Below are 269003 nucleotides of genomic sequence, written 5' to 3' on the forward strand. Positions count from 1 at the left end.
TACGAAAATTTAAAATGTTATATATTTTTTTTCTTTCAGTTTTTGCTGATACTTGATTGATTTATTAAATTAAAAAAAAATGCATTCAATAATTATTTGTTTTATAATAATTGAATTATTATCATCATGCAATTCTTACGAAATGTGTCGTGGAAAAAATTTACGAACTGACGCTGTTTCAGCTGAAAAATTCAGAGAAAAATGTACCTGGTTAGATAATGGGGATTGTGAATTTTTTACTTGTGAAGAAAGTGGATATGTTGGTGAAAGATTTTTTACCGGTATGCTGCCGAATAATTGGAATCAAAAAACTCAACAAATTATTGATGGTCCTGATAATTGTTGTATTGGAGCTGAAGATTTATCTGGTTTTTGTCATGGAATTTGTAAAAAAAAATTTCAAAAAGTGTATCAGGATAATTTTATAATTAGAAGACAATGATAAAAAAAAGAAAAAAAAATAATATATTTTTATTTAAATGAAATAAATATAAAGATAAAAAAAAAAAAACCATTTATCAATTTCATTAACTCAAACAACTTTCAAAAAAAATTTTTCAATTCCATTTTTACGAATTTTTAAAAATTAAAAAATTCGTAAACATGGAATTAAAAAATTTTTTAACAATTTTCGTACAAATTATTTTTATTATTATTATTTTACTTTAATATTTAATTTTTGAATAAGTACGTACGATTTTCAACTCATTCCCATAGAATATATATATTACGAATCTAATATGATTTTTTAATTCACTAAGATTGAGAGAAAATTTTTATTATACTGTTCTTTTACATCACATTGAATAAATTATTTTTTCTTTTACATTCGATAAATTCATTCAATATTTATACATTTATTTATGCTGTTGTGTTTTTTAATTTAACAAGATGCACATCTTAAAAATCTCGTTCACAATAATTTTTATAATTTTTATAATTTTTATAATTTTAACGGTAACGCTATTGGCACTGAATACGGGGGAATTTACGGGGACATTTATACAAGTTTCGGAAAAATTCACGGTAAACATTTACCGTATTTCCCGTAAATTTCCCCGTATCGGTGCCAATAACGATTTCGTAATTTTAATTAGCGTATACGTGAAAATTGCACCGTTCATTTTTACACAATTATACCTAAACATTCATTATAAAATTTATTTATAACTAATTTTCATTTTTGATATGTCCATCGAGATTAATAAATCAAAAAAAAAAACAATATTATCAACAAATTAACAAAGTTCCATTCGACAAACAATATCCAGAAAAAAAAAACATCAGTCGTTCATCATTTTGATTATCTTAAAATTCATATTATAAATATTTAATTGCATAATAATTAATTACACAATATTGATATATTAATATTTAAATTATCCAAGTCTTTAATTACACTATAAAATTATTTTAAATTCAATAAATAATCACGTAATAAATTTATATTTACAATCGATAAAAAAAAAAAATTCATATAATTTAAATTATTTATTAAAAATTATTAATTATTCATTAAAAAAATTTTAAATAACATTTTAATATCATAAAAAAGTCTCTATTATTGGCAGTATTTTTTTTTTTTTTTACAACAACAATAAAATTGTATATTACAATAGAAAAAAAAAAAAATAATTAGTAAAAAAAAAAAACGTTCGTTTACTACATAGAAATAAAAAAATTAAATTAATAATTATTTTAAAAAATTATGAAAGAGGACTAGAGACGTGACTCGTCCTCTTGACGATAAAGTTATCTTGGTGATGATGATTTTGGTGGTGGTCATACAGCACTACCAGCATAAAAACCAATTTTACCACAATGTCCACTTGTTTTTTGTCCATTACCTCTTTTTTCACATTCAAGTGTACTAAATGTATTTTGTCCAATTTGATTTTTTCTTTTTGGATTTTGTAATGTCATACTTCTTTGATTTGTATTTGTACTTGTACTTGTACTTGGTTCAGAACATCTACCACTATGAATTGTACCAAAATTTTGATACATACCATGTGATTGTATTGTTGTTATATTTTGATTTTGATTATTATGTTTAAGTATAATTGGTACTGTTTGTCCAGCTAAATTATTACAACAATTATAATTTTTATTATCATGTAAATATTCATTATTTGTCATAGGATGTCTTGTATCAGATACAATAATAACATTTGACATTAATGTATCATTATTTGAGCATTGTTCTTGCATTCTAGGACTATTACAAAATTCAACATAGCGTGATTCTTGTAATTGTTGTTGTTGATGTAGCTGTTGTTGTTGTTGTAGCTGTTGTTGATGTAGCTGTTGTTGATGTTGTTGTTGTGAATTTAAAACATGTTCTTTATCCTCAGTATATGTCATAATATTTTGTCGTGAATCAGATAATATTCGTGAATCCATAAAACCTTCTTTATCAGCAAAACCACTTAATCTCGAATCAACAATACCAGGTTCAATTTTATCAACAAATGTAAATTGTGGCTCAACAATTTGTGAATTTGGATATGACGGTAGTATATGTGATAAATCATTTTTATCAACATAACTTATTGATTTTGGATTTGATACACATATATCTGGTGCTGTTTTACAAAGTAATGATGTTGTTCCTTCTTCAGTTAATCTTTGTGGACCAAGAATAACATCTTGAATATGAAACAAAAAAACAGCATACATTAGCTATTATTCAATTTACAATCACATGTTAATTAAACCAATTAACTTGATTGTAATTTACATGTTAAATTGTACAATTGATTGATCTAAATAAACACTACCTTTGGTTGGTTGATCAAACGTTTGTGTTTGTGCTACACCTGGTGATTTTTGATGAGATCTAACAAGATATTCTGATGACAAACCACGTTGTTCACGTAATTTACGCTCAGCACCTGGTACCATAACACGTACCTAGTAATTAAATGTTTTTTTTTTAATTTCCATACAACATAATTAATTATTTTTGATTGGTTAATATTATTTATTTATACCATATCTTCAACTGTTGGAAAACGTGCCATGTAACCAGATACAGTAAACAATGCTGCAATTTCAGCAAGTATCAATGCAAGTCCCGATAGCTGTAAACACCAGCCATATTTATATTGTGGCAATGCATTGTCTTCTAAATTTAATGATGATAAAACACCATATCTTTTTGGCGATTCAAATGATGCATCTGATAGGGCTGAAGCGAGTACAATAAGTCCACCACCAAGTGAAAGACCTTTAAAATTAAAAAAATATTAATTCAATAATTTACTTTTACTCTTATTTATTTAACTATTTATTTTATATATTTTTTTTTAGCTTTATTGCAACAATGTGTAATAAAATAGCTTAAATATTATGTCGAGTTTAATTACAGTAAGATTGAAATTTGTCAAATGTAATGGACAATGTCATTAAAGTGCATAATAAACTTGTAATATAAATTTTCATTATGAAGTAACTTTGTTGTGCTAGTAAAATGTCCTTATAAATTTACATTGAAGTTATTTTTATTTTATTTTACAAGAAATACAATGTCAAAAATAAATAAATTAATTGTTGTTGTTGTTGTTTTTTATCGTTTAGATTTAACAATGAGGATATGTATACAAATAGAGTTGATATTATTTGAATTTTAAATTTAAATAATTGTATTGAATGTTGGAATATATTTTGAATAAGATAAAAAGTTGTGATAAACTTTGGCAACATTGGAAGAAAGTTATAGTATCGATAGCGAATTTTATATATATACATGTACTTCCAACAATTTCCTGCTAAGCTCCCCAATGGGAATTTCGATTTTTTTTTTTTTTATTATACAAACCGATAGTTTTTACAACTTTTTTTTCATATATATCTTTTTATGTTATATTTTTTTTTTTTTTATTTTCTACACACCAAGTCAGCTGAGAAACATATCCTGAAAGAAACGGTTACATGCATGGTAGAACAAGTCAACCGAGTCTTGATGACACAATTTTTTTTCTATTTTATTTTTCGATTTTAAAAAAGAGTTATAGCCATTGAACAGTAGATATCTATCGAATAAATATATATATGAAATTCTTATTACAATCTAAAAATAATAAAAAAAAAAAACTAAATATTGGTAAAATATTTTTATATTGGAATTTTATACAAGAAAAAATATGACAGGAAATCAGTCATTCTATTTTTTAGATAAGAAAAGAAAAAAAAATTGACGACAAAAATTAAACACGTGAGTGAACTTTAAAATATTCAAGTTTTGTGCTTTTATTTTTGTTGAAAAAAAAAAAATTTCAATGGGTTATTACTTTTAGGTTCTTTCGAATTTTTTTTTTTGGAGAAAAACTACAAGTTTATATATAGAAATGAAAAAAAAGACATAAAAACACAGTAAAATCAGAATTTAAAAAATCCAATAGATAGTAAAAAAAGTTTTGCATCTTTTCAGTCAGTTTTTTAGATTAAATTTTCGTATGTTGAAACTCATAAACGACCAGTTTTACACTGCATTTAGGATTACAGTAATCCAAGTTTTTTATTTATTTTTTTCCATTGTTGATAACTTAATTCTTATCAAATGAAAAATTGCTGAGGTGGTGGATATAATCAGTGGTACAGTTTTACGAATATTTTTCAATTCATTCTGGATTTTATGATTCGAAAAATTAAGACATCAGCAAGTGTAAAATATGAAGACTCAACGAGTAATATTAAAAAAAAAAAGAATAAAGAAAATTTATTATAAAATGTTTGAAAAAAGTTTATGTAATAACCTTCTTGAGGGTTTGACAAAATTACAATTGGATAAATGACATTTACTTTATTTTTTTTCGTCTACTTTGGTATTCACTTTACCTTGAAAAAAAATATCTTTAAGTAAAGTATAAGTTTTATAGTATACTTTGAAATACCACCCAGACAATATCTTCATTTTTTATTCTTATCAAACTTTAAAATCAATAAAAAAATTAAAAATAATACAAAAGAAAATTCCTTGATGTAAATTTTTCCTAACGATGACTTTAAAAAAACCAAAAAAGCTATTTCATATTCGAAAAAAAATATTTAAAAATCAATGTAAAGTTTAGAAAAAATTTAATAGTATACTATATTTTTATTTGAAGATTTATATGTCTCAAAGTTATATATATTATCTCTTCCATTAAATTTATACGTGTAAATTTTCACAAGAAACTATTTAAGTAATATTTTAGCCATAAAAGTTTTACCATCAACATGATAATATACTGTATAATATACACAAACTAATGTACTAAAGCTGTAACACTTATGAAAAGTCAAAATGTTGAGTGATCTTCTTTCAAAAAACAAGAAAAAATAAAAATTTCCTTTTCAACGCATCTTCAACAAAAAAAAAAAAAAAAAAACTTTTCAAAACTTTATAAAGGCTTTTTGGTTAACACCTGACAAGTTTTCTACTTTATATTCTTTGTCTTAAACAACTTTCATGTGTTTGTTCCAAAACTATCTGAAATCTGATAACTATATATTTCAAAATTTATTATTATTATTTCTTTTAAATAAAATTTGAATGGTTTTATTTTACAAGTAAGTACTAAATATTAATTCCAAGTTTAAAAGGATCATTATAATTATCATAGTTGAATTTTGCATTCAATCAAGAAGTGTATTTGATCAAAGTTGGATCAAAGTTGACAAACTTCATTAGGTATAGTGAAAACAACCACTTCAGAGACATGCTTCATATATATATATTATATACACTCTTGTCTGATCAAACATGAGTAACCAGTGGTCTATACAATACTCTTGTAAACTCATTTTCGAAACCTTCAACTATATCTATATGTTTATTTTAGCCAGAAATTAGTTATAGACTTTTGGGAATACTTGATCCAACTGCTGTCTAAATATATACATAAATATGTATTGAGTTTTGTATACTATTTCTGAAAATAGGGGCGTTAGTGATAAATTTTCATTGTGTCTGACTAGACGTTGGTTTATGTTACTGGGATTAAATAACTTGACCCAGTAGTTACAAATCATACTTGTGTGATGTTGAAGGTTATCATAAACCCTTCTCATCTGTATGTAACACATATTTGTCTAAAAAAAAATAGAAAAAATAATAATTATTATATTAATTTTTATTTTTTTATTAGTGAGAAATTATTTAATTTTTTAATCTTAAATTCATCACTCGGTTTTTATATATTACCAAAAATATTTAATACATAATAAATGAGCTTTTTTTTTAATTTAATAATTTTTTAAAATTTAAATTAATGCTGCAAGTATTTTAAAAATCTATTTTGATTTTATGATGACAAAAGTTTTTAGTATCTTCATTTAAAAAACTTGATTCTCCATGAGGTTTATTAATTTTCTTTTTTTTCACTCAACAGAATAAATGAGATATAATTTTTTAATTTAATATTCTGATTAAGAGATGAATAATTAAACATACTCAAGAATGTTTCTTTTTTTTTTTTTCTTTTCATCATGATGACCTCGTTATTATGTAGTGCTTCAGGGTTTTTCTTAGCATCAGCTGACAAGTGCTTTGTATTCTTAATTTTTTTTTTTTCTTTTTCACTTATTTTTTTATTTCATAAACCAAAAGGGTCAAGTAAATTAGAGCAGTTTTAATTTCTTTATGTCATTTTTTAATGCAATAAATTGTGAATGAATAATTTAGGACTCATTACAGCATAATTTAATAATCAATTAAATATTGTTTTTAAATTTGAAAGCATTTGTGTATATTGAATAGATGATTGTTAATAAAATAATTTAGCATAAATCATATGATTTTCATGGTTTATTGTTATAAAATTGAACAGTGTATTGTTTAGTATTATTGTGTTGTTGTTGTTATAATTAGGCATATCGGGTATTTGCAGTATTGCACACTACCGTTTACCAAACGAACCGTGTCTCTTTGAATTCTCTGTACATATATTCTTGCATTATGTTACAATTGCAATGTCCTACAAACAACATGCCTCGGAAATCATACTGTGAGTACTATATAGCTACAAATTCTCTACATATTTATCGCTATATAGACAGATAGACAATGAATATACATATATTTCATCAAAACAATACTGACATTCTACTATATTTAGACATTTCTCTATTCAATAATCTATTTTTCATATAAAAAAAAATTATTTAATTTTTATAAATTAATAAACTCTTTAAAATTTTGATTAAATGAATTTCTTTTCTTTTTTTAGATAAAAATCTTTTATCAAAATATTTGTAAAGAAATGAAAAATTCGTTGAAAAGTTTTTTTTTTTTTTTAAAAAAAACAAGGTCAAAATAAAAGTTAAAAAAATGATGAATGTAGTTCGGAGTTTGGGCCTGCGGCATGTCAAGAAATCATGATTTAGAATCAAAAAAATAAAATAAAATAAAAAAAATAAAAACTAAAGCTAGCTTTAAAAATAAACTGTGTTTTAAAAACTATGAGGTTGAAAATACTGGAGATATATATACCAAGGGTATTGTCTAAATTTTTAAATAAATTGATGATAAATTTATATATGAGAAAAATAAAAAGAAAATAAAACTAAGAAAATTACACTTGTGTAATGAACAATAGAATGAAAAATAACCAAGGATATTTGACTTTAGATATAAAATATGATTGCTGTCGCTAAAGGCATCATGATGCGATTTAATAAAGCGAGAAAATTCGTGTAAGAGTGAAGGAAAATATAAAGAAAAATGAAAAATAAAAGAGGGAAAAAACAAAGACAAAGAGCATCGATCAGTTGAGACTAGGAAAAAAATTCTGCTTAGCATAGAAAAGTCGTTTTACATGGAATACTTGGGGTTTTCATGGCGTCGAAATACCTCTAATGTTTTTTATTTTTCTTTTTGTTTTTTATATAGCATATATTTTTTTTTTACTTGCAACTTTAACGACCATTTTTTCCAGTATAACTGTGCTCTTCTGTACACTGAGGTCTCAAATTTTTCGAGCTTTTTGACTCGTGTAATTTCAAATGATACCATCAAATAGCTAGATTTTTTTCTATTTTTATTTTTTGTCATTTCAAATACATGTTATTCTTTTCTTGCGTTTACCAAGAATCTTTTTCTCGTTCTATTTATTTTATTGAAGAAAAAAAATACGACTCACATGATAATTTTCATGCTAGATTTGAAAAATCTCATAGGAACATTTGGCTATTATTAAAATCTGACTTGAAAATTAAATTCTTTTTTAACTCGATATTTTTTAATTTAAATTTTTTCTTTTTACGAATAAGGAGATTAAAAAATTTTAACCTATTGAGATTTTTCATAATGAAATTCTTGAATTCTTTTTTTAATTTTTTTAATCACTTTTTTTTATTCATTTATTTATTATAGGGATTTGAAAAATAAAACTCAATGGTTTTTCTATGTATTTGAATATTAATCTCACAAATACAATGTGGAATAAAGATTTTCTTTATTTTTTTTCAAAAGAATTTATTTGAATTTAAGCTTGATTAAATATTGGAAAAAGAGAATAATTAAATTTGAAATAAAAAAAGGAATTATACACTTTAGTTGTATATTACGAATAAATTGGAATAATAGTGTTTTTTTTTTTTTTTACATACTTATGTAATGGAAAAAAAATATTGAATGTTCGTAGGAAAAATTAAATTGCTCGTATATAATTGACTGAGGCTATAAGCAGCTGCAATTTAAAAAAAAAAATATAAAAAACAAAAAAAAACTTTATTGATTAATTGAAGAAAAAATTTTAAAAAATAAATTTACTCTACACGCATACTTGAAATCGGTATGTAGGTTTCTTGTAAAATCGTAGATAAAATAAAACCAATGAAAAAATAAAAAACTACGAAAATAAAAAAGCGAAAAAAAATTTTTTTTGTTGCACGAAAGACCGCGGGTAGAATATTCGCTTGATTCGACAACGTTAAAAGAAATAAAAAGTAAAAAAAAAAAATGGTTTTCAACAAAGAGCAGTAAGTGCACATGCGAAACGAAAACGGAGGTCGTTCATAGTCGAGGGCATGAAATTGTTAAAAGAAATGCGCAGCCAAGTAAAAAAGAGATCCGACATTTCTTTACTACTGTCCATTGAATCGATAAAATAACAGTTATAAAAAGAAATAATAAAAATTACACAAATATATAAAAGAAAATATATAAAACCCAAAAAGAAATTCTTGTAAAAAAAAAAAAAAAATGAGTAAAAAAAGTAAAATAATTTACAAACATTTTTACCATTATTATCGCAATAAATCAGAATAATTTCTCTCATTGTTAAAAAAAATATAGTTGATTTAAAAATACTGGATCATTAACATCACCATTGCAATAAAATTACAACATTTATTTTTATAATCTAAAATTATCAGATGATTTTTCTTTCGGAAAAAACAAACAGCAAAATTGTAGAGAAAAAATTGTATTAATAAAATAAAATAGCAAATAAAGCATCATAAAATTTTGATAGATATTTTTTTACTTTATTTTTCAAGTCATTAGAACCAACTGTTTAAATATTTTTTTAATAATAAACATCTACAGAGACAATTTAATGTTCCTTTTACAATTTTCTTCCGTTTTTAGTTATAATGCTTTTCCTCCTCATTAAGCTTACTTCCTAAATTTAAAAAATTTATCTACATAGTCGTAAATAAATAACAATAATATACTCTACTAAATTTACCATAAAATTTTGAATAATAAAACTAAAAAAAATAGTTATAATATATTTTATAACTTTTTTTTCTATTTTAATAATTTTAGATAATTAAATAATACATATAAATAAAATATTTTGAATAATTTATTTCAAAGTTTATATATAAAATGAGTACTTAAATTGAGTGTCAAAATGTCCAACTGGTTTTAGACCGGGTGTGGTTGTCACGAGACACGAGTTAGTCAACGTGGTGATAGGAATGAACTATAATTCAAGTTGTACCATGGGGTGGATAGTACTAGTCGTTCTATAATTTCTCTTGTCGACTGACTAAGCATTTCCTATCGGGTTATAGTAGTACTTGGCACATACACTACCATATATATTTTATATATATATACCAATAAATATACCACGAACATTTGCAAAAGCACATGAAAAGTTTTGGTGAACTTATGTTCACGATATCATCATTTAACTTTTTTTTCAATTTTTTTTTTTTACATTTGGTATATCTGTTAATCTTCAAAGTATTATTCTATTCTCAATTGAACTATTTTATTTTTTAAATATATATTTTAAGATAATACAGGTGTAAATTATTTTATTGAAATTTTGTTTAATAAAATACATTAATTTTAAAATTGTCAATTATATAAACTGGATATTTTTCAACACTGTTTGTGTTTATTGAATAATTGCAAATGTGAATTTTTTTTTCAAAATATTTAATTAAAATTTACAATAAATCATTCGGTAAATATCATGGGAAAATTCAGTTTATTTATGTTATTGAATCTGCGAGGTTTTGGTAGTTTTTTAAATTTTTTTTCGGTAATTTAGTTGATGTTATATATAACGACAGCTTTTTGTGACTGTTGGTTGAACAATGATGTAGAAGGAAAAAATAGATATATATTAATATACCAAGTGTATACGTGAGCAGAAAACAGTCCAAGAAAATATAATGTTTACTTTTTATATTTATTTCTTATCTCGAAATTTGTCTCAATCATTTATCTTTTTTTTTTTTCAATATATAACAAATATTTTTCATGTTGTGTTTGTTATTTATAAAAAATTTTAAACTCACCACCAAGTAGATATAGTCCACATGCAATTATTGTTTTGTGGTCACCATAACAATGACCAATCATTGCAAAAAATGTTCCAAGTGATATTAAAACAACAGCTGCTATTTGAAATGGTGCTGATATTCTGCAAAAATAATAATAAAAAAAAACAAATATTAAATTTCAATTTATTAATAATATTTAAAAAAAAAAAAAAACAGAAATGTTATTAAATTTTTAAAAGCTAAAATTATATTTTTAATAAAAATTCTCCAACGAAAACGAATTGTTAGATATTTTTTAAATTTGCCAGGCAATTAGAGACAGGCTTCAACTATTTTCAAAAAAATTTTCATCGAAATCATATAATATCACAACTAGATAAACACAAATATGAATTTATAATTTGCCAAAAATTGTAGCAAGTTTATCTGCAACATTTATACAACAATAATAAACCTCAAAACTATAATTCAACATTTGATTAAATGCAAAATATTTAAAGTAAAGTTTTTGAATATTATTATAACAAAATAACAGAGAAAATAATTTATTGTTTAAATATGCCAACACACGATAACAATGGTATTTTATTTTTTCAACAAGTTGAAATAATAAATTGACAATGAAAATTGTAACACATTGTATATTTGGTTTTAATAATAATAATAATTGATTTAAAATCACACACATGTTTTGGGGAATAATAATAATTATTTAAATAATAATTCAAAAGTGAATTCATAGTTAGTTTGAATATGTTTGTCTCGGTGTTTGTCTCCCCAGTGAGCTGTTTGTTACTTTAACAACAGACGTAACCAGGACAATCATTAATAACACGATGAAGCTTGGAAAACCCACTATATTGTCACTGTAAATAACAATAAAACTCAATTAATGTTGTTGCTATGTTACGCTTCTTTTTTTTGGCAAATATCCAGCTTTATTTATTTTTCTTTTACGTATTCATCTCAGTATTTTCTCTACTATTTTTTTCTAATTGTTATTTTTAAAATAGAATTATAATGTTTATACTTATTTATTATAAATTTATTAATAATTATTAGTTTACTTTATTAATATTTTAAATCCTTATTTATCATTTGAATGTTTTCTTTTAATAAAAATATTTCGACTTGAAAACTATACGTTGAAAAAAAATGCAGTATATTTTTATTATTTGTTTTTTTTTTTTATTTTTTTTATTAAAGTATATTGTAAAATACAAAAGTTTATTTTTCATTGTAAATATAAAACTTCTTATTTACGTTGATACTGTAGAAATTTTATTATTTTTCTTGTTATTTTTTTTTCTAAAAGAAACATTGGGATTTTCGAATTACGGAGATTTATTTTTAGAAAATGAAAAATAATTAATTGTAGTTCATTGAGATTGATTTATCAATGTAATAAATATATTTTTTATTAACTTGATGATTAAATTTTTTGTCGGATAAATGAGATATAAAAGTTTAATGATTTTGCTTATTATTATATAGAATTGCTGATCGATTTACTTGTATGAAGATTGATTGATAACTTGGCAAAGAAAATACAATTTTTTATATTTTATTTTTCAAGAAAACCAATTGAACTTGGATGTATCTTGATATTATTGTGAAATTAGATTTTCTTTTTCATAGATACACTCCATCATACTATGATCAATAAAGTTTTATGTCTAGTACAATAAAATTCAATTTTTATATCATCACTCTTCGATATCTATCATTTAAAAAAGCCAAAAAATAAAAAACCGCAATTTATTTTGTAAAAAAATAAATAAATAAATAAATATGAAAAATAAATTTATATAAATATTAAAATTAAACAAAATTTTTCTATTTAAATAGAGTTAATAAATATAAAGTTTTATTAAAACTTTTTAAAACTTCAAACTCGAAAAAAACTTGAAACTTTTGAATGACATTTTCATATTTTTTTAAGTTAATTGTTAAAAGTCATAGAAGAAAATTGAATTGAGATGAAAAGCATGAACTTGTCATGTACCAGACACCAAGTACACCAACATATTCGAACAATGACATTTCTCCAACACAATTTTATCAAACTGTCTTGATTTTCATCCAACATTAGCTCTGAAAATTAATTCACTACCACAAACTTGATTTTCATTATTTTCATCTATCTAACTACATACCAACAAAAATAAATTAATCAAATAAAATTAGCACACACCAAAAAAAAAAAAAATAAGAAAGTTAATTTAAAAAATAAATGAAATATTAAATCTAGTAGATATAATGAAAACTGATTTTTCGATTGGAGAAATTTAACAAACTTTATTTAAATAAAATTTTCAAGTGAAGAAAATGAAGAAAAAAAATAATGTGATGAAAAGTATAAAAAAAAAAAAATGATTATAACAAAGGGTATACTTGGAATTGCTAATTTCCGAGTAAATGTTAGATGAATCTCGTTTCTTATTCGTGTTGTTGCTGGTCATGGCTACAGGCACGTTTTACAATTTGCATTAAACGAAATGCCAAGAAGACAGGAAACAAAAAAAAAAAAGCTCTAAAAAATAAAAAATAAAATTTTCAATAGTAAACAAAGTTTTTTTAATTTTTTATTTCTACCCTTATTTTTTTAGATGTTTTTTTTTGCAAAAAAAAAAAAAGAGAAAGAAATTGAAGTTGGTATATAAATTTATAAATGATAAATAAATTAAATTAACGTTTAAAATTTTATTATTATACTTGAGGAATTTGGTATGCTTGATTAAATATATATTTTCCATGAGACCTGTGATCGTGGAAGATATCCAGTTGATAGCTTCAATATTAAGTCGTGAAAAAACCACAAATATTCCATGGTTATCTGATGAAAAGGGGATGTTAAATTTTAACCCTATATTTTTTACTTTTTCTAATCCGTTTTATGCCACATGGCAAAACTATTAATTTTGGTTTACCAAACTGCTTTCGTATCACGAATAATTAAATTTTACTGTAATTTAATTAAAAAAGCTTTGATATCGAGGTCATTTTTTAATTTAATTTTTTTTTATTTTGAATCTACTATCACAAATTTTAGCTATAAATTTTAAATTTTATTTTTCAAGTGATTTAATAAAATTAATGTCAAAAAATTTATTTATATCCACTGCTATTATTATTAATTTTTTATATTTTTTTTTTCATCAAGTTTTAATGGTTTTTATTTGTTTGTTTTTGTGAGCTTTTTTTTTAATAATATAATTGTTGTTTTAAAATTGAGAAAAACATTGTCAAAGTGATGAAGAAGCTTGAAATAATTTTATTATTTTTATTATATATATTTTTTTTTTTTATTGTGACTCTGGCGTGTAAATGATTTGATATCCCTGCTACCTTTCATCGGGATAGTACTAATGGCCTTTACTGCGGTTTGGATTAATGGCAAACGCTTCAATGGGTAGTTGAAAATTGTTGGCTCCCTCGTATACTCTTTTATTATTATTATTTTTTATTATTTCTTTTTACTGTGATATTAACAACTTTATTTTGTAATTTATCATTTTTCTTAAAACTTTAATAAATGTTATCGATTCATCAAAATTAATTAAATATTGATAAATAAAATGAAAATAATTGAGATTTATTTATAAAACTTTTAAGATAACATTATTCAAGTGTTGTTTAAATAATAAAAGTATAATCTCATGAAAATTTCGTTTAGAAATATTTTTTTTTCGATAAATATGACCTGAAGCAAAAAATGTCGAATTTTGTCTGCAAGTCATGGCAAATTATAAAATTGAAAAAAAATAAAAATAATTTAAATTAAGCTCTAAAACTTTTAGGATAATTATATTCAGGCGTATATTTTAATTAAATTAGAATTATATTTTCAATCAATATCACAATTAATTGCATTATAAATTAATTAAAGTATATAACTAAATTTTATTTTTTGAATCGATAAAAATGGAAAAAAAAAAATTTAAAAATACATCATTATTGAAAAATTTATGTATATTTGAAAATTGTGAGAATGAAAATTACTGCAGTTACTGGTTTTGCCAGCAGTGATCTTTTATTTTTATTATTTTTATTATTACTATTATTATTTATTTTTTTTTCTCTCCATGCGTTTAGGACCTCCCTCATTTTTTCTCCTACAAAACTCTTCTAATTTTTTTTTTTTATTCTTCTATTTTTTTATCTCTCTTCGTATAATTTTTTTTCTTTTTATATATAATATCTACAGCAATGTGTGGTTTTATTTATTTTATTTTTTTTTTTTTTCGTGAACATCATCAGACTGCGGTTGCCAACCACTCACAAAACTTTCCCTCTGGCTGTCTAGCTCATCCAAGAGTGCGACGATAAAAAAAATTACCCCAACTATATTCATATGCATTATTTTATTTTTTTAATTTTTTTTTAATGTACATTTTATAATATAGATATACTTGAAAAAAAAAAAAAAAATCAAGCCTAATCAAAATACGAAAATAATTAATTTTTTATTATGAAATAAAAATGCAAGATTATTTTTTAATAAAATCATTATTTTTATTTTTAAATATATATTTTTGTAAGAGAGCTTTTTATAAATTTATTATTCATAAATATAATTTTGTAAGTTTCAAAATTGAAGGGTATAATTTCGTGTATATATATTTAATGGCTGTTTGATATTTTAGAATCATCTGAGCCACTTATATACTTGTATCATATCCAATATCGTCAAAGTGGCACTTTGCTCGTTGACATAGTTTACTATTACTAAGAAAAACACTATTTATCTTCATATTATTATTATTCTCTTTATACTATTTTATTTTCCCAGTAACCCATCTTCTTTATAACATGACTTTCATCAATGAGATCAACAACTTTGACGAATCATTTAATCAGCTTTTTTTAAGCTCCATGCGTATTTACATAAATTTTATACAATTTTAAAAAATTATAATTTTTTTATAAATGAAAATTATGTATATTTTTTTCTTTCTAAATTTAAATGACAATATTTTTTTTATATAAAAAAAATTTAAAGCTCTTTTGACAATTTTTTTATCACGTAACAAAAAAAAGCTTTGTGCAAAAAAAATTAAAACACAAAATAAAAGATTAAATGTATTTTGAAAATATGGAAATACCTGACAATATGAAAATTTTGTTTTAAAATAAATAGAAAATAAAAAAAAAAAATAACTATTTATATTCTTTTGAAGGAATAAAAAAAAATAAATGAAATTTCATTTTGAATATATTGTATTATCATATGCAAACATTTGTTTTAACAATTGTTTGACATTTGTTGTGTCATGGTGTGTCTATCAAAACGTGAATTGAAAATGAAACATCAGTTTGGTTTATTTACCGTCTTTCTATCATCAACTATTTACACAAACTTGAACTATAAATGGATATATCCTCTCAACACGACGAGAACTTTACATTTCCATTTCCTTTTTATTCTCGTAATATATATCAACCTGGTTTTGCCCATTTCAAAACTATCCATCATGTCAATGTCAGCATCAAATATCCTATTATTGTCATGAAAAATTATATTCAAACTTTTTAAAAAGAATTTTTTAATTAAAATTTTTTTATAATAATATTTATTGATTTATTAATGAAAAATTATATTAATTTTAAAATGACAATAAATTATTTTCTATAGTTTATTAAGCTTGGAAATTAAAAATATGTAAAATAATTTTTCTTTTTTCGTTATTCATGTGATTTTTTTTATAGACTATAATTTAATCAAAAATAAATAGATAAAAGTTAAAAATCAAGGTAAAAAAAAATTCGTAAAAAAGTATTTTTAACACCCTCGGTAATTTTATTAAACCATTATTTTAAAATTAAGCCAGCCAAGTTGATTTTATACTTTTATACCAACTCTGGGTATTTATCTTATTTTTATTTTGTTTGTTTTTCTTTCATGGATAAATAAATCTCTCGTAATTTTATTTTTCTTATTTTTATATATTTTATTAAATTTGTTTTTTATTTTCCATTAAGATTTTTTTATTTAAATATAAATCAAATAACTATCAAACAACAAAAAAAAAAGGTGATACTTAATTTTTATATTTTATAAAAATTATTTTTAATTAACATAATAAAAAAAAATTATAATGAAAATTAATTCGACAAGCTGTGTGATATTTTTTTTTTGAAATTTCATATATTCTTTTATTGCAATGTTAATTATTTTTTTCTGTTTTATATTTTTTTCATTATTAAGTCACGTAATTCGTTGGTTTTAATGTCGTGATATTATGTTTAATGCAAGTGTCGTTTGTGCAACAGGTGACATCACATTGAATTGTTAGCATTTACCTACTTGATAAAATTTCTTGACATGTATGTCAGTTGAACAAAAAAATAAAATAATAATTTCATGTATTTATTTAAAAACTTGTAATGCTAATTTGAATGTGAAATGTATTTTTTTTTCACATTGAAAGTATAAATGCAGCCTCATTTTAAAATCAATAAAAAATTTATAAAACATTTCATTCATTTTATTCATTCTAAAAATGCAAATTGTTATTGATCTATATATGAATATAACCGAGTGTCTCGTTGAACTTTAATTTGTTTAAAAAAAAAAGTAAATGAAAAAAAAAAAAAATAAAAACATAATACCGTAGCTCTCTAGTGATTATTGAACCAATCGTAATTACGTTAAATTGATTTGCACACTCTCATACACATAACAAACCCCAATATATAATTTGAAAAAAAAAAATTTAATTTATTTCAAAACTCATCACTTTATTAATTGCAAATGAACTCTATTATTATTGACATCTACATGGAAAATATACAGCTTGATAATTATTCAATTTATATTTCGTAGAAAATTTTTTACAGTATTTTAAATATTTAAATTTTACTTGTGGATTTCTATCGTTTAAATATTATTTTTCTGGTATACTAAAAAATTAATTATTTAACATTCATAAAATATTTATAACTAAAAAAAAAAATGGGATTATATTCTGAGAAAATATAATGGTTTTATCATTTTTTTTTCCCAAGAATTAAATATATTTTACGAGGAACAAAATTATAATTAATAATTAAAAGATAAAAGTTAACATTTTGTAATGAAAATTTCATGTTTTTTTCTTTTTAAAGTTTAAGACAATCAAATAAAAAAAAAAATATGAAAATTAAGTTGTGAATAGAGCTGAAGGCTGGACTAATACAAAAGTGAGTTAATAACTACTTAGAAACTTCAGGGCTATTTAAATTAATCCAAGAATTTTAGTTGATGAATTACATCATGCTACTTAATCTAATTTAAAACTTACAAATTTATATAATAAAATAATAGTACTAGATCAAAATTTTTTATATAGTTATATAATATTTTTGTTCAAATGATATAAAAAAAAAATATTTAAACAATTTTTGAATACAGTTTTAATTACTGTATTTTCATGTAAAATTTTTTAAAAAATAATAAATATGAATGCAAAAATTTTACACGTTAATTTTCTTAACATTTAATATTTAAAATATTCATTTTTAATAAAATTATATTATTGATAAAATTTATTAATACAAAAATATAAATACAAAATATTTTCCTTACAACAAGTAGATTTTACCATGTGAAAAAAAAAATATATGAATATTATTTAATCAATTAATTTACAGTGGAAAAAAAAAATGTTATTATTTATTAGTAATAGTAATAATAAGAGAAAAATAAAATATATATTACCTCATTTTTGATACAACGAGAGGAGTGAAATTTAACTCATTAAATCCCAGCTCTCGTGAAGCAACGTCAGCGAAATTATTGTATCTCACTTTAGTACAGCCTGGAGTTGACACATCTGTAATTATAAAATTAATTATTAATTTTATGGATAAAGTTGAAATATATATTTTATAATTATTTATATTAAAACTTTTATATATATTTAATAATTTTTATTTACATTATTATCAAATGCTTGTAAATTAAAAAAACTTGATTTATTAAATATTTGATTTATTCATTTATTTATTTAATTTATTTATGATAAAAAATTTCTGTATATATTCATTTTTAAATTATTCATCATTTTCATTTTTATATTTTCCATGAGGTTTTTTTTTTCTATAAGCTATGCAATAATGCTTGATAAATAATATTACAACAAAAAGAAAAATACAAAAAAGCATGTAGTTTCTTTTTTATTCATTTTTTTTTCGCTCATGTAAAAAGTTGAGGAAAATATATATTGATTTCACAACGTGGAAAAGCATCTCTTATATATCAAAAGCTTACTCTTTCCTATAAAAAAGATTTTATATATATATTTTTTTTTTCCTTCATAAAGGGTCTATTGTGTTGCACTCATCCATAGTTAATGAGGCGAGAAGAGACACCCGAGAATATCTAATGAACCGAGATGATAACAGTGATACAATCGCTTCATTTTTATATTATTATTACTTTTTTTTTTTTATACTAAACTATACTTTGGTTTTATTAAATATTTATAAAAACATGATTACACTTTTTTTTTCATTCAATTGTTACGATAATTTATTTGTCGAATAAAAAAAAAATATCTTTACTTTTAAATTTTCATTGTATTTATTTTTTCATTTTATATTACAATAGTATGACATCATTACTTCACATTTGACCTATTTGTTATAATTTCATTATTAAATTTATAAAGAAAAAAAAATTATGAAAAAATAATAAATATTACATGAGAAAATAAAAACAATATTTCCTTTGTAAATAAATTTTTACTTGTCAACAAAACAAATGTAAATTTTTTTTTCTAAAAAAAAGTAAAATTGTTTAAATTACTTTCACAAAGTGCTTTATGACATTTTCATCTTATTCTTTGACATGAAATAATATTGTATTTTTTATTATTTCATTTGTGAAAGATAAATATATTTAAAAAAAAAAAATGAAATAGAAATCTTTTAATTTTATAATATTATAATTATTATATTAAATAAAAGATGTTTTAAATAATTTTAACTATTAAGAAAAGATAATGTAAGTGTGTATAGTTAAGAAGCCAATTTAAGTAAGTGGTTTTTTCTGTAAAATGATCATGAAAAAAAAGTATGAAAAAAAAAAAATAGTGAGTTGTAGGAAAGAGCTACTATTTCCGTATGGTGTTGGATGGTTGTGTGAAATTTTTACAATATATTTAAATGTGTGTGTGTGTGTGTTTTAAGTGAAAAAAATATAACCATTTTCCCACACTTTCATAGACAACAGACAGCCACAGAAAACAACAAAAAGACGTAAAGAAAAATAAATAATAAGAAAGCTTTTTGATAGAAAAAAAAAAAAAAAAAAAAAATTCATATATAAAGATTGAAGAATATTTACACGGTAAAAAAAAATATGTCCATGTTTGTGTACACAGTGTATAAGATATTCATACTCAAGAAATTGCATCTTGACTTAAGACTCAAGTTTTTGTCATTTTTTTTCTTTACATGATGTAATTTTTCTCTCTGACATGCGGTTTGAGCTTTTATATCAATGAATAACAAAAAAAAAAAATCATAATGATGATGAAAAAAAGTCTATACACTATTATTCATGAAAAAAATTTTAATTATATTGTTAATGAAGTTTGAAGGGTTTCATGTTGCTCTACCTAAAACGTGAATCAATAATGTATTATATTTTATGAAAATAATTATTTGTTATTTGATATTTTCAACGTAATTCATTTTAAAATAACTCATTATTAAATGCATAAATTAGTCTTTTTTTATTTTCATTAATCAACTTTCAATTTGATTTATTTATCACAAAATTATAAAAGGAATTTTAATAAATAATAATTTGAGTTAATTAAAATAGATTTAATAATGTTTTTTTTTTTTTTCAAATATAATATTTAATAATTAATAGTTATTATTGATAGAAAATTTGAAATTTATTATTTTCAATTTGTCGTTGATTATTGTAATGTTAATTATAATTTAAATGAGTTAAATAATTTTTTTTTTTGTCATTATGAAGACTTTTTGAGGTAAAAATAGTTGAATTAATTTCGTTAATGATGTTATGTACAGTTTCTTGATGTTATTATGTCTACATGTTTCGCATTAAATTTTGTGTAATGATTGTGAATTGTAAAATCTCATTAACCAAATATACTGAATACGTATAAATTATGCCACGTCAAGATTGACAAATTTGTATACTCACTGTTGTTTTGTTAATTAAGACTGAAAATAACTCAAATATTCAAAATATGTAAAAATTTTTTTAATTAAAAATTACGGTTATAATGTCATGAAAGTTTTTTTATTATCTTCATTTCATTTTGTTTTTTTATTTTTATACTTATTATAGCATCTTTTTTTATATACAAATACTGTATGATAAGGTGAGGTCTTTGTTTTGTTTGATAGCTCGTTTATACTTTATGAGAATTTTTGAGGCAACAGCTTATAAAGTTTACCTTCAAACTTTATATCAAAGGAATTTTACAAAGTTCTATTAAAGTCAGTTGAACTGTTTTTAAAATGATAAAAAAAAATATAAAAAAACAACTACTAATAATAATAAAAAAATAAATATCTAAGCAGATATAAAAAACCAACTAAAAGTAAGACAAAAAAAAAATTGTCATATAACAAATAAATTTTATAAAAATAATAAAAAAAATGAATATAAAAAGCATTGACAGAAATTTATGCATAAAAAAGAAAAAATAAATAAAAAAAAAATTACTAAGCGGATCGTGAATATAAAACTCAAAAGATGAAAAATAAAAAAAAAAAATAAAAAAAAAATTAACACGTAAAGAGAAGGGATTTATTTTTCTCAGCAACGTGATGTTGAAACGCAGAGTGCATTGAAAGTAATTGAAAAAAGGGAAATAGAAATGAAGGAATTCATAGTAAAGAAGAATCTTAAAAAATAAAAAAAAATAATAATAATCTTTAAGATATAAAAAAACAAAAAAAAAGGGAGTGGAAAAAAAATGTCATGAGAGTTGAAGAAAAATCCCCAACAACGTTTTAAATATTAAGAAAAATTATTGCTATATAAATACTTTTTAAATGAAATAATAAATTAACTCAATAATTTTACTGTTTATTCATCAAGCTTGATTAAATTTCCGTTAATCATAAATCATAAATATATATTTTACATGAGAATACCAAACATTCGAATTGAATTTAGTTCGGCTTGTCTGACAATACGTTGAGCATAATCACTGCGGACGAGGCAGAGATTAATGAGACATCTTACCATCAAACTTAACCATTCCATCATCAAGTTGATTAGTTTGAAATTTTGCCTAGTGGCTATATTCAATAATAATGCTTCTATCGACATGAAAATATAATATGAAACCACTCATCATGGTCAACTCAAATTTCAATATAAATAAATCATTCGATAATAAATTTAATTAATCAATTAAACTACATCAATTAAATTTCAAAAAATATAATAATAAATAAATAAATAAATAAATAATAAATTAATTTTTTCTTCTCATTTTAAATTATCTAATTAAATTATTTACATTTTTTTTATTGTTGTATTTAATTTCTACAGTTGTATAAAAATTTAATTTGTTTTAATTAAAAAAATATATATATATTTATCATTATTAATTTAAATTTTAATTAAAAATTATATCTAACCTTTATATTGTGAATTTTGTCATCTAGAAAAAATTGGTTTCACACTGGACGATTCATTATTTATTTTTTTTTTATTAATAAATGTATTATGTAGGTAATTAAATGTATAAATTTTTGAGTTATATTAGTTGAATTGACAATAATAATAGTCAATGTTAAATGCATCTGATTAACATTCTATATGATGAAATTTATAAACCTAGCATTCATGAAACCTCTGATGCGTGTCTTTAAATTTTATACTTATAAACATGTATATTGTCATTTTACCCAGTAAATTCAGTGATGCTTGTTACATTACAAATGTACACATTCAATACAACTACTACTGATGTTTTCATCTATTTAAAATGTTTGCTTTTATATATCCTCAGAGAAATATATACACACAGACTTAATGGATTTACTACATAAAATTGCTTCAGGCTAAAGTATGCTATCAACTGATAATTTTTATTATCCTTTCATACTAAAAATATTTTCATGGTAGAATTATTTTTACTAACTATTGCCGGTAATTATTATTTTTATTCAGTGAAAATATTACTTTAATTTTCTTTTTATATCATTGAAATTTTTATCATTTTATTATCATATTATTTTAGTAAAATATTTACCGATTTTTTCATTAGAAAATGTAATAAATTCAAATTTAAAAAAAAAGAAAACCTGTTTGAAAAAAGGGATGGTTTTTTTTCCAATTTTGACCGACAATAAAATGAAAAAAAGTTATTGTTTATACAGGTTGATAATAACAATAATAATATTTAAAAAAAAAAAAAAAAAATTGCTGGAAATTATAGTAGCTTGGGTCCAGAGCAACGTTTGAATTATTTTGCGTAATAGCATAACCAATCGGTGTTCGCCCCAAGGCACCAGTGATCCCCACAGGATTTCAACGAACCGGAAGACTGGATAAGCTTTTCCAGTAGCTAAAGAAAATGAATGAAAAAAAAAATTTCTTATATTTTTTTAGCTCTTCATCAAAATAAATAATAATAAAATAATATGATAAAAAAAGATCATTATTTTTTTGTTTAAAATGTAATAATTTATAAAAAAAAAATTTATAATAAATTATAGTTAAATTTTTTGACCATTGTAAAGCGTGTGACTTTTATGTTTGACTTGCGGGTATATATATAAAACACACGGATGCTGGGTTGTTGCTGTAAAATCAATATCACAACGCCCAACGAACTTGTATACCCCGCCCTATGTTTCTTTCGTTATATCACCTTTATCGTTACTCGCGTTTTTTTTTTATTGTAGCTTTTATATTTTGCTCTCGTTTTGTCCTCAAGACACATGACATGTGTTGATTATTGACTATGCAATATTGACTGTAAAAATCGGAAGTTTGAAAATCATAAAAATAGAATACATCATTTGAGAGAATATTTTTTTTAAATAGAATTTAGTCAGTAATAATAATATGAATCATTTAAATATTATCTATTCAATTATTGACTTAATTTATTTAACTTTATTTTCAAATTATTATCGGACAAGAATTTAAGTGCCTGCTGCACGTGTTTTCATAATTATCGCTGAATTTATTGACAATTATTATCGATTGATTTTGAATATTCATTTCAAAATTTTGTTAAACTTTAAAAAATTATATTTACTTATAGTATTTTAGAATTTTTTAGAGAGTATAAAATACATGATAATTTTATTATGGTGAGGCAAAATTGTTCTGCAAGATTCACTGGTGAATATAATTTTTTTTTTAGATATTTTGATACTTGTTTCAATACTAATAGAATTACAAATTTCATGAGATTATTAATTCATTAATTTTATAATTACGTTGAAAATAATTTTAATTGTTTTTAGTTATTATTGAATATTAGCTGACTAGCACAAATTCATTATAAATTATTAAATATGAAAAAAAAAACAAACATTTAAATTAATTAATTAAATTTATTTTATTTTGACATTGTTTATATTGTTTTTTGCTTTGTAGAATTGCTCTGTTTAAATTACACATTTCATTTTACTGATAATAATAATAATTCGTTGTTAAATGTTTGAACTTTTTGAGCAGTGAATCAATTAATTTTTGACAAAGGCAATTATATTACAATTAAATTAAGTTACAATTTCAAGAGAGGTTATATTCTTTGACATAATTAAACCATTTAAAATATAAAAGTATATAAAATTATATAGAATTTATATATTTAAAAAAATAAGAAATCAGTCTAATAATAACTTTTTTATTTTTAATAATTTTCAATTTTATTTTTTACATTAAAATTACATGAAAAAAACTTTTGACTTTTTAGAGTGCTCTCCATCAAAACTTTGTAAATGTAATTTGATTTTTTTTATTTTCAATTTATCATTATAACAATTTAAGAATGTCGAAGATAAAAATTTAATACAACAGTAATTTTTCTTTTAATTTTTTTTTTTATTCAATCATAAATTTATTGAAAATCCAGAAAATAAAAATGTCATTATTGAATTAAGTATGTTAAAACTTTATGAAATAATAGAGTTTGATATGTACAAGCACGATTTGGTGAGAGAATGATTCAATCAAGTGCAAAAGTTGTTACCAACCAATTGCTCAAGTTTAAATTCAGTGGTTAAACACAAAGACTAACACAACACTTAACAAATTCAAACTGTATTGAAGACTTTTAATTGAGTTTTAATTTATACAATTTACTTTTACTTTATTCATTTACCAATGACAATAAAATGTAAAAATAAAATAAAAAAAATAATAACAGAAAACATAAAAAAAATATATTTCATATTTTTAATTTAACTTTTTAAAATATAAAAAATAAACTTTTATTTTTTTTTTTTTTACAAAGTTTGAAAAACTCATTATACACACAGTCATGATTTTCATTTTCATTCAAATTCAATTTACATTTTATCAAAAACCAAAACATCAATTTCCATGCAATCCAAACATCTTTTCTTATTTTTTATAAAAAAAAAAAACCTTGATTCTTCATTTCAGCCTAACATCATCCTATTCCGTTGCTTTCTGCTTGTAAACTTTTGCTGTAAATACTCGTAAAGTTCAATTTGCCGTAACCGCAAAACTTTTTCACGGTATTAAGGAAAAAAAAAAGTAAAAAGAAACAACATATAGAATAAAAGTGTTTGACCTATGTGAGCACAAAGCTTGCATCGTTGACGAAGAAAAAAAGCTTTACAATGAAAACTTTAAGAAAAAATAAATATATATATAAAAAAATAAAATTTAATATAAAAAAGTCACTGATAAAAACAAAAATAAAAAAAAATAAAACAAATTTACCACATGATCGGAAGTAATCCTTTTTTGGAAACAAGCTTTTTTTTTTTTGGTATTGATCGATTAAAGTGGACAATGAAAAAGGTTTGGTAGACCATATAGACAATGATATCCAACGGTAGTTCGCTTAATTGCTCAAAACTATAAATTTTAAAAGGGTCAGGAAAGTGTCCGTTGTCCAGGCGCTTTTCTCTCTTTATACCACAAAAGTTTTATTAATTTGTGCCAACTAGGATTTTCACATAGATACCTGTGATATCTAATTCTACAATAGTTTTATATATCATCATTTTGCTTTTACTAACTTTTCGTTATACAATATATATATAAATTTTCATAACTATTGTTATATCCTATATCTACCCTCATTGTATAATATTATTCTATATACTATTTCACTTTGATAATGTTTTGTTTAATGACTTAACTAATGACAGCTCTCGAGGGAACTGTTATTAATTTTTGTAAAGGTTACAAAACTTTTTCATTACAAAAAAATTTCGACAGAGTAAATTATGTTGAAATTATTAATTTTATATAACTTATTATTCTGAATAATATAAGCAAGTTGTTTTCATATTTAAAATTTTATACAAGCCTGTTAGTGGGAAAAAAAAAAAATGTTGTTTTAAATTTTAGACTGAAATATTTAACAATACAAAAATATACATTTCAAATTAAGTATTCAATTTTTTTTTTTAGTTTCAAAATTATTTGATTTATTTATAGATGAAATTTTAATGTGAAATTTTGTTGATTAAATTTATTAATATATTCAATCAAAATTGCTAATTAATTTCATGAATATTTTAAATACAAGTGTCAAAGTACTTGAAAAGTATTACGAAAAAAAAAAAAAAAACATGTTTATTTAATGAAAATTATAATATATGAAATATAACTTATATTAAAATGAAAATTTAAATTAATAAAAGTTGTTAGTATGTTTTATTAATAGCCATTTAAATATTTGATATTAATTTCAAAACTTTAATTAACCATCAGAGAATATTTAATACTGTGAATAGAAAAAAAAAATTATTATTTTTAATAATTATTTAAAGTAGAAAGTTTACAAAAATTTAAAAAAGAAAAAAAGTCAAATAATAAAGGTAAAAACAATGAATCGTTTGGTTGTTTAACAATTAAAAAAAAAATATATTAATCAACTAAATTTAATTAACAATGAAATTCTTGATTGAAATTCAGATAGTGGAAAATTCAATATGGAAATCTGTAAATTACAGTAACTCATCAAAGAGATTGTAGATACTGCAGTAGACAAAATACAAGTAAACTAATAATATTAAATTTTTAATTAATAAAAAAAAATCTATTCTAGGTATATTAAAAAGTATATTCAATATTATTATTTCAATAAATAAACAAAAAAGCTTTAATCTTTTGCTTTGTTAATATTTGACATTATACTATTTTCTATTCATGACCAACCTCCTCACAGTTGATTAAAACAAATCTCTTTTATTTTTTTTCCCCTAATCCCCACATGTGATTGAGCTGTTTTTTTGTTAACCCACAAGTAAACAGAATAAAATATTATTTCATAAAGTTAACTTTATTTATTAACTACTGTAAAAATTTTGACCTATTTTGAAGATGAGATTTAACAAAAAACCAAATAAAATAAATAAAACTGGGTTAAAAAATTTAGAGAAAGAATAGTGGTGGTATGTCTTCTTAAATATATGTTAACTTGAAAATGTGAGAATAAAATTTATAGTATTATTTTTTTTCATTTTTATGATTATATCTTTCTTAAAGTTTTTTCAACATAATGTTTCAACTTATATCGCTTAATACCGACTGTGATGTCGACAAGTACTAGTACTTCACGGTCTAGATTTTTATATTTTTTTTTCCAACTGTTTTTTTTATTGTGTTTGAGAGTTGGTTGGGCTTAGAGGGTAAAATTATTACAAAGTTTATCCTTATATAACACGGAATATAAGGTCTCGTGGGATGATTGCGCAACAGAGGCTAACTGGAAACTTTGCTGGACTCTTGTGGCTTTAATGCTTGTTATTACAGTTGATGTACATTCCATGCACTATGTATATTGTAGGGGGGCAGGGGGGTTTTTCTCTTTACTCGTGTTAAATAAAATAAGTACTTGGAAAAAGTTGGTAATTTGTGACTGTGTGACTTTGGATGCAATTACATATTTTATAAATATATAAATTTATTATTTTCATTGTGTAATTATTGTTGCAGATGATGTGAATTTTAATGAGACAAGCTGATACTATCAATCTAGAATTTTCATCATTAATTACAGTAATTGGTGAGCTTTGCAATTTTTTTTTTTTATCTATTTCATTTCAATTTGTAAATTACGAAAGGATTTTCTGTTTAATTTTCAAGTTATAATTTCAACTGTGGTTTATTAATTTTTTTTGTTATTAAAAATTTGGTCATTTAATTTTCAATTGGAATAAATTTTTTTTCATTTTTCGAATGTTTTTTTATTTATTTATTTATTCAAAATAGCTGCAAGGGAAAATATATTTTTTGTAAATTAAAATATTTAGTTTTTCTATTTTGTCTGACTTAAATAATGTCATACTACTTATTTCGAGATTTAGATTTTTTTTTTTATCATCAAGCTGAAAGATAAATTGTAAAAATATTTTTACATACTAAGCTGTAGCTTTTATTTGAGTAGCTTAGTTGAATGAAAAAAAATATTAATAAATATAATTTTATAAACAAAATAATAAAGAAATAAAAATAATTTAAATAAATGTATAAAAAAGTATTTTTTAAATAAAAAGTAAATCATTGCAAAATAAAAAATTTCGATAAGAAGAATTCCTTAAATGTAAAAGCAAAAATAAAATCTTTGTTGAATTTTCAAGATTGTTTGATAAGAAAAAGATTTTTTTTACAACAAAAATTTAAACATTAAATATTACACTGCTAAAAAATAAAAATAAATAGTATTACTATTTTTTTTTTAACGATTTTAAAGAATTTTTAAAAAGTTCAAAGAATAAAGTACCAATAAGTGAACGAAATAGTACTGAAAAAAAAAAAAAAAAAGATAAAGTCATGGAATGCCTGATAAAAATCTATTTCAAGTAAAATAAAATTTAAACAAAAGTAATCTTTTGTTCTATTTTGTTGTGTTTTCTTTTTTATAACTTCAAACATCGAACCATGTATTTTTTTTCATTTTCTAAATAACAAAAATCATTAAAAGTTTTATATGAAGATAAAAAATGAAATTGTTTTTTCATATAAAAGTAGTGAATAACAATGCCTCGCAAATAAAAAAAAGAAATTAAATTATATAAAGACATAATAGTATTATAAACATACAATTCAAGTTGTCATTTCAAGTAAGTCATTGTGAATTGAATTTAAAAAAAGTTAAGTGCATTGCCGGAAATTAGAAAGATTACCAATCTGAATTACAATTTACCCTTTTTTTTTTTTAACAGAAATATCGTTTGAATGCATCTGAAAATCAATTTAATCCAATTTAAAAAAAAATTATATTACCCTTTTTCGTGTTCTATAAAATGATTGTTCGGAAATTAGTAGAAAACAAATAAAATTATTTTATCTAAGTTAAATATTTTAGTAGAAAATAAAAATACATTTGTGATTTGATAAAATAAAAAAAAAAAAAAATATTTTCAAGACATTTCAAATGAAAATTGAGGTTTGATGTGTTCCATCAAAGTATATTGGGCAGAGATGTTTTTTTTTTTTGTATTTCTTTCGTCTACTTGAGGTTTCATAAAGTAGATTTGAGGTGTACAAGATACTGATCGTGTCTACAGAGAGCAACAACGTTAAAAAAATTGAAGAAAAAAAAAAATATATAAAAGTAAAGTTTGAACTTGTGACCTTCTATCTTCCTTGTTTTTTCAAAGAACAAATTTACTTTATATTTTCTAATAATTTTTCAAAGAATCATGTTTAAATCTCGGATAATAAAATTCTCAATTTATTTTTAAAATCAATGATTTATTGAAGATGCATTGAGTATTAAAAAAATGATTTATTGAGTCTCTTTTCCTCTTTGACTATATATCCAAGGCTAAAGTAGAATTATTATCATCATTTTTTTTTGGAATTAAAAATAAAGTAAGATACACACTCAAGATAATACCACGAGAGTACACAGTGAAGATGAAAAATCCTATAATCAAAAGAGTATATATCATGAACACAAAGTCCAACTTTCTTAGCATCAATGATGTCATCCACTTATCGGATTATATCCAGCTAAAAAAACGTTAAATCTAATTGCACATGACTCAAGCTTAGTCGCATGGAAAAAATATATATTATATTGGTAATAAAATTTCTAATAAAATAAAACAGCAAAGGTTATTAGACACTATTGAAATAATTAAATAAACTATATTTTAAATCATTTAAAAAATACTTGAAATTATCTCAAATTAAACAAAACAAACTCGTAATTATTATTCAAAACATAATGAAATTATAAAATTATGATTTTTTATTTGTCAAAAAATTAGATCTTTTTTTTAAAGTATTATTTATGATTTTTCAACATCACTATTATTATATAATGATATAAAAAATTTTTGATAATAAATCAACTCAAAATATTTTTAATAAAAAAGATATAAATCTATGGCTTAACAAAGTATATTAATTATATGTGATTTTTAATTTTAAAATGATGAAAATATCTCTGGTAAGATGAAAAAAAAATCATACATGTTTTATAATGGTACACATGGGCGTTTCAAGTTACATGATTTAACCACAGAAGACGATTAATTGTAGAAGAGAAAACTGTGGGATGTCAACAATTTGTCTTCATTTCTGAGACGACTTATCGTCCAACGAGAGCAAAATACACGGGTAGATTTAAGTACAAAAGATCGAGAAAGATAGTGAGATAAAATGCTTCCAGTGTGTCGTTATCAAACCGCAACCCTCATTCTCTTATACAAAAAACCTATTTCTATGCTTGTGTCTGTATGAAAACATTTATCAATTTCTCTACAAATATTATCTCTCATATGTCACTGTTTTTTTTTTTTATCAAAATTTTCGCTGAAGTTTTTATTTGTGATTTTTATTTATTTGTTTTCTCGTTTTTTCTGGTTTAAATTTTGTTTTATTTTTATGACTTGTGTTTCCCCCGGATACGTGTCAATTAATTTCAAAAAATATTATTTTCTTGTCAATGAAAAATTAGATAAATAAATAATTTTATTTTTTAGAAATCAAGTATTGGTTTTATCAATAAACCCAATAAAAAAAAATTTAGATTATTGTATTAATTATTAGTACTTACAAAATGTGATATTTGGTGGTTTAATAATTGTTGGACAAACTTTGAATAGTCCAAGCTTAAAACGTACAGTAACAGCTGATGCAAACTGTCGTGGTAAATGAGGAAGTGTTAGTTGTTCCTCTGTATGAAGCCATGCTGGACCAAGAAGAGCTGTGGTTAATGCAACAAGAGCTGCCAAACCACAAATAACTCCACATCTAGTCATTCCCGAACCATTTGTACTTCCCGAACAACACATTTTTATATATTATTATTATTTATCTTTTTAACACTTTTTCAAATAAAATACATTTGTACACTTGAAGCACAGCTTTCAATACACAAAATTGAATTTGACTTTTTTTTATTTATATTTATTATTATAAAAAATGATATTCAATAGAATTCTTCTCACTTATTTTTAAAGTAAATGCATTCGTCGATGAAAATCGATTCAAATTATTCAACACTATTCACATTTTCCCATTTTCCGGTATTTTTGCAAAATGCATACTCAACATTTTTTTTTTATATTAATATTATAAACGTATTTATAAATTCTATTAATATTTTCTTCGTAAATTCATTTTTATTTTATCTGAAATAATTACAAGATATATTAAATTATTGTGATAAATTTCGTCTGACTAAAATAATTTTATACTACTTTTTTTTTTAAATTTATAAAGAAATAATTTGAAAAATAAAAAAATTTAAATTCATAAAAATTCAATTTGGAATGTTTAATAAAAATAAATCAATTGTCCAAGCATTTGAAATATTTTCAACAAACTAAATGTCGTATATTGAAAGCAAAGCAAAAAAAAAAAATGTTGAAATGTTTAAAACAGTGAACACAACACGCTTCAAAATCGAGTATACTCGTTGAAATGTTTGGAAATCCTTGCGGTCACTGAATAGTTTCACTGTAAACTATCACGTGTTTGACACATCAAGTTAAACAATTTTAAATCATCCACAGAGAATAAGTTTATCAAGTTAAATTTACCGTAACTTTGTTAACAAAATTATCGATATTGAATTTATCAAATTTATTGGTATAAATTAAACTGGCAATGATTCAATATATATTTCGGAAATACGTATTTCTTGTTTTTCATTAGTTTTCAATTATTAAATAATGTTGTCAAACAAAACGATCTGTTTTGAGTTAGTTTATATAAATAAATTTGGTAAACCAAAAAGAATTGAAAATAAAATAAAGCAAGTATCTAAATAATATTTAAAAAATTTCTATAACATTCTATTTTTCATCTAGAATTTTAATTTTAATTTAAAATTTACAACGATTAATTTCATGGACTACTGAATTTACTGATTAACAAATACTCGATACCAATTTTTGTGAAATCAAAAATAAAATATAAAAAAAAAAAACAATTTTTATCTAACATTTCTTTGTATTTTTAACATATCAATGATTTGATTTTTTAAAAAAATTTCATCAATACACTCAACGTATCAATAACAATAATAAAAATAATAAAAAAAAAATCTAACTCGTTTGAGCTTTTTTTTAAATATGTACACAGCAGCCTCGAGTTATTTAACTTTAAATTATAAAAAGTTTTATCAACAGTGACATGAGATCAAATGAACGTTTATTCATTTTTTCATTTTTAAAAATACCCAAAAAAATACTTAATTGAATTTTAAATAAATAAAAAAGATGACAAAATAATTTCAAATAAACAACAAATACAAATATTGATAAAATAATAAATAAATAAATTTTTTTTTTTCAACTCATAATTGGGCAATTAGATTAATTACTTTTTTTAAAAATAAAAATAATATTATTGAAACAAGATTTTTAATAGTATGACCTATTTTGTTTATTTTATTTTTTGTTTTTTAATATAACTCAAAGTTTTTATTTGAAAAATTGTTTTAATGAGAATTTTTTTTTTACTATTTGCTTTTAAAAATTTTATTTATTTGACAATTTCGAATGAACTAAAAAAGTTATAGGTATATATATTTCCTGCACGATTTCTAGTAGTGGCAAATGTCTACCTCGTTAGCAGATACCCTCGTTTTTAGATAGCTTTTATCTGTGCAACTTGATTTTTTTTATTTTTTATTTTTATCAAATTTTTGCTTTGTTTCTTTTATTCTTTAGTACTCACTGGCAATTTGAATTAATTTACGTTCTCTTTCACTATTTTAACGACTTTACTTTTTATCTGTCTTTTTATATTTATTTATTTTTTTTTTTATTTTTCAAATATATTTTTCGTGTGTCTAAAAATCCATTAGTAATTGAGATTCTCGTATTCACATTGGTCTCCCCTTTTTTTTTACAATTGATTAAATGGTATAAAAAAGAAAAAAATGGTTTAAATTTCAGATTATAAAAGAGAAATAATAGAAATTAAAGTGTAATCATGAAAAATAAATAAATGAGGATAATAAGTAAGAGTTTAAATATAAAATATACTCGTGTTGAATAGTAAATTTTATTCTTTAACTAATACTTTATTCAGTTGATAAAATAACAGAGAAAATATTTGTGAAAGTTTTAGTCGATATCTTCAGTTGATCTTGGTAATACTTTTCTCCCAAGAGATTAAAATTCACCATTATATTCTCAAATTTCAACAACAAAATAAAAACAATGTGTTGAAAAGTATAATAAATTTAATAAACTTGAGTATTAAAAAAAAAAAAAAAATTATTATTAACAAGTTTTTGGATATAATTTTGTGGTATAACGATAGCATAAAGTTCAACTTTTGATTGCTCTATTTAATTAAGGCTGTAAAGCGTTACTTCAAGAACTTCTTGAACAATCACTTGAAAGAAAAAAAAAAACAAGAAAAATAATAAAATAAAGTGAAAATTAACCCTATAAATTTTTATTTTATTATTTTTTATTTGTTTTTATTTTGTTTGAAAATCAACAGACAGCGGGATTTACAGATTTATTTCAACAAAGGCGAAATGTATACACAAACTAGTTGTGACAATCAAACAAGTATTTCCCGACGGAGATAGTTTGAAAAAAAAAAAATAATAAAAAACGCAATTGAAAACTGTGTTAAATTCGAAATTTCCCATGAGAATTTTCGTTAAAAGTTTACAAATCTTTTTTAGAAATGAAAATAATTCCTTTTAAATATACACTCATATATAAATTTATTTTTTCATTTGAACAAATCCTTTGATAAGCCATTTAAATTGTTATTTTTTCAAAAAAAAAAAAACTACATATAACTACAATAAAAACAGGAAAATTTATTCATTTAAATTGTTAAGCTTTGTATTTTTTTTTTAAAGTAGAACATGTAACACAATCAAAGACAATAAGATCGATAGATCAATAAGTCTATATATTATCAAGAGGCATGTCTATGAACTTTCATATGTACTCAAGCATATACACAAGACACTTTTGAAGCCTCCTCTATACAAGATTCAATAGCAAATTTTACTTCTACATACAATTTCTCCCTTGAAATATCAATCAAACCGACTCAAGTACCCACTACTATTCACACAAGCACTGTATCATCAAAAACATTTTTCCATTTTTTTTTTCCATCTCGCTAAATAATTATTATTAGTAAACATATATTCACAAAACTATCATCAATTTATAAACCCTAAAAAAAACAATGTTAACACAGAAAATTTAAATAAAATAAACAAACAAGCACATAATAAAAAAGTCAATTTTAAAAGTTATTCAAGTGATTAAAGTGTGTTAATTATCGGACACACCAAAGCTCTACACTGACAAGCTTAATATTATGACATAAAACTTTTGAGAATCCATAGTACATCACCTGTTACCATGTAATTTTAAATAGTTAATAATAATTCAAATATTCCAATTAATAAATAATTGAAAAATAAAAAATTATTCAAAAAAAAAAAAAGTAAATTAATATTATTAATCATGTAGGTATAATTATAACAGATATATATTTAATTAAAAAAAAAAAAATATTACCAGTGTTATTGTTGATGAAAATAATTATAAAAAAAAATGTTATTATCACGACACAACGTGCTCGAGAGCCAGAGGCATACTAGCCCTTTGTAAAGTATGCGCACCCCAACATTCTATGAGAGAGAGAGAAAAAGCTCTCACCCTTCCACAGTCGCCATCAGTCTGCGCTAAGTCTATACCATAGAAGCAGTAACACCACCAGCAGCAGCAGCAACATACAAAATCTATTCTACTATTTTACCTCGTTAAATGCACGCATACCCCCTTAGCTTTCACCAACCACCCCCTCAAAAACCCTTATCCTCAGGCGCTGATTATCAAATTTTCTCTTTATCTATATCTATCACTTATTTTTATCTCTCTTTCTCTTTTTATCTATAAACTCAATTCTCACATCAAGCTTCCACTTTCCTTAATATTATTATGTTATATAACACACCCATTCCACTTGCTGTCCAATTAAATTGCCAATATATTATTAAAAACTTCATAGAATTTGTACAAGAATAATTGCTATTTTATGAGAAGCAATATTTTAAATTTTTAAATTTTATTTCAATTTATTTATTGACGATGACGATTGATGTGGTTATTTTATTTTTATTTTTTGATGGATAGAAAAAAAATTACGTAAAATTTCTACGAGCTTGTATTGAATTGAAGATATATATATTGTAACGAGATTTGGCAGATCTCGCGCTCCCGAAAATAATTAGAGGTCTGGTCTGAGGGGTTTTATCGACTAAGACGCTAATTAATACCACCGGTTTGTGAGTGGCCTCGGTAGTGACATCCATTTTCGCCTGAATGTCAGTGTTGACTTGGTAGACATCCACCATGAGTGGATAATCCGGATTCCTACCCTGGCTACGACAGATTCGTATCCCCTACTTCGACACTCCCACCGGAGAGTCGCATCGAGGTGTGCGTAGATGGTCGTATGGAGTGGGTCAAACGGGAGGGGGATAGAGAGTCCATAAAACTGGTGATCGCTGGCATCTCACTGCCAGTCGTCGGCCGGCTCTCGGAGCTGGTTGATGGCACCGGACTGGTGACAGTCCGTGGTTGGCTTCCGATAAGCTAGCTGACTCCTGGTGGAGTTGGCTGGTGACTTGGTGATGTCGACATGCTCCTATGGAGGAGGCTAGTTGATATCATTGGTGAAGCTGGTTTTTAAATTTTATTTTCAAAAAAAAAAAATTTATTCTAAATAGAGGTTTAGTTAAATTCAATGAATTTGGTTTTCGTATAAATTATTTTGAACATGTTGAGAATTTAGTTAAAATAGTGAAACATTGTGCAGACTATTTCATGAATTTCAACAAGTAAATACAATGGATTTTGTCTACAAAATTGTCATGTCGACATCATGTTGCATCTAGATTGAATCTATAATGATGAACAAATATAAAAAAAAAAAAAAATGATTTAAAAAAATTTTGTTTTTGTATTATTTATTGACTTATATAAAAATAGATATATTTAGAATAAATTTTGTCAATTGTATATTATTATAATTTAATGATAAATAATTAAATTATTAGTCGCTTATTATCATTAGTTTCTAATAAACACTTGGCAATATTGACTCAACATATTATCGATATAATCATGAATCAGTAAATATTTAATCTAATTGAACGTATATTACAATGTTTTGTTTTACTATCCGGCAATGATTGCGGTCATTTATTTGCTTAGTAAAACATTGTGTATATAAACAATCCCAATGGATTAATATTAACATATTTAAAATGGGTTACGGGTTATATAAAATATTTATAATCCATCAATATATTATATATAAAAGATAATTATTTTATAAAATTAAATTTAAATTAACTAAAATAAATCAATAATTCGCATTTGCTCATTGATATAATTAACTAAAATACAATAAAATTAGAAAATTCTAAAAGAAAAAAACACTGTAATATTATGATATAAAAATTAATAAATAAATTTTAAAAATAATAATTCAATTGATAATAATAAAAAAAAATAAATATATTCATTTAAAATAGCTAAAAGAAAATTATTTTTATTTATTTTTATTTTTACTAGACATTTTATAATAAATAAAATAAATAAAATGAAAAATATATCAATCAATATTTACTGGGATTTTGTTGTCGATAGTGTTTATAAAAAAATAAAAAATAAAAAACCTTATTTTATTTGATTTATGGACAATATTACCAACTGAATAAATATTGATAAATTAACTTAAGTAATAGTTTTAAAAAAAAAGTTAAGCTCATTCTGGAAATATATTTAAATAGAAAATAAAATTACATTTCATTAATAAATTATATAAAAATATCTAAATGATTAAAACAATTGTTTTATGACCTTTGTTTTAATGATTTACCATTTGCCAAGTGCATGAAACTTTGGTAATCAAAATTCCGGTCAAATTTAAAATAAAAATAGCTAAACTACAATATAGATTATAAATTTATATACAAGAGATAACGATAACGACTCTGTGGCTTTTCAAAGTACAGTATATATTCATCTAAATATTTCATTATTTAGTATTGTAATATTACATACAATAAATGTAAAATATCATGTGATGATTCAGCATTGTAAAAATATACAATATGGAAAAGATATTCATATATTTTTTTTTTTTTTTAGAGTACTCAAAAATTCCAGGCTCGTCCATTATTTATTATCCGTTGAATTCGATGTTCTTTTCAGTCTCTCTTTATCTTTTTTTATTTCTTTTTATATTCACATACACACACACACACACGTACCTTTGAGACTTGTATGGTATCAAAAAGAAAAAAATAAAATATAGTAATAGTATAGAAATAGTGCAAACCAAAAAATATATGACTGAAAAAAAAAAATATTTAAAAAAATCAAATAAAAACCGGGAAAAGAAGAGGTGCTATATACTGTCGTCTCGAGTGGAACTTTATTAGGATATGCTTGAGGGTATGGAATGAAAAAAAATAAAATAAAATTCAAGAAATGGATGACGTTGAAAAAAAGGATAAATTTCAAATCGATCAATTTGCAATTTCAACATTGATGCTTTCATGGAAAATAAATATTTACAATTCTGTTTTTTATTTTTTTTTTTTCCGACAATTGATACCTTGACGACAAATTAAAAATTGCATTTGTTAATTTTTTTTATTTATATAAAATAGTTAATTATTTTTATTGTTTATTAAAAAATAAATTTTATTTTGGGAAATAAAATTTTTATATATTTTTTTTTTCTATAATAAGAAAAGCTTTTATTATGTATAAGTTATAAAAAAGTTTTTTATTATTCATATTATTTTCAACAATTTTCATCACCACTAACATGCAATCTCATAATTTTCATGAACACCTAGATGTAGTCAAAACTTTAACTTAAACTTATCTTACTTGATATAAAAAAAAAAAGAAAAACTTTTTTGTGTTATTTAACTACGTTAGGTAGTACGATGAGGAAGAAGATTTGGCAAATAAAAATAGTTCAAATAATAATTATTATGCATTTCCATGGAAAACAACTAAAGCATAAGAGGAAAAAAAAAAAGACAACATGGATCATTAGATTAATATTATAGATAAACTCATGAGTCAAGTAATATTAAAAAAAAAAAACAATTAAAAAAGAGTTTAAACGTTTTTCAAATAATTATTTTGAAGAAAAGAAATGGTAAATTTTAAATAGCTGTGTTGTTATTAATTTCTTCGTGTCGATATAAATTTTTAAGTAGATAAATTAATTATCCATCAAATTAACAAATAAAAATTAATTTAAAATTATTTTATTTTAATTCTTTCGTTTACTGAGATTTTTTTTTTTGTTTTTTTTGGTATGATGAATGTTAAAAAAAGAATGGCTAAGCCATTTCGAAGTTACTATTCTGTGGATAAAGAAAAGGTGCAGTGAGCTGTTTGTAAAAACTAGTAATTCACATGAAGTCTATAAAAATGTTTATCACCTTCAATAAAATAAAAAGCTGGAATCCAAAGTCAGTGATATTTTACCTTTTGTTTTTTTTTAACCTTTGGTTTCTTGATGGTATTATCTCAAATTCACTAATCTTTTTATTTAAAAAAAAAAAGTCATTCATTTTAATATTAAATTTTTTAAAAATTATTTTCAATTTAGCATAGTAAGATACAATAAACAAGTGTTGCCTTAGGCAAATATTTATCATCATTTACATACAGTAGAATTTATTAAAATAAAAAAAAGTTTTTTTGTATTTTTAATTTTTTAATATATTTTTATTTTTATTATTATCATTGTTAAAAGACAAAAATTATTTTTCAAATATTATTTAATATTTTCACAGTGATATATTGTTTGGTATTTTTTTTTTTATCTTTATTTTTTATTTATCAAGAGTATACAAAGTTGAAAGATAAAAATAAACTCTGTATAATATTCAAGCTTATTTAAATTTAAAAAAAAAAAATAAAATAATAACAATAAAATGATTAAATAAAAAATAAAAGAAATGGATACATAAAAAATGTATATTGTAGATTTTAAATTTTTAAATTTAATTTTTTTGTCTGCTGATAAGTATAGGTAGCGAAATAAATTCGGATTGATTAATATGATCATTAGCTCTGCGAATAGCATCTTCTTCATTATCAGCAACAACACAAAGTCTTTTTCCAATAATTGTACCATCTTTGTTATTTATTTTTGGTGCTTTTCCCATCAGTCTACATTGACTTTTATTAGCGCCAGGAATTTTTGGACACACCGGACATGGATGACTGGAAGGCCAACAATGACTACTCTTGCACCAATGACTGGATGTCCAGCCCAATATTTTTTCTACAATTGGTTCAATTGCCAAATAACCAGTTTGATTTGCTTTGAAAATACATTTATATGATGTTGTTAAATTAACTGATACATTTGATGTTTCGTTTTTTATATAATTCCATTCTCGTAAATTCATATTTACAATTTTTTCATGTTGAGATACTATAGAAAATATATCCAATTCTTCATTAATCATTTCACATGAGTCAACATAATCTGAACATTCATATTTGTCACTCATTAAACGAAATCCATCAGGTGATGGTAAACTTGTTACTGATGATATTTGATAAAAATCATAATCATACATATTTGGACCTGGTACTTCACTTTCGTTGACAAATATTATCCATTTTTCTGAATCTGGCCCTTTTGAATTACACTCACAAGCACTATCATTCACTGATGAAATCCCACATATTTTTTCGTACTCCGTAAAGTCATTTATTAATTTAAAATGTTTACTTTCAATTATTATTGTAAAAAAAATCAAATAGATACTCAAAAAAAATATTAATTTAAACATGACTGTGTCTTGTTGATGACGTTGACAGAATGTTGAGATATGGGTTAGTTTTTCAACCGAACACAATGCTTTAATGGCTCACAATGATAAAAGTTATTTTTTAAATATATATTTTTTTTTTTTGGTAGATAACTAGTCACACTAGTGTAAGCTAGACATTGTTATCGTCCAAGTCTTATTCTTTCTTTTAGCTAGAAACAGTCTCTCCCGGTCTCTTTCTGTCTTGTCGACTTAAAAATATTATATTAGTCTATTTTATTTTGTCGTGTCAATAAAAATAATAATAAACGTTGATAAAAATACTTCGAATAAAATTTTATACTTGAATAATCAAATATTATATAAAGCCAGTATAACAATTAAAACTCTATTAAATTTTCAAAAATACGAAATAAAAAATTACCAGTAAGTATATTTTAAATAAATAACAAAAATTCTTATATTTAATAATTAATTATTCTTCCAATGTTCTTCTTAATACCGTAAAAAATGACATTGATTTATTGAAAACCTAAAATAAATTTAACCAATATACTAAATAAGTTAATTTTGTTATTTAAAAAAAAATTAATAAAACAACAATTACCACTGTGAATATTTCTATAGACATTGGAGCTAATTTTCCAACAGTAATAATACAATTTTTTTTAGATCTTAACATAATAAACATCAATGCTTGTTTGTAAGCTTTTTGATCTTTAACATCTGGTGTGTACCAAGTTGCAGCATATGCTGCATCACCAACAGCCAAGCTTTCAATTATTATTGCTTGACAACAATAACATGCCATGAACAACATAATAACTGATGCAACAAAAAATTCAAAACTAAGTGCTGTTCGATGAAATGTCATGTCAACTCCCTATTTAATTATTATCAATTAAAAAAAAAAAGAACAAATTAAATTTAAAAATGAGGAGATACTTACAACGACTAATTGAAAACCTGTCAAACATATTGTACATACAGCACCAAGTGCAAGAATAAATGTTATTGGATTGTATAAATTTTCAATCATATTTATATACTTGATCAACATTTGATGCTGTTTTATACATATTTTTAAATTGTCAAATGAACTTGTGGCTACTTGAAGACTATTTGGCTCTTTGTTTTCATTTTGACAATGTGACATTGTCATTTTTCGTTGTAATATTTGAAATTGTCCAGCTGCATATATATTCAATGTAAATAAATGTGATATAAATGCTGTTGTACAAACTGTCACACCAATTGTTGCTGCAGACTATATTTTTTTTTGTGTTTATTAATTGTTTTTTAATTTTTTAATTTTAAAATATTACCTGAATAAAATAACACAGCTCATAATAAGGTGTCAATTCAGCGAATTTAAAATACATATTAAATGGAAGTTGTCGACTACTTCTATTGTACTTGTCATGTTCTAAATAATAAATATTTTTCAATTAAAATAATAATTATTATTAACAATAAATTTTAGATTTTCAAAAAAAATATTTAATAATTTTATTTTGATTTTTATTAGGCAATTTAATAGTTATATTTTTTAATTATTTTTTCATTTTTTTTTTGTTATTTAAATCAATTTAAATATGAAAATAAAACTTACCAAGAAATGGAATAAAAATATAATGAACATCAATTGCAAGAATGAATAAAAAAAATGTACCACATGATAATATACAACGTTGATTACATTTTTCAAGTATTTTCAATTCTGCTTTATCATAATTTAATTTCCAAAAATTTTTTTCAGTAAATTCATTTAGTCTTTGTACATCTTTAATATTACACAAAAATTTTGTCATTTTTATTAATTCTTGAATGATTGTTATTGTAACTGGTAAATTAAATGCAATTGCCTATAAAATTTTTTATTTAATTAAATAATTTTATAGAATATATATTTATTGTAATAAAAAAAATAATATGCCAACACGTAAATCACTTCTTATGTAGTATATATCAATCAGCATTATAATCAGGCCAATAACTTGTGCAATTATTGTGTAGATTATTATTAAATTTGATAATGATGAATCACGTGAATTTTTTGGATACCACATACCAATAAATTTCATAAATAAACGTGTCATTCTCAACGATACATGTCGTTCAATTTTATTATTTTTTTTCATTTTTATATAAAATATATTTTTAAATATTCGAGAATGATTATTTAAACTTTTCAAGTATATTGTTTTATTTATTTTTTTTTAAAGCTAGAAGAAACTTCTCTGCGAAGTATGTTGATGCAAAAAATTTTTGGTATGAACTAGTGAATTGATGGACGATAAAGAAAATATTTCAATTTCTCTGTCTTGAGCTGTAGTTGATTTTTTTTTTTGTTTGATCTGAGCCCTTTAATTATCTGCCTTATTCTTGCGTGTGAAAATATAAGTACTAGTGACAACAACTAACAGAATACTTGAGTAGAATTGATTTTTTTTTTTTTTTGACGCATGTGGACAAAAGTTCAAGTAGATATCACGAAAATTTTTCCTGCTGTAATTACGTTAAGTATATAGGTCTGAAAAAAAATACTTGAAATGGAAAAAAAGAGATTTAGTAATTGTTTCTAAGAATGGGGAAAAGAAATAAAGCATTTCTAACTTGTACATGTTATTTTGGATTGTGGTGAGAGAAAAAAAAAATACCTTGTAATTTTATTATTTCAACATATGTTCAATGTGTCATTTGATTTATTGACTTGCAAACTTACACGTATAAGTTTTACGGTGAGTACCACCTGAAAGTTTCTTGGTACTAAGTTGTTTATTTTTAATATTTTCAGTGTAAAATAATTTTTTAATAACAAGTTATATATATATATTTTTTTTTTGTGTTTAATTAAAAAATACTATAATGAAAAGTTATAATAAACTTTTTTTTTTAAATACTGGGTTATAAAAAATATAATTTATAATTATGAAGATTATATGAAAATTTATATAAGCTTTTTGAAATTAATTTTTAAAAAAGTATAAAATATTTAAAATGTAATATTTTGTATCCATCGATCAAATGATTTGTCTAACATTTGTCTCAATACCATAAAATATCTGACATTGATTTATTATAGACGGAAAATTTATTTATAAATTATAATATAAATGATAAAGACATAAAAGAAAAAAATTACCGGGGTGAAAATTTTGATAGACTTAAGGCTTTTAAAAATTTACCATAATACAAAGCAATTATTACATGTAAATTTTACGATTAGCAAGATTTTTTTCTACAGTGTTTTTTGTACTTTGATGGAGTGTATGTCATTATAAAAACTATAACGTACATACGTTTGATGGGTAATATTTACAAACAGAATATTCAAGTAAGAATTGATTTTTTTTTTCGAAAAATATAAGCTATAAATCAAACGAAACAGTTGTCAGAAAAAATAATCAAAGAGATACTAAGTTGTTTTTTTTTTCTTTGAAGTACGAGACGAGAAAAAAAAATTATATGTTCTCTTTTCTTTGATGTAGAAAAATAAAAAAAATATCACAAAACAACGAAGCATATATTCAAGTGTTATGGCAAGATCGTAAGATTTATTACTTTATTTTTTATATCTTTAAAAAAAATCTGAATATTGAATCTAAATTTGTTTTGAAGAATTAATTTACCGAGTATAGATACTTGAGTTTTTTTTTTAAATATACATTTTTTAAAAATTGACTTACTGATAAGCCGCGAGACAATTTTAAAGCCACGTTTTTCATTTTATAAATTTTACATAAGCACCAAAATGTTTTATATTTTTTCATACAGTAAATATTATGTTATACTTTAATGACATTTTTTATTTTGTTTGACATTATATTTTTACCATTAAAATAAATAAAATTGCTTGTGATGTTTTATAATATTTTTATACTACAATATAAAAAAGACAAAATAAATATCAAGTCATTCAACAAAAAAAAAAAAAAAATATACACTGAAAAATAAAAGTTCTATTATTATTCTTACTGTCTTGTAACTTTTTTTATTTTTTTTTAGTAAATAATATACAACCCCATCAAGTCACTGTATTTGAGTGAACAATTCCCGAGGGCTTTCTTTTTTTTTTATGCACATATTGTAATGAAGAATGGAAAATTTTGACTGTTGAATAATTACAACAGTGTTTAATTTAAGATAGTAATCGAAAGCTCGTTTATTTATTTAATATCCATATGTTGAAATTAATTAAATATCTTTAAAATCAACTTGACAAGTAAGTGTAATTTTATATTTGATAAAATTATATTTAATTGAAATTAAAATTCATTTACTTTGATAAGAATGTTTTGTTGTTTTAATAATTTTAATTTTGCATATTTGATTGCATGATAAGTTGAAAGATAAAATAGGTCATAAAATTATCATTAAATAAATATAAATTATTATTTTTTTTCAGGTCGGTTTGGATTGATGATTTCATTATTATTGAAACATGTTATCGTTAAACGTTTGACACAGTTTGGGTAAAATAAATATATTAACATTTCAGCTTGAAATAATGTCCTTGAATGATGACAAATAGTGGGGCAAATGATGAATTTTTACGAGTATATATATGTACCTGAATGACAAAAAATTATAACAAAAATTCAAAATTAATTTGCTTGAGAATTAAAAAAAAAAAAAATGTGAGTCAATATAAAAATATATTTAAAAAAAATTAATTTGTATATAATTTTTATAAAAGAAAAACAATTTATTTTTTTTAAAATTTAAAATAAATTTTTTATATCTTTTTTAAGGAAACTATTGGGTAGTTATTTATTGGCTACTTTGTTTGCAATAATATTTAGCATTACGATGTTTTTTAAAGCAGTAGAGTCAATACAATTTGCCAGATGTACAAGTAAGAAATTTAAATTATGCAACAATAATATATTAACACTCATGAATTATTTTTTTAAATAAATTAATTAATTTACAGGTGATTCAGAATGTTTACCAGAAAAAGAGTACTGTGATTTTAATCGTTGTCGTCGTGTTTCCAAACTACAATTATAATTTTAAATGAAAAAATAACACAATTATCTATGTGTAATTTTTAACGTTTACATATATTCAATGTAAGCTTTTATTTTTTTTTTCTTTAATAATACATAAATCAATAAACAACATTGTTCAAAAAAAATTAACATCCATATTTAAAGATTAAAAAATAAATAAAATAAAAAAGCTTCTCATACTATTATTGTTATTAATAATTTTTTTTTCTCTTTTTTTATCAAATACTCGTGATATTTTTTTTATTATTTTCTTTTCTACTTATAAAGTCATTCGGCACTCGTGGACAATCCTCTCAAGAATTTTTCAAATTTTAAATCAACAATTAAACTTGGAAATTTTCAATTTTCATTTTTCTACAAGATATTATTTTTTTTTTTTCATTTCAAGTAGCCGGAGGCAACATGAACAAACAAAAATTAATAATAATGATAATGAAAAAAAAAAAAATAAATCAGGAAGGTATTTTCTTGAAGGTAATAAGTCGGTTGACAGATGGTAGCCCTATTTCTAATTACTGTGTGTATGGAACAATAAACTCAACGTAAAAAAAAAAATATATATATGAGCCTCATGAAGATTGAAGAATGAACGTTGAAATAACGAGACAAAGTAGCGGAAAATATAAAAAAAAATAATGAAAAAAAATGATCCAGTTGTAAAGAGGAAAGTAAAATAGTCAGGTAATATAAATTGTGGTAACAACTGTAAGATAAAGTTTTCAAAATAAAAATAAACTTTTTTGTAAAATTTTTCATTACATATATTTTTTTTTCCATTTATTAATTTTAATATATATTGTCAATTTAAAATAGAAATTTTTCTTTATTAAATTTTGTTGAATATAATTTATAAGTATTTGTGAATAAATTTATTTTAAATGAAAGTTGATAAAACTAAAAGAAAAAAATATATTAATAAAATATTATAATAAAAATAATAGATATAAATAAAATTCAACAAAGATAAAGGTCAAATTTTAATAAAATATCATCAATATTTTTTTGTTATTTTAAATTCAACGTTAAAATTAACTAATGAGCTCATTAAATTTATTTTTAGTTGATAGAAAAAAACCAATTTAGAAATATTTAAAAATAAAAAGAAATGGACAAAATAAAATTTCACAAAAGGCGAATAATAAATTCCATGTTTTAAATTTTTTTTCAATTGAGTTGTGTTTCGATTTTAACAGGTAGATAAACCATCGAATCTTCGGCATCAAAATTTTCCAGTTTTAGCAGAGCCTCTTTTTCATTTTCGGCAACAACGCACAGACGATCACCAATAATTTTTCCATCTTTTTCATTGACTTCTGGTGCTTTTCCCAACCATCTGCAATCACTTTGATGAGATTTAAAAATTCTTGGACACGAATTACATGGATGAGACCCAGGCCAACAAGCAGAAGTTTTGCAAGAATAATTATATGTCCAGCCTAAAACTTTTTCCATCATTGGACGAATGGCCAAATATCCAGTTTGATTTGCTTGAAAAATACATTTATATGATGTTTTTGATGTTGGTGATAGTGTGCTTCGTTGCAATAATTTATTCCATTCTTCAAGACTAATTGATGATATTTTTTTATAAGATGATGTCACAGAAAATAACTCTGATTCAGCTGTTATCATTTCACATTCATCAACATTATGAGGACAATCGAATCTATCACTGATTAAAACAAATCCATCAGGTGATGCTTCACTTATAATTGATGACATTTGAAATAATTCATAATTATAAACATCTGGACCAAATCTTTTATTAATTTTTTCATTAAAATATATCCAATTTTTCGATTGTGAACCACTTGAATTACATGAAATTGCTTCTTCTTGTTCAGTAAATTGTTTAAAAAAATTAATATCTTTACTTTCACATATTGTCAAAGAATAAAATAATATACTTGAAACAAGTATTAATTTAAACATTTTAATTATATGTTTTTTCAACGACAGGTATTTTATAACTGATGTCGATATTAATTCCACCTCATCAGATGTTTTTTTCTTATTTATAAACTGCGATGTTACTAATGAGCTGATCAAAGGTTGTTTTTTTATCGTTTCTAATTTAAAAGTTTTTAAATATAATAATAATAATAAAATTTTAAAATGATGACAAATAATTATTTATGATTAATCAAGTTGTGTTTCAATTTTTATTGGTAAACGTACTGATTCACTTTTTGTATTTAAATTACCAAGTTTTTGTAAAGCATCATCTTCATTTTTAGCGGTGACACATAATCGATCACCAATGATATTGCCATCTTTGTTATTTATTTTTGGTACTTTACCTAGCCATGTGCAGTCTTTCTGTTCAGAATGAATGATTTTAGGACAATCACTACATGGATGAGACCGAGGAAGACCACATGAAAATGTATTACAAGTGTAATTATATGCCCAGCCTAAAACTTTTTCAACTAATGGATAAATCGCTAAATATCCTGATTGATTTGCTGGGAAAATACATTTATATGATGTTTTTAATGTTGGTGATAGTGTATCACGTTGCAATAATTTATTCCATTCTTGATAAGACATTGATTTTATTTTTTCATAGCTTGATGTTACGTTAAATGTATTTGATTCAGAAAATGTCATTTCACATGATTCAACATTTCCAGGGCAATCGAATCTATCACTTATTAAAATAAATCCATCTGTTGATGGTTCATCTATTATTGATGACATTTGAAAAAATTGATAATTATGTACATCCGGACGAAATCGTAAATTAATTTTTTCATCAAAATATATCCAATTGTTGGAATTTGAACCGTTTAAATTACAATTACAAATGCTATTCACGACTGGTGGAACTGGACATGACATGTCATTAACAGTAAATTGTTTAAGTAAATTAACACGTTTACTTTTAACTGTTATTATTAAAAAATTAAAAAATATTATGAAAATCAATTTAAACATTTTTAACATGTGTATTTTTAACGACAGGTGGTTGATAACTAGAACATTGAGTTTTTATTTTATTTTTTTATATTCACTAAAACTTTTAAAATGAATAATAATGAGCTGATAAGAATAATTTTTAGTTGTTTAATCAAGTAGATAGCCAAATTTATGATTATTTCTTATCAATTTTTTAAAGAGATTTATCATTTTTTTGATAGTAAATCATGTTATCTATATACGAAACAAATTGCAAAATTATAAAAAATTAAATAAAATTCGTAACGTGATATATTTTTTTTAAAACAATTAATCTTTAGGTATAATTTATAATTTTTATTTTATGTCAACTGGGTCAAAAGTTAAAAAATATAAGATAACTAATATTTAATTTTATATAATAAAATGTTATCACAATTAACTTGTATTTATATTTCCGTTTGATTTTTTTTATCATCATTTTTACAAAGTATATTTTAATAAAATTATTTTTGATATAATAATAAAATTTAAATGATATTTTATTTATGTTTTTGTATTAAATTCAACTCAAAATGAAGTAGACAAAAAAATGAAAATATTAAACTGCTATAAATCTATTTTTTTTTTAAATTAATTAATATTTAAAGCCAAAGTTGTAGATTTTTATAAGGCAAACGAATAAATTCTGAGCTAGTATTTTGATTATTGACTCTGTAAAGAGCGTCATATTCATTATCAGCAATAACACAACGCCGTTGTCCAATAATAGTACCATCTTTAAAATTTATTTTTGGAGCTTTTCCTATCCATATACAATAATCTTGTTCTCTATAGTAAATTCTAGGACATGAGTTACATGGATAAAAAAAAGGCCAGCAAACGGCAGTATAACACCAGTAATCATATGCCCATCCTAATACTTTTTCCATCATTGGATGAATGACAAGATATCCAGATTGTTTCGGTTCCAAAACACATTCATATGAAGCTGTAAATGTTCTTGATGGTGTAGTACGTCGTAATAGCTTATTCCAATCACTCAAACTCATACTTGATATTTTGTCATATCTTGATGTTACAGAAAATAGATTTTGTTCGTAAATTTTTATTGAACATGCTTCACCATCATCTGGACACTCAAATTTATCACTTATTACAACATATCCATCTGGTGATAATTCACTTACTATTGATGACATTTGATAAAATTCATAATCATGTTTATCTGGACCAAATGCTATATCAGTTTTATCATCAAATATAAACCAATTATATGATTTTGAACCATATGGACTACATCTACAGGATTCATCATCAATTGGCGGTGTCGGACAATGTCTTTCTTTATAAGTAAATTGTTTAAAAAACTCAACACGTTTACAATCACTTGTTATTGTTAAAACACCAAATGTAATACTAATTACAAATAATAAATTTGACATTTTATATTATGATGTTCTTGTTTATGTTTGATGAATTAATACTTGAATGCTAAAGTGATGCTACAAACAGAGGTATTTATACTTTACTGATATCAAATCGGTGAAAGGTCAAACATGTATCACAAGTTTTTTATATTATTTCTAAGAATTATTTGAATAAATTGTGTCACCACTCAAAAATTATCATATTTATTTTATTACTTTGTAGAAATATAAAATATCTTAAGTTTCATTGAATTTATTTTATATCAATATATATAAAATTAAATAAAATTATGAATAAAATCAAAACAATTATTTGATAAATATTTAATATTTATTAACGTAAATTAAATATACATGTACAATGTAATAATTTTTTATTTTTTTAATTAAATTGTTTTACAATTTTTGTTGGGTGAAATACTGATTTACTTTTAAGACCATACTTATTGACTCTCTTCAAGGCTGTTTTTCGTTTTTGAGCAACAACGCAATAATGATCTCCAACAATACCACCATCATTAAAATTAATTTGTGGTGCTTTTCCTAACCAACTGCAAATTTCTTGTTGAACTTGATAAATTTTTGGACATTCACTGCATGGATGATTCCAAGGCCAACCACAAGCATCAGTGTAACAAGAATAATGATAATACCAGCCTAAAACTTTTTCCATAACTGGTCTAACAGCCAAATATCCTGTTTGATTAGCACGAAAAATACATTTATATGATGTTTCTGATGTTAATGCTCCAACATTTCTTCTCAGCATATAATTATTCCACTGGTAAATATCCATGTTTGATATTTGTTCATAATCAGATATTACAGAGAATAAATTTGATTCAGAAAATATCATTTCACATGATTCCACATTATTTGGACATACAAATTTATCACTTAATAAAATAAATCCATCTGGTGATGGTTCACTCGTCACTGATGACATTTGATAAAAATCATAAATATATTTATCTGGAGCAAATGGTATATCAATGTGTTCTTCAAAATTCATCCAACCATCTGAACTTTCGGCTGTTGAATAACAGGTACAATTATTATTATCATTGTATTCTGATAAAGTAGGACAAAGCTTTTCTTTTGACGTGAAATTTTTAAAAAAATTAATACGTCTACTTTTAATTATTCTCGATGAAATAATCAAAATAAAAATTAATGATAATATTAATTTTGACATTTTTTATTTTTAATGATGTAGATGTTTTTTCAACAACTGTTATTTAAAAACTAAACGTTGAATATTACTTGAAAATATAATTTTATTAAATTTATTTTTTATTGTCATCATAAAAATATTTTGCGATAAACTTTGCAAGTAATAAGAAAAATACAACAATGTTTTTTTATAAACCTTGAAATATTTATTTTTTTTATTTTTATTTTTTAAATCATCATGCATTTGTATTTTTTTTTTTTAAGAGCAAATGGGTTTTGCTTTATATATATATGGGTTTGTAAGTGTGTATATATATTGATGTATTTATCAGAGTCAACTTGGTTACATTATCCGCAAAAAGGATATACGTGTACGTGAGTTAAGGTAAAATGTTGTATGCACACATGGTTTGGGTATGTCATATTGACTTAATATTCTCTTTCAAAGTCGCAAAATATATACTCTTATTTTTTTCTTTCTCACCATAATACTGTGAGTCTTAAATTATATTTTCTTTTCATCTAAAAAACAAAATTTATCTAAAGCTTTGTTTGTACAAGTTACAACATACTAAAATAATACAATTTGGATTTATAAATAAAAACTTCAAGACTTTTAAAAACGAGATTTTAAAATAGTTGTAAAATTTTTATTATAGCTATTTAAAAAAATATATATTTATTTTTTAAATTTCATGATGATATTGTCTGAAAAGCTGATGATCATTTGAAGTTAAAAAAAAAGTATTTTAAATAAATTTTATATCATCATCTGGATAGACTAGGTTGAACGATTGTTGATAAAAAATTTAAACATCAGTTGATAATATACAACAACTATCTATACACAAATTGATAAAAATAAATTATTTATCAACAATCGTTCTTTTCGAAATATATTTGAATCATTTGTTGGTCCATTAAAACCAACAGCCGACAATGCAGTGTGCTTTAAAAGCTCCTGCAACAAACACCCTTGTTCAAATATAAAAAATATAAATAATAAAAATCAATTTAGCATGTAACTTTACGAACTCTGATACCTCAATCAAGATAATAGTGTCTAATTAATTAAACCTTTGATCTCAAGAGATATCAACTCCCTTGTCTCTTTTAATTATCTTTATTTATATAATTAATTTTCTAAACTTAATTTCATTATGAATTTTGTAAAACAAAATAAATAATTATTGCCTTTTAAAAATTTATTTTTTCATGAATAAATTTATAAAATGGCTATTAAAATATTTATGATTATTTTCAAGGTGCGAATTCTTTAAATTTTTACACGTGTGTTTGTCGATATATATTTTTTAGTAGGTACTTAATTTTATTTTGTAATTTTATATTCTATAAATATTTTGTTTCATTTTATTTGACTGACTTTATCAAGAATTGTTAATATATTTTTTGTAAATAAAATTTATTTATATTGTTGAGAATAGAACAAAATAACAATGTTTAAAATTGACTTTTTTTTTCTTTATCGTTTGTAATTTTAATCAAGATAATAGTAGCTAATTGCCCTTGATCAAAAGACCAAGCTCTCAATTTTCCCTTGACTTTATTTTTGACAATTGTCGAAATAAAAAATAAACCTTATCCAATCATACACTTTTCCAATAATAAAAAAATAAAATAATAATGACAATAATAAAATTATCTCTTGAGAACAAAGTTTTCAGATAATTGTCCCCCCAAGTACTGTATCGAAAGACATACAAAAAACTTTTATTAAAGTATCTTTTTAGGTATTCTGCTTCAACAACAACTTTATAAAAAAAACACCAATAATAAAAATAAAAACAAAGAAAAAAAAAAAAGAAAACCAGTAATGTGAAAAAGCGATATTTTCTTTTAAATTTTTCCGCATAAAAGAAAAAAAAAAAAAAACTTATCAATGAAAAATTATGATAAAACTATGTATATAAGAAAGTATATTCTATTTATATTTTTGTAACTTTAGTTTTATTTTTTAGTTTTAAAACAAAGAAATATATTTTTTTAAAGAAAAAAAAAATCTCATATGTAAAATATGCTAAATAAATGAGAAAATAAAGTGGTAGAAAAATTCCACTGAGAGTCTGAGACACTGTGTGTGTATAAACGACAAATACTACTTTGATGCATCTCTAAAAACATTTTTTTTTTTTATTTTCTTTCATAAATATTTATGAAACGAATGCACACAAGTGTTGCATATATGATATTGTACAAATAAAATACAATAAGACGTGTGTACTGATATAAAAAAATATTCAATGTGTCTGTGTTACAAATAACCACATTGTAATTCAAAAAAAAAAAAATACAGTAAAAATTCCACACGAGTATTAAAGTGACTAAAAAAAATTAAAACAAATCTCTTTCACATGACAAAATTTGTTGCAATAATTTTAACGAAAAAAAATAGAATTAAATTGTTGTAAGTATATTTATAAATGTAGAAAAAAACCCATAATTTAATTAATTGATTATTAAGGAATATTTATAAATGAATATATTATGAAAATATGTCAAATGGATGGTAATAAATTCAAATATAATTATTGTATTAATTATTCATAATGAATGATTATATGAAATGATGAGGGTTTAAATTTTTGGTTATGGAAATCAACAATCAAAATGACATTTTAATGAATGATAAATGGAAAGTGTGTGTAATACATACATGCGTTATTAATGCGTATATATATGCGAGTATATGTAAATTTAAACTAAAATATTAAACTAACGAAAATAGTTAGGCATTCTGTCGGTTGCACTAACCAGATTTTGCCAACGGCAAGTGTCGTCAACGTCGTCACATAGATGATTGTTAATTGAAAAGGGATGCTGACGATAAACAATTAGCTTCTGGCAAACGATGTCAAATTTTTTTATAAACATTTTATATACTATTAAAAAAAATATATAATATAATCAATTATTTATTTATTTATTTCAAATTATTTTAATTTTTTTATCAAGGGCTAATTATATATATTTATTTTTATATAAATAAGAAGACAAATCACTAATGCTTCATTGATTTCCATATAAAGGAAAAACAAAATTGAAAGAATATGAAAGGGATATTTGTTGTAATATAATAATAATATTTCTATTAAATTAAATGAATAACATATAGTATTTTATTATTATTTTTTACATTTTTTATTAGTCCATTGCACTGGGCAGTTACGAGACAAGCCTTAGAATTCAATATCCGTAATGGAATGTGGTTGTTAAGGGTCGTATTGAAAAAAAAGTTTGAATGAAAAAAATAAATAAAAATAAATTAAAACAAGTAGAATCAAAAACGGACAAACGAGATATATATGTATAATATATATAGAGATACAAAAAAATATTTAAAAAAAAAAAACTTAAAAGAGAACTGGTGAATAGTCAAGCATTGGATATACACTGGGTCCTCTTAAAAAATTTTATTTAAAAAAAAAAAAAAAAAAAGTACTTTCAGTAATATTAATTAAACTAATGAACTACTCGAGCATGATATCATATAAAAAAGTAGTTTTATGATAAAAAATAAACCACTCTAAATCATTTAGAAATAATTTTAAAACATAAATTAAGAAATATGATTTTTTAAAAATATTAAGAATTCTTTTTGGACTGGATCGTTTCGATTTTCCTTTAGTTAAAGTTCATATATTTTTTATTATTAACAATTGTAATTTGGCTTTATAGAAAATTTCTAGTGTACAGAGTTTAATGCCTCGAGGTGAAAAACAATTTTTGTGTGTGTTATTAAACCAACTTAAACTTGTGCAGTTTTGGAAATAGCGTTATAATAATTATCAGCTTGAAATATTAATATACCATGTTGTATAGATGTATTTGTAAAAATTTTTTATTCACAAAATTCATTTTTATCTGAGATGACCTGATTAAAAAAAATTCTTTATAAACAATATCTTAAGAATTAAATATTTCACAGTTGGTTATCTTATTATCATAAATAAAAATCAAAGACAATTTAAAATTTTTTTTCAGACAGTTATTCAAATAAAATAAAATGTTTGATATAAAAATTAAATGATTTATAAGCACATGTTTAAATAAAACTCACTGTGGTTATAATCCCTAATTTTTTTTTTCAAGCATATATCATTCTTTTATATAATTTTTTTGAATAAATTAGATGAATAATTTTTTAACAAATCAGTCGAAGTAAAGTCTTGCAAGTGCCTCGAATATGTTTCAAATAATTTTTCCAAGTTTTTTCATATTATTTGTTTTATTTGCTGAAGTTATAAATGTAATTTTTTATTTTATTAAACTTGATTTTTAAATATCAAACATCTAGGCAATTAAATTTTTTCTTTTATATTAATAATGAATTATTATTTGTTTTTTTTTCAGAGCGCATATGCAACGCCGATTGAGACTACAACAAACTGTAAAATTACCAAAGAATATTCTGAATTATTTACAAAAGTTGAAGTAGATATGCTGATTGTAATTGATGGTGTTAAAAATTTAATTGACAATAACAAGAATATAAATTCAAACGAAAAAAAATGTCTAGATGATGCTTCTAAAAAAATTTTAAATGCGTATAATAATATTATTCGTAGTTGTTTAGCTTGTGGATGTATTAAAATTCCAAATGTAATTATATAAATATTTATTCTGTACTACAATAAACTAAAAAAAAAATTAACCCATTTTCATATTCTAGGATAACGGATGGATTTGCGTAGGATTGGAACGTGAAACAATATCAAATCAACAATTAGCAGATATGAAAAAAGAAGCTTCCGATTGTCTTAAAAAGTCGTAAGCCAAATAATTTAAATAAAATAAAAAAAATAATATTAATAAACGAACAAAAATGTCTAATGGAAATTTCCTGTCTCAAGAATAATTTAATTATTTTAATTTAATTCATAAAAATCTAAAATTTTAATTGATAATTTTATTGTTTAATAAAAAAATTAATAAACATTATAACAATATTTAATATACTGTAAAATAAATAAAAATTTATAAAACTAATAATAATAATTATCATTAAAAAATATATATCAAATATTGATATGAATCATAAATATTAAATATGAATTATTAAAAAAAAAAAATTGTTATTTTTTGTTTGTCTACCTGGAACGTCAATCATATTTTTTTTATTATTAATAAATAACGAAAAAATATATATAGTGTTCTTTTACACTCATCCAATAATATATATAAGCGTAATAAAATTTTTCAACGTCGACAATTTTGTGCGTATTTACTGATTCCTCGAGGCGAAAGCAAAATTCGAAATTCGTTTTGTCATGTTAAATCGTTCGTTGAATTTACTCATGTTTCCATTTCCTCTAGTTGCCACTTGCACATTGGATGCACTTGTCGATTGACAATAAAAAGGTTTTTCCATAAAAATAAATAATCATTGGTTTCTCTACATTCAAAGTCGCCACAATACACAATTTATCATTACGTCATATTTTTTTTTTCTTTTTATAAAAGTAAATATTTAATACAATAATCAATTTCCATTCCAAAAAAAAAAAAAAAATAATTATTCAAAGAATAAATTAAATCCAATGACAAATTGTTCACAATATAATGAAGACATAAAAATAATGTCAAAAAAAAATATCTAAGGGCTAAGGAGAAAAGTCAATAACAAGTCAGACATTTTTTTTTTGTTTTTTAATTTTTTTTTTTACAAAAAAATGTTAATAATATAACAATAATAATATAATAATGAATATGTATACATGATTTTCTTAATTATTAAAACAATTTTTTAAAAATTGTGATTTAATATTAATTTTTTTTTACTGAAGTTTTATTTATTTTATTTCAATTTTTTTTCTTTATTTATATTTTTTATTTTTTAACCTACCCGAGTGGAGTTTGGATGATTACGTATGAATTTTTATAATATATTGCTTCAATAAAAGCTTCATCCAGTATCCACTCACCCACGTAACGAGTTTATTTTAATTTTTTTTTTTATTTGAATAGTGAATTAACATTTAATTTAATTTTAAACGTTGTATTCGTGTCAATTACAAAATTTGATAAGAGAAACAGAAAAAAATATATTTATTTTATTTTAAATATGTACCTTGCCCTTAACCTTGTTTCCCTTAATTTAATATAAAACTTTTTTCATTTTTTTTTTCATCATTTTAGCAATTGTTAATTTGATTATTTTTAATTTGATTTTATTTTTAAATAACTATACAGATTATTCACCTTTTTGCATTTTTTTTTTCCATTTTTTAAAATAAAACAAACAGAAAATTAGTACGTTGATAATTGGAGTATACAAAGTACATAAAAAATTTTGTATATTACAAAATAAAGATAGCAAAGCTTCAACTGATGATAATATATTTATTTTTAAATTTATGATTTAACTGATAAATGAAAAAAAAAATTAATTTGAATTTTAAACATTTAAGAAATAATAATGAGATAAAATTAATTAACAAAAAAAAAAATTAAATCACGTTTAATAGTGATACATATATAAATTTATCATAAAAACTTTAAATGTAAATTAAGACAAAAAATTGTGATAAAGTTTTAGCTCATTTTCAAGATGAAATTTTATATGGCATATTGAACATAATGAAGATGTAAAAAAGTATTTTAACACTTACAAAATAAAAGTTTCAAGATAATTTTTGCACATAGTGTCACGTGTCCAAGAATAACTACAATTTATGTTTTTTTTTTTTTTAAATAGTTTTCGTCGAAAAAAAAAAAAGCAAGAAATATTCTTTAAGAATGTTAATAAAATTTCATTTTGGTATTGAGCCAAGTGGCATAAGATTCTGATGCTATACATGTAAAAAAATTCCTCGTTCCTTCTTGTCTGGAAATAGGATATCAAAACGATAGAATAACGATGCCACAAAGAACCTGGTTCCAGACATCCAGAAGGAGGAAATGAATGATCCCTCATAGATAAATCCTTGTGATATTGTTGGACGGATATTGGCAGCATCATTTATGACAAATAAATAAAAAACAAAAATACACAAACAAATATACAATCTCATATAACCAATTTCATTTTTCGCTTTTCGCTTATCATTTTTTTTTCTCTTTGTTTGTTAACAAGAACAAAATAATAAATAAACTCTCCAATTGTCTCAATAACAAGACAATTGTTATGTCATAATTAAATAACAAATAAAAATTAATTTTTTATACATCATTCAATCACAACACTGGCGCTGAACGATCATTGGTCTTAGTCTTCCTTAATTTCACCGTTGCAAATGCATTGTGATTTCTGTAAAATTATTACTCTCAATTTAATTGCCAAATGATATTTTCATTTTTTCCAATAATATATATTCTAATTTTAACATTCAACACTGCCAAAATATAAACAATAATAAGCAGCTAAAACTTTAACACTATATATAATCTAACAATCAAATAAAATTAATAATAATTTTTAACAAAACAAATATAAAAAAATATATGGGATAATTTGTTGTGTGTATATTTTATTTTTTCTTTTTTTTATTATTATTATTAACTGATGCATCAACACCCCAAAGATCATACCATGGACCACATGTATTTTTATCTCTTTCACGTTCACTATCACGTCTTAATTTTGTTCTTGGTAATAATGTTTTTTCATTACGTTTTTCATTTTCTACAATACAACTATATGTTGATTCTTCATCAGATGCTTCTGTTTCTGTAAAATTTTGTATTAATCCATCATCATCATCACCACCACCACCATTACCATATGTTGTTTTACCATTATTACGTCTTTCTTCTTTTTTAGCTTCATTATTTTCTTTAAGTTCAGCAACAACCATATGTCTTTTAGCTTCAATACTACGTTTTCTTTCATTTTCAATAATAGCTTTTCTTGATATATTACCAACAAAATATGAACGTTCATCTTTTTGTTGTTGTATTTTATATTCTGATCTTTCAATTATTTTTGGACGTTCAGCTGGTGTTGGAAAATCATCATAATAATCAATTTTATCTGGTAATAAACTACGTTCAGCTGGTTTTGGTTCATCACGTTGTTGTTGTTGATGATGATGATAATTATTGTTAATATTATTATTACTATTATTTAAATTACGTTTATGTGAAATATTATTATTATTATTGTCATTTGTTATTGTATTATCACTACTGTGTGATTCTTTATCAATACTATGATCAGACATAATACTGTCTGTTGTTGATTTACGCAAGTTGTCATTTATTGATTCATTTTTTATGATTTTTGGAATATCAACTAATGAACGATGTTGCCATAATGCCATACCTTCAAGTACCTCAGAATCTCGTCTAAAACGCCAAAATGATTTTGTTCTTTTTATTAATTTTGGACTTTTAATATCAATATCAATTGATCTTCCAGTTTGTACCAAATGACCAAGTGTTGTACTTTGTCTTGGTAACATAATTTTTTTATTATCATTTTTTAATGTATTATTATTATCATCAATTATTGTATTTTTTTTTTTCTTATTATCATCATTCAATTGTACTTTTTCAATGATTTTATTACGTTCTAATTTTGTTTCAAAATTTGATTCATAACCACGTTCTTTTTCATTTAATTCTCTATTATTAGAATTATTATTATTTTTTATTATTCTATTTGTTGTTTCACCATAAATATCTTCTTTATCAGAATAACGACGTTCTCTATATGATGGACGTGTTGTTGGACGTTCTGGTGCATCTTCAAATGGTGGTTTTGGACGTTCAAAACGACGATTTGATTCACGTTCAATATTACGTTTTCTATCTGGATTTTTTTCAAATGTTCTTTCACGCTCGTATGATTGATTTCTATTGGTATTTTTATTATCATTATCAAAATGTGATTTTGATGATCTTATTTCTCTGTCATAATTATCATTACGTTCAAGACTTTTTGTATAATCACCACGATTTTTACTGTCCATAAATTTTGGTGGACTATGTTCACGTGCATATTTTTGTGCTGTTTGTTCCAACTTTTGTGCAATATGTTCAACTTTACGTCCAATTTCTGGTATTGTTATTGTACTTGTGTCTTCAGAGTCGGAATTTGATGATACTGAATCACATTTATCATTGTCATATTTATGATTATTATTATTATCATGATAGCTACTATTATTATTGTTGTTATCATTTTCAGTAACATTATCATCAATTTCATCATCATCATCATCATCGTCATCATCCTCGTTAGTATTATTATTGTTGTAATATTTTTTTTTATCATATTTTTCATTGTAATTGTTTGTACCATATGTATCATCATCTTCATCTTCATCATTATTGTTCGTATTGATAATATGTTGTTGATCATCATCAGATTCATCAATGTTAATTTTATTTTTTGTATCATATGAATTAACTTTTTTACGACGATTTATTATTGTTGTATCACGTAAATGTTCATCATCATTTTTATATCTTGTACGTTCATTTTTATCTTGACGTATTTTTTGATTTTCATAATCTAATTTTCTATTTTTTTCAATTTTACGTTCACGTTTATCCCTTGTGTCACATTCTGTATTACGTGTTGTATAATCTTTACGTTCATGACTCTCATCATGTCTTCTATTATTTGTTGATGTATATCTTCCCTCGAGATTGTCCTTTGAATTTTCATTCTTTGAATCTGACCACATTTCCATTTGGTTTCTATACATGTGCCAGGTCTTTTCGTCTCTTGGGATTGTCTTCCATGAATCGTTGCCCCAATCTTTACTATTCTTGTTGTTGTTATTATTATTATTGTTGATACTGTTGTTGATTTTTTCAGTATCTTCACGATGTTGATGCTGTTGCTGCTGTTGCATAGCTCTTTCAGCTGCCTCAAGACGATCCCCTCGAGTCTTTCTTCGTCTTTGTCTAATTTATTGTTGTGGTTTTTTTTTTTTTCGTTTATTTCGTTTATCGCGAAATTTATTGGGAAATAAAAAATGATAAAAAATAAAATTTAGAAAAATAAAATAATTAAATTATAAATGAATTTTTAATTTAAATAAAAAATATTTAGCTGGAAAATATTTAATTGCCATCATGCATAAGGAAAAATTAATTAAAATTCCACCATTATAATAAATTTTCATCCATCGAGCTTGACAACACATACAGGATTTACAAATAATATTAAAAAGTTTAATAATTATTATGTGCGAGATTTATCATAGAATTGATTGGGAAAAAAAAAATTTCCATCCAATATATAAAAAATAAAAAACCAAGAAATATTTTAGTATTGCACGGAGAAAAATTAATTAAATAGGTAATATTTGATTGTTGTTAAAAATTAATAAAATTTAATAAAAGCAATTATTTGAAAATAAAAAAAAGTTCTTAATTCTGTTAGTAAATAAATTGATTTTCGATTAGACTTATTTCGAAGTTTAATTTGTTTTTATTATCTCAAAGATATTTAAAAATAAAGAAAAATAAATTTTGTAGAAAATTGGTAATCTCGTTGGTTGTTTCAATGTTTACAGTAAGAATGTTTGTGCCACTTAATTTTAAATTGGCCAAGTCAGTATTCTATTTTTTTCTTTTTATATACTCCATTTTATTATTTTACTTTTTTTTCATCAACTAAAGGATCAAGAATCATGTGTATTTGGATGGAATTGCGCCAAACCAGTACTCAGTTAGCCTGGGGATATTTTCAAGCGATTGTGGTGCATCAGTGAGATTAGCAATCGCACAAAGCTTACTTCAATAAACATATATATTTAATGCAGAAGTGTAGTTATTTACGGAGATTTTTTGTTAATAAGATTAAGCGAAATTGGTGGTCTAACAAGTGTAAAATAAATTTAAAAATATATACAATATAAAAAGCCAAACAAAGCAACCAATTACTAAATAAATAAATAAATAAATAAATAATAATAAAAAAATAGACTCACCTCATTGCGTCATCATCACTGTAATCAATGTCTGGTTGCACTGGTGGTTCATTTGAAAAACCACTGTCGTTACTGCTGTGAAGTGATGTTACTGCTGGTGGAGGAATTGGAGGAACTGGAGGCTGAATTCTTCTACTTGCAGCAAGTAAAGATGGCATTGTGCCTGATGTACGAATCTAAAATTAATATTGTATATTAATAATAATAATAAAGCACAAAATTAATTATTAAACTCACAGATTTTGGCTGACGACCAGTTGGTGTTGCAACATTGTGTGAACTATGGCTTTTTGGTACATTTGTTGGTGTACCATTGTTTATATTTGAACTAATAACACTGTTATTATTATTAGCAATATTACCATTTCCAATATTAGAAATTTCATCGATACTTGGTGGTGGACGTGATGGTGCTGGTTTACATGGTGGCATTGCTCTTAGATCTGGTGATCTACCATTATTTGCAGCATGATTTGGTGATCTATAATAATATAAAAATAAATCAATTGATATATACATTGTATAGTGCTCGTTAAATATATTTTTGACCTCATAAAATATATAAATGAATAGTTTTTTTTATGGCAAAATTTGACAGTTAAAATGGTTTATATTTTTTACATGAACGATCGAAATAAAACAAGTTTTTATTTTATTTTTTCGTTATAAATAAATGTTTGTATATGTGCAGATAAAATATAACAAACTAGTACTTTACATTTATGAGATTTCATTGTTACGTTGTAAAATAATAAGATTGTATAAATAGAAAGAGAAGAGGAACATTGAAAGTTTTAAATTGAAGTAATCGAGTGAATAATATATGTATTATTGTAAATGAAATTGCAGTATCGAGTTGCAGTTGGTTTAAACTGATACAGTAGATTTGTGAGGATATTACAGAGTCCAATGCCATTAAACAGTACACTGAGATGTTTCTGAATAAATTAACTTCATTACTATCAATGCACGAGCTAAATATATTTTATGTATTTACAATTGTTTTGAAAATTTAAATATCTATATTTATTTATTATTTACAAATTCTATAACAGAATAATAAGTTTGTTTTTTTTTATTTTAAATATATAAAATAGTATTAAAAAATAAACTTACCCTAAACTATCATCAATGATGACTTCAGTGTATGCCAGAGGAAACCAGCCTGTACCTTGTGTACGTAAATTTTCACCAAATTGCCATCCTTTTTGTCGATCACCTTTAAGAAAAAAAAAAAAATCATTTTATCAACAATAAAAAAGATAAATTTGTCAAAGAAAAAATAAAAAAATAATTTAGAGATACAAATGTCAATAAGATATAAATCTTGATAATAAAAAGTTGTTATAAATTTTGAACAAACCCATGAGTGCGATAAGATCACCCTCCAAGAAACTCAGCTGATTTTCACCAGAGCTAAGATAAGCAAATAGTGCACGAGCAAGAGAAGCATCACCCCAACCACCGGATGAACCACCAGTGACACTAGTACCACCACCACCACCACTACCAATACCACCATTGCCAACAATACTGTTACGTGATGTTGGTGCCATTGATCTTGGTCTTGGTGGAGTTTCTGGTACTTCTAAAATTTTTTAAATATTAAAATAATTATTAAATGTATATTTTTTTAAATTTTTTTATGAGGGTAATTTTTTTTTTCTGTTGATTAACTCTTCAGTTAAATCATTCAACTTTTTCAAGTACTAAAAAAAATAAATATATATAGGGTTTATTGTTGACGATTGAAAATAAAACATTATTTTTTTATTCGACTGGTTAGGTACTTGAAAGTCGAGCAAACATACAAATAAAAAAAAAATCTCAACAATTTCAATTTTACGATTGAAAAGCTATTGATAAAAAATAGTAAAAATATACAAAATGATTTGTGAAAATGTTTGTTTTATTGATAAATATTTAAAGTTAAAAAAAAATATTTTTATAGTAAAATAAATAAAAAAAAATACCTGGTCCAAGTGAAAGACTTGATGAATGTATATTAACTTCTGATCGAGCTCTTGACAATGCTGATGATATATGAGATGATGCACTTGGATGTAATGATGGTGGATGACTTGGTGGTGGACCAAGACGTAATTCAAGACATGAACTATCCATACTTCTTGTTTTTCGTAGCTGTGAACTCATTGTTAAATCTGAACCACCATTTTCATCGTCTTCAGGCCAAAATGATACTTGCTATTAAATAGATAATATTATTAACACAATTTCAAGAGTTTTATTTAAATAAAAGAAAAATATTAATTTACTCGTAGTCTAGATGCAAACATATCTTCAACAGATTGTGGCAAATATTCACGTGTATTTGCAATTTCACGCCAATCATCAACAGACGGATGAAGAGAAGCAAGTGCAACTTCATGAAAACTTGCATAATGTTTTGCAAGTGAACATTGTCTTTCTAAAACAAAACCATATCGTCTTCTTTCCTGTGTCATTGCCTGTGTATTTAAAAATATTAAATTAAAAACATATGTATAAAAAAATATTAATTAATAATATTTATTTACATTTTTTAAACTTTGTTCACAAAATGCATCTAGCTTTGATTTTTCTTCTTCAAGTATTTGCATATTTTTTAATTCTTTATCCATAGCCAAACCACTTTTACTAGCACCTCTTGATTTTTTACGTTGTTTTTTCATTGTTGCTGCAGCTTTACTGTACGTTTCGGATCTCGTTTTATGCTGCTGTAGAAATTTTTTTTGTTCACTCTGTAAATTAACAATAGATTTTTTTTAAAAAAAAGAGGCCACTATGCAATTATTAAATTATTCAAATTTTTAATTTGAGAGAAAAATAGAGCAAAAAATAGACATTGATTTAACTAACCTGCACAACTTTTGTATCTTTTTCCAGATTTGTTTCAAGGGGAACCAGTAGATCCACATAGAATGCTTTCAACTGTAATTAAAATCGAAAAAAAAAATGTAGAAAATGATAAATAATAGTAATAATTGAATAAAATATTTAAAAGAAAATATGAAAATATTTTTTAAAATGAATCATTTCAACATTTGAATCAGTGCTTGACCCTATTCTCGACTTAATTATACACCAGAACTTGAAGCAATTGAAAATTCAAGTTTCCTTTGAATACTACAATATGAATATCATGAATTTCACAGTGAAAAATTATGGAAATCTGCTCCCAATCGAAAACAAGAATACAAAAGAATTATAAAATTTAATTGGCTTAAAATTTAAAAAAATAAAAAATTCATAAAAAACTAAAATATTTGTTGTTAAAATTCAATTACATTTGTTTACAATAAAAAAAAAACTTTTAATAAAATGAAAAAATATATATCTATATTTTTTTGATGTTATTCTTTTATTATTTTTTACATAGATGTATTTTAAAAATAGATGTGTATATTTTTGAGTAAAAAAATAAATTCAAATTTAAAAATAAAAAATAAAAAATATTGAATGATAGTTATGGTATTGCAAGGTTCATCCCAGAGGCAATCCCCGAGTAAATCCATGAAAATCCTATCAGTATTTGTCGGTTATATTGCGACTCGAATTATTTTCCATTTCGATACATTTTTTTTTTTTTTTATTCTTATTTATTTTATTTTTCACAGATTAATAAATACTGACTGATCAACAAAGCAATTTTTTTATTACTCATTTGAACATTGTTTCTATAAAATAAAATAAATAATATTTTTTTTCATGATAAAAACAATGATAAAATATATTATTAAAAATATAAAAATAAATAAAATGACATAAAGTTAATGAAGAAAAAATATCAAACAAATTTATCTCAATTTTTCCAGAACAATAACAAAAATGCTTTTAATATATTTACATTCAAAACGTTTTAAATCTTGTAATATAAAAAAAAACAAAATTTATTTTTCAAGTAGTAAAAAAAATAAATAAAATAAATTTACATTTTAGTTGTTATTATATTTTCAATCTTAATCATAGATTGAATTTTTCAACAACTGTAATAATTACTAATTTGATTTTCATCAGTATAAAAATTTTAATTATAAAAAAAGTTTTTTTTTTTTAAATTGAAAATATTTGTTTTTAAAATGGATGAATGTCTGTGTTTGTACAAAGGTTAGTTAGTAAAATTGACCTAAAAGAATTTAAAAAAAAAATATATATTTTTAATTTATAAATGAAATTGTAAAATGCGTCAAAAATCTCGTAAAGTCATTGGACCTTTTTCTAGTGCCAAATGGCCCCGGAGGAATGAGTTAAACTCACTTCTGTTCCGGCAAGTTTGATAAGAGTCATAGGGAAACGAAGGAAATGGATGGGCAAACATTTTCCTCTCTACAAATTTAAACAGCCTGGAAAAAAAATGCTACTCTTACCTCTTCACAATCTCCCTATGCTGTTTTTTATTTTTTTATAATTTTCATTATTATCATATTTTTTTGAACAGTGAGCTTTAAAACATTTCAAGTATTCTCAAAAATAAAATAAACAAAAAAGCATATTTTTATATATTGACATTGAATTATTTAAATTGTTTCAAAATGAAATTTACAAAGTAATTTTAATTTACTAATTAATCAACGATATTTTAACTTTTATTTAACTCATTTTTTTAATTTTAATTCAAGTGGTATATCAACTTTAACATTTCAGCATTAAAAAAAGTATTTAAAAATAATTTTACAACTTTTTTTATAAATTTCAATAAATTCGTCTTGGTAAATCAAACTTTGATAACTATATTCTATATTCTACAAGTTTATTAATCGTATTAAATAGTTTCGATAATGTCCATGCTTGATTGCCCCTCACCTGCTTCAAGTTATTTCGAATATACACGTACAGAATAACCAAGATCCCCAAGGATTCAAACTTTTCTAGACTTTTGATACTTTTAAATCCACGATACTTAAAAAAAAACAACCCACCAGGAAATTAAACAAGAAAAAAGATATGAAAAATTGACACAAACTTGTGTATATGTATTTTAAAAAATCTTTGTTCAGCCATTTTTGAGTATCAAGTTTGTATTAACATCACGTAAACTCGTCTTGACATTATCAGAGAATGGAAAAACGATAAATGTCGCATCCTTTTGTGAATAAAAGTTATGGTCAGAATATAACAACCAGGTGATTTTAAAGTACAAAAAAAAAATTACAACAAAATAATACAATAGATAAAAAAAAATATATATTAAAAATAAATCGTTTTTTACAAAATCCAATTGAGCTTTACTTTCAAACACGTCGACCATTTTATAATTCCAATCATTTTAACTGGCATTGTCTTTTCAGCCACAATTCAGCAAACATTCAATGGTCCAAGTTAAATAAAATGTGCAAAAAAAAAAAGATGAAATAATAGTATAAAATAAATTGTGAAAAGAAGAAATCGATCTGGTCAGCTCGTTGTTGAGTTACCCCGAGGAGATTAGGTACACATTGAAGTGCATTGAAAAAATTCAAGTACATATAAACGTGCGACAAGTATGTGTCTGTTCAATGGCTAGAAATATCACTTGAATACTAAAAAAAAAAAAAAAACAAAGGAAATAAATAAAACAAAAAAAACAAATAATAAAAGATAGTGAAAAATAAAAAGTGGACAAGAAAGTAAAGAAGAGAGATCGTACTTGATATAGAGTAAATGTGGCAAAATAATAGTGAAAAAAAGGAAGAAGAAAAGAATTTACTTCAACTGATAAAACTAATAAAAAAAAAAATTTAAAAAAAGCTCTTTTATATACATAACTCTGCGCATACGTTGCACTTTTATTTTTTTTTTTACCTATTTTTAATTTTTATTTTATTTATAATTTTATATATTTTTTTTTTCGTTCTTTCTTGGTGTGGCTCCTTATCCAGGAATATTTATCGTCCCATTCCATTCTCTAAGTACACGGTAAGAGCCACATTTTTCCGTCTATTGTCCGAACAAAGAGTGTAAAAGAGTAGAAGAAAAAAAAAGAAGAAAAAAATAAAACAGTATAAATAATAGTAAAAAAAAATATGAGAAGCAATGAACTGTCCTTGGAGTGTAAGACAGTGTTATAATTAGAATAAAGATTCTGGTAATAAAGTTGTTTATGTCTTCAAAATAACGATAATAAAACTGGGTAAAAAAAAAAAACTAAGATATCTGATAGTAATAAAAAAAAATCAAAACAAATAAAAATAATAATAAACTTCAAGATAAAAAAGAGGTACTTATAAAAGTCAAGTAATTGCACTCGGATATCTCATAGACCATTTGGATAAAAACATTTTTCTATCTCTTATTATTTATTTTAAAAAAAATATATAAAAAGAAACTCAATGAAAAATGATTTATCATCTTCTTGTTTTGGTTGAAATACCAAAAAAAAAAAAAAATTTAACTGAAAATTTCTATCGTTATTAATGATTCATAATACTCGTAATTGCTTCTTGTATTTTCAAGTATAATTACTAAAATAAATTATTAAATTCATTTTTCTTTTTTAGCTTTACAATTGAGCTGGTTAATAAATTATTCAATTGACAAATATAATTCCTCTTCAAGACAAATTGTTCAAATGAAGAAAAATAAATAGAGAGATAAAAATATAAATTGCATCTTGTGAATTTCGATCGAAATATATAATGGTATTTCTTTTTTTTTTTTTCTTATTATTATTATGTATATGAATAAAGTATTAAATTTAAAATGTATCATCAAAAAAAGGGGTGATGTTGAAAGTCAGCGTTTAATATTTTAGTAGATATTCTCGACATTTTCTCATGGAATTTTTGAGACTATTTCGTTTTCACATTGTAGAAATATTTCTAAAATCTTTCTACTTTATCTTCTTTGCAATTTTTTTTTTTATTATTTCAACAATTCTACATTTTGTGAAGTATAAATCAGTGCTTTTAATTGCCTTCACGAAGGTTTATTTAAATTATTTAAATACCCTGGTGACTTTACACGCTCGAAACTTGTTCGTTATATATATTTTATAAACCGAAGAAAAATAAAATTGAAAAACATACAAAGATAAATTTATATGTAGATATATATTTGCACTTTGAAACATTGTGTCAGTGGAAAAAAAAAAAGAAGAAAATTGTATCCAATTTCCTTCGAGATGTCTCATCCAGTCAAAACTTTATTCTACTCTCGGCAAATTGAATTTTCTTAAATTTCACACTCTCAAATATATAGATGAAAAGTTTTCTTAATTTACAAATTTTATTTCAAAAATATATAGTCAAGAGTTTTATGGTAATTATGTGTATTCAATGTATTATTAAATTAATTTGTTTTAATATCAACTTACAATGTTCATTTCTTGTTCTTGAATTTCCTTGTAAACTTCGACAATTCTCATCAATGCTGAGCCTGAAAATTTAAAAACAAACAAAGACATTATTATTTTAAATTATAAAAATAATTTTTAAATTTTATATTATAATATTTATCATCATTGGGGTAATTTTATCAGTGAAAAACTTTATTTATTTTGTCTCTTTTTTATATTATTCTTAGTAATGGAAGTATATTTTTTTTATTATATTTTTTCTTCCTTTTTAAATTGATGAAAATTGACATGGTAAGAAAAGTTTATATTACTTGTATTATGATGATAGGATGTTGAAAAATGTCAGTGATAAAAATACATAGATATATAAAAGTAAAATAAAAATGAATGAACATTTGAATTATTCAGAGACTGGTGGCGATACTTTAATCCGTTCACGGTATACGAAGGCCACAGGCAGAGCTTAAGCGGTCAGACGACAGTGCTTTCATCCGACTTTTTCAAACTCTCACGACACTTTGCAGTTTTAAGGTTCAAAAGTCAATGTAAAAAATGCAAAATACAAAAACTAAAAATAAACTTTTCCGTAATAAAATAATGCAAACAAAAAAATAAAAATAAACTTTTAAAACTTTAGTATCAATATATTTTTTTACAGAACTAAATAATATTTTGTTTATAAAAAAAATATTAACAAATTCAACAGAAACTAATCAAATATAAAAACAAAAAACAATATTTCCATATTGTTAATAATAATTAATTTCTTTAACGCTTTAAAAAATCAAAAAAAATCAAAACCTTATTTAATATTTTAAATCATTACATTAGGATATTTTTAAATATTTAATTTTTGTGTAATTTGGTTAATTAATAATACATATTGTTTAATTGTTTGATTACGTGTCTGATGGAAAAAAATTGTATTTAAATAGGGTGAATGAAGAGACAAGGGTAGAGACAATTTAAAGGGATTGAGAATAAAAAAATTAAAAAAACAAGATACATGAAATTATACAGATGAAGAGAAAATACATGGACATAAATATGTATAGATGAATGTAACGTGGCGTAACGACGCTTATGGGGCTTTGGCCTCAATGTGTGTGGCTTCACTGGGGATCCAGTTAATGCTCGGGTGCAAGGGGTTTAAACAGAGTAACATAAACATCAACAATTTACACATATATCCTATCAAATGTTTATAATATTATATATCATAATAAATTTAATTTCATTTGTGAATAAAATTTTTTTTTTTATATTTAACAAAAAAAAAAAGCTCAGACTGAGCTTTTTCATCATTTATGCAAATTAATTTGTGCAAATTGTTTTTATATAATAAGCTGATATATTTTTACGATTGCAGTATAAATTTTCCTTTAAAAACAAAGTATGTTTGTCAGTAGGTTTTTTTTTTTTCAAATTAAATAATTCAATTTTTTTTTTTAAATTAAATTCAGTTGGATAATTTTATGTATTTTTCATTTAAAAAAATTTTCATTTTATCAGAGGTAACTTAATATTGTGTAAATTTAGATAAAAATTTTTTCAGGTTTTTTTTTTAATAGAAAAAAAAGAATGTTTAAGATTTTCTTTTATTTTTTCTTTTGAATGTATAAACTATTAGTAGTTTTTGAATTGAAAATAGTTATTATATAATTTAATATGTCATAAATTTGAAAATCTATTTTATCTGTTAATGTTGATGATAATAGTAATAAAAAATAAAATTTCATGGCTGCTAAGCTTATCCAAGTAACCATCAAACATTTATAAAGTCATAAGTTGTGTCATATAAAATTTCATTGTAATTACACTTTAAAATGATAAAGACACATTTAAAAGTTATCATGATGTCCCCAATATAAAAAGACTTTGAATAATTAACGTTGAAAAGATGGAAAAATAAAATATAATAATAACGATGATAAAAATGAAAAGAAAATAAAGAAAATAAACAAATAAAATAAAGAAACGCGTGAAAGAGAAAACTGCTTGAAGCAATGGTGTAGTGACGAAATGGCCGGAAGGCCATAAAAGCTCTGGACCCTTGGTGAATTTTTAATGCGACAAGAGTAAGACAACTCAGTAAAAAAATAAAAGTAACAACTTATTTATTTTTTTTTCTTTCAAGGCACAAACTTGGCAGAGCTTTTTTTTTCAGGGCTTTTGATAACCACTCTAATACTTTCAATTGATTTTGTAAATACAAAAAACGAATGTCTGACCACGTAATGATTCTCAATTTGATAATTAATGATTTTTTTTTAAATAAAAAACTAAATTATCATAAAAAATAGTCGACAAATATCAAAGTTAAATATTCAACAGTCAATAAAACAAGCAAAATGTCTCAATATAACTGTTTGAATAATTTTCTCTTTGACCAAAACTATAAAAATAAATGGAAAAACAAAATCTACATATATATATTTATTAGCCAAAATAAAGATAAGAAAAAACCTCAAATAAAACTTGTTAATTTATTTTTATAAAAAAGTTAAATGTAATATATTTTTATATTGGCAAAAGTTGAATAAATAAATTTTACTATAAAGAATTATTATATATGTATAAAAAAAATTAAAGACAGGTTAAAAATATTTGGTAAACATGTATTTTTATTCAGCAAATGTACTTGCATATATATATATTGTTCATAAGAATCTTACTGTTGGCTTAACATTGTTTTATTCAACTGCAATGCAGATGTTGAGCTTTAAAGTTCGCGCGCGCGACTACAGTCTTTGGGGAGTTTATGTTTTTGAATATATACAAACCAACAAGACTATGCAAACTATATATGTGTATATATTTATATAAATACTTTGAGTACAAAAGTTAACAAAAAAATAAAAATAAAACCAAAAGTTGAATATAAAAAAAAAAATATTTTATTCAGCAATTTATTCAACTCGGACCATTTCATTTTTTCAAGAACCACCCCTTCATTTTTATTTACTATCTAAAAATAAAATCAGATGTTGAATAAATAATTTTTCATGTTGAGAAAAAAATTTTCTTATATAGAAAAAAAAAAAAAAAACCTCAATGATATTCATATAGGTCAAACGAAAATCTTGAGAATATATTAAATGAATAAATAATGAATTATTATAATTTTTTTTTTGTTGAAGATGATATAAATTTAGAGGGTATTTAATACATAAAAATTTAAGTCACTTGGTTTATATTTGTTTTGGTAAATTTGTTAAAATAATTGCCAATTAATATATCAACTTGTTGAAGGTTGAATAACAATGATAGTTTGATAAACATTTTAATTGACCTGTGAATTTTGTTGGTCAAACAATACAGTTATATAATACTTGTATAGTTTAGTTGTTATGTCTGATGATGCTTTTCAATCAAACTTTATTGGCAGAAGCATTTGTTAAATGTTACATCTCACCATTTAAATTGAAAATCCTTTGAAACTTTTGATTAATGTCATACGGAATTCAATCATTATAAAGTTGTTGATGAATTCATAGAGTATACAACCTTTTGAAACAATATTTTAACAAAATTTCAGTAGCACATTGTTTGAATAACCCCATCATTAACTAAATTTTCACTTTGGGATATGTAAATTCATTGAATATTTATCCCAAAAAAAAAGCAGCCATTTATTCAATCAGTTAAATAAAAAATTATTCAAATTAATTCTGCATCAGTGAATCAATAACAAAGAATATTTGTGTTTTTTTTTTATCATTGAATCAACATCACAAGCAGATGTATTCAAAAATAATTTCAATTGATTTCACATTGGTTTACTCTTGTCTAATAAAATCGTCATCACAAGTCACAACTCTCCCTAATTTCAAAATAACAAAATCAAACAAATTGACATATCAAAATTCAATATCATTAAAAAAATCAATTTATAAAATAATTTGAAAAATTCGTCATAGTAAAATCCCACGTGAATTTACCAAGTTCAATAAATTGACACTATTAAATTTTAAATCTATCGAAATTGATTCATTGATAATTCAATAGACCCACGATGGATCAACAAACAAAAAAAATATACAAATAAATAATAAATAATGAAATAATAATAATGAAAAAAAAAGTTTGTTAATATAACACATCTGTGTCAGCATGACGCTGCAATAAAAAAAAAAAGAACAACGTTTACCAATTTCCTCAATATTAGTCACAAGAAAAAAAAGCTCCTTTTATTTTTTTATTTTTTATTTTTTTGTCTATATATAAGAAAAAAAAATACTACAAAAATAGTGAGTTTAGAATTTGATTATTACAAAATTTATTGAAAAAAAAATAAGAAAATTATTAATAATAATTTTTAAAGTTATTTTGTATTGAGCTTTTTCTGTTAAAAATTAAATATAAATATATAAATACGTGTAAATATTTGTCAACCGTCAAAAAAAATATTTAAAATAAATTTTTAATTTCAATCTTAAACTCGAAATATAAAGTAAATCTAAAATATAATCTTTTTTTATTATGTTATCAATAGTCTGGGTGTGTATAAACTTGGTGAATTTTAGGATAAGACAAACAATTTTCTAACCACTCGACCGTCTCAAACTAATTAACACAGAAATATTTTACGTGAATAGGCTGATGTTATACACTGTAGACTTGATCTAAGTATACATTTGTTAATGAAAGTCTAACATACATGAATTTACTTGCTAGATATTAATAGTAAACATACCATTAGACTGTTTTATCAATAAAAATTATTTAATTTTGCAATCGTAGACTTGTTTTTTAATTTTTATTTATGTGTATGTATTTAACAGATAAAATGTAAATTAACTCTCATGTTCAGCTATGCTTCAACAATTTTTGAGCAAGGTTAATGTTGCAAAGGGGTTATTCAGTTTGACCACAGTCAGCAAAATTTCAATACTAGAATATTCAATTCAGACAAAATCATGTTCATTCATTACAAAAAAGTTTTTTATTATTTTTTTTTTTTTTCACCATTGAGGGTTCTCGGTTTCTGATTTTTCCTTTTTTTTGCTTCGAGGAAATTTGGAAAAAATTGAAGGGGAATTTTCCGAGCTTATACACAACACTGGTTTGGATAAAAAAAAAAAAAAATAAGAAAATGTTATTGGGGTGCACAAGTGCGTCTAATGCTACAAAGATTGTCCACAAGAAATTCTCTGTTGAGGAGCCAGATTTTTTTGAGTATATAGGGGGAAAAAAGTTTCGTTCACATTGTTGTGAACGAAAAAATAAATATAAATGTGGGTGGATTTTTTTTTTTCTTATAAAGTGATATTTTTTTCAAGCCAGGAGAATTGTTGACTAGATTTATATAAATATTTTCATCTACTTTAATTTTTTTTTATCTTCATCGTAACTTTGTCAGTGTCTTTAGATTATTTTGATGTATTTGGAAATTTTATTTGTATTCTTGTGTATGTATTGATTATAGAAATGTAAATTTTTAAAATGGAAAATATATATTTTATGGTTTGATGTTTTTTCATTTTCTTGAATGATATTTTTGCAAGTTGTGGGGTTTTAGTGTCGCTACGCCATGTGCATGTCTACTCAAATTTTCATTCCCCCAGTGTTATATACATTATACAATGAAAAATATCAACCCTTTATTTTACAAACCAAGCTGACACTTTTAAATGACGCCATCTTTGTATATCGTCTTTCATCTAACCCTTCTACTTTAACAAATTTTCTCATATTTTCTAATTTTTCATTCATAAATATTTTTAATTATTTTAAATATATTTTTCAAGATTAAAGAAAAATAATTTCCCTCTCTTTTTTTTTTTTTTTATTATAATATATTGATAATGTTTCTTTTTTTTTTTTTGACATGTCTCAACGTTAGAAAAATCTCTACAATTTACTAGACAAGTGTACCATTTTCAAGTAAAGAATAAAGTACTTTTTATCATCTCTGACAACAATACGCTATAATAAAAATATGAACGAGAAATAAAAGAAAAAAAAAACAGTAAATCGTTTGTACGTGATGAGTAAATACAGCAAAAGTCAAATCTATTTCATGTTAAAATTTCATCTCTATATTTCGTTTATACTTATTCATTTTTTGTATTTTGTTTTAAATTTTTTTTAGTTTCATTTTATCAAGAAAACTTTGAGAAAAATCGACTTCAGAGATTTTAGGATTTTACGAAAGTAATGGAGCGCATTTCAGTTGAAAACGTGAGAAGAAAATGGGAAAAAAAAGTAAGAAAAAAAAAAAAAAGAGGAGAGAGAGTAAAGGTGATAGAGGATGAAAAGTTGACAAAACCAAAAATCTAGATTCATGTGGGATAAGTGAGCATGTATGATAGACCTATCAAAAATGTTAAAATTATGACAATCTATATGTCATTTTTGTCTCGTAATATTTTACTGAGTGACTACACACCCTTTAAATATTTACAATCCTTTTTACATTTCATTAATCATTATATCTTTTTGTCACAGATTTAAAGTAGACATCATAAATTTTCATACTAATGTTATTTAATATTGTCGTGTTATTATGAACCATGACTCATTTTATTATCACAATAATCATGACATTTTAATTCAACTATTTAAATTTTTATTTAGATTATAAAATTAAAAAATTATGATAATAATTTTAAATAGATTAAAATAATAAATAACAAAATTAGTAGATATAAAAAATATTGGAAAAAAAAAAATACATAAACATTTTAAATTATATTAAAATGAAGGGCTTGTTGGTGCAGTTGTTTTAACTTTTTTTTTTTTGGCATCTCTTGTTGCCCAACTGGCAACGTTTTTCCACTTTAGATTAAATTCCAGAGAAAAAATAAAATATAAATGCTACATCAACAAGAGAATATATATTAAAATAAAAATAAATAAATAGAAAAAAAAAAGTTTAAAAGAATGACATGGAAAATCAAGCCTGTTAAAAAGTAAGAAAATAAATTTCATTGAAACACACAGACATTTCATAATATTATATATTAAATGTTTCATTTTTTTGTTTTTTTTTTTTTGTTGCATATATTTGTTCATTGTCATTGAAGTTCAAGTAGCATTAACATGCATCAAAGGGGTTTTTATATAGAAAAAAAAAGGCAAAACAAAAATAGAAAATTTTGTTACCTCTGCAGCAAAAGAAATGGCCACAGGCGATTTTACAATATGAAAATTTATTTCGCTTGTGGCTGTATGTAAAAAAAAAAATAGAGAAAAAATATGAATGAAACTATCAGCAAATATTTTTTTTTATTAAATTATTATATATATATATTTTTGTAAATTGAATTTTAAAAAATACTCTAAGAATGTTTATAAAGTTTTATTTATTTTTATTTTTTCTTGAACAAGCCACTCAAGGATTAATGCAAAACCACAGTCAGTCCATGAGAATTGTACTTTGAAATACATATATTGTGTAACCATATAAAGTTTATACCACTTTGGCTTTTGGTTTCTTCCAAGTCAATCTTATTTACCAAAACATATATACAAAATTACAATATTCATAAACAAACACAAAAAGTAAAAAGTTATTTCATTAAGAATTTGTCAGTTTTCTCATTTAAAATAGACAACTTTTAAACTTTATAAAACTAAATATTCACCCTTAATAAACAATCAAACTTCAAATAAATTCATTCGAGTAACAACAAAATAATTTATCAGCATAATTTGTTAACTGATATATAACTTATCATATTAAAATAATATATAGTTATAAAAACAAATAAAAAATATAATTTATATAGTTTTTATTTTTGTGTAAAAAAATAAAAAACAATTTGATGTATATTTATTAACTGCCGCAAATTACACGACAATGGCAATTAATAAAATCTTGGTAATGATGCTTGCTTGTGCACTCTTGCTATCGTAACGCCCTATGTTCATACCCTTTTCTCATTAATCACTCAGAACAAGTGCTTTTGTTAATGCCTGTTCTCTATTTCTCGTTTGCGTTGTTATTTTGTTAATCATGTCACGTATTAACAACGTTATCTCTATTCAAAATCCATGCACAAGTCAGCAAAAAATAAATTGATAGAAATAAAAAAACAAAATTTATACAGCATGTAACAATAAGGCGTGTAATGAAGATTTTCAAATATCAACACGTCACAAATTCTAGCTAGCCAAAAAAAAATTGCTACTAGACTTTACTTTGAAATATTTATAATTTAATTATAATTGTAAAAAAAAATTTGTGTAAAATTGATGAAAATTTTCATATCCAATCGTTCATTTAAAACAGCAAGTTTTCATTTCGATTTTACAGATAAAAATTTAATTTACTGATGAAAAATAAAATATTCAAAACCGACAAGATAAAGTAAATTTTAATAATAAAATTTTCTAGAATATTACAAAAATGTAAATATAAATGAAAAAAAAAAAAAAAAATGGTATGAGTTGGAAATTGCTAATCCAACCACAAGTGTTGAACATTGTTGTATATATTTTATATTTATATGTGTGAGTTTTCCAAAACACATATATGTTTACATTTGGTCAAATGTACATGAAACGTGTAGAATAAGTACGTGTCCTGTAGGGATACAAGCTTCCAACTCACAACAATATAACCCCATGTACTAAAATAGGAAAAGCGTCAGGCGAACACAAGCTGTGTACCCACAAAACTTCATTGCTAAAAGTTTTCTATTTTTTTTCTCTCATAGAGAAAAATAAAATAAAAAAAACTTTGTATTTGACATGGTATAAAAATATCAAGAGAATAACAATATATATGATTAAGACAACAATAGATTTATAATTAAAATTAAGAGGGAAACAAAATTAAAAGGGAAAAACTTACAACATGTTATTGAAAGGAGGAAAAAAGCTCTTATAAAAATGAATTTTCGTAGACATATATATGGGATTGGTTGTCGATAAATCAGATATATAATGTTCAAAGTAATTACCACAGTGTGCTATTAACAGTTAATAGATGTGATGTTTAAGGAACTAGAATTACAACTCAATGCAATCGTGTGAAATAGGTCACATTGAAAATATATATATAGATATATTTATGTACAAATGATATATGTATGTATTCGAAGGATATTGAAGGCAATATATACAGACATTTGTGGGTTGAATTTCGGATGGTTTGCTTTTGATTCCTGAGGGTACATGTACACCTCTTGGTGAAATCATCGTAGGAAGCAGTCTATTACGTTGTGTCGTTGGCACAACTATAGAGTTTGAGACTGAATTAGGAGTATTTCACGGTCTTGTAACTGCATCTAGACGTGTGCCCAACGTCCGTAACGACACAGCGACACTATATGCATGGATATTTATGGGAAATTGAGAATACAGGCTTTGTATACAAAATATGGAATGAGAATACAACGAAAATTTAAATTAGTTTATGTGATAGGTTGTACCCATAAAACAAGTATTTTTATTTTTTTTATTTAAGAATTTGAAAATAAGTAATTTTGAAAAATTTCATGAAAATATTGTTTTTAAATTGAGCTGGTTTGTTGATTTATCTATTTTCTTGAAGTAGTTGGTCAACAGTAAATTAATTTCATGAATAGTAAATAAGCCTAGCCTTGAGAAGGGTCTTTTGACCGACAAAAAGCCCTCGGGGCACAAGAGCACATCGATCAAATATATGCATTTCTAGTAAAACAAAATTATTTGTACTTTTGGGTAATACATGTATAAACAATAATATTCTATACTGGATATATCATAAACTATGATAAGAGCTTTGAGTTAATCGCCGGATGATTTCAATCGGATTGTAAAATTCAACAAAATTCTCATATCAGATTTAAACTTGAAATGGAAATTTTATTCAAAAATTTTGGATGCTCACATTGAACTGGTTGATTTGTCATTATAGTTATAAATTCTCCTGTGAATATTTTTCTTTATTTAGCAATAAAGTATTGATTAAAAAAAAAACCACAAAACAAACGTAAAACTAATTTTGAATTTTATTAAAACCAGCTTGAACATGTTCTGATAAGCGTTAATAATCATGTTGCATATGTATAAAAATAAATAGAGAAAGGGAAGAGTTAACACACTGGCAAGCGATGGATTTTAGAGTATAGTGGCAAATAATTTGTACAATTTTCCGCTGTTCAAATAAATGTTTATACGTATACATGTATAACTGATATGGGTGTTACTTTGAAAGCTGGATTGTGTACTATTTTGAATGGTCACCCAAGAGTTCAAGGATGCGATACATTCAAATTTTTATACACGGAAAAAAATTTTCACGAAATTTTACTACGGTCCCACAGTATTCAAGAAACATCGGTCAACTAATACATTTTTTACATTACATATTACGAAAAAAAACAATGTTGTGATTAAAAAATTGCAATGGACCATAGCAATATTTGAGATTTCGATTTTTTACTTTGTATAAAATAAAAACTGCAACGTAACATGGAATCTTTACAAATTTAAATTCAAAAAATTATTATGCTTCTTTTCTAATACTACAATGTACCATAGTAATTTTCATAGGTTTTTATTTTTGCTTGAGCACAGCGTCGAACTTGCTGTGCATATTGTAGATTTTACAATAGTTATGTTAAAAAAATTCGAATGTCTCCACCTAAAAATTACAATGCACCATAGCAATTCTTTATCTACTACTTGCCGCGATGCTCGTTGTTACCGACTGCAGTATTCAAAAGCCTATGTTAATATAGATGGCGAAATTCTATGGTTATGCCAAAAAAATTAAATTACTGCGCGGCCGTTATTCTGCGCATTGGAAATTCAGATGATTTTAGCTTCGTCTGCCTTTGTCGATAATCGATTCTTCTATCAGACGTGCACAGACATGAAATAATTTTAACGGCAGAAATGTGTAATGTGCTTTATTCCGTCAGGTAACACTTTTATTGAAGTTATCAAGGGATTTTAAAAATATATTTTCTTTAATTTACAATGAAATTTTAATTTTATTTAAAATATAAATGATATTCCTATAGAATACCGTAATATGATTGATAAAAAGTTAATAATACAGTTAACAATACAAAGAAAATAAAAAGTTATTAGGATGAACACTTTGATGCATATAAATTAATCGACTTAAATGATACTGAATTAGGTTTTATTCCACACCACAAAATTATTGAGTATACATCAGTTATAACGTCAGAAATTTTAACATCTCAAGGTTTTTCTTTTATACCAAAAAGTTGGATGTAAAAATATTATTATTATTATTATTATTATTATTATAAATTATTCTATAATAAATTATCGTCTGAACGTTATCTGTGTATATTTATTTAATTTTTATTCTATTATAGTTACCATGTATTTACCCCATTACTAATTTACGGAGGGGCAGTGCGAATAAAACTATAACTATTGTAAAAAATTTGCTATTGCCTATTTTAATTTTATTATGTTTCAAACAGATTTTCGAGTGTACATATTTTTTTTTTTATTTTCTACATTGTCAAATTTACGATTTTTTTCATTCAGTATTAATATTCCCTTCTTTAAAATTTAGTATTGGGTTCGTAAATTTTCATATATGGCATGTTTCAAAAGTACTACTGTATAGGGTAAAAGTCCGAATTGTCGTTAGGCGGCGCTCATCGAGAAAAATTGCTATGGCCCATATCAAATTCTAATACATTTCCCCACGTATACAGATTGCTGTATGGCCATCTTAAAAGCGGATTGTGTACTATTTTGAATGGTCAAAAAAGAAAAAATCTATCCGTGTATACAAATTTCATTTACAATAATATAATTATAAAATAAATAAAATGATAATTCTAAAGCATAACAACAACAACAACAACAAAACTCTCGGTACAAAATTTTAACCCGAATAGTAATAAGCATAATTGCTTCAAATTTAATTGTGAATCGTGGCAAAATTATTGTAGTTTCATTTTGTAGCATATGTGTGTATGGGTTAGAGAACACAGGTGCAAAATAAGTGGAATGAGAATATCAACGAGATGTTGGAGTGAAGGGGATTTTTGACTATAGTATAATAGGTATACAACACGCTTTTGAAATAAACTCACATCAATATACGTATTTAACCAAACCTCAACTGAGTATGTATGATTAAATTGCTGCTTGGGTTCGTCATGTGAATCAACATTGACTCATTCGACAATAACATGGTATAAACATTGCTATTTAATTACAAATATATATCTGTGTCTACTTTAAAACATCCTCTTTCCAAAAAAATTCATATAAAATTAATTTAAAATCATTTCTGGCATGTTGAATATAGAATTGAAACATTGAATTAATTTGTTTTTTGAGTTGAGCCCATTTAGTCATTTTTTCACGATTATAAAATAATAATTAATCTTTTGAGATTACACACAGTGTGTCCACTTGATAAAAAGTTTTTCAGCGAACACGAAAAAGACGGAGAAACCACAATAAAAATAAAACGATTGAAATAACAGAAAATGGGGAAAAGTTTTATACAACCCTTAAGACGGTATGCTATATACAGAGTAAAAGTAAAAGTATATAAAAGTAAAAGGAGCCAAAAGAAATGAAGAAAAAAAAATTAAGAAAAGCCCAGGGCTTAGTAGAAAGTGATGAAACAAGATGGTATGTTTTTTTTTTCCTTTGGCGCTATTCAGTCTCTCCACGTGACGTTGTGAATTCAAGCTCTAATCGAGTTTCAATTTTTCTGCCTTGCTTTCAATTTCTTTTTCATTTTTTTTCATTTCTACGAGAGCGCAGCGTGACTTCCGGTAGCTCAGCAGGCGCACCAAATGCAAGATATCGCGTGAGGGTGTACAAAGTAGATACAGAAATTGGTGGAAAAAAAAAATAAAAAATATATGAGAATAAAGCTTGTATATATCGTTCAAGTGGAACCTCTTTTTCCCTATCAGGAAGATTCGAATCGATCGAAAGTTACATTGGCAGTGTCGTTGAAGATGGAGGAAAAGGCTGGTCCCAGCCTCGACGATATTGCCAATTTCGATATCGCTCTCATTTTCTACACCCCCCAATAATCGAATACTACTCCGCCTTCATCGCCCATCTCTTCACAAACACCCATATAACCCCTATTTTTTTTCTTCATCTTTATTTAGACTTCCGTGTTCAACTTTAACCTAGAATTCGTTCGTGAACGTGTTGTAAAACGATTTTTTTTCAGCGCGTAAATCTTTTTTTTCATATATCCCATCACTTCGTCATTCAACCAAGCAATAAAGACGACTATTTTTCCTGGTAGAGATCAAAGCTGTCGAACAATGAGAGGGGTGCTGAAACACAACACACATTTTTATTTGAAAATACTCGACCCGTGAAACGTGAACGGATTTTACAAAGTGTACATTGTGCTTTATATAAATGTATATTTGGTTTATTTTCTAAGTGAATGAAAAAGAAAAAAACATAAAATCAAAATATATAAAAAAAAAAAAAAAAAGTATATATAAATTTTAAATCAAAATACCCAGTGAACACACTCAACGCATTCAATCGTTACTCAATGTCAGGATTTTCATCCAATGCGTCGTCGTATTTTTACGCTTTGAGATTTTCAAACACCTGTTACGATCGAAGCATGACAAGAGATATTGGTTATTTAAAAAATAAAAAATAAAATATCTAATAAAATCAAAGAAAAGATACAAGAAATCATGATATAAATAAAAAATAAATGAAAACTTTAATTGTAAATTAAATTGATGACAAATATCACTAAAAAAAAAGATCAAAAAAAGGTCAAGAATTGTCAAACCTCTTGCGGATAACCGATGAAGGACTTCAGGAAAGATAGCCAATCTGTGTCGTAAAATCAAACTCAATTGAATTCGTCCTTAAACTAAAATTGACCAGTGGTCATACGGTGACTTCCGTAATCGAGATTGACCTGCCACAAACCGACAACTCCAAGTGGATATATAAAGGCAACGAATGATGGGTTTACATTCAAGTGTCAAAGGGACATTTTCCTCTACATTTATAAATACACACACACAAAACATACATATATATAAATGGTGGCAATATTTGGTAAAGTAGCAAATAAACCCAATAAACCTTGCAATTCGAAGCCAAGCCAAAACTAAATTGCTAACCAATCTCCATTTCTCCCTCTAACTTCTCTCTCTTTAGCTATGAATAAAATGTTTTTTCACTCGATTACTATCTGTATATCTATTGCCATGTGTCATATATTGCATTTCACTCAGTAAAAGACAAACAACACACCAATACGCAAAAGCCTTGAGGGTCAAAAGCCCAAATATATTTTCCCCTTTTCATCCACAAATCCATGTATTTACTTGGTTACTTGTAAAATTATTTAATTTTATTTAACAAAATTATTTTATGCTTTTTACAATGATTAATTTAGAATCTGTGTGTAACATATTTATTCTCAATCCATACAAAATTTGTATGATAATAGTTTTTGAATAATAAACATTTGCAGGATTTTATTATGATAAAATACATACGCTTATAATCATCGGAATTTCATTTAATATATATTTGTTATGGGATTTCATAATGAAGTTTGAGTAATAATAATGATGTTTGATCAGTTATCGAATATATATGAATCAATTATACATATTTGTACATTTGTAATATGTATTTCGTTTTGAATTTATTTTACGATCAATAGGAATGATGTTGAAAATTGTTAGAAGCTGTCAAGTGAAATGGAATCGATGTTATAAGAGTGGTAAAATGATTGAACTATCATAAGGAAGCCAGCATATACATGTGAGTATTTATAGTGCTTCATGGTAATACTCAGTGAAGTAAATTCGACACGAAAGCTTCATTTTCCAGTTTTGAGTTATGTCATATATTCTCAAATATGTCTATCTCAAAATTCAAAGTCAAATTTATACGAATGAAATATCATTATATGTATTTTGTGAAAGACATCTCATTAAATGACATGTTAGTCTGATGGATAAATCAAGTGGATTATTTTTATTCATAAATATTTAAATAAAAAATAAAAAAAAAATGATAAGCAGCCAAGTCTTGACGTAACTTATGATTGTACTTAGACAAAAGTATTTTTTTATTGACTTTAAAAATCTCCAAGGCTTTTGCCCAGTGCCAAAAAAAACGTAAAACTTTTTGTTCAAATGAAAAAAACTATGTTGGGTAATATAAGGATAGAAATGAAAGCAATAAAAAAAATTTTGCAACGAAAATAAGAAGATCTTAGAGAACATGAAAAAACAAAAATATACAAAAAAAAAAAAAAGAGCATTCCTTTATGGAATTGTGTAAAAGAAACACAGTGGCAGTTGAATAAAGAAGCAAACACAAAAAATAAAAAACAGACACAGTAAGAAAAAAAGACTATACATAACTTTTGAGAATGTAAAACAAATAATAATAAAAGAAAATAAAATACAAGTATAGTGGTAATGCAAAAAAAAATGTCTCTCATCATGAAATAAAAAGACTGTAATGATAGTGATCATGATGATGAGATTGTTTTGGGCTAGTAATCAAGTTCAACTCACCAACATCCTGAGAGCCACCCCATGTGCCCAGCTGTGCTTGACGGGCCAACCTGGAAAGAGCATCCACGTAAACCCTATTTGCCGCTGCTGCGCCTGTTAAAAATATAATACACACATAATTTAATACTTGAAAATTTATTTTTAAAAAAATATTCATGTAAATTTATTTATCAAAAAATTATTTGCATATTAAATAAATGATAGATAATAGTTATCAAAATAAAAAACTTGTTTTTTTTTTCATAAAACAAATTTACACTGTGTGTTAAAAAAATAAATAAATAATAAAAAAAATAGCCATGAAAAAAAATAAATAAATAAGGGTCGAATTCGTCAAATGATGCGTTAAAAGAGCAAAAGATAAATTGAAGTATATAGGGATGAGAAGAAAACCCTCAAAGTCTCGTTATATTTATATGAGGCAGAAAAAAAAATATTGAAAATTGTTCGAACATGGTTTAGGTAAGGTTTCTATGTAGAAAATATATGTATAGACAGCTGTCTTGAGAATAAATTGGCGTTTTGTGTTTGCACTGGTTGCCATGTTTTGCCATATTGCCCTGTGCTATTATATATCCACAAGAAGTGGATATATCTCAAAATCATAAATATATCGTTGTCATGGTACATGCCACTTGCTAGACAACAGACCAAACGTTTAGCTAGTAAAAATAGTACACGGTATAAAGTTTTCAAGTATAGATACAGCATGTTATCTCAAGTATTGTGCCAAACCATTCAATTCTTGAAATAGGGGTTAAAGCTTCAACTTCACTCTCGCCTTATTCACATTTTGACATTCAGTTAACCTTTTATATTTACATATATTATTCTAGGGTTTAACGTTCATTTTATAATTCAATATTTCCCCCTTTTTAGTTATTCTTCAACATTCATTCGTCACGTTATAACTTTGAAATAAATTAATTTTATTTAATTTAAATATTGTAATATTAATTTTCATATTAAAATTTTTTTAATTAATTTTCAATTGTTTAGTTTTTTCATGTAATAATTATTTAGATAATTAATTTTTCAGTTAAAATTATTTATAAATAAAATAAATAATTGGAGTTTGTTTTTTTTTATTTTATTTTTATAATTGGAATTCGATGAAAAATATTTTTTTTAAATGAAGTACATGATACCCATTACTACCCTCTTCAAGCCGATGCACAAAAAAAATTATAAAAAAAAACTTTGTAAATTTTTCAAGACAGACAAGTGCCACATTAAATGAAGCAACCGCCAGAATATCAATGTCTAGGATATTTTCCAACTACGACACGTTTAAAGGTTCTTTTTCATCAGCTTTATTGACAAGCGATATTTATTTTTTTTTCTCCACTTACTTTTCCTTTGATAAAAAAAAATAAAAATCAAGTAATCTATTGTTATTCGTTATTTATTTAACAATTAATAAATTTAAAAGAGACAATTGTTGATACATAAATTGTATATGAAAAAATAATAATAAAATATTGTCTATTGTTATTTATAAATTTTTTTAATTATCATAGAGCTTTTTGGGTTCTGGTCTGTCACAGATGTTAATTGTTATTCCCACTTGGTCTTGGCAATTATATCGTTTCTGTACGCGCACTCAAGGGAATGGTTACCAACCATACAAGAACCACTTATTTTGTCACCCCTCATGACCACCTTCTTCTGTCTCAATTTACTATTTTCCCCTGTTTCTCTCATTTATTCACTAACACTGAATTTAAATTCAACTTATATCTAGGCCCAATTGCCATTTTTATTATCATGTTAAAACTACAAGTTTTAGTTGAATTAACTATATTAAATTACCACTAAAAAAGACATATTCAACTTTACACTTATTTTATCTCATTTAAGATGAATTAAATTAATAAAAATAAACATGATGAATTATGTAAAATCAAATTAATTTTAGTGAATACGTGTTGGACAATGTGATAAACCTTTTTTATTTTTTATTTTTTCCCCAAGACCCTTTGGTCTTTTGTGTAGAAATAAATAGAAAAACGAGTGAGTCACTTGTAAACAGCCTGTATAGAAGCACTTTCTTTTCATTCATATAAAAAAAAAAAAGCTCCAAGATTTTCTCCAGTACATTTTGGGCAAGAACATTTTATTTTTTGAACGAGTTTTTTTGAAAAATATAGTTAAAAAATTTATTAAATAAACTTATAAAATTATTGATACTTAAAATACATGTATGATGAGTTTAGATTTTAAAGCAATTAATTTTTAAAATATAATTATTGATTATATAATTATTAATTAGCTAGAAAATAATTAGAGTATATTGGTGTTATGTATAGTCCACCACACAGTGAGATCAATTTAAATTTAATTAAAATTAAAAAAAAAAAAAAAAAGAAATAGGAGAAATGAGAGATGAGTAACACAGCCGAGTGCATGAGAATCTACTGATAATTGAAAATTAAGCTCAACGCAAAAGCACCAGCCTGAACTCAGAGAAACAACAAAATAAATTGCCTCTATTTGTATTTGAGAATACCATTGAATGCCCACTGATAATCACATTTGTGATATATACACAAACAACAGTCGTATTGGCATTTAATAAATAAAATAAAAAATAGAAAATAAGCTTTATCTCAACACTGATAAATAATACTATTAAAAATTGCAATTAATATATTTAATTGAGATATAAATTAATAATTCAAAAGATTCAATTTTTTATTTATTTTATATATTTGAATGAATACTTGAACTAATATAAATTGCACTTTCAAAGACCATAACGTCTGCCAAAAAAAAGAAAAAAAAATTAAGAAAAAGAACTGACAAATTAATCTTCGGTTCTTGCTTTTTCAAGTGTAATGGAAAAGTTCATAGTAAAACGGACAAATTAAAGCTTGCAAAACCAATTCAATTCTTTACACTGCTATCCTTGACAACTCCTTGAAATTATTTTATATAAATACAAAAAAAAATAAAATAAATAAACAGTAGAGTCAATTAGTCTAACGTCAATTATTATTATTTTTTTTGTTTTATTGTATCTGTATTTTTTTGTAATTCCCAAAAGTAAAACTTTTATATATTTAAACAATTTTTATATTGAACTGGATAAAATTTTTACTCCCTTGAAACACATCCAGACAAACTATATAAAAAAACTTTCCTCATGTGTGAATTAATTATTTACCTCAGGGACTGTATTAAAAAGGAAAAAAAAATAAGAAAGCAGATGTTATCATGTGGGAGCTTTAAAAAATTAAATTTTATCTTGATGAAATAAGTAAGGGAATATTACTTCATAGACAATAAATATGTGGAGAAAAAATTTATATATTTTTATATGAAAAATATAAAAGGGGGGGTTGTATTTGGTTAGGGTTGTATAAGGTACTTGAATGAGGGGTAGATATGTGGAATATAACCACAGCTATGCTTGAATTCTCGGAGTAGTTTACCACACTGGATAGACACTGCAACAAGAACCGTCTCCATTTCTGACTCATTTTACCCTAGCGCATGCTTGTGGTATGTATTCGTGTTACGAATAAAGCATAAATTTACTTGGTTATTTTATTTATTTATTTTTGTTTCTCAAATTTTGCCCACCATCTCCCTCATCAGTTCACATATTTTCAGAGAATTTATTAATTTGTTTAAAGTTAAAATTTAAAAACAATAAAAATTTATAATTTAAGATAATAGTCGATAGAAAAATACTTTGAGCTTTTAATTTAATATCTTTAAAAAAATAAGAATAGACTTTTAAATTTTTTTTGTATTATTTTACATCTTATATGGCTATTTATAAAATTTATAGTTTAATAATAAACTATCATTCAACTTGGCTTTAGTAAACAAGTACTAATGGTAAATATTTTCTAAAAGTTTGAGTATATTTTTTTTTCATTTTATTATATTTTTTATTTACAATTTTTCAACGTCAAAGATGACGTTATAGTAAAACCTTGACAAAGTTATTAATTTGTTTTTATATTATCAAAGATTTTAAATTTTTCATGAAAATTTTTAAGTTAAAAAATTGAAAAAAAAAAGTCTTTAGTAACATTTGTTTGTGAGAGTGTTGTGGTTTGTCTTGAATTGAGAAATAAGTGGTTTCAAAAACTCGACAGCTTTGGCCAGCCAACAACATTAAACACGCTGAAGGTTGCCCTTTCTACACTTGTCTTTGTCTTATTCACATCGACAAAGACTATTGTACCATCAAGTTGTTTGCGGCTAGTCTGTGGATTGCCTACTAGACAAGCTTCAAATACATTGACTAAGCAAAATACTAAACAAACATAATATCACTATATATCAAATTAAATTACATCAATAATTATTGATAAGAATAAAATAAATAAAATTAATTCATTCAAAAAAACCAATTAATTAAATAATTGTTGTATTATTTAGTTGAAAAATTTACTAAATTAGATCATTTTTAATTAGTTTATCTGTATTGAATTTTACTCGGTAATATATTTAAATTAAGTTTTAAAAATAAATAGATGAACAAGTCTAATTTCATGGTAGACGATAAATTTTCATTGTCCGAAGGTAATATGGTTTTTTTTTTTTGTTTTTTTATTCTCTGGAAAATCCAGAGAGACTAGGCGTCTTAAAGTTAATATTGTGGTTTTTTTTATTTATTTATTTTCCAGGTGAATTGAAGCAGTTTATTATTAACTTTGTAAAAATGCAACATCTAATTTTTTTTTTTTTTTTTTTTCATATAAGTCTTGTCTTTCAACTTTTTTGTTTATATATTTACTTTTTTTTTGAAGTCACTATTTATATATCTTCATAAAAATCTTATCATCTTGTCCACCAAGATATTTTTTGATTAAATCCATTTTTTTTTTTTCCTTTTTATTTTACACCCCTTACAATATGCTTGAGCGTAAACAGGCATCTTGTCATTTACAGCCAAGATGCCAGTACAATGAACTCTTTATGAAAATTCCAACTCATCATGCATTTATGATCCCATAAATATAAAAAATAAATCCTCATTAAATTCATATATTTTTTATTATCCATTTTTTATACTATCGAGTTTAAATTTTATCTGTATAATTATTTTTTTTTTTTTTGTAAAATACAAAATACTTTTTATATTGTCAATTTTTTTTTTTTTTCTTTTTTGAAATCATTATTCAGCAGAATATATTTGACAAACAAATTTCCATATGTCGATGTGACAGATCGTATTTCAAAATGTACAAATACACCCTTCAGAATTTTTAAAAGTTGAAAAAAAAAAAATAAAAAATGTTATTCTTGACTGTGAATAGAATGTCAATAAAATAAATTATTTATATGTAAAAAAATAAATAAAATAGTATTTTTAAAATGGAAAAATAATTATTATTTAATTTATGATAAATTAAAGATGATATTGCTTTAGTGGATATTTTTTTCAAGTTATTTTTGGGACTATTATTTAGCTGATAAATATAGTATTAGGATTTTCCGATGTGAATAATAGAATAATAATTTTGCTTCTAGTTGAAATAATTAATTGATATACTGATTGTGTAGAGAAACTAAAATATTTTTGAATCTGTAATGCTGATTTGTAAATTATAATTTATATAACTTTTTGTTTAGAAAGGATTACGATTTAATTTACACCGATAAACTCATGCAAGATAATGATTATTATTTATACTCAGATATTTTTATTTTGTTGAACATTAATTTTAAATGTCGAAATTTTTATTCGAGGATTTATAAATAAAATAATATTGATTGATATCACGTGAAATAAATTTATTGTACTATCGATTTACTAGGGATTAAACTTGTCATTTGGATTTTTTTTTTAAATCTGTACAAGTATATGAAAACAAAAAAAAACCCTAAATATAATTTTTTTTATTTTATTTGTGTTTTTAACTGACTGACAACATTTTGTATTATTTTTTATACGGATTTTTTTTTTCGGAGCAAAATCTCGCTCATTTCTCAAATTGATTAATGGACCTCATACCAAAACAGCTGGCTTCGCTTGAGTCATTTTTAAAATCGTCGTGTTGCCACTTTGAAAAGAATAAAAAAGTTGAAAAAATTCCAATAAATTAACCTCGGTTGTATGTCGATGGTAAAGAAATTAGTCAAAGACATATTTCAAAATTTAATAACAGATAATATACAGAAAATTAATAAACTCTTCAAGCATAAAATTAATTAAAAACTCAATTCAAACAACGACATAAAAAAAAAAAAATTAACAATATGAATTTTAATAAAAACTTATTTTAAAAAAATGAAAACAAATAAATGATCATATATGTATTGACGATAAAATATTTTTTTCAACATGAGATAAATGTCAACTTGAAGAAGAGTAAAAATAAATAAACAAAAAAATGTTAGTATCGCGTGTAATCTATACATCACGTTGTTGAAGAGAGCAGAGTAAAATTTTCGTCGTCGGGCGGTGGCTCTCACCGGGGGAAGTAATTTTAATATAGAAGCTTGTTCATTCTAGTTGAAGGGGAATTATTCTGGTATACATCTAACAGCAATAGCAGGGTGAATAAGTAGAAGCCGGATGCCATCACGTCGAATGAGAGAAAGAAATAAAAATATATAAAAAAAAAATATCACTACTTGAAAAGTTAAAGAAATAAAAAAAAAAAAGCTCTACCTAGTTTTATGTGAAACCACCCATCAATTTCAAAGGTCCTCGGTCAATTTAATGACTCATATATAATAAAACTACATTTAAATCAAAAACCCACCCAAATAATACAAAGAAAAAGGAAAAAAAAAAAAAAAATTAAATTTGAATTTTTCAGCTCAATTAAAAGTGTATTCTTAAATTTATTTTATCCCATCACATTGACAAATTGTATATCGATAATTAGATTCAACTTGAAGTACTGCAATTACGTAAAAGTGTAATACTACAACGATTGACAATAACCTTGCATATATAAACCAGATCACACCCTTGCCACCTTTCCAATATATTATTATCATCACACTATGTATCACCCACTCTCTTTCTCTCTCTCTCATACATGGCATTTTAAATGTCCAGTGTTATAAAGATAAAGTGAGATAAACACCCCACGGGTGAATTGTCTTTGTTGATTACGTTTTGAGGGTTGTTTGTATTTAGGAAGCCATCAACCCTTAATCGCATTCCTTCTCGCCTCGGGAGATTGTACCATCTATATACACCGTCTACCCCCTTCAATACACCATCAACAAATTCTCCTTCCTCAATTCTCTCGCTTTTTTTTATTTTTTCGTTTCTCTCTCTCTTCTATACTCTGTTGAATTGTATCCACCATCCGGCAAACATCCCCTGAGACATGCTATACATTGTACTCACGTCGAGCCATGCAAGAAGAATGATCATAGTTTGAAGAAAAAATATATATATATTATAAATAATAATAATATAATAACACCCCTTTTTTTTAAATATATATATACACAAGAGAAATAAATTTGAATATGAATTATTATACCTTAGATCAAATTTTCTCTCCAATTCTTATTTTTATTTTCTTCTATTTTGATGTATACGTGTTTTATTTTTAAATTTTCAGTAGTATAGGTGTAAAAATAGTCAGACAACAAAATTTTCACACGCAAATGATAATTTTTTTTCAAGTTTTAGCTCTATGTTTTCACTTACACTGTATACCACTGACATTTTACATTGAGCGAAAAACTTTTTGCCACCATTGAGTGTATACAGCCTGACCGAGGCGAATAATTAAGACCAATTAATATTCGCTGCTCGTTGTTCCAACCTCGCCCATTTGACGAGTGAGAAGGCAAATGTAATATAGAGAAAGAGAAAAAGAAAAAAAAAATACACGCAGCAGAAGGGGCTAAAAGTTTTTCTAAAAAGAAAAAAATAAAAAAAGTGAATACAAAAATATTTCAGGCTAAATTCTCTCCCTCTTTCTCTTATTATTTTCTCGGGTATTTTTTTCTCTTTTTAATTATCCCCCAAATGGAAAATATATGTGTGCATGCAATTCCAATAAAAAAAAATATATAATATTTGATGAGAATCATGTGAGTCTGTCAGGTACAATTATGCAATTTAATATTTTTTACTCCTAGTTTTAAACTCACACTCAGTAAATTTGTCTACCTTTTATTCTCTATCAACAATTTGTTAAAATCGAAGGGCAAATTTATGGTTGAGTGAAAGGGTGTGCCAAGCTTAACGTCCCATGCGTGAAATCAACATTCACAGAAATAAATTCCACTGGTATATACAACCTGGTTTATTCGCATTCTCTTTCCCTATCTTGCCCAAATAAAAAAACCACCCCTCATTTTTTATTTTTGTTTTTAACGTCAAACATTAGCATCAGTAAATATATATAGCTGTGTATGATGTGTAGGGTAAAATAAAAAAATAGTCAGGCTGACTCGGGTATTTGTGGTTGACTCTAAATCATTTTATTTTATTTTTGCAACATGCGAATTTTATTTTACTCTATATAGATATGTGACCCACACAATACTTTTGTGTCTACTGACCCGACTAAATTTTCACTTTCAGCTTGTCTGATCAAATATACAACACGTATCTTTATCTACTTCAAATACATTTTTTTATTATTATTATTTTTTCCACTTTTTATCAGGAAAAATATTCATCTTGCAATTTTTTTTTTTTTACTCTATTCTTTGGAAAAATAAGATATATCAAAAATAAATTTTTTCAATTTTTTTATAAACTTTAAAATGTCGATAAAATAATTTATATAAAATCGTATACTTTTAACCATATAGAAAAAAAAAAAAAATAGTGTGACAGCATTGTAGCTCAGTGAATAAAAAGGATCATATGGTGTTTTTTGGTATTTCATATATATAAAACACTTCACTTCATAATATACAAAAAAAGACCGAGACTTTTTTTTTTTTTTTTCTATTTTAGCATTCTGTCTTTTACGTTCTTGACTTTGTTGAAGTGAAAAATTTTTTTTTTCTTCTATATTCCCTTCAAGTTTTCTTTGTGTATTCATACACTCTCTCTTTCTTTCTCTACACTTACTTTGGCTTCTTCAGTGTCCCTCTTAACTGTATCTGTCTTATTTTTTTTTTTTATTTTTACTCTTCACACTATTTTTATATATCTATATAAGTATTATTATCATGATTATAATTTTTTTTCATACTTGAAAACGCCACAGGACCATCTCGGTGGTATACACTTGTGGCAGACGCGAGAGAGGAGCGTCGACCTTTGATGATATAAATTCCAGTGATACTACAAGCCAAGAGAAAGAGAGAGAGAGAGAGAGAGAGAGAGAGAGAGCAAAAAAATAGAAAATCTAAAGGGGGATCGGATGTTGGCAAAATTGAGGAAGAGGACAACTAAAATAAGGGAAGAAAAGAAAAGGAAAAAAAAAAAAGAAAATAAGCAGAGGGTTGATGGCAAGTTCAGACGCACAGACTTTGACTCGCATTACTGGAATGACGCGATGCAAAGCATGCCATTCTTGTCTACATGCCAAACATGCGACAGTCACAAAAGCATATTATATACATTAATGTAAAATAATTTCAAATATAGAGTTTATAATGAAAGTGGGGATAATGATAAGGATAAAATGACGATAATAACAATAAGTATAAGTTAAAATTAAAACAAGAGAGAAATGTAAACTTTTGTGTAGTAAAAGAACAATGGTTTTTGTTAAAATTCAGGAGGATCCAATTATGTCCAGTTGGACAGAGAGTCCTTTTCACTTCACATCTCTCATTTTCTATCTAATTTTTTTTTATCCATCAAGAAAAGACAAAAATAAAAAAACAAACTAGTCTTTAATTTCATTATTCACTCATACTAAAATCTTTTTTATTAAATTAAATTTACTGTATATATATAAACTTGGAAATTTGTGTTTTTAAAAAAAAATAAAATATATAATTAAATGATTAATTATGTACATTGAATTGATGTAAATTAAATAAAGTTAAATTTGTTTGTTTTTTAAATTTGTGAATAAATATATTTTATTTTTTCTTCTTTGGGAATATAGAGGGAAAGTCTAAACCAATTTGTCACACCATAATGGAAGACTGCAGATGAACACTACCACATGATCGGTGAGCTTCGGAAATTAGGTACGTGGAGTTATACCCGGATTGTTGATAGTGAAAAGAGAGAAAGAAAGAGAGACAGAGAAAAAAAAATAGTGATTGTACAATCGGGACATGAGCCACAGGGGATAATTAAAAAACCTATGGGATCGAGACACATGAAAATCCATCTCAACTGTCTGCTTTTTGTATTAAAAAGAATTTTGTTTAAATTGAGAATATAGTTCATCAATTAATATTTCTTGATAAAACTTGAAAATTTAAATTAAATTTTATTATAAATTGTTTGTAAATTATTTATTGAATAATTGATGATTTATTTATATATATTTTCCTGTATCAATGAACATTTATTATTTATTATTTACCCTTTTAAGATAATTAAGAAATATAAAAATATTTAATTTAAAAATCAAATTAAATTTATCAATAAGGTAATTGAAATGTTTTTTTTTTTTTTAATTATTATTTATTTAATAATAATTTGATTTATTTATTTATTTTTTGTGCTATCCCAGAATATACATTTTTCGGTAGATAGATTATCTTATACATTTTTCCTTTTGTTATATATACTATTTTAATTTTCTTATTTTATATTTAATAATTACCCAGAGCGTTAAATTTTTCATTTTTATATATATATTTTTTTAACATTTAATTTATATTGTTGGTTTATTTTATTTGATTTTAGTTCTAATTCTGTTTTTTTAATTTTTTTTTTTTTTTTTTTTTGCTTGCTTTTATATTTGTATATTTTCAAAAAATTTCAAATAATATTTTATTATTTGATTTATAGCTTTTTAGCAGGTTATAATTTTTAATGAATAATTATAAATTTTTAATAAATATATTATTTTATACTAACAAAAATATTGACCCATCAGCTGATTATATAAATCGATAATTGACTGCAATCGCTGACTATTACTTGTCCTGACCACAACCGTCATACTCACAACTCCAGCAACTACCGCAATTTTCGTATGTTTCGCATTTTGCACTGATATATTGATCGGCTCCACCTCGATAATGAGGACTTTCTGTGTAACACCATGCACTCTTATCCGGTCGACAGTATTTCCAACATCTGTTTTCGTGACATCCAAAGTCCATACATTCAGATGACATCGAGTTATTTGGCTCATAAGATTGATCATTAGATGTATCAGTTTTTATATAATTGAATTCAAAACAAATAATTATTAAAAAAAGTAAATATGCAAATGTAAATTTCATCTTTAATTTTTTTTTTTTGAATTATTAAATTTTCAATATTATTTTACGTCTGAAAATAAACAAAAAATAGACTTATTATTTATTATTATTATTAATAAAAATAGCTTGTAACTTACTTGTTTTTGATGTATTGTTATTAACTTTTAAAACTTTTAGAACGACTACTTCATTGTCTTCTTTATAAATACCTTTTTTTATCGATATTTTTAACTAATCGTTTTATTACGCAACAATAGATACAAGGAAATATATTGGAAAATAAATAACAACAACAACATTGCTGTTATCTAAATAATTGTTGTTTAATTAATTTTTTTTTCTTTGCGTTTATCAAACATTTTCAAATGAAAGGTTAAAGTATTTTATTGTCATATCAACTGCAATTTTCTATATCAAAAAAGATAAAATAAAACTATCAAACAAAGTATAATCCACGTGTCCAGAAGGTTATATAAAAAACAAATTATATTTTTCAAGGACTCGGGTAAATTGGAACTGAATTTACTGTTTTTTTATTGTATTTTTTTTCAGTAAAAATTATTATCAATATTGTATTTTTAAAAAAATTTATACAATATTTTTTTTTCATACCGCTATTTTTAAGGATACTAATAATTTATTTTTCTTTTAAAATGCTTGTAATTCATCATTTTTCCTTTTAATTATACTTTGCATAAACAAATTATATAACATTTCAAGGAAAGGACAAAAAAAAAAGAAACCTTAAAAAATAAGGGTTTTATAATTGGCTATTATAATATTTACTTGCTATACTAATATTTATTTTTAAAAATAATAACAGATTATAAATTTCAATAAAGGATTATCAATGCTGTTTTGGATGCATAATAATAATAGTGATGATAATAGCCTGATGATCAAAATATCACCCCTTGGAATTTCATCACTGGGATCACGATTAATCTAAAATACCTTACATATTCGTAGTAGCAATATTATGGTGGAATATACAATAATATATACTGTTCAGCACTAATGGAGCTATCACTACTATTACAACTACTATATTGGAATTCTATATATCCATATTAACGCCATGATCGATATACACACAAGTTTATAAATTTGTATAATATACACCTGGCTAATCAGCAACCGAGCAAGTTGAACTTGTTATTAAGACTCGTTAATACACAATGTATAAACATATTTTGAATTAAATAAATAGAGTTAATGAAAAAATAAATATTTAATTATTAAAAAACTAATTTTTATAACTTTTAGAAAAAAAAATATTATAATTAAGTTGAAAAAAATAAAAACTAGTTACATCATTTGGATATTTCATATATTTATTTGAATTTTAATGATTAAAAAAATCTGTGTATATTTTTTTTCCCCTATTTTGTATGCATCACTACCCCAAGAAAAGCTCAAAAGAAAATTGACTCATTACTAATATTGAAAAGAAGATGTTCATGGAATAATTTTTCACTTGAAAAAGCATTTTAAATATCATTGCATTTTGAAACTAGAGACAGTTTATAAAATATAATAGTCTATGTATGTATTCGTACAATTAATTCAGAGAAATATTAAGTAAAATACAGTTGTCATGATGGAGACAATAAAATTCAATTAAATAATACTTCAAAAATAGCTTACAAATAAAAAGTTAGTAAAAAACAAGTTTTAAGATATAAAAAAACACTGAGAATGATGAAATACTTAATTAACAAGTTTTAAATAATTCAAATTGAACAATTAATTTTCAGTACTAATTAATTTGTATAAAAATAAAATTATAAACTCAGATATTATTTTTTAATCCACATTTCAAATTTAATAAAAAAAAAAATTATTAAATTTACACGACACGTATGTTACAATGTAAAAAAAAAATTAAACAAAGAATTTTTTTTCCTACGAAAAACCAGTGTAATTACACTTTCAGTATGTGAATATTTTCACTGTTGGCAAACGACAATGTCTGCATGTGACATGACGTCCGAACAAGTGCAACAAAATACCCCTCGTACATTAACACAACCCTTATTTTCCCATTACTAAAATAATTCTAAAAACATGAACCTACATTTTTTTTAATAATCATAATCGAATAAATAAATTGATTAATGAAAAAGAAAAATATTAAGATAAATGCATTTTTAAAAAATCATTTACAGTGAAATGGAGAAAATAAAAACTTATTTCTGATATCAGACAGTATAACGAATATTTCGCATCCCAATAGACCATAACCAATCCCTGTCATTCACGTTAGAATAAAAAAAGAAAAAAAAGAAATTTTTTTTCATGTCTCATAGATATTCCCAAGCAATTTGAAATCGTGAAACGATTTTCAAGTTCTACTGTAAAACCTTTTTCGCTTGGAAGCACCGGAAGTAGATAAAATAAGAAAAGAGAACAAAAGTTTAAAAAAAAAGAAAAAGCAAAACATTAATATATTTGTTTAAATATTTGAGGGTTGAATATGAGCATGGTAAATTTATCTCACAATAAATTACAAGATGCATTATTGTATATTTTTATGAATCACTGAATAAACATGTTCATCATTAAATAATTAATTTAAAAATAAAGGAAAAAAAAATATATACATTTATTAATGAACCAAGTCAATGCACAAGTGCAAATTTCCATGCTATTAAATCAAAAAAATTTAATGATCAGGTAGGAAAGTGAATGAGTCAAAAGAAAAAAAAGAAGAAAAAAAAAAACAGGGTGAGGCAAAATAAAAAATCACACAAGAGGGTGTAAAAACAAAAGTGGTAATTTTTAAAAGTTGAAGGAAAGTGTGTGTGTGTCTGTCATAAAGGGTAGAAACGTTATATCAAAAAAAATAAAATAAAATGAAAAAAATATTAGCAATTTTATTTTTATAAAAATTGTATAAACATTACTGGGTTATATTGAAAATAAAATAAAAATTATTAAAGTTGAACTTAAGGCTTGATCGTAAATATTATTCGACATATTTTTTTAAAAATTTGCCTACGTGTTGGAATAATATACATTTTTATTTTCTCATTTAAACATTGTAAAATACATCCCTCTCGTTCTACAGATTTATTCGAGTTATTCTTTGTTCTTTTTTTTTTTTTATCATGATATATACTTTTTTTCTTTTGGTTAAATCCTCTTTTCCATATAGAAATTTCTCTCAAGCTTTGGACACGATTCTCAACGAGTACATACTACTGGTTGTGACAAAGCCAGATTTAAGCTGCGCTTATACATTGAAGCTTTTTTCACAACTTTAGGGGTTGAGTTTACATATATATTTTTTAAATTTTTATACACGCTACACTATATTTAAAACCCAATCATTTCAGCATACGCATTTGACTAATAAAAAAAAATTTTAAAAGTCCTAATTGACATTTTTATTATGAAAATAATAATTTAGAGATTTTAAAAAAGAAAATAAATTTAAGAGATAATATTTGTCTTGATGATTGAGTATTGGATTAAAGCTTAAATAAATAAAAATTTACGTTTTATCAGTATTTTTTATTCTAGTGAATTTATTATTTAAATAAAAAATTTTATTTTTAAGATATTTTTGTACTGTAATAATTTGCAGGATAAGCAAATTGAATAAACCCTTGCTGATTTAAAAGCCAATTATTTTTTTCTTCTTTTTTTTATGCTTTATTTTATATTTTTTTTATATATATATATTCAACCCCTGTGTGTATTTGTTGAGAATGAAGGGAAGCTAATTCAAACTCATGTCTTTCAGCACCCCTCATATGCTTGTTATGTTTTTTAGTGTTATCATTGTGAGTGGTGATGAAACATCATTGGTGTTTATTCGATAATACTGAGACGAAATAATTGAGATATAAAATAAATATAAAAGAAAAAAAAAAAAAATTGTGAGGGGTGTAAAAACATTTAGACTCAATCAGGGACAATATGATCGAATAACGATGGATATATTCAAGTGTGCCAAGTCTTTTGGGAATAAACAAAAGCAAAAAAACAAAAATTATTTGTCAAAAAATACGGGTGATATATTGAAGATATTATATTGAGTAAAAAGACAAAAAAAAAATAATAAAAATAAGTAAGTAAATAAAACTATCCATGAAAAGACTAATGGAGACGAAGAAAAGGTTTCGAATTATTTTGAAATCTGAGATAAAACGTTGAAATAAAATTCCGGGTTAAAAAAATAAATAAATACATAAAAGTAAATGTTGAATTTGAGTATTAAAAAAGTCATGGAATGTTGTGAAAATCCAACGACGATAAGACGTTTAAATCAATTGAAATAAATTGAAATTAAAAAAAATTGACACTCAAAAGAAATAATTTTTTTCGCAAGTATTTTAATATTTTTTAAATTGTAATTAAACTTACCATGAAGTGCCTTTAAATACGCCTTGCCTGCATTGATAAGTTGCCTTGCTCCTGGATTGAATTTATCCAAGATATTCTGTAACAAAAAAAAAAAAGGTAAATCCATAAGTAAAAAGTTCCATAAAAGCGAAAAAGTTCAAGCATTAAATCACCAAGATTAACAGTCACTCTATTCAATAAAAATAGGAAAAAAAAAATTAGCATAGATTCCCCAGGTGAAAAATTGGCTATCTTGATCTTAAAAAAAATATATATTGGAATGGGAAAAAAATCGAACTTGATCGTATTCGTTTGCTAAAAAAGTTTTATATAAAATTCAACTTAGTTCCATTAATGTACGGTCCATCGAGTCAATCCACCTGACAATTTTACCAAACTTGGATGAGGAAAAACTATCCAGTGTCTTGGGAATTTTTTTTATTTGAACAAAAAAAAAAAAATAATATATAAAAATAAAATCGGTTTGCCGAGGCGTATGATTATTTGGATAAATTTTCATGGTTCTTGTCACTTTGTGATAAGAAATATGAATATAAAAGGATTTAAGATAATATTTTTATTATATGATAAATTTTATAAGACAAAACATTGAAGATTGATTTTCTATAAATTGGAAAAATGCAATTTTCATTGTTCGAAAATAAATAATTCAAAAGTTATCTTTATCTTATTGAGAAAAAAAATCTGCTCAATAAATTTCGACTAAATTAAATCATTAATTTAAATTGAAAATAAATAAATAAATATTTGACTCGATAAATTTATCAAAGCTATTAAAAAAAAAAATAAATATATATTTTCGATATTTGTATTGTATATTGTCAAGTAAAAAAAAAATGAAAAAACAGTTTATAAAAATGTCAAAATCATATTAAATAAAATTTTTGAACATTGAGGATACGAAACGACGTCCGTTAAATTTTCCTTCGATATCACATTTCCGGCGCGACAGCGACATTCAGTTACAATATGACGCAGTCTTTCCCTCGAACCAAAAAAAAAAAAAGAATTTAAAAAAAAAGTAAAAATTCCGAAAGGATGAAGAAAAGGAGACGAAACTGGCGGAACGATTGGTAAACCGAGTTTAATTTACCCGTCAGCAAACCAATCGATATTCAACCACATTGACAAATTCAACAAAATATACATATATATTTCAATGAAAGGTTTATAGATTCAAGTTGAGAATGTTAAAGCACAAAGCAACCAAGAGATTATATAGAAAAGACATTTAAACTTGAAACAGTTGGTACAGATGCTGGTAACAAGTGAAACGTACTACGTGACATTGAAAATAAAATGATAAAAGATAAATGAAATAAAAAAAGAATGAGAAGAATAATAATAACAGTTGTTGCACTAGAAATATTTTACCACCACAAATACATGAAACTTAAATCGAGCAATATGTATTCTTATATGTTACAAACCAATTTTAACATAACACGTATTGGCCATTATTATTTTAAGACTTATATTTTTAATACAAGTTGTATACAGACAATGCAATCATTCACAAGATGTGCATACTTGTGATTAGGATTATGCATTATTCTACCTGTCATTTGTCTGTGGATATATATAATTGCAAAATCTAAATTTACACTTATAGTTTAAAGGATTCTCAAGACTCAAACACAGACATTAAAATACTGATTTTACGATTACTTCTGTTGAGTTTGTAGAAGGGTAAACTTCATACATTAAATTCCATCAAGCAACTGTTGAGGTTTTCCTTCAGGCATGTGCTTGAATGCCCATTATGTTCATTGACATTTTTTTAAATTTTAGATTTATATTTATGTCAGTCATCATGTCTTGTTATAATACTCAATAAATATTTACTTTGATAAATATATTTTTAATTATTTATTCATTATTTTAACAAAGAAAAAACCTAAATTTAATTTTAAAAAACTTTTATATTTTTTTATATTAATTATATTAGTTTTCGATAAAATAAACACCATGAAATTTGTACTTTGTAATATAAATTTCAAGATTTTATTATCGAGAGAATTTCAATTTTAATGAAAATAAAATTTGCACAGTATCTTATGTAATATTAATTGTTAAATAAATTTATAATTTATAGATGAAATCATGATTAAAATTTAAAAAAATAAAAAATTAAATTAAACATGTAACTGGTATAAGAAACCAGTTATAATTGAGGAATGTATAAAGTTGAACGAACGATTTATTTAAATGTTAAAAATAATATAATTATTTATGTATTATTATCAACAATGTATTGGTAATTTAAAATTTATTATAGGTTAATTATGAATTAAATAAATCAATATATAATAATATTGACAAGATGGACAAGTGAAAGCACAATAATATGTGAAATAACAACAAAAATAATTCAACAATTTAAACGATTTAAATTCTCATGATAAATCAAACAATCCAACGGTAAATTACGCAATACCCTTGATCAAGGTGTGTTGCATATTTAAATTCTTGTTGTAATATGCAAATTGTATTTTTAGATTTATTTTCATTTTTTTGCTTATCATCAACATAACAAGAGAGAATATTGACTTTAATTTTTTTTATCATAGTTTAATAAAATAAATAATTTTTTCTTTTTTTGTTTTTTTTTACTAGCTATCTGTTCTTTCAAGTCTTCTGCAATCTGTACACAACTATGCTAACACAAAAATGCCTCTAGATATATTTTATATTTTAATTAAATTTATGAATCTTTTTTTCTTCTATAAATTGTCTTTTTTATTTGTTTAAAAAAAAAAATGAAAATACGAATTAATTGCACATTTATTTGCTTTAAAAATCATACTAATAATTTTTTTTTTGAATAATTATTTTTTATTTTAATAACGTTTTTAATAATATCGTGAGAATTATTAAGAAATTAAATATTGAGAGTAAATTGAAATATCAAAATAATTAGTTAAATCGTCGCATGTAAATATAAAATACAAAAAAATATATAACCATAATTAAAATAATAATATGAAATATAAATAAATATTGCAACGAGGAAATGATCTACTTATTATTGATCGTTACGTTTCGATTACACTGGAGGCATACAAAACCAATTACATTTTATTTCTCCTCCCACGCAACATCTTTAAACCTCACCTCACCTCTCTCTCTCTCTCTCTCTCTTTCTCTCTCTTTATATACCTCAATCAAGTTTGAAATGTTATAAAAATTAAATCCTCCATTTTAAATAGATAAAATCTCAACTTCCGCATAACACTTTTTTAATTTATTTTTCATTATTATTTATATTTTTTTCTTATCAATAAATAATTTTTTTTTATCTTTTTTTGATTTTGTCGAACCGGTGTAGTAATATCCAATTTTGTAATTTGCATTGAGAGAGGCAAACGAGGTATCGACTCAATCAAATTAACAGGAAAAGATGCCGTTCTCATTTACCGTTATAACTTGGTCTTTGAAATATTGCCGTTGATTCAAAAATAAATAAATATATATATAAATAAAAAACAATATTGAAAAAGAGACTATAAAAACATTTGAAAAATTATAAAAACAGGTAAAAAAAATTAATGTAAAAAAGATATAAAAAAAATTTAATGAGATGAAAAATAAAAAAACGAAAAGAAAAAAAAATGATAGAAGCAGCAAAATGTACATTGAGAATAAGGATAGAATTAAAATACATATATGAGATTTTAACTTCAACTAATGATGAACATATAAAATATTAAAAAATAAAAATAAGAAAAATTTAAAACATTTTATGTGTATATATGTACACTTGCATGTTTTATATCTTTTTACGAAATGTCGGTTAACGGTTTAATAAAATATGATGCATCAATAATTCTGTACATGCATATTTTTGTATTTTTTATTTTTCTTTGTTTATATATTAAATCCAACATCAGTCAAATTACTATAATAAAATAACAAATTTTAATTGCCTATTAATCTTTATTATTTTGTAAAAAAAATTTAAAAATAAAATAATATATAATTTATAAACTATTTTTTGTTTTGTTATTTTTTAAAAGCATTTAAATGTATCAGTGGAAAAAAAATAAGAGCATTTAAAAATATAGGCCATCATCCTTTTTTTCAGGAAATAAAACTAGGCTAATCCTCTTGTGTAAACAATGCCTTAAAAAAAAAACAATTTTAAAGAGATAAATTCAAGCAAAAAAAAGACCCTTTCCTGAAAAATATTCATCTAAAAATTATTGAATTGAAATAAGGGATTTGAAAAATAAAATAAAAATCATTTACCCTATTTTCTTTGATTGAAAATCATTTAATTTCAATAAAATTGATTTTAAATAAATATCAATAAATAAATAAAAGCAATGTTAAATAAACCAAGAAAAAAAAATAAAATAAATGCACGAAAAATGCATAACAACGAATCAATTGTTCGTATTGAAAAAATAATTCAAATATTGCAACTAGGTGCTTTCAATTGATTCGATAAATCTGTCTTGAATTTTCCATAGATTTGAACAATAATTCAACCCTTTTCTAGAAGCCAAATAACCACCCCCTTGTCAACCAAACATCCAATTAATTATGTTCAGCGTAATCGACTATTCATGCTACCAAAAAAATAAATAAATATGTGCTTTATTTTTTTTGGTATAACTAGTGAATATATATTAACAATAATTTTAATATTTTATATTTTATGTCATACGAGAAGAATGCAAGAGATAAATAAAATAAAAATGAAGGAAATCATATATGTTTATGAATGTTATTCGTGACTGGAATATCAATTGGGCTTTGGTCCAGGCAAATATATACGTCACGAATAAAATTTACGATGTACTGGGCGAAGGGTTGCCCTATAAAAACCATTTTCAAGTACCATCATGAATTCTGCCAGTTTCACTCGATTTTTATGGTAAATTTGATGTACTATGTAATCTCGAGACATGGCCAATATTATATATAGCAAAAATAAAATTTATAATAACGCAAAATTGCATTAAAAAAGAGTCAAGTGTTTTTTTTCATTTAATTTTATTAAATTAAGATAATGAAAATAATAAATTAACTTTCTATTTTATTATTAAAATCAAAGTAATTTATTTTTTTGAAAGAAATAAAAAAATAAATTATAAAATAATTAATTGATATTTTTTAAATTTAAATAATCTTTAATAAATAAATAAAAAATTAAAATTAATATTGTTTTTTATTTGATAAATTTTTCATCATAAAATTCATATTGAAAGAAATTTTTTTATATATTTTATCAATACATTAAAATTTTTTGAAATATTGAAATAAATTGTTATTTATTTTTATTTTAAAATGGACAGTTCAATGGGTGTGTACACCTAGAACGATTTGTGTTCATGTTGGTTGGTGTATGCAACACCACACGATAAATATAAGGCCATTATCGATACGTCAATTTCACGGCACGTAGACCTCATCGTGTCACACTCGATGTTTACATATATATACACAAATATATAAGTCATTGTGAATGTATAAATTTTCACGAGTATATATTTAAACAAAAAAAAAAATATATAAACAATCATTTCAATATGCACTATTTAATATTAATTTCTTTTATTTTTATTTTCATAAATTTTCATTTTAGAAATGAATAAAAAGCAACACTTTATGATGATGATTATAATTGAAATGTTAATTTTTTTTTTTAACATTGTGAAGTGATAATTAATTGGGACAAATAATCGTATTGATTGAAAATATTTAATTCAAATCAGATGTTATTTTTAAATTAAAATTTGAAACAAATCATAGTCAAGGCCATTTCAGTCTAGTGTCATGTTCAATAAATTTTCAATTGACAAACTAATTACACAACGAAATGGCATTGATTACATATCAATAATTGAATCAACCAATCATCAATGACCCTCATTTACAATTTAAAAAATAAACATTCATAATTTTTTCATTTTTTAATCAGCAAAATATTAATTTTTTTTTTATGTTATTCTTATCTTCATTAAATTATCTTAATTGGAGATAATTTTTAAACAAACAAGTTGCTTAATTAAAACTTCAAGACTATATATTTTTTATATTGTCAAATATTTTATGGATATAATTTTTTTTTTTTCATTTTAAATACGTCAAAGTTAAAAAAAAATAAAAAATAGAATTTCATCACACCCTTCTGTCTCGTCAATGATAAAACGAAATAAAAAAAAATTTCTCATGAAGTGTCAAGCATCTGTAAACGACTCTCAACCCTCAAGAAAAAAATCACACAAATCCAATTTCATTTCGTATATATTCTCATTCCCCTCTTGAGAATGAAAAATGAGTAAAATCAGAGTATATTTTATTTAGAAAAAAAAAAAAAGAAACAAAAATAATAAGCCAAAAATTACCTAGATAATTCACAATAATGATGATAAATAAAAACTGTAAATTTAAATATAATATAAAATGATGAAAAAATAAATCATATTTATAAAAGTTAAATATTGTAATAATAGAATCATCAAGTTTGTATTTAATTTTAATAAATTAGCATGTCAAATATAAATTGAAAATTTAATATATTACTTTTTTGTTTGACTAAATATTAGAGTAAATTTTTGCATTTAAACTAAAACGCATGAGACTAACGAATTTCGTTAACTAATTAAGCAAAGACACATGATGAAAGTCAGTTTGTAAAGTTGACAGTGTGAGGATTCGACACATGTATGGATACAGAGATGATGAAAAGGGTTTCATTAAATTGTGCACACAAATTCATCGAGGTGATATATGTTTTGAAAAAAATGTTTAAAAATTATATATATCTAAACTGTATAAATAAAAATTCAATTAATAAAATAACTAATTTATCAACATGACAAAATTTGGTTTATTTTTTTTTTTTTGTTACTTAAAGTTTGTGTGTTCATTGGCCCTGAAATTGAACCCAAAAAGTACCAAATATACGGCAATGAATTTACCGTTACAAGTGAGAAAAACCAACGCCTCGTATTAAACCGGTCCCTTCTCGTATTCGAAAAAAAAAAATATATATAAAATTATTCTGACCAACTCGTACGTGATGTAAATTCAATCCAGCTATGTGACAATTTGTTAGATCCCTTTCACAATCAAAAATTTTTTTTTAAAAACTACCAGAAACTAAAAAAACTTTTTTATTTTTTAATCCATACATTGGATTGAATAAAAAAAATAATATTTACGTATAGATACTGTATGAATTGAGTCAAAGCTTTTTGTTATTTGTGACATAGAAGAGAAAAAAAAAAAAAAATCAGACTAAATAGAATACCTATGAAAGGTATTATTTCTGCAAATAAAAAATTTTTTTTAATCCAAAGTTATTTTTTTTTTTTCAAATAAAAATTTGACTTATTTTGATAAACTAAATTATCTTTTTTTATTATAAACTAAAAATACATGAGTTTGTTATTAAATTTCAAAAAAAAAAGGTAAAAAAATATTTGTAAAAATTATTTATCAAAGAGTTTTTACGAAATTTTATTTTTAGAAATTTATAAAAATAATTTTATATATCGTAAAGTAGATGAGATTAAATAGGTTAGTTGGTGTTCGAAAAAAAAAAAAAAAAATCCATTGAAAAGTATATTAAAGTGCCATTCAGTACATTAAAAAATATCTACAATCTTTGATTCGAGTCACGACGAGAAAAGAGAAGAAGATTCAACGCGACGTGACCCCTTTAACGAATCCCTCGCGTCCCCCCCAGCTCAAGATCACATGAAAAAAAATTGAAAAAAAAATATTCAATGATGTATTTTGCTACCAAGATGACCCGGGGTCTTCTCATTGAGCACAAGGATGTATCAAGCATAGCGAGGACATACTTTCTTTTGCTCTCAACATTAATAAATTTGAAACTGAAAAAATATCACAGCTAATGATGACGTTTTTATCTACAATGTTTGAATGAAAATTTCACCAAGCGAAATCTAATCTAACCTTCATTTAATGTTAATCCATTAATCTTCAATGTTAATATTTTTTTTTTAATTCAATTTACATGATTAAAAAAAATTCTAAAAATTCAACTTTGATTATTCCGAATTTCTCATTTAAAAGAAAATAAATTATATTTAAAATAAAAAATAATAATTGATTCTCATTCACAACCCCAAGTATCTTTTTTATTTCTTCGTTTTGTTTTAAAATGAAATTTCTATCGTTTTCATTTTCTTTAATCGTTGTAAGAATATTTGAAAGTAAAAAAAAAAAATATAATTTAAAGACAAGTTTTCCATCTGGCGTAGAAAAACGATTCAATCTCATTTCTTCATCTTTTGTATTTTTTTATTATATATTTTATCTTTTTCTTTTCAGTTGTTCCATCAGGATCAGAAAACTTTCTCAGGGATATATAATAATAAAATCTACAGTCCTGCAAGGAACCCGATAATTTGTCTCGATGAGAGTTTACAACGAGGTTTCTATTGCCTCTCTTTATTCTCATATAGTTTTCTTTGTGTTAAAGTTTTTTGCTGTTCTTTCTTATAAATCTATTTGTTTCTACGTTGCTTAAATTTCTTTTTTTTTTAATTTGACTTCGATGATATCAAATGCAATACGATCTCATTGAGACAGACACACATTGAGAAAGAAAAAAAAATAAAAAGGTTTGACGAAGGTATTGACGGATGGACATAGTGCTTTTTAAAAAAAAACAAAAAATTATACAATATCGAAGGATCATCAGTCAGTCTATCGATTAATAAAATTCTTCATCTTATTTTTTTATCTTCCAATATTTAAACTTCAATTTCCAAAATTTTCTTTTCGTCATCTTGCAAAATTGGTCAACGTCAAATATGAAAATATACGCACCTGCCCATTCAATTGATAAATGATTAAATAAAAATATTATTAAATTTTTTTTTCATTTTGTTAATTTCCCATATAATATTTTAGTTTTATTTATTTTTTTATTATCCGAAAATTGATGAATTCAATCACATCACAGCTACAAAAATAAACAGAAAATTACAGCCAATTTGTACGAGGGGAGAATATATATATAATTTTGTTTTTTTCATAAAAAAAAAAGGTGGTTAACAGTAAAATTGTTCATCAGATGAGTTGACAGGTGTGGCCCAAGGGTGAAAATTAGACAATACGAGAGACATTTCCCATGATATTCACCGAGTCCAGTCAATTGTAACTGTCAGACTGTTTGGACAGTTTTAGTTTGTATATATTGCAAAAATAAAAATAAAATACAACAGTATTCTCTCTCACAAAACATAAACAACAATTATAAAACAATATATTGATTATTTCATTATATATTTAATAAACTCTACTAACATTAATTATAATTATTCCACCTACTATCAAAAGCAAAATTACCAATGATACAATATCAAATTGTTAAAAAAATAATCACCTACTATAACTCTCAATAAAAAATTATTTAAAAAAAAAAAAAAAATACTTTATTAATTTATCAATTCTCTCTGTAGTTAATTTTTTTATTTTAATAATATTCTTGAGGATATATTTTTATGATCATTATATTTATTTAACTATGATATTTTATTTTTTTTTCAATTCTATGGGCTATTGAAGTACAATGGGGTAAAAGTGATAACATCGGTTAAGTCTTTGACGGTATTGTTCATGTACGTGTATATATACGATAACATGGTCATGCAGTAATCCTTAATTATACATTCACAGGATTTGAGATAAATTGAGAAGAGAAGGAGGAGAATGAGAGGAGAAAAGTATATACCATTGGGATTTACCTAGTTTACCTCATTCCATTAGCGTATTCACGTGTATGGAAAGCTAAAGGTAGATTCCCCATGGGTAAAATTGGTATATCTTTGTATTTTGACGATGTGTATAGATAATGTGTCCAGAGAGAGAGACAAAGATATTGTTCAAATCGAAACAGAGGAATGAGAAAACAGCGTGACCAAAGTGGACCAAAGTAGACCAGTCACATACACAGCCCATTGAAAACATATTGTTCCACAAAATTGCTTCTGTACAAGGTGGTGAATACTTTGTTTTCTGATAAAATCAAAATTCATCCCATGAATATTATACATATGCATTGTTATTAATTATAAACATTCATAAAATGTCATAAACATGTATATTACAATAAAAAATATATACATAACATTATGAATGTACTATGACATGTATTATTCTCAAGAATATTATCATTATTTTTTATTTCTTTTTTTATTTGCTATTTTTTATTACTAGTACTTTCACTTTTGCATATCACAAAAATGTTTAATTTGATTTGAAAAATATATATAGTTTTAATGAATTATAAATGAAAATTTTGTATAAATTTTAATCAAGTTTTAATTGATATTTTTTTTTAGTTTGCTTGGGAAAATATTTCATTGATGTCGAATGAAATGACGAAATATTATTTGATCTATGATTATTAATTTTTTTTTAATTTAATAGTTGAAATAGAGACTTGAATTATAGTGAATATTGAAATGTAAAAATTAAATCAATTTAATTTTTATTTATATGAAATTTTATATTGAATTTTTGTATTAATGAATTATTAAATTTTAAAAATGTAATTTAATATTTTATTTAAAATAGATAAATCAGGGATTATATTTTTTTTTTTTGTTAAACAATGATTGTATTAAAATGAAATAAATACGAGAAATGTGCTTATTATTTCTACGAGTTTTATCAATATTATTTTTCAATAATTAATCTGATAAGTTATAAATCCATTTCAATTATTCAACATCACGAATTAACAGTTGTGTACTAAAAATCGTCGAAAAAAAAAAAAGAGTAAAATAAATTATAATATTAAATTAAAGCCGATTATTATTTATTAAGTAATATATGCAATAAAGTATGTAATAATGTAACAGGAAATTACAAAGATATAAGAAAAAATAAAATAACATTGTATGGATTCCTTGTACAACGTTTAAATAAAAGTATATAAGGAAAATAAATTCATGTGAAAGTAGGTATGTGTACGCTTTCGCCTACATCGAAACCCAAGAGATTTTAACATTCTCTGTTAAAAAAAAATACTTTTTAAATCTAGTAACAAAAGTGTACATGTGATTGCAATAAAAAAGAAAAAATTTCCATCGAAAGAAATTGATAATTTGCCATCTTATATTGTTGAATTTGAAAAAAAAAAAAAAATAGAAACACAGAAAAGAGACGTGACATGTATTTTCTATTATTAACTTTTACTTTATAGTTAATCAATTTAATTTGTTTTTTCCAAGAGTAAAATAATAATACTCATTGTATGACCTCAATATTTGTCAATTGCATACACATCAGTTGGTAATTTGTATCCGTTATTGTTTTGTTATTACCCAATGAATTAACTGGGACTCGAGATTATTTTGAGTGACACTTTAACTTGAAGTGTACAAGTGGGTTAATTTAATAATAATAAATTTATTTACTCTTAAATACCACAACATTTAATGGTTATTTAGAAAACTCGATTTATCATGATTCATGATAAATAAAAATACCAGAGAAAATTATATTTGACTATGAAAATTTTATCATTTGCATAAAATTAATTTACACTGATTTAATTATTTTTAAGCTTTAATGTTTTAAGCTTTTTTGCTGCATTTAGAAAATGTAAATTTATAATTTTTTTACTTTTTTTTTTTGTATGGATAGTATATGAAAATGTAAAAAATAAAATAAAGGTCGTTGGTGTATCAAGATCGCGTGAAAATACATCTAATCGTTTGCCATAAAGATTGCGTGAGGTAAGCAAAATTGAAAGTTGCTCAATGCGGAAAAATAACAACTACAAACTATTAAGTCAACTAACATCATGCTGAATTAACTTTCCGTTTTTACATTTTTTTATTTTATAAATATAACACAGTTTTAATTTAAATGAAATTAAAACTTTAACTTGTATTATTCACAAAAAAAAATATACTTTAATTTAAATTATACAATAAAATTTGTTTAAATTTTTAGAATCTATTCATTTAAAATTTTAAAAAATTCTCTGTCTAAAATTATAATTTGAAAAACCAAATGAAAAAAAGCTAAGAAAAAAATAAAAATAAATAAAAAAATCCATTGAATTATAGAAAAAATAAAAAAATATATTCGACATCCGGGTTTTTTGAAAAATAAGCCCGTGAAATATCTAAAGGGATGACTAGGGATAAAAAGAAAAAATAAAAAATATGTAAAAATAAAAATGTGAATAAAAAGAAAAAATAGAAAAAGTATAGAAAAATGAGAGCGAGGGCAAGCTTTGACGTTGCTCTCGGAGATGGACCACTCGTAAATATTCATGTATGAGAAATCCACGATATGCTAAGGGTGAAAAAAATAAAAAAATATCAAGGGGGAAGTGTAGCATCAATTTTTGCTGGACCAACGAATGAACGAACGAATGAACAAAGTAGTATATACGTGTGTGACCATGAGAGACTAAAGTTTCGTGTTTCGTGGTTTTACCATTCCACACTCTCTCTCATGAAAAAAAAGTTATTAAAAAAATAAAATTACATATATAAATATCAACGATAAATAAAAAAATTTCTTTTATCCCTTCCTTTGAAATATTGTCACCACAAAAACCACATCCATCTAATGCAAACACTCAACTCAAATTTATATACAATTTTTTTTTTAATGGAGTACAACATATTTTATTCCATGAAAATTTCAATGCATCGTAATCCAATTGAATTTATTTTTTTCTAGTATTTTTATTTGTAAAAATTAGTGACAAATATTATTAACCTTGTGAATATTTTTTTAATCACATAAGATGACTGAATATAAAGTAAAAAAAAAATTATAAGAAATGATCTAAAACCTCGAAATTAAAATATAAAAAATGAACTTTTATAAAATTTAAAAATTATTTAAACTCATCTAAATAGACAAAAATAATAAATAGTTTTTTAAAAAAAATTATTCATTTTCAAAACTCGTAGATATAACAGTTAAAAAAAAAAAAATTTTTTTTCAAATGTATAAAAGTTAATTGTTGAATTCATTTTTTTTAATAGTCTCATATAAAAATGTCCTGTTCATTTAACCATCTAATGACCATACTACTTTTTATTTAATTTTTTTTTTCATCATAATTATACTCTCTTGTCGCTTTTTTCATACACACCATGTCTCACCCCTTGTTCATATTATTTCGACTAAAATAAAAGCAATTTTATTTAATTTAAACTTTTGTATATTTGATGTATGCAAAAAAATAAAAGAAAAACCAATTTTTTTCCTTTTTTTTTCAACACAATTGAAGGGGCATGTGAGATATAATTAAATTTTTTTTTAATATCAATGCTACTTGATATAGTATGCAGAAAAAATTCAAATATAAAAACTATATTTAAATTGAAAAAATTATTAATTTATTGATATTGAAGAATGAAAAAGTTTAATAGTTATTTTTAAAAAAAATTATCAATTTCTGTTGATTAAATTTTATTTTAAAAATTCATCAAAGAATATATTTTTTAATTATTTATAAATGGAATGAACTAAAGTGTGGTTAAATTCAAATGTATATAAAATATTTGGATTTAAAAATATTAAAAATATATAATATGTATAAGAATTTTTTTTACACAACATCAATGTTATCATTCACAAAGAGGTTTATATGGTCGAGAAGATACGTTGAGTTTGCAAACGAAACATCCTTTGATCTGTCTATTCCATGAGAAGCATCTACAAACGTGTCAGTTTGACAACGACAAGAGAGGAACAAGAGAAACACTGAGAGACTATGTGTGCAAAAGAGAAAATATATCTGTTATGTGTTACTGATGGCAACTTCTAGAGTATCATCTTTATAAAATGATAAAAAAAACTTGAAAAATAAAAGCTAAAAACTTTTGAATAATTTACTTTTGGAAATTTATAAAACCACATAGTAGTATTCATTAAAGCTGTCAATCATCATATTGCTAATCTCAATTTTGTTATTTATAAAAAAAAAAAAAAATATATAAAATATTTATATGAAAAAAATCTAGCAACAAAAAGAGTATCAATTTTCAACTAATGGATTTTTATCATAAAGCTTTGATTGAATTAAATCCACACGACTTTTATGTTATATGAACAAAAAAATAATAATAATATGTAAAAAAAAAAATATGTGATCGATTACATTAACGAGAAATATTGTTGTTTATTATTTTTTATCTTGGAACAATGAAACAAAATGGAATTTGAGAGTCGTTTATGTCAGAAGCAGAAAACAGCGTTGGCTTGTAATGCTAGAGGCCAAAGGTTGAAGAAGAAAAAAAACCATAAAAGTAATATAAAAATATAGAAAAAGATGGCTTAAGTGAGAATCAAGAATCTTTTGTGATGATATCGGATTTCAATCGATGAGAGGTTCTTTTTTTTTTTTTTTCGTTGTTTACTAACAAAACAGATGGAACAGGCAAAAAAAAAATAATATAAAAATCAAGAAAAAGTTAAAAGTTTTTCATTCAAGTATTTCAAAGATTTTTTTTTTTTATATCTACTAAGAAATACAATTGAATTGCTTATAATTAAATATTTTATAATTTATAAAAATTTTAAGGAAGACGCACACAAGCTTGATGCTGTTGTTAAAATTTTTTGTAGATAATATAAAGATTATGTTTCGTAAAGTAAAAATAAAATGAATATTGCAAAAAAATTGTGTAAAATATTTTTTCATTTATATGAAAAAAATATTTACTCGAGAGAATATCAATATTGAATTGTGTAAAAATATATTTATGACATTTAAAATATTATTTTTATATATTTTTTTTTATAGGTCATTGAAGAGTCATTTAAGTTTGAAAAATTATTCGAGATTGATGATGCTTCTTTACAATTCAATTGCAATATGGTAATCATTTTTTTATTTGCATTTTTTTAATATTCATTTTTTTTTATATAAATTTTATAATAATTTTCATCTTTAATTATTATTTCTGTATTCATCGATGCTTCATTCAAGCAAATAAAGTCAAGAGTTGCCATTGACATTTATTTTTTTTATTTTATTTTTCTGATATTAATAATCTACATTTCGAAAACTCAATTAAAAATTGAATATTATTGGAATGAATTATTGAACTGAGTTTATTAACAGAAATAAATATGGTGTCATAGTGACCAAGTGTTTTAACTTAATGAATTTTTACCCCTCTCGAGACTTTTCGATTATTTAAATGCTGAAATTCATAAGCTATTAATTCATGAACCTTACTGTATTTAATATTTAATGAAATATATTTATCAAATATTTGTTCATGTCGTTGACAGACGAGAAGAATAATTATAATAAAAACCCTTTAATTTTTTCTTTTTACAACAAAAATAACAAGAATTCGAAATCTATACAATAGAGAAATCCCTCGTTAGATTTAGTTTTCATTTCTATATATATATAATGTGTGTCTCAATTCACAAATTTACAACCCTTATTCATTATTTTCCTTTATCAACTTTACCATATATTCCCTTGTGAAATATATATCATCAAAAGTTCAAGCTAACAGACAAATCATACACTATATTAATATCTAAAAACCAATCATACTGAAATATTCAAAAATCAAAAAACAAATGATCATTTTTTAAAGAAAAAAATCATCAATTAATTCTCAAAATAGAAGAAATTCGAATTACCCAGAATGAATAAATAAAAATTATCTAAATTTTAATTTATTTAATTTAATTAATTTGAGTATAGAAAATAAAAAACCCTTATTTCTACATAGCCTCAAGCTGTCAAAAAATTACTCAAAAAAAAAAAAAAAAAAAACAATTGATTAAATTGTACCTACTTGGGCGTTACCCACAAAGCTTGTTAAAATCACTTTGACAAAGTTTTACGTTAAAATAAAAAAAAAAAGAAATTATAATAATGACAAACTCGCGATAGTAAGTATAAGATAACTAAATATATACATAAAAATACATGTGTGGCCCAAGGGCATTTGAAAAGGCGAGTTTCTAGTAACGAGGTTACAAGGGAGCTTATAGCATGACGACGTTATCACGCGCGACAACGAGAACAAAATCATCCAAGGGAAGGTTAGTAGTAGTTTATGAAATGTGTAAACGAAGCCCCATAGGAAAACAAAATTAAAATGAAATTGTAGAATAAAATGAACAAGCTATATATTCATATTATTTAATGATAGAAATGCGTTGACGACAAGAAAACCCCATGGGCACACAAGATGAATGTATATATATCATCATCACCACCACCACAAAATATCATTCGCATTTGTCTGACTATTCTAAGCGACTAACCACTAGTCACCACCGCACTCACAACTCACCTATATCTATATACAATATACATAATTCATCTGCTATATCCTTGCACCTTTTCATCAACAATCCAATCCAACTATATTATTCTCTATCTTATTGCCACCCATCATCATCAACCTCCCAACAAAACCAAACACATATATATATATAGAGTATTGTCTGTTGGTCTGTCAAAGCTATACGTGATTCGCGCCCAAAACCAAATAGGGGATGGATATTAATTGGCTTTCAATACACTTCTATTTCTAATCAATCTTTGTCTATATATTTTAATGCAACATATACGTCATAACACGTATTAAATTAATTTTTATATTTTTAAATTATTAAAGCTTGTTTTAAAAAAAATTTAAAAGGGTGTTTCTGTTTTTTATCATTGTAAAATTATTGTAAATTAATTGAGAAATAATGGGTTTTGTAGTTTTTGAAAAAATTGCTTTTTTGGAATTTTTTATTTTGTAATATTGATGAAACACTTGGGGATAATTAAACGTAAATTTAAACACGGTACTTTATTTATCGTATGTTGAAGGGAAAATTAATGAGGTTTATGATATTTTAGCTGAATTATAAAGCACTCATTTATTATCTTTCTGTTGATATAATAATTTTCAAATGGATATATACGTGGTATGTATATTTTGGGTTTTCTTGTTTTAAAATATTTGAATATAATTCTTTTTTATGTAGTAAAATATGGAGGAGGATGCGTAAAGATATATAAATAGAGATAAAATTTGATAGTAAAAAAAGGTTCATTTTACCACAAAAAAAAATACCCTTTTGAATACACAAAATATTTTGGTTAACCCCTCGATATTTAGGGTTGCGCAATGAGCTTTTATCATCACTATGATATTTTATAAATTTATTTAAAATTCATAATCATGGAAATTAAGTAATTATCATGCGTCAATGATATTTTACTAAATTATATTTTTTTTTTAAATTTAAAAATGATTTTAGTTAATAATTTTTACTGAAATATAAATTACCATTTGCATATGAATTTTTTATTTATATAATAATTATAATTTAAAAAATAAAAAAAGTTGTAGATAAAAATAATTGGTCTCAATTAATATATAAAACCAAGATGAAAATAATTTTCCAAGAGGAAAAAAATTCAACATTTTTTGTGTCTAATTAAATTTTATTTTTCCCTCAAGCAAAATAAACAAGATTAACGTCGATTTGTCGACGTTTCTCATCTCTTTTTCCCTTTTTTTTCCATTTTTTTTTCCTAGACACTAGTAAAGATAAAAAAGTAAATGCAATAATTTTCAGGGATCAACATCATCTCACAAATAGATGACAAATATATACATGCATAAAGTATAAAAAAAAAAATAATAACAAGAAAAAGAAAAATAAATAAATTGATGATAAAGAAGAATAGAAAAGTTGGATTATATCGAATAAAAATAAAAATATAAATAAGAAAAAAAAACGACATACAGTAACAATGAAAAAAAATAAATAAAATTAAAAAAAATTCTTCTGATGGTTTGCTCTTTTTTAAAATAAAAAAATTTTCTTTTCTCTTTTTTAGTCTGAGATTTTTTCTCTATACATCCAGACTTTTTTAATTTCCTTCAACGCCATTCTCACACTGTACTAGCAATATCAGTAATTTCTTTATAAATTGCCGCATCACCTTCACTTCCGTCTTCTCCACACAATATATAACTTTTTTGTTTTTCACATTTTTTGTTATTTAAAAAAATTAAAAAAAATAAAAATTACGTAACAAATCCCCAGGGGATATAACAGTTATCAAAGAATACCTGTACACAGTGCTCACTAGACCGTAAAAATATCTTTTTTTTTTTTTTTTTTTTTCTATTTTCATAATTATTATCATTATTTTTGTTAAACTTTTATTTTTGTTTCTGATTTCGTTTAACTATTTTTATATTATTTATAAATACATTTTATTTTATTTTTTCACCGTCAGATAAACAAAGTAAAAATATATCTATTCAACTTTATGTTACCATTAAAAGCCCATTAATACTCAAACAAAAATTAAACTTTATAATCGAATTTTTTTTTCTCAAAATAAATCACAATATATAATATAAAAAATTCATTCATTGTGTTGTTGTTGTTTTTTTCAACTAAAATTACTATAAATATATATATTAAGATTGTGTTTTTTATTTTTAAATAATTTAAAAAATTTTAATAAATATTTTATGTTTATAAAAAGTATTTTGATCTTATGTAAAATTTAAGCCATGAATTTATATGTAGCAAGCTTGGAAGAAAAATAAAATGAGAAGCTTTTTAGAGTGCTAAAAAGGGGTAAAGAAAAAGAAGAAGAAGAAGAAAAATGTTTAAATTATAATGGAGGTGGTGGTGGTGGTGGTGTATATGTTGCTGATGGTGGTGATGCAACCGAGACTTGAAAGGTAAAGCTTGACTACCGAACAACTAATAAGATTATCCTCAAGCTAGCTAGATCATGTTCAACAATTTTAGTCTTCTTATTATATATACCTTATACGTTAAAAAACTGTATCTATATTTTTCAGTCAACCACTCTTTTTTTGACTATTTATTTTTACATCCCTCAGTTGCTTTTCCATACAAGATGACTTTGCCAAAAAGCTACCTACCCTTATTCTATTTTACATCTTCTTTTAAAAAGCATATCTATCTCACTTTATCTTTCGTGTAGTGTGTATATTCAAAGTTATTTAATTTGCCTCTAGACGACACCTAATTATCGGTAAAATTCCACATGGCAAGTGTATATAGTTATATTAAATTTTACTACTCATCTACAACCTGTTCACTTAACCTTCACATTGCCTGGCATTACAAACACATTATTTAAAATTACTATCACTTTGGATTTATATTTTACTTATAGTGACAGTTTCAAAACCACATTTCTCTCTCTCAACATATTATACCAACAAAATTTTATATAATTATATAAATTAAATTAACTAATAAATTTTCTACTTGTGCTATTCATTAAAATTTTGAATTAAATAGTATATATATATTAATTTTTTTTAAATATTTATAGTGATGCTAATTATTATTGACGTAAATTTTTTAAATCACAAAATACTGTTGTATTTTTTTTTAATTTATGATATCATAAAATGATAATTGACGAGCATAACAATCATGATATATTTTGATCATGATTATCGGTAATAAATGCTATTATTTCCGTTGATAATTGCATGATCATTTATTTTGTAATTAATGAGTAATAAACTATTTAATTTTTCATGATATCATTATAATTATTGGATTGAAAAATAAATAATAAAAAATATGTATATAATGTATAATTAACTAACCTTGTATATTCCATCGACGAGCTTGATGAGCTCCTCAGTCTCCATGATCAACCAAGTCACTTGTTTGTTTTAACACAATTGTTTTTGTTATTTTTACTTGACGCACACTCTTTTGTATTAAATAAAAAATTAAAAAAAAAAAACTACAATTCACAGTTAACGTTTTTCACAAAATGTTCATATTAGCGGATTAATTAATTCTTTTTTTCCTCTCTCGTTATTTTTTTATTAATTCAACCACCCGGATCTGTGCACTTGGATTTTCTCTGCTGCCAGATCCACTTTCCCGATCTAAAGCCACTGCTTGATGTCAACACACGTTGACTGTTTGTTATGAGAGACCTTGCTCTCTCTCTCTTTTTTTTTATATTTTTTTTATTTAACCCCGGAACAAAATAACTCTCAACTCTTGGTGACAAAATCCTGAAACATAGATGAGTATCATTATTATTTTTTATCAACATTTTATTATTTATTTTACTATTTTAATAGATTTATTTTTAATCTACCATTGTATGGTTTTCTAATGAAAATTCAATAAATTATATTACGTAATAATACTTAAAGATACTCGTGAAAGTTGATTAACAATGTGATTGATAGGCTTCCCAGGTCATAAAATGTTTAGAAATTAAATTAACTGTATTATTGACATAATTTTTATGGAATTTAATCTGTATAACCTTTTATATATAATATCATTTATTTTATTGTTATTCTTAAATTATTTATACAGTATATTATTTGCTTTTTCAAAATATAGGTCAGTTGTTATTTTTTTTTTTTTTTTATTATTTATTTATTTTTTATTCAAATACTTTTTTTTTTTTCATGAATTTTTATTCGAAAAAGAAAAAAAATGAGATAATAAATACTTGAAAAATAGCTAGATAAATTTTATAGAATGAATAATTTTATTTGGATTATTTTAATCGATAAGGTTTAATATACTGAGAAAATTCACAAGTATTATATGGAACTTTTTGAGATTACTCATGCCAGTACAACGTGAGGTCACGATTAACTTAGAAAATATATACTTTCATTCCCGAAGGACATATTTACTAGAAATATATTTATTCAATTTTCCAAACAAAGATTTTACTATTTAATTTCTCAGCACACATTATTCGACATTAAAATATTAGAAAAAAAATTAAGATGAAAGCGAGAAATTGTGAAAGCGTCAAGAAGACCACGACAAATATATTAAATACTTTTTTTACTATCAGGTAATCACGACACATTTTAACATTGAAATTTTCACAAAATAGCTAATAATATATCTTTGTTATTAATTAAAAAATATTGTTGTTTAATTAATAACATAAAAAAATCAAAAAAAAAAATTATTTAATATATTACTTTCTAATTTTTTAGATAATCCAATTTTACGAGTTTACATTTAAAAATTAAATTAACAAGAAAATTTGCTATTACAAATGAGAAAAAAAAAACATTCTCCAACAATTACAGTTGATTGCAAATAATAGAAGGTATAAATAAAATTAAAAAAAAAAAAAAAAAGTAGTTAAACAACATTTGACCAAGATGCAATAGATCTCTGGTACATCAACATTTCAAGTCCACATACTGGACTCCAAGTTTACTTTCAATCATGAGACAATTTTTTTTTTTTTCTCGTCAACTTCATTTACTTTCATCTCGGAAGCACGACTGGTATTTTATGTAAACAATTTGTGATCGAATTAAGAGCGAATAAAAAAAATTTAAACATTTAAAAAAACCGATAAAAATAGGAAATACAATTTTCCTTTTTTTGGGCAACGGAAATATATATAAATAAGGAAGTTATGGTTAAATCGAATAAATCCTTTTTTATACATTATTTTTATTTATTTCTTATTTCTTTGATGTATTGTATATGTGACTCGGACATTCAAGACTTCTGGAAATAGTAACATGATTCTTGCATTACCCTTCTTTTATCGTTTTGAGCAACAGTGAATAAGATAAGGAAAATATATAAAAAAAAAAATCTATTTTATGCTTCAAGAAGCATATATTTTAGCACATGCATATATGTATTTTAAAACTAAAAAAAATAAGCACGTGCTGGACCTCGGGTTATATTATTATTACTTTGTTTTGCTCATCCAAGAGAACTGATAAAAATCACAATTGTTGACATGAAAATCAGTGAATAAAATTGTTTACTATACTGGCATTAACAATGAAAATTATATAGCTTATTTTATCAAACAAGTCATCTTTAAAAATTTATATTTCAATAGTTGATGAGTTTAATGAAAATAGTATTTTTCTAAAATTTAAAAAAATATAAATTTTGTATTAAATTTTCCTCAAGAATTTATAAATAAATGGATAGAAATTACACACAAAACTTGTGGAACATTATAAAAAAATAAAAGTTTTTGTTTCGATTTTCTAATTGAATTAATAAATATTATTAGCAACGTTTTAAATTATCGATTGACTTAATTCTTGTATTTTAATTGAACTGTTTTACATAATCGATAGTTGAGGAAAAAAAAAAAAAAAAAAAGAGAGAAAATATAAAAGTGAAATAAATTGATAAATAATAAAAAAAAAGAAAATTAAGTATTATTTCGTTGATCTTTTGAATGAGCCTATATTTTCAACGATCCATGACAATATCAACTCAAGCATGTCAATATTTCTAGTCAATGCATGTTGTTAAACATTAATCATGAATAAATATTATTTATGTATATATTTTTTTTCGTTTTTCATTATTAAGAACACAATAAATATCAATGGTTTATTGAAATGATAAACAGGAGATAATAATTTGTGGTAAAACCGGTATCATGTTTAATTCACGGTTCAATAAATTGGTAACATTAAGATCATAAAATATACTTGATTGAAAATAAAAGAAAAAATATCGTAAAAAAATTAATTCAACAATAAAAAAAAAAGCCTGATGCTTTAAAAAAATTTAGAAACATAAAAAACTTGAATTTATAGTTAAAAAAATTTGTAATTAACAAAAAAAAAAAATTCAACTTTATATTTATGATAAAGAATTTAACAAAAAAACCAATTTTTTTTTATATCAACGATAAAAATTGTAATTTTTTTTCTTAAAAACTATTTTTTTTTTTTTTTTTACTATTCATATTATTTTAAACCCCTAAATTATCAGCACTATTTTTTTATTACATTTTGTCATAGTTATCAAGACCACATGTACCGCAAAATTTTTATCTCTCCACGTACGAAAAAGAAAGAAAAAAAAAAAAAAAAAAGTTTTCAAATACTGCTGAAGTTGATAATGTTTTTTACAAATTTTCTTATTATATTTTTCATTCAGCACAATGTATAAAGAAGAAAAAAAAAATAAAATAAAAAATATATAACCGTTGTAAAAAAAATTAATTATTTCAGTATATATAATATAAAAAATAAATTTTTTTTTTTTAAATAAAAAATATGCCGTATGTGTGAATACAATATTTAATGGATTGGGCGTATGGGCATTCATTCAAATCAAGCATGAAGATGCTGTGGAATGTTGTCCTGACTTAGCCTCACAACCGAGTGTGTCTTATAACGGTAACGAGACGAACTTGAAGCCTTTCCCTACATACTATTTCATATATATGTACACTGCGATAATCCTTAAAGCAACTTTAACATAATATATACCCGAGTATTAAATATTATGCACCTGTAAGTACTGGGTTATACACATTTATATCCTGTATACATGTTTATATATTTATTTATTTACAACGGTTCTTTAAACAAGTTTTGTATGGTCCTCCAATTACAGCAATGTATGAAAGTCAACTTGTAAATTAAAAAATATTAAACTCTATATATGCTTTTTATCATTAAATATTTTTTTTAATTAAATTTGTAAAATAATTATTGTCAAGTATAAGTAAAATTTGATTTGAAAAATTAAATTTACTTTAAATAAAATTTTAAAAAATAAATAAGCAATTTTGTGTGTACTAGACAGTATTTATCAGTCAAAATAAAATGGAATTTACCACTACATTGAGTATGGATATAGAGAAGAGATATTTATCTGTACTTTGATTCAAATTTTCAGTGTTCATTGTGAAATTTTTTTATGTTTATATGGGAGTGTGTTTTGTAGTGCGAAATTTAGAAATAGTGGTTGAGTAGCTTTCTACCCTTGTGAAATATCACAAATATATATGTGGCTTTATGTTTGAGGGAGGAATAAAACACACAGAGATAGAAAATGAGAAGGATCGGGTTAAAGGAATGAAATTACAGTATCCCTTACGGGGGGCATCCTCGTTTATCACGTTTGTTGCAGTTAGATTCAAGTCCAACATGGACCACCCTACTCTATATTTATTTAAAACCTTACTTTGCACAAAATGACAAATGTGTTTTATTGTAAAACTCATTAAATAATTTGAAAAATAAAATATTAAAAAATTTTTAAATAAGCTTTTTTTGTTTTTTTAAATTTATATAATTAATTTTTTCTTTTTCGTTTTAGAGAATTATTTTATAAAAAATGATTAGATCAGTATGAAATTGAATTTTAAAATTGTTTGTAAAAAGAAATTGTTTTTTCATTTTTTTTTTTGAATTTATAAAAATGACTGTTGAAGACAATACTACTGGCTATGCTATAAAATACAGAAATTAGTATAACAAGCTTGAAAAGTTGTTAACCGTATACTCCCTTAGGTTGAGCAACAACTTTTTAAAATAATCATAACTTTGTCCATCAACCGCGTGAATATCTAAAGACCCAGGTTAAACCGACACACAAATATATACACACACACTTTGCCAGAAATATGAAAATAATATCCCTCACCAATCTCACCCTTTTTGTATATACATTATCATCTCTCACTATGTACCGAGTAAAATGCTTTTCAAAACTTGACCAAAAAATTTCATTATAAAAAACTTGAAAAAAAAATTAAATTACATTTTTTAAAAAAAATTTTTTCAACTCACCAATATCAAATTAAAATTTTTAACTATTTTTCACATTAAAATAAAACCATCACTTAATGAAAAAAAAATTCACTAAAAGTTTAACAAACGAACGAAAAAAATAGAAAAATATAGAAATTTTAAATAAACATTTTTTTTTTGTTTTTTTTTTACGTGATAATTTTTGAGTAATTTAATTTATTATATAGAAGAAAAAAAAATAATAGCAAAGATTTGATGAGACAATAACAACACGTGTGTATTATGAAATACACAAGAGCAATGAGAAAATATAGTGTTGTTGAGAGAACCTCTCGTGATGAAACGCGCAAAGCGACTGAAGTCAAGTCTTTCAAGAGAGAATTTTCCACCAGCTGGTAGAGACAGCGAGGATACAACTGAACGTACTAACGAATAAACTCACGAACGTATTGAGTCTCTCTCTTTTTGCTGATAAATATCTGGTCAGTAATCCCTGGCGCACCCGTACTCGTGGGGTTTCAATTCCAGGTCGATCACTGACCAAATTCCACAAGAATTTAACACTCCAGGGTATTAAAACAATATCATCTACCAATTAAAAGCAAGATCATTTAATAATACAATCAACTCAATTAATAATTCATTCTAAAAATTATTCTAATAATTTTTTTTTGCTTTGATTAATAAAATTAATTATTTTACTTGCTTTTTAATTGATAAATGACTTGTTTTTTTATATCATCTTTTTTTAATTAAATTAATAAATATACATACTTGATGGAAAAAATAAATGATGATTAATTTGTGATTTAGATGATGTACTTTACTGACCTGTAATTATAAAAATTAATTATGATTTATTATATATTATTTGAATGTATAATTTCTTTTTTTTTTCTGCTTTAATAAAAGTTCAGTTACCTTGCGTTATGATGCTATGATTAGATGTGTTGTTGGCGAAAGGTGACATGGATGAGATGAAAAAAAATATATACGGGATGCTTGGTTAATTTCCCACTATATTGTTTTTTTTTTCTTTTGACTTTCTCACTCGGTTGAATGGTCAAGCGCCGTGGTCGACCTTGATTCCGGCCTTTAACCACATTCCATGGGGACTTGATAAATTCAAATAAAATCCAGTTTATAATTTCATATACAGCTTTGATAAACATTTCAAATATAATAATAAACAATCTGAAAATTAGAAAAAAATTTACATAAAATATAGCTGCTATTATTTATTAAAAAAATATTTTCATTTAACAATGATCATTTGATAATTTTTAATTAATTTAACTTGAACTTTTTTAATTCAATAGTAATGTAATTGTATTTATTTTTTTTATTGGATCAAGTTAATTTTTGTTTCAAGGGAAAATTGAAAGCCCAAAGTTTAAAATTAATAGGATATGGAAATAGCCAATTTCTTGTGTAAAAACGTAACACAATGTGTACTCGAGTTAAATTGAAATTACCGAGTCTATTTGTGTCCAGAATATAACGAAAATTAAGACAAAGCATTTTCCAATTGTATTGTGTATATTTCTTTTTTAATCTTAAAATTATTGTTCAAGTTTCGAGTAGAGAGATAAATTAATAATTAATCAAAAGAAAGTATATATTTTTTATGCGATCCTTGAATTTTTTAGAAGCGTTGAATTATAATCAAGATTTCATACAAGTGGGTAATGTTAGATAATTCAAGAGAATAAAATACTGTAAATAAGTAAGGGCACGTAGACACCTTGCAGAAATAAGTAAAAAAAAAAATGAAAAACATGAACGAGAAAAGACAGACGATGGAGTGCAGGAAAAGAATATCTCAAGGGAAAAAAAATATCCAACGCCTCTTATTCTCTCGAGTGATTTATCATTCCTACGTTTTTCATGCACAATGAATAAAAAAAAACAACTTTGAAACGAAAAATAAATGTATCAATATTTCGATGATTTTAAATTTATTTATAAATTTTAAATTAAAGTAAAAAAAAAAAACATCAAATATATGCCAAAATTTAATTTATTTTCTCATATATAGAATTTTTTTTTTTTTTTATCATTCAACTTGAAATATAAAAAAAAAAAATTATTACTATGAAATAAAAGTATATGAAATAACACGATTGTATTTTTGTATTACATAAAAATACATTGTGCATAGATTTTTAAAAATAAAAATTTTTTCTACTATCGAAAAATCGTAATAAGAAAAATAAAGAAAAAATTTTTTCCTTCAAATAAAAATGTATATACTTTTTTCCATTACCATCAACAAAAAATATATATTTTAATGGAAATTTTTTTTTTTATAAAAATTTATACGTTAGATAAATAAACAAAGTATATATTGTTAAAAAAAAATATTTACTAAATTTTAAAATCATTTTTTTCTTAGTAGAAAAATTTAATTAATAAAAAAAATTCATTTGTAAAATTAAAATTGTAATTTATATTTACTAAAATTAATAATTTATTTATTTAAATGAAATTTATCTATATCATATTAATCTTTGTTTTGATTCAATACTTTTTTCAGTTTTTAATTTTATTAAATTAAGTATAATTTTTCAAGTATGATAAATAAAAATCTAGCAACATTACAATGAGTTTATTACTCTCGGTTAAACATTTACTGTATTTCATGAAAGTCACGTCAAATGACGATTTATATATTTTCATGTACAGAATGTTACTGCGGTTTTACCCTCTCAATATTGCAAATTATCTCATCTCTTAATATTCATCCCCTAACATCTCCTGTTAACATACACTCACACTCACAAAACTCATAAAAAAAATATACAGTTTTACTAGCACCATCATACATATTATAATGATAATAATAATATCATACTAAGTATTTGAATTTTAACATGATGATAAAAATAAAAAAACTGTCGACACAGAACAACAACACTTTTTCAATTTTAACATATTAAAAAGAGGAAATAAACGATGCCAGCTAAACTAGTGCCAAATAACTATTTTATTTTTTACTCTATTTTTATAATATTTTAATTTTTTTTTCAACTTAAAAATATTATTTTTAATTGAAAGCAAAAATAAATGATATTATTGAAAAAATATAGCAAACTTTTGATGAATATAAGGATAAAGTTGGTTAAATTTCTGGGGGTATATACTGCCAATAAGCCCTCAAGCATTGCAAATTTTTTTTTTTTTTTTCAAATAATTTTCAAGTGACTTTACAGTACTTTGTTGAAACTACGACTACTACAAAATACCAGAAGAACGATTTAATTCATTTCCATCATACAACACACTCTTATCCTTTTTTCCTAACGTATAATTTTTTTTTTTCTTTTCACCTTTATAATCACCACCAGCCTCCCTGAAATCTTGCCTTTCATCTTGAGTCTCGCATATATTTTAGCTCGCATTACTCGCAACCACACAATTTATATATACCCTCTACTTTTAAACAATTTTTATTTTAATCCCTGATTTTATGATCTCATTTCAGTGGAAAAAGAATCGCCAAAAAATCAAGCCATGTGGCTAATTGAGATAAAAATGAGCTTTGCATAATTAGCCAAAAGTAAATTACCAAGCAAAAAATTTAATTGCCAAATTTTAGTATTACTTTTTCTTTATTTTTTAAAATATATATTAATAATTTATTTGAATTTTTTGTTTTATAAAAAAATAGTATATTTTTTATACTAGTTTTATCATTTCAATAATTTATTTGTTGAAAATATTTTATAGAGTTATCGTGTTATACTTTTATGATCATTTTTTTTTTAATAACTTGTGAATTTAATACCAGATGTTTTAAAATAAAAGATTAATACCATTGTGTATTTTTAAATATGAATATCATACTCTCGAAGGATCGATTTTGTAAATTTAAAAAATAAAAAAAAAATAAAGGTGTCCAGGTCAATATACAAAACGAGTCAAAGTTCATGTGTGTATAGTTAAAAAAAAAAATAATAAATTTGCTATAAATTATTTTGCGGTATATCTGGTGATAATAAAGAATGTGTATATAAACTGAGTTTCCCCCTTTTATCCAGTGAATATATTTTTATTTTATTTTATTTTTTTGAGTAACCTAGAGGGACCTGTGTCTCTGTCCTCGTAGTTTCGCGAAAGGGCGATGAAAACTCTCGTAAAGGTGATCGATGAGCTCTCGAGGGAGTAACGATACCGAGAATTTACCAAATGCAGCCCTCTCGACAAGTTTTTTTTTTCTTTTTATCTTATCAACAAAACCCTACTTTTAAAATACCCTTTATATATCCACAATCAACCAACTCTAGAGACATGAAACATTGTCACTTTCAATGCACCATTAATGAGGTATAAAAAAAAATATATAATATAAACTCTGTTATAACAATGGAATAAGTTAAAATTTTCTAAACAATAGATCTTTCTTTTTCTTTTTTCGGGGATTAAAAACAAAAAAAAAAAGCTAATGGGGAGTTTTGTCAAAGAGTGCCTGACAAAGTCTGACAAGTGATGCAACAAAATGTATCAACATGATGTCTTGTCAAATAAAAATAAAAAAATAAAATTATCATTTGACTAAAAAAGTTAATAAACAATTTATTAACAACTTTTTCAGACTAATTTTTGTTATAAATAAAGACAAAATATATTTATTTATAAAATATATTTATAAAAACATTTTGGGGTTAAAAAATATTGTTGTTTTAATGTCTTCTAAACCTGTCAATTTTAATGATTAAAACACAAGTAAAATAATTTTTTTTAAATGATTAAATGATTGTTATTAATAATAGTAATAAAATAAATAATAATATAAAATTTTTACTCACAGCTTATAGACCAATTGAAATGCTCCAAAGATTCCAACATTTGTCCAAAATTTATTGTCAATATTGTCCATTTGGAGTTAGACCAGTACCACAACCACCTATAAATAATAACATTTAATATTTTTTATTGATAAAAAAAAAAGTCAACACAAAACAGCAATATTTTTTTTAACAAGATGCAAAATACCAAGCAATTGAAAATAACAAGCAATTTAACAGACTGATGCCTCCAAATAAAATATAAAATACACTTTTGAACGACCAGAAATCATTTTGCCGGTTGATTTAACACAATAATATATATATTAGACGAGTAGTAGATATTTTTTTATCAACTCACGTGGATTATTGATGGATTAATCGTAGAAAAATCAGGAGCTCCGGGGAAACGACGCGTTCACTGTTATTTTATGACGCAATTAATATGTAACGGTTTTTTTCTCTCAATTATTAACGCATGCGCATTGCTTGCTCCATACGCCATTGATGATTCATTCAAATTTTTAGCGGTAATATTTAAATATTTTTTAGGCACATGGATTATTTTAATTTTTATTAAAATTTAAAAACTTGATGTAATTTATAAAACTACTTGTGACCCAGAATTATTATCACTAAAAATAAACGAAAAATATTAAACTTATTTATGTTATTTTACAACAAAAAGTAATAATTATTTATAAATTAATTTTACAATTTTATTCCGTATATTTTGCAATAATATTTTGAGAAATTTTTTGACAAGAAATACAAGACACATGGTGCAGAGTAAATTACATCCATATTCGAAATAAAAAATATATAAATATAAATAATAAAAAAGTATGACACATGAACCAATAAAAGTTGAACAGATAAAGTTTTATATATCAAACTCGATAGCCAAATTTAAAAAGAAAAAAAGAAAAATTTCAAATCAAACTTTTCAAATGTTGTGAATTATTTTTGTGAAATGCGGAAGTGAATACAAAATTATTCACATATATTTATTCAAAAGATAAATCTGGAATTTGTTTCAACAACTTGTCTGTGTTGCAGAAAAAAAAAGAAAATAATTAAAATATATTTTTTTTTGCTATATCATTTTGATTTTTACTAATAAAATTACTCTGGAATTTTTTTATACCATTGTTTTGTGTGTTATAAAAAAACCAGAGTATTAAATTTCTCTTTTATTTAAATATATAAAATTGAAATTATACACCATTTGAAAAAAAAAAAAAATAGAATATATCAAAAACTTGAAAATGGAAAATTCATTCATCAAAAAGATCAAAGATTTCATTTAAATCACATTGAATGAATGATAAAATTCAATAGAATTTGATGTTGGATCAACAACAAAGCCAAAAAAAAAAAGTTCGGCATGACACAAAATGAAATGTGAATGCAGTGTTTTGATATATATATATATGGGATTTATATATATATCTATTGAAGTAATACAGATTCATTGATCCCCTTTGAAGTGCATATATAGTATTTATTTTATTTTTTTCATACTTATATCCCTTCTTCAAAAAAATTCACTGTAAGGGCAAAGGTTCAAATAATTTTTTTTACAAGTACATTTTGAAGAATAAGCATCTACAAAAGCTTCCACAAAGCTCAGCTTATATCTCCTTCAAAAAAATAAATAAAAAAAATAAATTAATAATAATGTGATAATATAAATTAATTAAATCAATATATTGTTACGTACCAAGTTGAAAAATTAAAATTTAACTATGAAATAACAAAAAAAAGAAAGAATGTTTAAAGCCAAAATTTAATAAGTAAATAATCATAGAATAATTATAATAAATCAACTTGGTATTTCACGTTAAAATTAAAAATCCTCTTATTTTGTTATTCCCTACAGGGTAACGGGTTAGGAGGGAATGTGTATGATTGTAGATGTACCTTGATGTAAGAATAATCCGAAACAATTGTTGAGAGCGTGTCAATCTGGATGGTCGCCTGTTGATGTTTGTAGTCTCGAATAATCCAAACGGTAAAATAAACTCGAAGCACAGAAAACAACACCCCGGAGAAATGTCACAGTCAATAATTTTTATATAGGATTAGGGAAGGTTAAATAACACAGGAAATAATAATTTATCACAAATATTAATTAATTCTAAATTCACTCGAAAAATGTTATTTATTTAAAACGTAAAAGTTCAATTGATTTTATTTAATTTTTATCAGATGTAATTGATTTAATTTTAATTTTAATTTTAAATTTTTAATTTAGTTTCAATGATTTGAATAGAACGAAAGTTGTCGCAAGAGTGACGCTCCTTAATATTAAAAATAAAATTATTCCCATAAAAATTTAATTATTAAGTAGGGATGAAAAGTGGTACCATAGTTGAACCAATCGGATTTAAGGGTTCCCATGGTAGTCAGCATATTCAATTTGTTTAAACATTTAATAAATAATTATTTAGCAACTTCAACGGATGTGGCGTCTCGCGTTGCAGAGGTGACTTTGAAAACTGCTTACCGAAATTTGTATAAAAAGAAAGAAAAAATAAATTGTTTTGTAAAAATGCAAAATTTGAATTTAATTCCGTGTGAAAATATAAAAAAAAATAAAAAGAAAAATTTTATTGCTTGTTCGGCATCTATTGAATTTATTAAATTATTATTTATTATTGTCTATTAATTGGAAATATACCAAGACGTAACAATTCCCCCTCAAAAAAGGTCGTTGTCTGTCTGCAAAACGACAGCAGCGAATAAAAAAAAAAGAAAAATTTATCAATCGTTGTTACATTTCGTTTACTTAAAATTATAAATATGAAATCCCCAAAAAAAAAAATTAAATTAATCAAAAAAAAAAATTTTCTACTTCCTATTCGAGACCTCTTACGGACGATCGACGGCTAGAATTACTCCGTGCGAGTCGAGCGTGACCTACTTTTTATTTTATTCAAGTTTCATTTCCGTGTGATATTGTTGAGCTTTCATTCTTTTATCTTACCTTGAAAATTATTTAATATTAAATTTATTATTTTTTTATTTATTGTTTTTTTTTTTTTTGTTTATTGTTAAAAAAAAAATATTGTTTTCATTTTTAATTATTGAGAATTTATTGATTATTAATATTTTTTTTATCTAAGGTTTTTCAGCGATGTAGAATGAAAATTTATTGTTATTATTTCTTTGTATTATTTTTTTTGTTTATATTTTGATTGTTATTATTATTTATTATTTTCATTTCAAATTGAATTATTTATTGGTATATCAGCCGCCCACACAGAATTAATTAACCACCGACGCGCGCAGTAAGAAACCCCTTACAATTTTCTAAGCTAAAAATTTTATTATTATTTTATTTTTGTTTGTTTTTTGTATATTTTTTTTTATAAGTTTTTTTTGTAAAATTTCATATCAATTTTTTATTATTTTTTTTTATATTTTTGTTTATTTTTTTTTTTAGAATATTTAAGCAACATTTTTTTTAAATTTTTAAATTGATTGAAATATTATTTTATTATTTAATTATTGAATATTCTTTTTTTTTTTTAAAATATTAAAAGTTGTAATTAAAAGTTAAAAGTCAAATTTAATTTTTTTGTTTTTGCTTTTACGAATTTTTATATCATTTTTTTTGATTATTTTTTCGTTTCTTAAAAAAATTTGTATTTCATAAAATTTCATAATTTTTTTGTAAAATTCTACTATTCTTTTTAGTGAAATTTAATATTTTTTTTTTTTTTGCAGTAAATTTATGTTATTTTGTAGTAAAATGTAATGTTAAAATTAGATTTAATTTTAATATTGTTATCATTTTTCAAAAAGTAAAAAAAAATTTATTTAATTTCCCCAAAAAAAAACTAATTTTAAAAAGATTAATGAATTTTCCCGTAATAAATTTATATTATTTAAAAATAAACAATTAAAAAATATAAAAGATTCAAAAAAAATAAAATTATAAAATATAACTTATTTTATTCCTCTTCTTCGATGTACTCCACGATGTCCTTGAATTGTAATCTGTTACCTCTGCTTGCATTGTCTCTCCTCTCCGGCTTCCATCGTCGCAGCTTGCTTGATGAACTCCCCTCAATTTCTTTTCTGATGCATGTTGATGACTTGATATTGTTTTCTTCTTTCACTGCTCTCTCTTTTTAATTTTCTGACAGCTACCATTGACTTTAATGCAATATTGCGGCGTTGCCATTTATAACACAATAAAATCTTCCGGTCCCCATGAACTGCACTTTATTTATTTATTTTAGGATTTAGGAAAATAAGGATCAGGATTGTTACCCTTTTAAAATATTATTTTTTTTTTATATAAAAAATTTCAATATAAAATTTAAATTTATAAAATTAACTTTCGATTTCAATTTATTTTACTTTAACCATAATTAAAAAATTTTATTATTCAAAAAAAAAATTTGATTTATCTTTTGGTTTTTCATTTTAGTATTTCAAAAAAAATATTTTGTTTATGTTCAATGTATTTATTTTCATGTATTATTTGTGTATTTGTTTTGTGTAAAAAAAAAATATCAATTCGTATATATATGTATAAAATTTATTTTCAATTTTTTTAGGAATATTTTTTCCGATTATTAGTAATTTTTTTGTTTATAAAATTTTTTGTTAATTGTTCTTTTTATTTTATTTATATTTTTTTTTTTTATCTATATTTCTTTCGTGTATTAATTATTAGCAATTTTTCCTTCAACAAATTTTTACCAGGTTTATAATATTTTAGATTCGATTTTAATCTCGCCCTATCCGGTCTACGTTCCCCCTTAAATTTTTCTACAATATTAATTTCTAATTTACCTTTGTCAATTACTTTATTTTTAAACTTCATCATATCCGACTTTAATTTTTCATCATATGTTTTTATTAGGTCATCTTGGGACTCATTCGCTTTAATATCTAATTTCTTCAGACTCATATTATTTTTTATTTTATTCTTTTTATTATTTTCATTAATTTTATTTAAATCAATTTCATTTAACACGTCATCGGTTTTTCCATACGGTTTAATTATTTTTGTTACACTCTCAATATTATTATTACTATCTTTGCAATTTATTTTTTTATCATTAACTTCAAAATTATTTTTATCATTATTCAAACTTTTTTTATCAACGTAATCATTATTAACATTTTTCTCGATTTTATTCGCGTGTACGCATATATTTTTATTATTTTTGACAGTAACTTCGTCATTTATTTCATTATTACTTAAAAATCTAGTTTCATTATTTTTCGACACAAAATCGTCATTAAAATTATCATCAATAAAATCTTTGTCAATATCAGACTCATTATTATATTCATCATTTAAATCATCATTATTTTTATTATCACTTAAATTATTAAACAAAAATATTTCGTCATTATCGCGGAAAATCTTTGTTTGATTACGTTCATTATTAGTTTCTTCAATAAATTTAATTTTTTCGTTAACTTCTTTTGCAATAGTAATATTTATATTTCGCGTAGCAATATTTAAATCTTTATTTTCATTTATTTCAATTTTATTATTATTATTCGATGAATCTTCCGATATAGATATTTCATCTATAAAATTTACTCTTTTTATTTCATTAACATTATCATTTTTATTTCCATTATTATCAAGTTTAGAATTAAAGTTTACTTTTTCAGGTTGCACGATAGGTTCATAATAACTATCAACAGTATCTTTCGACGTTGATGGTATTGGATTAATTATATTATTATTATTTTCAAATTTATTTAATTTATTTTCAGTTTCAGTAATAGAATTATATATTTCATTTATGTCTGATTTTAAAATTAATTTGACTGTATTATTTGATTTGATTGAGGTATTGGCCATTTTTGTTTTCCTCCCTCTAGGTCCACCGGCCCATCCCCGTTTTTTTGAGCTTGGCGTTCAAGACATTTTCTCTGAGCATTTTGTAATTTAAAACAATGATTCATATCATGCCTTGATTTTTGGCAAAAACCACAAACTAAATTATTATTCGTTCTATTATAATCTTTTTCATCTTGACTAATATCATATGACATAAAGCCATAATCATTATAAACATTTTTATTTAAATTTTTATTATTAATTGGATCATTTATTGGCGCATAAGAATTATTAAAATTATAAAAATCATAATTATCATTGTAGGAATTTTGTGAATAATCATTTGTTGAATTTTCATATGAATTATAGTATGAATTATTATTATTATTATTGTTCTCGACTGGATTCGAACTAAAGATCTCGGGTGGATTTACATTTGAATTTTTTCGCGTATTTAAATTAATATTTTGACTTGAAACGATGGGTTCGTTTACTTCATAATTACTAAAATTGTTATTAAAATTATTATTATTATTTCTTGAAAAATTATTATGGTATCTTTGATTTGAAAAATTACACGAAAAATTATTATTTGATTCAACGACTACTTCCGACGGGTTCTCGATTTTATTTGTTTGAACGGTTTTAATTTCTTTTAATTTTCTAAACTTTAAACTGTCAATATATTCATTATAAATTTTTTTAGTAATATTCCACACTTTCAAAAAATCTGTAGTGTCTATATTTTTACATTCAACTCTCAAACATACCTCAGGCAATAACCCTTTAATAAATTGACGTATAGTTTTTTCCTCAATTTTAGATTTACTCATTGTTCCAAAACCATCATTGTTACCCTCATTACAATCAATTAAATCATTATATAATTTTAGTACCTTACTTCCATACTCATCCACATTCTCATTGTCATTCATTAATACGATAGATAATTCATTCCAAACTGACTCGAAACTTTTTCCCGTGTACGTAACTGTACGGAGCAATATTTCTAGCTCGTCAAGAGATGAAAATTCTGTGTTAGCAATTAGACTGATTTTAGGATCTGTAATTTTATTTTTGATAGAAAGCATAAAAGCTTGTGTCCATTGTGGATCTAAAAGTTTTAAGGCTGACCGACAACTATTAATAAATCCGCGAATAGAATTTGTTTTTCCGTCATAATTAGGAATTACATCAAGAGCATCCCGTAAAGAACATTTACCGACTATATTTGTTTCAACTGGCTCTAATATTTTTACTGTTTGATTGTTATGATTTATTACAGACTGTATTGGTCCATTTAATTGTGAATTTAGGCGTTCAATTTTTAAATTAGAATTTACACGATTATTATTAATAAAATCTGGAATAAAATTGTCTCCATTTTTTTGATTAAAATTTTCCGTAAATGAAATAAGACAGTCATTTTTAATTTGCAATTCTTTTTTCAAGGCCTCGTTTTCACGTTGCAGCTGCTTAATTGTCTATCACTCAAAACATTCTCTCTCACTTGACATAATAAAATTATATGTTTCACGGTCATTTTCTAATCTCTCAAGTTGCTGACGGCACTCTTTCTTTTCCTGATTTACCTTCTCAAAGGTTTTATTTGCATGCATGACTCCCTCGCTCAAAGTATTATTTCTATCTCTTAAAAATTTTTACTTCCTGGTTCAAACCATTCACTCTTCTTTTCTCACCACTTAAACGTTTTGTTAAATTTAAAATTTCATTTGACATTTGTTCATTATCAGTAATAACAAGATCAGCAGCGACTTTTATTTTATCAACCGTATTAACCATATTATCTCCCCATTCAGCATGTTGCTTTATTTTTTTAATAATTTCCCTAGTATTAGTATATTCAATTCCATCTGCATTTTTCTCTACATCAAATATTTCTAAAGTAGGAATTATTTCTAAAAATTCGCTAACGCATGACCGTATTTCAGTAAGCAAAGTTCTTAAATTTTCCCCGTCAATTTTTCTCCCCCGCATTGCTTCAGCGTGTAGGTCTATTTCTTCATAAATAAGAGGGGCGATCCCTACGACCGATATGATGACATTTTCGCTAAAATTATTTCCGACGGACAAAAGAAATGATAGAAAAAAAATTCAATTCGATAAAATATTTTTTAAAATTAATGCATATAAAATTTAACGCAATTAAATATAAAATTCAAGTTTGTTTGTTCATGTAAAAAGTAAAAATATAAAAGAGACATATTTATATTGATAAAAAAATTAGTGACTCCTGCGACGAAGAAAAAAAAAATTTAATAAAATTTATAGACATATATATGAATATTTTTATTTTCTTTATGTAAAAAAAAATTATGTAAGTGTATAGTGTACCCCAAAATATTTTATACCTCAAAAAAAAAAAATTTAATCCGCACTGAGTTTAAAAATCTACGTTACACATTACAAATATCCCACTTCTGACACCAATTTTGTTACGTACCAAGTTGAAAAATTAAAATTTAACTATGAAATAACAAAAAAAAGAAAGAATGTTTAAAGCCAAAATTTAATAAGTAAATAATCATAGAATAATTATAATAAATCAACTTGGTATTTCACGTTAAAATTAAAAATCCTCTTATTTTGTTATTCCCTACAGGGTAACGGGTTAGGAGGGAATGTGTATGATTGTAGATGTACCTTGATGTAAGAATAATCCGAAACAATTGTTGAGAGCGTGTCAATCTGGATGGTCGCCTGTTGATGTTTGTAGTCTCGAATAATCCAAACGGTAAAATAAACTCGAAGCACAGAAAACAACACCCCGGAGAAATGTCACAGTCAATAATTTTTATATAGGATTAGGGAAGGTTAAATAACACAGGAAATAATAATTTATCACAAATATTAATTAATTTTAAATTCACTCGAAAAATGTTATTTATTTAAAACGTAAAAGTTCAATTGATTTTATTTAATTTTTATCAGATGTAATTGATTTAATTTTAATTTTAATTTTAAATTTTTAATTTAGTTTCAATGATTTGAATAGAACGAAAGTTGTCGCAAGAGTGACGCTCCTTAATATTAAAAATAAAATTATTCCCATAAAAATTTAATTATTAAGTAGGGATGAAAAGTGGTACCATAGTTGAACCAATCGGATTTAAGGGTTCCCATGGTAGTCAGCATATTCAATTTGTTTAAACATTTAATAAATAATTATTTAGCAACTAACGGATGTGGCGTCTCGTTGCAGAGGTGACTTTGAAAACTGCTTACCGAAATTTGTATAAAAGAAAGAAAAATAAATTGTTTTGTAAAAATGCAAAATTTGAATTTAATTCCGTGTGAAAATATAAAAAAAAATAAAAAGAAAAATTTTATTGCTTGTTCGGCATCTATTGAATTTATTAAATTATTATTTATTATTGTCTATTAATTGGAAATATACCAAGACGTAACAATATACATAATGAAATACAATTTTTTTTTCTTTCAAATTATGTAAATGAAGAATTGCTTTAAAAATTCACAAAAGTTTTATAATTTTTTATATAATACCAAAGAGGATTGCTTTAAAAAAAAATAAAAAAATAAAATTACCTTAAATCTACTTATGTACACTTAAAAAAGTATTTAAATTCAAAGTGAAAATTATCTTGACAAGTTTATTGGCATTGTTTTAAAATAAACTACAACGTTCATACAAAAAAAAAATAAAAAAAATGATAATATTATTTTGTACAATGATACAAAAATGATAAATAAAAAAAAAATAAAAAGATTAAAGTATTATTAAAATTTAAGCAATTAAATAAATATATATTTAAACGAAATATCCACCTTTGATAAAATATATTATACAGTTCAAACATTGAGTGATTTAAGCAAAGTACACAGTGAATTTAATTTGGAATGCATGGATCTTGGGCGTTTATCAAAATCCTTGAAATGACACAAAGATATGTATATGTATTATTTGTATATTTTATATATACAAACATCTACTTTTTATTTAAAATGTTTATAAACAAAATCTCAAGTGTATATCTTTGTTGGTTGAATAACACAAAGTCAAGCTAGCCTCAATGAATCCTTGCTCCTGTAAATTCAGCATAGTGTTTTATATACAACTACTGAATCATTTAAACCAAGATGTATATAAACACATAATGCAAATTCAAGTTGAATTGTAAATTACAATCTGGATGTGCTCTTTCACTCGACCAAAATGTTTCTTACATCAAAATAATACTGTTACTCAACACTTGTATTATTATTATTACAATTAAAAATATATAAATATAGTTGGATTTATTTTTTTAGTTTTTATATATTTATATAATTATCCACGTAAGCATTGTAGAATTTTTTCTACTCTTTTTTTTAAATTTTATTTTATTTATTTATTTGTTTTTTCATTTATTTATCTATGCCGCACCCCCATCCACCCAAGAAATAAATACCAGAGAGCACATAAAATCAATCTTTATAAAAATGATTGTCTATTTTCTGTCTCTCTCTCTCGTCTTTACTCATTCACTTACTCTTTGTCTATTATGTAAAATTCAATTGCTTATAGCAACACGTTAAATGACGATTTATACTTTCTAAATTTATTTAAAAAATAACTTTTAATATAAGTATCTTTAAATTACATAAAAAAATAATAATTTATTCTAAATTAAAATAAAAGGAATCTATTTTTTTTATTTTGTATATTATTTGCTTAATTAAATAATTCTTATCAATTGATAATAAAATTTAAATATTTGCATGATAAAACTAGTTGATCATAATACGATAATTCGATGGTATAAAATAAGTAAATTTTTATTTACAAAGCGTATCTTAAAAGTCAAGCCAAATCATCTTTAATGATGTGAATTCAAGAATATTTTCGTATCAAAATAAATATCATAAATATATAGGATAAAATAAAATTACGATAAGAATAGTTAAATTAAATCAAGCATATCTAGATCAACAATATTTCAGTGGTAATTATGAGCATGATTATTTTAAATTTTATGGAGAGTAAATAATATACTGTAATAAAAAATAAACACCACATAGGCTTTAACAGTATTATCGAGTATTTTAATTTCTGAAGAGATAATAAATTTAATTAACACTTGTCATTGTAAATTTACCAAAAAAATAATTCAAACTGTTAAAAAAGTTGATAATTTTTTATATTTTTTATACTTTTAAACCTTAAAAAAAAAATAACACGTGTCTATAATATCTTTTTGTTTGCACAATACAGGAAAAAATGTTTGATAAGAATAGATAATTAAACAAATCATCGCTATATAAAATCAAGCAAATTTATATTTTTTTACACTTTACATATTTTTTTAATTCAAGAATCATGCGTGTATTAATAATTTTTAATTTATCCATACTATTAACTGTTTTAATTACTGGTAAGCTTTATTTTCTAAATTTTCTATATAACATAAAATTAAAATTTATGTATTTATTTATTTATTTTATTAACAGTTGTTAATGGAAATTCACCAAATAAAATTTTTGGTGGAAATTTTGTTGATATTAATCAATATGCATTCCAAGTATCAGTACAAATTCGAAATTATCATATATGTGGTGGTGCAATCATTTCGATTTATCACATTATGACTGCAGCAAGTTGTGCTTTACATTCTAAAAATGTTTTTTATGGAAATATTAAAATAATCAGTGGAACAACTGATCTTGAGGCACTAACATCTTACTCAAAAATTCACCAAGTTGCCTATATTATATTTCATTCACAATATGATCCACGTAATAATTGGGTCAATGATATTGGTAATAAAATATATAAATTATAATAATATTCATTTTTTTTTTTTTTTACTCATATTATCTATATTATTGTTTTTTTTTTTTTTAAAGCAATATTCAAGGTTGATAAACCAATGGATTTTCATTATCTTTGTCGTCCAATCGCAGTCTCCACCGAGCCACCAAAAGATAATAAATTTACTGCAATAGGCTGGGGTATTGATCCAGTGACTTCAATAATGTCAAGACTTCTTCAATCACTCAAAGTTAGATCATTACATCGTCCATCATGTAGACAAATTTATACTCATCCAGCATATCATTTTCTTCAAAGTAGCCAGCATTGTCTTCTACCACTTTTACCAACATCTCGTTTAACAATGGTAATTATAAATTAATATAATAAATAATTATGTATTTTTTGTTTTATAAAAAAACTAATTATTTTTACAGGGTAATAGTGGCAGTCCAGTCGTCGTGGCAAAAAGAATAGTTGGAATCATTTCTTCTTTGCAAGTAACAGCTGAATTACAGCCTGCAATTTATACCAGAGTTCATCTGTATTCTCGTTGGATAGAAGACACTGTGCATTTATAATTTAACATCTATATTTAATACAACAATAAAAATTTATCATAAAAATATATCACAAAATTTAAAATAAAGATGGTCTTTGAAAAATTTATATATTTATATAATCCTTTTTGTCAATTTAGTTTTTTTTCTTTTTTAATAATATTTTTTTTTGTTCAACAAGTCAACTTGGCTTAGCTTCTTTTAGAACTTTAAGACATTCAAAACTTGGTCAAGTGTATTCTCGCTTTTTTCTTTTAATTTAATTTTTTTTTTCTTCTTTCTTTGCATCTCACTTGTCTAGTTTTCATACTCATCTTTAATTCATGCACACTTGACAAGTATATAAGACGAAAACTGTATATGGAAAAACCACTAAACACGAAGTTGCATGCAAATTTTATATTTTTTCTACTTATTTTGTAAAAAATAAACAAAAATTTATGTTTGTTTATTTTTTTTAAATTCACACGAAGAGTATCACAAAAAAATTTGACAGAAAAATTATCATTTTAAATGTAATTTATATAGTAGAATTTTTTTTTGTTTTAAATTATAATATTTTTCATCATATTATTGAAATTTTATATTAAATAACAAAATATTCTCCGTTATTTTTTTTTTTTTTCGACACAATTACATATAAAAAATCAATCACTTTCGATTAATTGTGAAATTTTAAAATATAAATTAATTAAAATCAAATTAAATAAAAATGTAAAAGAAATAAAAATTTTTTAAATTTTTTTGCAATTAAATATTTTTCATTAAAATCATCCAGAGGTATGTAATTGAATTTTTTTTTTTTTTTCATTACTGATGTATCTTCTACCCGTTACAAATACTGGCTGACACATTCACAACCCGTTCCTCTCGTTCCGCTTTTGCGTTCAGCAAAAAAATAAAAATAATAAAGAAAGTCAAAAATTAAAAATTAAAATGTTAGAAATTTGTTTAATTTTTTATTTAAATTTAAAAATATACAAGTAAAAAATTACAAATAAATTTAATTTAAATTATTTGTAAAAAAAAATTGAAAATCAAACGGTAATTTAATTTTCAAATTTACTGTTTATATCAATTGATGAAAAAAATTATATAAAATCTTTTTTTTTCTGCTTCACTGGAATGCTTTTAATTTTAAATTTTCTAATAAAACGTACTTTAACATAAAAAATAATAATTATACAAAATAAAACTGCAATCATTTATTTTTAACGACATTTTTTTATGCCTTTACTTGAAGTATTTTTTTTTTTTTTCAATAGCTAATAAACATCCATGTAAATTTAAGTGTAAATTAACAATGTGAACATTATTTTTTTTTTTGAACTCATGAGTCATGTTTAACAAACAAGACATTTTTTTTTTTTCAAACAAAAAAATATTTAAAGATGTTTGACAAGACATTGAAGTGAAATAAATAAACATTCTTGAAAATTCACTTTTTACATAACTAGGAAAGAAAGTTCACTTGAAAAAGAAAAATTAAAAAAAAAAAAAAAAACTATTAAAGTGACAAATTCCTTTCTTTTTGTATATTTTTTATTTCTATCTTTATAATTTATTTATTTTATCATTTAAAAATCTCATTATATTATTTTCATGGACTTTAATTATTTACAACAATCAATAATTATTTAAATAATAATAATATTTAAATTTTGAAAAAAGTCAGAAAGTACAGTAACTGCCATCTTTGATATAAAATTGATATAAAATTACAGTTACGCCATCAAACACTCAAACTTTGTACCAATTTTATAAATAAAATATGTCATCTATGTTTTTTTTTATAATTAATGCCTATAACCCCTGCTGATCATTAAAAAAAAAAAAAACACCCTGTCGTAAAAATCACCATTGAGGTGTTGCTGAGATACACAGTTATAAATAAAAAAAAAAAAAGAGCAACAATAACAATAAAATAATAAAAAATCAGGATTGAATTAAAAGTGATAAGTAAATAATGATATTGTGAATTTATTAAAATCATCAATATTTGTGTGCTATTATTAGGATTACCAAAACTATCGATGATCCATACATTGTCTTCCTGATATTACACTGTTGTTTGTGTTTATTACATAAAAAAAAAAAAAGCTAAATTTGATCTACAATTATTTATTGAAAACATGGCTGCAGCTGCAGCAGCCGCACTTCTTGATGAATTAATGGGAAGAAATAGAAATGTTCTTCCAAATGAAAAACCCAAAGAACTCAACTGGGAAGATCCTGAGGTAATAATAATAATAATCAAAAATTTATTTGTATATTTATGTGTCATTTAAAATATTTTATTTTTCTTCATTTGTTTATGAAATATTTTTTTTTTTAATTAAAATTTAATTTTGTTTTTAATTTACAGTTTTGCAAATTGTATCTTGTTAAATTTTGTCCTCATGATTTATTTGTAAATACACGAGCTGATCTTGGTGCTTGTACTCGTGTTCATGATGATGAAGCACGTGATTTATTTGAAAAAGCTGTCAACTCATACAGAAAACAGCAATATGAAGATGAATTTATTAGATTTTGTCAAAGTATGCTTAATGAAGTTGAAAGAAAAATTGTCAAGGGTAAACAAAGACTGGCTTTAATTGGTAAAGCTGAAGCTGTAAGTGTTAATTAAAAATAACAAAAATTATAAATATATATTTATTAATAATAAGATAATTTTAAATTTAATAATAATGCTTTTTTAGCCAGCATTAAGTCCAGCTCAAACACAAAAAAATGAAGAACAAATAGCCCTATTAACTGAAAAAATCAATAAACTAGTTGAAGAAGCTGAACAAAGTGGTATTCAAGGCAAAGTTGAACAAGCACAAGGACTCATGAGACTATGTGATTTGCTAAAAGATGAACGTGAAACACTTAGGAAATCGAATGACAATAGCCATTATTATCAGGTTAATAAAATTAATAATTTAATAATTACTATATAGCATTAAAATATTTATTATTATTTATATTTATAAAATAATACTATTTGTAAATAGACTGCAGAATTGGCTGCAGCACAAGAAAAACAAATGGAAGTTTGTGATGTATGTGGAGCATTTCTTATTGTTGGTGACGCCCAGCAACGTATTGATGATCATTTAATGGGTAAACAACATGTTGGTTATGCTAGATTAAAAAGTGCCCTAGATGAAATAATGGTAAAAATAATATTTACATATATTTATTATTATAAAATGATATTTGTTTATTTAATGTAAATATTTTTAATTAATAATTTAGGCTAGAAGAGAAAAAGCTCGTGATGAAAAAGAGCAAAGAAGAGATGAAGAAAGAAAACAAAGAACTCGTGCTAATGATGAAAATGATAGAAAAAGAAGAGATGTTGGTGATAGAGATAGAGAAAGAGATAGAGATCGGGAACGTGAACGTGGAAGAGATAGAAATAGAGAACGTGAAAGAGATAGAGATAATGATAAACGTCCAAGACGTGATGATGATAAAAATCGTCATGATACACACAGGTATTGAAAAATTATTTACCCTAAATCTATCATTTAATTATTGTGAATTTATTTGCTCTTTTTTTTTTTTTTATTAAGAAATTCTCATAAAAGTCGTAGTAAATCACGTGAACGTAATGATCGTCATAGAGAAGATGAAAATCACAGACGTCATAACAGAGATAAATGTAAGTTTTATTATTTATTTATTTAATTATTTATTATAAAATATAATTATTTATTTGTGGTTTATTAATAGTTAATCGTGATCATCATCGAATTTCAAATAACCATGGACGTCGACGTAATCGATCAACAAGTCGAAGTCACAAATAACACGTTTCTCGATTGGTTAGTGAGTGAGAAAACAATTCAGGTATGCACTAAGTATATAAATAAAATAATTAAAAAGTGTCAAATTATATACAGGTTTTTTAATAACAAGGTAAGGTCATCATTAGTATGCACATAAACTATTTTTTTTTTCATTTTTTTTTCTTTATCAGTGAACAAACAATAACATGAAAAATGAAGAAATTATGAATTTTTAAAATTAACAATACATGCGATAAACATCGAAACGCGATTCCTCCTTCGTCGCAAATAATAAATAATAAATAAATAATTATTAATATAATATTTCGGATATTTTTAATTAATAATAAACATAACAATTATAATAAATAATTATATATTATTTTGTATTAATTAAAAAATAATTACACAGAGCAAGGTGGGAGAAGGTATACCTGCACTTGCTTTGATTTAAATTAGAAAAAATAAGAAATTAAGAAATAAAAATAGTTTAAACACATTATAAATTTATTTAAATTATCATTTAATACAACAACAACAACAGCAACAAGTGTATTCCATATAGTTTTTTTTTTTTGTTATTACGATTTTTATTTTTATATATTGAGTAAGTAAATTAAAGTGGTTTAGTGAAGGATACAGTGCCAAAACTACCTGTCGCATCTGCCATGACAATGCCCTGTGTGACTGACAATACAATCCTAGCTTCTGCCACGCATTGAATTGAGGTATTTATATCGGAATGATGATACCAAACCAGAAAAAAATATAAGGCAATTTAAAAATAATTCAACGGAATTATTTAAATAATAATAATAATAATAATCATAAATACACTATGCGATATAATTATTTTTTTGGTTTTTTTTGTTTTTTAATTTAATGTTATATCTTTATATAATTAATTGATAAATGTTTATATTTTTTTTAAATTTTATTTTATTGTTATTATTTATTTTTAACACACAGATCGAAAATATCAGTGAGTGTATTTTTAATGCTGCTGCTCGACTATTAATTTTAATATACACAAAAATACATATGCAAATTTTTTAATAACAAAAAGTTTTTTTTTATTTTTTTAATTTTGTAATAATATATATATTTTTTGGATAATTACTTTTTTTTTTCTTTATAGATTTTATAAGAAATAATTATTATGTATATTTTAAATTAATTATTATTGTAAATTTAATATTTTTTTGTCTATTTTCAGAAGAGATGAGACAAAGCTGAGGAACTTTTTTTGTAACTAGTGGTGAATAAATAAGGATAACACCAAATTAATATATCGTCAAGGTAATGATTTTGTCATACTCCTGAAACTTCAATTTCTGTTAATTGCTATTATTAGCTTTGTTTTATTTTTTTTTTCTTTAATTTCATTATTTAATTAACTGATTAACTGTTTTTTTTTTTTTGTTTATTTTTTCTATAAATTATAAAGTTATATCAATCAAAAATCATCAAATTAAGTCAATTTTTTTTCCATTAAATTGTATAAAATTGAAAAATATTTATTAATCAAACTGAAGGTCATGAATTCCGTTCAAATATTTTACACATACTGTATAGATTTAAAAATTTTTTAGTAAATTCATTTGTCAATGATGAAAAAAAAAAAAAAGAAAATTTAATAATGTTATTAAATTGTAAAAAAAAAAATTAATAATAAATCACGGGTTTAGACATGAACAATATAACTAGATAAATAAAATTATCACAATAAAATTTACATAAACTTTTTTGTAAATTCATTTTAACAAAAATGTAATGAGAATTGTTATTTGAAAAATAAATTCCACGAGTCATCAATTGTTGTACTTCATTTTTACTTATTTAAAATATTTATTTTTTATTTACAAATAGAAAAAAAATATATATATGTACAATATATAATTTTAAAAAAAATAAATAATAGTTATTTATTTTTCATTGAAAAAAAATTGAATACTGCATTGGAGATTGAAATTTAATAAATGTATTTTTATTTTATTTAAGCCCAATTGTTGTAGTAATCTAAAAATAAAAAATAGCAATTATTTTAGATTAAATTTCGAAATTTAAATATAATTTAATAATTTTTTAGACATACTTGCTCATATACAGTCCATGCCATTGTTGTGACTAATGTTCTCCTCAACATTCTCGGTACAATTCCTTTAAAATATCCCAATAATCCATATTTTGTATGTATAAAAATAAATCCTCTGTATGCATTATTAAATTCATGAGGATATAGTTGCATTTTTGTTTTGAGTACATCAGCTGGATGTGTTATAACTGATGCCAATATACCAGCAACAATACCACATCCAAAATGAGCAGCAACTAGCTGTTGATTATCCATAGCTAAATTAAATAAACAATTATAAATAAATAAATAATAATTTAACAAGCACAATGTAAATTAATCAAATTAATTAATTACCTATGTCAGATATATTTTTTAATTGTGTATAAAACATAAGATAAAGACCACTGTATGGTGCATCACGTAATAATGTTGGTAATAGACCACTTGATAAACCACGTACACCTTCGTATTTATAAATTAACATTAGTGCTTGACTTATGCTATTGTATTTGTAGACTCCACTTTCATATCTTGTTTTAACAACTGTTATTGGAATAAGTAAACATCCAGATAGAGTTCTTGCAGCTATTCCCAGTGATACAGCATGAAGTGGTGAGAGTGGTTCATCAAATAAAAGTGTATTTTTTAACCAGTGAATTGAAGAAAAATATAAACCAACTCCAGGTATTACACGTGTTATTGACTGTAATTTTATTATTTATTTATTATAGCTTGAAAATAAGTTGATTATTTTTTTTCTCTTACCGGGGTCATGCCTTTCCACAAGCCAAAGATATTATCTTTTTGTACAATCTGAATGACAGTTGATAGCATTGGATGTCTTGGTGGACTAAAATTAATATTATTATATTAGGCAATTGTTTATAAGATTTTTTTTTATTTAACTTTTACCTTCCATGATTATTAGCAGTATTTTGTAAACGTGTTTTAATTAAATCCAATGGTTGAAATAATATTGTAGAAAATGTACCAGAAAATGAACCAGCAAGAAATGATTTTAATATTGGATACTGAAAAATAAATTAAAATAATTAATTTATATATTTTTTTTATTTTATCAATAAATAGTTGTTGTTATAAAATAACATTTTATTATCTTGCACGAGTTTCCTCACGTGAATTCAACTTGCAAGGGCATCAAAGATCAATTTTAATATTTTTTTTTCTGTAGATTATGTTATTTACAAATTTATCACTTGGAATATTTTTTTATGTAAAGTGAACAAAAGGTCGTGGCTAATATACAATCTCAATGAAATTAAAAAATGTCAATAATTTTTTTATTGAGTTTAAGGTCCTTTGATTAATTATCAATACAATTATATAAAAAAAAAATTTGATCTTGAAGTTAATTAAGGTCAATTATTTATAAATTCAAAAAAAATTAATTTTTTTCTTATTAACAAATTTGAAATTATCAAAACAATTATGTTATTGTAAAAAAGTAATTTATTAATTATTTAATTGAATAATAAATTAAAAATTATTATTAAAAATAAAAGCAAAATATAATTTTGGAAATATAAAAATATAGAAATGAAATTGTTAATTAATTTTGCTCACTGATAGTGTATCCATGTTAATTGTTAACAATAAAAAATAAACTTGTTTTGCAAAAAAAAAATAAAGACTTGAAGAAAATATAAAATACTCAGCCAAAGTTTAATGCTAAACTGAATGACATTAAAGTCATTACAGCTACTTACATCCTTGCTTATCTTGGTGTCTTCACCATTAGGTTCAACAAAATGACCTTTCATATCAAAATCATAATATTCAAGTCAAATGCCAGGGTAAGAAAAACGTGATTAAAACGTGACATTAAAACGTGTTAGCTCTACTTTTCAATATCATCATTTAATATAATAATTAATCTTCAATGTTATTTATTTATTATATTTTCATGTTATCCTCAAAAGTTTTTCATTGATTCAACCTCAATTTTTTTGACTAAAACAATTTAAAAACATAAACAACATATTAATCATTTGAACTATTTCTATTATCAATATATAATTACCTAGTGGATACCTGGAATATCTTCAGAAATTATATTCTGGAATTAATATGACCTTTTGAAGGAGAAAAAAAAAAATGTATTGAATCAAAATATAATTGTCATAAAACAAAATGAAGGTATCAAATTAAGGTTTGATAAAAAAATACATTGATGACAAATAACTTTGATAACAACATCCATTTTTTTATATTGTTAAAAAACAATTTTAATAACAATTAAATAATTATCATTGATAATAATTGTTGTTATTTTAAATTGCGTAAAATAATATCGTCAGTTATTTTCCATTTTCATCGTATCATATTGAGCATACATAAACTCATGTCAGACAAATAAATAAATAAAAAAAATAAAAATAAACAATATTATTGTTTATAATAAATTGTGTTTACCTTATTATATAAAAAACATTGCTTGATAAATTAATTATCTGCTTTATCGATAAAATTAAACGGATTCGAAATAAAATTTTGGCGCTAGTGTAAAAAATAAATTAATCGAAATTAATTTTTTTTTTGCATCTCTCTTTTTCGTCTTGACTGTAAGAACGAAAGGATCGTTTTTCTTGGTACACTAGATGTAAGTTAAATAAACAATTAATAAACTAATTATCCAATATTTAAATAAAACAATTATTAAATATTTAAAAAACGTAATACAAATTGATTATTTTTTTAATTAAAAAATATTTATAAATTCTTTTTTATATTGCCTGATCAACTCAAGCCATGTGCTTGATTATTTTTGAGTAATAATTAATCTAATTATTCAACAAACATCTTCAATATTAATTTAATTATTTATCATTAATTTAAAATTGAAGCTTATAATGTAATTGTTTTATTTATTATATTTTTAAAATATAAAATAAATACGCCTTGAAACTTGGGCAAGGAATGTCTGACAACTCAGGCAGTTTCTAATCTTTGAGGCAAGAATAAAATCCTAGTTTAATCAATGGGAAAAGTAATTATCTTTTCACTGTTTCATGGCTAGGATACATTCATTTACATTAAAACAATTAAATATAATTTAATATGAATACATATTCAAAAAACAACTTGATTGTATAAATATAGGTTAAGTTTCTCTTGTTGCTTATATTAATTAACTAATATTCTTTAAAATTTGATTACAGATAACGATCAGCCATCATGGTCAACCACAGAATTCCCCAGGTATTCTCCAAAACCTCTGTTACACCACGTAGACCATACGAGAAGGCTCGTCTTGACCAAGAATTAAAGGTCATTGGTGAATATGGTCTTCGTAACAAACGTGAAGTATGGAGAGTCAAGTACACTCTTGCTAAAATTCGTAAAGCTGCCAGAGAACTTCTTACTCTTGATGAGAAAGAGCCAAAGCGTCTTTTTGAAGGTAAAAATCATCTTAATATATTCAACTATTAATTAAATGATTTTCTATTAATAAAATTAACATGATGATCCATTTTATAATGATTCTGACACCTCTTGTCCGAATAAATTTTGTCGATATTAATTTTGAAGCTGATAATTTTATTTAAAAATTAAAAATACAATTGAATAATATTTATAGCAACAAATTAATTAATATATTGTGTTAATTTTTTCATCAGGTAATGCACTCTTACGTCGTTTGGTCAGAATTGGAGTTTTGGATGAAAGTAGAATGAAGCTCGATTACGTTTTGGGTTTGAAAATTGAAGATTTCTTGGAGCGTCGTCTTCAAACACAAGTATTCAAGCTTGGATTAGCTAAATCAATTCATCATGCTCGTGTTCTTATTCGTCAAAGACATATTCGGTTAGTATCAACATTTAAAAATCAAAAAAAAAAATAAGAAGATAAGCCTTAAAAATTGGGCAAGAAATGTCTGACAATTCAGGCAGTTTCTAATCTTTGAGGCAAAATTAAATATCCTGGATTAATCAATGGGAAAAGTCATTATCTTTTCACTGTTTCATGGCCAGGATACATTTATTATCAACAATGAAATTGCTTAAATTCATTATTTAATAGTTAAAAAAAATAAAGCAAGTTGTTGATGTTATTTTTTTTTCGTATGCTAAGAATATGACTTGTACATTCTTCAGATACCAGAATGATGTCATGGGCTGAAAACCCTCCAGGCTAGCTTTCGTTTGATTTTCATAAGGCCACTAAAATGTTTGATCAATTTATTTGATCTTCATTTTACGCCTGAAACCATATCGATGTGCTCCTGATAAGCAGAATATTAATTTTTATTATTTTTATTCAAAAAGACCACTTGTGTGTTTTTATAACACTCAATGTCTCCATTAATTTTCTTAAAGACCACTTGAATTGTTGTCTATCAATGACACAATCAACGTCTCCATGTTTTGTGATTTTTTTAATTTAAAAAAAAAAAAAATCAAACAATCGGTATGAATTTTATAATCCACCAAGTTGATAAATTAAAATGAATTTATATTGTTTATTTAATTGATGATAAATTTTAGAATGTAAATTTTATTGTTGTTATTTTTTACAGTGTACGTAAACAGGTTGTCAATATCCCATCATTCGTTGTTCGTTTGGACTCACAAAAACACATTGATTTCTCATTGAAATCACCATTCGGTGGTGGCCGTCCAGGTCGTGTAAAGAGGAAGAACATGAAAAAGGGAACAAATGCACCAGCTGCTGAAGAAGAAGAAGATTAAACTGTAAAATTTTAATCTTTTATTCTGATTAAATAAAAATTGATTTTGATTGAAAAAAAAAATTAACAATATTTAGTCGTCAATATTTATTATAAAACTATAATTTTAATTGTGTAAATAATAATAAAAAAATAATGTTTAATTTATTACTAAAATAATTAACTGCATTAATTCAAATTATTTGAACTATTTTTAATGATAATATTTAAATTGCTATATATTTTTGGGGATAAATAAATAAACAAATCAGTTACAGGTGAAAATAAAAACCATAAATTTATTATAAACAAAAAAAAAGAGATTAGATTAAATTATAATATGAAATATTTAAACAGCCATTTTCATTGGAAGCTTTGGATGATGTTCATAGCCAACAAGTTCAAAATCACTTGCAACAAAATCATCAATCTCTTTGACATCTCTGATAATTTTAAGTTGAGGAAATTTTTTAGGTACACGTAGACACTGAATTTTCAATGTATCAACATGATTCAAATAAACATGACAATCACCCATTGTATGAACAAATTCACCTGGTTTAAGATTTGTAATATGAGCAAGCATATATGTTAACAATGAATATGATGCAATATTAAATGGTACACCAAGTCCCATATCAGCACTACGTTGATAAAGATGACATGATAATTCTCCATTAGCAACAAAAAATTGTACCAAACAATGACAAGGTGGTAGTGCCATTTTTGGTATATCAATTGGATTCCATGCACACATTATGATTCTTCTATCATCAGGTTTATTTCTTAGTTTATCAATGACATCTGCAAGTTGATCAATACCCTTGCCATCATAATTATCATTAAAATTTGTATATTCAGCACCATAATGACGCCATTGAAAACCATAAACTGGACCAAGATCACCTTCTTCTCTATCTTTAAATCCATATGCATCTAAATATTCTCTGGAACTATTACCATCCCAAATTTTAACACCTTTTGCTGATAAATCTTTGGCATTTGTTGATCCACTTATGAACCATAATAACTCTTCAACAACTGCCTTCCAAGCAACTAGCTTTGTTGTTAATAATGGAAAAACACCATCACGTAAACTAAATCTCATTTGTGGTCCAAATAATGCAATAGTACCAACTCCAGTACGATCCTCTTTTTTTGCTCCATTTTTTATAATTTTTTCAATCAATTTTATGTACTGGAGTTCTTCATGCTCCTCATCAATTGATAGCTCTTCAGATTTTTCATTAAATCCTGGCATTTTTAACACAATTTAAATTACTATTATCAATTTTGCACTTTGTCAGTTAGTTTATTAATTTTTTCTGTTATAAAATTTTTAATAATAACAATGAAAACAATGAATAATTGTTGATTGACAATTAACAATTTGGCGGGACAATTATTATAATTATATGCACCAAAAGAAATAAAGTCAAGACTCAAGCTGTAACTATCTTCATTGCAAACAATTTATGAAATTCATAACCTTAAAAATTATAATCAACAACAATCAACATTGGCTCTACACTTTTTGACATCAAGAGAGTTGTCAAAACAATTAGTTATATATTAAATAATAAATAATAGTAATAATAATAAAAAAATAATTAAAATATAATGACAAGTTCACAATCAACAAGTGGACCAAATTTATTACGTTCAACTGGTTTAAAATGTAAAGATTTACATGAATATTTAAAATCAAGATCACCAGAATTATTAACAGAACTTTATCAAAATCCACCAATATGTCTTGCTGTATTTCGTGAATTACCAGCTCATGCTAGACACTATGTTATGAGATTGTTATTTATTGATCAATCAGTACCTACAGCTGTTGTTGAATCATGGTGTTCAAAACTTGATTCTGAAGAGCACAGAAGAGTCATTAAAATATTATGTGAATTAAATATATTTAAAGAATCACGGGTACCTGGTGGTTTACCTACTTGGACATTAAATTTAACATTTAAAAAAAATCTTAAAATTGTATTACTTGGTGGTGGTAAACCATGGACAATGTCAAATCAACTTGACACTGATAGTAAACCAAGAGATGTTGCATTTTTAGATTCATATGCCATTGAAAGATGGGAATGTGTATTGCATTACATGGTTGGATCAAAACAACAAGAAGGTAAATAAACAAAACATAATTATTTACTTTATTCACTTGATTATTTTAATAATAATAAAATGTTGTTGATGATTTTAGGAATATCTGCTGATGCTGTGAGAATATTGCTTCATGCTGGTTTAATGAATCGTGATGAAGAAGATGGTAGTCCAATTATAACACAAGCTGGATTTCAATTTCTTCTTCTAGACACTGCATCACAGGTAAAATATTTAAACTTAAATAAAAAAAAAAAAGCCATTAACTTTTAAATATTATTATTTGTTACTCAAGGTTTGGTATTTTATACTTCAATATTTGGATACAATTGAAGCAAGAGGATTAAATCTCGTTGAATGTTTAACATTTTTATTTCAACTAAATTTTTCAACACTTGGAAAAGATTACAGTACTGAAGGTATGACAGATGGTTTGCTAGTATTTTTACAACATCTCAGAGAATTTGGTCTTGTTTATCAGCGTAAAAGAAAAGCTGGAAGGTAATAATAATAATTTTATTATTAATTATTTATCTTGAATATAAAGTTTAGCTAATTTATGTTTCTTATGTAAATAAGATTTTATCCAACTCGTTTGGCTTTGAATATTGCAACTGGACAAAATAAACCAATAACAAGAGATATTGAAAAAGATGGATATATTGTTGTTGAAACAAATTATCGAGTGTATGCTTATACAAATTCAGATCTTCAAGTTGCTTTGCTTGGTTTATTCTGCGAAATAATGTACAGGTAAAAATTATAAATTAAACACTATAATGATATAGAAAAAAAATTAAATACCGTTATCTTTTTATGTTCATTTAGATTTCCAAATTTAGTAGTATCAATTTTAACTCGTGACTCAGTACGTCAAGCTCTGAGAAGTGGTATAACTGCTGCACAAATTGTTGGGTAAATTGAAGAAATAAAAATACATTTATAAGATTTATTTTGTTAAATAGTATAAATTTTATTAATTTTATTATTACAGTTATTTAAATCAACATGCACATAGTAAAATGATTGACAATGGTCCACCAACACTACCACCAACAATTGTCGATCAAATAAAATTATGGGAAAATGAAAGAAATAGATTTACATTTACTGGTGGTGTTTTGTATAATACTTTTTTGTCAAATACTGAATACGAAGTATTACGTGATCATGCACAATCAACAAATGTTCTAATTTGGCACAATGACAAGTAAGAAAATTATTTAAACAATATTAAAATCAACACATTTATTAATTATATTTTTTTTTTTATTTCAGAACTCGTACAGTTGTCGTATCAAAAGATAGTCATGATGATGTTAAAAAATTTTGGAAACGTTACTCAAAGGGTTCAAGTTAATTATAAATTTTTTTTGTAAATATTTATTTTAATATTATATTATGTTAATAAAGTATGTTTTTTTTTTTTTTTTAAAAAAAAGAATTTAAATATAAAAAAAAAACAAATTGATATTCTAGTTTTAATTTTACGTATTTATTTTTTTCATTGAATTTCATTCATCGTTGTGGTGCTGCTTTTGGTTTTGGCATTTTAGCAAGTAAACCTTGAATTTCTTTTTTTTCATCATATGTTTTCCATAGTTCATATAAATTAATAATATATCTTGCTATTTCTTGTATTTTTTCCATGTCTGCATTTAGCTCAGCAAACCATGATTTAAGATCTTTTTGAAGAATAACACATGCTATTTGTAGGCATCCTTTTGAATAAGAAAATAACGATAAATAAAATACTTTAAATGTATAAATTAGATTTAATTTTAATCATAATTACCAATGGCTATTTGATAAGGTGGATAAAGAAGACAAACATCAGTACGTAAACTGTCATTGATGATTCTCCATGCAAGTGTTAATAATTGCTCATCTGGACCAACATCTTGTATGAGTGTTAACAATGGACGATATGGTTGATAAACAATTAAACAACAATCAAGATGTTCTAGTAAATAAAATTCACATTCCAATATGTGATTTGTTCGATATGGAAATTCTTGTGAATATGCATAATTAAATTTATTTTTAACTGTTAAATAAATATTTTTTGTTATTAATTGATTACATAAATTTATAGCAATATTTAATAATTAATTTTACTTGCCTACAGTTTGACAGGTTGTTATCAATCTTGTGTTTGATATAACACCAAATTCTTCAACTTTTGATGCTAAAAAAACTGATGTTGGTGCTAGCAATAATGGATCAATGCATTTTAAACTATTTCTAGCATAAAAACGTTTAAAATAAACTGTTGCTGTTGCTATAACTTGTTGTCTTAATTTTAATTGTTCACCCAGTACTTGTATTACTAAAATTAAAATATTTATTAGTATTATTCAATTTGAAAAGAATACTTTTTAATTATACTTACAATTTGAAAAAAATATAAATAATTTTTGATACTCTTCTTCAGTGAGTACTGCAATATCATGTTGACGTTCTCTTACTAAATCTTGCTTGTCCAAAAGCCATTGTTGACTAAAAAAATTAAAAAATAATCATTAATATTAACAGCTATTATTGTTTATTTAATTGATATGAATTTAACACTTACTGGTGTGAACTTTGCCAAAAATTTCCAGCCATTCTTGATGAATTTTAATAAATAAATGGCCGAATAATTTACTGAATTTTTATTTATTCCTCATATAAAATAATGAGACTATTAAAATTATTGTTTTGTTTAATTGTAAAATAATTTTATTGTTTTGTTTTAATTGTTGAGGTATTTGTTGTGTTTGCTAAATTAAAAAATGCTTATACATTCTATAATCAAACTAGTCAATAAAATTGTTTGTTAAATTTTTTTTGTTGTCATTTTATTAATTTTCTATAATTCTCATGCATTTAATATTTATTATTTAAACATTATTTTTAATTATAAATAACACATAATTTTGTTTATATTTATCTTTTCTAAATTAACAGGTTTTTTATGTGTGTGTTAGTTGTCAAATTTTTTTGTATTCGTGTGTGTATTTATAGTACATTTGATGCAATGTAGTTAGCAGCACTTCCTGGCTCCCATTTTTTTTTTTTTTATTTTCAAATCAAATTAACATTTTAATTTAAAAATAATTACGGAGAATTTTTTACAGATAACATACAGATATATTTGTGCAATATAAAATTTATTAATTGATATTGAAAATTAACAACAATTATATAATAAATAATTGGATTTAAAAATAATATTTTCATTATTTATTATTAATTTATTTATCATGTCATTTATTTAAAAAAATATTACATTGTTTCATTAATAAAAAGTATCTGTATTTTTACATTGAAATAATTGAATTAAAAAATACATAAAAAATATTTAATTATTAAATTATATTGCTGTCAAAATAATTACGTTTAAACTGTGGGAAATTTTTTTTTTTTTTTAAATAAAATTACCGAGTTTAAAATAAAACTCTACTAAAACGGAAAGACAAAAAATTATAAAATTAAAAAATCCACTCTAGAACAATAAAAAAAAAAACTAAAAAAAAAATAATAACAATAATTTGACCATCCTGACAAACATCCGGACCCGAGGGTCATCACGATTCCCATCTCTAATTGGGATAAATTAGACCGATTCATTTCGACGCTTACAACAAAATTCCGGTCAATTTCCATTATCCTCCCCAACAATACAGAAATTCAACGAATAAAATTATAAAAATAGGATAAAACTAATTAGCCATAAAAATAAAATGGCAAAAAAACATTTTAAATTTATTTAAAAATAACAAAAAACCAATTTCAACTAAATTTAAAATAATTATATATTTTTCAATCAATTAAAAAAATAAAAATAATTAATAATTTTTAAGAAAATATAAAATTTCCCAATTTTATAAACATGATAATTAAATAATTTAAAAAATAGTAAATTTCTATTGAAGTTATTTCAAAAGAGTAAAGTACAAAGTTAAAAAAAAAAAAAAAGCGACATAGAGTTAAAGAGAGAGAAAATTGGCCGATGACACATAAAAAAATAAAAAAGAAACAGAGAGTGAAACTGCGGAAGGTCGTAGTCAAGAAGAAGAGGAGGATGGGCATCAGTGAATAACATCAAGAAAAAAAAAAAAGAGGGGTAGAAAAGTGGATTCCATATTTCCATCTCCTCGTTGAAAACTGTTGAAAACACACAAGAGGATGTTGAAGAGTGCCAGAAAGAGAGAGGCTAAAAAATATAATAAAAAAAAATAAATAAAAAAAATCATCTCTCTCTTTCGCCCACATACTCTTTCATCAAAAGGATCTCATTTTTTTTATCTCTCCCTTCTGATTGCTTCTGATATAAAGCCGCGTGCGCATGTGATACATGATGATTCAAAAATGAGAGCTGTGTGTGTGTGAGAGAGAGAGAGGGACTGTATCGTTTGATGATATATATATGTGGCGGGTGGGAGGATGATGAGGTTTATTGTAGCGCGCAAAGAGCGCGAGAGGGGAGGGAGAAGAGAGCAGCGAGGAGGAGGTGGTGAGCGTGAAAAAAACCAAAGAGAGGGAGGAACAGCCACAGCGCTGTGCTTCCTGTCGTTTTGGCTCTCTAGTGTTAGCCTTAAAAATAATATTAAAAAAGTGTAAAGAAGAAAACAAAAAATATAATACAAAATTTAATAAATAACAATAATAAAATATACAAGTGTACTGATAAAAAGTTAATACTCATGATTTAAGGAATATACTGGATTAATGTGAAGTGTTAATTAAAGTGTATACATATAAGTAATTGATAATTAATATATGAAATAATAATATAAATATTTAGAGGTTTACTAGACCGAATGTATTCTCAATGCAATGAAAATGGTGAAGTGTGGAGTAAAGTGGGCATTGAGTAAGGCCTTCGACATATCAAATCATGACAGAGGCCTCGGAAGAGTAAGTAAACATTAAAATAATTAATAATAATATCCATTTTTTTTTTTAACTAATATCAATTATCAATTTAATTGAATTTACTATTATCATTATGCTCATTATTTTGTTTATTTATATATACTCAATTATTACAAATAATAACAAATTTTTTTTTTTCATTTTTTTAAAAGCCAAAATGTCAAATAATTATTTTTCTATTATATTTATAATTTTTTTATATAAAAAATAAATTGAGGGAGGATGTCCTGAATCGAAGGAAATTACTTGTGTCTATATGTGTATGTGTGTACACATGCGTTTGCATATATGTATACATAAGAAAAAAAAAAATATTTTTCCATCTAAAAATCAATTTTTTTTTCATGATTTTTATTTAAATATAATTTATATTTTTATTATATTGACATTATATTTATTGATGAATTATTGATTATTTATTTTATAAAAATTTAATGGTTTATTGTTATTATTATTTTGTGAGAGGGTACACCCACACACACCCTTCGTTAATGTTACCGACCCTCTTCATGGAAATGTACCTATTATGTACCTTGTATATACATATATTAATATATAGGTATATACATTTATATATATTTTCACTGGGCATTCATGAAAATAAGTCATGCGCAATTATCCATGTATTTATGTATATATATATATGAAAAATATGATTGTGTATGTGTACACGTTGCTTGCTTGGTTCATTCATTGAATCGATGTCAATGCGTACGCCTATTTTCACACAATTTTCCAGTCAAAAATTTGTTTTTTTTTTTTCTTAATACATATATACATTTAATAATATAAATGACTATAAATTATTATTTATAACTAACATTTTTTTTTAATGATTAAAAAATTAATTTTTATTATTTTCCTTTTAATTTAATCAATAAATAAATTTTTACAAATGAACATTAAAGAAAATTATTTTTTAAATTAATTATAATGGATTATTCGAGGTTGAGGTATGGCATTCAGAGTATTAAATTATTTTTATGTTAAAAAATGAAAATGATTATTTGTTGTTATTAATTTAAAAAAAATATATTTTAATTTTGTTATTAATTATTACTTACAGTGGTAATTATCTGGTAAGGGTCCGGGCCCAGGTGATGACAAGGGATGATAGTTCTGGTGGTTGGGTACCACTTAGTGGTGGTGGTCTTGCAAATGTATCTGTAAGACGTAGAGCAACATCATCAAGTGGTACTGGAAGTACAAATGTTGGTACAACTACTGTTACAAATGGATCATCAACTGGTACATCACCAAATAATAGTGGTAATAATAATAATGGTGGTAATGGTAGTGGTGCTGGAGCTACTAGTGTGACTGCTACTGCTGGTACTGCTACTGCTGCTAGTCAAAGTTCATCAAGTACATCACCACCAAGTGCAGCTAAAAAAAAACATGAATATCTTATTTATGGAAAAAGAATAACAGATCAATCAGTAATATATATATTTTTTTTATAATTATTTATATGAGTTTTTGTTATTTAATTTGATTTTAATTTATTATTTTGATGATTTAAATAGGTTGTTCTTAGTTGCACAATTAAAAAAGACTTTCAATATAATAAAGTCATGCCAACGTTTCATCATTGGCGTACTGGTGAAAAAAAATTTGGTTTAACATTTCAAACAGCAGCTGATGCTAGAGCATTTGATAAAGGTGTACGTACAGCAGTTGAAGAACTCTTAGAAGGTAATTTTAATTATTTTAAAAATAATAATAATATCATAGCTGCTGATTTTACAGAATCTTTTTTCATTCATTTTTATTGTAAATATTTTTTTCATTCATTATCTTATTCCAATTGATATATTGATAACAATTATAATCATTTGTTTGTCCACTTTGGCCGATTATTTAACTGGTAAAAATATGGGTTAAATATTAATCTGTGTTTGAAGGACAATTGTTCAAGGTCACAATAAACATGTTGCTTATTTTTTGTTATTAAATAATAATTATAGAATTATAACAATTAAAAACAGAATATATTTCTAATAAAATTATTTACTTTTTTAGGTTTAACAGATACAGCATTACGATCACACTCGGATGTTGGTGATGACAGTGTGTTTATGGTATGTTTTATATTACATAAAAAATAATATATTTTTTGGAATTGAAATAAAAATAAAAAAAAATTAAATTACCATTTCATGATAAATTTTCAAAGAATAATATTCAATTTATTATCACAAATAAAATTCTCCGAAAATTATTAAATTTATAAAATTCAATTTGAAAATATTTGAGAATTTGAATTAAATTTTCTAAGCTTTACCTAGAAAAAATAAATTAAAATAAAATAATTATTTTAAAAATATTACAGGCTATAAATTTACCAGCAGAACCACCAGATCCACGTCAATCAAATGAACAATCATCACGAACAATACGTTCACAATATTGTAATGATTTATCAGATTCTCATAAATCAATTCATTATATAAATAGTAGTACATCAACAAAAGTATTATCATCACATAATCATCCACTTGAATCAAGTGGTGATATTGGTACAGATAATTGTCCATATGTACAATTAACAACTCTAAGTCATGATTATCTTTATCCAGTACTTGAAGATCATAAAACTCAAAATAATCAAAGTGAACGTAGAACATCAACTGGTTCATTTAAAAAACCAGATATTATTGATTCACAACCAACTAAAATTATTGGTAAACATGATAATACAAGATTAAGATGTAAATATTGTCAAAGAATATATTCAGATGATGATAATCCACGTGGTTCATGTGAATATGCACCAGATAAAATTGGCAAAGCAATTGATACTGTATCATGTTTGATATGTGCAAGATGTATGCTTTATCATTGTATGAGTGATGCTGAAGGAGAAAATTCCCATAGTCTTGAACACAATCCATGCATGTATGTATAAATATAAATATCAATATCAATGCTTTAATTAATTTCCAAGTAAATTAACTAATTACATATTAATTATAATTTAGATGCAGTACAGAGGATGGTTGTGGTCGTCGTTGGTTTGGTTTAGCTTTGCTATCTTTAATTGTACCATGTTTATGGTTATATCCACCATTACGTGCCATTCATTGGTGTGGTATGGCCTGCAGTATTTGCGGTGGTCGTCATCATCAAATGGAATAACTGAAAGATCCCTTTGGTATATCTACACCATTTACCATTTATACATCTGATAATATTTATGAATTTCATGATTTAAATATGGCAAGGTGTCAGAGATATCAAAGGGACAAAAAATTACCTGTACATGCACTTATTCATCAAGGTCATTTGTGAATATTATTATGATAGACACACTACACACCAATACACACATCTACACACAGTGCATTAACAATTAACAGTGCATTAATTAAGCATTCTTGATGAATGATTAATTATTATTTATTTATTATTTTATTTTTTAATTAAATTAATTATTGTGAATGTGATTGTTCAAGTTGATAACACAAATTATCAAAGTAATTTTATGATTTTTAAGAACGTTGATTCATCAACATTAAAAATGATATTTTTTTTGAAAATAATATGACAATTTTAAAGGAAATAAATTGTTAAAGTTATTCATTAAATTATTGAATGTGTTAAAATAATAATAATAATTAATTTCACATAATGTGATAAGTGCTGAATGATTAAAAAATATGAGACAATTTAGATGATAAAAAAAAAAATCATAATAATTATAATAAATGCTTAATTTAAAACAGACTTTTATGCTGAAGAAAATAATATCGTAAATAATGTTCAAAAATTTGTTTTAATTTGTAATAACTAAATTTGCTATAATAATAATAATATTTTTTTTTTTCTTTATTTGTTTTTTAATGAGTTTTTTTTTTTTTTTCGTTTTTTTTTTATACAATTTTTATTGTAAGCTTTAATATGACATTGTAAGTTACTAGGTGAATTTAATTATTTTTAAATTGAATTATTTAATTCTGATTTATTATTGTTTAAATGAGGAATGAGATTTTTTTTTTTTTAAACAAAAATTATGATCTGTGTATCTAGTGGTCTGTTAGATATTTCTCAGCTTCAAAATGAAGATAATTAATAGTATAAATAATAATTGCGCGCATAAGTGAAGAAAAAATGTTAATTTAATTAATAATATAACAACAAAATATTAATAATTATAATAATATTTATATTTCCAAATTTTCTTTGCCTATGCAAGACCAAGATTTTTATTTTTTAAAAAAAGTAATTATTTAAATTTAAAGTTAAAAGAAAAAAAAACAAAAGGATTCTTTTATTAGTGTCCGAACGAACCGCTGAGTATTTGTTTCCTGTTTATATATTATTTTGTTATTATTATTTTTTTAAATATAAAATGGGAACACAACTAAGCTTTAATCGCTTATCTTTGAAGTGACAAATATATAAAAAAAAATAAATTGTCTGTCGTTGAATGAAAGAAAAAAAAAATACAAATATTTTACTCAAAATTATATTTCGCTGGATAAATTATAGAAAAATTAATTAATAAATTAAAATAAAATTCAGGGTAACATGTCAAGGCCGTTAAACAAACGACAAAACCAACATGGTATAAAAAAAAAAATATAAAATTTAAAATAAATAAAAACACCAAAAAAAAAAAATGAAAAAAAAAAACACGTATTTATTTTTTATTAGTTAAATAACGGAGCAAGTTATACTTATATTAATCCTAGCACAATTTTATTCAAAAATTGAAAAACAACAATTGGCAATTGTAAAAAAAATGGCTTTTTTTTTTTTTAAATTAAATAAAAAATTAAAACAATAAAGAAGAAGAAAAAAAATAAGAAATTCAAAATAATAAAAATAACACAAATGTATTAGTGTATTCAATTTTTGTATTAACTTTTTTACAGTTTTTGTATACCCAAAAAATATTTTTTCAATTTCTCAATGCTCAAGAGAAATAAAAAATATTTTTTGCATTAGAATAGCACATGTAGTTGATAAATATATATTATTTTTTAAACTCATATTCGCACTTCCATTGCACACCGATAATATAATTTTTCATTAGCCAAAAATATAATTAAAAATTAAAAAAAATATTAATCAAACAAAAGTATAAAGCGCGCAACTTAATTAGACAAAAAAAAAAACAGCATAAATGTCACAATTTTTAATTTAAATTATCAAAAATAATCTACATGTTTAATTGTAATTATTTTTATGAGCTAGAAGAAGAGAAAGAAAAAAAAAAATAATTAAATAATTCTCAACTCAAGAATTTAGATAATTAATTTAATTTAAAAAAAATTAACTTAACGATTTACATTGTTCTGAATCATGTAAATAAAATGTATTGTTTACTGCCATATCTAAAACGTTAATGAACTTTAATGATGTTTTAAATTATAATATTATTATTCTGATATTTAATTTTTTGAAAATTACGCTTTTAAATTTTTAGCTAATAAATAATTAAAATTAAAAATAAAGTATTGTTGATTGTAAAACACTTGTCGTTAAAAGAAGAAAGATGAATAATAATAAAAAGAAAAAAAAAAAAAAAAAACTTACAATTTAATTTAAAAATAAGTACAAAAGCTATTTTCCCAATAAGTTTGTTGTGATTATCACTAAATGAAAATATTTGTGTTAATCGTATCACGTATTACAAGTGGATTTTAATAAATAAATTTAATTATTTTATTCAAAATTTATATGGGAGCACCATGGATATAAATGTGCAAATGTGATTGATTGATTCGAACAAGTGTCTATGTGTACAAATAATAATGATAAATTAATTTTTTTTTTTTCAATTTAAGTTGCTTATCTATTGTCAAAATGAATGAATGAAATAATTTAAAAAAAAACTGTATAATTATCAAATATATTTGCAATTTAAGATGAGAAAAATAATTGCGAATTTAAAAAAAAAATGGACAATGACTATAAAAATTATTAAACTATTTAAAAACAAAAAAATATTAAAAAATTTTAAATGTGAATGTGTATAAATTAAATATAATTTGTCAAGTTATAAAAAAAAAAATTATGTAAATTCCATAAGACATTTATTGGAAATTTCAGCTAAATAAAATGAAAATTATTTAAAAAAAAAAAAAAATTAAAAACAATGGGAGAAATAAAGATTATTAATGTGTATTTTTAAAGATGAATTTGAGCATTTCAATTTTATGAAAAAAATATAATAATTTAATAATGTTATTCGCTCAAATTTCATCAATCAAGTAAAATAAATTTAAACAAAAAATCTAATTAATTCATTATATCATAAATGTTTAAAAAAATCTTTTATCATTGTAATTAAATAGAAAATTAAATAAATTAAAATATGTAATATAATTCCAATGAAAAATAAAATATACATTGTATCATTATGAATTATTTTAGATAATTTTTTTTTTGTTTTTTATATTTTTTATTTAATTATTTTAATAATTAACTATAAGTATAAACTTACTATTTACAAATTATGAAAATAATTATAATATTTAATATTGTTAAAAAATTAATTTTTAATGATTAATGAGGTGTTGGAGTGTGTCCATCAACATAAAAGTTTCTTGTTGCTGGTGGTTGTTCCAAAATAATACCATCAAGTTCTTTTGTTAATATTATTTGACAACCTAATCGTGAATTTTCCTTTAAAAATGGTGCTAAATCAAGCATGTCCTCCTCTTGATCTAGAGCTGTTGGAAGTTTATCTGTATAATTATGATCAACATAAACATGACATGTTGTACATGCTAGTGATGCTTCACATGCACCTTCCATTTCAACTCCATATCTGTGAGCTAAATATAATACATTATCACCAATTTTACCTTTTATTAATTTTTTATTGCCATTTTTATCAATAAATGTGACATTAACACTGTAAAAAAATTAATATATTATATGATAATTATTATTATTTTATTTTGTTTATTTAGCTTAACAAACCTACACTTCATCATCTGATTTTGGATCTTGAAATTCATACTCTCCATGTAGATACCCTGGAATAAATGTATTATTGTAATTATATACTTGAATATTTATTATATTTTATATTGTTTACTTACATGCTGATGTTTGTATTTGACGAATTGGTTTTTTAATTAGACAATTTGATTTGAAATAAATATTATTAATATAATGACGTTTCAATAATAAATTTCTTAGAACAGATGTCATTTTGTTTATTTATATTAAAATATTATATGTATTTAATATTTATTTATATTTATTGTATTATTATTTTATGGGTTAGGATTTAATGAAAATATCAATGTTTATATTTTTTTTTATGTTAGATCGCGATTGCGCAGTGATAAAATTGATAGTTCAAATTTTTACCACTTAACAATAGTTGCTTTCTTTCACAAAAATCATTTTTTTGTTTTTTTTTTTTTATGTAATTAGGGCCTGATTATAATATAGAAAATATTCAAATTTCTTGGGCCTTTTGAAGATTGTGTCTGGCCTTTACTGAATGCTGCAAAAAAAAAATTTAGTGAACTTGGTATTTACCACTTGGTACCGATGAGTTCTATGAAAAATTTATGATAATAAAAAGTTCATTATTGTGTAACACTATAATTATAATAAAAGATAAATACGATATGCAAAAAATATATATTTTTATTAGTGTTTTTTTTTTTTTTTTGAGAATATAACAAGTTGCCTTATGAATTATTTTTAAATTACAGCTCAGTGCATTGTAAATAATTAACTTAACTCGTTTTTCAAAATTGTTTAAAATTTTGAATTTACTCATTGCATTTTGCTGTATAATATAATTTTTGAATCCTATTCGTATTAAATTTATCACAGATGAATTGATCAATCGATTCTTTGTCCATTTTTAAGATGTTTTATTCACTTATTGTTCGTAGTAAGAAAAAATAAGACATTGATGTATTAACAACCTGTTTATATAATAATCATTATTGAATTATTTAAAATATATATTTGTTTGAAATTTATTATGATAAATAAAACGAAAAAATACCCCGGAAAATAATTCAGCAGATATTGGTTTTATTCCAAGAGCTTGTAACACCACTGGTCTTTGATGCATCATAAAACGCACTGCATGATTAACTTTTGGATCAGCTTTATCTGTCCAAGCAATTCCATAAACATTATCACGAAGTTCTTCACTCTATAAAAATTATAACAATTAAATTTTATATTATTTCATATTTTTTCCTATATAATAAAATTATTTATAGATACTTTTTTTTTAATTATTTCTCCACTCCATGCAAATAAAAAAATTTGTAATAATTTATAAAAAATATATGTTAGCAGCCAAGTTAATTCACCAACTGTAATAGTTTCCATCTAGACAATTACAAATAAATAAAATTTGAATAATAATATAATGTTAATTTAAATAAATAAAAAATTAATAAAAACCTTGCTACATTGAAATGATAAAGTACAAAGTATAATTGCTGCTGCCAATGTCACAACTAAAACAATTAATCCATTACAATCACCTAAAGTTTGACAAAGATCCATTAAATCTTGATGTCTTTCAACAAAATCTTTCATTTTATCATTATTAACATCTTCAACTTTTAAATTTGATATTTCATAATTTAATGCACTAAATTGACCAATAATTTGTGCTGCTTGATGTGTAAAATTTTCATCAGTACTAATACCAATTGAAAAATAAAACCATGTTGTTATTGAATCAACAAAAAAATGAAATTTCCATAAATCACTTCCAGGCTCAATTTTCCATGGATAAACAGATGGAAATGGGCGTCGATATGTTATATTATAACCATGCATATATTGTTTTGTCATTGCCACTGTTGGTCTTAACCATTGAACCAATACCATACCAAAACCCAAACAATATATTAAATAAAATATTTTTCTTGCAAATACAACCATTGGTTCTAACATAACATTACAAACATCTTCTGGTCCTTTCATTTGTTTATCAATTAATTCTTCTAGCTTTTTGTTCATTCTTATATTATCTTTACGAAAATAAATTAAACTACCACCCTATTTATAAATTATAATATTATATTATTTTATTTTTAGTCATTTTTTATTAATAATAAAATATTTACTTTTAACATAACACATGAAATGCTCAAAGACAGCCCCATACCATTTAGCATGATCATTAAATTATCACTATTTGCAACGATAAAATTAATACATCCACAAAATGTTTGTAATAATAAAAATGCAACGAGACATGCTAATAACCGATAATAAATTGTAGGATTTTCATATGGCCATATTCCAACTCCACTCATTACTAAACGAAAAATTCTAACTTTTTTTTTAACCTCTTTTAGTTTATCTTCTTGTTCTTTCATTTTGTTTTTTTTTTTTTAATGATAAATTAGTTTACAATTATATTTAGTAATGTTTTTGTTTAATGAGAAAAAAAAAATGATCACATTAACAAAAAAATTAATTATAATGCAGTTTTATAGAGAGTTATATGAATTTAAAAATTGAAACGTCGTTTGCAATTGTTTCGAATTATCAAGCAGAGATAAATATAAAAATTTTTTCTTTCAACGAAATTAAAACGACTGAAGACAAACTTATTGTTATAGAAAATTATATTGACGTTTTATAAATAAAAATGATAATGATGACGATAATGATTGGCTTATTATTAATTTAAGTTAAATTTAAAAAATGCAAATTACTTTAAAAAGAGTTTGAGAATATTGATTTAGCTATTAAAGAAAAACTTTATATTTTCTTTTATTTTTTATAGGGTTAAAGTTATTTATTATTAACTTGGAAAATTATTAATAATAGCTGGATGACATGATTTCGAGTAATTTACAATGAATAATTTAAAACCACTTTTATGCAATTTTTTTTTTCTTTTTTTATTTCGAATCATCATTTATTTATTGTTCTTTTTATCATTCTTCGAATACTATTGATTTTAAAGTCATCATTTATATTTTTATTTGAGGAAATAAAATTTCATTTGAGTTAAAATTTTTTATAATAAATACAGTTAACCAAAGGGACTGAAAGGAACAATGAATTGTTATTTAAATAATTTTTTTTTTAAGGTGATTTCTTTAAAGAACATTAATTAGTTAAAAAAAAAAGAATTTGGAATTTTTTTTTACACAAAAAATTACAATTATATAGTCAAACTAATTTAATTTGACAAAAATATTTTATAATGACTTTAAAAACTTGTAAAATAATTGAGATAATAAAAAAGAAAAACTTTTAAAAGTCGTTTTATTTTATATAACCAGAGTTTTATTTTAAGGCTTGAATATAATTTAAAAAACGGGGCTAAAGTTATTTATTATTAACTTGGAAAAATTATAGATAATAGTCGAATCATTTAAAATAACTTTTCCGCAATTTTTTTTTCTTTTTTTTTTTAGTGCATCATTATTTTTTTTCTCTTTTTAAATAATAACTTTTAAAAGTAAAATTATTTTTATGTCAACGATAAAGGGTTGCGTGTTTCCATATTTTATTTATTCATTCATTTATTTCGATGACGAAAAGTGAGGAGAGACCTCAGTCATTTAGTATATCTTCGAGTGCAAAGATCTCTTGTTGAATTTTCTTTTATTTTCATTCAACCTTATAAATTTGACCAGTTAAAAAGTGAATTAAATATTTTCAAAAAAAGTATTATATATATATTTTTTAAATAAATAACAATATATAATTTATTTAATAAACTTTATTCATTTATATTTATTTATTTCAATATTGATAAAATTAATTTTTATTCTCTTCAAATGTAAATTTATTTAAATCATTGATAATTTTATATTTCTTTAAAGTTTAATCATTGTAAATAATTTTTTTAAATACTCAATTATAGTCTAATTACTTACAAAGTTAAAGAACTAAACAATTAAAATAAAATATCTTGTTTATTAATGCACAACTGTGATGTGTTTTAATTTATTTATATCACAGCAATGCTTTAATGAGTTTGATATGTAATTACAACACTAATTTGTTTATTTAAACAATATAATAATAACAATATAAAAACATCCTTTTTTATTAATTTAGCTATTTGAAAGTTTCTTTTAAATTTGGCTGTCTTTTTTAAATTATAAAATGGCTTCCGTTGGCTTCATCAGCGCCACTGGTGTTCGTGTGTGTGTGGTTTTTTTTTTTTTTTTTTTTTTTGTCTTTTGACACAATCTCAATTTTATTTTAGAAAGCAAAAGCAAACGATAAGGTTAGAATACCAAACTGCAATAATAAAACGCAAATAAACAATTGAATTAAATAAAATTATAAACAATAAAAATGAGTAAAGGAGGTAGACCATGTCATGATTATTGGGAAAGAGGACAATTTATACGACAAACAAGAAATGATAAATTAGTTGCAGCATGTGCACTTTGTGATAAAGTATTGTTAAATACATCACAGTCAAGATTACAACAACACAGGTAAATTATAAACAATGAAAAAATTTATTATAATATTATAATAATTAATATATTATTTATTTAATTTATAGAAATGTTTGTCCAAAAGATCATGATTCAAAATTATCATCACCAATTATTATTAAAAATAATCCAATAAAAACAGGAGTAAGCTCATCATCATCATCATCGTCAGTAGCTGTTCCAAATGGTATTTTTATCAATGGAATACCAGTTAATTCATCAGCTGATAATTTACAATATATTGTTGTTCCTGTTAATTCAAATATGCAACCAATTGAAAATGAAGAAATGGGTAATATTATTAATCAATTACCAAATAGAAAACGTAAAGCTGATCAAGCAAATATCAAGACATGGATAGATAGTATCACAAATGAAGATCAAAAAAAAGCTGATAAATTACTTCTTAAATTTTTGTATTCATCAAATCTTCCATTGGGAATATTGGAATCAGTGCATTTTATGAATTTTGTCAAAGCTTTGAGACCAGCATACAGATTACCAACTTCTGAAGATACGTATGAAATTCTTGATGAAATAATGGAATAATTATTAATTAATTTAGCTTTTTTTTTCATAAATTATCTACTTATATGTATCTTTTTTTTAAATAATATTGCAAAACTCATTTGTCAAGTTATTTGATTTTATTTTAATTATCTAAAAATATTTCATGAATTTTGGTTTATTATATGAAAAATTATTTAGACTAATTAAACAATTATAAATAACAATAAAAATTGAATTTTTAATAATAATGTTTATTTTAATTTAGTAAGAAAAATATTATTGAAATTTAATAACAACATATTATTTTTTTTTTTGTAATGAAAAACTTATTATAATGATTAATGGTTTTTTCGTTTTTTTTATCTTTTCAAAGTTCAACTAATTTAATTTTTAAAAAAGGTGACTCATAAATTTTGAGTGAAAAAAAATTATCAGGTAATTGTGATGTATTTGCTTCAATATTTAATGTAATATTATTTGTTCTTTTTTTTGTGATATTAACAGCGTGCATTATTGTTTCAATTGAAACAGATGTACGACGAATATTTAATTTTTCAAGTTCTGGTGAATGATTAATAATATTTATAATTGAATCATTTGTTATATTCCAACAACCACCACAATCAAATTCTTTCATATTACTAAATCTTCTTAATGAAGTATCAGTTATACCAATAACATCATCAAACTCATCACTCAGCTTTAAACTCAGAGTATTTAATTTTTTTAATTGAAGAAGATTTAAAATTCCAAAATCTGTACAATGTGTTGCTGGTTGTAAATATAATTTTTCTAAATTAATACAATTATTTGATATTTTTTCAATAAATATATCATCAACTTGTTCAATTTGCATTATGGATAAATATTTAAGATTTTTTATATTTGATATTAAATCAATTGATTCAATTTCTCCATCGAAAATAATATCAGCCAGTGTTAAACTCTCCAATGTTTTTATTTCACATATATTTTTTAAAAATATTTTATCCATTTTAAAGCCAATAATAGCCAGACTATTGAGACATTTAAAATTTTCAATTATCTGAAATAATAATTATTACAATAAATAATTACACAATAAATTAATTAATTATTTTTAAATTTATATATACTTACTGGTATCCATTCAATGGATAAAAATTTATATTTTGTTTCAAGATAATCATCAGTCAATGAAAATGACTCCAATGTTTCACCAAGTGCTTCAATTGAATTAACAAAATCAATTGGAATATTATAACTGCCATGAAATATTATATCTAATGATGCCAATTTTTTTAAATTATCAAAAACATTTGTAAAATCTTCATTAACCCAACTTGTTAAGAATAATTTTAGTATTTTTAATTTTAAACAATATTTATTGATAACTGGCAAGACAATTGAATCATCAATACGAGTTAGAGTTAAACTCAATAAATATTTACCACATCTTGTTAATATTTTTTCAATGTAATCAACAACTGTTGATGAATCAACATTAAAATTTTTCATTCTATGAAAATGATCACCGTAATATAAAGTGACAATATCATGCCATGCATTCTGTGATATTATTTTCCATTTTTCACAAACTAAAAATTATAAATATTAATTGACAATTAATTATTGTTAATGATACTTGATTTATTTATCAATTTATTTATACCTTTTTCTAATTCAAATCTTTCATCAATTGATAAATACATGAATATTTTTTCAAGACAATAATTATTCAACATATTTATATTCATGGAAAACTCATCTTCATTTATGATATCCATTGTTTTTAATTTTTTATTAATCGATTCATTTGACACAGGTGTTAATTCATGTTTTTGTTTCTATATTATTTAGTTGTTGAAAATAATTTATTTATTATTAATATAACAAAATGTTTACAAGTTTATAAACAAAAAAATATTCTTACCTCGTTCATTTTTTTTTCTTTCTTTTTTATAAATTATTTAGCTGAAAGCTTTTAATATTAATAATTAACTTAATTATTATTTAAATGCTCTTGGTTTTTTTTTTTATGTTTAGATTAGATTTTTTACGATTATCAAGTGGTGATAATTAATAATTAATAAGCAATTAATATTTAACCGTTTTTACACATCCACCATCTTGTCAACAGCGTCCTCTGAAAAATTAAAATGAACTGTTCTTTTGTGTTCCTTTGTCTTTTTTTTTTTTTTTTTCAATTCATTATTATTTTGATAGATAATTTATTTTTTAATTAAAACAAACAAATAATTGTGATAATTTTTAATAACATTTTTATTAAACATTCAATTAAATTTGAATCAAATTCACTTGAAATAAAAAATTATTTTTCAATTAATTAATTATTCATTTCGTGATCCTGGTAGATACTTTGTACTTGCACTTGGTGGTGGTGGTGATGCTGTTGTTGTTGTTTGTAAATTAATGCGATACATTTCATCAAAATATGGTGGTGGAAAATGTGGTGGTGGACGACCTCTTCCATATCTTCGATAATAAGATTCAGGTTTCATCTCTTGTCTTTGAATATCTACAAATTGACAAAAAAAATATTTACATCATTAATAATTCGGTGAAATTTTGATCAATCAATTGACTAATTAATTATTTTGTTTTACCTTTAGATTTTTGAGCTAATGAATCAACATTAGTGCAGTGTTTTTTATTCAAATGTTCAAAATCAATTATCAATGATTTAATTGTTTTCATTGTACTCTCAATAAAATTACATGGAATGCAGGGTGTTTTGATGTCAGCCTCAATGCCATCAACATCACTGATAAATCCACCATCTCTAAATTTTAATTTTGGAAAAATTAAATCTTCTGTCGGGGTATCTGAAATGATAAACAAACATTATTTTAACATTAAGTAAATATTTTATAAACAACAAAAACAAGGTTTTTTCTATTTTTGTCTTACATATGGTACCACTTGACAAACTGACATTGTTAATTAAAATAACAACAAAGTATATTGAAATATAAAATTTAGTTAATCTTGTTGAACTAGTAATTAGTTGCATGATTTTATATTGTTGATTGTTACTTTTAGAATAGCTAATATATCAACAACTCTTTTTACTTTATACTAGAGTCAAGTAATAAAAATAATAGTTAATTTTATTTGGTAAATTTGATTATATATATTTAGCAACTTCACGCTTTGGTTATGCTTTAATTTATTTTACAATTGATAAACATTAAATTTGACATTAAATAAAAACTAATAAAATATAAATATAAATTATATTATGTCTTATAAATTATAATGAAAACAATAACACTTTTTTTTTTTTTTACAAGTTAAAATAAAAAAAAAAAAAGCTATTTGTCTATTTAATTGAAAAAAAAAATTATATTTACCATTTTTATTATGTCTATATTTTTTTTAATATAAACAATAAATTTTAGAAGCATTTTTTTTTTAATTTTGAAAAATGTAATTTATTTGGAACAGTAGATTTATTTTTAAATTAAAATTATAGTAAAATTGTAATAATAAAAAATTAAAATTGTATTTTATTTTTTAATAATTAATAATTTTTTTTTTGCTGAATTTAAGCGACGAAATATTGAATGAAACAATTCTTTAGAAATTTTTCTACACTGTTTATTTGTACGAGCATAAATAAATAAATTAACAATTTAAAGACAAATAAAATTTCTAATAATTAATCATAAAAAATTAAACAAATGATAATACAATAAGCATTATAGTTTTGTTACTTTTCTTTTATTATTATTTTGATTAATATTCCAAATTTTGATTCGAATGATATTCAGCAATTTAAAGATTTTTTTGTTGATCAACAGTTGTTATTTTATTCGCTAAAAAAACAAAAAAATATTGTAAAAAATATTTTTATACTCAAGTTAATTTATAATTACAATTTAAATTAATTATAATCTTTTTTTTTGTACACCAATTATGATGAAAAAATAATTTTGACAATTTTATTTGACTTGGATTTTTTTATATTTTATATTTTACAATAATTTTTTGTGTTACACGTATTGATGACAAACACGTCAAATAAACGTCTTATCATAAAAAAAATATTCAACAATTAGTTAAATTTAAAAAATAAAAAAATTTACTATAGAAAATAGATAACGATTATTATTTTTTTTTAATTTTCTTATCTTTTTTTAAAAACCTTGTCAAGAAAAAAAAACATTTACTAGACTTTTTTTATTCATTCAATATTCTGGTTTTGTCTTAAATTATTTACCAAATTTTGACATTAAATTTATCATTAATAAATAACAATCAATCATATTGAAAATATATTCAAGTTATATTTTTTTTATTATCCTTTTTTTATACATTATATTTTCAACATTTGTTATATTTGAATTTCATTGTTCATTTGCCCTTAGGATATAAGGGTCTTCTAATTTATGACATCATTAGGCCATGTTTCACGTCTATCATTAAATGGATCAAATGGTCCGCTTCTTCTTTGACCTTGAGGCCAAAATGATCGAACTGAAGCAGTCTTTTGACTTTCAATATCTGTAAATAAAATTATCATTATTGATAGTAAATATTTCCGAAAAATCTTTCAGATATATTTTATATACCTTTGGATTCTTCAGTTGATAATTTTGAACCTCGACAGAATTTTTTATTGACATTTTGAAGATCATACATCAATGACTTAATATCCATCAATGAACTGTCCAAAATGTTACAAGGAATACATGTTTTTTTATTGACAATATTTGCAACACTAGCTAATTTTTCATCTTGATATTTTATTTGTCGATCCACTGATGTAGCTAATATACAAAAATTATTTTATAATAATTAAATAATAAAATAAATAATTAATGAAAAAAAAAATTCTTACCACTTGAAAAACCACAACAATTGACAAATAAATATATCAAAATATGAAATTTAATTAATTTCGATAAATTAATAATTAACTTCATGTTTTTATTTTGACGTTTGGTGCGAGAAAAATGAATCATTGTTAACTAGTAAACTTTATATCAACTTTTAATTTTATGATATATAATAATAAAATTTTATTCGATTAATTTTATTCTATATTCAATAACCATTACAATTTGACAATATTGATATTTAATTTATAACTGATAAATATATTTTACTAGTAATTGATAATGTTATTATTATTTAAAAAAAAACAATCAATGTTTTATGCAATTATTTATATGTTATACAGTACATAAAAAAAATAAATAAACATGGTAATAATTTAATAATAACGATATGTTTATTACTAAATTATATCAATTAATAAATAATTAAATTTAATGAATAAAAAATTTTTTTTGAAAATAAAAAAGCAACTTAAATTGTCAAAGATGTTTTAAAAAACCAAATAATAATTTTTTTTTTATTGCAAAGTATATAAATAAATATAGTTGATAATTTTTATAATGTATTTTAATTTTTTTTACCTTTTTGCAGTGATAGCTTCGATGAATTTCCATAGACACTGGCCAATTGGATTTATAAAATAATGAAATACGATTTTAGCAAATTTAGGATAAACGTTGTTACTTGTAAAAATAATTTTTATATTTAATAACAATTGCTGTATTTGATGAAGAATTGAAAAACAAATAAATAATGTAAATTTAAATTTTATTAACAATATACCAATGATGCAAATATTAATAAAATAAAAACAATAATATTTTTTTTCCAAGATATAAAATATGATCATGATTAATCATTTCAATAAATCACAGCTCCATAATTTATATAAATAAATACGTTGATTTTTTATTGATAATGAAAATCTACTAAATAAGCTGTAAAAAAAAAAAAAAATAGTCACAGCTTTATTATTATTTTTTGTGAACAATTTTTGTAATCAAATTTTAATAATTTAATTTGTTTTCAGTCTCTCAAGGATTTTTCGACAACAAAACCTGAAAAATTAATTTATATAAAATTAAATAATAATAATTATAAACAAATTAATAAAATAAAAAATATTTTTTTTTTCAATTATCATTTATTTTCCATTTACGAATTTTTAATTACACTTAAAAAATAACATTCCTTATGGGTTGTAATTTTCATCGATGTATATTTTTCATTTTTATTGACACTGCTGTTTATCATTTTTTTTTTTTTTATATCGTTCTACAATGTATAAAAATAAATGGATCAGTAAAAAAAAAATATAATCAAATATGCAAAAAATTCATTGAAAAGTATAAACATAATTTCATCATGAAAAAATAAAATAACAATCATTTTTCTTATTTTTCTCATTACAATCATTTTTAGTTTCTACAATTGTTTAACTATATTGTAAATTTATTTTTCAATTATTTATTGTTTATCAATTAGTATTGTTTATGAAAAAAGATTATTATTATTTCTATTTTCATAAAAATGCGCCAGGCAAAGTGGGATAATCCAAAAAAAGTTAGTTTTCTTTTTTTTTTTTCGTTTTCTTTTTTGCGTATATAAAATAAAAATATATGTATAAAAGAGTTGTTGCATTATCACACGGGTTTTATCATATTGAGTAACTATTAGTTTACAAAAAAAATTTTGATCTACAAAAGAGTGTGCCTGACATCCCAATGTAGAAAAAAAAAAAACAAAAAAAAAATTATAGTTGCATATGGAAAAACAGTTGGTTATTTGAGCATATTGTTATTATTTAAAAATAATAATAATTAATTTAAAAAATAAGAAAAATAATTAGTGTATAAACAAATGAGATTACTTTGTCTATGAAAAATTATGGGATTTTAATTATTAACAATGTTATTCATTCCAAAATGTAAAAAAAAAAAAAAATTATTATTAACTCAATCGAATCTTTTAACATTAAATTATGCAAATGGATAATTTATGTTTTTTTGATTCAAATTGTATGTATCGTCATCGTTTTATTTAATTTTTTTTCTTATTTTTCTTTTTTGACTACTTGTTTATAACATAATATTGTTATTTATTTGGCTAACAGGTACGTGGACTTGCTAAAAACACCAACACCCATAGAAAATGTATATTTAATTATTATTATTTTCTTTCTTTGATGATTTAAAATCGTTAAACAGTGCTGAAGTTATGATTAAGCTAGGCATGATAAAACTCATTTATTAAAAAATTCTTAAACTTAATATTGTTAAGTATTTTAAACGGCCTAAATTAATTTTTTTATTTTTTTATTGTTATTTCTTAATTTTTAAATCATTATATTTTTGGCGTTTTAAATTCAATAATTAATATATAATAGTCAAAATAATAAGAAAAAATAATAATAATAATTAATAAAATAATAATGGCAATTTTCTTTTGTTATTTTTTTTTTCGTTTGAGCTTTGTTTATCATACCGTACTTTGACATAACGTATTTACAATGTTTCATTTTCAATTTTATGGTTTTTTTTAAGTCTATTGTTGCAGTCGTATAAAAATGTATAAAATTATTATTAAATTTTAAACTGATTAAATTTTCAGTGAGTAATAGAAGTATAAAAACATTTTTTGTTTATGGAATTGGTTTGACAATTTGATTATTAAATTGTTTTTTTTTTTGATAATACACGTGTGAGATGAAAATATAGAGTTTGAACATTGCAATTTTTAACCCCTGCATTTTGGCTAGTTAACTAGCATGTCATCTAAAATATCATAGTCTAAATATATCTATAGAATAAATGTGTATTATAAATTCTTAACAATCTAAACCATCTGGTCACTCATTTTTAATTAAATTTTTTTTTTTTTTTTTTAAAGTCACTTTTTTCTTTACTCATAAACAAATCAAAACTTATAAAATAATAAATTTAAGCACAAATCAATTAACAAATAAGGAAGAAAAAAAAATTAAAAAATAAACAAAATTATTATTGATTACAATAATTATTATTATTGACAATTATTTAAAATTAATGGATGACATTGATTGTCGTTACATTCAACGAACAATTGTTTTCTTTTTTTTTTTCTATTTTAACAAACAAAAAAAAAAAAAAACATTAACAAGTTTTTTCTTGATAGCTATCATGAAAATTAAATCGAGTTTTAGTCTTTTTTTTTTTTTTTTGAGATAAAAAAAAAAAGAAAAAATAATAACTATCTATAGTTATTTTAAAAAATTAATAATAGTATTAGAAAAAAAGATAAAAAATAATCAAAAACATTTTTTTTATTTTCAAATATCGATGTCAAACTTATTATAAAATTAAATTTTTGTATGTTTCATTAAATTATTTAAACAAGCATCAACAAATCAATAAAATAATGTTTGAATGGCAAATTTAAGAGAGAAAAAAAAAAAAAATATTGGTGGAAAATAATAGCATTATCGCATTTTTTTTTTTTAAATTGAAAAAAAAAAGAAAATTAAAAATGAAAATAAAAAATTAAAATTTATGAAAAATAATTTCCACCAATATTTTATGAATTAATTATTAAAAAATATAATTAATTATTAATTATTATAGCTTGTAAAATAATAATAATAATAATAAATGAAAACTTACAAAAATATAAACAATAATAACATAAATAACATATTAAGTTGAACATCAATTTTTTCGTAACGTAACATGAAAAAAAATTATATTAATAATTAATGAAAAATAAGAAACAAAAAAAGAAAAAACAATAACTTTTAAGCATGATAATTACAAGAATAAAAAAGAAAAAAAAATACAATCATTAACGAGGTCAGAAAAGCTGTAGCTGTCTAAACTTTCTTTTCTTTTTTGTTTCAAACAATTATAATTTTACATATTCATACAAAATTATTTTTTTTTTCTCATTTTTCTTTTTTAGTAAAAAACATACTCAGTAAATTATTTGAAACGTCTAGCATTGTGTAACCTGTTAATATTTTTATCAATAATATGACTTTTCTTATTTTTTTTCGTTTTTTTTTTTTTTTTTTATTAAATGCATAACCTCGCACAGCGATTTCGATTGAAAAATCTATTACAAACAACTTATCGATGAACGGGTTATAAAAAATTGTAATATTATAAAAAAAAAAGGAAAAAAAAATTGTGCTTTCTTTATTGATAAACTCAATCAAAGCCAGGATTATATTTATAAATGCTTAACTCAATCATTCATCTATCTTACTAACTGTAATAGAAATAATTAAAAAAAAAAAAAATAATTAAAACTTATTTCACCTTCAATGTGAATAGAGTATAAAAACTAATTATTTTTGTATAACAAAAATACATTTTTCAGCGCATCATCAGTGTAATAATAATCTATACATTCATTCCATGAACAAAAATCATCATATCATCATCATTATCATTTACAAAATTATCAAAATTAATTTTTGAATTATTTTCTTTTCAATTTCCGAATATTACAAATTATTTAATCAATTTTATTAAAATTGATTTTCATTTTTCGCTTTTTAATATGATAAATTTTTATGTTCATTAATTGTATATCATCATTATTATTTTTTTTTTCTTCACAAATCAAGTCTTATATCGTGTATTGTAAAAAGTTGTCTCGTATTTGAGATTAAAAATTATATAAACAAATATTACATCATTAATAATAATTACGTATATCAAAAAATGCATTAAATTATTGAGACTTTTCAGTTCTTTCATGTAAATCAAAAATTAAAGTTTAAAAAAAAAGAAAAATATATATGAAACAATTAAAATAAAAAAAAAAAACAAAAAGAAAAAATCTACTAATGAGCTCTACCTAAAAATCTTTCCGACATAGTTCGTCTCAATTTACTCACTGTTTCTTTAAGTCTTAATTGTGTTTTTACCAATTCACGTTTTTGATAATCTAATTCATTATATCTAACTGTTAATTTTTCACAATAATTAGCAGCTGTATTTAATATTTTAACTTTTGGTGCTTTATCAATTTCAATAAGATCTGGAACAAGACGACGTAAAAATTCAAATGAATCTTTAAGCTCAATTCTTCTTTGACGTTCCATATTATTATGAAGATTTCTTTTATCTGTTTCAGGCTCATCATCTGAATGAAAATCATTTCCTTCATAATCATTCATTGGCTCTTGTTTAAATATTGGTTCTTGTTTATATATTATTGGCTCAATAATTGGTAATTTATTCATTGGAATATTCTTTTCAACTTTTGGTTTACGTTGATATGGATTACTTTGTTTAGCTCTTTTATTTTGTTTTTGTTCTTGAACAACACGTTTACGAGAATTTGCATTATTATTATTATTATAATTGTTGACGATGATGTTGTTGTTATTATTGATGATGTTGTTATTAATAATGTTGGTGTTATTATTATTATTGATAGTGTTGATACTATTGATGTTGTTGATAGTATTGATGTTGATGATATTATTATTTATATTATTTATATTATTGTTGATGTTGTTATTATTGTTACTGTTTAATGGTGGTCTACCACGTGGCCTTGGTGCTGGTTTTATTAATGCATTATTAACAGTCATTTGGAAACTTTTTTGTTCAGCTATACTTGGAAATGTTGGCAAAGAAGGTTTACTTGGTTTTTCAAATGTAACAACATCAATTTCTTCCTCTGTAATAAATAAATAATAAACACACAATTAATAAATATTATTTTTTCATATATAATGATAATAATAGTATAAATAACAATGACAATACCTGAATCAGATGGTGTACAAACACCTAAATTATCGAATTTCTTTGTATTTACATTTTGTGTATAATAACAATGATCATTCAATGTATTTTGTTGCATTTCTTTATTATTTTGAATGATTGCAGAATTAATATTTTCATTTGTTGATGTTTTTATATTTTTTACTTGCTCCTCGACTTGTTCTTCTTCTTCTTCTTCATCATGATCATCACTATCTTCTTCTTCTTCATCATCATCATCTTCATCACTTGTTTCATTATCATTATTCATTTCTTGTTCTGAAATATTCATCATTTTTCTACCACCAAAATAACGATTGTTATTGTTATTATTATTATCAGTTTCATAAACAATACTTTGTCCAGTAACTTCACTAACTGAAAATAGCTCTTCAAATTCATTCATACATTCTGATAATTTTTCATTGATATTTATTTCATGTTTAAATGATGGTATTTCATTATCAGAATCAGAATCAGGTGGTGTATCTGGAAGTTCACCATCTGAAGTTTGACAATTATACTCATTTTGCTTATTGTTAAACATTTTTTTAATTGTTTGTTTATTAATACTAGTTGTTGTATTTTTTCTTTTTTCAATTTTTGAATTTGATATCAATAAAGATCTATTGCTATTTGCTTTATTAGATCTTTGATTTCTTTCTTTACAATGATTTCGAAAATTATAATCATGATCTTTATCAATACATGTACCATTCCACATACAATCATGACGCAAAATACCTGGAGGACCTGGTGGTCCTTGCGTTACTGGCTCAGCTACATCAGGTAATTGAAAAGTCTCAAATTCAAATTCATTGAAAAATGCATCAGACAATAAATGCATATCTTCAGTAAACATAGGTATATCAATTTGTTCCATTATTTTCTCATTAATAACGCTGAAAAATAAAATTAAAAAAAATATCAACAAATGAAACAAAATAGCTGGAAAAACATACATTTATTTTTTTTTTATAGATAAACCTTCAGTCATATGAGATACGTGTGATAATAAATTGAGAAAAAAAACCCATGACGAATAAATTTTATTTCAACTTGAATTACAGTGATAAAATTTTTATTTATTTATTTTTTTTTTTTCTGATACGCCACAGTTTGGTAAAGTCTTTGAGCTATGTTTAAATCAAATTATGTACACAATTGCGCATGTTTCAAATGGAATGCTACACGTAATAATAATTTAAAAAAAAAAAAAAAAAATTTTAATCTCTGATTAAATAATATATTATAAAATGTTTAATTTGATAAGTAAATTTTTAAAAATATTAATAATTAAAAATAACAAATAAACAATAATATTATTATTTATATAATTAATAATAAATTGAATAAATAAATGTACAGTATAATAAATAAATAAATAAGCAGTTATAAGCGCCACTCAAAGATTACTCCACACCAGCAGCATATCAGTGAAGTAGCATTTGGCGAGTATACTCATGACAAATATATAATACTCTTTTTTATATCTATATATCTCAATTTTAACTTGTACCCATTGGCCTCAATATTATTGTATAGTTTAATAATCACAACGTATGTGTGGATGATGATTATACAATACTACGATATCTACACTACAGGTTTTTATTAAATATATAGTTTATGCATTGATAAAAATATTATAAAAACTTTCCTCAAGTGTTGGATATTAAATCTAAAAAATCACATGCCTTCTTGAGTTAATGAAAATACGGAAAATATTATTCTACATATTTCTCAATAACCGGTGGAATTTGTAACTATAATTTAGAATTTAGAAAAAAAAAAAAAACTACTACCAAGTAGCAAAATTAACACACACCGGCCGGCGTTTTCTTTGTGAATCTATATTTATTTTTATTATCATTATAACACATAGACAAACCCGAGAGAGAAACTAAAAAAAAAAAAAAAAGAAACTAAAAAAAAAAAAATCATAATGATAACGATCGTTTGAAATTTCTTGCGTGGCAATTTTGTGATGAATAATAAACATGTAAAACGGCTACGAAATGAATATTAAAAAAATAAATATTTAAATAATTTTTAATAAAAAAAAAAAAAAAAAAAATTAACATATTTTTAAAATGAAATTTATCGAGAAAAAAAAAAATTAAAAAGGTTTTTCTCACAAAGGTAAATTATCATATAATAATGATAATAATTTATTTAAATAAAATTAACAAACCTTTCAAATGCAACATCAGCGAGGGCCATTTTACTGCAAGTATGAGTGTACTCCATATATTATAAAAAAAAAAAAAGAGACGAAAAGAAAAAAAAGCGTTGGTTCGTCCACGTAAACGTTCAGCAATCTCACTCAAAACTAACACAGTAATAATCGTTTGTTAAAATATATAAAAATTAAACGTTTGATCACATATAAATATATTCTTTTTTTAAACTACTGATATTATTTCAGTGTTAAAATATAATCTGAATTTTTTAATGGCACTTGTATAATGATAATGACACTCAACTAAAAATAAAAAAAAAAAAAATATAAAATTAGAAAATAAATAAAAATAAACAAATAATATAATTAATTAAATTTTATTTATTGTATAAATAATAATAATAATTTTTTGTGGCAAGCGAGAGTTGGCACAAACGACGCTAACTAAATACATATATTTTACAATACATACCACCACTGACTATATGCTTGTTCTTATATTTCGGTGTAATTTAATCATTAAATGCTCATTGTCGTCACAATTTACAATAAAACACACTTTAATAAAATCACGATTCACAATAAAATGCATTATTACGTATTATTATATTATTTTAAAATCAACAATATTGCAATATTTCATGCAATATTAAGAAATTATAAATTTTTTTTAATGGCCGGATAGGACAGAGGTGTACTTTATGTGAGCCACGCCGATGTTCTCTCTTGACTACAGTCCTACCGGACAACTACAGACTACTACTAAACCACTACAAACTTAAAATTTTACGCATGTATCTCTATTAAATTTAGTTTATAATATACATGTGTATATATTTGTATATATGTGTTTGTGAATTGTACAGTGAACAGGTTTGAACATGCTCGAGCCACGCCGTCGCCACATTTTTTCATTCTTTCTTAAGCTCCCCCCTGTTGTTACTCGGCTGCTGCGTCTCTTTTGCTCTCTCTCTTCCTCTCTCTCATGCAAATAGAATATAGATATGTTATGCGCATGTACATTGTGATTTCTATATATTTTTTTTTTTTTTCACTTTTTCTGTGAATTACAAGACAACAAAGTGGGAGTACCGGCAACCGGCATCAGGGCCGATTACTTTCTATGCTGGACCCTTGAATTTTTAAACAATAATATTGCCACATTTTTAGTATACAGTACTGTTTAATTATTATTATCATCATAATTATTTTATATTTTAATTAAAAAAATTTATTTATTTAAATTATAATATTGTTATTATTATGATAATAATATTATTATTATTTTTTTTTATTATTATATAATTTTATAATATATACTTTCGCTCTCGATTTTTTATTTTTTTTTTTTATTTTTGTCTTTGTCAGTAATGTATTTGTTGTCGCTTTTTTTTTTCCAAGCCAAAAATACGCGCGAAAAATTTTATCATTAGTTTTTCTGCCCCCCCTCTTGCACGCATACAAAATGGTAAATAGGCATAGTTTAAGTTACTGGTAAACTGGGCAGAACTGATGGGACACAATAGAAAATATTTAGGAACAAAAGAATGAAAAAGAAAATGTGTGTGGCTGCACAATACAATTGATGTTGGACCTGCTAAAACCTGTCCAAGTTAATGCTCAAAGCTGGCGAACCCGTCAAACAATGAAAAAAAAATTTTACAAGTCAAATTTTATTATAATACTCATGAATAATGATTTATGTATTTTATTTTAGAGATATTTTCTTTCTTAAAAATTATAAGCCTCATAACAATAATTAAACAATTATAACTAAAATATTTCCAAATGACCTTGAAAAAAAAGGACTTACAATAAAAAGAAAGTTTTTATTTTTCAATAATAATAATAATTTCCATTTAAGTAAATCAATATAAAAATAATTCTCAGAATTTAGAATTGACTTTTGAAATAAGCCGCTTAAACAACAAGAAATTTTATTAGGAATCTTTTTTTTTTTCTTGTAAAGAAACCATATTCTAGGACCATTTTATATTTTGCATGTCGTCTGCCATCTTTAATCATTATAAAATAATAATAATAATTCAATGCAAATTATTGTTATTATTATGCGTGCGCAATATAACAACAAAAACAATTGACAAACGTTAAAATATTTACTCCAAAATTACACTTTGTTATCTTGACATTCATAATCATTGAAAATTTGTTGCATAAAAATAATTGAATTTTATGTTTAATGATCATTGAAGCAAGGTAATTGTTAATATAATATCAATTGACATTTTGTTTTTTTTTTTTTTTATTTTATGACATAATAATTATTGTAATTTATTAACTAATATTTTAATTGTTGTGATTTATAAAATTTAGGTACAAAATTAAAACCAATAAATCAACAAAATTGGAGTAAATATTTTTTTTCTTTGGATGTTGATCTTTGGATTTTTACTCCAACTTGAAAAAAAATAAATTGCGTTGTAAGTATATTGAGTATTGATTGACAGTCATTAGTAATGACTCATTACTATAAAATAATAATAATAATTTTTTAATGTTCAGATTTTCGTATTTTTGGAGCAAAAAAAAAAAAAAAAATAGTAATCAATAAAAAATGGCATTTTTGGGTGACATAGCAAACAATTATTTGCGTAATATGGTATTTGGTGATACTCCACCAACAGCAGTGCTAGATGTAAAAACAGATAAATATGGTAATCGTCATATAAATTATCGTGAAGATGGTATTATGTTGTACAGTCCAGGTACTAAAAATGAAAAATATGAAATAATATTACATCGTCCATATGATGAAACACTTAATCAAGCATACAGTTTATTTCGTGCTGATAATTTAGAAGTTGCTGAAATGAGATTTACTGTTTATAAAGATAAAATACCAATTCTTGTACAATCATGTAAAGAATTATGTACAGTTGGTAAAATACAAAGATTATGTGATACATTATCACAATATCCAAGTTGGAGTGTTGCACATATTGCTGTATATTTATCACTTTATGATGCATTTCAAAATCCAATAATTAAAAATCATATAAATGATAGTGATCCAACAAATGGTATATCACCACTTCAAGTTGCAATACAAACGAATAATTTACAAATGGTTAAACAATTAATAAATGATAATTGTCATCGTGAACATTGTGATTATAATGGTAATACAATATATCATTATGCAGCATCATCAACAAAAGAAATAGTATTTGCTCTGGGTTCTGATTTATCAAATATATTAAATAGTCGTAATAATACTGGACAAACACCATTACATGTTGCATGTCAAAATGATAAACCAGATTGTGTTAGATCATTATTAATAATTGGTGCTGATGTTAATATATCAGCAAGTGAAAATAAAAATACATCACCAAGTTATGTTGGTGATTATTTAAAAGAAAATAAACAACATTCACTTAATGCTGAAGATATGAAATTTGGTGGTACACCATTACATTGGTCATCAAGTCGTGAAGTTATAACAGCATTAATTGAAAGAAATTGTGATATTAATGCATTAAATTTTGATGGTAGAACAGCATTACATATTATGGTATTACGTAAAAGACTTGAATGTGTTGTTGCATTATTAAGTCATATGGCAACAATTAATATTTCTGATAATGAAGGTAATACACCATTACATTTGGCTGTTATGAAAGGTGGTACATTACCAATTGTACAAATACTCATTGGTTTTGGTGCTGATATTAATGCTAAAAATAATCATAATCAAACACCAAGACATATTATTGATTTAAAAAGTAATGATGGTGAGAAAATATTATATGCATTACATGCTGTTGGTGCAAATAGATGTGATGATAATAAAAATATAAATGATTGTCATTTAGGATGTAAATATAATGAAACATTTAATGGTATAGCACCAGAAGAACCACCAACATCAATACCAAGAACAATACTTGATCAAATGTTATATGTATCATCAATGGAAAAATTGTCATCTGAAAAAAATTATAAATTAAAAGGTGGTAGATTATTATGTCTTGATGGTGGTGGTATACGTGGTTTAGTACTTGTACAAACACTTATTGAAATTGAATTATTATTAAATAAACCAATAATAAATATATTTGATTGGATTGCTGGTACATCAACTGGTGGTATATTAGCACTTGGTATATCAGCTGGTAAAACATTACGTGAATGTCAAGCATTATATTTTCGTATTAAAGATGAAGCATTTGTTGGATCAAGACCATACGGTAGTGAAAATTTAGAAAATGTATTAAAAGAGTGTTTAGGTGCAACAAGTGTTATGGCTGATATTGAAAAACCAAAATTAATGATAACTGGTGTACTTGCTGATCGTAAACCAGTTGATTTACATTTATTTCGTAATTATACATCACCAAGTATACTTATGAATGTACCATTATGTACTAAATTTAAACCAACATTATTACCACAAGAACAATTATTATGGAAAGTTGCTAGAGCAACTGGTGCAGCACCATCATATTTTCGTGCATTTGGAAGATTTTTAGATGGTGGTCTTATTGCTAATAATCCAACACTTGATGCAATAACTGAAATTCATGAATATAATTTAGCATTAAAAGCATGTGATAGAAATAATGAAATTACACCATTATCAATGGTTGTATCAATTGGTACTGGTGCTATACCAGTAATACCATTAAAAGATATTGATGTATTTCGTCCAGAAAGTCTTTGGGATACAGTTAAACTTGGTAAAGGTTTATCAGCACTTAGTACATTACTTGTTGATCAAGCAACAGCAAGTGATGGACGTGTTGTTGATCGTGCTAGAACATGGTGTTCAATGATTGGTATACCATATTATCGTTTTAATCCACAATTGTCTAGTGAAATTGCCATGGATGAAAAAAAAGATGATGTTCTGGCTGAAATGATATGGACAGTTAAAGCATTTATGCATGCTAATAAAAATCAAGTTAATGAACTCATTGCCATTATTGATAGAGATCCATAAAAATAATAATAATCATAGATTTTTTTTTTTTATCAAATAATCATTATTATTTTGTCATTGTGATATTATTTTATTATTTTATTTTATTATCTTTTGGTGAGTTTAAATCTCAAGTACAATACCATAATAATAACATTACAATCAATTTTTTTTCTTTGATCTTTTTCATCCAAATAAAACATTATAGATACAATATTAAATTTTTAAGTAGTTAATTTTTTTTATTTATTTTTATCTTTAATGATATATCAACTATACAAAAAAAAAATGTTTATTAATTAATTGTACATATGAATAATTAAATAAAATGATATTATTATTGTCAATATAATAATTTATGTATTAATTACTTTTTTGTTATTTTTTAATGTGGATTAATTGTTATGTAAGAAGAAGAAGATTGTGGCATTGATGGTGTTGATGGTGTTGGTGTTATTGGAGCTACAATACATGGATAAAATGCTGATGATGATGATGATGACGAGGATGATGATGATGGTAAAGGCACTGATGTTATACGTTGATTACGATTATAATTATTAATAACATCTTGATGACTAGAGTATGTATTTGATGATGAATAATACTGCAATTGTGAGTATGATTTATAAGTATTTTGATAATCATAATTAATATCATTTTTATTGATATATTTTGGATGTATATCAATATTTTTATTTGTTAAATTTAATGTATCTTTTTGTATATTTTTTGTTGATGACATGTCATACGTTGGAAATGATTCGTATTTACGAATTTGATAATCAGGATATTTAAATGATTCATGGTATGATTTTGTTGGATCAATGGATTTATCTGATGCTTCTGAGCATGATTCAAATGATTGTTTTTGATTTGTATAATATTGATAAACACATTCAGCTTCAGATTGTTGAATTGATGATGTTGCTGCTGCTGTTGTTGATGATGATGACTGATGATGATGATGATGATTATGAGTGTTACGTTGAGCCAAAACACTTGTCACCATTTGATGATGATGATGATGCTGTGTATGATCATCAATTTTTGGCTTTCTTCTTCGTGGTTGATACTAAAATTAATTGCTCATGTATTTATAATTCTCAAGTTAGTATTTTATTTATTTATATATGTAAATTAAACCTTATAATGAGGATGCTGTTTTTTATGTGCATTTCTAAGTCTCTCAGCTTCTTCAATAAATGGCTGTTTTTCCGTATCACTAAGAAATCTAAAATAAATAATTAAATATACATATATATAAATTTAATAATTAACAGAAGAAAATTTGAAAAAATTAAACTCAAAAAGTCTGGGCTTATTCTATGTATAACATAATTTTTTTTTTTTTCTTTTTTTTACTCATTAAATTGTTTTTTATTTAAAGAAAAATACATATCTTTCAAAATAAATTCAACGAATGAAATAATAAAATAACAATTATCTTTATATAAAATTTTTTTTTTTTTTTTCAAGATAAATTTTCTTTGATTAGATAATTTATTATTTATTTTTATTGTTGTTATTATTGCATGAATATTTTTTGATGTATTATTTTATTGTTTAAACTTACCTCCATAATTTACCAAGTGTTTTTGATAATTCAGCGTTGTGAAGTTGAGGATATTGATCAGCCAAACGTCTTCTTGCTGCTTGTGCCCATACCATAAATGCATTCATTGGTCTTTTAACATGTGTACTTTTACGTCCTCCAGCTTTTGAAGTTATTGGAAGTAAAGTCCAATCATAGCCTTTATTTAAATAAAATAATATTGCAAATAAAAATAAATAGTCTATCCAATTTGTTGAGTATTTGCATTTTTAAATATTTCAAAGAAAAATTAAAAAAAAATAGAAAAAAAAAAACTCATCCCCATACATTACACCTCAAAATTCGTGAAACAGCTTAGATCTATAAATTATCTTGTCATATATATATATACACTTATTGTAGGGACGGCGAGATATGTCAGATTTAATTTGGGTACGTGCATAATTAGTGTCGTGGAACGGCTTTGCATGACTCGCAGCACCTGTCGCTAAGAATATATATTTTTTTAAATTTTTTTTTCCTCAAATTTTATTCATATCTTTGTCATTCTTTCTTGGCTTGTATACACTTGTTGCAACAAAAATACAGTAATGTTACATTAAACGCATAATGGCTTACTCGTTTTTCTTCTTCTTCTTCTTCTTCATCATGATATAAGTCTCATATATAAAACACACAACTAACAGCCCCCTCATAATCATATACACACGATAAATCCAAGAAGAGACTAATAGAGTCGATGACGCGTGCTTTCATCACCAATTAAAACGGAAAATATATTTAAGGTATTAATTTTAATGAAAATAATATTTATTTATATATATTCTATTATTATATATATTTATTAATTATTTAAATTTATATTAATTTTTTTACCTTGAAGAAGTTTTCCAACAGCATCTTGTAAATTTTTATCTTCAATTATATTTTTATTTGTTGGTGATTCAATTTTATCAATTGATGATGACATTGTTGTATTATTATTTTGACTTTCCATATTAAATTAAATTAATTATTATCACAAAAATAAAAAATTTCAATTTCAAAATTTTTTAACTCAATTATTACAATGATTAATCATTTTAAATTTAAACTATTATTTTTTTTTTTTAACATGAAAATAATTAGATTGATGAGTTTTTTAAATTTTTTTTTAAATTTTAAAATATATTGATTGTTTTTATGAAGCTTTTAAATTAACGTTGATATAATTTAATTTTGAATTGACACAACGTTCACCTTTCACAATGTTCAACGTGTTATGCCGAGGTGAGTTTATGTGTATGGTTTATGAAAAGAAGTGGGATAACTCTTTGCTCCACCCTCAAACCATTCCAACAAAATGTCTTGGCAATGTCTACACCTTTTGCATAACTATATACATATTTTTTTCACAACTTAATATATACATGTACTTGCGGTTTTACACAGTCCCGCCTACATTTATATATATTAATTTTAACTTTTTGAATTTTGACACCGATTATATGTCCAACGCCATCAGAACGATCAACACTATTATTAAAATTATATTTTTCAATTTAACTTGAAAATTATTTATAAAAAAAATTGACCTTATTTTTATTATTTTTAAAAGTTTAATATTATTTTTTTAATAAATAAAATATTTTTCATTATATCTTTGATGCGTAGAAATTTTTTATAATATTTATTATTTAAAATAAAAAAAAAAAATTAGTAATATATTTATGTGTAAAAAAAAGAGAGTATACTTTTTTATTTTTATTTTTTTTCTCGCGTACTTGTACAAGACAACGACCTAAGTTTTTTGCCACTGTAGCGCCTAATTATACAAGAAATTTAATGAATGAATGGACTAGCAAAAACAGTGCACCATAGAAGTGTATTGCACACTTGATTTTTAAACCATCACGGTCAATGCCATAGAGCTTTTTCTTGAAACACATCAAAGCATCAAACTAAAAATTTAAAATATATAAATTATAAATAAATTTAAAAAAAACAATATTCTAAATATATATAATTAGATTTAGCTAAATTTATATACACAAAGATTTGTATTTGTAACAATAATATTGATTTCAACGTTACGAAATTTTTACTCTTTATTTTCTAAACATTTTACATCTGCTAAACGTATGTTCCTTATTTATTATTAATTTCATCAATATACAGTTGAATTTAAAATAAAAATTTGTATTTAAAAAAAAAATTTAATTCAATAATTTTTGTAAATGGAAATTTAATATTTATTTAAATATTTTTTTCTTTCAAATTTTTAAATGTATTTTAAATATTTAAATTAGAATATTGAATTTCAACTGCAGTGATATATTTTTTATTGGTTTTTTTATGTTTTAAATAATTTTTTTTATTTTTCATCATATCAAATAACAAAGATTTTGAAAATTTATTTCATTTAAAATCATTAAAAAGATATAAATTTCATGATGAGACGTAGGTCACACACAAAATCACCCATCGTAATATCAATATGGCATATATCCACTTGAAATTTATATACATTCTCAAGACTAGTATTATTTCAAGTACACATCATGTCGTAAAAATATTTTTTTAATACTTTTTTTTTTTAAATCTCATCTATACAGTCAAGTACCCTCATTTCATACACATACCTCTACTTTTTTGACAGTTTTTATGTATTTTTTTCCATAGAAACAACGACGATACGCATTTAATTACTTTGGTGCACTCAAGATATATTTTTCTAGGAGTTGAGTAATTTTTTAAAAACAATTTTAAAATATTTATTCATCAACTTTTTCATATATACAATAATAATAACCAACGGGTTTACATCTTGCATGATTTTTTTTCTATATTTTTTCAATCGAAATAAATAAAATCGAAATAAATTTTCGAAATATTATTGCTCAATCAATTTTTCTATGTAAAATTTATTTTTGTAATTTTTAAAATAATATATAAATATACAATTAAAATTATATATTATAAAATTTTTTTTAATATACGTATACTTACAAGAAATAAAGTTAAAAAAAAAAATAAATAATAACGGATATGTGCACCATCGAATGAACGATTAGCCAAAGTGTTTGCGTCTTTTCTACTGCACTTCTCTCATGTAGTCCAGCTGCATATTTTTTTGTTTATTTATTTAAATTATTTAACTTACAGATATATTTTTTTTTTTAAATTAAATTTATTTTTTCCTCATATTCAGTGTTTAATATGTGAATTAAATCACATATGTATGTAATATTCACAATGTGAGAGTGAGTTGGACGATTAGCAAGTTAAATCGTTGATGAGGAATCGTGGCTGACCGCTGTATGCACTTTATAAAAATATAATGTGCACACATGTGCAAATGCCGACGGCAAATAATTCACTTGGAGTTTTTAATCTTCAAAATATATATAACTTATATTTAAATTAATGCTGACTTTTATCACTGCCATAATTAATTAATGACCCTGATTAAAATGATACGACGAGAAAATTTACTTCATAGAAAATTAATATTAATTTTTTTTAATTGAAAAATATATCTTTATTTATTTTATTTATATTTTTTTTTTGCTTTTTATTCAATTTTATTTGTATAGACAAATTTTTATAAACCTTTTTTTCATATAAATGACAGATGTTTATTTTATTATTTATTTTTTAGTATATAAAATTATGCGAGGGAAATGAATAGTTAAACTGTCGAAATTTATCTTTACTATCTTTTATTGACAGTGTACAAATAAAGAAAAAAAAAAATAGCTTAACGAAAAAAAAAAAAATAAAAACCTCAGTGATGAACGAGGTGATATGAATATATTTTTAATATATATTTTATTAACCTCGATATGATAATTTTTCAGAAATATATATAAATAATTTTTTATGGCAATGATATCCGGTTGATGGTATTTTATTCTTAGAAATAATATATCAACAAATGAAAAATAAAAAAAATAATAACTTTAATGTCATTTTAATTGTCATTAAATTAAAATTTAATTATATCAATTTTAATAGTTCTATGAAATGATATTAATTCACAATCTGAAAAATAAATTTACAATTATTTTAATGATTATAAAAAATTTTATTTGATAATTATTAATGGAAGCTATACACATATATATTTTTTACATCATAAAGATTAGTGTAAAAACTTAAGAAAAAAAATTAATTATTATTTTAGCTGATTGATAATATTGATGCAAATAATTTTTATTATAATGATTAAATTTATATTTAAATATTTCATCATCATATTTGCTATGATTTTATCTTCATCTTCATGTAATCTATTATTTGATTTTTATTATATATTTTTTTATATATAAAAAAAAAATATTGATATAAAAATAGATATGGTGATATGTCATGGAATGATATGTCATGGAGTCTCGTGTGTTTTACACTTTTATATATATTTTAAGATAAAAATAAAAAATAAAATTGAATATATCGCACAAAGGCACGTGAAAGAAATAATAAAAAAAAAATAAAATATACATTTTAAAAATATTTATCTATTTGTTATTAACTATTACTTATAAAAAATTGTTATTAATTTTTCTTTTTTTAAATAATAATTAAAAAGTGACCAGTTGTTTAATTAATATATTTTTTTAATTAAATGATAGATAAAAAAATTCTCTGTAATGATGACAAAAAAATTTTTTTAATCATCATTGTGTTAATATTTATTATGCTAATTTATTATTTAAATAAAATATTGTCATTGGTAAGTTGTCCAGCTTTCCATTCCTGGTATATAACGATGAGTTGGATATTGAACATAAGAAGCATTTGGATGTCCATGATTACCCACCAAACTGCAGCTGTTTGAATGTTGTTGTTGTGGTTGTTGTTGATGATGATGTTGCTGTTGTTGTTCTTGCTGATGATGAAGGTGATGAGAATGAGAAGTAGTAATATATTGAACTGGTGGTAATGCTGGTTGAAGTTCATGATAACGTACAATATCTTGATGTGATTTATCATCCCAAGAAATATCATTTATTGAAGATTCATTACAGCTTCTTTTTGTCAATCTATCACGATTTTCTTCATATCTAATCAATAAATATAATTAATTATTTAAATACGCTTTTTTTAAATATTAATATTATCATTTACCTGTTTATTGTCCATGGTAAATTATTATTAATCACTGATGACGATTGATACTGATGATAAAATGATGAATGAGATGGTAGATACTGATCAAGTTCACTACTTTCAACTTCACAATCTTGTACATTTAATGGAATGTTTAAATTAACACCACTAAATGCACCAACATTATTAAGTTGTCCATTATCAAGTGATGATGATGATGTTGTTGTTGTTTCATTTGTTGTATCAATGTAATTACCAATATCTGCTGTATTTGTATTGTAATTTTGTGATGAATCTGATACTGATGAAACAGATAAATCTTGATGATAAATCATATTGTGCTGTAGTTGTTGTTGTTGTTGTTGTTGGTGTTGTTGATGTTGATTGATCTAAATAATCATTAAACATAAATTATGCTTGTTATATTATTGTATAAAAAAAATATATTCAATAATTTTTATTACCTGATTAACATAGTGTTGTTCACGTGGTGTTGTTGGTGGTGTAGGTGGTGATAAACCTTGATGAGGCGTTGTCGGTGGTGATGATGAACCACCACCAATACTTTGTGGTGAATTTATATTTTGATTTGTATTTTCTTGTTTTAATGATGTATTTGTAACACTAAATGTTACATTTGTTTGATTATGTGATGGTGAACAATCACGACCAGTTGATGTACCACCATTTGTTTTTCTACGTCTTGGTTGATATTTATAATCAGGATAATCACGTTTGTGAATTAAACGAAGTCTATCAGCCTCTTCGACAAATGGCTTCTTTTCATTATCCGATAATAATCTATAAGCCATAATTTAAATATTAATTTTTATTTCAGTCATTAACGGGTTAAGCTCGTAATATTTTCGTGTGTGTGTGTGCAATGTTTATTTAAGGATCTGGTTAATGTTACATAAAAAAAAAACGTCAAGTCCTTAAGGGTTACCAGATTGATTATGTACTTGTATTGAGGGATTCAGATGAGATGTAGCAAATGGAAAAAAAACTGACGTGCCAGCTCACACTGAAGCACACCAAATTAAATGTTGAACGGCTGGTAAAATAGACGAGGGTAAGTGTTATATAAATTTATACTTGTACTTGGTTCACACGTGTTTTAAAATACCCTTTATATAATTATCAAATTGTTATTATTATTTCATTATGAAAACAAAAAGTCAAAGAATTTTTTACAATAACATTTAATTCAATTGTCATTTTATTATTCATTTTTTTTTTATATAGGTACATGTTAAATTGATCATTTGAAATTAAAAGATTCTGAGCCGCTAAGAAAGCAAAAAAATAAATTCAATAAGACAAACCATCTGGTCAATGGACTTTGGTTTTATTATTTTAAAGATTTTTTTTTTTCTAGTGGTTGATGGAATATTGTATATTTGAATTTATTTCAACAGCCATATTTTTTCATAACCAGATGAAAATAAAAAAAAAAAATATTGAATTATTAAAATAACAAGTTATTTAAAATTTAAAATTTAATTATTTCAAATTAATTCAGCTTGATGATGATGAAAATTTAATTTAATTTTTGAATGTCCTTTTATAAAAATTTTACAAGAAAAATATTTAAAAAAAACCAAAATAAGATAATTCACCTGACAAAGACAAATTACTGATTGTTAAAAAAGTCTTTTATCGGTTATGAATTTCCTGGAAAACATAAGCAGCTGTTGGCACGCGCCGAGGATAAATTGAGCGAGGATCCGACTGTATCTGTTCCGGTCTTATGCACCTCACAAGATTAAAAAAAAAATGCTTTTATTTGCACACATTGTTTTAAACAAACAATTATTTTATGAAAAAAATTTTTAAAGTAAAAAACCATAAAGTATTTGTATTAGAAAAATTAAAAAAAACCATATAAGAGATGCATAAACATGTATAAATATTGTGGGTCACATAAAGTACAGTTTGCTGATGATCAAGATCAAGATATACATTTTTTTTTTCATCATATGTTCTGATTTTAATGTTGAGGGCAACATGCACTGTTAAAATTGCCTTGCAATAGGCTCATATCATCGATTTAACCAATGATTTAAATCTTAAAATAATAATACACAGCAGGGATGCTTGTCGGCATGATCTTTTGATGGTCAATGCAAGATTCACGTCGTCAGTTAACCCTATCTGTCTGTCTGTCTGAATGTCTGTCTGTTTCTACTTTCATAAAATTATTATAAAAAAAAGACATTATTATTATTTTTCAATTTTTTAATAAACAAAAAAAATTTATATCAAAATTTTTACATCAATTTGCAAGTAAAATTTTTTTTTTCTATATAAATTTCACTTGTTTTTAATTAAAATAATAACAATAAAAATAAAAAAATACAAATATTATTTAAATGCGCTTTATATATACGCATGAAAAAATTTAATGATTTAAAAAATCAAAGCGCTATCTTCGTTAGGCAGCTTTAAACGTGAGAAAAAGAATCAGTATTTTTATCTGATTAAAAGTCTGGGCCTCTGATCGAAGACATGTGCTTGTCCTATATATATGTATAACATAATTTTTTTTTCTTTTTTTTTACTCATTAAATTGTTTTTTATTTAAAGAAAAATACATATCTTTCAAAATAAATTCAACGAATGAAATAATAAAATAACAATTATCTTTATATAAAATTTTTTTTTTTTTTCTTCAAGATAAATTTTCTTTGATTAGATAATTTATTATTTATTTTTATTGTTGTTATTATTGCATGAATATTTTTTGATGTATTATTTTATTGTTTAAACTTACCTCCATAATTTACCAAGTGTTTTTGATAATTCAGCGTTGTGAAGTTGAGGATATTGATCAGCCAAACGTCGTCTTGCTGCTTGTGCCCATACCATAAATGCGTTCATTGGCCTCTTGACATGGGCTGTCCTTTTATCACTATTGCCCCTGCAATTTAAAATTATTATTTTTCATTGATTGTTTATTTTATAAATATATATACAAATTAATAATTTGTATATTATTAAAAAAATTATTTACAGAGTAATAAGTTACTCATCAATAAAAAGAAAAGAAAAAAATATTTTTTGGATAATTCGATGTAGTTGTTCCATCTGGAATTTCTTATCATAATTTTCATTTTTTTTTCTATTTATCAGTATGGTACTTATAAATAATGATGCTCTATAAAATTTTTTATTTATTTACTCATTTTTGATGTATGAAAAAAAATAAATTATAAATAAAAAATGTTTTTTTTTTCGTTTGGTAAATTCAGAAGCCATATGACAAAATCCTGTTAAATTTTTGAACAAACAGTAGATGCTGCGAATAATTAGCAGAGTCACACTAACAACCTCCTAACTTTCCCGCCGTTCAATATTGCTTTTATACGCATTTTATGTTTGAAAAAAAAATATATATATAAATTTAAATTCACACGTTTATTTTGTCAAGTATACTTTTTATAAAATTGTTTTATAAAATTTTTAAAAATATATATATTCACAATATTAATTAGAAATATTATAACGTTTATAAAAATTAATTAATTAAGATTTCAAATTGGTTTTTAGTCTTAATTTGTAATTAATTTATAAATGGATTAATTAATAATTATGGAAAAATGAAATTTTAAATTTTATTAAAAGCTAAAGACCATAAGCTTTTTTAAATTTCCATTATTTAATGGATTAATGAAAAATATATTTTGAAATAAATAAACCTGTGATACAAAAATAACAATCAGGTATTAATTAGATAATTTGCGTTAATTGCATACCGAGGACCTTTTCCACGAGTCTTTTCCCAGGCTTGAAAAACAAGTGCGTCATAATTGAGTTAACGCTTATTTTTCTTGTAAAAAAATACGAAATCATTTTTCATATTTTGCTTGTTTCTCTTTATGTCATTTTTAATTTTTTTTTTACAATTAATATAATGGTAAAGAGCAACGTAATAAAAGTAGAAAAAAATTAAAAGATTCATTTTTTATAATTAAAATTTGACTAAACCTCAGCAACTTTTTTTTTTAGAAAACAAAAATTAATAATAAAAAATAAATTGATTATAATTTTATCTTGTAAATTTTAATATTCAATCAATTTTTAATAATTTTTAAATACTAAAATTAAATCAACAAGTTTCATTTGATTTATAAAATTAAATTAAAAATCCTCAAGTATATAAAAAATGAATAAATTTACAGCTAAAATTTCAAATTGATAATCCAAATTTTCTATTCCATATTTCGTTTAATTTATCAAAATTTAAAATTCAATTTTAAAACAACAAATGATTTTTTATTTAATATAAAAATACTTAAATTTATACAATTGTAAATATATAAAAAAAAATTTCTATCTTAATAATTAATTGAATTTTAAAAATGTTAACTTACTTTGTGGCAACAGGTACCAGTGTCCAATCATACCCCTGTAAAACTTTCGCGACGGCTGCACTTATTCCTTCACCACCATCAACACCAACATTAAAACATTTATTTTTTTTATCCAAATCATCATTATTATCATCAATATTATTATTACCATTAATATCATTATTATTTAAATTTTTAATTGAATTATTATCTATTACACTTGAAGTTATTATTCCCGCGGATTCTTCAATGATATCACCCATTTTGATGATTTATAAATTGTCTTTTTTTATTTTGTTGTTTAATTTGTTAATATAATTTTTAACATTTTATTATCACAATGTATTTATTAAAAGTATATACACAATTTTTTTTTAAAATTAATATTTGATCGCAATATTATTTGTGCTATCAAGAGTTGTTGAGTTACTTGGGCTGTTGTCTTATCTCCTGCGTTTATTTCTTGAAAAAAAAAATTAATGCAACAGTCAGTAATATTGACCACAATTAGCGATTATTTTACACTTCACAATTATAAATTTAAATTACAAAAATTTTCAAATACACTGCTTCACTTAAATTGTTCAAATATATTTAAAAATGTTTTTCCTTTTTGCTTCCCTTGTTTTTCATAAGTTAGCTTGTCATTTAAATTATTTTTCGAGTATAACTTAATGATGAGTTGATATTTATCTGGATAATATTATGCTGGAAATGACTGGAGGTAATTTTTTATTTGAGAGATTCGTTTGGAATCACGGTCGGCGCTGGAATGAAGTGGTTGCATGTTTTCTTGGGGCAGTATTATATGATTATATTTTTTATATTTTTTCTTCACGCAATACTGTTGGTGAAGGCTGGCTTTAGAGGCGGAGCATAAATATATATATAGTTATATATAAAATTATACCAAAATACCTATACATAAAACACTTGTTGCGTTTTATTTATATCGAGAATTTTAAATTTTTTAAAAAACTTTATACTAAATATTAAATTAAGCTCAAGATATATAATTTTTTTTTAATTCGAAATTTAATTATAATTCTTTTGTGTTTATATTTTAATTGATAAATAATTTAATATTATTTTGTTCAATTTAAATAATGTTATTGATGATTTTTAGTAGATTTTTTTGCCAGTATTATAAAATGTTTCGTTAAAAAAACACTTGTTGCATTTAATTTCCATCGTGAATTTAATATTTTTTTAAAAACTAAAATAGCTATTAAATTATACTAAAAATAATGTCATATTTTTCGATTTTAATATTATAATTAAGATGAATTTTGTCAAGTTAAAAATTAAATTTATAATGTTTATTTTAATTTCAAATTATTGATAATTTAGCTATTTTTTATTTCAATTTAAATAACAAATTTATAATACTTTTTTTACGTCAATTTTAAAATAGAAAAATAGATTCATTTCGAATCGAAATTATTGATAATTTTATAAGTAGATTAATTAATTTATTTCTCGTGAATTTAAAATTTTGAATTATTTAGCTTTAGCAAGTATATATGTATGCAACTCAAGGCTTGCAATAATACCATCAAGTACGTTTCCATGGATACAATTATCCTCTTGTAGGATTAAGACCAATCGGCAAACTCCCAGTCACCTCCCACTCATTTAATGCGTTCTTATTTTGCAATCCCTCCTTTTTATAACCACCTATATTTATTGCAAATGTTTGTTTTTTTTTTTCTTAACATTGACCATCTCGCAATTTATACACAAACATGTCTCAATGTTTTTTTTATAATCAATCATTCGATAATCATCAGGAAAATTATATACAAAATTGAAAAAAAAAAATGTTTAAGCGTTTGAAAGATAATATTTATTTACATATCGAGTATTTAATTTACTAGAAATATTATTTGTGAGTTTTTAAAGATAATATAAATCTCATGATAAATAACAATACACTATTTATAATCTTAACTTTGAAATTGAATAAAAAAAATTTATCAAAAATTATTATTTATAGTACCTGAAGATTTTCTAAATTGAATTACTTTATACATTAATTTTTTTTTAGAATTAAAAATACTTGAAATTTCATTTGGTTATTTTATCCTAATCCAACATCGAGTATCATCATGACTAGAAAACCAACCATTGCTCCCCAGCTTGCAAGCTTTCCATTTGAACTAAAATAAATGAATAAATAATTTAAGATAAACAATCAAATAATAATTAAGTGTTACGTTATTAATTTAAAAAAGAAAAACAAACCTTTGATTTGCTTCGGGTATAATGTCATCAATAACAACATAAATCATAGCACCAGCAGCAAATGCAAGTGCATATGGTAAAATTGGTGCTGCTATTGAAACACCAGCAGCACCAAGAACACCAGCAATTGGCTCAACCATTCCAGATAATTGACCGTACCAAAAACTTTTAAAAGTACTAAAACCAGCAGCTTGTAATGGCAAAGAAACAGCAAGACCTTCTGGAAAATTTTGTATACCAATTCCAATTGCCAAGTTTCTAATTTTTAAAAATTAAAAAATATATAAATTACATGTTTTCTTTTTATATTATTATTTTAAAGTTGTACTCATTTAAAAAAAAAAAAACAACTTTACCTTGCATTTTCAAATGTTGCTGATGCACTACTTCCAATAGCACCAAATCCAACACCAACAGCAAGACCTTCTGGTATATTATGTACCTATAATTAATAATTAAACTCATTATTATTAATAATAAAAATAATAATTGTTGTTTATTTTTTTTTAAATAACTTACTGTTATTGCAACGACTAATAACAAAACACGTCTCCATTGTTTTTTTTTTGCCTCAGATCCAGAATTAATAATATCTGTTATTTCTGTATCTTTTGATAATGGTAATTCTGTTTGTCGTCTTCTTGCATTTCTACTATCAAAACCTGCAATAATAATAAATATAAAATACATAAAAGAATAAATAAAATTAAAATAGATTTTATTTACCATCAATAGTTGTTGATTCATATAAATATGATTTTGAAATTTGTAAATTATCATATTGATATGTATTATTGACACCATAATTATCATGATTTTTAAATTTTTTATTTGTCATTGATGATTGCATTGCAAGTTGCATATTTGGTGACTGTATACCAAATGATGTTATTAATAAATCAGTTGCATAAACAAATGCTGCTCCAATTATAAATCCAATTGCAACTGGAATAAATGCAAATTCACCATTTACACCATAATTTTTACTTTTTTCAGCCATTTCAATTGCTGGTGCTAATAATGACCAGTAACTTGCTGCAAGCATTACACCAGCAGCAAAACCAAGACTTGCATCTAATAATTTTCTCTGAAATAATTATTAAATTTTTATTATTTAATTATTATTTTTAACATTAAAAAATTCATAGTAATTTAAATCAAACTAATTAATATTTTTAAACACAAGAGAAAAACTAAAATAATTTTTTTTCCATTAAAAAATTAATTATAAAATTTAACAAAAATTATTAATAAATAAATTTATATTATTCCCGCGTTTTTATTTTTTTTTTAATCAACGAATCACATGTTGACATTGATGGTACATGCGCAATACATGACACATTAATAATATTATGATTATTTTATTATTATTGTTTTTTTATTTTAATTTATAATATTTGTCACCTGAGTGTTATTTTTTATGAAAAAATATATTAAATAATAAATCAATTTGTTTATTAAATCATTGAATAATTATTAATATTTTTAAATAAAATATTATTTTAATTATTCTCTAAAGTTTTCTGTTTTGTTTCTTGTGAATAAATATTGTGTTTAAATAATTTTGACACACCCAGGTCAAACTATCAATGAGATAATTAATAATTAAGTTGTACCTGTTTTCCTTTGATGACAACAACAAGACCAGAACCAGCAGCAGTCATTCCCCAGGTGAACAAGGTACCAAGAAGAGCTTGGACCATCGGTGGGTATCCCTTGATCATTTTTATTATTTTTTAAATTACTGCAATCAATATCTCATTACCACTTTAATAATTTATCAAACTTTTAACACAACAAATAACGTCAGTGTCAATTCATAATAAATATTTTATTTTTTTTATATATTCTCATTGACAAATTAAATAGACAAACCCTGTTGATGATGTTTTCTTCAACATCAAAATATATTTCAATGTCTCAATTCTTATCAATAATCTCTTATCAGTTATCTATTATTATAATTATTTTTATCTTTCAATAGGTGTATCTCCCTGTAATCTCTCCCTGTTGTCTGACAAAAGTCCAACGGTATTTTGTGTGTGTATTTTAACATCATTATTAAAAATTTATAAACAAAAAAAAAAAAAAAAAACAATTTTCTCTTTCGACATTGCAGCACCATCTTCCAGCTGTTTGATCAATCACATCAGTATTTTTTATCTCTGTCATTTTACGTGGCATATATACACGTGTCATTGTCAATCCTTATAAACTTTTTTTCTCTCTCTTTTTTTTTATTTTGTCTGATTCATAACAAACATGGCTTCTGCATCGGTAAATGTCATTCATTTACTCAAAATAATATTATTTGTGTGTGTCTAAAATAATTAAAGTAAATTATCTACTTAGTTATTAATTAAATTAATTAATATCTATTATTTTGTTAAACGTGTTACAATTTACATTTTTTTTTTACAATATTGTTTACTTTTTTCGTTGAATTTTGTCTGGTTTTATTGCTGACTTTTTTTTCTCTGTAACAATAAATAGGTATTGCATATTATTTTATATTATTTAATTTAATATTATTTTTATTTATTGTTTAGTTGATATTTTTAATGATTATATATTGAATTTTTAGATACCATTACTAATGGATGACGACACAATTGCATTTGGGGAAGAAGAGAATTTTTCCCCTGACAAATTAAAGTAAATAAAATTTTGTTTATTATTAATTATTAATAATTAATTATTTAGGAATGATTTATTAATATTTATTTTTATTCTTATTTTAGACATCCACATGTTACAATATTTCATTTGGCATTTAAAACAGCAGCATTATTAATTTATTTATTGGCAAATGTATTGTCAATGAGTTTTATATCAAGTTTTGTTATAATTGTTCTTTTATTGTCATTGGATTTTTGGACTGTTAAAAATATTACTGGAAGAATGATGGTTGGATTGAGATGGTGGAATTATGTTGATGACAATGGAGTCAGTCACTGGGTTTATGAATCACGCAAGGTTTATTCATTTTTAATTATTTAAATTATGTTTGTTAATTATTTGGCACTAAATGAACTTTTTATAAACTAAGGAAATTCGAAATAAACATGTTTATGGAAGGTTCATTTTAATTGTGGCAATTTAAATTGAATAAATAATATAATTTATCCCTCTTGTTTCAGGGTGCTCAGTTGAACAAGGTACATCCATCTGAATCAAGAATATTTTGGCTTGCTCTTATACTCTCTCCAACACTTTGGTGTTTTTTCTTTTTCTTTTCGTTATTGGGTTTTAATGCCAAGTGGCTTGTTCTATTGGCAATTGCAATTGTACTGAGTGGATCAAATTTGTATGGATATCTTAAATGTAAAATGGGCAAAGAACAAAATTTATCAACAGCAACTAGTGATTTTTTGAAAAAACAAGTTATGCAAAATGTAAGTTTTAATAATAAATAATATTTGTTTATAAATTATTATTATTTTTTATGTGTGTTTTAGGTAATGTCTTCAATGATGAATAAAAATCCAGCACCAACAAATCCAAACACTGGAACAAATGTTATTTAAATAGTCCTTTTTTCTTTTTTTTTTTTCAATCATCTGTGTATTTTAAGCCATAATTAATAACATTTTATTTTGTTTATAAATAACATTTTTTTTGTTGTATGAATTTGAGTTGATCTGAAAAATTGTTGTGTACTTATAAATTTAAATAAAATGTGTAAATTTAAATGATAAATCGTGATATTATCAATGATAAATAAATAAAAACAAAATAATTATTCAATTTTGTTTTTGAGGATAAATTTATTATCCTTTTTCATTTCTATTGTTTGTTAATTTAAGCCTTTTTTTTACTTGACATTAAACACACTTTTCCAAATTAACAGTTGATTTTTTTTTCTGTTTTTTTGGGAAATATTAAAAGTCGTTTAAAATTATTTATTTACAATCTTGAAAAAAACAGAATTTAGAAAGAAATTATTTATTTATAATTTTTTTATAATTATTAATTTAAATTATAATTATTTCTAATTAAATTTTTTATTATTCAATAATTTTGCTTCATAATTATAGATAAATTTACGATGCTTGTATACTATTATACAGTAATCTGAATTTCATAATTAATTTAGTATTATTTAGCAAATATTGTCGTTATTTATTTATCAAACGAAATATGTAATTTAATTTAACAATATAATTAAATACCTTGTTCACACTTGTTCAAAATTCAATTTTGATAATTAAAAAATATATTTAATTTGTATTTTTTAAGTTTTTTAAGTGTTTTAAGTGTTTTAAGCTTTTTCAAGCAAAGATTATATATGAAATAATATATTTTTGAATCATAGTTGTCAGATTCGTACTAAGAACGCAGAACGTACAGGAGGTATTTGTCATTTACTATAAAACTCCGATTACTCCTCGCTTATTCTGTGTTCCTAATACCAACACGTGTAAAATTTGCTTAAAATGCTTAATTCTTCAGCTGTTAACAGATGTCGTTAGTGTCACTGTCATTGGTGGACGGGAGTTTGCTGATACTCCTCGCTCATTCTGTAATCCTAATAGCAATGTACGAATTTTAGCTGTACATTTGACGAGAGCAGACGAGAGAAAACCTGTATGCGGTTTAGACATAAGAAATCCGTACAGTGTATCAGGAGGATAGACCATGCAAGAAAGTGTATCCATGCACGTTTATTCAAGCATGGCGCTGAAATTATAGCGTCCAATAGCGTCTAGAAATTTAAAGTACAGCGGGAACATAGGGGTTTTCTTGGGCTCGGCCCTTAACTTTTATAATCAATTATTATTAAAATTTAGAGCTATCCTCGTAATTTTTTTTTATTCAATTTTCTAGGATCAATGCTAGTTTAGGAAAAAAAATGGGAATTTTTGAAATGGCTAAAAGGGGGTAGGGGGTGGATTTTAACTGTATTTATTTTTTTGTCTATGATGCGGTTGAGCCATCCTCGTAATTTTTTTTTTATTAAATTGTTCAAGATGTAAGCTAGTTGAGAAAAATCTATTAAGACTATTTAATTATCATTATAATACTTTAATTTTTTTATTTATTTAAAATCAAAAAAAATAAAATAATACGATTTGAAAGAAAAAAAATATAGGAATAATTATATTTCTGGACAAACCCGTATGCGGTTTAGACATAGGAAACCCGTACAGTGTATCAAGAGTATATAGAACATGCAAGAAAGCCAAGAAAGTATCATGCACAATTTATATAAAGAAATAAAATGGGTATCAAAACTTTCATAAATGTTTTAACCTAGGCTACATTGTTAACCGTTGATAGAGTTGATAGTACATTTAATTTTTGAATAAATCCATCAGTAAATTAATTTTCTTTATCAACAATAGTATTAAATTTAATTGGTAATGTTTTTACTAGGTTCATATAATTTAACGTGAATAATTAATTAAACAGTTGGTAAATTATTTTCATTGTTAAAAGTAAACTTCATTATTAATTAATTTTATTTTGTTGTTATTCATAATTTAGGATTAATTTGTTATTGAAAAGCTATTTTAAAAAATCAATAGCTATCTTAATTTACGAAAGAATATAAATTTTATATTTTTCATGAATTTCAAGGATTTTTTTTAGTTTTCTTTTTATTCTAATATCTACGTGTGATTTGAATTAAAAAAAAATATGTACAAAGTATACTCGTATTAATTTAAAGAGAAAAAGAATTTAACAAATTGTCTTTGCACGTGGTTTTTTTTTCACCTGAAGGTTAAGCTGTTTAAAATTTTTATTTTTCACATGGACAGCATATTGTGCAAAGCATGTTTTCCAAGTTTTACCTGGCGTTAACCTATGACTCATAGAAACTCATAGCCACCTCTAGCAATCCTAGACAAGTCAGTTCGTCGTGAGTCTTTGCGGAGTAAACGTGTTGTAAAAATTCATTCGCCCGGAATTTTACGGTTTGGTTAGAATCATTTATAGTTATCGCGTACAGACAACCTCGTGGTTTTCACTGTAAAAAAAAAAGTACAAGTATTTAATTAAATTTGTTGGTTGGAAAAAATTTATAAAATATAATTGAATTAGTTAAATTATTTTATTTGATCTTAAATTTCGTGTATACAAAGTATTTTTACGTTATATCTTCTAAAAATTTTCAGTTCGTTAAAATAATAGTTGAAAATTTTTAAAATTGCCATGTGAAACTTCCTCGCGGTTTTCTATTATAAAAAAAAAAAAAAGTAAACGTGTTAAATTAATACTTGTTGATCGGAAAAAATTTACGAAATATAATTTGATTAGTTAATTTATTTTATTTATTTCTATCTTCCACGCGGTTTTTTTTTTTTCACTATTGCACGTCAGCAGATGAGTCATAGAAAATAGCGACCTCTAGTCATCGTATGAAGTCGGCAGTCCTAGACAAATTTCGTCAGTCAGTCGTCAGCCTTTGCGGAGTGAGTAGCACCTAAATTTCTCGGGACGTAAAATCAATTTTAAAATTTTGGTTATTCGGTACTACTGCCTCGTGGTTTATCGGTAGAAAAAAGAAAATTGTGGTTATTCAATAATTTTCAATGATTTCTTCGGTAGATTAAAATAATTAAATTAATTTTAAAAGTGTAGCCTCGTGGTTTTTTAATTATTAATAAATTTTTTTTCGGTGAATTAAAATAATTTTTAAATAGTATTCGAAACGTGCACGTGCAGCCTCGCGGTATTTCGTCATAAAATTTTTCTTGATTTTCTAAGTATTTCATCCGGTAAAATAATTTAATAAACTTCGTTAAAAATATTTTAAAATACTACTTGTATTTTTGTGATAAAAAAAAAAAAAAGTTAAATTTATTTTATTCAATTTTAGATATCTAATTTAGTCATTTTAGCCTCGTGGTTTTTAATATCAACCGATTCGTATTTTTAAGGTGTAATTTATTTTATCGAAAAACTTAAACATGGTGGAATTTACTTGTGTACATATAAATAAAGCTCCACACGGTGTATTCCTGGTAATGCCAGGAAAATTGTACACATTTTTTTTTCAGTTATGGGTATCACAATGAATGAGTTTTTAAACGTTTTACAAGGAGAGCAAGATGATGAATTCGATGACATAAGGCGCCTATGTCATTTAATTCATGATTTTGCTCTCCATGTAAAACGCTTCTAAACTCATTCATTGTGATACAAATTTCTGAAACGAAAATGTGTACAATCTTCTTGACATTACCCAGGATACACCGTGTGGAGCTCCTTCATAGTTGATATGTACTTTTTAAATTGTAAACCGTATGTTTTAGGTTTTTTTATAAAATAAATTACCCCCTACAAATTCACATCGGTTAGAATTTTTAAAATTTGTCACATAAATAGAGTTTCAATTTTACAATTAATGGAGCTTTTTTTTTTTTTTTTATCATGAAATAACAGGTAGTATTTTAAAATATTTTTAATCAAATTTATTTTTTTTTAAACGTCGTTTATTCCGGGTCAAACTGAGAAATTCGTTCAATCACTCGGGTGATCATCGGGATATAGTGAGTTTGGATGAAAATAATGAAAGTGTGATTGAATAAGTGAAAAAGTGTATGAGTGTAAAGATAGAGGTGAAGAGAAGAGTGTCTGCTGCTGTTTTTTGGGATTGTCGGTGCATGGATCATCATCTACATGGCTATTTGCTGAGAGGATCATCAACCAGGCTGCATTGAATTATTGGAGACTACCTTGACAACTTCTTCATGGCTATGCTGAGAGGATTATTGGAGACTACCTTGACAACTTCTTCATGGATTTGCTGAGTGGATCATTAACCAGATTGGAATTGGGTATGGGAGACTACTTTGACAACTTCTTCATGGCTATGCTGAGAGGATTATTGGAGACTATCTTGCTGTTTTTTTGATGATTTTGCTGTTTGCTGTTTGCTGTCATAAAGTAAGTTCCTCTAGATCAAAATTGACTAGTTGTAATTTTTAACCTATCCCGGAAAAGTGCTTCAATATCCTTGAAGTTTCAAAAAAATGTATGCTATATTTTTTTGAAGCTTCTTGTCGTTCCAAAATATTATTTGATTTGTATTGTTTAGATTTATTTTGACTGATTTTTCAATTAATATATTTTATTTTTTTGAGCCAAATTAAATGGCAGTAGTGTAACAGTCAAAATTAATCGACCCGGTCTTGCTCAAACAGAGTAGACGGGGGTGATTAGGATTTATTATTATCTATCGTGATAATTTATAATAGATAAATTATCACCCTTTTCCAATTGCGATGTATGTTTGTATGTAAGATTTTTTTATTTGATATTGAACGCACTTTTCCAAAATACATCAATGATAAAGGACTATACCTAATGCGATTGCTGCTGTTTAAGATCTCAAGATATTCTATGATTTTCAAGACTTGGTCGTTTGTTGTTATCGTTGGGTCATATTCTTTTCGTCGACGTCCGTATGCTGATGGAAGATTGCCTGGACCAGTTCTTCTCGTGATTTCCGCTTTTCAAGATCTTAAGATATTTCAAGATTCTCAAGACTTTGTTGTTTGCTGTCGTTATACAAGAGGATCATTGGGTTTTCATTGACGTCCGTATGCTGATGGAAGACGAACTGGACAATTTTTTTTCGTGATTTCCGCTTTTCAAGACCTCAAGATATTTCAAGATTCTCAAGATTTTGTTGTTTCCTGTCGTTAAATAAGAGGACCATCGGGTTTTGATCGACACTTGCTGATGGAAGACTAACTGGACAACTTTTTCTCGTGATTTCCGCTTTTCAAGACCTCAAGATATTTCGAGATTCTCAAGACTTTGTTGTTTGCTGTCGTTATACAAGAGGATCATTGGGTTTTCATTGACGTCCTTATGCTGATGGAAGACGAACTGGAAAAATTTTTTTCGTGATTTCCGTTTTTCAAGACCTCAAGATATTTCAAGATTCTCAAGATTTTGTTGTTTCCTGTCGTTAAATAAGGAGACTACCGGATTTTGATCGACACTTGCTGATGGAAGACTGGCTGAACAACTTCTTGATGGGATTGCTGCTTCTTTTATAATATTTTTTATTACTTATATTTACTAAAACTCTGTTTAGTTTTGAAAAACATCAATATCATAGGGATAAACATAAAGAGCAAATTTTTGCCATTCTTCATTGGAATTTATAACTGTAGTTTTTTTTCACGTTAAATTATATTCGCCGAGTCGAGAGACGGTAACTTAGTACTAGGTTCATCAATACTGAAGGCTGTTGGGGACAGGACCGAGTTTTCGCGTAGAGTTCGTCACCCGTGGAAGTTACGATTTCAGGCATTGCCGTCACTTCGTCTAGCTTGCGGGGAGTCGGAGCAGAGTTGACGAGGTTATTTCAGTATTGCTTGTTCAATTTTACTTTGTTATTGTTTGCCGATAAAGTTTTGAATTACACGCTATTGAAATGATTTATTTTACTGTTGGTTCGAGTACTATCATTTGGCCCGTATAATGAATAAACAATCGATGTTAATAGTTATATTTCATAGTAAATAGCGTTTTTTCACGGTAGTAGCTTCAACGGTAATCATTTTTCATGGGGCGATTAGGGAAAAAATTTTTTTTTTTATTTTTAATTACGTATATTGACTTTGGCAAAACTATCCGCATGATGTTTTATATCTATAATAAATAAAAATTTATAAAATGAAGAGGGACAACTACTTGAGGGAACATCTACGTCACTATGCTAGCTGAAGAATACCTGGACAACTTCTCTGTCATTTGCTGTTTTTTGAAGGTCAATTTTTGGATACAAGAAAATCAACTATTTGGAGCTATTGGATTTTCATCTACTTCAAGATTTTTCAAGATTTTCAACACTTCATCATTTGCAGTTCTACAAGACTTCAAGATATTTTCGATTTCCTCAAGATACCTCAAGACTTCAATGTTTTCTGAAGCATTTTAAAATTTTCAACACTTCAAGATTATCAAGACTTAGATTCTCAAGATTTTCAAGATATTCAATTCATATTTTAAAATTTCCAGCACTACAAGATTATCAAGACTCAGGATACCTCAAGAGACCTCAAGATTCCTCAAGATTCCTCAAGATACATCAAGCCTAATATTTTCAGGATTTTTTTATTTTCAGCACTTCAAGATTATCAAGACTCAGGATACCTCAAGAGACCTCAAGATACTTCAAGACTTCAATATTTTCAGGATTTTTTTATTTTCAGCACTACAAGATTATCAAGACTCAGGATACCTCAAGATTCCTGAAGATACTTCAAGCCTAATATTCTCAGGATTTTTTTATTTTCAGCATTTTAAAATTTTCAGCACTACAAGATTATCAAGACTCAGGATACCTCAAGATTCCTCAAGATACTTCAAGCCTAATATTTTCAGGATTTTTTTATTTTCAGCATTTTAAAATTTTCAGCACTACAAGATTATCAAGACTCAGGATACCTCAAGAGACCTCAAGATTCCTCAAGATACTTCAAGCCTAATATTTTCAGGATTTTAAAATTTTCAGCACTTCAAGATTATCAAGACTCAGGATACCTCAAGATACCTCGAGATTCTCCAGGATACCTCAAGATATCTCAAGATACCCCAGGATCCTTTAAGATATCTCAAGACACTTCAAGACTTTAATATTTTGAAGATTTTATAGTATAAGCGTCTCACAGTGAATCAAAATTAAAAATGTCCTATCACAGCGAGTGATAGTGGCATAGTGAATTAGGCTAAAAAATGTTTCATGAGTAGATAAGTATAGATTTTTTTTTTTTTTCTTACGTAAGCGTCGGCTGATCAGTACTTGCTGCCATGAGCGCAATCGAAACGAATAATTCTAGCTGCAGTTAGATAGCGTGCGAAAAGCGAGCCCAAAGCGTAAGCGTGATAAGAGTGGATTAGGTCTACCGGAGAAACCACTGAAAAAAAAACGAGCCAAAGATGTCTTACCTCTTGGGTGGCTGGGAAAAGACACGTGTATTATTGACATTAATGATTTATTTATCTCTTCATAGTTGGACTCTGATTTAATAATATACTCATTATATTTTTTTGCCTAGAAACTAATACGTTTTCATTTAAAAAATTTAAAAACTCGCAAATGATTAATTTTTTTTCTATCAATAACTAATGCTTGGCCCACTATAGAATTTTTTTTGCCCTTATTAAAGCCTCTCTTTATTTTTCTCGACAAATGTTACCAATATCTAGCCTTTTTTTCGGAGTTTTTTTTGAAAAATAAATAATTAGCAATAAATAATTCTCGATTATCATCAAAAGACTTGTATGGTGATTTAAATGACGATAATGATTCTGATAAAAACACAATACAAGTATAATAAAATAAAATAAATAAAACTAGCAACTGACTAATTTCTTTATAACTCTTCATGGAAATGAATTGAAAAAACGAAAAAAAATTTCAAATGTAAATTAACAACTATAGAAATTGATAAGTAGAAAAATTTTAAATCATATTTTATTATGAAAAAAAAAAATAGCTTATAAATAATTATTAACACAATTTAATTATCATTATATTACTTTAATTTTTTTATTTATTTAAATTAAAAAAAAAAAATAATAATATACGATTTAAAAAGAAAAAAATAGGTCAGGATAATAAATATAAACTTTTCATTTATTAATTTCTAGTTTCTTTATTAATTTCATAAAGCAATACAATGCACCTGATATATTCAATCCATATATTGTCCACATATTATTTTTGTTTTTATATTAAATTGCAGTTAACAATTTTTTTTATTAAATTAAATTTTAAAATGATTCTTTTCTTTCGTGAGTTGTATTTTTCCAACAAGAAAATATCACAAAATATTTTTATTTTCTTTCTACATCTGTCAACTTGTTTATTTAAATCATAAATGTATTTTTTTTTATTTATTTTTATATTAATTTGTCGTTACAATATCTTGTCTCACTGATTTCTATCATATATATATTTCTTTCTATATTGTGATTATTACATTTTATGTGGACTCAAATTCCTCATTACAAATGACAATACATAATCAATAATTCATCTCAAAGGCATGATAATTATACATTATCAATATCCTACATTTTTATACAGTACTGTTAACTTAAAAAATAAAACATTGTCAGACAATTAAAAATATTTTGTATAATAAAAAAATTAGAAACTTGATAAAAATTATTTCATTCATAATTTTATCTCACTATGAGTATTTAATTATTATAATGATTAATCAGTTTTACGAAGAAATACAGATGATAAAAATAAAACTCAACTTGACTTGTACTAAAATTAATGAATCAATAGAAACTCATGATTTTCTTTTTTCTTATTCTGGCAAGAATTTTAAGCTCTTGAAAATTTCTAAAATAACTTAAAATTGTTTTAACAATTATTTTTTTTTAAACATAATATTGCTCCAAAATATTGATTACATATTAAACTGACTAAATCAATTGTTATTTTTAAAAAAGAATATAATTTAAAAATAATATTAGTAAATTAAAAACTTTTTTATTTTTTATTTTTATAAATAAAATAAAACGACAAAAGCGTCACTCGTTATAATAACTGAGATAAAAATATATACTTAAATGCATTTTTTTTTTGTTCAATAAAATGGAATTGAGCCGAGTAAATAAAAATATTTAAAAAAAAATCATTACAAAATAATTATTGATTTAAAATAAATTGTAAAAAAAAAAAAAAGTATAAATTGGATATAGTCAACAACATTGTCTACATAATAATACATGTTATCTTATTATATTCAAAGATAGTACGCAAATTATTATATATATATAATGTCAAATATTAATTAGACTATTATTACTATTATTTAAACAATATATATCAGTGTATAATTAATTAATTATTAATTATATTATCTATGTGCACATGCCGCATTCATAAATTAATTAATTTAATTTATCTATAAGTTTAATGACTTAATAAATTATTAACTATTGTTTATGACGATTTTAATTATAGACGGTATTTTCTATTATTATATTTACATTTACATAACATTTTTTTTTTTCAATAATATTTATGCCTTTGATGATTTGTTTTTTTCTTTTGTTCAATTATTTTATTATCATTATTAAATTAATTAGTCAATTCGGTTAATTAATAATACTAATTAATTCAATTTTGTGTCGTTTTTTTTTTATTATTAACAATTTTTTTTTCTAAACAAGTTTTATTGTTTTTTTGAAGGTTTTTTTTTTAGAATAAACTAAAGTAAACTTTGTACATGCAATGTAAAGTATTAATGGAATTGTTTTTTTTTTTTTTTTTCAGTATTTAGAACACTTACTTTTAATTAGTCTTTTGGGACATTTTTTTATGTCCAGTATTATCTGAGTTTAAGAGTCAATCAGTCATTATTTTTTTTTAGTTATTTTTTTTTCTTTTTCTTTTCTTAAAAATACTACACATGGATTTATTTTTTAATACATTTTTTTTTATGCAGTATATATAACCGTGTGTCAAAATCCATTTAACTGTTTTATTTTATTTTTTTTCAATTTTTTACTAAAGCTCAAACTGGCAGTATGACATTTTTTAAAATTAAATCATCTATTTTTTTTTTTTGTTTTTTTTATTAATAATTTTATATAATTATTCATTTACGCGATATATATATTATTTTTTTTTTAAATTCCAAAATTTAATAATTTTATCATTTAGAATTGCTGATTTATTTTTATGTAATTAAATTTTTCTGTTAATACTTATTATTTTTAAATCACTCAAAAAATTACAGTGATTGTTATGTTTTTTTTTTTTTATTAATATATTTTCTAAAATCAATAAAAAATAATTAAAAAAATATTTTAAATTGATTGTTTTGTAAACGTCATAAGAACATGATTAGCTGGGCAAGATTTGACAATGTGTTATTATTTTTTTGCTCATTTAAAAACACAGCTACAGTATTTCTATTTTATTGAATTTTTTCTCAATGGAGATTGTAATTAAGTATCGAAATTTCGATTGTAATAATTAGATATGTTTTTTTTTTTTTTTATCTATATAATAAATATTTATATAAATTGTTTTTTTTTTTGAACAAAAATCATAGGTGGTAGGAGTCTGTTGTTGCTATAATATCTATGTATTATAATTTCGAATATAATTTCGATAGTTTGGACTGGATTTATAATATTTTCATAACATTATATATTCAACTTAATTTTTAAGGCTCGTATTTTTTCGTCATCTATTTTATTATAAAAAAAAACAAACAAATATTGATTGAATTTTTTTTCTATATATATAAAATGGAATGTTGATTGGAAAAATGAAAATTTCATAATGAAATTAAATATATACTTTGAACTTTTTCATAATATATTGTGTATCAAACAATATAATAATGATAATAAAATAATAATTTGTCTTATTTTGCTAAAGACATGTTTTTTTTTGTTTTTTAAATAATTAACAATTATTTATAATATACAATAATGATACTTAAAAAATAATGTTGTTAAAGAATGATAATAATTTTAACGAATGTAAAAATTTAAATGATTTGTTGTTGTTATAGCGAGTATATCAAAACAAAAGAGAAAAGCATGATATATTTTTTTATTATACTCTTCGTACTTTAGCTCTTTCACCAGTATTATTATCACGATGATGATGATGATGTTGATTATTATTTTTACCATGACGTTCACGTTCACGATCATCTTTTCTCAATTGTTTACTTGGCTCGCGTATATTTGTCTGTCAGTTGGCATAATGATCAAATGAACCCAAATATTCTAAACTAGCACGATAACAAAATTGATATTGATCCTCAGTTTGTACCATTGCTGGACGTTGTGTACGTAAAATTCTAACAGTTTGAAATATATCAACAACTCCTTCATATTGCATACGTTCTAAAACAATACTTAATGTTATAAATACACCAGTACGTCCAACACCAGCACTACAATGTACTGTTATTGGTCCATCTTGGCCAAATTGTTCTTTTGTTTTATGTACTTGTCCAATAAAATCAATAAAACCATCACCAGATTTTGGTACACCTTGTTCTGGCCAATCAATAAATTGAAATTGTCGTACAGTACGACTAGCACCATCACGTGCATCTGTTACTTTAAATTCACGTAATATATATTGTGGCATATTATATTCAGCAATTGGATCAACAACAAAACATTGATAACGTATTGATCTATCTGATGGCCAATATTGATGACATTTTTCACGTCCCATTTCTTTTAATTTTGTTAACATAACAACAATTGTTGAATTATGTTCCCAAAGCATACGCCAAAAATCATCAGTTGTATCATTAAGTGGTCCTTGTGTTGCAATATATGCTGTACGATAACGATAACCATCAATGAGACTTGCATTTATATAATCAGAACCTTCAATATTACGTTGTGGTTGTAAACATGCACGTGTACATTCATATGGTAATATATGTACAAGACGATTTTTATGTTTATTACATGGTAAATTTGCTGATATAAAACGTGTTGAATCATTTTTAATATTTGATAATTTTTTAAATTCAAGTTCCATACCAGTTAAATTATCAAGTTCAGCTTGCATTAATTTTTGTATATGTGAATGTAAATTTCTTGCTGGTATTTCTGTATTACCAGATACAACTGCTTCAAGTAATGCATCATGTATAAATATATATTGATCTTCAGTTTGTACCATATAATTACGTTGTGCACGTAAACATGTTACATGTCCATAAATATCAATCATTTTTTCATGTTTAATACGTTCAAGCATTGAATCAATAACAATAAAACAACCAGTTCTACCAACACCAGCACTACAATGTACAACAAGTGGTCCAGAATCATTTAAATTAAGTGTTTTAACACGACGTAAAAATTGTAAAAATGGTGCTGGATGTTCTGGTACACCATGATCTGGCCATGCTGTAAATTGTAGTTGTTTTATTTCACGTCTTTCAGAATAACCATTTCTACATACTTGAAATGTTCTTATTGAATATGTTGCTAATTCTTGTACATCACTTATTGTTATTGTCATTTGTCCATATGTTTCTGATCCACGTGTTGGCCAATATTGATCACATTTAATACGTGTTCTTTCTTCAAGTTTAGTCATCATAACAATTGTACTTGTTCTTAGTTCCCAACACATACGCCAAAAATCAGCAAATGTTTCTTGTAATGGTCCTTGTGTTGCAACATATGCATTTTGTTTTCTATAACCATCACAATAATTTGCATTGATATAATCAGAACCAGATATACCATCAATTGTTTGTAATATAACACGTGAATGATCATATGCAATAACATTTGCATAACGATTTTTTGATGTATTTATTTCCATATTTGAATGATCCCATGTAAATTGTTGTCCTGGTTCAATTGATTCATATTCTTGACTGAATTTTAAATTATCATTTGATTTTAAACGTTCAATATGATTACCAAGTTCACTTATTGGTATTGGTGGATGTGATATCATACCAGGTGTTTGAAAATTAAGTCTTCTCATTTCAACTGGATCAGATGGTGCATGACTTGAGCTTATATCTGCTGCCATTAATGGTCTTGTAACAGCTGTTTGATCTGGTGTTTTACATGGTTGTCTACGTTTTTTAATAACAAATAATAATACAAGAAATACACTTGTCATTAGAGCAGCAATAATTGGTCCCACAACCCATACCATACCTGGTTCTTGTCCACTATTTGTAACAGATATTTCTGGATTACCATCAACTGGATTATTTGGATTTGGTCTACTTGGTGGATCACCAGCTGGTACTTCACGCATATCAAGTGATAAATATTCAGAAAATGGTGATGATGTATATAAATGTTTTTTAGGTGTATCAACAATTGCACGTACAAATATTCTATAACGTAGTTTAAGTTTTAATTTACGATTTTCAAAACCTTCATAAATATCACCACCACCTAATTGAAATGTATATGGTATTGTTCTGTGTGAAAATTTAGCAGCAATATATGGTGATTTATCAGTTACTTGTTGCTGTTGTTGTAGTTGTTGATTTAATATTGTTGATGATTCTTTATTTATTGTTGTTGTCGTTGTTGTTGTTATAATATCCTCGGTAAATTCATCTGGTGATTTATTTGCTGTTGATGGATCTTCAGGTACAACAATTAAATAATAATATGCAATTGGTCCATATTCTTCGGATGCTTGTGGTAATATAACTTGTATTTCTTCACCTTTAACAACACCATAAAAATCTGGTTTAACCATTGGTTTTGGTGCAGCCATTTCAGTTGTAACTGTTATTTTAGCTGGTGGTTTATATGTATTATCAGCTGATACAGCACTTACATTAACATTATATGTTGTAAATGGTTGTAAATCATCAATTGTTGATGTTGTTAAATGTGCTTCAATTGGTAATGTACGTGGTAATATTTTACCAGTTTGTGTTATACCTTGTGAATCAACAAATTCTTTAATAGCATCAAATGATATTTTATAACTTATTGGATTAAGTCTTATTGGTGGTGTCCATGATAATGTCATTGAATGTGTTGATGTATCAGATGCACGTAAATTAAGTGGTACATCTTCTGGTTTAACTTTAACAGTTACTTTTTGACTTAATCTACCAAGACTATGTCCTTTATATCTAGCAGCAACAGCAATTGCATATTCAGTATCACGTTCAAGATTTTCTAAATCAGCTGATTCAGTTAAACCAATTAGTTTTTGTTTCCATTCATCAAGATCCTCAACAGCAGTCATTGTATAAAAAATTTTATAACCAATTATTTTATCACGATTTGGTACTGGTTCCCACCATACTTCAACATTTGATTCTGATGTTGCAATTGCTTTAACATACATTGGTGCACGTCCAATATCTTTTTCTGTAATAATTGTTATTTTTTCAGAAAATGGACCAGCACCACGTGATGTATGTGCTCTAACATGAAATACATATTCAGTTGCTTCTTCAAGATTTGTAAATACAGCTCTTAATTGTGTTGTATTTCTTTCTTCAATTGTACTATGATCATTTTTTTTATGAAATTCAACATCATAACGTATTATTTTACCATTACGATGATGACGTAATGGTTTATCCCATGTAACACATACTGTATCTGGTGTTTGAAAATGATATGATAAATTTGTTGGTGGTGCTGTTGGTTCACCCTCTGGACTTTCCCAATAACGTACTGTTTCTTGTCCAATACCATTTTGATTTTTTCCAGCAACATGAAATTCATAATGTACACCTCTTTCAACTTCTTCAATTCTATATGTATATTCATTTGGATTATCAATAAAATTTTCTTTTAATGTTTGATTTTTAACACCATGTTTTATTAAATATCCCATTAATTTTCCAGCAGATTCACTTGGTTTTGCCCATTCTAATTCCAATGTTATTGGATCTTGTTTAATAACCCTAATTAATTTTAAAATATATAATTTATTATTATAAATCCTTGTTATTAAATTATAATTATTATTTTAATAGAAATAATATTTATGAGATAATCTGGATGGTGGGATTAACTTACTTAACATTTAGTTGAGGTCTATTTGGTACACCTCCGGGAGTTCTAACATGAACAGGAGCTGAACGATCACCATCTCCTCTTCTAGTTACAGCTGCAACTTGTACGTGATATTTTGTGTCTGGTTGTAAACCAGTTACATCGATTGACAATACTTCACCCTCTTGTACTTCACGTCTTATTGGCTCGTTGAGTAAATCTTTGCCCTTTTTAATAAAATATTAATAATTAATATCAAGTTAATGTCATTCGTTTTATTAAAAAAGCAATATTATTAATTATTTAATTATTAAACTAATTATTATTATTATTATTGTCTTTCATACTTCTTCTCTAACTTCTTGAATATGAACATGATAACCTCGTATAACACCATTTTGATCATTTATTCTTGGTGGCTTCCATTTAACTCTAATTGTCGTTGAATTAATTGCTGTTGCAGTAACATCCTGAGGATTTCCGGGCACTGTGAAATATTAATTAAATATTAGCAATTTGAATACATTGATTATTTATATATAAAACAATTTTTTTTTCAACACATTGATCCACACAATCATTCATACAAAAATTTTTTTATAATTAATCAAGTATGATTGTATATATATTTGATGAAAATAATAATAAACATAAAAATCAACTTATAAAATAATATAATTAATAAATAATAAATATAATTAAATTATTTAATTTTGTTAGTTAAATAAAATAATATAAAAAAACAATTATTTCACTTGAGAGGTTTTTATAATTAATACAAATATTGTTGAAGTTTAAATTATTTTTTGGAAAGACAAAAAATACTAATTTAACACATTCAAGTTTTGACTTCAAGTAATAATGAATTTGTACTTGATTACAATGTAAATAACAAAAAAAAAAACCAACTAATTTTATGGTCAGTTGTGAAATTAGAAGATAGATATTTGCAGAAGAAAAAAATAGGAAAAAAAAATCTCACTGATGGATAAAGTATTACGGGTAAATTCATCAAGTGAATATACAAATTAATTATTTTTTTTCTTAATTCTCTCAAGTGTTGTGGAGAAAAAAAAAAACAAATTAAAAAAAATTACACAAGAAAGTTATAATCAATATAAAAAAAATAATATTAAACATAAAAAAATTCATTTTATAAAATTATAAATTAAAAAAAAAATTCCAGACTAATTAATAATAATAATAAAAAAATAAATTAAAAGAAAATAAAAAAAATTACATTCAAATTCACAATTAAACAAAAACAGTATCATAAAATTAAATCTCTATATTTCAAGTATTTTTAAGGCTTATCAGCCTCATCCCCTTATTTTCATCACCACACAACATTACTTGTACAATATCTAGACCTACCCCTCCAACCCATTTTGCGCACCCTCTTTCCGCCCTTTTTCATTTGAATACCAATAGTATTTATATCTTTTTTTTTTTTTCTTCCTTTTTTTTACGTGAATAAAGTCGTTTGTTTACTTCTTGATGTAATACTTGAAATGAAATACTTGTATATGCCATAAATACGTACAAATTTACACAATGAACGAAAAAAAAATTTAAAAAAAAAATTAAATAAAAATGAATGGACAATAATATTCTCACCGACGATACTATTGGAGAGTCCATGATGAGTAAAAAAAAAAAAAATGCGAAGATTATATTTTTTGTTAACTTGATATTAGTTAGCAAATTATTTTGATAAACACGAATATAATATTAAATGTGTGTGCAATTTAATTAAGCTGTGTAAATATTAATTACAATACGTCAAGAAAAAAAAATTTAATAAATAAAATAAATTGCATATTATGTGCTTGATATATTTTTGTTAAAAGTGTATTACTATTATTCACAATTCATGCTTATTTATATTTTTTTTTCTATATAATTTAATAATATATAAAGGCATTTTGCGTTTAATGAATATACCAATGTTTATATTAATAACAAATTAAATTATAAAAAATAATATTTGCCCGTCATGGACAATCCAGTATCCGACGATAAACAACTTATTTCACAAATTTAAAAAATTGACAAAAAAAAATAATATATATATAAAATAATAAACAAGTCAGTCATAGATATAAACACAATATAAAAATAATTAATTTACGATATTAGCAATGCCTACCTACAATATTTTTCGCGAGCAATTAAATTACACAGCTACTACGTTTCAAAATTTAATGAACTTTTAATTGTATTGTATTGTTTTTTTTTATTTTCTAAGTAAATAATAATCTGGCATAATATATTAGCAACAGAAATTTTAATAATTAATTATATTCGTTTGCATATAATAATATGGATCATACTGTGTTTTGCATATATTAGTTGAAAAAATACAGTCAATAATTTATTCTGTCGAATATTTTGTCGACTGGTTACTTAAATATTGATTATTATCAGCAACATTGCTATTTTTTTTTATGCTTACATATTAAAGCAATTGCCACAATAGTCGTCAACGTCTTACAATTGTAGTTACAATATATTTACGTTATAGCCAACAAACGATCTTTGCGTTTTTTGCAATTTTTTATACAAGCTTTTACACAGGTTTATATTTATTTTACTATTTTTTTTTTCTTTTCATTTTTAAGTTAGTCTTGCAATTGTAATGAGGGTAATAATAATAATAATTACAGTTATCTTTTTATTTTATTTTTTAATCAATTAATTTTTTAATTTTAAAAAGTTTTCGTCAACAGTCATGTCGAGTTTAAAAAAAAAAAAAAAATTATATATATCAACTTCCAACAATTTCAAGTGCCAATGAATTAAATTATTCAATTATCTTATATTTTATTTAAATGCACAGAAATAATTTAATTTTGTCCCTGTTCATTTTTTTCTATTATTATATATTTAATTAAAATTAAAGAAAAAAAAAAATCAATTTTATATTCTCAAATAAAATTTTTATGATGATGAAATTTATACTTTTTTAATTATAATAATAATTTTATAAAAAAAAAAAAAAAAACAAAAAGAATATGTTTAAAAATTAATTGTAAAAAAAAAGTGTTAAAAACTCGATGATGACAAAGTATAATGAATACTCACTTTTGCCTTCTGCACCACATAGTCGCCAAAAAAGTGGGAAAAAAAAAAACTCGTAAAAATTTGTGTTAAGTATGCATGTGCATGAAATAATTAACAAAGTGTCATTTTAAATATTTAAAAAGAATTAAAAAAAAAAATATATGGAATAAAAAAAAATTAAAATTAAATAACAATGGCCACAGTATCTACTCACTTAAACGATATTCAAAATATTACGTAACCCACTCACCCGATTTATTAATTAATAAATAAATAATATTTAATAATATGATAAATCGTGCACTCTTTTTTACATTTATACTCATGCATTTTTATATTTTTAAAAAACAAAAAAAATAATTTTATTTTCAACCATTCAATCATCAATATTCCTTTTTTTTTTTTCCTGAAATTTATTATTATTATTATTAATTATCTACAATTAAGATTTTTCGCATCAATCATATCGTGTCATTCACTCATTAAATAAAAAAATATATTATATCATTAAAATTATATATAAAAATAACAAGTATATATTTATATTAATATAAATTATTTTTTAACGTATTAATTGACAAATAATATACTTATATATTTTTTTTTTATATCACTCAACTGCAGTATTATTTTGCAGAGAGGCGGGAGACGTGAGAATATTTTTTTAATTTTATTTAAAATTTATTTATTTTTTTTTAAATTATTTAATTTAAAACATGCTTGCAAACACTACGGAGAATTATGAATAAATAATGAATAACTAAAAGCTAATAATTAATAATTAATAATTTTCAAATTTTTGAATTTTTCGTGTTAAAAAATATCAATTAAATATTTGAATTTTTTTTGAATAGAGGAGAGATGAGTAAACTGATATTCAAAAATTTGAAAATATTCGAAAAAAATATCTAATATGTCAAATGAATGCAAAAAAAAATGTTAAAAAAATGTAAAAAATAATTGGAAAGGTTCAATGAGATGATGGATGTTATATCTATTAAGCTACTAAATAAAAAAATATATAGGTGAGGTATATATACTACGACCTTGTAGCATCATTATGGTTATGGCTGGATTTATTTTGTTTGATGGAGTAGTGACATTAATTAATTTTCAATATACATTTGTATATAACGATGAGGATAATTTTTAATGATGAGCTCCAATCATATTTTGTTTTGTAAATCGTTGAGTTAATGATGGTTAAATAAATTAACAATTTAACAAAGAAAAAAATTATATAATATAAAAATAAATAATGAATAATTAAATAATTTAATTGATATAAATACCATCGTATTATTCGTTCAAATGAGCACTTGTTAATTTTGTCTTTTTAATTAACTTGTGGACAATTTATTAATTTTAATTTAAAGTGTGATTTGAATCACAATAACCTGCCTATTATTATTTTTATTATTCGTAAATTAAATAACCGATATTGTATTTTTTCAAATAAGTCAAGTTATTGAATTTTTCATAGAATTGATATTCGCAAATAGTACAGTTATATTTATAAATATAGATTTTTTTTTTTCTTTTTTTAGTATATAAAATATAAATGATTGACCTAAATGTTTTTTTATAATCTTCAGATTAAGAGATAAATCTTCAAAGTTGTCAGAGTATTTTTTTTTTTATTTTTAAAATTTATAGTGATTAAATAATCATTTTAAAAAATATTAAAAAATAAAAAAATATCTATATGTACTAATTATTTAGAAGGAAAAATAAAATTATTTATTTTTACTTTAAAAGTCATTATTAATAATGATTTTGACATTATTATTTCACCTGATGACTATTTTCCAAGAAGAAAAAAACTATAAAAAAATTATTATTTCTCAGAACTTTAAACACATTATTATTATCCTCAATTACGTGAAAATTTCACATGAAAAAAAACAACAATTATTATATAATAAATTAACAATATTATTTCGGAATATCAATTCTAATTTTTGATTAATATAAAAGACTTTATAAAAAAAAAACTCAGTCAATTATTTTGTATGAAATAAATTTTTAAAAATATATACAAGACAATATATATATACAAAAGCCGAAAGTCGAAGCACTCTCGTAACAATTAAACATATGCAAAAAAATGCACCTACAATAAAAAAAAAACCATAATGATCAACTTTTTAATAAATTATCAAATAATTATCGCGACATAATAATTGTAAAATAATATTTAAAATATCTATATATATATATGAATAAATAATTAACAATTTTTAAATTTTATTAGTCTATTTTTTGTTATAAAAAAAATAAGAATATATATATATAAATATAATAAAATATATATCAAATAGAAAATAGAAAAAAGATGTATAGAAATAGAGATAGAAATATATATAGAGATGCGAGTATGATTTTGTATATAATTATTATCAATACATGAATAATAATGATGATAATAACAAGTGCACAAAATACATGTAACTTTAATTAATAATTAGTATTAAAATATAAAAAGATAAATTTTTTTTTTTTTGTTAAATAACCGTTAAACAATTTATACAGACACATGATGAATAAATTTTTTTCGAGTCCCATGCATTTAGAGCAAAAGGCGTTCAAATTAATTACGTTGAATGTAATATATTACATTCAATTAAAGTTTTATATAATAATTATAAAATTAAGCAATTAAATAAAATTTTATATATAATCTACAAATATTTTTACAATATTAGTGAGAGTATAAGTGTGTTAAAAATTAATTTAATTTTTTAACCTATTTGTTTAGTATTTTTTAAATAATATGTGTCAATTATTTGTAATAATTTTTAAATTAAATTTTCATATAAATGATGATTTATAAACTGAAATTTTTATAAATAAATATCAAAAAATTACAGTTTAATAATCATTAAAAATTTAATAAAAAAATATTTTTATTGGTTTATTAATTGACATTTTGTCAGCACAATAAAACAAGTGTTAAATTAATATTAATATTATTTTTTTTTTTAAAAATTAAAAGCAAGATAAATCATGTATTTTATCATGTTTATAAATAAATAATAATAATAATTTTCATTAGATTATGAATAATGAAAATAAATAAAAATAAAAAAATTCATTTTTCATTTTTTTTTTGGTTTTTGTAAAAGTAAATATTGAGAGTAAGTTAATTGTATTGGTATTCAAATGCGCCTAAATCGCAATCACAACGCGAAATCTGCTTTTTATTACATTTTCTCTATACACGGATGTTGATAAATGTATAATATACCTACATCCCCTTCTGTCATGCGATGAATCATCGCTTTTTTTTTTTTATAAATTTTTTTTTCTTTTTCAGTTTCATACATATCATTATTATTATTATTCTGCTGTTGTTATATATTATTTAATCTCTCTACAATGTATACTTTGATATACATCCCTCTTTGGTATATCATATACCCACTTTTCTCCAGGCAAAATATATTTTATATATTTTATTTTTTACAACCTTGCCATCGTTCCTCTTAACTCCATTGAATTTTACTTATAAAATCATTTTTTTTTTTATCATTTTTTTTTCTTCTTTTACTTCAACATCTGCCCCTTATTTATTTATTATTATTTTTTTTTTTTTTGCTATATATTTGCATTCACGCACTCATTCACACTCTTGCCCCGCATACATCTCTGACAGCATTTTGGAGATTTTTTTATTTTTCGGTACCTCAAATGGACCTAAAAATAATATTTATTTAAGCCTTCAAAATGCGTCTTATATGAGAGTAGCTAAGGCCTTCTTCTAGACATTCACTCGTTGAGTGCTTTTAGGGTGCTTTTTTTTGTGCTTTTTTTTTTTTATTATTTTCTCTATATATATTTTTTTTTCACAGTGCTTTTTTGGTGCTTGGTGCTCGACATGTTATTAAAATGTGCTTTTTTTTTTTTATTCTTTTTTTTTTTTCTATAGGTATATACAATATAATATTGGCATATGGAATTGACACATTAAACATTATAATATGCATCTGTTGATATTAATATAAATATACAAATATAAACCCACTAAACATAATGTTTATTTAACAATAATAACAACACGTATCATTATTATTATTGTATTGATTTGTTATGGGTTTATAATTTTATATATTCGTATTAATACTGATACACATGGATTATATCGAATGGTCTATATAATTATTGACAAAATACATATATATTTATACATTTGAATCATGTATATTATTTTTTATGATGAGGTAATATTTGCATGTATTGATTTTAGATGAAAATATGTATTTCGATGCAATAATAAAAAAAAATATTGACATTTTAAAAGACCTTTTTTAGTCAAATATTTAATTGATGATTGATATTAATAATTACCAAAAAATAGCCATATTATTATTGTCATATAATAGATAAAAAAAAAAGATGATAAAATATTGTGTTGATATATAATACGAGTGATATATACATATTCTAACGGTGCGCTAATATAAATACGAGCATTTGAAGTGCGCGTTAATAATTAATCAACAATAATATATTTATTGCAAAAAAAAAAAAAAATTGTAAATAAATTTTAATTAATATGTCCTATATTTATATGTTTTTATATATTGTATGTGCCAGGGATTTTTTTTTAGAAATGATATTTAATGATGCCAGTAATAAATACTGTAAAATATATTTGGATAATAATTAATAATTATTATTATAACAATGATATTGTTGTAATAATAAAATTAAATAACCGAGTTTGCATTGGACTTTGATTAATTGAAATATAAAATTTATATTATTTATTTATTTAACAATAATATTGTTTGTAAATTTGTTGAAATTATTGAGTATTTATAAGATCTTTGGTTTTTTTTTTTGTTTTTTTGTTGTATTACTGTTTGTGTTGTCACGTTTTTATATAAAGATTTATTTTTGATATGTGATTTTGAGGTAAATCCAACCAGTAAGTTTGGCATTAGGGTGTGTGCATGCAGTTTATTTATTAAATGGATAAAACGTGTGGAAAATAGAAAAAAAAAAATGTATAAAATGTTTTATTTATATTATTTATTTATTTTATTTATGTATTTGTTAGTTTTTTAAAATGTGATCATGCTTTTTTTCATGCTATTGATTATTTTGAGATAAAGTGATTGTTTGATTATTGATATATAAATAAATAAATATTCATGAATGATTTTATTAATTAGTCCAGCAAACTCGGTTCAATTTTTTCTTATTTAATTATAAGTTTTAATATTTTTTTTTTTTTTGTTGAATTTAAAAGACTAAATAGTCTGATTGAGCATTAATAATTAATATGAAATGGAGCAATGGAATTGGGTTGCCCGAGGGATTTTAAACAAACAAAAGCATGCTCTAAAATGTGCAAACGAAAGATCTAAATCTCAGCTATAAAGACAATATATAGCCTTTATCAAATATTCAAAAAAAAGTAAAAAAAAAAACATATATATATTTATATTTAAAAAGATATATAAATATATACATGAATTAAAATTAATATTTGATATTGAGTAATTTTAATTTTTTGATTTATAAATATTTATAAAATATTAATAAAAATTTAAATAAATCATATTTGTGTTTTAATTGTTAATGTTTTTTTCAAATAAAAATAACATGCTATTATTTTTATTATAAAGAAATTTGTTTCATGAAATACAAGCATTATTTTCACTTTTCATTTTCAAATTTAAAAGGTTTTTTATTTTTTAATATCATTTTTTTTCTAGATATTCAATCATTGTTTATATTTTTTTTTCTATTTTTAGTATAATATTTAAAAACAAATTTATTATACATATAATGCTTATATTTCATCAGTGTCATTGTTGAAAAAAAAAATTTTATGATTGAGTGAGTGAGTGAGTGAGTGAGCGTAAAAGTTGAAATTTATATTTTTTGTGTTTTTATGTTATACATATTATTACTATTATTATAACTATTATTATTATTATTAAGAATGATTAATATTATTATTATTAGATGATAATATGTGCTATTGAATCATGTAGATATTAGTATTAATTAAAAAATAATAAATTAATTATGTTTATATATTTTTTGTTGATGTCTGGATTCATGTTCCTGCAAATGAATTATTAATAAACATAAAAATAAAAAACATGTGAGCATTCATTAGAGTTTTAAAATCAATTTTCTAGACACATATATGTATATAATAGATAATAATTGTATATGTACAGAAGAATGACACGAAATTGAGACTTTTCCGTGAGCACCTGTAAAAATTCATTAGCGTAGTGTATACTTTGTGATTTTTTTTTCATTATTTGTTTTTTTTTTTTTTTTTTGTATGTTTTTCTTCTACTCCCTTGCTCGATTGCACTTTTTCACTTCTTACACACACACATATATACAAAATGAAAATTTATTTATTTCTCGTTCTTGCAGTGTTAAAATAAATAAATAAAAAAATTGATTAAATATAATTGTTATTAATAATCAGCATTTGATAATATCCGTCAATTTCTGGTAACACCTGTAAATAATTTTGTAGCATGCAACAGGAAGAGAAATAACAAGAGGAAATTGAAATTTCCAAGTTAGGAAATTTATGAAAATAAAGATATATAAAAAATAAAAAAATTAAATTATATATCTTGGGTATAGGATTAAAAATAAATTATCGATTGATAATTTTGATCGTTAATAATATTAAAAATTTGATGAAAAATTAATTTTCATGATCATTTGATTGATTGATTAATTGATATTAAATAATAAAATATTATTAATATATTAATGCTAATTCCCAAGTAATTCAATACATTATTTATTTATTCAAAATTAATATTAATAATATAATATTGAATATATATTTATCAACACAATCAAATGATGAAACGATAAATGAAAAACGTAAATTAATAGATAAAATAAATAATAATATTTTCGTTGAATAAGTTTACATACCGTCCTCATAAGTTTTGACATTGATTGGATAACTTGGTGGTCCATCACCTACGCTGGTCCCAGCAACAACCCATATTCTATATGCTGTCCATTTTTTAAGTTCATCCAATATAAATTTGGTATCGTTCAGCTTGATAACTCTAGCCTCTGAGTCTGATCGTCCAGTTTCAACAACCATTAGTTTGTAGTATACAATCCTTCCATTAGCACTTTCAATTGATGGTGGTGCCCATGTTACTTCAATTGCTGTTGTACTCAATGCACGTCCGCTTACATTCCGAGGTGGTGCACCAGGTACTGTATAACACTCAGTTATTGGAAGGGAAAAAACTTTTGGGAGGTGTTTTTTTTTTTGTTTTCTTTACAAGGACTTAAAAATTATAATTTAAATAATATTTTTATGAAATAATATGAAATTATAAATTTTGTAAAGGTAAAGAAAATTAAGTTCTCTTTTTTTTTTTCACCTACCAACAGTTTCTTTGCCAACAGCTAAAATGATATTAAAATTAATATAAAAATTTATGCTAAATTCTTTTTTTTTTCTTTCAATTAAATTTAATAAATTATTAACAATATAAATTTGGCATAAATTAATATAAAAAAATAAAATATCATCAAAGTATCTGTTAGTAATGAAAAAAAAAAAAAATAATAAATGAAAAAATATAGATGCAACGATTTAAAAATATCATAACAATATAAAATATTATATAAGATATAAAAATATTATTAATATATATAAAAAAATCTAATAATATATTAATAACTTAACTAATTTGAAATTATTTCGTTTTTGTTTTTTTTTTTATCTTTTGTTATTTTTGTTATCTATAAAAAAATGCTGTAAAAAATATGAATTTTTTGTGACTCAATAATAATAATAATAAGAGCCTCTTATATATATATAGTATATAGTAAAATAGTATTTGAAATATATATATATAAATCGTTCGAGGGAACGATTATTATAAAACTAAACTTAATAGAATGTTTATAAATAATAGATTATCAAGAATGAAAATAGAGGTGCTCAAAATGCCCACATATATCAATGCAGTGCTTAGTGCAATTTATATTTATGATAGATAATAAATATATAATATATAGTGGCATCCAAAAACGTTTTTTATATATTGCAATGCATGCAGCCATTCTCACTCTCCCACACTGCCCTAATTATTATAGCAAATTTTGCTTTTTTTTATATTTTTTTAATTTAATTATTATTTTTCTTTTTAAATATTTCTTTTTTTTTTTTTTTTTCATTAAATTATTTTGTTATAATTTAATTTTAGAAAAAAAAAATATGTATATATTTTTTTTTGTTCATAAATAGAACATCGTAAAATACATACTCAAATTAAATAAAAAAAAAGTAAAAAATAAATAAAATAATAGCCGATGTTTATCATATTTTCAGTAAATTAAAGTTGTCAGGTAATGACATATTTTTTTTTTCATTTTTAATATACGTTATTTGCCAGAGTTTCCAGCAATATTTTTTAGCGCAATATTATTTTTTTTTTCTTTTTTATCCTACCTGCAGTGCCACGGCAATTCACATAACTTTACCATCAAACTTTACCATTATCGATCATAATAATATGATGAAAGTTGTATATAGTTATATAAACGGCAAAGTATATTGAAATGCTGTTATAATATACATGGCACTTATTGCTGCTTCCATCAAGAGACAAATTATCTTGTGTGTATGTTTCTTACCGTACTGTTTGGTGCGAACTTCATAGGGTATTGTTGTTGCTCCTTCACCACGTTGACTTCTTGCTGCTAGCCAAACATAATACAATGTATTTGGATAAAGTCCTGTCAATGTATAATTTGTTGTTACTGGTAGTTTTCTATGATGTTTTTCCTTTTAAAAATATAAAAATACAAAATCATTAGTAAACAATATAAAATCGAAATACATATTTATATACTTTTTTAAAAATATACATGTCATATGTACCTTGGCATAAGTATCATTCCAATAAAGCTCATAGCTGAGAATATTTTCAGCACTATGAGCGGGTTTGCTCCATTGGAGCGTCACTGAGCTTTCCCCAGTTTCAACCACTGAAAGATTTTCTGGCTGACTTGGCACCCCTTGTTGTGTCTTTATTTGTTTTGCTTGACTCAGTGGCCCGGGACCAACACTAGTCAATGCTTGAACTCGTATTGTATACATTGTATGAGGTATTAAATCTGATATTGTGGTCAATTGATTGTTATTTACAACTTGATGTTGCCACAATGCCATTGGTTGATTTAAATCAGTTGTATAATATACTTTGTAACCCTATATGTATATGTATTTATAAATAATAATCAATATTTTATAATTGTCAATTTTAAATAATCAATATTCGAATGCTATTTCAATGCTATTACTATTATTATTATTATTATTGTTAAAATTATTACCGTCACTTGACCATTTGGTGTTTCCGGTTCTTCCCATTGAATAATCATTGTACTTGAGCTGAGTGGTCGTACTTGTAAATTACGAGGTGCTGAGCCCGGTCCTGTAAAAAACAAAAAAAAAAAAATACATTTCAATATTAATATCATTTGTTAAATTAATTTTTTTTCAAATTTTTTAATTTTTTTTTTTTCTCATCAACACTCTTAAGATTTGGTTGAACTTACTGGAACCTCCATTTGTTGTTGCAGCTATGAAAAAAAATTATTATTTAATATTTTATTTATGTTTTTTAAAAAAATACTAAATTAAATTGTTTTTTTGTATTTGTTACTTACGCAGTATAACAAATATTTTTAATCAATGAAAAATGCAGCATGAAAAAAAGAACCATTATGCGTATATATTAGTAAATTATTATTAATAATGAGAAATATAAATTTGTATTAAAAAATAAAAAACTAGATTAAATTATCGAAATAATTAATTAAAATAATAGATAAAATAATAGAATACTGACTTGTTTCACCAGTTGTAACAACAACAGGGTGGCTCCGGGGACCACGTCCAATAGCATTAACAGCAATAACATATAATTCATATTCTGTATAAGGACTGAGACTTCTGACATGATAGTACATTGTCGTTATACCAGATATTTCAGCAAATGCTTGATTTGCGTGTTTTGGTTTATGTTGAATAACATAATACTGTAACTCATCTGGTCTTTTATATGACCACGTAAGTTTAACTGATGTTGCAGTTATCTCAGAAACTTGTACATTTTCAGGTGCACCAGGAAGAGCTATCAATAAATAATAAATAAATAAATAAATAATGCTTTTAAAAAATTTTTGTGTATAAAATTAAATAATAATAAATTAATAGTGTGTATATTTACATTGGACTTTAACCATAGAAACAGTTTCTATAACTCCCAAGTCACTTGCTGCAATACATGTGTAATTAGCAGACTCTTTGATGTCAGTAAGCATGAGTACATTCTTGCCTATGGGAAGTTTATCATCAGGCGTCATGTCAGTTGCAGGCTCTTTTCGCCATTTAACATAGGGCATTGGTGCACCAACTGCTACACAGGTTAAATTTAATGAAGCACCCATCATAACTTCACTCGATGGTGGTGGACGGATTGAAAAAGTTGGAAGCAGTCGTCTCACTATTATTTAATGAAAAAAATAAAATAAATAAAACATACAAATAAAATATAAATAATTATTATTATAATTTTAAAAAGAAAAAATTTACCTCTAACATAGAGTTGAATTGCACCCGAATATTCAGTACCAACAGTGTTATTAGCAACGCACTCATATTGGCCTTGATCTTCAACTTCAGATGCATCAATTTGCAAGGCACCTAAAATTAAATATATACATAATTTTAATCTACTTGTATCTATTTTGTTGTTAATATTATTATTATATTTATTTTTCAACTTTTAAGTATGTGCATACACTATTATTTTTATCATAATCTAATGTAAACTTTTTGTTTTTTTAAAAAAAAAAAAAAAAAATACAAGTAAATTAAATTTGAGCTTCGAAATAAGGTTTATAGTTGTGTAAATATAGGTAGTAGAGAACATCCTGTTTATTTGTGGGCCGTTTGGCCGATGCATCAACTCTAGCACGATATATCCTGTGTAATGTAGGCATGTATACTTGACGTTAAGCACCTATATCTATCTAACAACGGACTGTTGCTGCAAGCCATGTGATTATCTTTTCTCACTACTTATATATATGCATACAGTATAATTCAGCTTACCACCCTCTCTCCAACCCACCCGCCTACTCACCCTCTTTTTCAGTACGCAAAAACATTTTCAAACTCTTTTTTTTTTTTTTACCCTTTAATTTCATATCTCTGTCAGTCTATGTTATTCGCAACTGTAACTACTCAGTTATACAATACATATATATAAATTGTAGCATTCTCTTCCTCTCATAGCCATCAGTTGAGTTTACTGAGTTAGACCAAGCAACCAAAAACAAACAGATGAGTCGGCAGTCATGATGGAAAGTAGGAAAACCACCACGGACCACTATGCAAACTAGGCAAGGGTATTTTCTATTCTCTTTTTCCTTTTGACTCTTTCTCTTCTCATCATCATGCCAAACTCTATACACTCATTCCATCATATCTATTTGTGTTTTTTTTTTATTTTTACACACAAAATTATTTGCATGGCAATTTTTTTATTTATATAATTTTTTACAAATATATAGGACGTATCATGTTTGAATATAAATACAATCGATTAAGCTAATGGAAAATAAAATTATACTTTTCAACAATACAAATAATGGAATAACAAATTTTTTTTTTTCAGCCACACCCTGTACCACACTATATTACTTCAACAGATGTATGTCTAGAGTAAAAAAGCTCAGAAAATGCAACATGGTTATTCAGCATTTTAGTCATATTTATTTGTTTTTTATTTTTTTCATTTTGTTATCTTAGCATATTTATTTTTCTTGTACTTTAAGAAATGTCTTGTGCTCTGGTAAAATGGAGATTTTGAAAAAAAAAAAAAAAAAAAATTTCAAAACTGTCTGTGTAACAAGGGCTGAGATGCAAGAAAGCCCACAGTGACTATGCTGGCCTCTAAGACTCACGGGAATGGTCTATCTTCGCCTTTCACAATCTCTCGTGGGGCTTCTTTCTACCTTACGTTGTGTAGACCATAAACGCAAAAAAATAAAAATAAATATATATATATAGACCTATGTAGCTAAATGAGCAAATATATGAGTACCCGGGGAGTATGTTGGACTTTATACTACTGTAACGTTATTTTCATATATAAAAATAGTATATATGCATTACATTTATTCTTTCATAAAAACCTACAATTGTAAAATAAATAAATAATTAACTGAAAAAAAAAAACAGCAAGTGGATGCACTGTACAACAATGGAAAAAAAAAATATAACAAGTACTTTTTTTCCAAAAAATAACGAGACTTTTTATAATACTTTTTGTGATATATATTTTTTTTTATAATAACTTTTTTTTTCTTTTAAAAATACTCAATTGTTGATTGAATAAAAAAAATAAAATAAATGATTATCATGTCTTGATAAACTCACCAGAATCTAATACAGTGTATCGAGGATTGGAAGTGTTGATTGGTAACATGTTACGAATCCAAGAAATAACAGGTGTTGGTGAGCCGATTGCTGTGCACGATAGAACAGCATTGTGACCCATCTCAACTACTTTAGTTGTCGGTGATTGGGTGATAACTGGAAACCCAACGGGTACATTATCCGCTGTAACATATCAGATTAACAAAAATTAATTATATTTTATTTTAACAATATAAAACAGAGATAATATTGATCCAAGTGTATATATTCTTAAACACAATTATATTAATTTTAAAATTTTAATAAATTAAAAAATATAATGAGCTAATAATTTTTATACAATGATGATTTTGATATGTGTGATAAAATTTATTAGCCAAGTACAAACGACTCATCAATTTGAAATGGTTTGTAATATATAAGTTGACAATAATTCTTGTTAAAATTTTGCCATTCAATAGACAGTATATAATGTATATATAAATATACAGTATATATATGTAGAGGAGGTTGAGTTCTAACTAGACGTTACGTATATACGTCTCATTGATTTATTATGTTGTGGTTTAATTTATTGAGCCTTCTAGCCAGTAGATCATATCATTTGGGTATTATTTCCTGCATCATATCAATTATATCGTTCTTTGCATAGCTCGGAATATTTGACGTTGGGATTAGGGCTAGTTGTCTGACCTTTTCGAGTGTAAATCTATGTATATATATATCAAATATGCATATCAATCGCATATATAAATATTGTGTATATAGCAAATTCACCAAAAGACTTATTATTGTGATTTTGGTTTGTCCTTATATATATCATACAATTTATATAATAATAGTTGTAGTATAATATATAATATATACATGTATTTGAATATGCATATATAATTTTAGATGGGACAACCTTGGTGGTAAGGTTCACCTCTTCGAGGTCGAAACCAGAGCAAGGCATGGCCCAGGAGGTACCTCTTGAGTTTGGTACTCGCAAGTAGTTTGATCCGGTATGTATAGCTGCTTGAATTACCATACAAATGGTCGATCGATTTTAAAATCTACCAACTTTAAACTCATACTTGGTTCACCTTGTAGAATTCAAAAGAGAATTTTTTATTTTATTTTCTACCTTTTCATATGACCCACTCTTGAACTCGTGTCTTTGATATTAAATTATTGTTATGGTCATCCCTTTGTATGTATAGCCACTGTTACGACTTCATTTGACCCGCATTATAACCGTTGAACGTTTCATGTCTCGTTTATGATTTAACCAACATTTCTTACCCCAACAATTAATCAAATATAAAATCTAAGAATACAAAAATATATTTCATATATATATACAAAAAAAATTAACATAATTGAATAATAAATTTTCGAATTATTTATAATGGTAAAATTATTTTTAAAAAATTATTTTATAAATATTTGTCAAGGTTGTGAGAGACATATATATTTTCAAAAAAACCACATGAGGTAAGTACTTTTAATTTTTAATACAAGTGAAAGTTCAATGTACATATATGACTAATTACAATTTTACATATACAAATATAATTTCATTGAATTTAAGCTATTATTTTCTTATCAAGCAAAATGTATATTTATTAACATCAACAGATTTTAACAAAAGATTCAAAATCTTGATATGTATATTGTATTGTACAATAATGAACTTGGCAAAAAAAAAAAAAAAAAAGGCAAACTTTTTAAAGTAATTTATCATGGAAAAAAAAAGCAAAAGGAAACAATGAAAAGAATGAAATGAATAAAAAAAAAGAAAAAAAAATTGAAAACAAGTTGAGCTGTCGGATTGGCACTGTTTAAATATGCCAACTTATATGATGAGAAAAACTTATATATTATTCAAGAGTTTATATATACAGATGTAAATTGCTTTCGCTTCAGCATCACCAAAGCATATAAGTCAAAATGTACTCTATCTAAAAGCGTATCACGTCATCTATGCTGGTCGATGCTAAAGGATTCCTTTAGTTTCATATACCAAATGTCTCTTTCAAGCTTACGAGCAATTCACGTATCCTTTTTTTTTTTTTTTTACTTTTATATTTTCAAGCTCTATATCTTATTTTTTATACTACAAACATAACTATATATAAATATATATCTTGTATTCCATATCCGACATCAAAATTGCATTTCCAATTGCACCTTCCTCGTTCCTGATGCCCCGCAAAGATCTCTCTCTTTATTTTTTATATATATATATTTTTATTTTAGAGGTATAGCAGTAAACACACACACACCTCTTGGTTTTCTTGGTCTACCTACTATCAAACAAGCAAGCAAGCAAGCAAGTAAGCAAGCTTTCTAGCAAGCCACCAAGCCACCAAGCTCGAAAGGTAGCTGGGTAGGTAGGTAGGTAAGTAGCAAGGGGTCACCTGCCACGCCCAGGCACTCGACCGACCCTTCTAAGAGTACACCACCACCATCACCACCCTACTACTCTACCTCCTTTACCTCTTTTACCACCCTCATATTCTCAGAGTCACGAGAACTCTTCTCAGAAACTTATACAACCTACAATACTTGTGTGCATAGACCCCCATTGTTTTAGTATGTAATGACACTCAATTATCTACTCGTGAACAAATGAAAGGCATCATCAACGCTTTTGTGTAACATACATACACCCCTCTCTCTTTACGTCAATCTCTTTATATCTTTTTTATCAGCTACTATATATATATAAATAAATTCAACTATAGACTCAAAGACATGTCATTAGATCACAAGTGTTTGATGAAAAGTTTATGCAATAAATTTTTAAGCATTTTTCATTAACGCCTTCTGTTTTTAAATTTATATCTTTACACATTATCATTTGCATCAGCTTTTACATTGTTCTTTACACCACCACCACTACCACTGATTATTATTATTATTATTTAAAATGAAAAATAATAATTGATATTTATAATATGATTAAAAATTTATTTTATATAAAAAATTTTGCGTGCAAGTTTAGTTTTGTGTGTATATATTTAATCAATGACAGCAACATGCACGCACACGTATTACAAAGTAAGCCAACATAATTTCATTTACGATGATTATTAATTGGATGGCCAATTGAACGTACGCCTGTTGGTACGCCTGATTCGTTTCATCGGTTTACATTGGAAATTTTTTTTTTAAAGTCTCTCTCTCACGTACTATCGATTCTACACGCACATTTACCACATGTATAAAATACATATTTATTACAGTTTTGCTTTTATATTATAGCGAATATCTTGGTTTTGAAAATCACGTTTTTTTTTTTTTTTTTCATATATTATATTGATTATATATGTTGTTTATATTTATTTACATATGTTGATTAAATTGATATGGAAATATGTAATTTTTTTATTATTTTTTTCGACAAACAAAATGTTTATGTAAACATTATTAATCTGATGGATCTATTGTTGATTCAATTAATATAATAAAGCTTTATAATAATTTATATTTATTGTAAAAAAATTTATTGTATTTGATAAATAATTAATTTAGCGATTATTAAATATATTGAAATATTTAAAATATATATTCACACAGCATGTTGACAATTTATTATAGTCTGCACACTGTATGTGGCCATTATATTAATAAATTTTTGACAAAAAAAATAACAAAATTTCATCTTAAACTCAACAGGGAGTAAAAAGATATAATTTTAATTTATTATTAGTTATTATTTGAGTTTTTTTGACATTACTTAAGCCTTCAGTCAAATATCAAATCCCTATACATGTGACAAAAATGAATTTAGTTGTTGTTTTATTTTCTCCGGAATAAAAAAAGCAAGTAAAACAATCGAAAAATAGATACTTTTTTTTTTTTTTTGTTTTATCTGTATGAAATAAAAAAAAGGATAAAATACATTCGCGTAACAATGACAAAGAGACAATAATAAAAATAAAAAAAAAAAAGTACGTTGTGATTCGTTTGGTTGGTTGTGACATGGGCCAAATGAAATTGCCATGCTATTGGTTTATCCTTTCCTTGGTACATGAAAGCATTTCCTCTACTCGACTTGGCTCGACTACTACAGAACTTGTTACAGACTACCAAAGTCCTTTTCTATAGAAAACCTTGACATCATTTTCCGTGTCTAACATAATCTAGCTACCTATCTAATAGTTTCGACTATCATAGTTCAACTTGATAAACAATTGCTCATCTTATTATTTAAACTAAATTTTTTTTTTTTTCTAAAATACCACAAGTGAAATATATATTGCATATTTTATTACTGTTGAATTTATTTGTAAAAAATAAAATTGATAATAGAAAAAAAAGGGAAAAAAAAAAATAAATTATCTAGCTAGGGGTTTATACATATAGTTTTTGTCAACTTGTCCATTTGCTGTCGACTTGTGCATTCAATGATAAATGACAAAAAAAAAAATGTTCTCATGTCTCATATGTCTTGTACAATATATATATCGTATGACCGGTTAAAAAAGTTCATATGAGTTGAACAAAATACTATCATCCCTTTCATATCCGCATGCACTTTTCTTAAGTCTTTCCATATAAAGAATCATACGATCTCAATTTTCTTGTGATGCTTAAAAAAATGTGTGACGTGGAATAAAGTATGAGCAGTATGATGCTACAAGGCTTTTATTTATTATTTTTTTTTTTCCTTATACTAAAAGTGGTTGTAGTATATTTATTTTCTGTTTTTTTCCTCATTCAATTCTTATCTTGTACTTTTTAAACTAGTGATCTATTCGTAAAGCTCATTTTTTATTTAAATACCATATCGTTTAAATTTCTCCAAGCTATTACTTCCTTTCATCATGACCCTTTTCATAAAATTTTATCTCTCTCTTTCTCTTTCTCTTTCTCATTTGCTCATATTTTGACAAATTTCAAATTGAGCAAATTAATGTTATATAATAATAATCAAGAGTTTAATTCATTTTGGGTATCATCATTCTCGGAGCTTATTTGATTTTATAATTAAAGACTTTGACCAATTAAATTAAGAGGAAATTATATATATATCTTTCTTTGTTTTTTGATTTTTATTTCTTTTTTTTTCTTTTGGGTATATACTATATATGCATGCGTAGATAACATGAGCAGATATATTTTTTTTACCATGATAAAAATAAAAAAACTAATAGTTCCAGCGATTTGAATAGAACACAAGCGACAGAGGGTCAAAATATCACGTTTCTGTTGCATATATAGACGACAAATTGTCATAGTTTTTGGGGTCATATGCATCAATCGGTATTTCTGTTTTCTGGCAGATTCACAAAATAAAAAAAAATAATAAAATGAATATATGGAAACTTGATAATTATTTGTGTTTGACTAAAAAGTTATGTAAATTCCAGTTGAAATACTGACAATGAAAAATAAAGAATAAAATATATATTTTTTTAAAAAATTTCCAGTTGATATAATTTTTTGCTAAAGTCACTTAAAAAAATTAAAAAAAAAAGTAAATTATAAAAATCATAAAGAGATGTGTCAGAATTTTATGAATACATATGTAAAAAAAAAAAAAACAAAGGGGGGCTTAAAAAAGGGGTCATAGAAATATATACAGGATATAAAAATGAAAAAAAATGAAAAAAAGAAGCAGTCAGCTTTATATTTTGAAAAGAAAACGAATGAAGAAATGGTAGCTAGAAAAAAAGGATACTACGCGAAATACGACGAGTCAACGTTGAGTAAAGAAAACAACCTTTATGTAAATATGAAACAAAAGTTGAAAGCTTGAAACAAAAATTTACTTTTTTTTTTTTTATATATATTATTCTCACCCAGGTAAATATTGTCTGCTCGCATTATTCACAGTTTACTTTTGTGTCACAATACAACAACGTCGTGTTAACACCCCAACGGACAACGTCAAATATCTTTTAGTCTTGACGCGAATTTTTTTTTTTTTTTTTTCTATATACTACTGCGTTCGTTGTACTAACATTTTTTTCATTAAATATCTACAACATCGTACTACATTTGAATGTCTAAAAACATGTTTTTCATTGACTCTTATTTTTCATTTTTTATAATAATTTTTAAATTCATTAAAAAACTAAACTATTTAAATAAATATTTAAATTTATTTTTTATTTATTCAATTATGAAAAAAAATAAATAAATAATTTTTATTTTATTAAAAAATTTATGAATATTACGGTCCAGGGATTCAGAAAATAGCCATTACCCTTTCTCATTTATAATCTGGCGAGTCGCAATTTCCCTCGACTCTACAAATGCAGAGAGATTTGGATTTTACCACACAACTATACGATGAAGAGGAGGAGGATGAGGAGAAGGTAGAAGTTTCTCATTATGGGTCAAGTCTGTAATAGAAGCTAGAATATCCTGATCACCATACCAATTTATTATTGGTAATATTTCATTTATATAATTACAAACTATTCGATTTTCAAACAACAATAATAATTATATATATATACAATAAAAAATAGATATTTTATTTTCGTTTTAGTTAATGTCAAAAATTAATTTTTATATACGATAATAATTACTATTATTTTCTTGTAATATATTATTTTAATTTAATTTAATTTATATGTGTAAGAGAGGACGAGAGGTAAATGCAAGTGCACATGTTTTATCAGTCACTGTATACACTGTATATATGTAAGATAGTTTCTTATAATCACGGTTTCGTCCAAGTTCCATGAAGATTGATTCTATCGCTCTGGTGCTTGGGGGCTTTGCTCATACATTACCTCTGAAATCTATTTTCCGGGGACTGTGTTTATTTGAAGCCGGGCATTCTCTTCAGAAGTAGTTTGTGTAAGCTGAGGAAATAACTTATATAGCCAGACTATTTTATCCATCAACATTGCAAATGTAAAATACTACATCCGTAAAAATAAACTGACGAAAAAAAAAGTGAAATTTTAAAATAACAAAATGAAGATTTAATTAAAATTTTGTTATTTCAAGTCAAATTGTATATTGACAAAATGATTTGTTATTTTAACTGGAGTTAAAACATCATTGTATTTATTAAAAAAATTATTTATAAATACAATACACACAATGTAGCTAATAAAATAAAATAAAAAAATTTAATCTACAATGTGCATGTTGTAGAGAGCATCTGTCTTAAATTAAATTGAAAGTAAGAAACCAATAAAGCCTCTTTAAAAAATTTCACGCGATATCGTCAGAGCTTTTGGAAGCTTCACTCGGAATGCACCACTTCTTTTCCATTAAGATGGTTTCCTTTTTTTTTTTTTTTTCTATTTTTTTTTTTTTTATTCTCCCTTGTAACCTCCCCTAAAGACTGAGGCACCATTAAGCTGCCCGTTCTACCGTTAAAATGGGTATATGTAGTAGTGTATAGAAAAAGACAGTGCAAGAAAAACTATTTTATAAAAACTATATATATAAAAGAAAATAAAATAAAGAAAAAAAAAGTAAAACAAGTAGGTTGGATAGAAATGTCTGTAGAAAAGTAAAACTTCAAGAGATTAAGTTGAAATTGGTAGTAAAAAAAATTTCTTACTGTACATGAATTTCTAGCTTTTTAATATTAATTTAACGCTTTGAAAATGAAAAAAAAAAAAATTCATTTCTCTTGTATTTGTTGATAATTATAACTTGTGATAAAAATATAATTCTATTTCATTTCAACTTTTCCGTATAGATTTTTTATCTTTTTTTTTGTTCTACAAAAATATTTTTAGTCAAATAAAAATACACCAGAGATGAATAATATCAAGAAGAATAAAAAAAAGATGGTTATTTCAAAAAAAATTTTTATCGAAGAATAATATTTTTAAATTCTATAAAAAAATATAAAAAAAAGCACCACCTATGTTGATAAATTTATTATAAAAACAAATAAAAGGTAAAAATATATAATGACGATAAATTGATGTTATATAACTCACGTTCATGGACAGACAATTGAGCCTCAGCTGTGACTGCATCACCAACCCCATTTTCAGCAACACATTCCCAAGTCGTATCATCTTTTTTATCTCGTACTGGATCGATTCTCAGCAGGGCACCATCATCATAAGTTTTCATATGATAGCGTGATTGTGCTGCTATTTGAAATTTAAAAAAAAAAAAATAAAACAAATATTTAAAAAAAATATATTTAACAATGTTTACGCATATAAAATAAATAGAAATAATAATTTGTGTAAATAAAAAAGAAGTATATAAACATTGAAAACACATAGTTAAAATGTAAAATAAAAAAAAAAAGTATGTTTAGACTTTAGAGTACATAAAAATTAACTGATAGATAATCATGAAGATTGGCCAGGATTAATTCTTGATATATATAAAAGCAACCACAAAAACTTACAAGATACTTTTTTTCCTTTTTTTCGCCAGTGTATTTGGGGCGGTGGTGCTCCATGTGCTCTGCAGTAAAAACTAGCAATACCACCAGCTTTAACATGTTGCGATTGAGGTCGCATTAAAATTTCTGGTGGACCTGTAATCAAATTAAATTTATAATTAATAAATAAAAAATATTAATTATTAATATATACATTAGCTTGAATATCCTTTTTGTTTTTTTTTCCATCTAAATTAATTTAAAAAAAAAAAATGGAATACAAAAAATATTCAAAATTTTTAAATCATATGGTACACTTAGCTTGTATGATTAACTTATATACATAAGCCTTATAAGTTATGAGGTAAAATTTAATTAACAGATACGAGAATGACTACAGGATGAAATACTATTCAAGTCAATTAGATTAGTTTGAGATCGAGACGATTCTAGGGCGAACGTGTTCATCCTAAACTCTCATCAAGCTCAATATACATATATATTTTGAGTTTTGGAAGCTCGGGTCATATCCTGTTTTTCGATAAAAACTATATTTAAATTTAAATTAACAAAAAACAATATACAAATATTCATAATTTGCATTTTGGAATAATTTAAAAATTAACTAATGTCATTTTGTTTTTAATTATTATAAAAACATAAGCTATTAATTTTTTTTTTCAAGGAAAAACATCTAATGTTATCAAGTATTTGTATGATAAAAAAAAAAAAAAAAAAAAGCAAAATATTATAGTAAATTAGAGGGGTTACACGATATTGTTTTTGGTTGGACGGTTGGTAGTTTTTAAAATGTACATTTAGCTGATATACCAGAGGGGTTGTAATGTGTATATAAAATGTATATATATATATTTCTATGTTTTGTATATCTGATGAAGTAAGATGAGAAAAATAAGTATAATAGCAGGTCTATAGACGGCCCAAGAATACACTCAGTTCTGATCTTAATTTATGCAGATGTATGCAGGCAATATTCCAAATAAGCAGGCAGTCATGTACACCAGCCAACTTCACGATTTGCCGCTCGGCAATGTTTCTGCTGTGAGTATTTCAATTATCTATATATCTATATATATATATAAAGGTATACAAAATGAATTAAATTGAGAGTCGACGTATATAATATAGACATATATAAAATGTTTTAGACTTGAAGCTTTCTACCTTTTACACGCCTTCTTTTTCAAGTACTCCGCCTTCTACCAATTTATACTATATAGATATATTTATATAGAAGAGAATTTTGCACTTACTTCTCATTGATACACTGCTCATTCAAAATATATATCTATATATTTTTGTATATATAGACTTGTTAAGTGGAAATGAAAATACCAAACCGCGAAATGGACCAATTTTTGGTTTTTTATTTTTACTGTTAAGCTCTCGTCTCAATTAATAATATTATAATTAATTATTTATATATATAAAAAATTATTCTATAGTTTTTTTTGCACAACAAAATATAAGTATATTCATAACATGATTATCTGAAAATTTTAATTAATTCGATATAATTATCTCATCAATTTTATTAGTGAGTTTGTAATTATTTTATTTATTTATTTTTTTAATGAGGATGATTTTATAGAGATATACAGCTACTACTATTTATTACTACTATGACTACTATTACAACTACTATACAACTTACTTGTCATGTACGTGATGAACATTGTATCACTGATGTTACCTGAAATTAAGTAACTAAGTCTCGTCGTTCGTCGATATATTCGATATTGCCATTTGTCTCATTTTATTATAATATATTTAAATTATATAAAATTTGTAAAATAATTATTGTAATTATGAATGAAACTTTTGCATAAATTTGGTTAAGTTGATTTCAATACACAAGTGGATATTGTGATATTCAAAACTTGATTTGTTTTATATATATAATATTATCATTGACAAAAGTTTGAAACTTTTAAAGATAACTAATTTGTTATCAAATTTATGTAGTCGTTGTATTTTTTTTTTTTAAATTTCATTTTTCTTTTTTCAAGTTTATAATTATATAAGATTAAAAAAATGTTTATATATTAAGTCATTTATCGTTGAAAGTTTTTAAAAATATATCACAAAACTTTTTGGTTTATAAATGATTATTAAAAATAAAAAAAATGTTGAGACAATGATTTTGATATCAAAACTGGATCCTCTAAGGTATGTCGTTGATTTTACATTGCTTGGTGTAATATATATATATTAAGTGAGAATAAAAAAAATAATAATTAAAAAACTTTATAAAACTTGGACGTTTCTCATAACTCACGAAGGAAATGACTTAGAGAATTCATTTTAAGTTGAATATAATCGTGAAACAACTTGGAGAATCCCGTTCCAGGTGTCTTGATGACTGCTCCAATAATTTTTAGTAGAATCTTTTGAAAAATTTCATAATTTTTTTATCATTTGTATTCTTGATATTGAAGAAGAAAAAAAAAAAATGAAATGAAAAAAGAAAAACATTTCAGATATTAAATATTATAGGGTTTCATTTTAAAATAGTTTTTTCAGTAGTTCAATAATAGATGATATATTGAATATTTGATTTAAAAATAAATAAATAAATATATATATATAAAAGACCACATGATAAAAATAAAATAGGACAAAGTTGTCAGATATATTTTACAAGCAAGTAATGATTGTCGTGAATAGAAAAAGTAAAAAAATAAAAAAATATATAAAAAGAAGAAATAAAAGTGTGGAATAAAGGAAGCCAGGGCAATAGAGGACAATCGAATCGATTCGCGAATCCGGGAAAGTGAATTTCACGCCGATGGGAACTCAGTAAAGATACGATTTTGAACTACTAGAGGAATAGACTATAAAAGGAGAGAAAAAGCGATTTCAATTGTCGTCAGTTCCTTCGTCTGGTGTTTTCCATCTCCGTTAAACGACAATATTCTCTTTCCTTTACTTCAATTCTTGTGTTAGGGTTAGCCTAGAGGCTTCCTCTTTCTTCTTCGCATCTTGTTCTCGTCTTTATTGTGGAGATAATATATATATATCTCTTCTTCATCTTCTTCTTCTTATTTTCGAAACGAAGGAACAAGCCAGTGCCATCAAAACCGCTAAGAGGGTGGAATTGATTAAATAATTGGTCCCTTAGATTGGGCGCTAGTATCTAAAATGAATGCGCTGGCTTAAGGCCAACTTCACAGTAGAATGACCCGAGAACAGAATTCTCCTACTATATACTAATCTATTGGACAAAGTGGCATCAGGAGTAGGGAAAACGAGAGACGGCTTAATAATTGCTTTGATTGAGGTAGAAAATGTCTTTGTCACATTGAATATTATCCCAAACCGACTTTGCCACCACTGCTACTACTACTCTACAACCACCACCACCACCACCATCGTCATCATTCTCGTAGTTGTCATCATTTATACATAAATATACAATTTAATTTAGTATTATTATACTATTTAACTTTTTAAACCAATAATAATAATTAATTAGTTTCTTTGAATATTCATAAATACTCGTCGCTAAAAACCATAAAACTATTAATTATAAATTAAATTTACAAACTTTTATAAATTCCTCACATAGCATGTTCATTGAAAAATAAAAAAAAATTTAAATTTTGCATAATGTCAATCAGAGTTCATCTTGTTCTTACTAAACATTCCATAGTGACAAAATTATTAAATTTACTTTACACTTTTATACGCGACAGAGGCACATAAGAAGAAGGGTGCTAGGTTGTGGCAAAAAATTAAAAAAAAGAAAGTAAAACCCTCAAGTCAAAGAGACAAAAAAAAAAAAATTTTAAAAAAGGAAATGCTTCGGGCCAAAGTACTCGAGCAATCTCAGCGAAGCCTGTTCTGACAATAGTCTTCTGTAAGATTCCCTCTCGGTCTTTGTCATTTTCATATCTCTTTTATCATAATTTTTTTATTTTTTTTTATTTTTTCATATTTCATTCTTATTATATTATTGTTAAACCTACATCATTTTTTTTTTTTTTTTTATTTCATTTTCATAATTTATTATAAAGTCATGAAAATTCTTTTCATCTTTTTATTTTTAAATATATATAAAAAAAAAAAGTGAATTGTTTTTTTTTTTTTTATAACAATAGAATGAAAAATCAACATGAAAATTAAAAATAATATTAAATGACAAAATAAAATGAATAATAAATATTTTTATCAATAATATTATTAGATGAAAAATAATATTATAAATGTTTTGAATTATCTCATAATATAATTTATAAGATAATGAAATATTAACAACTGAAGAGGATGAAAATAGCATCTGGGGTATACTACAGAGTTGCTCAGTATAAAACCAGTGGATATAGTGAATATACATAATACAGACTTGTGATGCTGCTGCTGTGACTATCTATATATGAGAGAAAAGCTTGCAAGCTTGCTACAACATACCAGAGAAAATGATTTTGTATATATAAAGGTACATAGATATATCTATATAAAGGTTTAGTACAACGAAACGAGCATAGTCTAGGCTTTATGATGACGAAGAGCACCTGTGGGACTGTGGGGGTAACTGCTATTTTCCCGTCGACCCTGGGTCTTGCACCTGTTTCCACCACCACCACCCTTTCATATATGAAAACATCAAGCTTTATATGTATATATATAATCTATGAATAAACGTTCAGTTCACAAAACAATATGCCCGTCGGCAATAGCTATATAGCAGTAGTATTTTGTGCTTGGTGAAAATGCATACATATATACACACTGGTTGCATGAATATAATGCAACTGCATGCATGCACTAATGTCTCTTCATATATGCGTTGCCACAGATAAGACATACATGTGAAGCTTTCATCTCATCACTTGATTACTACTTGGTTATATAAATATTTATTAATATCAACATCATCATCATCATCATCATCAACATCATTATTGCTGAATGACTTACATGCTTATATATGATACATGTAATAATATGTCAAGATGGACAGCTCATTCATAGTCAATAAGAAAGATATTCAATAGGTTAAGGCATGTGTAAATGATCAAGTCAGTATCAAAAGCCCATGAAGCTACTATTTCCTCTCTTCTTGTTGTTGTTGTTGATGTTGTTGATGTTGATGTTGCATACTATACTTGAGTATCGTTAACCCATACACACATTCTGCAGCTATCTAGGTCTCTTTATCTTTTTCTCTGTCTGTCTCTCAATTCATTCTTTACTTTGTATATGTTTATATATATCAAACATATGTATGCAAATGTATGTATACATATAATGTTGCTTGAATACCCATACTTGAATTTTCATAGTTTTCTGACTTTGCGAACGCGTTTGCGGAGACCATTATACCCGCCTCGGTAAATAATAAGATACCCTGAAATTCACCACGCAATACTTTTTTCTTTTTTCTTCTTTTTTTCAGTAGGTATACCACCCCACCCCGTCCTTAGACTCGTTTTGTTTAACTTTAATTTTTTTTTTCTTCTTTTTAACCAACTTTACATTTGTCGATTTTTTTTATTTATTTTTCTACTACTTTTTAATTTTTTTTTTTTTCTTTTTTAGTTTGTTACTTTAGACCGCTTGTATAAAAAATTCTCGTATATAAAGTTGGATATCACATCAATGAATTTATGGGCTAAATCAAAATTAAAGCCAAACACATTCGACACGATATATACATTACGTATTAATTTTTTATTTAAAAAAATATGTATGTATTATGAAAGGATTGAAAATAATTACTATTGATTTTTTTTTTGTTTTTCCGTTTAATTATTAATTATTATGGCTGATGTATAACTGGTCAGCGAATATTTAATTAATATAATATAGATGTATATGGGTATTTGGCATATTTAAAAATTTTTTTTTGTTTTTTATTTTTGTTTATTACAATTATTTTGTATGACTCTTATGCAACACTATATATTTTTATGAAATGTGCCATAGAATTTTTTTGTCGTTGGTAAAACGATCCAAACATGTAAATTGTTGATATCATTTCTCGCAGATACATACTCTACATATTTACCTATAAGTATCAAGTATCATATGAAAAACTTTTTTATGCTAAAAAAAACTAAACTTACCACTTTTGTCCCAAGTTTTATTATTTTTAGTATAAAATCGAAAAAAAAAAAAATGATAAAATAAAAATAAATAAACTATGGTAACAAAAAAGCACTCGAGCGAGGAAAAGCCGGAGAATCGAATGAAATTAAACGATTCATAACGCCGAACTGTACTCGTGCCGTTAACAGCTGGATAGTTAGTTAGACCGCTATTCATTGGCCAGTGGGGACTGCTCGTTAAGTTCCCGCGCACTCGCAACTTTTCCCGGGGCAGACAGATCATATAGGTTTGAAAGCATACGCTTGGAAAATGGTTAAAAAAAAGAGTAAAAACAAAAAAAAAAACACCTTATAAATAGGGTAAAAGGAGCATGGAAATTGCTTTATCAAAACGACCTGGAGAATGGTAAAAAATACTGTTGAAAAAAAAACAAAAAAAAATAGAATTATATTCAATAAGTTGTGAATATAAAAAGAAAAAAAAAAAAAATGATTCTGCAGTAAAGGGCAAATATATTGAATGAAATTTTAACTAATGAAAAAAAATTTTTTTTCATTAAATTAATTTTTATATTTGACAATCACTCAAAAAATATAAATAAATATTTATATTTGATTTTTAATTATTTTATAGTTAAATTGATGTATCGATGGTAAATGTAATAAACAATAAATAAAAAAAAAAAAATATATATTGATGAAAATTCATATTGGACGTATATTGACTTGATGATTGTATTTGATATACTATGCTGTCACATCGCGTCAAAGCCTTCGTCGTTAATACAATCTAACCACTACACTGTAGCTATATATTTCTTGTCATATTGTAGAAACACAAGAGGCAGTCATGCCAATGGCTTTGTGTTTGACGTTCTCTATACTGTACGCAATTTTGATGTTGACACAGTGTCGCAAAACCACCGATCAGTCTGCTGCGGGTTGTGGCTAACAATTTATATTTCTCTTCTCTAAATGTCATTTTAAAAATAATATTGATAAAAACAAATAATACAAATATAAATATATATATATAAAATTTACTACCTCAGATAAAAGATTAAGGAAAAAAAAAAGTTTAATTATTGCTTATCGATTTATAATTAAAGATATAAATTAGTTAATACATGAGAATTGACTTAAGATTTGATCGTACTGTTATCGCCACCACCATCATCACCACCACCAACACCACCATCACCACCAACAGCAGCAACGACATACGACATTCTACAAACTCGGAATAACTACCTAAAAGTTTATACCAAACTCCAGTTATTTCCGCAAGAAGATCAGCACACATACCTCAATTTAAAGCCAGGATTCCGTCTGTTTCAAGATAAAGAAATTTCGAAAAAAATAAAAAATAAAATACGGTATAAATGTTTGTACACTAATCGATTTGGTGCTTCATCCGATATAATAAATTATGCTAAATTTAATCGAATCTTTCACTCGGAGATTTATATCAACCTTATTTTCAAGATCTGTATTCTGGCCTATATGTATATCGTTTTTTTTTTTTTTCCTTTTTTTTTTTCTAGCAATATCTTTTAGCATAAACGAAATTCTCAAGTATTGCCTTTATATTTGTTTGTTAAATTTGTTTTTTTTTTTTTTTTTTAATTTTGTTTTATTGCATTTTGTTGTCACGTTTTTCACTTAAAAAAAAAAAATAATTTAATTGAATTTCTCATCGATGAGAAAATAAATAAATTGTTGTGAGTTAACGAATGTTTTTTTTTTTTATCACAATATTCTTACTTTAATACTGTCACAATAAATTGAACTAACATACTTAAAAAATTTATTATTTAATCATTAATTGTTTATGAAGTTGGTTTATTATATTAAGTAGCGACCAGAGTTAAATAATTTAATTTTTCTAATTTAATTTTGTAAATATATATAAACTTGGACGTATTGTTCACGTTTTATTTGATCAATCAGTTGGATCGTTGATCATGTTGGACGGAAACAATAAAAATCGAATGACAGCGGTGACAAATATCAAGGAAAAAAATAAATAAAAAACATTCAAGAGAATAATATTGATTTGAGACAAATGAAATTATAAAAAAAAAGAAACTTCTTTTATCAAATTAATTAATTAAAATCAAAACTATGAAATTAATAAAATAAATAATAAATGATATCAGACATTAAAAAAAAAACCCAATTATTATATTAATCAATTGAATAAATAAACTATAATATAGGTCAATCAATTATATTATAATATTTTAAATTTATAAAATCAATTGACCTGTATTAAAAAATAATCATAATAAATAACGCGACATGATACTCGAGTGTATATAATATTATATTATCAAAAAGACTGTGAATTTAAACTTTCAATATTATTTAAGAGACTTGTCGTTCATCGTTTCCTTGTTTTAGGTACTTGACTTTGTATATATGTATAGATATATATTTAAGCGAGGTGACGATAATTCAAGCAAATGTTGAAGAGCGCGAAAACGTTGGTATAGGTGACCTCGAGGACAACGAACCCTTCTTTTGACCTCACTGCCTTTTCCACCACCGAGATATCCTACTTCCTATTCACCATCTCTCTCTCTTTTTTTTTCTATCTCTCTCTCTATTTCTGCTTCGTATAATAGTCGCATTTATATCATCTTTGGCCCGATGGTTTTGACTTTATAATTCAATGTGGAGCACCTGAAAGGGTTGCGAAGGCATGAGCAAAGCGGGTGAGGATTTGAGTTATGCGGGCGAGTATCTGATTTTGGCCTCGAGACCAGCACCTCTTCAAGAATGAATTGAGCCTTTAACGATATATATTTTAATGTCAAAGAATATTTTCTACTAGAAAAATACACTTTTATTTTTTTTTCTCTTAAAAAAAAAAACATTTTTTCATGGTAAATATCAACGTGAAGAATCTTTTATAGCATTGAGTGTTTAGATACTTTTATATATAGGTTACCATTCTTTCGTATTCTCAATTTTTTTTTTCATTTTTTTACTTTTTTAAAATCTCACATGCAATAGATTTCTATCAATATTCAACTTGGCATTATATCGAAATATATATTTTCAACAGTAGCAGACACTTTTCTTTATACTCCATCATATATTTTTTGATTTTTTATTTTTTATCATTTTTAAATATTAAATTATATGTATTGTATCCGTTTTGTGTCATTTGATAAATTATTCTATATACTCGACGATATGAAAAAGCTTTTTCCTTTTTTTTATAATTGAAAAAAAGCAGGAAATTTTTGTAAAAAAATATATTTAATTTATCATCTGTATACAAATGAAAATAGTAAAGAAAAAAAAAAAAATTTCAAACTTTATTCATTGGAAATATTCAAGTTAAAAAAATTATATTTCAATTTACCAAAACAAACACAAACATCATCAATAAACTTTTTCAATAATTTTCAAATAATTTTCGGTTATGAAAAAAACCGAAATAATAATAAAAAAAAGAAAATATAATAATATGATGAAATGGAGCACACATCAGATCACTCATCCATCCGTCGTAATATACCTTTTAAAATGAAATATCTTCGAAACCAAAGTGCCCAGGGGGTGTATTTCTACGGAAGCAAGTCAACGAATTTCCGTCGGGTGAGCTCAGTTTGTCATATATATATTATATATCCACAAAACTCAATACCAAAAAATAAAATAACCATATATATTTATTTTTTTATTTATATGTATATCAAAAATCGTGGCAATACTGCTTTCTCGCTTTTAGATCTCATACATATATATAATTTAAAAAACATAAAAAAAAAATTTTACTCGGTAAGGCATCAAACGTCAAGGCTTTTTCAAAAATTGCCCGAGAGAAAAGATACTTAATATTTTTTTTTCATATAAAAAAAATGTGCAGTTGTAAAAAAAAATTAAGTATCATAATATTTTTCATATATATTTTTTCTTTCTTTGACATAAATTGATAATGACGTAATAACATTATCTCTAATAAATTAATATAATGAAAAAATAAAAATGTATTTATAATGGATAGTAAAAATAGAATAGATAACGTTATCCTTAAAAAAAATTAAGTATTTGACTCAAGTGCATGTGGATCATTACTTATATTTGTCTATAGACGATAATCTACCATATACAATATTGTATAGACTATTGATCTTCGTCGCAACCATTTTGTATTATCCTTATTTATCAACCATGAGTTAAGGGGATTATGACACTGAAGGATAGATGTCTATTACATTATCCAAAATGTTTATATATACACGATAAAATATATGAAAACAAAATAAAAAAAAGAATTTATTTTCTTTTTTTTATGTAAAGTTTTTAATAATAAAATTTAGTATATAATAATATCGTATTAAGTAATTTTTGATACTTAACTTTCTATTATAATGTAAAGATATTAAAAAGCAAAATAAATAATGATAAAAGTGAACACACCACACAGTAGTAGTAGTCCAGGGGTTTATATTATAGTGACCAACTTTGTGATGAACTGCCACAGTGTGCTATCCAATAGCCTAGCCAAACGGTGAAAAACGTGCTTGCAGAGAAAAGCGCCTAACGGTTTATATATAAAAAAAAAAAAAGGAGAAGGAAGAAAGAAATAAAAAAAAAAAATAAAAAAAAAATACTCACGTTTTATGGCAACTCCCAGCGGGTGAGCTCTCACCGTGAAAGTCTGCGAGGATCGTCTGTGGGGCACAGGCTGTATGGCTTTTGCCAACTATTGAACGACGAGCTTCACCACCAAGCTTATCTTTACCACTATACTCTAAACTCTCTCTCTTCATCTCTCTTAACATTGTGAAGCCTGATAGGCTCTTTGTCATACAGATAGTTGATTACAATCTGCTGAATTAGACTATCTCAAGGGACATGATCAATCATTAAACTAATATTTTCATCATTAAAAAATGGTAATAAAAAAAGGAAAAAAAAAATATTATACAGAGCTTGAAGTTTATGAAAAACATTTATCTCTTTATGATACTTATTAAAAAAATTTTTAGCCCTATTTGACAGTTAAAATGACAGTTGGAATTCCATGTACTTTTTAATTAATTATTTTTTGATAGCTGTAATTTCATTTTTATTTTTTTTAATTTTAATTCTTACTACTAAGGATCAATAGTTGTTTTTTTGTTTTTTTTTTGTTCAATTTTTTATCTACGTTTAAATGATCTTTCTAAATAGATATGGCCAATCATAAACTCCCCGTAATAACCATAACCGTTGGTTGAATAATGCAAAAGATAATTGTCGCTAATGGAAGTATGTATAGTTGCATCATTATACATCAGGTATAAACAAAGTCAGCACTTTTGCCTTATATAATAATTTCTTGTTATATAAATTTTGAATTTTGAATATTGTAATATATTGTTATCATTGGCTGTACCCTTGTCATAACTTGTCATTGGTGGTGGTCCATAAAGACAACCAATATATATACACCAACAACAATAACAACAACAACAAAACAACCCTATTTATATAAATATACATGTGGGCCTATCCCGAGATATACATTAAGGAAACCTGAGAAGATTCTCCAATTTCTTGATAATAGACTGCTAATTTAAACTTCAATTTTTGGGGCTTTTAAGAAGCTGAAATTCAGTAAGCTTTAACAAACTTATGTAATTGTTTTCTTTTTTATTATTTCTATTTTTTATATATAATAAAATTATTATTATTATATATTTAATTTAATTTTAATTTAATTTAAAAGTTTGTTACTCTAATGGTTTTGTGGTTTTTAAATTATATTTTTACATCAAGTTTAAAATACGAATTGAATATTGTAATAAACCAAAGTTTGTATGTATACTACCCGAGTACCGACTGAGGTCTATATAATAAACATTAAGTGTATAATAAAGTTAACTGGTCAAATGTGACAAGAATATTTGTATTGTATATTGATGTATAAAAGGACTATAATTAATTTTGTTAATGACATTATCGACAGAGCTAAAATAAATAGACAATTATACAACAAAAGCGCATGACAGTGTATATATATCTAAAAGAAGGTCCAATCATGTAGTCTTAAAATTCGTTGATGGGTGTGGCGAACAGTGTCAATAGGACTATCATCATCTTTAACAATAAGTGGAAACAACGAGCCTTAAATATGGCTTTTCATCTAATTGAAAATTGCAGCAAGCCACATGTAACAATTATATATAATTGATTGAAAAATTATTATGTCAAGATGACATAATAAAAATAAAAATATATTGAAACATAACAACGTTGAGTGTCCTAAAGTGAAAAAGTTTTTATAAAAGATATAAAAAAAAAAAGTTTAAGAGAATTTTTTTTATATATATATATAGTAAATTTTGAATCACCGTCGCAATATCCACTTGGATAAAGGATTCATAACTTTTATACATAAAAAATAATATAATAGAGACAAAGGACATGGCAATATCGAATGTTGTATTTTTAATATAACGTCAGTCACAATATGCAATACTGCTTATATAAAAAGCAATAATTATTATGGTTTTTGTTTTCGAGTAAAAAAAAAAAAAAGGCAATAATGCCCATCACTGAGTGTTATTATAAACACTGTATTTGTCATGTCAATTGAAAACACACACTTCATTTTTATTATAAAAAAAAAAAATAAAATAAAATAAAAAATAAATGCGATTCTTGGAGTTAGTAAAGAGTGTCATCATTGAGTTCCGGATATAAATATCACCACAAACCATTCACGATTATGTTCTTTCATATCACCTACGTTGCGCGTCGATATTTTTTTTTTTTTTTTCTTTAATTTTTATTTACTCACCAACATGACTTTGTGCGATCATCGGATCAATCGCCATCAATAGGACGAGGAAGATAGGAGTCATATTGACCACCCTCTTTCTCGTCTCAGCGATTCCTTCACTGCACTTTTTTACACGACTTTCCTTTCTTGCTCTATGACTGTACCTATGAAAAAAAAAATTCGCAATGTCAGTTATATCAACACTTTTATACATTTGTTGAGCTTTTTTTTTCTTTTTTTTTATCGTAAAAATCATTCGTTGATTTGATGATTAAGCTTTGAGCTTTGCAAATCACAACACAATTATTTTCTTGAAATTTCTTCTTTTTCTTCTTCTTAACGCATATTATCAGTATTATTATGATGAAAAATATTCATAATACAATTTGAAATTAAATTATCAAGTATGTTATAAAAAATTCATTCATTCATAACATATTAATATATTACACGTGTGTGTGTGTAGGGAGTATTCATCAGCATCGATCATAAAGTCATTATGAAAAATAGTATTTTTATTGTTTCAATAAATCCAGCAATTTAGCCCGCTCTTTTTTTTCATTTCACAAAGTACTTATACTCAATCAATAAAAACAATAATAATAATTTTTTATTATTATAACGGTTATCAAGATCAATTCAATTAATTAAATTGGTTGTAAAAAAAAAAACAAAAAAAAACAAAACAAAAAAAATGTTGATCATCGTTATTTGATCGTAGACAAACAAGGCCAAACTTTGACGAATTGAACGAATGAAAAATAAAAAATTCTTCGATATATATTTTGATAAAAATATTTGAATTTCAGTATAATTGTTGAATAAAGTTGGTTTATTATTTTTGTTATCGAAACGAGTATTCTACTACTCGACCTGTTTTTTTTCTGTGATTCCATGACCATTCCATACTTGTATTAATGTTTTACAATTCACTGAAAATATTTTCAATTTATATATATGGTTTTGTGGTTTCTTAGTGAATAGAAAAGTACTCCTACGATTTTATTGATGTACTTGGGATTTCAATGAGATGACCAAATAATAAATAGATGCTTGAAAAACTACGGCATTGATTTCACCAGTATAATATTTTTTCAAGTAATTTTAACTGTTTATATATTTTTTATATTATACATAAAATTGATATGCACTTTAATGAAAAACTTTTTTTTTATTATCATCATTATTTATTTTTCAATTCTTGTATGAATTTTTTATTTTTATTATTATTGTTTTTTGTTGCGCAAAAATTTTCAAATAAAATTAGCTAATTTTTTCAAATTTATTTATATCACACACATAATGCAAATTTATTTATTGCTTAATTTGAAAATAATTTTCGTATACAATTAAACATTTTGTTTACTCAAATTTGTATAATGTAATTTAATTTAATGAAAAACAAAGGTGATTGTTAAATTAATATCAAAATTGATTGTCATTCATAAATATCTGCATAATTAATTTTTATTATTTTGTATTATTTTTTTTTCTATGGCAATAATACAAATTTATATATTAAATATCAATTAAAATAATAAAATTCATAACAGATTTATTTGTAAATTATTTATTTGGTATATTTGATGATTGCATTTCGATATGATATGTTGATTATTCCAAATTTACATCACTGATATGTATACAATATTTTTTTCATTGAAAAAAAATTCATAATAATATTGAATTTCATTTGGTAGTTTATTTTTAATTCACTAATTATTTAATTTTATCTCAAGAATCGTTCGAATATTATTGATTGCACTACTATTCACGAGTTTCGCGGATAAATTTTGTCGACCAAGAAGCATGGTATATTCTCTCTCTCAAACTTAGCACATTTTTAATTGTTAATTTTTTAAAAATAATAATGTCAATTAAGTCAATATTTATAATAATAAATAATAATATATTGTTCATTTTATATTTCATAAAAATCATCACATCGAAAGCTCACAAGAAATACTGAGGTCACACATTTTTTTTTCATAAATTTACTACAACCGTCATAAGTAGATTTGAAATAACACTTATTGTTGATCTCAATTTTTAAATTAAATTATATATATTATTATTTAAAAAATAATTTATTTATTTATTTATTTATTAAATAATAAATATCAACACAATTAAATTACAAAAAAAAAAAAAATTATATTTAAAGACAGATGAAATTCGATATTGTAAGCTCCCGTAAGGGTAGTCTTCGGAGCGCGCGCTGCGACCTGACTGAATCACCCCCGTTCACCCCTTAAAATCCCACCTATACAATTATTTTTTATCAAGCGCATGTGCAAAAATATATCAGGACCCTTTCCACGTTATTATTCAAGTAATCATTCCGAGATTTTATCAATCTCGATGATAAACTCAATAAACATGTATATAAATAAATAAATATAAATAAAAAATATGAATTTACATGTATATCTTATGCAAATTATATATCTATAATCAATTTGTATAATCATTTATGATAAATATATTTCTAACACATGTATTATTAAGTAATAGAAGAAAAAAAAATATACAGAAAAAAGTTATTTCTTTTACGTGAATCAAGTATGTATACGCGCGGTACATTGAAAAAGTTTTTTTTATAGATAAAAATGAAAAACTTATGAAATAAAATAAAAAATGAAAAACAATATAATGATATTCTAAAAAAAATTGTGATTTCGGCGGTTGAAAAGTTTAAACGCATGCGCTAAAGCATGATGCATTAGAAATGTTGAGAGAGTTTAAGCTCACTTTTGAAGGTATCGCAGTATGTAGTCTGATTCTTGTTGGTGTACAACGTTTACGGACATCTTTTGCTTAAACTGTTTAATCTACACGAGGTTTTTATATGTATATACAATCTGACATTGGCTAGTGTTTATATTCATTGACCTTTCATGACAGTATACACGTGAATTTATTGTGAAAAAATAAAATAAAGTTTGACAATTTCAAAAAGTTTATACAAAACTTTTATTTTCTATATTTGAATTGGTAAGTTTTTTTAAGCTTTTTTTATTTTCATAAAATTAGTAATAGATAATTTAATTTTCCATTGTTTTTTTTTTTTTAATTAGTTTTAAACAATTGTAGAATGAATTTTTAAAATTTTTTTTTTGATTTTATTTGTAAGTTAGCTATTTAAAATTATGTTATTTAAAGTTTTTTATTATTTTTTTTTTGTTTCAAATTTATATGATAATTGATAAGTGTAAAAAGTAATTTTTTTCAAAAACAATTGAAATTTAAATATTTGAAAAATATACACTTCCGACGACGACACTCTAAGCGCAGCTCAAATAGAAATAATAATAAAAAAAAAAACTTGATCTCTCTCTGACGGAAAATAAACTTTGACGTACTTTGTAAAAACAAATATGACTTGACAATGCATTACATTAACTTTATATATATCTATATATTTGTTTGATAAAGTGATGTTTTTTATGCAAACCCACAAAGTTATTATAATTCTATAGATGTTTGAAAAATAATAATTTCATATATTTTAGCTTGAAATATCAAACTTTATATATAAATGAAATTGCGAGGGAAAATATACAGGACGTTACACTCGTTATATGCGAAAATAATAAAAAAGGTAAAAAAAAAAAAAAAAAACAGCCGGAACTCGGGTAATTTTGATCACGCTATGTACCTTAATAATCAAGGATATATACTGACGTGACCGAATGTTTAAAAAGGAACACAACACCATTCAAAACCCCCCACAATGATTTTATTATTTTTCCTCATTTTTGCAAATTCTTTTTCTCTTTCTTTTAATTCATTATTATCAAGGTCAAATTTTTTTTTTTTTTTTTTCAAAATATGATTAATATTGAAATATGCATTTGGAGAAAAATAAAATTTTTTAGCTTTATAATAATATCAGTTTTTCTAAGTATATTTACATTTATATTTTATACTTATTGATACGCGTTGTGATGTATTTCACGAGTTTACTGTCAGAAACATTTATTTTTTTTTTGACATAAAAAGAAACTTTTAATCTCATTGCATCAACAATATTTTTTTTATTTTTTATTTATTTCGTCTGACACATCAAGCACAAGCCAGTTAGTACTTGATACTATTTTCTTTTTATAAACTTTTACACGAGAAAAAAAAAAAAATTGTAAATTTCGATTTGATTCGATTAACATGACATATGAAATTAAAAATTTATTTGAATAGTTATTTTTTGATAATGGCATCATAAATATGTTATCAAGTATTATTTAATTATCAAGCAGATACTGTAATTTTATTTTATTATACCGAAACTTTAATCAATTTTGTGTAATTAAATTATCTTTTTATAATTATAAAATCAATAGAACATAATAGATGCACTCTTGATTAAATATTCAATGAAAAAAAAAAATCAATGATTTGCCTCCGTAAAACCATTAGATGTGATAGATAATTCGAAGCTGGCTAAAAACTTAATTTGTTTAATTGTTATCTATATATTGAAGCTATTTAGAAATAGAGTTCAGGTCAAGTTTATTTTTATTACATTTTGCAGATTACAATACAGCTTCAATAATTCAAATAATCCAAAAATATATATCATTTTTTTTAATATTTGAAATAGATATAAATAATGAATGATCTATAAAATTAAAAATAATTTTTTTTCGTCTTTTTCATTAAATTGACTAACTATAAACTTGTCAAATAGTCGACTTATTAATAAATCTACATAAAACGAAATATTATTGATCCATTTTATACACCAGGTCAACTAAAAAAACTTGATGTGAAAATAATTTATCAAAGCGAATAGATATTAATATTAATTTATCATCTCTTGAATTTGATAATTAAAATGATAAATTTAATTAATTTTTAAAAGAAATATATAAATTGATTAAATTATAATTTTCATATTTTATAGATGCTTCATTATCCAAATAAGAAAAAATAAAAAAAGAGCAAAAAGAAATAAAAGAAATGGATACCACAAAAACCATCAAGAAATATGCATATAATTATTCATCAAGTACGTAAGTGTAGTTACGTACGCAAATAGGGCCTCGCGTGTAGGTCACGCACACGCGATACCTTTATAACAGCTTCCGGTAATGTTACTCGTGCAATGCTGTACTAACTATACTCTATTTTCACGTTTTGATAGTATAGTTACTTTTTTATATATACATTTAAAAAACAGTTCATATCCATACAAAAAGATGGGCTTTAAAAAATCCTTAACAATACTTTTTTTTTTTTATTTTATAATCAATACTATAAAAAGTCATTTTCTATTTATTTGTTTACTTTTTTTTTTTACTCACATTTGATCTTTTGAATTAATCAGTAATTGACTCGTTTATGAATAATAAATGAATCACATGAATAATTTTATTTTAACGATTTAATATTATTATTCAAAAAAAAAAAAAAATTCAACTATAATTTTGTAATTCATAAGAATTCGCGTGCAATAAATTTAATATTTTTTTTTTTTTGAATAAAAATATAGCCTATTAGTTGGATTATATTTATTTTACCTGACATTTATTAAAATTAAGATGATAATATTTGTTTTAATATTTTTTAGAAAAAAAAGTTGAAATTTAAAAAAAAAAAAAAGTACATTTTATCTTGTAAAGTGGAAATGTTTTTTAAACAATATTATTAAAACATAAAAATAAGTAAAAAGATGGTAATTATTATGTTTTTTTTTTAAACTTTGGATATTGTTTTTTTTTTTTGGACAATTGTGCGCATTTTATATTGTCATAATTTTACCTGCGCATGTCTTGAGATATTCGTGCGGCTCTCATTGATGCATGGTTTTTTTTTTTTTTTTTAATTTTACGTATGAAGAAAGTAACATGGCTTACTATGTCGTTACTACTATACTATTTTATTGAAATAATAATAACTCGTATTAGCTTTTTTTTTCATAATTTTTTAACAATGTATGCAATGTAGTTTTGATGAATTTCCAGTAAACACACAAACACCTTTACACCATAATTTATTTTTTATCCTTTTTTTTTCATTATAAATTATAATAAATGAAAAAAAAATATAAAAAATATAATTTATAATAATAGACATTATCATTATTAATAGGATAATTTAAAAATATTACTTTTCATAATAAAAATAAAGCTATTAATAATAACAATTTGTAAATAAAAAATTTTAAATAAATTACTATTATTAATATCAATTTTAATTAATAAATTGTGTAAATATTAATAATGTAAATAATGAAAAAAAAAATTAATTTAAACATACCTATAAAAAATTCAATAGTTGATGGTTGTTTTTTGTGTGGAAAAATTTACTGCTCCTTTTTTTTCTGTAACAAAAAAATAAAAACAAAAATTAATATAAACTATTTCACTTAAAATAATTAAATGAAAACATTGATGGAGTAAAACAAAAAATAAGTAATAAATTTGAGTAAATAAAATATATGAATAAATACAAGTAAAAAAGTAAATTAAAAAAATGTCAATAATAATAAGTACAAGCTAAATAAAAAAAGACACAAAATGCAGCATTCTGATGTAGGTATGCGAAATCCGAGGCACAATTCAATCGATATTTTCTTCAAACTAAAATGTCTAAAAAAACTAGGGTGGCATTAAGACACAATGTTAAATAATTCATTAAATGCCATAATAGTTAAATAATTAAATAAAAATATATGTAAATAATTAATTGACATAACAGCAACAACAACAACAACAATTGACACTTGATATTAATCAAAATAAAAAACAAGCTTAATAAAAAAAACTCACCCTTTTCTTGTTATAATTAAAAAAGCCAATTAAATTGTTGTCACTTGATTATATTAATAAACAATTATTAAACACTGTTAATTCACGCATTTTTATGCATTATTATTGATTATTTAATATTATAAAACACATGAAAAATATTATAAAAAAGATGATTGTTAGTTAAACTGACAGAAACGACAATTGTATCGTCAAGAACTGGGTAGCCATATTGGAATTTCATGATCATACAATGCTGCCACCTGGTTTATATATTTTGTAAACATTAATTTAATAATTCAAAATTAATTTAAAATAATATTACTTTTTTTTTTAATTATAAATATTTTTATTATTACTTGATTATCTGTAATTATTTAATTATTTTTTATTTAATTTTTTTTTTGTTTTTTTATATAATTCATACCACAGCAAGTAAAGTAGAATATTTTTTTTTTTTTATTTTTCATTGATCTTTTTACCGACAATTTTAGTGAGAAGAAAAAATTTATTTCTAGGAAATAATAGATGGTGCCACAATTATTGTTGAAAATTTAAAAAAAATTTCAAATAAAAAATAAATAAATTTCTAATAAAAAAATTATTTAAAAAATTTATATAACTATTTGTGTTGAAAAAAAAAAATTAATTTTACTTTTTAAATTTATAATATCAAAGTTGTTTATTTTAAATTGATAACTAACTGGCGATTAATTGAATGATAATAAATTTTTTAGATATATCAATTGTCATTTGCAAATAAAAATCTTTAATCAAGATTCATGATAAATAAACACCTGTTAATAATAAAATAATTATCCAATTAATTGATAAATTAAAAATGATTAAATTTATAAACATAAAAAAAACAAATAAATAAATTTTAAATTAAAAAAAATTGTATGAATCATGGGTTACATTGTTGCCCCATGAAACTTGACACATTACAGTAAAACTTTCACTTGATTGAATGAATTTTACGATAATAACATCAATTCCGTCTGTCTGACTGTCTGAAAATTATATTTAAATTACTTGTAATTTATAAAAAGTATAAAAATATTTTCAACTTAACAGCTTATTTATTAATACATTTAAATTTACTTTTTTACATTATTACTATTAAGCTTTTTTTTATTTTCCAAAATTACATGTTCATTTTATACTCATCAAGATCATCAAAAAATTCCATAGTGTATACACATTAGTAATTAATGTTACTATAATTTAGTAACCCGATATCTCTAGTTTTTTTTTTTCAACTCCAGTATATATGGAAGATGTAATTACTTATCATTTTCCGTATCGAGAATCGCGAGGTACAAGAGTACATATGAAAAAATAAACCTATCGTTTTAAAATACACAGCTTCAACATCAGTCCAACAGAATTTTTTCAAAGAAAATACTTTTTTTTCATTTGAAAAAATTAAAAAAAAAAAAAAGATTTACTTTTTTTCATTCATTTTATTCGTGTTTCGTTGAAGCACGCGTGATCCCTCTTCACTCATGTCAATTTTTTTTTATTTTTTATATATTCCCTCATATACGTGATACGCAGCTTGTATTAATTGAAAAAAAAAAAATTGCACATTGCAGCATGCACCTGGCAAAATAGTTTATAAAATTTAACTTTGAGATTTAATCATCAAGTACAATTTTAATTGTAATCATTTTGTATAATTTTAATTTATATTTATAATTTTACACCTACATATTGTTACTGTCATTATTCATATTGATTAATTTATAAAAAAATATTTTTCTTGTGTCAAGGTAAACAAGTTTTGAACTTTCATTATCGTTTGATCGCGATATTTACAAATTAATCGATATATACATTGTAGAAAAAATAAAAATGAAGCAAGTTATATTGCTACCTATACTCTATATTAATCTTAACGTCTCTTTTAATTTTCTATATTAATTTACAGTGTCTAATAAAATATTTCTCATATAATATAATATATAAAATGATTATCTTAAAATGCAAGATAAAAGCTGAATATCAATAATATTTTTACGTGCATGTGCTAAAAATAAAAGTAAAATATTTAATTTTTCATAAAAATAAGTACATATTAAAAAAAAAAAAAATATAAATGGGATGAAAGAAGGCCGCAACACAGTCGGACAAAAGAGATAAATACATGAGAATGATGATGGGAAACGAGCCGAAAAAGATGCGTTATTTGTTCGTTAGTGTAGACTTGCTAAAATTTTTCAACAAGTGACGTTTAAGAGTGAGAAAAAGCCATAATCTGCAACCACATAATGTGCATGAATGAATTGAATATCATACCAAAAACGTGCTGATGCTATATTATTATTAAATTTAAAATAAATTCATATTTTTTTTTGAAAAATATAAGAATGAGATAAACAAGATAATGATGATGATGATGATGATAAAGTAAAGGAAAAAATTAATAAAAAAAAATATAAAAGAAGGTCACTAGAATATAATATTAAAGACACAAAATTTATATAAAAAAATCACGATCAAGACACAAGTTTGTTGACAGATACATTCGAATTATTTGAAAATGTTTTAGTGTATACATGAAGAGACATATATATATGCAACAACAACCTGCTTATGCATTGCCTTTTTAGAAGTCTGTTTTTTTTTTTATTCAAAAAAACTAAACAAGGTCTCACAAAATATATAGACTTGAATTAAATTGGCAACGACGAATGACTTCCTTCCGCAGATGTCATACAGTCAAAAAAAAATAAAAAAAAATATTATATTTTTTAGTTTAGAAATATTGATCATCATGATTTTTGTTGTTGTTGTTTTTTTTTGTTGATTATTAATTTATTATATATGGTTTAAATTTAGGATAATATTGTATTCAAAATTATTGTTTAGTTTGTGGAGTATTGTCATCAAGGAATTTGCGTATTTCAGTCAGTTAAGTCACGGAATATTGTTCGTTAGGTATTACATAGGACGCCACGAATTCCAGTTTATGTGCTGACTGGTGCCACATAAATTAAAAACCAGTTTGTAGATTGCACTCGACTTAAAATTGAAATATTTCATCTATTTTACTAACACCACAAGTTATCATCACACAACCCTTAGCTTCATTGAAATTTTTTGACACCATTATCATCATCATGTTTATTTTAATATTTTTTTTTTTTCGTTTTTTTTGTTTATCTAAATTTCTACTCACAATATCATCCAATTCATGTTCCATTGTATGACAAAAACACACCCTTTTTACTCTCCAAATATTTCATTCTATATTTTTTATTTTTAATATATAAAATAGCAAGCAACTGCGTATCCAACCGCGGTCATTTAACTTTGATGAGTGTGAAGCACTTATTGATGGAATTTATTCTCGCAATAGAGAATCATTACTAACTGATTCTTTTTTCAAACAAAAAAAAATTAACTTTATAAAGTGTCTAGAAGCATTATATAAATTTATATGAGATAAATAAATAAAAAATTCTTTTATTTTATTCTATTGTCTTGGGATAATATTTGGGACAATTGGAATGCCAAAAAATATATTGTTCACCATTGACAATAGCCATTTGCAAATAAATTTCATAGAAAAAAAAGTTATATATTTAAATTGATAAAAATCTTATGATACAAGATTATGATCAATTTTGAAGTGTAAAAGTACAATTATAATTATGCTTACACACGGATTCTGAGATTTGATATACAAGAATTTATGATAAGATATATAAAATCATAATAATATGTGTGTATGTGTATTGCATGTATGTATAGACATAATAGATAATAAATTGATAAGATAAAAAAGAAGAAAGAACATGTGCTAAAGACAAAAAGAGATGGAAACAAAGTATTTTAATAGTTTTGATGATGCTGATGAGGCTGATGATGATGAAAATTATAATAATGATAATTATTAAGATAAAATCTAGATCATGATGATGATAATGACAATGATGATGATTATGATGATGTTGATAATGTCAATGTTGTTTCTGCACCCAGTGGAATCATAATGGCACACGATCATTTTTTTTTTATCCTCAAGTGTCCAAATGTACCAATATGACTTTGGTACTTTTTGCTTGATCCAACTTGCCGCCACTTGAATTTATACATGTATATTTTACAGCAGCAATTGTGCGTGCGTGCTTGCGTGTATTGATATAGCTATATATATATTTGTTGAGTATTATATTGCGTATGTGTATACCAGTAACCAGCAGCCAGAAGCAACCAGCAATGCCGACGACGACCAAGTGGCCCGATATCTGCGCTGGAGACGAGAATTGTGCGGCACACGTTCAGTAGTTTCTCGGGCGCCGGACCGGCATCATCCGACCTCCATGACGAGAGATAACATATCGAGCCAGACGATCCACTTTGTGTGTCTCGATTTTTTTATTTAAAAAAAAATTATAAAAATAACAACAAAAAAAAATACCCTCAATCACAGTGATCTCTGCAATTTAATTTTCCGTGATTTTATTTAATAAGATTTTTTTTTTTTTAAGGAAAAAAATTGAAATATATGTATATTTTTTTTTTTTTTTATATTGTGATTTATTTATCACATTTGATAAATATTTATTATTACAATTTTTTTTTTTTTTTTTCAAATAAAAACTAAAAAATAGAAAGAAAAAAAAAATTGACATCAGTGTGTTTGAGAAGGTGATATATAAAAATAATGATTATGATGATGATGATTATGATGATGACGATGATGATGATTATGATGATGATGATGATTATGATTATGATTAATGACTCTGTGCTGTAAAACATGACATATGATCGGGTGGATAATTTGTATTATTTTATATTTTTTTATTTATGATTTTTTGTTTTTCACTTTTTTTTTTTGGTAACCAGGTGTAATAATAATACACAGTAATAAAGTTTAAAAAATAATAAATTAAAAGTTAAAAAATTTGATATATTTTCATGTTTAATCGATTGATTGTAATATCGATACCATAAGCTAGTTTGATCTAGCAAGGTGGAAGAAGGAGACGAGTAAAGGAAGTCAGCCGTTAAGGCGAAACCAGTGACGTGTCGGTTGGATACGTTCTTGCGATTAATAGAGCGAGTTTGAAAACGGTGTAGTGTAACAAGGAAGAAAAAGA

At 24.0% G+C, this 269003-nt stretch overlaps 22 protein-coding genes and 1 long non-coding RNA gene across 47 annotated transcripts; 9 read left to right on the forward strand and 14 right to left on the reverse strand.

The window, feature by feature from the left end:
* Positions 1 to 739: 739 nt before the first annotated feature.
* Positions 740 to 34974, reverse strand: LOC122857995. 2 transcript variants are annotated; one of them, XM_044160585.1, is made up of 7 exons: positions 34894 to 34974; positions 30939 to 31515; positions 18428 to 18542; positions 10744 to 10868; positions 2994 to 3229; positions 2781 to 2913; positions 740 to 2648 (listed from the first exon to the last, which is right to left on the reverse strand). In XM_044160585.1, the coding sequence occupies exons 2-7, from the start codon at positions 31174 to 31176 to the stop codon at positions 1783 to 1785; spliced, it is 1713 nt and encodes a 570-aa protein (XP_044016520.1). In that variant the 5' UTR covers positions 31177 to 31515; positions 34894 to 34974; the 3' UTR covers positions 740 to 1782. The 2 variants fall into 2 exon arrangements, with proteins under 2 accessions (XP_044016520.1, XP_044016521.1); XM_044160586.1 differs by having other exon boundaries at positions 1660 to 2648; positions 30939 to 31159; positions 34894 to 34957.
* A 5700-nt stretch (positions 34975 to 40674) lies between these two features.
* Positions 40675 to 42340, reverse strand: LOC122856511 (odorant receptor 13a-like). The gene is made up of 6 exons (XM_044158186.1): positions 42140 to 42340; positions 41872 to 42064; positions 41525 to 41625; positions 41149 to 41466; positions 40807 to 41082; positions 40675 to 40731 (listed from the first exon to the last, which is right to left on the reverse strand). The coding sequence occupies exons 1-6, from the start codon at positions 42338 to 42340 to the stop codon at positions 40675 to 40677; spliced, it is 1146 nt and encodes a 381-aa protein (XP_044014121.1).
* Positions 42341 to 44779: 2439 nt separating this feature from the next.
* LOC122857996 lies at positions 44780 to 45345 on the forward strand. Its single transcript, XR_006374272.1, has 3 exons — positions 44780 to 44839; positions 44954 to 45057; positions 45136 to 45345. It is a non-coding gene; the product is annotated as an uncharacterized LOC122857996 (long non-coding RNA).
* Positions 45346 to 56954: 11609 nt separating this feature from the next.
* Positions 56955 to 129797, reverse strand: LOC122857997 (putative uncharacterized protein DDB_G0282133). Of its 2 annotated transcripts, XM_044160588.1 has the most exons (16): positions 129707 to 129797; positions 129367 to 129464; positions 125480 to 125752; positions 119636 to 120058; positions 100029 to 100104; positions 84369 to 84461; positions 68911 to 68972; positions 64479 to 64550; positions 64157 to 64360; positions 63896 to 64087; positions 63593 to 63824; positions 62983 to 63207; positions 62736 to 62838; positions 61857 to 62100; positions 61620 to 61795; positions 56955 to 60588 (listed from the first exon to the last, which is right to left on the reverse strand). In XM_044160588.1, exons 4-16 carry the CDS (start codon positions 119678 to 119680, stop codon positions 58203 to 58205), a joined length of 4110 nt encoding a protein of 1369 aa, XP_044016523.1. In that variant the 5' UTR covers positions 119681 to 120058; positions 125480 to 125752; positions 129367 to 129464; positions 129707 to 129797; the 3' UTR covers positions 56955 to 58202. The 2 variants fall into 2 exon arrangements, with proteins under 2 accessions (XP_044016523.1, XP_044016522.1); XM_044160587.1 differs by lacking the exons at positions 125480 to 125752; positions 129367 to 129464; positions 129707 to 129797 and adding an exon at positions 124598 to 124987.
* Positions 129798 to 140504: 10707 nt separating this feature from the next.
* LOC122856512 (prostasin-like) lies at positions 140505 to 141318 on the forward strand. Its single transcript, XM_044158187.1, has 3 exons — positions 140505 to 140559; positions 140636 to 140944; positions 141032 to 141318. Exons 1-3 carry the CDS (start codon positions 140505 to 140507, stop codon positions 141316 to 141318), a joined length of 651 nt encoding a protein of 216 aa, XP_044014122.1.
* A 2012-nt stretch (positions 141319 to 143330) lies between these two features.
* Positions 143331 to 147090, forward strand: LOC122857998 (luc7-like protein 3). 3 transcript variants are annotated; one of them, XM_044160591.1, is made up of 8 exons: positions 143341 to 143733; positions 143862 to 144110; positions 144199 to 144405; positions 144496 to 144657; positions 144740 to 144981; positions 145060 to 145148; positions 145220 to 145336; positions 146495 to 147090. In XM_044160591.1, exons 1-7 carry the CDS (start codon positions 143629 to 143631, stop codon positions 145294 to 145296), a joined length of 1131 nt encoding a protein of 376 aa, XP_044016526.1. In that variant the 5' UTR covers positions 143341 to 143628; the 3' UTR covers positions 145297 to 145336; positions 146495 to 147090. The 3 variants fall into 3 exon arrangements, with proteins under 3 accessions (XP_044016525.1, XP_044016526.1, XP_044016524.1); XM_044160589.1 differs by having other exon boundaries at positions 143372 to 143733; positions 146492 to 147090; XM_044160590.1 differs by lacking the exon at positions 146495 to 147090 and having other exon boundaries at positions 143331 to 143733; positions 145220 to 146047.
* A 9-nt stretch (positions 147091 to 147099) lies between these two features.
* On the reverse strand, positions 147100 to 149523 carry LOC122858000 (mitochondrial glycine transporter-like). Of its 2 annotated transcripts, XM_044160592.1 has the most exons (7): positions 149394 to 149523; positions 149080 to 149323; positions 148265 to 148383; positions 148118 to 148202; positions 147707 to 148055; positions 147371 to 147627; positions 147100 to 147294 (listed from the first exon to the last, which is right to left on the reverse strand). In XM_044160592.1, the coding sequence occupies exons 2-7, from the start codon at positions 149131 to 149133 to the stop codon at positions 147268 to 147270; spliced, it is 891 nt and encodes a 296-aa protein (XP_044016527.1). In that variant the 5' UTR covers positions 149134 to 149323; positions 149394 to 149523; the 3' UTR covers positions 147100 to 147267. The 2 variants fall into 2 exon arrangements, with proteins under 2 accessions (XP_044016527.1, XP_044016528.1); XM_044160593.1 differs by lacking the exons at positions 149080 to 149323; positions 149394 to 149523 and adding an exon at positions 148937 to 149048.
* A 361-nt stretch (positions 149524 to 149884) lies between these two features.
* LOC122858001 (40S ribosomal protein S9) lies at positions 149885 to 152082 on the forward strand. 2 transcript variants are annotated; one of them, XM_044160594.1, is made up of 4 exons: positions 149885 to 149972; positions 150532 to 150770; positions 150991 to 151177; positions 151890 to 152082. In XM_044160594.1, the coding sequence occupies exons 2-4, from the start codon at positions 150548 to 150550 to the stop codon at positions 152059 to 152061; spliced, it is 582 nt and encodes a 193-aa protein (XP_044016529.1). In that variant the 5' UTR covers positions 149885 to 149972; positions 150532 to 150547; the 3' UTR covers positions 152062 to 152082. The 2 variants fall into 2 exon arrangements, with proteins under 2 accessions (XP_044016529.1, XP_044016530.1); XM_044160595.1 differs by lacking the exon at positions 151890 to 152082 and adding an exon at positions 151468 to 151734.
* Positions 152083 to 152388: 306 nt separating this feature from the next.
* LOC122858002 (thymidylate synthase) lies at positions 152389 to 153481 on the reverse strand. The gene has a single exon (XM_044160597.1). The coding sequence runs from the start codon at positions 153298 to 153300 to the stop codon at positions 152389 to 152391; it is 912 nt and encodes a 303-aa protein (XP_044016532.1). The 5' UTR covers positions 153301 to 153481.
* A 71-nt stretch (positions 153482 to 153552) lies between these two features.
* Positions 153553 to 155703, forward strand: LOC122858003 (general transcription factor IIH subunit 4). Its single transcript, XM_044160598.1, has 7 exons — positions 153553 to 154179; positions 154258 to 154382; positions 154453 to 154658; positions 154737 to 154910; positions 154986 to 155072; positions 155152 to 155367; positions 155436 to 155703. Exons 1-7 carry the CDS (start codon positions 153660 to 153662, stop codon positions 155515 to 155517), a joined length of 1410 nt encoding a protein of 469 aa, XP_044016533.1. The 5' UTR covers positions 153553 to 153659; the 3' UTR covers positions 155518 to 155703.
* Positions 155676 to 157029, reverse strand: LOC122858004 (cyclin-C). The gene is made up of 5 exons (XM_044160599.1): positions 156733 to 157029; positions 156550 to 156656; positions 156280 to 156486; positions 155953 to 156204; positions 155676 to 155878 (listed from the first exon to the last, which is right to left on the reverse strand). Exons 1-5 carry the CDS (start codon positions 156762 to 156764, stop codon positions 155676 to 155678), a joined length of 801 nt encoding a protein of 266 aa, XP_044016534.1. The 5' UTR covers positions 156765 to 157029.
* A 1636-nt stretch (positions 157030 to 158665) lies between these two features.
* Positions 158666 to 163699, forward strand: LOC122858005 (sprouty-related, EVH1 domain-containing protein 1). Its single transcript, XM_044160600.1, has 6 exons — positions 158666 to 159059; positions 160144 to 160516; positions 160604 to 160772; positions 161100 to 161158; positions 161410 to 161975; positions 162059 to 163699. The coding sequence occupies exons 1-6, from the start codon at positions 159040 to 159042 to the stop codon at positions 162213 to 162215; spliced, it is 1344 nt and encodes a 447-aa protein (XP_044016535.1). The 5' UTR covers positions 158666 to 159039; the 3' UTR covers positions 162216 to 163699.
* A 1891-nt stretch (positions 163700 to 165590) lies between these two features.
* LOC122858006 (adrenodoxin-like protein 1, mitochondrial) lies at positions 165591 to 166244 on the reverse strand. Its single transcript, XM_044160601.1, has 3 exons — positions 166133 to 166244; positions 166015 to 166066; positions 165591 to 165942 (listed from the first exon to the last, which is right to left on the reverse strand). The coding sequence occupies exons 1-3, from the start codon at positions 166242 to 166244 to the stop codon at positions 165591 to 165593; spliced, it is 516 nt and encodes a 171-aa protein (XP_044016536.1).
* Positions 166245 to 166924: 680 nt separating this feature from the next.
* Positions 166925 to 168400, reverse strand: LOC122858007 (odorant receptor 45a-like). Its single transcript, XM_044160602.1, has 5 exons — positions 168146 to 168400; positions 167472 to 168077; positions 167289 to 167396; positions 167062 to 167214; positions 166925 to 166978 (listed from the first exon to the last, which is right to left on the reverse strand). Exons 1-5 carry the CDS (start codon positions 168398 to 168400, stop codon positions 166925 to 166927), a joined length of 1176 nt encoding a protein of 391 aa, XP_044016537.1.
* Positions 168401 to 170237: 1837 nt separating this feature from the next.
* LOC122858008 lies at positions 170238 to 171113 on the forward strand. Its single transcript, XM_044160604.1, has 2 exons — positions 170238 to 170491; positions 170563 to 171113. The coding sequence occupies exons 1-2, from the start codon at positions 170346 to 170348 to the stop codon at positions 171041 to 171043; spliced, it is 627 nt and encodes a 208-aa protein (XP_044016539.1). The 5' UTR covers positions 170238 to 170345; the 3' UTR covers positions 171044 to 171113.
* A 2123-nt stretch (positions 171114 to 173236) lies between these two features.
* On the reverse strand, positions 173237 to 174055 carry LOC122858009. The gene is made up of 3 exons (XM_044160605.1): positions 173915 to 174055; positions 173611 to 173829; positions 173237 to 173522 (listed from the first exon to the last, which is right to left on the reverse strand). Exons 1-3 carry the CDS (start codon positions 174015 to 174017, stop codon positions 173335 to 173337), a joined length of 510 nt encoding a protein of 169 aa, XP_044016540.1. The 5' UTR covers positions 174018 to 174055; the 3' UTR covers positions 173237 to 173334.
* A 5903-nt stretch (positions 174056 to 179958) lies between these two features.
* On the reverse strand, positions 179959 to 184641 carry LOC122858010 (putative uncharacterized protein DDB_G0282133). 3 transcript variants are annotated; one of them, XM_044160607.1, is made up of 4 exons: positions 184254 to 184641; positions 183794 to 183931; positions 181603 to 182501; positions 179959 to 181513 (listed from the first exon to the last, which is right to left on the reverse strand). In XM_044160607.1, exons 2-4 carry the CDS (start codon positions 183847 to 183849, stop codon positions 180669 to 180671), a joined length of 1800 nt encoding a protein of 599 aa, XP_044016542.1. In that variant the 5' UTR covers positions 183850 to 183931; positions 184254 to 184641; the 3' UTR covers positions 179959 to 180668. The 3 variants fall into 3 exon arrangements, with proteins under 3 accessions (XP_044016542.1, XP_044016541.1, XP_044016543.1); XM_044160606.1 differs by having other exon boundaries at positions 183794 to 184084; XM_044160608.1 differs by lacking the exon at positions 183794 to 183931 and having other exon boundaries at positions 184254 to 184640.
* Positions 184642 to 185850: 1209 nt separating this feature from the next.
* Positions 185851 to 189077, forward strand: LOC122858011 (85/88 kDa calcium-independent phospholipase A2). Its single transcript, XM_044160609.1, has 3 exons — positions 185851 to 185998; positions 186116 to 186222; positions 186305 to 189077. Exon 3 carries the CDS (start codon positions 186357 to 186359, stop codon positions 188742 to 188744), a length of 2388 nt encoding a protein of 795 aa, XP_044016544.1. The 5' UTR covers positions 185851 to 185998; positions 186116 to 186222; positions 186305 to 186356; the 3' UTR covers positions 188745 to 189077.
* On the reverse strand, positions 188925 to 191541 carry LOC122858012 (transcription factor Sox-11-like). The gene is made up of 4 exons (XM_044160610.1): positions 191155 to 191541; positions 190300 to 190477; positions 189870 to 189957; positions 188925 to 189798 (listed from the first exon to the last, which is right to left on the reverse strand). Exons 1-4 carry the CDS (start codon positions 191273 to 191275, stop codon positions 189109 to 189111), a joined length of 1077 nt encoding a protein of 358 aa, XP_044016545.1. The 5' UTR covers positions 191276 to 191541; the 3' UTR covers positions 188925 to 189108.
* A 2782-nt stretch (positions 191542 to 194323) lies between these two features.
* On the reverse strand, positions 194324 to 200495 carry LOC122858013 (transcription factor Sox-9-B-like). The gene is made up of 5 exons (XM_044160611.1): positions 199743 to 200495; positions 198143 to 198289; positions 195834 to 196170; positions 195388 to 195758; positions 194324 to 195323 (listed from the first exon to the last, which is right to left on the reverse strand). Exons 1-5 carry the CDS (start codon positions 199982 to 199984, stop codon positions 194987 to 194989), a joined length of 1434 nt encoding a protein of 477 aa, XP_044016546.1. The 5' UTR covers positions 199985 to 200495; the 3' UTR covers positions 194324 to 194986.
* Positions 200496 to 200686: 191 nt separating this feature from the next.
* Positions 200687 to 204027, reverse strand: LOC122858014 (zinc transporter ZIP11). Its single transcript, XM_044160613.1, has 6 exons — positions 203585 to 204027; positions 202692 to 203052; positions 202485 to 202627; positions 202322 to 202407; positions 201966 to 202223; positions 200687 to 201880 (listed from the first exon to the last, which is right to left on the reverse strand). The coding sequence occupies exons 1-6, from the start codon at positions 203690 to 203692 to the stop codon at positions 201802 to 201804; spliced, it is 1035 nt and encodes a 344-aa protein (XP_044016548.1). The 5' UTR covers positions 203693 to 204027; the 3' UTR covers positions 200687 to 201801.
* LOC122858015 (uncharacterized Golgi apparatus membrane protein-like protein CG5021) lies at positions 203562 to 205715 on the forward strand. Of its 4 annotated transcripts, none has more exons than XM_044160616.1 (5): positions 203562 to 203673; positions 204553 to 204623; positions 204710 to 204944; positions 205109 to 205363; positions 205427 to 205704. In XM_044160616.1, exons 2-5 carry the CDS (start codon positions 204565 to 204567, stop codon positions 205493 to 205495), a joined length of 618 nt encoding a protein of 205 aa, XP_044016551.1. In that variant the 5' UTR covers positions 203562 to 203673; positions 204553 to 204564; the 3' UTR covers positions 205496 to 205704. The 4 variants fall into 4 exon arrangements, with proteins under 4 accessions (XP_044016551.1, XP_044016550.1, XP_044016549.1 ...); XM_044160615.1 differs by lacking the exon at positions 203562 to 203673 and adding an exon at positions 204198 to 204245 and having other exon boundaries at positions 205118 to 205363; XM_044160614.1 differs by lacking the exon at positions 203562 to 203673 and adding an exon at positions 204201 to 204245 and having other exon boundaries at positions 205427 to 205715.
* A 9588-nt stretch (positions 205716 to 215303) lies between these two features.
* Positions 215304 to 264107, reverse strand: LOC122858016 (tyrosine-protein phosphatase Lar). Of its 14 annotated transcripts, none has more exons than XM_044160619.1 (19): positions 263911 to 264107; positions 263399 to 263462; positions 257159 to 257304; positions 245961 to 245999; positions 244310 to 244441; positions 243885 to 244040; positions 235978 to 236160; positions 234127 to 234237; positions 233762 to 234037; positions 233381 to 233665; positions 233088 to 233111; positions 232863 to 232963; positions 232408 to 232737; positions 232161 to 232311; positions 230433 to 230729; positions 223527 to 223535; positions 220790 to 220929; positions 220467 to 220669; positions 215304 to 220351 (listed from the first exon to the last, which is right to left on the reverse strand). In XM_044160619.1, the coding sequence occupies exons 3-19, from the start codon at positions 257220 to 257222 to the stop codon at positions 216667 to 216669; spliced, it is 6186 nt and encodes a 2061-aa protein (XP_044016554.1). In that variant the 5' UTR covers positions 257223 to 257304; positions 263399 to 263462; positions 263911 to 264107; the 3' UTR covers positions 215304 to 216666. The 14 variants fall into 14 exon arrangements, with proteins under 14 accessions (XP_044016554.1, XP_044016556.1, XP_044016553.1 ...); XM_044160621.1 differs by having other exon boundaries at positions 233088 to 233093; positions 243885 to 244043; XM_044160618.1 differs by having other exon boundaries at positions 243885 to 244043.
* Positions 264108 to 269003: the final 4896 nt, after the last annotated feature.

Source organism: Aphidius gifuensis, linkage group LG5 (assembly GCF_014905175.1).
Source record: "Aphidius gifuensis isolate YNYX2018 linkage group LG5, ASM1490517v1, whole genome shotgun sequence".
Taxonomy (NCBI): Eukaryota; Metazoa; Arthropoda; class Insecta; order Hymenoptera; family Braconidae; genus Aphidius; species Aphidius gifuensis.

Excerpts from the sequence above, each read along its gene's own strand:
- LOC122857998 (XM_044160590.1), top strand. The coding sequence starts at position 143,629 with ATGGCTGCAGCTGCAGCAGCCGCACTTCTTGATGAATTAATGGGAAGA. Across the intron at positions 143,734-143,861 it reads TCAACTGGGAAGATCCTGAG|TTTTGCAAATTGTATCTTGT; the intron begins GTAATAATAATA and ends TTTAATTTACAG. Across the intron at positions 144,111-144,198 it reads TAATTGGTAAAGCTGAAGCT|CCAGCATTAAGTCCAGCTCA; the intron begins GTAAGTGTTAAT and ends ATGCTTTTTTAG.
- LOC122858012 (XM_044160610.1), bottom strand. The coding sequence starts at position 191,275 with ATGGAAAGTCAAAATAATAATACAACAATGTCATCATCAATTGATAAA. Across the intron at positions 190,478-191,154 it reads TGTTGGAAAACTTCTTCAAG|GCTATGATTGGACTTTACTT; the intron begins GTAAAAAAATTA and ends ATTTAAATAAAG. Across the intron at positions 189,958-190,299 it reads ACACTTGGTAAATTATGGAG|ATTTCTTAGTGATACGGAAA; the intron begins GTAAGTTTAAAC and ends TATTTATTTTAG.
- LOC122858002 (XM_044160597.1), bottom strand. The coding sequence starts at position 153,300 with ATGCCAGGATTTAATGAAAAATCTGAAGAGCTATCAATTGATGAGGAG.
- LOC122858011 (XM_044160609.1), top strand. The coding sequence starts at position 186,357 with ATGGCATTTTTGGGTGACATAGCAAACAATTATTTGCGTAATATGGTA.
- LOC122858004 (XM_044160599.1), bottom strand. The coding sequence starts at position 156,764 with ATGGCTGGAAATTTTTGGCAAAGTTCACACCA. Across the intron at positions 156,205-156,279 it reads AACAACCTGTCAAACTGTAG|TTAAAAATAAATTTAATTAT; the intron begins GCAAGTAAAATT and ends TTTATTTAACAG. Across the intron at positions 155,879-155,952 it reads ACCTTATCAAATAGCCATTG|GATGCCTACAAATAGCATGT; the intron begins GTAATTATGATT and ends CTTATTCAAAAG.
- LOC122857995 (XM_044160585.1), bottom strand. The coding sequence starts at position 31,176 with ATGTGTTGTTCGGGAAGTACAAATGGTTCGGGAATGACTAGATGTGGA. Across the intron at positions 18,543-30,938 it reads ACCACCAAATATCACATTTT|ATGTGTCAACTCCAGGCTGT; the intron begins GTAAGTACTAAT and ends TTATAATTACAG. Across the intron at positions 2,914-2,993 it reads TTCCAACAGTTGAAGATATG|GTACGTGTTATGGTACCAGG; the intron begins GTATAAATAAAT and ends TTTAATTACTAG.
- LOC122858001 (XM_044160594.1), top strand. The coding sequence starts at position 150,548 with ATGGTCAACCACAGAATTCCCCAGGTATTCTCCAAAACCTCTGTTACA. Across the intron at positions 150,771-150,990 it reads GCCAAAGCGTCTTTTTGAAG|GTAATGCACTCTTACGTCGT; the intron begins GTAAAAATCATC and ends TTTTTTCATCAG. Across the intron at positions 151,178-151,889 it reads ATTCGTCAAAGACATATTCG|TGTACGTAAACAGGTTGTCA; the intron begins GTTAGTATCAAC and ends TATTTTTTACAG.
- LOC122858013 (XM_044160611.1), bottom strand. The coding sequence starts at position 199,984 with ATGGGTGATATCATTGAAGAATCCGCGGGAATAATAACTTCAAGTGTA. Across the intron at positions 198,290-199,742 it reads CTGGTACCTGTTGCCACAAA|GGGCAATAGTGATAAAAGGA; the intron begins GTAAGTTAACAT and ends TTTAAATTGCAG. Across the intron at positions 195,324-195,387 it reads TTACCATGGACAATAAACAG|ATATGAAGAAAATCGTGATA; the intron begins GTAAATGATAAT and ends TTTATTGATTAG.
- LOC122858014 (XM_044160613.1), bottom strand. The coding sequence starts at position 203,692 with ATGATCAAGGGATACCCACCGATGGTCCAAGCTCTTCTTGGTACCTTG. Across the intron at positions 203,053-203,584 it reads TTGTCATCAAAGGAAAACAG|AGAAAATTATTAGATGCAAG; the intron begins GTACAACTTAAT and ends TAATTATTTCAG. Across the intron at positions 202,224-202,321 it reads GCAACATTTGAAAATGCAAG|AAACTTGGCAATTGGAATTG; the intron begins GTAAAGTTGTTT and ends TTTAAAAATTAG.
- LOC122858016 (XM_044160618.1), bottom strand. The coding sequence starts at position 257,222 with ATGACTCCTATCTTCCTCGTCCTATTGATGGCGATTGATCCGATGATC. Across the intron at positions 246,000-257,158 it reads GATCGCACAAAGTCATGTTG|GTAACATCAGTGATACAATG; the intron begins GTGAGTAAATAA and ends ACTTAATTTCAG. Across the intron at positions 232,312-232,407 it reads GGAATGATACTTATGCCAAG|GAAAAACATCATAGAAAACT; the intron begins GTACATATGACA and ends TATTTTTAAAAG.
- LOC122858015 (XM_044160614.1), top strand. Across the intron at positions 204,945-205,108 it reads GGGTTTATGAATCACGCAAG|GGTGCTCAGTTGAACAAGGT; the intron begins GTTTATTCATTT and ends CTCTTGTTTCAG. Across the intron at positions 205,364-205,426 it reads AAAAACAAGTTATGCAAAAT|GTAATGTCTTCAATGATGAA; the intron begins GTAAGTTTTAAT and ends TGTGTGTTTTAG.
- LOC122858007 (XM_044160602.1), bottom strand. The coding sequence starts at position 168,400 with ATGAAAGAACAAGAAGATAAACTAAAAGAGGTTAAAAAAAAAGTTAGA. Across the intron at positions 168,078-168,145 it reads TTTCATGTGTTATGTTAAAA|GGTGGTAGTTTAATTTATTT; the intron begins GTAAATATTTTA and ends ATTTATAAATAG. Across the intron at positions 166,979-167,061 it reads CTGCTGAATTATTTTCCGGG|GTTGTTAATACATCAATGTC; the intron begins GTATTTTTTCGT and ends TTATATAAACAG.
- LOC122858010 (XM_044160607.1), bottom strand. The coding sequence starts at position 183,849 with ATGGAGTACACTCATACTTGCAGTAAAATGGCCCTCGCTGATGTTGCA. Across the intron at positions 182,502-183,793 it reads GCTGATGTTGCATTTGAAAG|CGTTATTAATGAGAAAATAA; the intron begins GTTTGTTAATTT and ends TTTATTTTTCAG. Across the intron at positions 181,514-181,602 it reads TTGTACACCATCTGATTCAG|AGGAAGAAATTGATGTTGTT; the intron begins GTATTGTCATTG and ends TATTTATTACAG.
- LOC122857997 (XM_044160588.1), bottom strand. The coding sequence starts at position 119,680 with ATGGAGACTGAGGAGCTCATCAAGCTCGTCGATGGAATATACAAG. Across the intron at positions 84,462-100,028 it reads GTATTTAAAGGCACTTCATG|GCGCAGCAGCGGCAAATAGG; the intron begins GTAAGTTTAATT and ends TATTTTTAACAG. Across the intron at positions 68,973-84,368 it reads GGGTGGCTCTCAGGATGTTG|GCTCAGCATTGATGAGAATT; the intron begins GTGAGTTGAACT and ends TTAAATTTTCAG.
- LOC122858009 (XM_044160605.1), bottom strand. The coding sequence starts at position 174,017 with ATGCAACTAATTACTAGTTCAACAAGATTAACTAAATTTTATATTTCA. Across the intron at positions 173,830-173,914 it reads TTTGTCAAGTGGTACCATAT|ATACCCCGACAGAAGATTTA; the intron begins GTAAGACAAAAA and ends TTATCATTTCAG. Across the intron at positions 173,523-173,610 it reads ATTAGCTCAAAAATCTAAAG|ATATTCAAAGACAAGAGATG; the intron begins GTAAAACAAAAT and ends GTCAATTTGTAG.
- LOC122858005 (XM_044160600.1), top strand. The coding sequence starts at position 159,040 with ATGACAGAGGCCTCGGAAGA. Across the intron at positions 159,060-160,143 it reads ATGACAGAGGCCTCGGAAGA|TGGTAATTATCTGGTAAGGG; the intron begins GTAAGTAAACAT and ends TATTACTTACAG. Across the intron at positions 160,517-160,603 it reads AAAGAATAACAGATCAATCA|GTTGTTCTTAGTTGCACAAT; the intron begins GTAATATATATA and ends TGATTTAAATAG.
- LOC122856512 (XM_044158187.1), top strand. The coding sequence starts at position 140,505 with ATGCGTGTATTAATAATTTTTAATTTATCCATACTATTAACTGTTTTA. Across the intron at positions 140,560-140,635 it reads ATTAACTGTTTTAATTACTG|TTGTTAATGGAAATTCACCA; the intron begins GTAAGCTTTATT and ends TTTTATTAACAG. Across the intron at positions 140,945-141,031 it reads TAATTGGGTCAATGATATTG|CAATATTCAAGGTTGATAAA; the intron begins GTAATAAAATAT and ends TTTTTTTTAAAG.
- LOC122858003 (XM_044160598.1), top strand. The coding sequence starts at position 153,660 with ATGACAAGTTCACAATCAACAAGTGGACCAAATTTATTACGTTCAACT. Across the intron at positions 154,659-154,736 it reads CGTAAAAGAAAAGCTGGAAG|ATTTTATCCAACTCGTTTGG; the intron begins GTAATAATAATA and ends TATGTAAATAAG. Across the intron at positions 154,911-154,985 it reads TTCTGCGAAATAATGTACAG|ATTTCCAAATTTAGTAGTAT; the intron begins GTAAAAATTATA and ends ATGTTCATTTAG.
- LOC122856511 (XM_044158186.1), bottom strand. The coding sequence starts at position 42,340 with ATGAAAAAAAATAATAAAATTGAACGACATGTATCGTTGAGAATGACA. Across the intron at positions 42,065-42,139 it reads ACATAAGAAGTGATTTACGT|GCAATTGCATTTAATTTACC; the intron begins GTTGGCATATTA and ends AAAATTTTATAG. Across the intron at positions 41,626-41,871 it reads ACGTTGTATATTATCATGTG|AACATGACAAGTACAATAGA; the intron begins GTACATTTTTTT and ends TTTATTATTTAG.
- LOC122858008 (XM_044160604.1), top strand. The coding sequence starts at position 170,346 with ATGAGTAAAGGAGGTAGACCATGTCATGATTATTGGGAAAGAGGACAA. Across the intron at positions 170,492-170,562 it reads TCAAGATTACAACAACACAG|AAATGTTTGTCCAAAAGATC; the intron begins GTAAATTATAAA and ends TTTAATTTATAG.
- LOC122858006 (XM_044160601.1), bottom strand. The coding sequence starts at position 166,244 with ATGACATCTGTTCTAAGAAATTTATTATTGAAACGTCATTATATTAAT. Across the intron at positions 166,067-166,132 it reads TCAAATACAAACATCAGCAT|GGTATCTACATGGAGAGTAT; the intron begins GTAAGTAAACAA and ends CATTTATTCCAG. Across the intron at positions 165,943-166,014 it reads CCAAAATCAGATGATGAAGT|TGTTAATGTCACATTTATTG; the intron begins GTAGGTTTGTTA and ends ATTTTTTTACAG.
- LOC122858000 (XM_044160592.1), bottom strand. The coding sequence starts at position 149,133 with ATGAAAGGTCATTTTGTTGAACCTAATGGTGAAGACACCAAGATAAGC. Across the intron at positions 148,203-148,264 it reads ACTGCTAATAATCATGGAAG|TCCACCAAGACATCCAATGC; the intron begins GTAAAAGTTAAA and ends TATTAATTTTAG. Across the intron at positions 148,056-148,117 it reads TGTGGAAAGGCATGACCCCG|TCAATAACACGTGTAATACC; the intron begins GTAAGAGAAAAA and ends ATAAAATTACAG.